Source organism: Megalobrama amblycephala, linkage group LG13, assembly GCF_018812025.1.
Source record: "Megalobrama amblycephala isolate DHTTF-2021 linkage group LG13, ASM1881202v1, whole genome shotgun sequence".
NCBI classification, from domain to species: Eukaryota; Metazoa; Chordata; class Actinopteri; order Cypriniformes; family Xenocyprididae; genus Megalobrama; species Megalobrama amblycephala.
The window spans coordinates 24438678-24727035 of record NC_063056.1 but is presented as its reverse complement, the minus strand read 5'-3'; the positions used below and the strand labels follow the sequence as shown (position 1 = coordinate 24727035).

At 36.5% G+C, this 288358-nt stretch overlaps 10 protein-coding genes and 1 long non-coding RNA gene across 40 annotated transcripts in view; 7 read left to right on the top strand and 4 right to left on the bottom strand.

The window, feature by feature from the left end:
• mrps15 (mitochondrial ribosomal protein S15) overlaps positions 1 to 6461 on the top strand; it is a 13337-nt gene extending 6876 nt beyond the window's left edge. The window contains exons 3-8 of the mRNA XM_048152392.1: positions 2684 to 2759; positions 2882 to 2930; positions 3112 to 3196; positions 3311 to 3369; positions 5858 to 6049; positions 6137 to 6461. Of these exons, the coding sequence (XP_048008349.1) occupies positions 2684 to 2759; positions 2882 to 2930; positions 3112 to 3196; positions 3311 to 3369; positions 5858 to 6049; positions 6137 to 6250 (575 nt within the window). The 3' untranslated portion in view covers positions 6251 to 6461. The remainder of the gene's footprint in view (positions 1 to 2683; positions 2760 to 2881; positions 2931 to 3111; positions 3197 to 3310; positions 3370 to 5857; positions 6050 to 6136) is intronic.
• A 319-nt stretch (positions 6462 to 6780) lies between these two features.
• Positions 6781 to 9407, top strand: LOC125243091 (cornifelin-like). The gene is made up of 4 exons (XM_048152394.1): positions 6781 to 6936; positions 8230 to 8401; positions 8597 to 8733; positions 8859 to 9407. Exons 2-4 carry the CDS (start codon positions 8293 to 8295, stop codon positions 8955 to 8957), a joined length of 345 nt encoding a protein of 114 aa, XP_048008351.1. The 5' UTR covers positions 6781 to 6936; positions 8230 to 8292; the 3' UTR covers positions 8958 to 9407.
• A 145-nt stretch (positions 9408 to 9552) lies between these two features.
• Positions 9553 to 21104, top strand: oscp1b (organic solute carrier partner 1b). Of its 3 annotated transcripts, XM_048152391.1 has the most exons (12): positions 9553 to 9857; positions 10491 to 10493; positions 12951 to 12989; positions 13484 to 13638; positions 13996 to 14163; positions 14475 to 14555; positions 14704 to 14807; positions 16436 to 16564; positions 16790 to 16859; positions 18811 to 18950; positions 19714 to 19777; positions 20024 to 21104. In XM_048152391.1, exons 1-12 carry the CDS (start codon positions 9746 to 9748, stop codon positions 20141 to 20143), a joined length of 1185 nt encoding a protein of 394 aa, XP_048008348.1. In that variant the 5' UTR covers positions 9553 to 9745; the 3' UTR covers positions 20144 to 21104. The 3 variants fall into 3 exon arrangements, with proteins under 3 accessions (XP_048008348.1, XP_048008346.1, XP_048008347.1); XM_048152389.1 differs by lacking the exons at positions 10491 to 10493; positions 12951 to 12989; XM_048152390.1 differs by lacking the exons at positions 10491 to 10493; positions 12951 to 12989; positions 19714 to 19777.
• Positions 21105 to 23981: 2877 nt separating this feature from the next.
• Positions 23982 to 43511, top strand: stk40 (serine/threonine kinase 40). 2 transcript variants are annotated; one of them, XM_048151746.1, is made up of 12 exons: positions 23982 to 24214; positions 25240 to 25272; positions 26872 to 26998; positions 27364 to 27449; positions 28793 to 28936; positions 30265 to 30489; positions 31502 to 31554; positions 35841 to 35956; positions 38167 to 38311; positions 39048 to 39167; positions 39430 to 39514; positions 40046 to 43511. In XM_048151746.1, the coding sequence occupies exons 2-12, from the start codon at positions 25267 to 25269 to the stop codon at positions 40262 to 40264; spliced, it is 1326 nt and encodes a 441-aa protein (XP_048007703.1). In that variant the 5' UTR covers positions 23982 to 24214; positions 25240 to 25266; the 3' UTR covers positions 40265 to 43511. The 2 variants fall into 2 exon arrangements, with proteins under 2 accessions (XP_048007703.1, XP_048007704.1); XM_048151747.1 differs by lacking the exon at positions 25240 to 25272 and having other exon boundaries at positions 23983 to 24214.
• Positions 43512 to 76705: 33194 nt separating this feature from the next.
• On the top strand, positions 76706 to 91716 carry eva1ba (eva-1 homolog Ba (C. elegans)). Of its 2 annotated transcripts, none has more exons than XM_048154052.1 (4): positions 76706 to 77003; positions 87352 to 87429; positions 90392 to 90475; positions 90581 to 91716. In XM_048154052.1, the coding sequence occupies exons 3-4, from the start codon at positions 90409 to 90411 to the stop codon at positions 91012 to 91014; spliced, it is 501 nt and encodes a 166-aa protein (XP_048010009.1). In that variant the 5' UTR covers positions 76706 to 77003; positions 87352 to 87429; positions 90392 to 90408; the 3' UTR covers positions 91015 to 91716. The 2 variants fall into 2 exon arrangements, with proteins under 2 accessions (XP_048010009.1, XP_048010008.1); XM_048154051.1 differs by having other exon boundaries at positions 76708 to 77003; positions 90389 to 90475.
• Positions 91717 to 92074: 358 nt separating this feature from the next.
• On the bottom strand, positions 92075 to 110928 carry sh3d21 (SH3 domain containing 21). 4 transcript variants are annotated; one of them, XM_048154046.1, is made up of 17 exons: positions 110759 to 110928; positions 109650 to 109807; positions 109486 to 109543; positions 107213 to 107325; positions 106440 to 106530; positions 105607 to 105668; positions 105473 to 105518; positions 105006 to 105100; positions 104155 to 104253; positions 103692 to 103743; positions 100347 to 100409; positions 99466 to 99589; positions 97411 to 97624; positions 96964 to 97032; positions 95925 to 96106; positions 95782 to 95845; positions 92075 to 94073 (listed from the first exon to the last, which is right to left on the bottom strand). In XM_048154046.1, the coding sequence occupies exons 1-17, from the start codon at positions 110760 to 110762 to the stop codon at positions 94044 to 94046; spliced, it is 1524 nt and encodes a 507-aa protein (XP_048010003.1). In that variant the 5' UTR covers positions 110763 to 110928; the 3' UTR covers positions 92075 to 94043. The 4 variants fall into 4 exon arrangements, with proteins under 4 accessions (XP_048010003.1, XP_048010004.1, XP_048010005.1 ...); XM_048154047.1 differs by lacking the exon at positions 96964 to 97032 and having other exon boundaries at positions 110759 to 110926; XM_048154048.1 differs by lacking the exons at positions 109486 to 109543; positions 109650 to 109807; positions 110759 to 110928 and adding an exon at positions 107776 to 107887.
• LOC125244092 lies at positions 106679 to 107824 on the top strand. Of its 2 annotated transcripts, none has more exons than XR_007179221.1 (3): positions 106679 to 107041; positions 107196 to 107338; positions 107685 to 107824. It is a non-coding gene; the product is annotated as an uncharacterized LOC125244092 (long non-coding RNA). The 2 variants fall into 2 exon arrangements; XR_007179222.1 differs by lacking the exon at positions 106679 to 107041 and adding an exon at positions 107053 to 107124.
• Positions 110929 to 111287: 359 nt separating the features above from the next.
• On the bottom strand, positions 111288 to 160647 carry thrap3a (thyroid hormone receptor associated protein 3a). 7 transcript variants are annotated; one of them, XM_048154040.1, is made up of 13 exons: positions 160574 to 160592; positions 133060 to 133130; positions 125707 to 125856; positions 119874 to 120719; positions 118571 to 118624; positions 117443 to 118168; positions 117171 to 117316; positions 116293 to 116404; positions 116063 to 116147; positions 115172 to 115359; positions 114172 to 114334; positions 113956 to 114093; positions 111288 to 113661 (listed from the first exon to the last, which is right to left on the bottom strand). In XM_048154040.1, exons 3-13 carry the CDS (start codon positions 125826 to 125828, stop codon positions 113446 to 113448), a joined length of 2796 nt encoding a protein of 931 aa, XP_048009997.1. In that variant the 5' UTR covers positions 125829 to 125856; positions 133060 to 133130; positions 160574 to 160592; the 3' UTR covers positions 111288 to 113445. The 7 variants fall into 7 exon arrangements, with proteins under 7 accessions (XP_048009997.1, XP_048009998.1, XP_048009999.1 ...); XM_048154041.1 differs by lacking the exon at positions 133060 to 133130 and having other exon boundaries at positions 160574 to 160647; XM_048154042.1 differs by lacking the exon at positions 160574 to 160592 and having other exon boundaries at positions 113956 to 114090; positions 133060 to 133370.
• Positions 160648 to 172377: 11730 nt separating this feature from the next.
• map7d1a (MAP7 domain containing 1a) lies at positions 172378 to 224825 on the bottom strand. 6 transcript variants are annotated; one of them, XM_048152359.1, is made up of 19 exons: positions 224411 to 224825; positions 205443 to 205652; positions 199007 to 199075; positions 197119 to 197139; positions 194118 to 194281; positions 193717 to 193828; positions 191340 to 191444; positions 188541 to 188663; positions 188189 to 188328; positions 187156 to 187277; positions 186363 to 186601; positions 185919 to 186201; positions 183097 to 183277; positions 181611 to 181715; positions 179835 to 179885; positions 179652 to 179712; positions 177297 to 177348; positions 176903 to 177126; positions 172378 to 172935 (listed from the first exon to the last, which is right to left on the bottom strand). In XM_048152359.1, exons 1-19 carry the CDS (start codon positions 224469 to 224471, stop codon positions 172925 to 172927), a joined length of 2334 nt encoding a protein of 777 aa, XP_048008316.1. In that variant the 5' UTR covers positions 224472 to 224825; the 3' UTR covers positions 172378 to 172924. The 6 variants fall into 6 exon arrangements, with proteins under 6 accessions (XP_048008316.1, XP_048008315.1, XP_048008320.1 ...); XM_048152358.1 differs by having other exon boundaries at positions 177297 to 177351; positions 224411 to 224824; XM_048152363.1 differs by lacking the exon at positions 224411 to 224825 and adding an exon at positions 206366 to 206464 and having other exon boundaries at positions 177297 to 177351.
• A 10676-nt stretch (positions 224826 to 235501) lies between these two features.
• si:ch211-1i11.3 (mitogen-activated protein kinase kinase kinase 5) lies at positions 235502 to 258504 on the bottom strand. Of its 2 annotated transcripts, none has more exons than XM_048152146.1 (28): positions 257998 to 258504; positions 257765 to 257904; positions 254994 to 255181; positions 254722 to 254890; positions 254113 to 254219; positions 253839 to 254009; positions 251910 to 252022; positions 251387 to 251546; positions 250853 to 251003; positions 250026 to 250130; positions 249737 to 249786; positions 248630 to 248725; positions 248049 to 248139; positions 246510 to 246643; positions 245802 to 245929; positions 244256 to 244392; positions 244036 to 244141; positions 243782 to 243939; positions 243271 to 243466; positions 242473 to 242635; positions 242194 to 242362; positions 241899 to 242081; positions 240548 to 240653; positions 240193 to 240433; positions 238719 to 238837; positions 238129 to 238220; positions 237904 to 237980; positions 235502 to 235942 (listed from the first exon to the last, which is right to left on the bottom strand). In XM_048152146.1, exons 1-28 carry the CDS (start codon positions 258326 to 258328, stop codon positions 235846 to 235848), a joined length of 3978 nt encoding a protein of 1325 aa, XP_048008103.1. In that variant the 5' UTR covers positions 258329 to 258504; the 3' UTR covers positions 235502 to 235845. The 2 variants fall into 2 exon arrangements, with proteins under 2 accessions (XP_048008103.1, XP_048008105.1); XM_048152148.1 differs by having other exon boundaries at positions 238129 to 238217.
• Positions 258505 to 259284: 780 nt separating this feature from the next.
• LOC125242986 (polycomb protein SCMH1) lies at positions 259285 to 278489 on the top strand. 10 transcript variants are annotated; one of them, XM_048152154.1, is made up of 18 exons: positions 259290 to 259412; positions 260017 to 260161; positions 260373 to 260486; positions 260737 to 260783; positions 261822 to 261899; positions 264375 to 264445; positions 264554 to 264788; positions 265438 to 265526; positions 265726 to 265972; positions 268915 to 269159; positions 270474 to 270644; positions 270748 to 270874; positions 270966 to 271166; positions 271602 to 271769; positions 271877 to 272008; positions 273216 to 273356; positions 273818 to 273963; positions 277273 to 278489. In XM_048152154.1, exons 4-18 carry the CDS (start codon positions 260759 to 260761, stop codon positions 277393 to 277395), a joined length of 2199 nt encoding a protein of 732 aa, XP_048008111.1. In that variant the 5' UTR covers positions 259290 to 259412; positions 260017 to 260161; positions 260373 to 260486; positions 260737 to 260758; the 3' UTR covers positions 277396 to 278489. The 10 variants fall into 10 exon arrangements, with proteins under 10 accessions (XP_048008109.1, XP_048008106.1, XP_048008112.1 ...); XM_048152153.1 differs by lacking the exon at positions 260373 to 260486; XM_048152150.1 differs by lacking the exon at positions 260373 to 260486 and having other exon boundaries at positions 261819 to 261899.
• The last annotated feature ends 9869 nt before the right edge of the window (positions 278490 to 288358 follow it).

Genomic DNA, 288358 nt, shown 5'->3' with positions numbered 1-288358 from the left:
TATAGTCTTTTCTGCCGCCATATTTGGTGCCGCGCCCTGTTTAAGTTGGTGAAACCATGAGGAAGGCCCGCCTAGAAGGTTCACAACAAGTCGATATGTGGTGCGTGCCGTTTCACCAAATACAAATAGCTAGTTAGATCAGAATTATTGCTAAGGCCACACCACTGCAGCCAAACAGCAATACAACATATATCTATTAATATTTAACGAGGACACTAGATAGTATCTAGCGTGTTGTTGTGGTAGATAAAGATAACAAGTTTCGCGTCATATCATTTGAAATTTATAAAGGTTTTTCGTTGACTGTCAATCTACGGTGTCTTAATATGTTTTCTTCTTCTTACGATACAGATGCTTCTGTGTTTCGGAGTTTCAATAATACTTCAGTTCATCTGTGCGTGATTTTGTGCAAATACTGTCTGGATTTTTTATATAGTGTGTTCGTTGATTAATTAAAAAGTGAAAGTTAATTAACTTTCAGCTCTTCAAGCGTGCGCATGAATGATTAAGTCAACATGTATTATTAAAACAAAAGAAAACGAATCTAAATGCTCTTATATTCTAGTATTATTTTCATCAACACATAGATTAATAATAAGGATCTTCATACCATCAATAACAGTTAAATGCACAGCAAGCCATATTTTTTGATAATTGTATGAAATAATTCCGAAAAAAAGCACAAATACAGCAGAGATGCCAAGTTCAGTGGCTGGAATTAGCTGAGGTGACAGACAGCAGACAAACGGCTAGTGACAGCAGTGACAATCCACCTGTCACTCAAGTGGCCTGTCGAGCCTGTCCCTAGTGGCCAGTCGATGAATTTGCAGTGAAAGTCATTTCCATATTGGCTTTAAAGGGTTAGTTCACTAAAAATTCTGTCATTTATTACTTACCCTCATGCCGTTCCACACTCATAAGACCTTCATTAATCTTCGGAACGCAAATGAAGATTTTTTAGTTAAAATCCGATGGCTCCGTGAGGCCTTCATAGGGAGCAATGACATTTCCTCTCTCAAGATCCATTAAAGGAGTAGTTCACTTTTAATACACTTTTCCTGATAAATTTACTCACCCCCATGTCATCCAAGATGTTCATGTCTTTCTTTCGTCAGTCGAAAAGAAATGAAGGTTTTTGATGAAAATATTCCAGGATTATTCTCCTTATAGTGTATTTCAACGGCTACCAACAGGTTGAAGGTCCATATTACAGTTTCAGTGCAGCTTCAAGGGCTTTAAACGATACCAGATGAGTAATAAGGGTCTTATCTAGCAAAACGATCCGTCATTTTCGAAAAAAATACAACCGTTTATGCTTTATAAACAAAATATCGCCTTGAACGTACTTTCCGCTTCCGCATTCTTCATAACGCTTACGCTGAATGTCCTACGCCTTCCCTATTCACCTTACGGAAAAAAACTAAACTGCCGCCGCGTTCGTTCCGTAAGTAGAATAGATAAAATATATTTAAATCGGTTCATGCGAGTACAGTGGCTCCATTTTGAATTTTCTGAAAAACCTACTTTTCGAACTCCTCCTAGGCCGTTACTCAGATTTTCACGAAAATTGAACCAGATCATCTTCAGACCATACCGACAAAACGATTCCTCAAACCGTTTTCGAGAAACACGCAAATGAATTGGATGTAGTGCTTGCAAAAATAGACGTAAGGCTGTATCTCCACAACGCTTTATCGTATTCAGACCAAACTTGGTATCTGTCATCACAAGCATGACCTGAGGCACCATGCAGTGTTTCGGCGCAGCGCCACCTACTGGTGCGGAGATATGAAAAATGGCTATTTTTACTTATGACTTCTGATGGATTCGGATAAATTTGGTCTCGTTCGATTCGGGGCATCATGCTGAGTCGAACGATGTCTAGTTTTACCATATCGGACATTTTGACCGTCAGCCATTTTGAATTTTGTGCTAAAATGCTGTATTTTACGAACGCATTAGCGTATCGTTATGAAACTCAGTATGGGTCTTTGGGACCATGCCCTGACAATATTCAAAAAGTTAAGGTGCAGCGCCATATTCAGCGCCTGTCCACCATATTGTTTTTCTTCAAAAACCTACTTTTTTGAACTCCCCCTAGACCGTTGCTCTGATTTTCACCAAAATTGAAACATATTATCTTCAGACCATGCCGACAAAATGTTATGGATTTCAAGTCGATAAGTCAAACCATTTTTGTATACTGGAGCAAAGAATTTGAGGCATGATGCAAAAACGACTCTTGAAGTTGTATCTCTGCAATGCTTTGGCATATTGACACCAAACTTCGCAAGTGTCATTGTCACCTCAGTCTGACCATACCACAACAATTTGGACACAGCGCCACCTATTGGTCGAAAGTGATGAACCAGTAAATCCTTATTTTTTATAATTTTTCAGCTCTTTTTGCCTAAAATGATCTTAATAGGTCTTTAATTGCTCACTGTTGCAGTTAGTCTGATGCTCCCAGCCGTGATGGCTGGCTTCTTGTGCTGTTTTTGTGCTTGGCCCCGTAATTGCTGCTTGCAGCTATATTTATCTGTATAGTTATCGTTCTTGGTGTGAATGGGCCTTAATACTGAAGGGCCTTGATTTTAAAATGATGCAAGTCAGTTTGATAGCCTGCCAGTTTGACATCAGTTTTAATAGGACTCATTGGCTCTTTGCTTTATTTTCTTCCCAGAATTCCCAAGTCAGCTTCAAGACCTGCATCCATCCATGCTGAAGCATGAATATGCATCTGTCCCACTTGCTCAATCGTACGGTTTTGTTTTACACTGATTTTATATTTATTATATATTCTATATAATTGTATGTATAAAAAAAGTACATGATTTCTTCACACTTCCTTTAGTAGCAGTATTATGTCATATCTTTGCAGGATTGACGATGTGGTGAAGAAACTGCTTACACTGGAGTTTGCAAATCATGTACGAGTTTTTTTAGTTATTTATTGGATATTTTCATATTTCAAAATAGTCTGAGGAGTAACCTCAGTGGGCTAACATTTTAACCTATGTGGTTACTTTTTATTCCCTCACTTACTAAGGAACTATAAAAGGTGTTAAATCATATTTTAACTCAAATATCTGTCACATTGTCTTTCCTCAGAGTGAAAAAATGCGTTTGAAAGAGGAACAGCTTATTGCCAAAGTTCAGAGGGATGAGAATGACCGCAGCTCGACAGAAGTCAAAGGCAAGTTCCCTTTTTTCTTTCTTTCTTTAAACACTTGACAAAGCCACTACTTTAACCATACTGGAATCTCAGAACATGACTCAATCATTCAGAATGTCCTTTTTTGCGTTACAGTGGCGATTATGACAGCACGTATTCGCAACATCCAGGAGCACTTGCACAAACACCCCAAGGTAAGCACAATGTTTCAATAGCATGACTTCTTTTTGGCCTTCAGTAAAGGTGTCAGAACATTTGTTCCCACTCCTTTTGATTAACACCCACAGAGAAACAGGATATCCTGTGCATACGCTCATGTGTTCAGTAGTAATGAAAACATATACACTACCGTTCAAAAGTTTGGGATGAATATGACTTTATTTTTTAAAGAAATTAATACTTATATTCAACATGGATGCATTAAATTGATCAAAAGTGACAGTAAACACTTATATTGTTACAATAAATTATTTCAAATAAATGCTTTTTAATCTTCTATTCATCAAAAAATCCTGAAAAAAAGTATATCACAGTTTTCACAGAAATATTAAGCAGCACAACTTTTCAACATTGATCATACAGATTTCTTGTCCACCAAATGAACTCTGAAAGACCATGTAATACTGAAGACTGGAGAAATTGCTGCTGAAAATTCAGCTGTGGCATCACAGTAATGAATTACATTTTAAAATATACTAAATAGAAAAGTTTTTTTTTTTTTTAATTGTAATAATATTTCACAATATTACTGTTTTTACTTATTTTCCATCAAATAAATGCACCCTTGTTGAGCATAAGACTTCTTTCAAAAACATTAATAATCGTATTGGTAGTGTAGTGAGCTCAAAAAGTATCTGGACACTTATTACACACTAAAAATGTCTAAATGTATTTGCGATGGATAATAAAAAATATTATTACCATTGGCATTTACTAGGGGAAAAACAGCACACTTTTTAAACATAACATTTCACAAAAAAAGAAGCATGTTATATATTATTCAAAATAAAGCTAAAAAATGATTTGGACTCCTTCTGGTTGTCAATTTTTAGTGAAAATGTTCATAGTTAATGTGACAAACTGCCCTGTGGTTAAACTGTGTACTTGAGAGGAAATTACTTCATACCTCTGCTAAAAATCAACTTTTTACGGGGGTTAAACGCTATTGCAAAAGAGCCTGAAATAAAGAAGTTAATTGTGGGAAAAGCTCTAGAATTTATATATTAAATTAACATCATTTCTATTCCCACTTCTGTTATTTAAAGGGATAGTTGACCAAAGTTAACCTTCATGTTGTTCTAAACCCATAAGACTTTTGTTCACTTTCAAACAAAAAGATGATGTTATTAATATTCTCTCATCATACTTGTCCATCCATTGAAAGTCCATGCAACCAAAACTTCATCATTTGAAGCAATCTCGTCTCTTCGGAAGACTTCCATATGGATTACTTTTACACTGACTTTTTGCACTTTTTAAAGTGTGAAAGTGGACTTCCAGTGGATAGACCAAAAAAAAAAAGAGAGAGAGAGAGAGAGAGATATTTAAAATATCTTCATTTGTGTTCCAAAGATGAATGGAAATATTATGGGTTTGGAACAACATTTTCATTTTAGGGTGAACTATGCCTTTAAGAAAATAAAGATATAACAATTGCTGCATCCCAATTTGCATACTATCCATCCTAAATAGTATTTGAAATCAAATTCTAATTTGAAAGAATTAGTGTGTCCTAAATCGTAGTATGTTGAAATGAGTATTCCAAATACACCCAGATGGTCTACTTTTCACAGTTAGAATGCAAAATGCAGATCCGTGCACACTCTAACGACTAATATTGCCCACAACCCTTTGCGCAATGGATAAGGATTCGATTAGAACTACAAACACAAGTAAAAAGTGGATTTGAAGACATGGCGGATTTGCGAGAAGTTAAAGGAACACTCCACTTTTTTTGAAAATAGACTCATTTTCCAACTCCCCTAGAGTTAAACAGTTGAGTTTTACCGTTTTTGAATCCATTCAGCCGATCTCCGGGTCTGGCGGTACCACTTTTAGCATAGCTTAGCATAGTTCATTGAATCTGATTAGACCGTTAGCATCTCGCTCAAAAATGACCAAAGAGTTTCGATATTTTTCCTATTTAAAACTTGACTCTTCTGTAGTTACATCGTGTACTATGACCGACGGAAAATGAAAAGTTGCGATTTTCTAGGCCGATATGGCTAGGAACTATACTCTCATTCCGGCGTAATAATCAAGGAACTTTGCTGCCGTACGATGGGTGCAGCAGGCGCAATGATATTATGCAGCGTCTCTCACAAAGGTCTCAATGGTTTCAAGGCACGCTCCCTGTGCAAACATTCTGCTTCATTTCTCTATGGAAGGAAATTAAATTAAATTAAATTGAATGTGGGTGATGTTAACTGTGACAAGATGATTGACAGGGCAGTTTAAAACGTGACAGGATGCACGTAACTACGTGACAGAGCGGTCTGTTAAAGACACACTTATGTAAGTAGTATGTCCCAAAGATTGCCTACTCTTCTGTTACACACTCAAAAATATGTACTTTTTACTTCTTTTTTACTTCATATTGATAAATAGATGAATTTGGGATACAGCAAATGAGTCAAATTAGCGTACAACAGCATCAAACCCTCTTTTGTCATCTTACATCAGGATAAAGCCAACAAAAGATTGATGCTCATGACCATCGACAGCAGGAAGAAAAAGTTGAAGTTTCTGAGAAGGACCCGGTATGATTCCTTCACGAAGGTGTGTCAAGAGCTCGGAATCACATACACGTTCCCTCCCGAATACTATCGGCGGGTCACCCGACGTTGGCTGGCCAAAAAGGCCTTTTGCAATAAGGTAACATTCTCAGCTCCCACTAAAGTGTCCCAATGTTATTTGTAGGGTTCCTGGTTTGTGTTTGACCCATTGTTTTCTTCCTCTCAGGTCTTTAAAGAGGTGCAGAAACAAAAAGCCGAGCAGAGAGAGAAGCAGAGAGCAGCTGAGGCTAAGGAAAAGGAGCCAACATCCTCTACAGAACCACAAGGAACTGCCCTTTAGAGACCTTCAGCGAGCCAGGAACTTGTGCTGACAAGTTCAGAAGAACAATCTGATATGTCCTCTTTTGATTCATATGTGACATTCAAAGAAAAATAAAACAGAAACATCATGGTCCGCATCAGAGTATCTGTATTATTGTTTTTCAATGGTAAAACATGCTAATTTCTCTGAAGTCTGTTATAGCTGCACCAAATAAAAGATCTTAAAATTGTTTGATTGGTTTTCATACCTCAAAGTACTGATGATTATATCAGAAAAACTTCATAGAAATACTTTGATGACATATTAGTTTCACACACTCAGGAGTTTTGGATCAGCAGCTGATGAAGACCTGTGTCATACGAAAGACTGATGCATTGTGGTTGTGCGGCTAGTGCAAATGGTTTGGCTGTTCTCAGTTCCTTGAACTCGATAATTTTACAAGAAATGCATGACAAATCAGGTGCATGATCTGAGGTCAAACTATCAATCCTTTACTCGTGTGAGATTATCCATTGATTGTTAAGAATTCTTGTAGGTCACATTTCCTATTACAACGCAGACCTCCCCCTGTGATCTGCTTGGTGTAAAACTTAAATGCGTGAATCGGAAACGATGCATACGAGAGTAGCAAGCGCGGTGTGTTGGTTTGTGTCACAACTTCCTTTTCAGCTGCAAGCTGATCAAGAGGCTCGAAAGAACACGAGGTACTTTTTTGTCGTCGTCTACTACTGCTTACTTTATATTATAGAACATTTTTAAGGATTTAAAATAACAAAAATAGTTCTATAGCCTTAAACTCAAAGCTATTAGTTTCTTCTGTCACGTTATAATCAACCAAATGATTTTGTATTATTTGTTTAATATTGGTTGGATGTAGACAAGAAAAATCTGTTAAAGACTTTTAAAAAATATTTTTACTAACTCTCTACCTTCCAGTATAACTTTTCAGTGGAACACAAAAAAGATATTTCGATGAGTGTTTCAATTGTTTTTGCTCATACAATAAAAGTCAATGGGGTCCAAAGTAGTATTGACTTTCATTGTATGGAAAAATTATAGACATCATATTGTGCTGCACACACAAAAAAAATAGCATGGTACAAATTTGGGATGATGTGGGTGAGTAAATAATGACAGAATTTTCATCTTGTGCATGGTGAACTATCTTTTCAATAGCACGAATGGAAAATGTTACGTAATAAATGTTTTTCTTTCTAAAATGGTGTTTAATCTATAATTAGGAAGTGTTATTTGTGGCCCTGGACCACAAAACCAGTCATAAGTCGCACTGGTATATACAATACATTGTATGAGTTAAAATGGTAACACTTTACAATAAGGTTCATTAGTTAACTAACATGAACTAACCATAGGCAATACATTTGTTACTGTATTTACTAATCTTTGTTAACGTCAGTTAATGAAAATATAGTTCATTGTTTGTTCATGTTAGTTTACTTAACAAGATTTTAATAATGTATTAGTAAATGTTGAAATGAACATTTAACTAAGATTAATAAATGCTGTAAAAGTGCAGTTCATTATTAGTTCATGTTAACTAATGTAGTTAACTAATGTTGAATAATGAACCTTATTGTAAAGTGTTACCGTTAAAATGATCAATTTTTCTTTTATGCCAAAAATAATTCGGATATTAAGTAAAGATCATGTTCCATGAAGATATTTTGTAAATTTCCTACCATGAATATATAAAAACATTATTTTTGTGAGTGGATATGCATTGCTAAGGACTTCATTTGGACAACTTTAAAGGCGATTTCCTCAATATTGATTTATTTTTATTTTTTTTGCACCCTCAGATTCCAGATTTTCAAATAGTTGTATCTCGTTAAAATATTGTCCTAACAAACCATACATCAATGGAAAGATTATTTATTCAGCTTTCAGAGGACGTATAAATCTCAATTGACCCTTGTGACTGGTTTCGTAGTCAGTTGATAGATATAAATTTGTCATTCTTTTTACAAATCACCTAGGAAGAAAACATCTCGAGCCATTTTCTCGGCTTCCTTGCTGGACTGCTCATCATTTTGATTGACATGTCAAACCCAGTCATCACTCAGCCTGGTGCCGGCTCTTATGGTACAAATGTGCAGACTGGAGAATGGAGCACTGGTCTTTGTTCTTGCTGCAGTGACCTACTTGTCTGTAAGTTCTGAGATCAGTCAGCAAACCATCCAAATTACATGCAACCCGAACTTCAAAAAGATTTTATTGGTATATTTTAGCTGTGGTTTAATATTTAGCCAATGAGAACACCGGTTTAGTCACTTTACTGCTTTTATCAGTGTCACATTGTTAACATAAAACACATGATCTTGTCTGCTTTTTTCCACTGTCTAGGTGCTCTTGGCTGTATCTGTCCAATAGCTCTCAGCTGTTACACAGCAAACAAGTATGGTGAGAATGTATGTCTTGCATGTGTACCTGGAGGAATGGCTGCATTGAGGACACACATGCGACTGACCTATGGAATACAGGTATAGGCCTACTAAAAATTGAGGATCAGATTTCCCATATTGTATTTAAGAAATCGTATCCATGCATTTATTGCTGTCTCCACTTGTACGTATTTCACAATGCCATTCTTTATTTTTCCCTGCAGGGCACAATTTGCAATGATGCTTTGATGGCCTGTTGCTGTGGACTATTTGAAACATGTCGAATGGCCAGAGAAATTCGTATCAGGAATGGAGAGACCTAGACCTCTTTACTGTTTCAGTTTTAAAATTCTTTTATATTTTTGAAAGCATTCAAATTAAACATTAATTAATTCATTAATCAATAATCATACCTTAAGTGCAAATCACCTAAGTATGGCAGGAGAATTAAAACCATGATAGAATCCGTAAACATACATTCTTTGGAAATAAAAAAGAGATGACCAATACTGTTTACTTATTAAATAATGTAAAGTGTGTTATATTACTGCAGTTAAGTCTTGAATTTAAGACTGTAATACTTGCAATATTCATTATTACATTGTATGTGCTGACAATTTTGCTGTAATGCTCAAAATGTGCCAAACTGCAGCATTAATATGTAACTGTACTGTACATGAGCTGTTTGTCATATTTAATATTCACCTCAAACACAATACAGTGGAATCGTCTATTCATATGAAATAAAAAACACCACTTTTCACGTTTATTTATTTTCGCTTGCTGCTGTGTTTTTTTGCTTAGCAAACAACTATACAAATTATATATCTACCTTCACCTCAATACATAAATGAGATAAATGCACAAAAATGTTTATTGTATTACCTGCTTTTCATGTCGAGACGTATTGCGTCATCATCGCGCAGCAGTACGAGCGCCTCTGATTGGCTGTTTTTGGCGGTGACCTGGCAACCGATAGAGGGCTTATAGACGCTTATTTTATTCTCCAGGATCTTCAGATATAGACACACAGAGCGCAGATCGCGGCTTTTTATTGACAACCAGTGATTGCTTACCGATACTAGGTGTTCTTGATCCATCTCCAGAGGGGATGTCGACGCGAACGCTGCCTCTTCTCTTCATTAATCTGGGTGGAGAAATGCTGTACATCCTGGATCAGCGCCTGCGGGCTCAGAATATCCCAGCAGATAAAGCGAAGAAAGGTAGATGGCAGCTAATATGCCAGGGAGTTGATAAAGCAATCTTTTCTGGAGACCCAGATTATGATGTAAACGTTGTATTTATGATCATTGTGTGTGATCTTTTTAAAGGAAAGGAGCTGTTGGATCTTCTGCTATTGCTGTACACAATTAGCCAGTTAGCCCGTGTATTTGAATACAGTGATCCCTGGTCAGTTACATGCAGGAAACATGTCATTTTTGCATTGTTATGCCATCCCTTGTAGACGACATTATTTAAAGGCACAATATGTACGATTTTTGGATTAAAATATCCAAAACCCACTAGAACAGTGTTATATATTTTGTTGATTTGTGTACTTACATTATCCCAGATGTTTCCAAGAATGTTTTAATCTAGAGAAATAAGCAATTTTAACCAGGACACGGACCGTGTCTGTGCGTCGCCTATCAATGACATCATACCTGCGTTACCGTCGATTTCCGGTTTTATTTTGTAGCTATCTTTTATTAGACAAGGGAACAACTGTTTGGACACATTTATAGACAGAAAACTAATCATTGTTATATAGCTCAACACGTTTAGTCTTATTGTCTGAGTCTCGTTTTCTTGATTTTATTCATATGATATTCTAATATCGATCTAGCTTACTGCAGTGTGTAACAAGTGTCTCACAGCAGCCGCCAAGCGAACAAACAGAGTAACATTATAACATAATTTTCAACACAAATGTATCTAATATGATAAAACAGCACTTCATTGCCCCACATACGCTTGACCGGAAGAAGCGGACTGTGGCATAATAAAAGTTCCGCTGCTCTCGAGCCATGTGTCGTGCTCATCTCTCTTTACCCCTTATTTACACTGCACTCGTTTGCAGTGTGTTACGGTTTTGTTCCATCCTCTATGCGGTGTCAACTCACACCAGGAGCATTTCAAAAGCGAAGCGGTTGGATTCGCGAGACCACAAGATTTGCCTGACGTTGTTTTACTTGATTTTTTGTGTGTTTTTTATGGCTAAATGGTTATATTTTGTCCAGTTTAATTGTGTTTATTGCTATGCCATACTTTATTTTGCTGTAGCCTACATGTGAAGTTAATACACTTAAAGGGATAGTTCACCCAAAAATGAAAATTTGATGTTTATCTGCTTACCCCCAGCGCATCCAAAGATGTAGGTGACTTTGTTTCCTCAGTAGAACACAAATGATGATTTTTAACTCCAACCGTTGCCGTCTGTCAGTCAAATAATGCTAGTGGATGGGAACTTCTACTATAAGAGTAAATAAAACTTGCATAGACCAAATTAAACCCTGCGGCTCGTGACGACACATTGATGTCCTAAGACACGAAACGATTGGTTTGTGCGAGAAACCGAACAGTATTTATATCATTTTTTAACTCTAATACACCACTATGTCCAACCGTGTGCAGCACTCGTTAGTAAGGTCTGATCGCGCTCTGACAGCGGCAGTGATGTCTAGCACTCATTGAAGTATATGCGCGAGACATCACTGCCGTTGTCAGAGCGCGATCAGACCAAACGAATCGAGTGATGAATGCAGTTGGACATAGTGGTGTATTAGAGGTAAAAAATTATATAAATACTGTTCGGTTTCTCGCACAAACCGATCGTTTCGTGTCTTAGGACATCAATGTGTCGTCACGAGCTGCAGGGTTTAATTTGGACTTGTCTATGCAAGTTTTATTTACTCTTATAGTAGAAGTTCCCATCCACTAGCATTATTTGACTGACAGACGGCAGCGGTTGCAGTTAAAAATCATCATTTGTGTTCTACTGAAGAAACAAAGTCACCTACATCTTGGATGCGCTGGGGGTAAGCAGATAAACCTAAAATTTTCATTTTTGGGTGAACTATCCCTTTAAGAATAAAAGATTTTCAAGTTTTTCAACTTCGAATCTTCTTGTAGTAATGTGAAATATGAGCAAGAGTCTACACAGGGTGATTATTTTGACTTTATTTTGTTTGACTTTATTTATTTGAGATGCGCAGCTTGGACGCGGCATCCGTCAAAAAAAGACTAGCACCTATCTTTAGCGAAGTGGTGCGGCGAGCCGCTTCTGAAACATGCCGCGGCGCGGCTGGTGTAAACACAAGCATTGACTAGAGTGGCCGTGTCGGAGCCGTAATGCGCCGCAAATGTGTGCAGTGTAAATAAGGGGTTAGCAATCGCTCCGGCGGCTTGGCTCAGCTCCCACAGCACTCGGCCCTGTTCTGCTTCATACTACAGTAACGTTAATGATCTCATCCATGAACATGTTTTCTGCCCGTCAGATTCTTTTCCCCTGGCTGTGAGGTGAAGACGACATCTCCCGTGATTCTGTGCTCAACCTCGGCGTCATCAAGCTACGCCTTTGTTTTGAATAGGCAAACTCTAACGGCGAAAATGTACATATTGTGCCTTTAAATGAGAAAAAAACATTTTAATAATGCAAAAGATGTCAAAAATTGTCCATGGAAAAATGCAATGGCCCCCCCTAAAAATGCGATCGTCTTTGCATTAGAAAACAAATATAACAAGTGATAGCACAAATATTACACATTTTTGACAAAACATTTTTACAAAAAAATAATATTGTGTATTAAATTAATAAAATAATATTAATCAAAATATAATATACTGTCCATATTTTTTTGCTTTTCACTATATATTAATATCTAAAAATCAAAAATGTTCATAAGAATTTTGATAATGGAGGTGATGAAGTTTGCATGTTTCAAGCTTATAAAAAATGAGATGTCAATTGGACTCTGCATTTGTTCACCCTTACTTCTGTTGCATGCAACGCTGTGGCTTAATTACATTTGCTCAAGAGCTTGCCAGTATCATGGTTTCCTGTCTAATGTACGTTCCTGTGTCAGGGTTTCCTCTCTTACTTGCATTCTGAAATATTCTTAATGAACGTTGTAGTTGTGCCGACACTGGCCTTTGGTATCAAAGTGGGCCACAGAGGTTACAAAACAGTTTGAATAAGTTTCTTGTAGCTTGTAGATGTGATGTATATATATGTAGCTGATGCCGAACCTGCTATTTAGTTAACTTCCTTAAAGGATCATTTTAAATATGTCCCTTTCGATTTGCAATCTTTGTAGCCACTGTAGCAGATTGGCTAGAGGAGGACAGAAAAAGAGGTATTGTTAACATTCTGCTTGCTTTGCCGCTGGCCATAGAGCAAAGTAGTGTGCGTGTGCACATGCCAGCTCACATAGGCACTTGCTGTGTAGAGGGAGATGGGGGTTTTGTGCTACTTTAATTGTAATTTCACATTTTGAATGTTTTCGCGTGAGAAATACACCATTGTAAAATAAGAACCCCAAAGATTCAGGAAGCAAATATAGTTATTTTTAGTACTGAGATATAAATGAAATCCTCCATGTGGCAGTATATGTTCCTAGCATTTGTGTTTTCCTCATTCAACATGTGATGACAATTTTCAGCTTGCTTCTCTGTGAAAACATCTGCCAGTTTTGATTTATAGCCTATTATTTTTGTTTATCTATCTTTCTTGGCAAAACAGCTTTCTACAGTACAGACTGCATTGTGTTGGCTTTGTTTTCAGCTTCATTTTTGCACAGAATTGCTTTTGACTCATTGCATCACTGTCTTTGTGTTTGTGTTGTGGTAGTTATGAATGATATCATTACCACCATGTTCAATAAGAAGTTCCTGGAGGAGTTGTTCAAGCCACAAGAGCTGTACTCCAAGAAGGCCCTCAGGACGGTGTTTGACCGACTGGCTCACGCCTCTATCATGAGACTCAACCAAGCTAGTATGGACAAGGTGAAAACTCAACTCAAGTCAAGGATGCATTGTCATTTTCTTGAATTCTGAGAACAGACAGTTGCTTTATTTTTATTGGTGCCGTTCTTGAATATTTTCCTAGTGAGAACTTTCTACAAAACTCTCTGTATTCTTAGTAAACAAATCAGTTCTTATGAGGTTTTTTTTAGTTCTTTTCACCTGTATTATTTTATGTTGATCTTTACTTTGAAATTCTCTTTTGTATTTAATAATATTCTATTTTATGTATAGATATCAGTATATTTTAATAAGCGTAATAATGATAAATGGCTCCCTCTGGTGTGTAATATGATGAAATATGTAATGGCTGCTTTATTTTGCTTTTCCCATGCACAGCTGTATGACTTGATGACCATGGCATTCAAGTATCAAGTCCTTCTGTGTCCTCGCCCTAAAGACATCCTCCTTGTGTCCTTCAACCATATGGATGCCATCAGGGACTTTGTGAAAGACACTCCCAGCATCCTCAGCCAAGTGGATGAAACAAACAAACAACTCATAGAGGTAGAACTGTCTCTTCAATCTCTGTGTAAAGGCACTACTGCTCAGAATTACATTTTATTTTTTTAAATTATTAAATGTAATAAATAATTGTTTCATTGTTAATAACTGTTAATTTAATATTAGTGTTTAATATTAATATTATTTAATATTTTATTATGTTAATGTTATTATTTAATATTATAATATATTTTTTTCCATTGTTTGGTATTATTAATAATGATAATAATGATAATATATGATGTTATTATTATTATAATGATTGTGCAAATATTTAGCTGTCATTGTCTTATTCTTTTGCTTGTAACTCTTAGATATATACCCCTTTATCTGGTGGAGAGTTTCAACTAATTAGACAAACACTCCTCATCTTCTTTCAAGATATGCATATAAGAGTAAGTCTTTTCTCTATTTTGATTTATGTAAATGAATACAGAATATATATAAATACAATAATATTGGTCATGTTTATGAAGGTGCAGAAAATAATCATTTTGACGAAGTCAAAATATATTTAAACATGATATGAATCTTGTTTTTTAGGTATCAATTTTCCTGAAAGACAAAGTACAGAACTCCAACGGACGATTCGTCCTCCCCACGTCAGGCCCTGTTCCGTATGGGACGCATACCCCAGGACTCATGAGGTTAGCTGGATAGGGTTAATGCAGCGCACCTAACACAAAACACATATTTTCCAGTATTGATGTGACCAAAGCATTTAAAGGTGCCCTAGAATCAAAAATTGAATTTACCTCGGCATAGTTGAATAACAAGAGTTCAGTACATGGAAAAGACATACGTTGAGTTTCAAACTCCATTGTTTCCTCCTTCTTATATAAATCTCATTTGTTTAAAAGACCTCCGAAGACCAGGTGAATCTCAACATAACACCGACTGTTACGTAACAGTCGGGATCATTAATATGTATGCCCCCAATATTTGCATATGCCAGCCCATGTTTAAGGCATTACACAAGCCAGTATTAACGCCTGGATCTGTGCACAGCTGAATCATCAGACTAGGTAAGCAAGCAAGAACAATAGCGAAAAATGGCAGATGGAGCAATAATAACTGACATGATCCATGATTACATGATATTTTTAGTGATATTTGTAAATTGTCTTTCTAAATGTTTTGTTAACATGTTGCTAATGTACTGTTAAATGTGGTTAAAGTTACCATCGTTTATTACTGTATTCGCGGAGACAAGAGAGCCGTCGCTATTTTCATTTTTAAACACTTGCAGTCTATATAATTCATAAACACAACTTCATTCTTTGTAAATCTCTCCAACAGTGTAGCATTAGCCCGTTAGCCACAGAGCATATAGCCTCAAACTCATTCAGAATCAAATGTAAACATCCAAATAAATACTATACTCACAGGAATCGATGCATGCATGCAGCATGAATGACGAACATCTTGTAAAGATCCATTTGAAGGTTATATTAGCTGTGTGAACTTTGTTTATGCACTGTATAACTGCACTTATAGTCGAGTGCTCGGGAGGGCAGGGAGCGAGAGATTTAAAGGGGCCGCGCAGCCTGAATCGGTGCATAGTTAATGATGCCCCAAAATAGGCAGTTAAAAAAATTAATTTAAAAAAATCTATGGGGTATTTTGAGCTGAAACTTCACAGACACATTCAGGGGACACCTTAGACTTATATTACATCCTTTGAAAAGACGTTCTACGGCACCTTTAAAAGGCTGAGAATGGCAGGATTTGATTTGAACATTATAAATAAATAGCCTCTGAATTTAATGCTGAAGTTGTGCATATGTTTGCTCTGAAATCACCAGACAGAGTCTGACAGTGAGGGTTTATAGATAATTGCATTAACAAGAGACTTGGGCATATAAGAGAGCTTTTCTAAGTATAGCAGGGTCTGTGTTTAGACTGTGACTGAAAGCACTTATTCTAATAGCGCTTAGGAATAGCTGACATAGAACATGATGTCCAGGAACTATTTTTTTATCAACATCAAAATTTAGCTTTATGAATTTATAATATGTATAATATGACCAGTTATTGAAACTGATCACCATTTCTTTTAAGCATCATTTTTACATCTGTGATGAGAGAAATTAACTTTTAAAGTTTTTTTTGTTTTGTTTTTTTTAATATTGCATTACGTCTCGGCCTGTATAAAATAATTATTAAAGTTTTCTAAAAGTGTTAGATCATTTCTAATAAGAAATGCTGTTTAAAATGATTTTAAATGTATTCATTATTTATCAATTATTTTTTCATCACTGTGTTTAATTCCCAGGATGTTTAGCTGTAGTGGTGAGGAGGTGAGAAGGATGCAGTTCCGCGATGGTGGCAACTACAACACCGCTCTCCGTGAGGGATCTTTTGAAATGTATGGTGATCGAGTCATCAAACTGGGCACAAACATGTGAGCATCAACCACTTTCTAATAATACTCATTCCCACTAATATTCATTAGTGGAATCATATGACTTACATCTCCTGTGGATCTTCAGATACAGGGGTGTAATTCATCACGTTTTATCTGTTTTATCTGTAGCAAAGTGTCATCTCTAATTGATTTGTGAATAATTTAGCTGTAAACCTGAGACAGGTAGCCTTTCACTGGAGCATTATCTGTTTGTTCTTTCAGGTACAGTGTGAGCCGCCCTGTTGAGACACACATGTCTGGAACCTCCAAAAACTCCTCACAGCACACCAAGGTAAGATTATAAATTAATTATACTTTTTTTGTTGTTGTTTAAATATTATTTTTAAAGTGCCCCTGTTATGCTATTTTAAAGAGGGGGTGTAATGCTATTTCATGCATTCTGACTTATTTACACTGTTAAAGAGTTGCATTCTCATGCTAAACTTGGCCAAAGTTTCAAAACATGAGTTGGACGTATGACAGAGTATTTCTGTGCCAAATACACTACTTCTGGTTGTGGACCGGGGTTCAGGATTTTTTTTTCGAGTATGGCCTGTATGATAAGCAAGATCAAGAGCACACCCATCAACGCGTTTCATTCAGGATACAGAAGCCGAGAGATTTTTCAACAATGGCTGTGTCCCAATTCAGGGGGCTGCATCCTTCGAGTCATTTAAGAAAAATAATCGTTAGATTGCAAAGTAAGAAAAAAATTACAGTATTTTACACCTCACAATGAATATCAGTCAATTTTATTATGGTTACTTTCTTAAATATGACATCTTTGATCACGTATGTAGCCTTCAAATGCGACCTCCGGAAGACGCAGCTCCTGTCACCGAAGGAATGTGTTTTTGGTTGTGAGGGAAAGATTACCTTTTTCAGCTTCCCAAAGAACCCAGCATTAAGGGAACAGTGGATGAAGTTTGTTTTTCCGGGGCAGCAACGGAGTTGTGCGCGTATGTTTGTTTGTTCCCGGGATTTCGGTGATGAATGCTTTGTAAGCAAGTCCCAGTTCGTTGCTGGATTTGCAGATCACAGGTGGTGAGTAAAGCTGCATCAGATGTCTCTGTTTTGTTGGCAATCGGCGCACAAGTGCATATAATGTAAACAACATGAACGTTTTTGTTCCATTTTTATTTTGATGTCACAGCTTCTAAGCAAAAGCTGCGCGCGCTCGTGACTCTTTAGATCCGCCTATGGCACTAACGGCAGACACGCCTCCAGGAGCTCTGCTTTTTTCCGAAAAGACTCGGTACAGCGTATATATCTTTTATAAATATGACAAAACTAAAGACTTTTCGGAGATATACTATTCTGTATGTACTCAAGATTAACATGAGATTGCAGAAACTGTGTGATACCCCCCTTTAAAGGTTCTTGATTTTGTTTTGGAGGTCTCCTGCAATAGGTTTACATGCATCCAAGGTCAAAAAACACTTCTCATAATGTACATTGCATCATTGCCTCTTTTCTCACAGTGCCTGAAACGGTTCAATAAAGGATTCTCTCTCTCTAAATCCCGCCTTTCTGTGAGCATACTCTGCTCTTATTGGTCAGATGGCCCAGTCTGTTATGATTGGTCTACCGCTTACAGCGCATGTTGGAAATTAAACAGCCATTACCATATCTGAATTTCAGTTTCGGAGGCTTCCTCTGCGCTTGTATACACAGTGATACAAACAGTTGGGATGGTGTAGGTTTTACCATATCAGAAAACGGCATATTCTCGAGTTGTCAACAACACATACCAAACTCTTCCAAGCCTCGGCTACAACTACAGCATTTGAGGGTGGGTCAAAGTAGATTTTGTTCACTGGCAGCTAATGAAGACCAGGTAAACATTATGCAAATTTGTTGCAAACATGCATAGGTTCGTGCAGGAATTAAGATGGGAATTTCTAATGTTTTAGTTTCAGGTATTTCCAAATCGGTTTCTTTTGGGAGACAATAACTCCATTTATTGTGCTCTTTGATCTTTGAAACCTTGCAGACCTTTTACATTTACAAACCGCTATATTTCACACCAAATGAAAGGTAATGAAAAAGCATTATAGGGGCACTTTAAATAACATAGTTGGTAATTTGCATCCTCTTCATATAATCAAATCTTATTTAAAATGTTTTAGAATGTTGGTTCATTAAATGCATCATGAAAGCTAATGGTAAAAAAATATATATTTCCAAAAAAATGTGTTATGTAATTAGCATGCATTTTTGACTAAATTCATACAATCCTGAAGGTCAACACAACTCCGAATCCTTTGGCAAAAGAAGAGTTAAACCTGCTTGCTAGACTAATGGGAGGTCTGGAGGTGCAGAAACCAGCTGGCACTGACTCCGGCTTCCGTGTCAACCTCTTCGCCACTGACGAGGAGGAAGAGTGAGTTTTTATTTGAGTTATAGTGTCTGAATTGAATTTGACTAGACTGTCACTAATAGATTTAAAGCTGCATTTCTCCCCAAAATAACGCCTTTAATGTAATATGTCATGATATTTTACTTGCTTTTAATTAATATTCTTCTCAATAATGATTCTTATTAGACTCACTTTTTTGCAATATATTGTTTGGGGTCAGTACATTTTTATTAAAGAAATGTATACTTTTAATTCAGCAAGGACAAATAAATAGGTCAAAAGTGATAGTAAAGACATTTATAATTTTGCAAAAGATTTCTATTTCAAGTAAATGATTCAAATTTCAAGTAAAAATATATATCATGGTTTCCATAAAAATATTAAGCAGCACAACTGTTTTTAACATTGATGATAAGAAATGTTTCTTGAGCACCAAATCAGCATATTAGAATGATTTCTGAAGGATCATGTGACACTGAAGACTAGAGTAATGATGCTTTGACATCACATTTTGATAAAACACCTTTTAAAATATATTAAAATGGAAAAAAGTTATTTTAAATTGTAAAAATAATGCACAGTTTATTAATAATTACTGTTTTTGATCAAATAAATGTAGCCTTGGTGAGCATGAGATCTTACTGACCCCAAACTTTTAAACTTTTAAATGTCTTTGTATATATGTACGCATGTATAAAAAAAGGGGATATAAAAATATAAGTGATTACTTTTTACTGTGGGGTAAAATGTGACCCTGCAAAAATTGAAATACAGCTTATCCCCACAGGGAAGCTTTGATATCAAGACCGGATGAGCTTTCTTATGAAGTTCTTAATATCCAGGCAACAAAGGTAATGCTTAATGTTTGTACGCTTGTAAAGTAATACACTTAGGTTGTTTCAGCACAATGCTATTTGATCCTTGGCCTCAGAAAACATTGTAATGCCTGATTACCAGTGATCCACCCACACTGAGACAAAGCTCTCAGCTAGTCTAATTGGATTTTGACAGGCTAAAGATTTTGAGTCTTAAGTTAACTTTAAACTGCCAAAGAGGACGATGGGAGTAACAGTACACCTCTGGCTGGTTCGTTTCAGGACAAACAGACCAATGCTGAGCTGGCTAAGATCATGGGAGAGTTTGGAGAGACGGGAGAACCTTCCCCCAGTTCCAGCAGCAAGGGTGATGACCTCCTGGCCATGATGGATGGACTGTGACTTAAACTTGGTGTTCCCTTTGACTGAGGAGAGTGATTGAGCTGTTAAGCAGGATAAAGTGCTACAATGTCTTACTCAGCAAAGAGGCCTTTTGTCTGGAGCTGCAGTGACAACCATATATATTCAGAACATCAGCTAAGCTCAACGAGAAATTCTTTCTTTGAGAATTTCGTGCAATTTTTGTCTCCTGCCACCCACTGAATGCGAGAAATAGCAGGTGTAGAAATGTATTATGCGTCTTGCTGTGGGACCATATTCATTTTTCCATGTTCGTTCTGTGAAGATAGTTTGGACCTACTGAGGCGGCAAAGTCCATGTCATCACATATTTCAGCAAATGGTTTGATATCAGTCTTCGCTGTAGCGTCTGCCGGCAATGTGGGCTTTGATGCCACAGACACTTCTGTGACATTTAGATCAGTGGACTGAATGAAAGTCCTTGTCTTAGTTGTCTAAAAGGACAATCCGTGCACATGGAATTCATTTAAATCCATTTGATGTGCAACCGAGAGGTGCGGGATATGTATCCACATAACGAGCGCTGCTTAAAACAGGGTACTGGAGGAAACCGAAGTGCACTTGAGGTAAATGTTTAGCACAGATCCCAAAACTGGTTTACAGGAAGCCCCAGGACAATTGGTGTTTGTTTGTTTTTGCCTTTATTCAAAGGGAGTGCAACAAAGTCAGGTATTTCAACGTCAAGAAATTCAAATAAAATGTCTTAGAGTGTGCAACTGTTGCATTATGTTACATGACAATGTATATGTGAAACCACCTTCCATTGAAAGAAAGCAATGCAATATGTATGGTGGATGAAATAGTTTCTATTTTTCATAAGCATAATAGAGCTTATTTATTGAAGTTAATGTACTGTATATGAATGTTCATTTTTGTCTGTTTACTGTTTCATTATATTGAAATAGATTTGAATGTGAAATAAAATAGATCTTTTTGCAAATTAATTACTGGTCAACATACCAAAGGTTTCTATTTTATATATTGATTGATATTTTTACACAACATATTAATTTCAACAAAGCATAAATACTATTTTTTTGTGAGTTGAACGTAAAAAAAAAAAATTGAAAGTGCGATCATGAATTAAAGGCTAAAGTCACACAAAGTCGAGAACGTTAGGGCTTCTTTATGAACACTAGATGGCGCAATAGAATAATGCAGCATTGTTGACAGCATTGTAAACAGAAACAGATCGCTATAGTTATCACAACAAATATAATGCTTTTCACATTAATACCTAGAGTTGTCACTTCAGTGTTAGCTTGTGCAGTTTATCACACCACAGTTTTAAACATTTTGAACAACCAGCACAGAACTTTGTAATAAGTGGTTTTATGCGAAGAGAATGTCAAATTTTATGAAAAGAAGCTCCTGTTGTTTAATTTTCCCCCTAATTCTCCAAGTCTCTCTGGCACATGCTGTTTAAGCACTTGATCTGTTATGACTTTTCCAGACTAGCAATACTGAAAACCCCTGTGTTCATTTGAATAGTCGTGGGAGACGTCTCTTTCACCCACACAGTTATGAATGAATGGCTGTCACATTTGTTCCTCCATGGGAAAGAGCGTCTGATTTTCATTACCTGTGCTTTTTTAACTCCCACAGTGCAAAATATTTTGACATGGTGTGACTCTGCACTGCAGTATTTGTGGGACACTGCATCTTCCAGTACAGTACAGCATGATATTATTAACAACAACATTTATTAATTTAAAGGGATCACTCAAAAATGAAAATTTTGTCATCACTTACCCTCACATTGTTCCAAACCTGTATGAGTTTCTTTCTTCTGTTTAACACAAAAGAAGATATTGTAAAGAATGTTGGTAATCAAGCAGTTGACGGTAGTCATTGACTTCCATAGTAGGATTCCATCAACTGTCTGGCTACGAACATTCTTTATAATATCTTCTTTTGTGTTCATCAGATAAAAGAAACTCAAGGAACAACATGAGGATGAGTAAATGATGACAGACTCCCCCCTTTATCTATCCCTTTAAATCATTCCACCACATATAATTGCAAAATAATAATAATAAAGTAGTAAAACAGATTAAATTAATCTGTATTTAATTAATAAAAAAAACCAATGGATTTCAGATGTATTGACATGGGTGCATTCTAGTCAAACTACATGAATTTTTCAAATATGAATCATTTGAAAGAATCATAAAACAAATAAGAATCATTTGAGAAGTCACAAATCTCAGTACACTAACTTCTGAGATATAAAAGCGACCGACTCAAAATTTCTTGGAAATATTGTGAAAATAAAATACATATGAATCATATAGATATTCACATAAACAGTAATATTCTCATAAACCCTCCATGTTATAAAATTGCACGCACACACAAAGCACACACAAAGCACCATTAACATTTGCCTCAGAATTTGTTATTTTACATAGTAATATTTTAATAATGACACAAATAATCATATTCTTAACATTTTAAATGAATTGTTATTCCAGTATAACAAGAGATGGGTTATTTGAAGGAAAGTAAAGAACTAGAGGTAACCACGCTAAGTCCAGACATTATAGTAAGGTTCATGTCCTTGTGAAATTGTCCTTGCAATCTTTTTCAATACCACTGTTTCTTTATCAGGCATGGGCACTAGTAAAGCATGATTCACAGTTTCCACCCCACACACCGTGGGTTGGCCAATGTTTAGCCACAGGCTTATAAAAGTGTTTCATGTGGTTTAAGGCAAAGGCCATGCTGAGTCAAGACAGGAAGACAGCACAGCCTTAAATCAGTTACTGCCCTTTAAAAACACTCTCTGTTTGACATGCAGCCCTGCACCAGCCCACTAAATTGAAACTTGCTGTTGTGGGTGAAGCTGGTTAGTTTTGGGGGATCTAAAATTGGATACGATCTCGAGGGTCTTGTGCATGCAAGAAACCCCCGGAGGTTTGCTGTACTCACGTGAACAGAGGTAGTACATCATTATTTACCTATTAATTTACCCTTTAGTCTTGGTGTAATCCATGTGCCATGTTTATTTCACCTGGCACTGATTCTTGACATACATCCCTCAGCTTTATCTGCAGTTTCTTAAAGTCACTTTAAAATTTATCAGAGATAACCACTGGAATGTTCTTAACACAAATGCAACATTATATTTTATTGATATTCTCTAAATTGTAATGTTGACATGCATTCTCTGTAAAGCTGCTTTGAAACGATATGTATTGTGAAAAGCGTTATACAAATAAATGTGAATTGAATTGAATATTCTTTATTTCAGCAAAATAATGGTATGACTCATAACCTTTATAACCACCTGTCTGCAGTTCATATAACTAAATTTAGATATTAATTGGCCTACACATGAATATTTTATAGAAGCATTCCTGTGCTATGTCTGATAATGATGTTTATTTTTTGTAAATATAAGTGAATACAAATAAAAACAAACGTGAGGAATGGAAGAGTTTGCACGTTCTGGATTATGTTCATATTAATCCAAAATAATTTCTTACATGCATAAACATTGTCAGTTTTGTAACTTGTTTTGTTCAAGAATAAGTGTCTATTTCGTTAGTAATGAGTGAGTTTTAATTAGGCCGACTTCATTCCTTGTATATGGCGACGGATTTCCATCGTAATACATCAAATTATTATTTTATTCCACAAAACCGCACATTTATCAAAACTTGACTGGAGTTATGCAGTAGTACTCTACTGCTCATTTACATAGTGTGTACGTTTTTCATTCCACACCAAGCGAAGAATGCCAATCTCAAGAACGCACGTAAAGGGGGCGGGAACTCCAAAGAACATTTTCTATTGGCCGCGACGCTCTGTCACTCACAGCATGTGCGTCATTTCCGTTGTCAGGTGGTGCTGCTATGGAAAGATGTGATCAGTTGTCCTAAGAAGGCTTTTCCCTCAAAACCTCTGTCGGTAATCGTGAAATTTCTCCAGTTCGCTTGAAACAAACCGCTTTGTGGTGGAGTGTAAATGTCGGTGCGTCCCTGCTGAACGTTTAATCGGCCAGAAATGAGTGAAAATTAGTCTACGACAGAGGATTCCCTCGGCGGTTTTGGTAAGTTGTTAAATGGCCCGTCGGTCGGCTGAGGAGATTTTCACAGGCTGTTAAAGGGACACGGTGAACTCACTGGCTTTGTGGTGTTTATTTCTGTCTTGAAATTCAGACTAACATGCTTTTGCAACGGTTAAATTGTCGTCGGTTTAAATATTTTGAGGTATAGACTATACAAGCAAGAATGCAAATAGAAAATAAGCTTTCTATTTAAGTTTCGCTTGCAAATGCTAAGACGAGTCAAATAGGCTCGTTCTTTTAATAAGTGCACGAGCTTTGTTTCCTTATACACACTTATTTAAGTCATGTATACTAGTGATTATTGTTATTATGTTTCTTGTAGCTGGTTGACAGCGTTCGTCAGTGTACGCCGTGTACTCTGTTGTGATCACACTGCAGTGCTCCTGTCTCTATTCCCTCTGCTGTTGTCTAACTATAAATGGAAACATTAGTCACTTGTTTTTACACACCACAAATCTTAGACATCCAAATATCAAACAAAACGTGTGCAAAACGCGCATCTGATACGGGTTGCGTCAAGCTGCCAGCCAGTGCTCGAAGGTTGCCAGGTTCTCAAGTTTGCATGCAGTGACAGCTAGTATATTTAGATCTAATAAAATATTAAAATGTTCTGCTACAGAGGATCAGAGCGTTTAAATCATGCAGGGATGATATTTCACTTCTCAAATGACTGTGATGTGTGCATAATGCCATAAGATGACCACACTCTATCCATTCATTGCAATGCAGTATGAGTAATCTTTCATATAGCATGGTTTCATCATCTGCATGTTGTTGTTAAAAGGCATAGTTCATCTAAAAAGAAGATTCATTCATTTACTCACCATCATGTTGTTCCAAACATATGATTTTTTTTATTTCTTCAGTGGAACACAAAAGGAGATGTTGAGCTGAATATTAGGCACTGACAAACTCGGTCACCATTCATTTTCATTACGTTTTTTTCCATTCAATGAAAGTGAATACTGGCTGAGACTGTCTAGTGTCTCCTTTTTTTTGTTCCACAGAAGATCGTCATCCAGGTTTGAAACAACATGAGGGTGAGTAAAAGACATACTTCCTGAGAATTTCATTTACTAGTGTTGACATGGATTCAATATTGTGTGTCTGTATGCATATGTGCATCTTAGTGGCAGCGCATTCGTGTTTGGCATGGCCTAAAATGATTGCAGATGGTTTAATACCAACCCATAGATTAATTCTTTTTCTTTCAGGTTGCAGGTCAGATTTTCAGTCTTGGCTGTGCCAGACACAGTCTTGGTGTTTTTAAGATGTCAAATCTCCAATAATGCATAATAAAAGGGTTGATGAGAAAGAAATCACGTCTCTCACCCCCGTCTGTCACATTGTCAACAGTCTGGGTCCAGAAAGACAAAAAGCTGCAAACGTGTAAAATGATCTGCTATAACAGCCAACTGTACCCCCTCCTACGTCCTCGAGACAAGCTGTGTGATCTGTTGCAGAATTACATTTGAATGTCTGTTTCATTCAAAATTACAATTCAACCAAGCTTATAGCTTAAATGTGAATCACAACTGTCTGGTGTAACTCTGAATTCAAAATCCGGGTGCCTTTTTAGCTCTGCTTTGCATATATTCGCTATTAGAGCACAACGATTGATATTTTATTACTGGGATTTCATGCCCAGTCTCTGTATTGTCCTTTAATTTAAACTGAGTTGAGATTGATTTTGAAGAACTCAAGGGGCGCAGAACTGCCCGCGATGCTAAATGCGCTCCCCCACCCCCCTTTGCATCGTGATATGATGTCTGGAGGCTGCGTGTGTCACGCTACCATTGGTGTCAAACAGCAGCATTTCATATTTCTGACAAATTGCTACCAGTGCAAACCTCAGGGTTTGTATGAATCACACTATATCTGTCTGTAGAACCACCGATACAATTGTCAGATTATACAAGAACCCTTTATCCAACAAAACAAGCAGGCCTCCTATGAAATCAATAAGTCTTTAACATAAATATTTGACCATAATTATTGCACTTCATCGTGATATCTGAACATTTTTGCTTTCGAAACGTTTCCTGTTACATACCGGTCAGTATGAAAATCTTGTAAAATCTAGATTACGCCACAGAGATTTGCAGATAAACCCATGCAGATAAGGAATGGAAGGATTACAAATAGTGAAAGGGGGAAAACATGAGTTCAAGATTCAGGGTTATTTTAGTTAATTTGAGCTTGAGGATGGGTCTGTGGCACCATTTGTGAATGGGCTTCTATTGTCTATCACGGAAGTCACATCAACGGTTCACACCTGCTGCTAATCTTTGCTCATGCAAATGCATGTGGATCTGATGGATCATTCATACAGGGGCAGAGCTGTTAATGGTGTCTGACTGTTTTGAGGCATCGGGGAGGGCATGGCTTTTGCTAGATTTCCTTCCCCCACCTGTTATTTGCCCTCTTTATAACTCATGCTTTTTTGGCACTGTACTTTAAGACCTCATTGGATTGGCTATTGTCCCTCAAGGCAAGAATGCAATGAATGAGTGTCCTAGGGTTACATTGTTTGGGTGCGCTTGGAGTTTTGTTTATAGTCAAGAAGCCACGGTTGCATGTAAGGTTGTCTTATCGATTTTATCGTATTGATGCCGTCTTAATGTTTTTGGCTTTTTCAGATCTGCAGAATGTCCAAACGCCGTGCTTCGGAACGAGGGGCCGGGGAATCATCCGGCAGACCCAGCAAGCTCCTTTGTCCTGGGATATCTGGCAACAATGCTAAGAGAGCCGGTCCCTTTGTTTTAGGTAAGCCACCAAGGGTGAATCTTCAATACTAGCCTAGCCCTGTCTTTTTGTGTTTCTATGCAAGCAAGAGGAGGGGGTATAGACTCCGTTCGGAGGCCTCTGTTTGAAAAGAATTGCAGGAATGTTTTGGATTGACTGCTTCACTTCTGAATCCTCAGGTCTTTCCCTGTATGTCACTATCACACTGCAGTCTTGCCTTTGAAATGCACCCGTCACAGTTGGAAATAGCAGTGTGACGTGGTAGTGCAGGGCACTGTGATAAGAGTGTTTATGATTGGCTTCAAAGGAAATTGCTGTTCTCTACACTGACTGTACCTTTTGCATCTGTTCACACTCCTTTTCTCTATCCCTCCCCATCTCTACAGGCCCACGGCTGGGAAACTCTCCTGTGCAGAGTATAGTGCAGTGTCTAGCCAGAAAAGATGGGACGGATGATTTCTACCAGCTAAAAGTAAGTACTCTTTTAGGCCTTGTTTACATGGTATTAACATCAAGTGGTCAGGCGTGACAGTACACCATTTATATCTGGTCCCAAATTCATCTCTTGTGACTATTTGTGATCGGGTTGCATTAAGTGGAGAAATTGGTTGAGAAATACGGTCAAAAAACATCAGTGCAGGGTATCGATACAGATTTTCTGATTCAAGTTCAAAAGTTTTGTGTCGGTAAGATTTTTGTTTTTTTCCTTGGCTGCATATATTTATTTAAAATGCAGTGAAAACTGTAATGTTATGAAATATAAGCACAATTTAAAATAACTCTTGTGTTTTAATTTGTTTTGAGAATCTAATTTTATTCCTGTAATGGCAACATTTTTAGCAGCCCTTACTACAGTGTCACATGATCCTTCAGAAATCATTCTGATATGGTGATTTGGTGCTCAATGAACATTTTTTTTATTATCAATGTTGAAAACAGTTGCTTAATATTTTTGTGGCAATAAACTTTTCAGGACATTTTGATGAATAGAAAGATAAAACAGCATTTATTGGTATTCAGTGTTTTTGTTGCCACTTTTGATCAATTTATTGCTTTGCTAATAAAAAAAACAAAATTCTGACCCTACATTTTTAAACTGTGTCTTGTATGTATATATAAAATGTAATGTTTATTCAGTAGCTTTTCTAGATTCAGTAAGTTCATTTAGTGAAGAATCCATCAGACTTCTTGATTAGTGAGGTAAAAATATATATATTTTTTTCAGCCCTACAAACATGTTCATCCCTGTTTACATATGTATTGGGGATCGGCTCAACAAAAATGGCTTTTAATACCAGATGTAAACTGTCTCATTCTGTATCACCTCACAAAAACCCTCCCATGTGATTCAAACATGTTCTGACCAGGGAAGTGAGACTGCTTCTGAACACAAAAGCCCCTGTGTGTCCAACTGTTTGCATGAACCTTTGACCTGCTTCAACAAATCTCTACAATCCCGTCCAATTCATGACCACCTCTGGTTCAGAGATGACCATCAGATCTTTTTGTTTATGGACCAGCCTGTTATGGGCTTGAATGAAAGGTGCTTGTCAACCTGGAGTCTGACCTTTTTGACCCTACTCTTCCTTGCCCCTGAGTCTAGCGTCTCTCAGATCGTTGTCCAGATGTGTTGAAGGACATGGTAGGGACTTATCTTTGACCACTCTGTAGATAAAGCATTTAATGGACCCTCTGTATTGCCTCAAGATGGTTGATAGCTTAGTATTCCATCGCATTGAAGATAAGAAACCCCCAGGAAGGTTTAGAACAGGATCTAGTGGCGTGGTGTCTTCTTACCTTTGACCTTTGTTGTAGATTCTGACCCTGGAAGAACGTGGGGACACGGCGGGAGAGACACAGGAAGAAAGGCAAGGCAAAATGCTCCTGCATACAGAGTATTCTTTACTGTCACTGCTCTCCAACCAAGAAGGAGTGGTACACCATCACGGCCTCTTCCAGGTAAGAATGTGTAGAATGTGTCATTACAAGTTTTAATGTCTATCAAGATGCATTATTTGTGCAGTTGCTGGAATTGTTTGGCATCTTGTACATCAGGAGTGGGGAAAAGTGATTCACTGATGCACAATGGTTCTGCTTGGAGCTACACAAATAGTATTTATTAATTATAAATTATTCATTGTTATGAAAAAAAGAGCAAAATTTAGCATCATGCATTTAGATAGGGTTGGGCGATGTCTACCAAATTGGCATCAGACGATGTCCACAGGGAAACATCACGATGCCGGCTCAAACATTGTGATGTCTGTCAGCCATCGGCCCTACATTTACACAGGACAAAATGCATCACATAATTGAAAATTTATCATTCATCCACAGAAAACATGCTGATTAATCACAAAATTTACTGTTTTTCTCTAATGGTGCATTTCATTTTTTTCAGAGCCAAGCCATCTCTTCTATTTGATCTCTATTCTATTTATTTATATTTATTCTATTCTATTTCTTTTTTGTTCTATTTCTATTGTTGGATGAGAGTACACAGTCTGCCTTGACTCACCGAAGATTTGTCTTTTAAAATTTGAAATGCATCAACTTGTTTTGGAATCTGGCTGTGACTCTTTGAATCAAAATTGAGTCGATTTGAGACGCTTAAAGATTCCCTCCCCCTTCTCTACGTCCTCTGTCTCACAACTTAATTTGTTCCTTCAGTTGTTTTCATTTTCATCACAAAGTGCTTGCAGTGACTCACCACTTACTTTCTCTTTTTTTTTCCCCCTCCCTCTTTTGCGTCGGCTTTTTAACTATATCATAGACCTCTCCTTTCTTCCCCGGTGGAAATTGTCTGCAGAACAAGCCGTACTGTGCTGTCAGGGCCATTCATTGAAGCTTGCAGTATTGATTGGTTTATTATAGCTTGTCTCTAGAGTGGGCCAGTTAATTATGGATCGCCTCTTGTGTTCGGAGGCGCAGTCATTGCAAACACAAACCACACTGCCGATCGATTTGTGGCCCTCGTTTGACCCCGGTCTCAGGTGACCGAAGGAGGGCTTTCATCATTCAAGCTGTTGCACATGGCGAGTCATACAGGAGAATCACTGCTTTCCTTTTTTGTACCACCGGTCCATTAGCGTCATCTTGTACTTGAAACACTATATTTTCTTCTCCGCTCCATTCAAAAGCTTAATGGTGTGGTTATGTATCCATTTTCTTTGTTAGACACTGTTAAATGCACTGCTGGGTTGGCTGAGGTAAAGTCTTTTATGCTGTCCCTGCAATTATTGTCTGTGCAAAACTTTTATAACGCATTATCTCTTTCTCCATCTCAGGACCGCTCCTGTGAGATTGTCGAGGACATGGAGGCCAACAAAGTGCGGAAGATGAAGAGACGAATCTGTCTGGTGCTCGACTGCCTCTGTGCCCACGACTTCAGCGACAAGACTGCCGACCTCATCAACCTGCAGCATTATGTCATCAAAGAGAAGCGATTGAGCGAGCGCGAGGCCATCGTTATCTTCTATGATGTGGTGAGAGTAGTGGAGGCGTTACATAAGGTGAGCTGCCACGGTGAACTGGTTTTAAAGCCAATAATATATCAAAATTGACCATTTCTATTTTTCGTTTGTTTTTCATCGGATCCCCAGCTTTTTCAATTGGCAAAAATGATTTTTAGTTTCATTATTAGTTATAACTAGTGCTGTCAAAATTAGAGCGTTAACGCATGCGATGCCCATTTTGTCGAGTATCCATATAAGAGCAGTCTTAAATTAGTTAAATAACATCTTAAATGAACTTAAAGAGTTGTGAGAAAATGAAATGGTTATCAGATCCGCATCATATTCAGCAGGGGTAGGTCTTAAAGTGACACCAGCCCAATAAACCAGTTGCTGTGATGTCTGTCATTAATGTTAATCAAATAACAAGGTAACAGAGAAAATTGTAGCTTTAACAAGGATTAATCTATTTAATTGGTCATTTATGCAGTGAAGACTGTAACGTGTTTGACAACTTTGACAATATCTTTATATTTCCTGTTAGACAGGTAGGAAGGCCGCAGGTAAATATGACATTTATTATAATGGGTTTGTGTGAAGATTGTTTTAAGTTAACTTAAATTAGTTTTTTTTTTCACAATTAATTACAGAAAAAAATGTGCGATTAATTAGTTAATTTTTTTTTTAATCGATTGACAGCACTAGTTATAATTTGATTGCAATGCCAGTCACATTGGATTCAGTTTATTTTATTTTTATTTTTAACTATATTTTTATTATTTTGCTACTGTTTTTTTTTTTTTTTTTTTTTTTTTTTAAACTATGGTTTCCAATGGATAAAATGTATAAATGTATTTTTTGGGAAGCTTGTCATTTTGCAGAAGTAAAATGATTGCATGTGCCATTTTATGTTGATTTTAATATGTGAGACACCTAAGTTAATGTGGTGGATGATGCATGTCAATTTTCTGTAATATACTGCTATGGTGATTTGTCAGTTTGCATGCTCTCCAAAGTGTAGCCCACATCTTCAGGTATATGTTGTAACCGTACACTGTTCTTACCGTTTTAGAAGAACATCGTGCATAGAGACTTGAAGCTTGGAAACATGGTGCTTAATAAAAGGTAAGATGTCTTTCCTCTTCCTTTTACCTGCTGTGCTAGTGGAGTTTTCTGTGCGCTCAGCTCTCTGTTGGGGTTTCATGGAGCACCGTCTGGCCTCATTGACCCGTCTCCTCTTGAGCTCTTAGTGAGAGTGTGATTCATCCCCACAGGCTGAAGAGGGAGGGGAGGGAGCAGCGGGAATCTATCCCAGTTAAAACGAACAGGCGTGGAACGTGCCCCTGGTTCATTCCCTGGAAAAAAGGAGAGGGTGATGGAGCCAGGGAAGGGGGGGTAAAACCGCACATGCTGGCTTGAAGGCATCTGAGGTCGGCAAGCATTGTGAATCAGATCGGTTTAGTGGAATTCCCAATCCCTCATCCATAAAGACCCTCTCCAAACACCATATGTGCCGTGTGCATGTGTGTTTTCTGCCGTGCGTGTAGAAAGGGAAGGCTTCTAAACACAGTTCTGTTGTCTCTGCCATTTCAAATGTCCTGAGGAACAAGAGAGTTACTGACTAATTGAAAATCCTCAGTTCTGCCTGTCACATTTGCCAGCATGTGCTGCTCGCCACCGAGTTGTCGCATATTGTAGCTTGGTCACATAAGTGCCCAGCTTGTCTAATTACGAAACCCGTCACACCATATAAGCTCAGTGGCATTTGTAGAGAGAGGAGAAGTAGGGCTAGTTTCTTTCATCTTCTCCTCTCCCTTGTCTCTTTACGGGCAAAGTCTGGTTCATTTGACTAGTGTGATCGCTCAAACGGTTAATTTAACCATCCCTGGCCCTCTTGAAATGGTTCAGTTGGGCTCGGTGTGCATATAGTGTAATTGCTAACAACGCTGGAGCATAGAACAGCTTCTACATTTGTGTGCAATATTGTCATCATTACGACAGCAAACATCTTCTATTACTACTTGGACAGTGCACTTTTAAATTAATTTAAATCGAGTATATTTAGGTTTATAGCAGGTCTGGTTCTCACTTTATTGATAAACAGGAATTGTAGTTGGTGAGTAAAGCTGCAAATTCCTCCATCAATGTCAGCTGTCTCCATAATATTCTTTTGATACGTGCAGCACAATCAAGTGAAAATCGCTGCGTGGGATAAATGAAAAATCTCTTCAGTCTATTAGCACAAGTGCTTTTCTTCCGGTTTTCTTCAAAACAAAAAGTTGCATCATAAATGACGCAAGCATGCTCCGGCCAGGGCACGGTACAAGGCAACCGTGCCTAGTGTGAGTACACCCTTACACTACCTTTCAAAAGTTTTTATTTTTTTAAAATAAAAAAATATATATATATTTTTTTAAAGAAATAAGCAAAGATGCATTAAATTGATCAAAAGTGGCCGTAAAGACTTTTTATGTTGTTAAAAAAAATGGATCATGGTTTCCTCAAATACACTTAAGATTGGACTAATGGCTGCTAAAAATTCAGTTTTGCCACACAGGAATAAATTCCATTTTAAAATTTTTAATTGTAATAATATTTCAAAATATTACTGTTTTTACTGTTTTTGATCAAATAAATGCAGATTTGGTGAGCATAAGAGACTTCTTTCAAAAACACCTTCAAGAAAACCTTATCAATGCCAAAATAAAATGGCTTTTTTTTTAAAACTACCAAGATGCAATTATAAATATTCTCAAAAGAGTTGGGAAGTTATGAAATAAGAACATTGAGTAACACGTGAGTTTTCATTTATGCCTGGTGTTTTTTTTTATTTCCTTATTTTTCTCGTCTTAGTATCTTGCATGTGCCATTGTTGAGTCAAGCATTTTAAGCCTTTTCCATGGGTGTCAATTAAAACGACCAGTATTGCATTGCTGAACGGCACAAGAAAACATCCACACGTATGCACACTCGTCACTGGACCCTATGGTGATGAAACCGAGCAGTCTGGTCTGTCTGCTTCAGTTCAGCAAGAGAGCAGAACACTGTGTCCCAGCTGGAGATAATACAGCCCTCTGCCAAAGGATTCATAGCTCAGAGCTGAGTCACACTCATGTAACGCTGGCAGACCTCTCTCTCTCTCTCTCTCCCCCCTCTCTCGCTTTTTCACTCTCTAAATACCCTTCTGATCCTACTGTCTGTGTGACCCTGCCCAGCCGGCAGACTGTTGGATTTGGGTGGAATGGAAAGTACTCAGTATTAGTCATAAGTGGTCCATGACATGATACTTGGGCCTTCAAAAATGACTACTGAATCTGGTTCTGACATGTAATATCTGTGGAGCTTTCTGCATCTCTCCAGAATCAACCTGGGAAGGCTTTGTTTATTATTAGCATTTTGTCAATAACTGCCATGTAGTGCAGAAGCTTCTTTCACATTTCACAAGCATTTGTTGCCATCATTTCGTACCTCTTTTTCACTCCTTCACAGCTTACACACTCTGCTCTTCAGGGAGCACCATATGGCTGTCACCATCAAGACTCTATAAAAGTGAACAAATTGCCTGATCTGCACATTTGCTTTCACTATTAGCTTTGTTCCTCTTACAGCACAGATTGCCCAAGCAAAGGAACTCCAATACCAAACAATTGCATCAAAATCCCACATTAACCTCACCCAGCAGAGGCAGCTCTGACCGGATTTCAACATCGAGACTTCCTCTTGCGCTTAAACCATTTAACTTTTCCCATCAACAGGGGCTAATTTTAGTAGCACTGAGAGACCGGGAGGCTTCTGGTCTCTTCACTTGAGCAGGAAGAGGAGAATGAGCAATGAGAATGTCCTGAGGAGAAACACTTGCTGACTTTTTTTTTTCTTTCGGGAACCAAAGCAGTTAAAACAGTCATGATGAAACCAGATAAAAGCTTCCATTTAGGCTAAAACTTTTATGAAAATTGAAACTAGCAGGAATTAGATGCTGCATGTAAAGAACGACATGTAAGACAACCAATTTGTGGCATTTAGGAGCAGGTCATTTGAAAATATTGACAACACGAGAAATTGCCATGCAAAAACGACAGTCGTCTCCGTGCAACACAAACTATTTTATGTGTTCAAATGCTTTAAAACGCACAAATTGTCAAAGAGTGTGAGCTAACTGGATCTTAGTGGATCCAGTTCATAAAAATACTGTTGATTTGTTTTAGTTATTTAAATTGACTATTTATACACCATTAAAAGTATACTGAAAACTAACTGGTACAGATGCTGTGTAGAACGTATAGCATTTTTCCCCATATAGTCCATTGTGACTAATTTAGCCTCTGTTTTCACTTATAATCTAATTTAATCATGACCCTCCTTTTTAAATGAAGATAGTAATCAGCCTTAAACCAGTAAGAAATTCTGGGAAAAACAACGCTTCTGAAACAAGCCTGTTTGTAACTGTTAGGCGTAAGTGTGACAGTCACTTTCAGGGTGTGAAAGTGAGAGCGTAACTGGGGAAGCATGGGAAAAGAGGATGTAGCTGAGAGATGTAGATGTTTTTTTTAGAGGGTTTTTTTTTTTTTGATTGAAGGGAGATTACAGCTGTTGACTGTGTGAATTCTCACATTGGAGGTCCCTCAGTTCAGCTCTGTCAGCTGATGCGTTAGTTTTGCTCATTGTAAATGTGAATGCATTTTTTACATGAAAGAGTCTCTGTGTATGTTGGTGTGCTTGTTTTCATTGCATGCCTGTCACTGAAAAAGTGCTGTTCTTTCCTCTCTGAGGTACAAAGATTAGTCATCCCTGAGCTTGTGAGAAGCCACAGGTGACTCACTTGTTTGTCAAGTGCAGTCACGGTGTGTTCTGTCATGTTAGGTTCTGCTTTCTGGAAAGGCAGAATGGCTCCCTGCCACAGATTAGATTTAATGACATAGACAAAAATATCAGAGGCATGTTTGCACAGATACAAACACGACTCACCTAACAACAGTTAGAGTTTCGTTTTGATAAGCGTAATATAGTGTAAAATGTGTGTGTTTATGTATATGTGTTTATTCCACACTAATCCAGACAACAGAAATGAATTGAATAGAGGATTTCGGAGGGGCTCTTTGAGGGTGAATCTAAAAACTTAAATATATTTGAATCGCAATCCAAAATTCAAATTAATTTAATATTTTAGCATTTAGAATTTATGCCTTTTCTTTAGTACAAAATAAGTTGTCATGTAATGAAAATGTTACGGTGCAATGAAGCTTAAAATTTCTAATTTTCTTTTTTCACTTTTGATTTTGTGGTAAATTATGTCCTGGACTTGTTTACATAGACACATATAGATTTCACAAGCTGTCTTGTTAATAAACAGAGCAACTTTATGCGGGAATTCATGGATGTTTTTTGACGTCATCGGTGTTTGTGTGTTGCAGGACCCATCGGATCACCATCACAAACTTTTGCCTTGGCAAGCATTTGGTGAGTGAGGAAGATCTGTTAAAGGACCAGCGAGGCAGTCCGGCCTACATCAGCCCAGATGTCCTAAGTGGTGAGAATCCAGCTTCTCTGCTTGAGCGTGTGTGTGTGTTTATGTGTGTGACTCACATGACTCACCCTCCATGTCACCACTGTAATCAAAACTCATAAACCCAACCACCTACACGGCCCTAATCAGGACAGCAGTCACAAACCGTCAGCATAGATGAGCAATAGTTACATTTATTAAAGTCATTATTTGTGTTGTGTGCCGCAAGACATGACCTGTTAGCTCATCAACGACTCGATACCAAACTCTTCCTTTAAGCTTGTTGTCATGGCCTCGGGCAGATCTCGGCAGCACAGCGGATAAAATTAACAGCGGTCATATCACAAGGTTTATCTTTCCAAACAATCTCTTTGTGTGGAACTGAAGCTCACTCAAGTGATATAATTTCAGTACATGGGACTCGCTGTTTATCTTGTGTGTCAAACATTTATGTAGTCAAATGAGGTATATGTATGTTTATAGGTATAGGTACATTTAAGTAGTCAAAAGAGGAAATATTTGGAGTTTTTTATATAAAATTTTTAGTTTCTAAAAACACGTGTACAGAAATACGTATGGTGGATGTCTGTGGAGTGTTGTGCGTTTTCAACGTGCAGCTTCATTGTAAGTACATAACTGTCAGCACATTTTTATTGTTTTTCACAATCTTAAAAGTGGCTAGTCAATATTGTTTTTGGAGGTAAAAAAACAACTGTGTTACAGATGCTGTCAATTGTTCAGCTTATATTTTATATTTAGCTTATAATATAAAATATTCAAGAGTCTTCAGCAAGTCAAATGTTGTATCATCCTAAATTGTTGTGGAAAAAAATGGAAGTTACTTTCAAGCCAAAAAAGCTTAAAATAGAAACTAGAAACATTTCAGCTAAATATCTCATTGTCCCTCCCACAATAAAATGTATCAAGTACAATTAAAATGAAATGTAATTATATTAATCTCTCTGGTTCTTTACATTGCATAGCAAATTTGCAATGAAATTTACAAAGTATGTAAACATATTCATATGGTTTCAAAAGCCTGTGCATTAAAGCATCACAGGCTTCTGTCTATTCCGAAAGGAGGGTTGCCTCCTGAGATACTTAGTTTTTTGCCTAATTCAAAGACTGCATCAGCTTAGTGAAAAAATAAATGAAGCGTCATTTATAATTAAGTACATGTATAATTAATTCAATGTCAGTTAAACATTCTTAAAATTACTATTTTAAGAAAAAATGTGTGTACTGTGTACGTTTATGTCCCATGAACTGCGAGTACAGAGCACTATTTATATGAAAAGTTAAAAAATCTCTGCTTTCGAATCTTTTTCATTTCGTTGATGCACTAGCAAAAATATCCGACAACCGACCTTTCCAAAACTGTCTTTCATGTGTTTTCGGGGTTTTTCCGAGATCTCTGTGGATGTAGGCTCTGGTTAGATGGTGCATTCCGAGCATGCATGTTAAATAGAGGTGCAGTCGAGCTCTTGTTTGTGGTCTCCATTCACAGTAAAATGACAAAGAAACTGGGAGTAAATCAGCCAAATATGACAGCAGAACAAAGGGAGAGCTGCTTCAGTGAGTCATCACAATGAGTCATGCAGAGAGGAACTACTCTTCCTGCTCTCTCTCCCTATCTCTCTCTCTCTCTCTTCCTCTCACTGTTTTTCCATCGCTCACTCTCTCTCTCTCCTCTACCTCTCTTTCGCTTTCTCATGCGTAGGGTCAAAGTAGAAAGAGAGAATGTGTACCTTACAGAAAAATATAGCATGCAAATCAAGCTGTTTACCAAACAGAAATGTACCCAATTAACCCCTCTTTTAAAACAAGTTCCCATGACTCATTTGTGCTGTTCATGCATGTTGTTGTGTTCTGTTGCCCATTTATGGTGGTAAACAAACCAGCATGGTGAGTGTGAATAGGTTTTGGGGGACTATAAAGATGTGTATATATATATATGCTCTGCTTTATTAAAAAAAGAAAAGAGAAAAGAATGGTTTGTTATGATTTAATGTTCTTAAGGTAGTTAGTTCATTGCCTGCCAAACAAGTTCCTTTCAGTTGTCTTGTCAGACTAAATGAGTCTTGAAATTTGATACTGCACCAAAATATTTTTGCATTCGTATCTATGTACTTGTGTAGCATTTGTTACTGTTCCAAGATAAAGTTCCAGTCTGACTGAACAAGCAAACTGTTGTAGAGCTGCCTGCTGAAATTGTACTTTGTGTTTTCATGTAGGTCGTCCATACCGCGGTAAACCCAGTGATATGTGGGCGCTCGGTGTGGTGCTGTTCACCATGCTCTATGGCCAGTTCCCGTTCTATGACAGTATACCTCAAGAGCTCTTCCGCAAGATCAAAGCAGCAGAGTACTCCATCCCTGAGTGAGTCTCTCCATTATCTCTGTGCTTTCATATAAATCAAATGTGTTTAAACATGTTAATTAGCAAATATTGTGTTTGCCCTTGTTTAAAAGGATAGTTCACTCAATTAGTGTTGTCAAAAGTACTTCAATACCAAGTCGGTACTGAAATTTAAAAAAAATGTGATGCTTTGAGCGCTGTTGAGCAGATTCATAAACACCTCTGATTGGCCATTGTGTTCACGCGCTCAACATATTTGTATGTGATTGGCTACAATGATCACCGCTTCAAAAACTTGTTGTAAATACACACCAGTGACGCTCTTTATCGAGAATTTACACAGATAAAGCGTTACACAGGTAAATCGTCCAGTCCGCTGATAGATGCCTACTCTCAAACGCTCCCGGTGTTGATCATTGTAGCCAATCACAGACATATCTGATGAGCATGTGAACACAATGGCCAATCAGAGGTGTTTACGAATCCGCTCAACAGCGCTCAAAGCGACTTGGTGTCGAAGTCTGTACTTTTGACAACACTACACTCAATAATGAGTGTATCAAATTTTTGATCATTTTATGGTTCTTTTGCACCCTTGAAATCACCAATACATTGTTAAAAATGTATTTGTGTTCCATAGAAGGAAGTCATACAGGTTTGGAACTTGGAACTTTTTTTATTTTTGGTGAACTATTTCTTTAAATGAAAGCTGTGAAAATGTTAATGGATGTGTCTTTGTGCCTGTGTCTTTGTGCAGGGATGGACGGGTATCAGAAAGTACGGTGTGTTTGATCAGGAAGCTTCTGGTGCTCGACCCCCAGCAGAGACTCACTGCCACCGAGGTGCTCGAGTCTTTGAGCGCCATCATCGCATCCTGGTGCGTCTCATCTGATCTCGGCTTTATAGTTTTAATTTTAGCCAAGTTTTTTTTTTTTTTTTTTTTTTTTTTTTCCCCCCCAGAGTTCACATAACTTCTTAGGAATTCATGTGATGGGGTGATGTCATCTTGGGTCAGCAATGTTGTCTCACCACATTTTTGCAATCCAGTGCAGTTTTCAATGATGCATTTAAAGGCCCTTGGCTATACATCTGAAAATTCCCATTTGTCATTGAAAGATTTTTTTTTTTTCTTTAAACAGGCAATCTGTGTCCTCGCTGAGTGGCCCTCTACAAGTGGTGCCAGACATAGACGATCAGCTTAACCACCCCGAACATCTTCAGGAGGTCAGTACCACTCGTGGGATTTAGAAGTGTATGGAATTTTATGGGTGAAGGGCCTTTTTTTATGAGAAACAAGGGCCACAGGTTGACTTAAAATTATTTAAAATAAAATAAAATTATATTAAAACAATCTAAAAAATTTAACTGATTATATATTATAATTGCATATTACTTATAATTTATTTATGAACTGATTTTACTTGTGTCTTATAAATAAGGGCCAAAATGTATAGTTCCTCTGGTAGCAGTGAATGAAATGGTAAAATACATATTTTCAAACAGGTTTAGTGAACACAAACTCTTCCACTGGTCAAACAAACTGATAGTTTCGCACTAAACTCACACCATTCCTTGGTTTGCTCTGCTTGATAATCCTGCCAACCTGACATTGTTTAGAAAGTGCCAGTGTTTCAGCCAACCAGTGGCTTGCTTGCAGTTGTCTTTGCTTATAAAGCTGGAATTGATAATAATAGAAACTCTTTAAACAGCATTACTATGATGAGGTTCTTACTGGCTCTTATTATATATCCTCAGGTGAAAGTGACAGAAGAGTCGTCTCAGTACGAATTTGAGAACTACATGAGGCAACAGCTCTTGTTGGCAGAAGAGAAGAACACTATCCACGAGACCAAGAACTTCCTCAGCAAGAGGCATTTTGGTAACGTGCCTCCGGTGAGGCGCCTTGGCCACGACGCTCAGCCCATCAGTCCTCTGGATGCCGCAATACTGGCCCAGCGCTTCCTCCGGAAGTAGCACTGCCATTCTGTCACCGGGAATGGAGCGAGCCTCGGAACTAGGCGCACACCTGTATGTACATTTGCGTGTGAGAGTGTATGTGTGCGTGTTTGTAAGCACACAGCACGAGTCTGGCAGACACAAACAAGGGCCAAGGAACAGCTCAGTGCTCTGTTGCTCCATTCATCGACACAGGACACAGACTCTGCCTATGGGTGGCACACAGGTCTAATGAGACTCTGACCACCAACACCACCTCCACCATGCCAATCCTTGCCCAAATCTGACACACACACACACACACACACACACACATTTTCAGCAATACCCCAACAGAATCATGTAGCAGATCACACACAACCACCCCTCCCCACCCACCTCTCCCCCAGCACTTTCTACAGAAACGCCTCGGATCACACGATCAACCCTTTCGTTCTGTTCCCCTCAACCAGTTTGTCTGTTCCGCTCCCATCTGTATCTATGACTGCAAATCTACCTCTTACCATTTTTCTATCTCTTTATTTCCTTCTTTCTTGGTCAGTTTTTAACAATGCTCTCCGTTCTAATGAAAGCAGGACTCCTTATGTTGAGGGGGAGACAAGCACAGGCTCAAGAGCATTAGCATTGTGGTTGTGTAACTATTCTGTGTCAAAACCAGTGATTGGTTTTTCCTCAATCTAAATAAGCTTTTTCCATCCTCTCCTACAAAAACGGTAGCATTTTAAGTAAGATTATTCTCTTTTTTTGCCATTGAAGATGTTAAGTATCACAAGTTAGAAAGCTAATAACCTCATATTACTGAAATCATAGCAGCGCATGTTTCTCGTTCCTCTATTTGATTGGGTTTCTGTTGGCAGCTAGCATCTGTCTCTGGATGCGTACAACCAAAAGCTTAACTTGGCATCCAAACCGGCCGATATGGTACGTTACTCTCCCCTCTTGCTTTCGTCCGGTCAGAAGGCAGCAGAAAGCTCAAGGCTACCATTTCCTGTGCATTCGCCCAATCGTAAACAGAAATGTGCATTTAATCATGTGATATGCCACTACAACGGACATTTAAAAGCTGAGCTTGGTGGTACTGTCATGGATTTTGGTGTGTATCACACAGGGACTCGTTGCGGGGTTGTGCTTGGAAAAAGATGAGGTATGGGACAGCTGGTGATGGGATGAAACTGTCAGGAAGCAGGGCGGCTGAGCCGGCAGTCATGCGGAAGTCTAAGCCAAGATAAGCCCCATAAGCACAGCCCTTAAACCCTCCTTTCCTTTTGTGTCCCTCCGTCTAGAGCGCTCACCCTCTGATAGCATGCCAACAAGCCATCAAAGTGCATCTTCTGCCATGTCCTCTATCTCCGGTGCTTTCGTTCCCCACACAGATTTCAGCTGCAGCTCAGGGATCGAGGATTGGCCGCCGCTAGGGAACGTTTTTGGCCACAGTGATACAAAGAAACCCGTTGCATAGGGGACTGTTTTGTTTTTTAATTTTATTCCCTCACCTACCCCTCATTTCCATGTATGGTTATTAAATATTTCAAGCTCATCAGGAAGGAAATGCCATCAAACTCACTCCTCTTAATCCGTTTCTTTTGTGAGAATATTGCAAGGAAACGGATTCTTAATCTCATTTGACTTTTCCAATCCCATTTAAGCTACCCCATTGTATAAAGCATAACTGTGGGATATCTTGCCTTAGATTATCGACAGATTCTCAATTCAACAATGAGCAGTGAATATGTACTTTTGATGCTAGAATATATCTTAGTATACTAGGCGGTTGGCTTGCATGGACCTGTGGCTTAGTTTGCAATGCCTTTATGTCTGGCTCCACTCATGTCATTATAGATGAAAAGGTCATTCAGTACTGTAGGTCTCTGAGCTCATGACTAGCAGCTTGGCTTGTCCTTTTTAATCTCCACTTTAATTTCCTCTCTCAAAGACATACAGCCTGGTAGTACTTTAATACCTTTTCTGTTTTCCTTTTAATTTATTTGCTGTTTTAATTAATCTGCCATAGTAAATGTAGAGATCATATATCACTCGAAAGCATTGCTGTGATCTCTCACGTTTTTTTTCCTTCTATCTTCAGTGAAGGTTTTGTCTTATTGACTCTTTCCTTTCTTTCTTTTTTTTTTTTTTTGAATAATTATTGCAACAATCCTGTCGGTATATTAAGCTACACTAATTAGGAGACTGACTTTGCATAGCTCTATTTTAAGTCAATGTGCACATTAGCATGACATGTAGAATCGATGTAGAGTTTATCTTGCGAGGTAAGGATGATACCGCACTCTGGCCAGTGTGAAAGACATCGTAATGGCGAATGGGCGTCAGTAGTGCAAAACCCAGTACAGGGTATTATTATTTTGAAGAATCGCACCAATGTTTCCACACAGGCCACCTTTGAAAGCATTAGTTTTTCCCACCTCAATGTGAATATATTTGGTTATAAAGCAGTATTGTAGTGGATAATATGTGTGACTTGATGGAGAGGAACTATTTGTGAACAAATCAAAGTCCTTTCCTTAGATACAAAAAGGAGTGCCTCAAGGCTATATCCTAGGTCCACGTAGAGTTCTCACAAAAGCCATTATATCATAGCAAATCTGTATGGTTGCAATATGACTGCTGTTGATGTGGTTGTTTAGTCTGTACCAAAATCCTAGATTAAAGAAATTTAGTAAATATTTCTGTTTAATATGCCCCTTACCTAAGTGACTGCAAACAGTGCTCCCCACCCCCCTTGCATAGACAGTTTTGTGATGTCCAAATTCTGTCTGCAGCATGAGAAGTGTACTTTGTTGAGCTCTGTATACAGTTTAAAAGCAATTAGTGCATGATTCTAATTAGCAAGACGTGCCACAAGATGCAGCAGAAATTGGAGTGGATGTGGGTGTTTTGCAAATGATGACTACGAAGACAGTGCAAGGGAAGATACTGAACATTAAGTTTGACTTAGAATTTCTTTTCTTTTTTTTTTGGGCCACTTTGTGCAGATGTTTCATAAATTGGGAGATTTCTCTTTAGAGTTGTTACTTTTTTGCATCTTTTACTAAAACTGGAAAATCTAAATCTGATGTTAAACAAAACATGATGAAACTTGTCAAAAGCCTGAACGTTTGATGTTGTAAGCTGCTTGGTTAGAATGGTGTCAAAGAAAAAAAACTGGGTAATTGTACAGAGATGAAAAACAAATTTGTATAAAAGACATATTTTTGTACTTCATCAAAATCTCTACATGCATGTCAGCAATAAAATTTGATATGGAAAATCTTTGTCTCTGTAGTTGAAGTGTAAATGTTTTTATTTATGATTTTGGTGTGCATTTAAATCTTTTTTTTTTTTTAACAATGCATCTCTTTAGTAATAACAGTATTAGACTTTGTTCCATTTGAAATAATTACTTTTAGTTTTTATTCATTTTAATTCCTTCTCAATATCTTATTTTAGGTGAAGTTCTCAGTATGTTTTTTGACAGTCTGAGAGCAAAAAGCTCACAACTGCATTTTATATGCAGTTCTGCCCTCTTGTGGTAGACATATGAAATTACTTCTTCTCAGACTGTCTTGACTGAATTAAATTGATTTGTTTGGCTGATGTGATTACTGAGAGGAGTTCTAAAGTGTTTGTTATAATATCCAGACTAACCCTTAAAATGTAACTGTGTGTATAAGTGTGTGTGTGTGTGTTTTAAAGACTAATCTTTCTCTTAAATGTTCTTTTCATCAGTCCGTTTCCCCCCTTTTACAGAAGACTTTTACTCAAGCACTTAGTCTGTGTTTGCGCACATTAATCATCTGAATGTTTGTGTAGATGTTGGAGCTCTTAGGTTGCTGGTCACTATTCACCTGCGTGCCAGAATAAGCTTTAATGTGGACCAAACCTTATTAGTCAAAGACTTGGACACATAGAACTAGTTTGAAGCAAACCATATCAGTTCAACACATGAAAGTACATCTCCCAGTAGAGTTGCAAAACCAACTATAGCCTAATAGTTTACAAGTCCCTTATCTGTTGAAAGCATATTTTGATAGCAATCACTCCCCTAATATATTCAACACATGTCCTCCTGTTTCATTGAGCGATTTTTAAACATTCACAATGCACACAAGGCATCCATATGAGCTGTTGAACAAAACTCTGCTCACAAAGCAAATTCTTCAGCTGTTTGTTTTCATTTCGCTGTGCCTGTCCCTAGTGTGCTCAAAACAACACATGGGAGTTTACATGCGAGCTCTCCAAAGCACATTTTTTGAACATCCTTTATTGATGATCTGATTTCCTGTGAAACCATGCTCAATATGATTTGTGTTGGTCCGGCTCCTTTATAAGACTCTCGTAACAGCTCCGTCTGCCTCGGGTTAATGTAGCTAATTTGAAGTGTTTGAATGATGTTACTGCAACCCTGGGGTTCAGTACGAGTTTTACGACTCAAAATCAGCTTCATTCAATGTGTGAACCGCTACGCCTTACAGCAATGCCCACATTAAAGACAGAGAACATTGCTGGCTAACTCAAGACACTGGGGTTAAATTGGAGACATTTATAGTGAATGCTTTGGTGTGGGTTGTGAAGCTCTTGTGTTCTGCAGACAGAAAAGTTTCCTATCTTTCCTATCTCGTCTTATAAAGATCAGTTAGCAGTGGTTAATGTTTTATTTTATGTTTTGTTTGGTTACATTAAAATGTTTTCATTTTTTTTTTAAAGTAATTTCCTAAAAATATTTTTATGCTTATTTTATTTATAAAACATCATTTTATATATGTATTCATTTATTTGGTTGCATGTATTTATAATTATATATTAATATATTAATATATATATAATATAATAATATATATTATTTAAAGGCACAATATGTACATTTTTGCCACTAGAGGTCACCTATTCAAAACAAAGGCATAGCTTGATGATGAAGAGACAGATATAAACCAGATGTTTAACTTATCCATGAATGAGGATGGATGCAGTGATGTTATAAAATCATGCCAGAATAAAAAAAAATATATACATTTATTACATTTTAAGATATTTTAATCACAAATTAAATGGCTGTATTGGCCTTTGGACGGTTAAACTGAATGAACTTTTGACACTTCAAAATCTTTAAAATACCTTTATTTGTAGCAAAATATAATTAATACCTTTTGGATTCAATAAAAGAAATCTAGTTCCTTACATACTTTAGATGTCATACCTTTGTTTTTATTATTATTAAAGGGATAGTTCACCCAAAAATGAAAATTTGATGTTTATCTGCTTACCCCCAGGGCATCCAAGATGTAGGTGCTTTGTTTCTTCAGTAGAACACAAATGATGATTTTTAACTCCAACCGTTGCGGTCTGTCAGTCTTATAATGCATGTCAATGGCAACACAATCTATAAGAGTCAAAAAAACATGCACAGACAAATCCAAATTAAACCCTGCGGCTCGTGGCGACACATTGATGTCCTAAGACACGAAATGAACGGTTTGTGTGAGAAACCGAACAGTATTTATATAATATTTTACCTCTAATACACCATGTCCAACTGCCTTGCACATCTGGTGTGTGAGGTCTGAATGCACTCTGATGCCGGAAGTGATGTCTCGCACTCATAGACATATATTCGCGAGCGATCACTTCCGTCATCAGAGCGTGTTTTCAGACCTTACCAACCGGATGCTGAAGGCAGTTGGACATAGTGGTGTTTTAGAGGTAAAAAATGATATAAATACTGTTCGTTTTCTTGCACAAACCGATCGTTTCGTGTTTTAGGACATCAATGTGTCATCACGAGCCGCAGGGTTTCATTTGGATTTGTCTGTGCATGTTTTTTTGACTCTTATAGATGGAGTTCCCATTGACACGCATTATACGGCTGACAGACCGCAGTTAAAAATCATCATTTGTGTTCTACTGAAGAAACAAAGTCACCTACATCTTGGATGCCCTGGGGGTAAGCAGATAAACATCAAATTTTTGATTTTGGGTGAACTATCCCTTTAAGGCCTTTGGACAAAAAAAAATTACCTGTCACGTCATTGAACCAGACAACACAGAGGTGGATGGAGGACAATAACTAAACAATAGCTCTAAAGGTATAATATACCAGAATGTACTATAATAAAATACACTATTAAGGTCTACATACATTTATGATGATTATTTATTTATTGTGTTATGCATTGGTTTGTGTACTTAATGCAATAAAGAAAAAAATGCATGAAAAAGGGGTAGTATTACATAATTCAAAATTCTTCCTGGTCACAACACTAAACCATCCTTAATCAGGCACTTATGATATACAGTTAACATGACATCATCATCATTACAGCAGACCTTACCTTTGCTGTTATTACTGTGTTGTCACGGTCCTTCGTTCGGAATATAAATAAATCCTGCACCCATCCATTAGTGAAATGTTTGTGGGCTTCGAGGGATTTATAGTTTTAAATTGTTCACTATATGCGCTTATACCATAAACAAGATAGTTTACAATAATTAAGTATGATGATTTAAGTAGCAATGCGGGGTCAGCACTCCAACTTACTGCAGTCAGCTCATACAGATCTATGTTATGAATGGATGACAATTTCTCCAAATAACGGTCCCTGGCATCTTTGGTGAGTTTATCGTGGTATGGCTTTTTCTCAGTCTTCCTGTGCTGCTCCATTTTTGCAAGTTATTTACTTGTTATCTCTACTCTTGTAATCTCTTTCATTCTCGAACGGTGCGTTCCAAACGGGATATATCGCCCTCCGAAGGGCACTTCGGAATGAAAACAATCATGGCCGCCATATTGAAGGGTCGTTCAAAACCGAAGTTCTCAAAACTCGCCACTTCAAAGAGCCCTGCTGAATGAAGGATTTCGAAGGGTACAACTGATGGACACTTCGGGTCTCCATGATCCTTTGCACAGGGAAGTTGTTTGACGTCACAGAATGGGTACAGGGGGCTCGGAGTTCGATCTTACCTATAAATGTATAGTATTTTTCTATAGCTACTGTAATATTTATACAAGTTAAATTTTGTACATTATTACTGTATGGTCAAAATGACATTGTACTTAAACAAAAATACTTTACAGCTCCCTTTATCAGTCCATTCAAATATTCAAATACATAGATACAGTATAGGCTACATTATATTTAACATAAATAAATAAACTAACGTTAAACAAAATGCGTGTTTTTTGTGGCGTTAACCAGCGTACAAAATGTGTGACAAAGGCACTTCCTTGATTGTCTCTTTAAGATGACGCAGAAGTGCATTTCAAAAGAAGAGTTTTTTCGACCCCTACACCCTTCATCCCTTCGAAGCTCTCACTCCGGAGGGTAAACCCTTTGAAGGGATTAAGGCATAGAGATGAGCCCTTCCGAATGGGACTCAGTGACAGTCAGCAGGGATACCAAAAATATGGTGCCGCGGTGACGTCACACACAACAAAATCACGTGTCTGACAAAGACCGATTTGGCCGATCACATGTGCTTTCAGTCTTCTTGAACACAGGATGCAGGGGATTCATGACAGGATACATTTGTTTCCCCCTCTGAGCAGCAGTGGAGTTTTGTGTTGTGTAACTCCCTGAATCTGTCTTGGTGACAGCTGAGTATGTTGTCTCTTGAGTGAAGTCTGACATCAGAGGGTCTTGGTGATTTCTATCAGACCATTCTTGTACCCAATTAATCACATATGATGACATGATGATGCACAGTGATCATTCACAGTCCCTAATCCCCAATTTCTAAGTGTAAACGAGAACATTCGCCTCAAATAATAGTTTTCTTGCTTTGTTGAATCAGGAAGGTCGCCAAGCTGTAATTGAAGTCTCTGTCGTGATCCTCCAGAGAGGATCATCTTTGTTGTCCATTCCATTCTTGTCTCTTCTCAGTACCCCATTCTGGGGCAGTATCCTCCATCCGACCCAAGAGCCCCATTGATTCCATTATCCGCTGGATGAGATCCAGACTCTGTCAATTAAAGCCTTCTGCTGTAGTGGAGGACGTGCTGAGTAACCTGCTGTGTCTCCATCTCAGGGGCCTTTGTATCCTTGACCTTGAGCGTATGAGATATGACCGCTCTCACTGCTTTCCCAAAAGCTTTGACACTGACTTATCTGCCACCCTGTAAGGTCTGAGCCTGTTTGCGTATGTGTATGTATTTACCAGAGCCTCATGGCCCACAAGCTTCTTACATGTTTGTTTCTTTATTAAGCTGAGGAATCCAAACTTAACTTTAACCTCATCTATGGCCTCGAAAGCCTTCCATGAATGGGTTACACAGTGTTTTAAGCATTGGTGGCACTACATTTCATGCACAAATTATAGTAACAAGTTTGCACAAATGGCAAGCCTCATGAAAAATGACTAAAATTAAACAGCTCATATAGTATTTAGACAATCAACATTTCTGAAGGTTTTTTGTACTCCATTAATGTAAAGCACCATATTTCGGCAGAAACTGTATCTTTCTGAACTTGTCACAGTCCAGGTACACTCATTCTCCTAAGTTTTTTCTTACCATGTCTGCTTTTCATGTGAGTCTGTATATTTGAGAAATTGAAAACAGGCTGAGAGTGAGGCTGTCTTTCTGCACTTGCCTGCTTACAGTGAACATCTGGTTTTGGGGAGAGAGTGACCTCTTCAATGGGAGCCCTTGTCTCCTCTGTCAACACTGAGGGGTGCCAGAGCTGAGAGATGGACAGGGATGCCTATATGACTGCATATGTATATGTGTCAGAGTGGATGGCCAGTGTGTTCAGTATACCCTGAGCATTCATTTTTTGTTTTGTTTAAGGACGCACTGGGAATTTTCAAAAAAATTCTCCCTGTTCTGGGTAATCTCAGAAACACCTAGCTGCTCAAAAGATGCTGTTCATAATGCATTAAACATGATTATATTCATGAATTATATTCACAATCGTATTATTAATCATATATATACAGTAAAGGACAAAAGTGATGTCTGGCCTAGGAAAATTGACATCTTTACCCTTTATTCAAATGATTAAACATTTTGTAAGCATATTGTGTAGTTGTGCTTGGAGTCATTTGTGATGATAAAATGAAACATGCCAAATTGTGCGGATATAATTTTGGCCAGGCTGTCATGCAATGAAATTATGAAAACATACAAACACAAGAGAGAACCAACAAAATATTAATAACTGGATTATGTATGCTTCTTGTGAGGTTTTTGTTTTTCTATGATTTTTTTTTTTTTTTTGCATAGAATTTTTTTTTTCCTTTTTTGCCAAATAATTTTGTCAGTTAAATTCCTTAACCAAGTTTTGCTCTTCCCTCATATTTAAAAATATTATAAAAATATAAAACGTTTTCCTCATATTTTGATGGTTTAATCAAACTTGAGTCATTAAAAACAAATTTATTTATTTATTTATTTACAGTGCCTGCTTGAAAGTTTGTGAACCCCTTGCAGAATTTGTGAAAATGTAGAGTAATTTTAACAAAATAAGAGGGATCATACAATATGCATATTATTTTTTATTTAGTACTGTCCTGAGTAAGATATGTTAGATAAAAATGTTTACATATGGTCCACAAAACAAAAAAATAGCTGAATTTATAAAAAATGACATGCATTTTGTATGATCCCTCTTATTTTGTTAAAATTATTCACATTTTCACAGATTCTGCAAGTGGTTCACAAACGGTTCCTAAGGTGTTCATAGTGGTTTGGTTGCTTACTGGTCAAATCCCCCCAAGATTCCATTATATTATGGTCCCTTTATATATAGGCTGGGATCACTCCTTCAGAGTGAATCTATGATAATTTCCATCTGTTTTATTGTCCACAAGGGAATATCTGATTATTTCAAAAACTAATAGCATACAATAACAGACCACTTGTTTTTCGGTTGTTCATGTTCACAGCACAAATTGTGCAGGACGGGTTATGCTTAACATTTATATTTAGGGTTAGATGTTTATCCAAATGTCCAGATTGAATATTAATACTATACAGTGGTTACCTGGTCATTTTTCCTGTTTAACAGGAAAACAGCAACTCTCTCGATCTCTCTGAACATAACTCATTGAAATCCTTTAGAGGTTACAAAGTGGCCAAAAGTGTGTGTATGTGAATGTATGTACTTTGAGAGAGAGAGTGATTACGACTATAACAGCTGTCCTCCCTTATACAGGGCAGGCACATCTCTATGGAGAGACTCAGAGGAAGCACAAGATCAGCTTCCAAGAGAACTGAAGAAAAAAAAAAAACATAAGGAAAGGCATCTAGAGCTCCATGTTGGATCAGTCCTCTCACCGCTGGGAGTCGAAACAAACTTTGGCAAAACACAGCATCGACATTCCTTTCAAACTGAAGGCAGGCAATCGTTGATGTGTAATAATGTTGTAGCCATGAGATGTGTTGAAAACAATGTTCCACCACACCCATGTCATTTTATACCCTGGCAACTGATAGTCTGTTGTTGTCATTGCCTTTGGCTCCTGTGCAAAGACAACTGTTGATTTAAACCGATGAATGACTGAAGATCTTGTCTTCTTTAGGGGAAAGAAAACACATTTGGTAAAAGCATTACACTTAGGAAACTGGGTTGAAATGAAACATGATTTTTCTTTCTTTTTAATCCTCTATTTGTTCCACGGGTTACCAAGGGTGTCTTATTGTTTGGGGACAAACTGCAGTAAATTATACAAAAATGGTGAAGCATTGCTAAAGTATGAACAAGCTCAGATGTCTATCATTTGAAATCAAGTCTTGCTGTGTGGCAATGAATGCCCTGGTAAGCCTTTAGAATTTCCAGTCCTCTAATTTTCCACGTACTTGCTTCCTGTTCTCCTCAGTCTCTCCCGAGAGATGGGGGGTCATTATTTAAGTTTCCTCTGTATCTTAAAGCAAGCTTTGGTGTGGGTGGCTGGAGAAGCCTTCCTCAACATGCTATAATCAGAGAGCTAAACTTCAGAGAACCTCATAATCTTAGTAAAGCCCATCTTTATAGGACATCAGACGCTGACAATGAAAACTGTGTATGTGTGTGTTTCCGCTGAAAGAGTTACTCAGCACCACTTCCAGTATTGGCACTGCTCTGACTTACCAAACAACCCTTCCAGTCTTTATGAGTAAAGCTTCCTGTTCTAAATCACAATGTGGTGAATATTGCTTTCATTTTGACTAAGTTGTTTCTGGTCGATTGTTTGTTGCCCCTCATGTAGCCTATTATAAAGTGACTCCCACTTTTCTGGAATGCTTTTTGCAGAGGAGAGAAAGAGAGGGAGTGCTTGGTGACATATACACCAGCCTAGAGAGGAATGGCAACTTATGAAGCTTTGTGGTAAACAGCTATTTTTACTAAGCTTTTCCTCTCCGGCCTCTCAGATACTGCTACATGCTCATCATGGGCTTATGTGGGAAACGCTAAATAGTGACGGGAGCTGTCTGGTTTTGGCCAAACCATGTTGAACGACAAACTGCCTTGCAGGGTGCAATTGTCCCTCTCCCAGCCTCACCACCATGAAACCAGGGTGGAGTACCAATGGCTTCTTTTGTTATAGTTTATGACCAGAGATGCCATTGTGACCTGCTTTTTGCCAACCACTGTGGGGATAAATTTAGAGCCCATTCCGGTGGTCTGGCACATAGAACTGAGCCTGTAGAAACAAATCCCTGCAGAATAATAATAATAATAAACATTAAATTACATGTTGGTGGTTCCCAAGAAAGAAGTTATGTGGTTGCTAAAAGTGTTTTGGGTAGTTGCCAGGCTATTGCTAGTGGTTTTGAAAGTTAAAAAGGGAAACATTTGGAAAGATGTTCTGGTGGGTGCCAGGGTGTTGCTATGTGATTGCTAAGGTGTTTTGAATAACCGAGTGTTCCTGAGGCTAGTCTATTTTTGCAATTGGTTTTAATGGGAGCAACGCATTTTTAAAATGCCAGCAGCATGACGAAGGCACTTAGCGATTGGTGTTTTTTACCGGTAGCTGAGGGTTGAAAAATGTTCAACTTTGAGTAAAACGCAGCACTAGTCACTGTAACTTTTTACCCAGACGTCCAATCACAGTGGACGAGGGGCGGGACAAATACAACATTGACTAACTGCCACATTCTGCTTGTAACAACGATAACAAATGACAACAACAAGCACATGTCTTCATCCAAAATTAGTGGCAGAGCAAGTACCCCTGACAGCAACATAGTGTCGGCCCAGATCTGGCCCACATCTGGTCCGCATGTAATCCACATGTACCATATGTGGGCCGGATCTGGGCCACATTCTGTTGCAGTCTGGGACATTGCATTGTGTCGACAATTTTAGAAAGAAACAAACTATTTGCAAAATCAGATACTAGTAACACTTCTGTAGATATTCTGTGTTATAGCACATATAGCTTCTCAACTGAAAAGAAAAAAAAAAACACTGTACCACCAAAGTGGTCGGAAGCGCCCTCAGCAAGGCGTTTTCAGGAAAGTGCTGGCTAAAAATGCTTTAGTGGACACATGGCCTGTTGCTTGGTTGTTCTGTGTGGTTGCCAGGGTATTTCTCATGATTGCTAAGGTGATTTGAAAGTTGAAAAGGAGTTCTAAGTGGTTGCCAAGGAGTTATATGGTTGCTAAGGTGTTCTGGGGTTTTGCCAGGGGGTTGCTATGTGGGTGTAAAGGTGTTTGAAAAGTTGTAATGTTATTTTAAGTGGTTTAGATGGTAGCTATGTGGATGCTAAGGAGTTTTGAATGAATTGTGTGCTCTGTGTGGTTTCCAGGGCATTGCTAAGTGGTTGCTATGGTGTTCTGGGTGGTTGCTAAGTGATTATTCGATTTAATATGGCTCAGATGCTCCTTTATTGTAAATAAATGTATTTTGTTGGGTCTTTTTGTGCAAATTTTATTGTCCATCAGAGAAAAAAAAAAAGTAAGTTTGATTTGAAAAGTAATAGCAACGAGATTTGTGGTGTCATACATATTTCTAGCACAACTGTGAGCAATAACAGTGATGCTTGTTATAGCATGCAAAAAGAAACCTGAAATATATGTGCATAAAGTATATATATGGGGGAGCTGAAAAAGTGAATGAAAGGAAAACCGCTCATATCTGCTTCTGTTGGTGAGTTCAGTCCAAGTTTTTTTTCCCCAAAGGTTGCATATATACTCAATAGCAGCATATTTGTGTAATGTGAGAGTGTGTGGGAGAAGCCAGAACTCTTTTCTGGGTGAGATATATGAAACACCATAAACCACCATCTGCTTGGATGGGATTTTACTGCATAATATTATGGGCTGTAAAAAATAAGTCCTGTGAGAAGTTAACAATACATTACAGAATTGACGGGTGGATGTCTATACCACATTCTGCCTTCTAATTCACGGCTGTCACAAAATCTTTTTTTGTAGGCTCGCCTACATTAAACTGTAATTCTTGTCCCATCTCAAAGTGAAGTCCAATCACTGTCTTTGGGGTATTAGGCAATCGTTCTGAAATCCTGTGAAATCAATAGAAGTGAAATCCAGTTCCTATGATGAAATAGCAGTAACCATAACACAATAGGATTTCACAAGTGTCCCTTGAGCACCCAGCGAGCTTCAAAGTGTGCAGTCATATTCACGTTACCTCTGGGGTCATCGTCATGCTTTTGAGTCATTGAGTCCCATACAGCTTTTGTACCATTTTTCTTTTTCTGAGTGTAGGCAATAATTTTCCAGATATCCAGATTTGTGATTTCAACTGAAAATAGAAGAATGCATCTTTAATTACAGCCATAGAAACATGAATTCTACAAAAGCAGTTTGATTACACAAAAGCTGTGTCACGTCAAGAAGAGGAAAAATTCAAAAGTTGAACAATTTATATAATTTCTCATAATTTAGAAGAAAAAATGTGTTCTAATGACTCCCATTTGAAGATTTTATGTTGCAGCACAAAATTTACATTTTCAGAAATCACGAAAAGATTGAGCCTTATGTTTAAACTATTTTTAACATTTTGTAAAATGAATAGTATTTGTATTAATATCATTTTGACAGTCTTCCCCAAAGCATCACACAGTTTAAAGCGAAGTTTTGACAATTGACCTCACAGCATTTGAGGAAAATGTTTCGTTTAATATTTCATGGTTATTCTTTAGCCATGTGTGTGAATGGTATGTTTTTTTAGAACTGAATAAATGACAAATAAATATGAATTATATTATACTGATATGACAAATCAATCTCATTTTACTTGCCATGTGGAAAATTCACTTTGCCATGCAAAACAATTTTTAGCATAAAAAAACTTAGCAGTTTTATCCCGAGGATCTAGCAATCATGGAGTCTTTCTAAATATATGGTCATGCGACACAAATTATATGCAGTTTGCTAGATCACCCACTGACACATCTTACCCCAGTCTCACCTAATTATAGGCCAACTTGTTTTTCTGGAATTGTATATTGGCTGTATATCATTTATGGGGTTGTTGCTAAAGAAATGTAACTCACTAGTTTCTTTTGGATATGAATAAACCTCTCTATTTTGCCAGATTATTGACTGTGCCATGTGCTTTTGCAAGGATGAAGATTTTGGAGATACCTACTCTGAAGAAAAAGGTATCTTTCTTTCGGACTGCAGGGTCTGTTGTATTTCTCATATGCAAACATAATATTCCTGTTGATGAATTATGTTGGCTATTGAAGTTCTGAATGAAAGTGTGATTTTGTTAATATCCTCTGTGAAGGGTGTTTATTTCCATATTTTTAAAGGCCAGAAGCTGCATTCATTTGTAAAAGATCCCCTTAATTTCCTGTCATAATGCATGTATTTGAAATATGTGATGGCTAAAGTATCTCTGCAGGGTTTTATGGAAGCTTTGCATAGTTCAGATTAAGAAGTCTGAAATAACAAGGATAGAGGAACTGTTTCAGTTTCAAAATTTCTGTTTCAAAGTCCACAAAATTAACCCGATAGCATCTTTTCCTGTGTTAATTCAATTCAGCTACCAAAATAGGGTGCATTTTTTTTGGAGTGTGCAGAACCGCAAAGCACTTTTGAAATATTATGTTTGGATTAAATCGCAAAAGAATTCAATACAGTGGAAAGTTCAGCTATCACAAGAATGAATATGTGATTTATATTAAGCTGGACCAAATATGCAAACAATTTGTCATTGCATGATGAAGAAATTTGCAGAAGAGAGAACCAATGATACATTTGGGAGAAGGAATGGAAACACATGACCTTTCTAAAAGGGAGGCAGCGAACTCTTAGCATTAGCCAGAGTCACAATTATTTTACCTTCTCCTCTGTTGGAATGGTTTTGTCACTTGGCTCCGGCCTTGAACTTGTATTGCACAGCCTGGGCTTTGGTGCTGAAAAGCTTTGCTGTAAAAAGAACTGCAAAGGATGAAAGTGGTCCTTCTGTTATATATTAGCTTCCTCACATGCCTTCATCTTCATCAACATGGTGGTATTTTAGCTGCAAGGGGAGTATTTCAAAATCCTGAAACTGTTTAAATCAGTGGATTCATAGGGTATTAGACCAGCAGGACCCAGAAATAGTTCACAATGAGACCAGAAATATCTATTAAGAAAGCAAACATTCAATTCTAATTTTATGTTGACTTTAAAGTGTATTTTAGGACATAGAACAATATTAAAGGGCACCTATTATGCCCCTTTTTACAAGATGTAATATTGGTCTTGGGTGTCCCCAGAATGTATTTGTGAAGTTTCAGCACAAAATACCCCACAGTTAATTTATTATAACCATTTGAAAATGTCATTTTTGGGGCCTGTTTTAAAAAGAGCTGTTTTGGTGTATACCACCTTAAATATAAATGAGCTGCATATCCCCGCCCTGCCTTTGGATGAGGGCGTAACTTGCATACCTATGGCAATAAACAGTCGGTAGAAGCAGAATGGCTGAGAGTGAGAGACCCGCTGTTTTGTATGGCATTCAGCCGTACATGTTTGAACCGGAATCAGACCCAGATGATGAAGAGACTCCGGCAGAAGAAACACAATTGAGAATGGAGCAGGACGTCTCTGAATGGTTATTTGATACATTTATGTACTTATAGAGTTTTAATCGCGTCCCCTTTGCAATTATGGATGTGCAACACACACACACACACACACACACACACTGTGATAACGTTCGCGCAATTTTTTGAAACTACAAACACAAATACTGTGATAACGTTTGCTAAGTACAAACGAAATTATATTTATGCGAGGGAACGGTTGCGTCATGTTGACATTACTTGTCGTACAGGTGCTTATGTGGCAAATGTAAGAAGATGGCTACAGAACCAGAAAATATATGCTGCAGGGAGATAGAACAGGTATTAATTTATTTACATTTGTAATTGTTGCAAAAAATAATACGTGACATAAAACTGTCTGACGCTATTTGTTGTATCAAAGGTTACAAGACGGATGAAACAACTTCAAGTCACTCCATCATGTATGGTAGACCATCCCGGAAACATACACAGTTTTTAATACAATATCTTTAAAAAATATATATATATACGTGTGGATACACACTATACAAACAAGGTTTAAATTATATACACAGACATTCTACGACAACAACAACTTTAGACGCATTTGTTATTGAACTGGCTGACATCGACTGAAATGACTATTTGCTCAAAAAACATTAAATACACTTACTTCTTCTGGAGGTGAAAACAGTCGGTCAAAAAATGATTCGCGCAAACATAAACGTATTTTGGAATTTTGAGTGGCGCATTTCTTTCGTAAATAAAATCCATCCACTGCGTTTTCAGTGGCTCTAATGTCGGAAGTAAGTCAAAACTACTATGTTCATTATTACATCCCACAACAGAACACTTATGTTTCTTAGGAGACATTACCGGTTGTCGTTGAAACAATGGAGGATGGTTGACCGATCACCGAGGGCGGGGTCTATGCCAAAACTAGATTGTCACCAGTGCTCACACACCAACACACATTTATGGTCAAACACCATGTAAAAGTGAATTTTGCATAATAGGTGCCCTTTAAAAGAAGTGGATTGAGGAAGTTTGGTTGTTTGTTTCATCTGAACCATGTATATTGATGTCTGCTGCATGTGGTTTCCCCTCATGTGTAGTTGTTTATAGCTGGTTCTGAGTCAATAGATTCCAGACAGGTGGAAGGAAGTGTCCCTTTTTCCTCTTTTGCATCAGCTGTGTTTACACTTGAACTCATAAATGGGCTACAAACCCATCTGGAGGTCTGGATGAACACAAACCCTGTAATATCCCGGTCCTAGTGCTACACACTTTGTGTTTAAAAAGCATTGGTCTTGAATAGATCAGAAGTTTCAAAAATGTCTCTTTGATTAAAATTTATTTGAAACTGTACTTTATTTAATTCACAGTTTTGACTAACCTTAAAGGATTAGTTCACTTCAGAATTAAAATTTCCTGATAATTTATTCACCCCCATGTCATCCAAGATGTTCATGTCTTTCTTTCTTCAATGGAAAAGAAATTAAGGTTTTTGAGGAAAACATTCCAGGATTTTTCTCCATATAGTGGACTTCAATGGGGTACAATGGGTGGAAGGTCCAAACTGCAGTTTCCAGACGAGGAATAAGGGTCTTGTCTAGCGAAACGATCGTTCATTTTCTGGTATATACTTTTTAACCACAAATGCTCGTCTTGTACTGCTCTGTGACGCCACGCATTACGTCAGAAAGGTCACGTGTGATGTAGGCAAACTTCAAAATCGTCCAACATTGTTGTTTTACCTTTTTTTTTGTAAAGGCCGTTTTACTTAGTCTTTGCACATTCGCTTTGTAGACACTGGATTGGTACTTTCGCCAACATATCGTTTGACCTTTCCAACATGATTACATAATGGTGCATCACAAAGCAGTGGAAGACGAGCATTTGTGTTTAAAATGTATATAAATTTTAATTTTTTTTTAGAAAATGACCGATCATTTCACTAAATAAGACCCTTATTCCACTTCTGGGATTGTGTAGAGGCCTTTGAAGCTGCATTGAAACTGCAATTTGGACTTTCAACCCATTGTAACCCATTGAAGTCCACTATATGGAGAAAAATCCTTAAGCATTTATCATTGCTTTAAAAATTAATTTCATAGCATTTTATATTACTTGTTCACTTGCTTATGAAATCTATCCATTTTAATTAACGCAACACCCGCAATCTAATGACTTTGCAGGGACAATTCAAGCAAATTAGCTTGTTTTTCAATTCCATTCCCAACCAGACCAATCATTTTAAAATTAGTGATGGGCACAAAGGATGCTCATAAGAACTGGAATGCCCATCATTCATCAAATTCCAAATCTCCCTGCCCATGCATGTTTGTCTATAATACAATTATTATACAATTATGCTTTCAGCTACCAAATAAATCAAGAGTACTCCTTTCAACATATTTTTACTCATTTTAAATCCATTCTGCAGAATTCCACAGATTTTCTCCACAAAATCAGTCAGAAAATGCGATTAAAAGTCCTCAGATTCCATTTGGGCCCTCTGATGGGTTTTAAATGTGCAATAGAGCTAGTTTCGCGGAAAACATAGTCATGGTGATTGGATGAGGCTGCTCTGTGCAGCATGTGAGCTGAACCATCTGCTTCATCATTCCACAGTGTGTAAAGAGAAAGAGTGCTGCTATCCATCACTGACCTGTGTGATCCATCTAACCTCTGAACCACAGCTGTGCGACTGGAATGAGCTGTGAACGAAGACATGTCTGTCACAGTCCTTTGGAGAATTTCAGGTTTGGAATCATAAAAGTATCCTTGTTAAATTGTACAGCGACAGGATTGGGTTATTTGTGACTGTTCAGTCAGTATGAGTTGAAATGCCCCATTATAGCATCTCTTGTTCATGACCATAGAAAGCAACAGCATATGGTGACTGAAAATCAAAAGAAGGGCTCATGGTTGATAAATGGTATGTTGAAGGTATTTTTCCCTGTAAGATAGCAATGTAAACAGCCTGTCAGAGTAAACGCAGATTACAAGCCAAGAAGATAAGTTAACACGGCTGCAGAATTCCACTGACCATATTTCTGCATTCCACTGTCACTGAGTGTTTCTTTACTTAAAACAATACAGCTCCAATACATGCTTAAAATGAACATTTCAGTCTAAAACAGAAGCTCTGAATAAGTCAGCTGGGCATGTTTGTTCTTGCTGAGTAGTTATTTTTTCAGATGAAGGGGGGAATAATGATTAGTCTTTTTATATAGAGACTAGAGTGATGTTTAAAGTGTCCTCACCTGTGAGAAAGCAGTTTGAAAGGAGATAGTGGGTTTGACTGATGTTTTCTTCATAGACAGATGTGCAGGCAAATGGCACCCTTTCAAAAGAAACACGAAAGTCTAGGTGTGTTCAGGTAATCACAGGCTACATATGCATTCTAACCACCAGGATTTGCATAGTATCACTCAGGAAACTCATTTATTATAGTGTTGTAGCACAAAAAGGTTAATCATTGTAAAAGCAGCCTGACATTGTGTTTGTAAGCCTCTGTTTTTCAATAATGTGACATTTCAGAGTGAAACAGGATATAGGGTGAAACAAATGCAGGGTGTGATTTGATTTTATCCTTTAGGAAATTATTTGATTTTAAAAAGGGACATTTATATTACAGGAACATGGAGAGGAAGGGTTGAAATAGGGCTGGACGATATGCCCTAAAATCAAAATCTCGATTAAGGCCGTGTGTCCACCAGAGCGTTTTTAGCCAGCGGAAAACTGTGAGCGCTTCTGCAGCGCAGCGTTTTTTTCCGTTGAGACGCTTTGTTGCTATGATACGGAATATCCGCGGCACTGTTACTTATAACTGATTTTGCAGGTAATTTGTTTCAGACTAAAAATGACAAGAGGGGCCGTTCACACAGAACGCGTTTTTCTATTCCAATGCGCTACTTTCCCATTGTTTTTCTATGTAAACACGCGCTTGACGGACGTGCATGACCGTTACGCTCGCGTCTCGCGTCTTTTGCAGCGCCTCACACATGAGCGCCGCGTTTTTAAGACGCCGTGTCAAGTTTAAAGAATTTCAACTTTTACATGCAGCGCCGCTCATCAATGTCAGTTCCAAAACAGTGGACCAATCAGAAGAACTTGGAGCGGGGCAAGCGTTGCGAGTTGGCATGGCAACTGTTTTATATAATGGCAACATGGCGGAGGAGGCGCTCATTATTATCTTATTTTCTTTTTTTCCATATCAAAACTTGTATCTGTAAATTCTGCTGTCTGCCCATTTCTATTATTACCGTTGTTGTCGTTATTGCCTCACGTCTCAAAAGCGCGTCTCGAGACTCTCGCGTTCTACGCTGCGCTTTTTTTAAAACCACTGCTGAGCGCTGCGTCTCGCGTTTTTAGACGCAAAGACGCGTTCTGTGTGAACGGCCCCTAACACTGTATGACAGTTTGTTTTTCCTTGTTTATTTAAAATATTCACAAACTTGCTTACCATGTCATCAACTATCTGATATTCCGATCCTCAAATATGTGTAAGTGAGAGTGTTTTGTCGTTTAAAAGCCTTTATAAATGATCTTTATCTTGATCTATAACGCGAGATGGGCGTCATGTTAGTCGGATCTACAGAAGGTGAATTCATCAGTTTCTCCCGAAATATATGCAAGTAAGTGGCTGGTGAACTGGAAGAATAATAGAGTAAACGTTGTAGTTACTTGGGGCCATTATGTGTGTCTGATATGAATAAATGTCGGCAAATTATATTTGAATGGATTCTATTGCTCCTTCCACCGATGTCTGACATCAGTGTGTATTTTATAAACTCAAAATATATTGTTTTAATGGTTCTTATGCGTATTTAAATGTCTGAAACCTTAAAAGAAACGTTATGTGGCTGAAAACACTATAGTTGTGACAAGAGCTGAGCGCGTCTGTCTCACAGCCAAAGCGCGAAAACACAGTTTGAATCTGGCAGTTATGTGACGTCGCTGAACGTTCGAAATACCATATGTGGGACCGTAGGCCTACGCCCAGGGGCACAAAAATAACAAATCCCATATGTGGGATTCGGGACCGTACCGCTCAAAGGGTTAATTGAACATTTTACCTCGATTTACGAATTAATGAACGATTATTTTGTTTTTTGTTTTTTTGTTTTTTGCCCTCATAGTTCACTGACAAGGTTTTTATTGTAAATATTCTTGACCATTAAATGTGGGATATTTTTTCCTAAAGAGTGCTCTGACATAACTTACTTTCAGCAGTTATTTTATCTATGGTTCGTAACATTTCTTCCAGATTTCTGCCTGTTGTAAATCAGATACAGATAAATTAGCACAGTACCAGTACATTTATTTGAATGCATTAAAGCAGAACTAAGTAACTTTTTTTACCTTCATAAATAGTTTTCTAAGTCCTTACGATGGTTAATTGACTTGTGGTGTGTTTGAGGCGAGCACTAACCCCCTCTGGCACGTCTATGCCAAAAAACAGCACTTGCAAGTTGAGCTGCACCGACCCGACACAATCTCGCATCATGTTCACGTTCACGCGAGAGTGACAAAATGCTTTAAGGTAATTCAAAAACAATGTATATATTATGACTTTATAAGACAATTTCGAAAATTACCCACCTCCATCGAGATTTCTTGTACTGTATTTGCAAAACTACTGCGCTGGTGAGCGTTGTAGTCGTTGTAGTCCAGAGCTGCACTTGGAGTATTTACGACAGTGTGATTCACTGAAGGAACCTGTAGGGGGAGCTTCGCAAATCTTACTGAGTTCCGCTTTAATGAGAGCGAACGGGGCTCACCACTTGCGTAGTACTGTCTGCTTTCATGCCGCTGACAGTCGCTGCATCCGAAATCGAATTCTTCTCTACTATATAGTACATGAAAAACAGTATGCGAACAGAGTAGTATGTCCAAATTCATAGTATTAGAAAATAGTAGGTGAAATGTACCCGGATGACATTACTTCTGGTGAGATTCTGAAGTGCGCATATGATGGACACTTTAGTATCCCATGAGGCCACAGGAGAGCATTTGTGAATGGAGTTGAAGGGACGTAAATGACAAGAAGGAAATACGTCACCTTCACTTGTGTTTTACTAAGGTCTACAATTACCCCAACCCTAAACCTACCCTTACAATAATGCAAATACAGTAATTAAATGACACAATATTGATGTGCTCATGCCCAGCGGCCATAGCTGTAGCTAGCTCCACTTGTGGAGGTGACGTATTTCCACCCTTGAGTGGAGCTCCACTCGCCCCCTTAGGCTGCAGCCAGCCCCTATTGGAACTGACACTCGTAGGTCATGTGACAGTAACAACATGGTGGATGTAGTACGTCCGAATTCATTCATTCTACACGCATTCATACTATATAAAACATACTTTTTCAATGGTCGTGAAGTAAATTTAAATTCAAATGTAGTACCTAAACAACCATAGACATATAATAAACAATAGGGCGTCTAGTGTATATTATAATGTCTATGTAAACAACAGTACGTGATTTCGGACGCAGCTAGTGACTGGACAGGGTGGAGTCATGTGACTCCACACACGGTAGTATGTTTTTAAGGGGAAAGTATTATCAGGATTAAATACATGGGACACGGGAAAATTACGTCGGTTAGCGGTTCTGAATTTTGGTTTCGATTACTTTTCGAATAATCGTCCAGCCCTAGGTTGAAAAACAGGATAAAATAAGTTGTTTCAGAGGTAAAGTGGATTATTAAATTTTGATGAAAGATTTTGAATTTAAACATTTTATTTTTTTGGAATTTTGTGAAATTACAGTACTAGAAAAAAACAGAAACTGTCATCTGTGACTCATTTGTAGGGGTTTCTTTTGATGCGGAATTAGATAAGTAAAATGAAACAGGCCTTTATGAGAGAAGATACCTTCGGTTTTAATTATAGAGAGACTCCCGAGAGAACTTAACCACAAGATACAGTAATTAACTGGCAGGGGCTAATGGCCGTAGGTTTACTGTGTGGTTACAGCAGTCCCAGAGTGCTGTGGTCCAGCTCAGAGTGTTTGTTTTAATGAATGTTGAGTCAGTTGTAAAGGAAGTAGAGGACATAGCATTGGGTCTGACCGCACCATGACACACGTTCCTGTTATGTGTAGCAGGAAGTTACTGTGCAGATTATTCAAATGTGCATCTACAAATGTGCATGTTTCTGTGTGGACCGTAGCTTTCAGTTCGTCTATTGACTGAGTTCTGGCTATATGCCCTAGAGTAGATAGTGGAATATCCCATCAGTCTGTTTTGTGTCAGAGGTTGGGCTTGTTTGGCCCTCAGGCAGCACGAGTAGTGCTGCTAACCTAACGCTAACCTGCAGTAAAGCTGCCATCCTGGCTCCTCTTGACTCGCCCCATCAGCACACCCCTGTAATATCCCAAAATAACATTGTTCACACACTGACTGCCCCCTGCCTGCCCTCGATGACCCATAAATCTGCAGCGCTGCTTCTCTTTTATAGGGCTGCTCGAGACTAAACATGCCACATGCACAGGATTTAGCTTAAAACACCTTCTGTTCTTTCTTTTGAAGCTGTAATTTCCTGCATTTGCTTATTTGAGCAAAGTCACTTGCCACAAAATAAGTGACTTTCTGATTGCACAGGCTTTATAGTTTATGCTGAGCTACAGGTCAGTGCTTCTGAGAAAAAAAATGTTGATTACCAAATAATTTCAACTCATTTTCTTAAAAAAGAAAGAAAAAAGAAGATTCAAAGTTACAGTAAGGCACTTACAATGTAAGTAAAAAGGGGGCAATTTTATATATAAAAAAGTCCTTACATTAATTATTCTGTTAAAATATGTGTATTAACTGAGTTGTGAAGTTGTTCTTGTCTTTTTTGGTCATTTTAGAGGTTTGGGTAGTATGTTGTCATCAGTGTTGCCAACTATTTTAAATGGAAATTAGCTGAACCCTGCTTAAAGTCCTTAAATATCACTAGATGAAGTAATGTGCCAACTGTCTGCACTTTGTATTTGAAAAGTCGTTTTTTTTTTAAAAAGTTGCTAATCTAGTGACAAAGTTGCTAAATTGGCAACACTGGTTTTCACATTAAAATCATGTTAACACTGTTATTATTTATGTACTATTGTAACTGCACTATTGAAAGAGTGAATATTTTAATGTTTATGAATTCGTCCCATTCCCTTTACATTTTTTTTTACTTTTTTGTGGTAATCAACATTATGCCAGAAATGCTGTCAGTTGAGCTTAACTTTTACTAAACTAGGAATACGCCTTTAATTTGATGTGGGGAGTATTAACGTCATCTCTCATTTATAAATTCAACATGCTTTTCATGCTCCAAGAATATGTCTTCTCACATCAATTAATTAATAAAAGAGAATAGAACCTGCCAGGTATATAATTACATTCTACATCTGTAAGAACACCCTTTGGGTGTCAGGAGTCAGACAGTAAGTCTAGCTCCTTGTACATACAGCGCGCTATAGCACAAAGGAAAGGATTGTGTGTTTTTACAGTGAGGATGTCTGTGAGGACAGTCATCCTTTGGGAGGAGAGTGGAAACCAGGAAGCAAAGCAACAGAGCAGCAGAGCATGGAGGTTGAGGGTGATCTGTGATGAGAATTTGACATCTGCTAGCCAGGCTACGTCCCATGGGGCATAAACAGTCAAGATTTGGGGTTTTATTCTCAACAAAGCCCTGTTAAAATATAGTTCACTTTAAAATTACAATTATGTCATTATTCATTCATTTTCAGGAAAAGGTTCCCTTTGTGTCCTCATAAATTACTATGAGATAATTATAAGAAAAAATACAGAACATTTTTAGATTCTTTTTGCTTCTAATGTGCAAGAACTTTTACATTAATCGTTAATTTTAAATGCAGGCATCAAAAAAGTAACAATAAATCAAATTAATTTTTTTTTTAAATGTACTTTTTTATTGAAATTTAAATAGGATACCATAGCTTTGGTGGAAGATTCAGAATTTTATTTTGTTCTGTTCAACCCTGTTACATTATCTTCACCATTTAAAAATGTTAATTTACATTTATTAATCATAAAATGATGATTTTACAGACATCTTTTTGACCACGTTTTTCTTAGTCTTTATCTGTATCTTAGAATATCAGTACTTACATCAGCATTGTCAAGCTAAATATTCTAAAAAAATAAGCCTAATGATCAGGGTGTAAAGTGTAGTTCTATGTCTGTTTTGTTTTCATTGTGTTTTGGTTCTGTTTTCCCTGTTCTGGTTTGTCCTGAGTTCCCTATGCTTTTTTGGGTATGTTTACACGTACAAAAAAATGGAAAGTTTTTTCATTGTCCAGATGATCACGTCAAAACGTTCCCTGCTCACACAGACCCGCGGAAATAACTAAAAACGCTGTATTATGCTGCTAGGCCAGTAGTTAGCAAGTAGTTTACTGCTCTCACAGTTTTCACAGATTTGCGTTTTTGTAGTTTACACAGAGACGATAACGGTATCATTTCCAAAAGCTTGCACTTTGAAACCCGTTTACAAAAGTTCGCGTTTTCAGGCCGCCAAACCATAAATGAACGGCCAAAATGCATAATTCGTTTTTAGCTGAAAATGGTGTCATGTAAATGGCCCCCTAGTTTCCATAGTTCCTAATATACGCACCTGTTCGTATTTCTGTTGATTACTCAGTCTGTGTATTTAAGCCTTCAGTTCATCAGGGCTGCGTTCAGCCCCGACAAAACGTTGCAAAACGGTTTTTAAACGGAAACGGTGGTGCGTTGAACACCCCGTTCTGATGACACAAGAGTTGCAACTATGGCAGCTGAGAAGGACATTCTTTGTGTTCTTTTTGAAGAATTTTCGGAGCCTGATGAAGTTGGTATAAATAGGTGTTTAATACTACAAAATACACTCGAATGTTACAGTCACTGCCCTTGCCGTCCTGAATAAAAGAGAACCTCCCAATCCAGTGAAAGGATTTGTGGAAACTTCTAATTATTGTGATACAACCCTTGGCTTGCATTTCAGGATGAAAAGACAAACATTTCAGGTGAAGATAATCCACTTCTTACCTTTAAGACTGTGTTATGATATATTATTTTTATTGTTTGTATTAATTAGGCTTATCATTATTGTTGATCACTGTTGTTGTGCTTTGATATTGTAATATTTACCATTATATAATCAGAGGAGTATAGAAAAGTTTATTAAAGTGTCACTTCTCAATACAACAGCAAAATATATAAGTATAGTATTTTTATATTACATTAATTCTCATTGTGCGAGCTGTCTCTTTAATACCGCGTGGTTTATATACATCTTGCCGCTGATTGGGCTGACATTTCTGACACGCCCACCAAACAAGAGAAAACGCATCTCAAACCCATTGAAGACCATTGCACACCATTTCAGGAAACATGTCGTTCAACCCGGAAAACGTAGCAAAATGTTGTGCACCGGTTTGAGCTTGAACGTGCCCCAGTTCTTTGTTCGATCTTGTTTACGTCTTTGCTTTATGTGTTTGTTATACTATTACTCCTGAAATCTCCTGCATGTTCTTGTTGGATTATTAAAGGGTTAGCTCACCCAAAAATTAAATTTCTGTCATTAATTACTCACCCTCATGTCGTCCCAAACCCGTAAGACCTTCATTTGTCTTCGGAACACAAATTAAGATATTTTTGATGAAATCCGAGGGTATCTGATCCACACATAGGCAGCAATGACATTGAACCTTTTGAAGTCCAGAAAGATATTAAAGACATCGATTAAAATAGTCAACGTGACTAATAGCTACACTATTTTTGTGGCAGAGCTTCAGTGTTTACGTCCAAGCGGCGGCTCAGTATTGGCCGGCTCCTGTGTCAGCATCACACGGCCAATACTGAGCCGCCATTCGGACTTGAAGCTCTGCAACAAAAATAGTGTAGCAGTATGACAGGGGACAGACAAATTTGTTTGAATAAAGTTGTTATTTTTGTTTTGTTTTTGCACACAAAAAGTATTCTCATCACTTCATAATGATAAGTTTGAAACACTAGTACTATTTTAATTGATGAATTTAATACCTTTCTGCCTCTGTGTGGATCAGACACCCTCGGATTTCATCAAAAATATCTTAATTTGTGTTCCAAAGACAATCTTACGGGTTCGGGATGACATGAGGGTGACTCCTTCATTGTGTGCTTTATTGCAGCCACTTCACCCATTACCCGTTAAGTTTTTTTATTTATTTTATTTTATTTATTTATTTTTTTTGATTTGCTAGTGAAGTCCATTACACTTACCTTCAACCCTCCCCAATTTTTCCCTGAGAATTTCAGACACAAATGGCACTGTTTCCTGAGAATGGTCCTCATAATGCAACCTATTAAGCTGCTATAAAACTGCAACAATACAACAAATTGTAATGAGTTTCTTCAGAATGGCTGCCCCGATAAAGGTAGTAGCTGATAAACAGGAACATTAGCACAGAACTCAGTGCAGCAATTGTTCCTGTGGGGCGACTGTGTTAACACAGATGAAAATCACTTCCTTTAGGTAGCATTTGGGTTTTATTCCGCAAGAAGAACCAGAAATAACCAGAGATTTCAAACTAACTTGCACTGGTTTCTTACTGGCAGACTAACTTGTTTACTCTTTAACCAAATTACAGCCCAGAACGCCACAAGGCACCCACAGACGGTGTTTCCTTCTGAGTAGAGACTTAGTGACTCCCAGCTGTGGCATTTTTGGGAAGGTTCATTTTGAGTCCTTATAGCTCTTTCTAACAGCGCCGTATCACAGACAGGTCAACTCTTAGGGAATGAGGAACTGTCTCCGGTGCTACACGACAATGAAATCTGCCCTGAGGCCTGCTAGTGAGCGCTGTATGAACATCTTGTTTGTTGTTAGTGGTATTTCACTTTTCATGATGCAAATATGGCCTTCTGGTGAAGACAGGCATGGTTATATTGACGAGTTTCTCCACATGTTTCAGATTTAGGACCTTTATTGAATTTTACCTACTTATTATATGTTGTTTGCATGGCTGAAAATATTCATTTTGCCTTAAAGCATAACATTTTAATGCAAGGTTAGACCAGGTAACTATTGCAAAAGCTGTGGGACTTTCAAGAGAAACGTATGCTTGAGCATGCCAAAAATATTTTATTAATGATTGAACTGAGTCCATTGATAGTTCCATTCATTTGCATGAACTCTTTCTCCAGTGGAATCATGCAAATCAGATAACAGCACAAAATCTGCTTAATACAATTTTGCATTTCCCAATCTGTATATACATGATCATTATTTGATGAATAACGGCTGTCGTTATCAACAGAGAGTGTCTACAAATGTATTTTAAATTAAATTCTGCTACTTTCTGCTGATGGTAATAGTGCCAAATAAGCAATATTATTACTGTAAAATAGTGTTCATTTAGTGTTAATTTTAAGAGCTGTGTTTGCACTGAAACTAATGGGAATGGAATACAAAAGGCTGCTTTTACAATATATATATTATATATATACATTAGAGATGGTATTATCAAGAAAAATACAGAAAATTGGTGTAAATGTGTCCTAAAGCCAGTTGGTATATAACATATTCTAGTATCATATTTCAGATCTTCTGAAATAAAGCAAGGATGTGTCAAAAATATCACGAGAAGTTGTTAGACAGAAAGACATCTTTGTTAGCAGTCCTCATGTCACTACCCTCTGGCTTCTCACAAGATCTTCTCAAGAGAAAGTCGGTCTAGATGAGGATGGAGTCACATGGCTGGCTGCCCGAGGCTAACTTAAGTATTAGCCCTCTGTCTCTTGAGACTAGCAAAATAAGTATATATAACATTTATACCAACAGAACAAACATAGTTGAGATCTTTCATGTCCTCTGTCACGTCACACAAAAAGAATACAAAAGATAAACGTTTTGTTCAAGTATTTGAAGCCTAATGTGAAGCATCAGGTGTAAAACTGTGGATGTTGATGATTCACTTCTAAAGACTGCAGTCTGTCAATACACCATCGACTGCCTTTCCTTCATTGCTGGCATAATTACTGGTTTAGCCTTGTGAGTTTGTGACACCAGAGCCCCATTAAGTGCTGATAATGGCGGCCCCAGCATTCCACAGGGGCTGAACTACAGCTGGAGCCTCAAGGCTGACTGGAGAACTGGCTAACTACACACACAGCCTCCCTGCACAACAATTTTCATTGCGTTTTTAAAGTTTCTATGTGTGTTCTGTGGAATGGATCTGTCAGGTCATGCATTTTATCACACTGCCAAATTGTAACCTTATGAAAACATCTTGGGGCAGTGTAATTGGCATTCAAGCACTCTTAAGGGAACATTGCCTTATCTAGATTGTAGATGATGTTGATCTTGTGCATGTGGTTTGTATTTTGTGGTGAAGGATCATTTGTGAGTTAGTGTTATTTATTAATTATTTTATAAGTTCTGTCTTTGTCTATCAACATTTGAAAATGTTCAACAGCTTGAACACAGAAGTTGGTCTGAAGTTCATATCACTATTAAAGGGATAGTTCACCCCAAAATGAGAATTCTGTCATCATTTACTCCTCCTCAAGTTGTTCCAAACATGTATGAATTTCTTTGTTCTGCTGAACACAAAGATATTTGGAATAATGTTTGTAACCAAGCAGATCTCACACCCATTGACTACCATAGTAGGAAAATATAATACTATGGCAGTCATTAAGAGATGAGATCTGCTTCTTTACAAATATTCTTCCAAAAAAACAAAAAAAAATGTTTTTTGGTGAACTATCCATTTAATATTGCTTATTTATGATTAGGGATCGGAACAAATCCTGAAACTTGTCCTGCGCTGTTTGTATTACGGACTTGAAACGTTGAATCAAAATGTGTGACTTTTGTACATTACCGTTCAAAGGTTTGTGGTTTGTAAGATTTTTAAAATGTTTTTAAAAAGTCTCTCGCAAGGCTGCAGTTATTTAAAAATGGTAATATTTAGAAATATTGTTACAATTTCAAATATCTCTATTGTCATACATTTCAAAATTTATTCCTGTGATGACAAAGCTGTTTTTTCAGCATCATTATTCCAGTCTTCAGTGTCACATGATCCTTCAGAAATCAATGTTGAAAACACTTGTGTTACTTTTTGAGGCTGTTATAGATTTTGTTTTTGTTTTTCAGGATTGTTTGATGAAAGATAAAAAGTTTAAAAACAGATTATTTGAAATAGACTTTTTTGCCTTTACAGTTTTGATTAATTTAATATATCCTTGCTATAATAATAATAATAATAATATTCTTACTCAAATCTAACCCAATTTAACACAAAACATCCTAAACTTACTGTATATAAAGCAATAATATGTTCATTTAGTTTTTTGTTTTGTCTTTGGTCTTGTTTTATTTTGCTTATGGCACCAAGTGAATGAGGACTTTGTGGGGTTTTTTTTGTAAGGAAGAGGATTAGGGCCAAGCAATAATAAAAAATTAAAACCATCTCGAGATTAAAGTTGTTAAATTTCGAGAAAAAAGTCGAAATAAAATGTTGAGAATAAACTCATTAAATTACGAGAACAAATTCGTTAAATTATGAGAAAAAACTCGTTAAATTTCGAGAAAAAAGTCGAGATAAAATGTTGAGAATAAACTTGTTAAATTACAAGAAAAAAACTTGTTAAATTTCGAGAAAAAAGTCGAGATAAAATGTTGAGAACAAAAGTAATTAAATTACGAGAAAAAAGTCGTTAAATTACGAGAACAAATTCGTTAAATTATGAGAAAAAACTCGTTAAATTTCGAGAAAAAAGTAAAATGTTGAGAATAAAGTCATAATTTAATGAGTTTATTCTCAACATTTTATTTCGAATTTTTTCTCGAAATTTAATGAGTTTTTTTCTCGTAATTTAACGAGTTTATTCTCAACAATTTATCTCGACTTTTTTCTCGAAATTTAACGTCATTTTTCTCATAATTTAACGAATTTGTTCTCGTAATTTAACGACTTTTTTCTCGTAATTTAATGACTTTATTCTCAACATTTTATCTCGACTTTTTTCTCGAAATTTAACAAGTTTTTTCTCATAATTTAACGAATTTGTTCTCGTAATTTAACGACTTTTTTCTCGTAATTTAATGAGTTTATTCTCAACATTTTATCTCGACTTTTTTCTTGAAATTTAACGAGTTTTTTTCTCGTAATTTAACAAGTTTATTCTCAACATTTTATCTCGACTTTTTTCTCGAAATTTAACGAGTTTATTCTCAACAATTGATCTCGACTTTTTTCTCGAAATTTAACGTCATTTTTCTCATAATTTAACGAATTTGTTCTCGTAATTTAACGACTTTTTTCTCGTAATTTAATGACTTTATTCTCAACATTTTATCTCGACTTTTTTCTCGAAATGTAACAAGTTTTTTCTCATAATTTAACGAATTTGTTCTCGTAATTTAACGACTTTTTTCTCGTAATTTAATGAGTTTATTCTCGTAATTTAACGAGTTTATTCTCAACAATTTATCTCGACTTTTTTCTCGAAATTTAACGTCATTTTTCTCATAATTTAACGAATTTGTTCTCGTAATTTAACGACTTTTTTCTCGTAATTTAATGACTTTATTCTCAACATTTTATCTCGACTTTTTTCTCGAAATTTAACAAGTTTTTTCTCATAATTTAACGAATTTGTTCTCGTAATTTAACGACTTTTTTCTCGTAATTTAATGAGTTTATTCTCAACATTTTATCTCGACTTTTTTCTTGAAATTTAACGAGTTTTTTTCTCGTAATTTAACAAGTTTATTCTCAACATTTTATCTCGACTTTTTTCTCATAATTTAACGAATTTGTTCTCGTAATTTAACAACTTTTTTCTCGTAATTTAATGACTTTATTCTCAACATTTTATCTTGACTTTTTTCTCGAAATTTAACGAGTTTTTTCTCATAATTTAACGAATTTGTTCTCGTAATTTAACGACTTTTTTCTCGTAATTTAATGAGTTTATTCTCAACATTTTATCTCGACTTTTTTCTTGAAATTTAACGAGTTTTTTTCTCGTAATTTAACAAGTTTATTCTCAACATTTTATCTCGACTTTTTTCTCGAAATTTAACAACTTTAATCTTGAGATGGTTTTATTTTTTTATTATTGCTTGGCCCTAATCCTCTTCCGTAATTTTGTAGTAATTGTTTAAAAAAACATTTTTTTCTTTTCTTTTTCAACCAGAATATAATCTTGATGTTCCCAGAACATCCCAGTAACCCCATAGCATCATAGTGGTTTTCCATAGTAAATCAGCACTCATATTTTCTTCAAAATAATATTCAAAATCTATTTCTTAATTGTAGCACTTTTTTTTCTTATACCCATAATGCACTACTCCTTGTGTTAAACTCAAATTCCCTAACATCAAAATGTAAAAGCCTTAATATTCTGAAGTCCTTCATACTTTCAGAATATCTCCACAATCAGAAAGGAAGGAACTCAAGGAGGGTTGTGAAAGTACCCAAGATCTTTCAGAAGCTGTGGAACTTGGCCCGAGGACTCAACGATGCTTGGCTGCTGGGGTGTTGAACTGTTTATATTATCCACCCAGCCCATCACTCCTCCCAGCCTTTTAGTCCCACTCACTCTGGTTTAAACCTTGTACACCCTTCTTCCCCCTCTTTTAGCATGGGGAGGAACACTGAGGCCTTGTACTGGTCCAGGCTTGGGGTTCCGGGACCGGTGCCGACCACAGAGGGACCACGTCACTCTCCCCCGAGCCATTTCCTGTCTTAACCCTCCCATCTAATACCAAACAGACCTCATTCTGCTTGCGTCCCCGACAGGACTGAGCCAACGGGCGTGCCAGAACCCTCCGTGCTCTTTGCACTTATCAAAAACATCAGAAAACAGAGAAGGTCAGCATGGAGTGTTAAAAACAGTTTCATAGTTTCAGTCTCGCTGTAGCACCATCTACTCTTTCATCTCATATTTGTTGAGGGCAATGAGTTTTCTGCTATAAACAAGATATATTGATGAATAGGTGTGGCATTTTCTCATAGGAGCAGTGGTGGTAAAATCTTATGTTGCCTATTTGTTTGTTTCATCCTTATGTAAGTGGGTGGAGGATTTACCTGCAGGGGATTGTGATCAGTCCTTGGGCATTAATGAGGTTCATTTGAATTTAAGAGGTTCAGGAATTCTCTGGCACATATTTATGCATCAAAACATCATTTTCCTATCCCAATTTGTATTTTCAAAGACTTTAGTGGCATGATAACATTCAAAGATGCTGCTCTTGTCTAGGACAGTCACAATTTTGTTTAGCTGAAAATTAAAGAAATTGAAATAGGTCTTAGAAATATTCTCTTTGTATTTATGTTGGTTTCATATTGGTTTTTTTTTTTAAAAAAACTTGTACTCTTCTAGACTCCAGAAATGTAGTCATGTAACCAAGTAAACAGTATTTTTCAACATATTTTCCTTACACCTTGATTATAGTTAATCTTAATAATTTTTATAACTTTTTTTAATAACTTTTTTTAAATTACCTGGAAGGTTACTTCTTTTAATACAGAAAATTAAACGTATACTCATCAAAGGTTTCCTTAAAGTAATTATATGATTGTATTGTATTTTTAACAAATGAACAGATAAGATGAAAAAATTAGCGATACTGGTTTGCAGATTTTATATTTCTCATCTTTTTCTTGATTCAACAGAGCTGTGTTGAACTCTCTCCAGGAATACTTGGCATTCGTTTCAGCACATGGTATTTTTTATGCAATAGAATTAGGCAATTCACTATCTTGCTCCTGTTGCAGCATTTGAAATAGCATACTTATTCTTTGCAGCTGCAATTATCAGATTAGTGGTTGGCTGGAAAACTAGTGACTTCTTTACAGGAAATTGCTTTAAATTAAAAACGTACAGTAAAAGGGGACAGTATAGTGGCAAAGATGTATACGAACTCCCACAGCTCACAGCATTAGTCAATTATATTGGATTCAATTGGTTAAATTTGCATGCCTTTGGCTATTTTACTCTGTAGCCATATAAAATTCGATAGTATACCATTTAAAAGTTTGGTGTCAGCAAGGACACATTATATTGATCAAAAGTGGCAGTAAATACAATTACAATGCTACAAAACATTTCTATTTCAAATAAATGCTGTTTATTTGAACTTTTTTTTTTTTTTTTTAATCAGAGAATACTGAAAGAAATGTATGATGTTTCCACATAAATATAGAACAGCACAACTGCTTTTAACATTGATGATAGTAAGAAATGTTTCCTGAGCACCAAATCAGCATATTAGAATGATTTCTGAAGGATCATGTGACACTGAAGACTGGAGTAATGATGCTGAAAATTCAGATTTGCCATCACAAAATTACATTTTAAAATATATTTAAATAGAAAACAGTTCTTTTAAATTGTAATACTATTTCACATTACTATTTTACTGTGTTTTTGATCAAATAAAAGCAGCCTTGGTGAGCATAAGAATCTTTCTGAAAATTCTTTCAAAAAATAAAATCTTACCGACCCTGAACTTTTCAGACAGACAGACAGACATAACCTGTATAGATCTCCGTCCCGCATCTCAATAGGGTTAACTGAAGTATGACTTTCATGCACATTCATCAGCTAACACACCTGGAGCTTTATCACCTCATTTCACCTCGGTTATGGTCTCAGCAGACAAGCACGATCTTGCCTGTAATATCCTCCTGTCTCCACAACCCATTACAACCTTCTCACATGAACACATTTGTTCATCTTCAGACCTAATGGTCTGCTTTTGACAAATATGCCATTGATCGCCCTACTCGTTTGCTAAGCTTTGGATGTTCTTGTAATTTACTCCTCTTTGTTAAGAGGGAGCGCTGGGTTTATGTAGGACAGGTCCAACCTAGACAGCCTTTGCCTCCCACTGGTCTGTGTCCAATTTTGCTCCCCCATGCTCCTTACTGGCTTTGAAGAGCCGCTGGAGTGTAAATCAGCCCATGGGACAGGTGGAGATCTGCCAGCTGTGTGGAGAGCCAGGCAGGAACGTCATCGGGGACGGAAAGCTCTGGTAAAAACCACTGGATCTTCTTTAATAGGGGAGGGAGAGGTAAAAGTAATTGAACTGGACAAACATCATTCATGTTCTCTATTACATCAAATGTGTGTCTGGCAGACAACAAAAAGTAGATTTCTGAAGAAAATGGGAGTGGTGCTTGAAGTCAATGTTGTAGTAATCGAATCCGGACAAGACCTGACTTGGAACGTCTAAAGTCCAAATTCAAGACTATTTTTCTATGAATACTCAAGACCAGCTCATTTGAGTCAGAGTCCAAATGCTCCTAAATATATTGTCTTGGACTCGGATTTGAGTCCAGACTCGAGTACCACAACAGTTGCTGTGATTTTGCCAAGTATTTCAGTTGATCCTGGAACTACAGTACAATTCTGTCAAAAAACATAGTCCTATCCCTACCCCTAAACCTAACCAACTTATCCCATATTCAGAGGGAAATGATAAACAAATGTAGAAGCACCTAACACTGGCCTAAACTTGACATAAACTGTAAACTTGTCCCTAAAATCTGACTGGTTGATTGAAAGGGTCCAGAAACATGTTGTACTTTGTGAAATCACGTTCATGGATATTAAAATGTAATCTATTCCTGAGAAGACAAAGCTGAATTTTCAGCAGCCATTACTCCAGTCTTCAGTGTCACATGATCCTTCAGAAATCATTTTAATATGCTGATTTTGGTCCTCAAGAAACTTTTCTTATTATTATCAATGTTAAAAGCAGTTGTGCTCCTTAATATTTTTGTGGAAACTGTGATATATTTTTAAGGATCCTTTGATTAATATAAATCATTTTTTTTAAATAAAATCTTTTGTAACATTATAAATGTTTTTACTGTCACTTTTGGTCATTTTAATGTGTCCTTGCTACATAAAACTATTCATTTTCAACTATTCATATTCTGCTGACCCCAAACTTTTGAACGGTAGTGTATATATCATAAACATGTTATCTTTGATCCGATTTTCTTATCTCATTTAATAGTTATTTATTAGTTTGAGCTACATGCTCATTGCTCCTAGACGGGCTTTTACTCACTCTTATGTTTTGCTACATACCATAGCAATGTATTAATCCAAATGTTTAAAACCAAACCAATTAGTAAAACATAAAGTAACACACTAAGTTTAGATTTTGGTGTTATGTTTTTTTTAAGTGAAAGTGACACTTTTTCTAAACAGTAGATTCAATGTAGTTCTGTACTGTGAACTGTTTTCAGTTATGATTAGCTTGTAGCTTGGCAGGCTACAGATTCAAAGTAACTTCCCCAACACTGAAGCAAACACTCCCTCAGTTCAGTCAGCGATTCTCTCAAAGGCTCTTTCATTCTTCTGTTCTGTCATGTTTTATTCAGTGTGGAAAATCTTAGTTAATTGGTCTAGAGTTGGCTTTTCATGGCTGTTTCCTTAACAACAGGGGAAAGACCCTTTCTCCCTCCTTTTTTTTCTTCCCCAAACCCTGCCCATTTAAGGCTGGACATCTTTTTTTTCCCTTTTCCTCCCTCTCCCTCTCTCACTCTCTTTCCATGTCTTTCTCTCTTCTGCGTGTGAGGACTGTGTGACAGCTTTTCCTGCTGCTCGTAGCGAACGGCTGAAAGGGAGCGAACACACGGCAGCTTGTAATGCAAACTCAACCTGAGGCAAACGCACATACTACTTAGCGGTCATTGGACAGGACTGTGAAGGCTCTTCTCAGTTCGGGCTGTGTAACGTATTGATGCCATCAGCTCTGGACTAAACTTCCCAAGAAGTCTGATAAAGTGTGTGATGCTGTAGGAGAACAACTTTAAGATTTTTATGTGGTGAGTTTCTGACTTTTCAGCATAACATATTTAGTGATTATTACTTGGCATAACTTTTGTAAACCTGTTGCACTGTACGAAGACAGATGAGAAATTGTTCTCTGATGTTCTTCACTGCAAAAAATAAATAAATAAATAAAAATAAAATTGAATCATCATTTTAGTCTTGTTTTCAGCAAAAATATGTAAACATCCTTAAAACAAGATATATTTACTTGAGAAGCAAAATACTTCAAATTTCTATTTTAGAAAACATGCCTTAAATTGAGTTTATTTTTTATTGTTATTAATGTGTTAAGCATAAACAGTAAAAAAATAAAATAAAATAAAATAAATTATTCTGTTTTATATTGGAAGCAATTTTGCTTTTTAAGAAATATTATGCACAGAAATTTTATATATATATATATTTGGACTTTTTTTCTCTGAAAAACAAAACAAAGATAATTATTTTTTAACTAAATTTGCATATTATTATTCATTTGTTTGTTTCTTACTTTCTTTATTTTACATGAACATTTGTATGATTGTGATGCTGAGTGTTGTAAATAAAGAACTCCAGCACACATCACATCTGTATGAATTTGTTGACTCATATGCTCATGAATCATGTCCTGTAAGGTTATGATTTATGAATCCTCCAGTCAGAGATGTCATCTGTACAGATGGAAGTTATTTTAGATTTTGCACTCATCAACAGTGTGTGTTTGTCTATGGATGTTTCCCTGCATGAGAGTTCAAGTCCTAGACAGAAACATCCTTAATTGAGTTACGTTAGGGCTAGAGCTGCAGCTGTAAATTGGTTAATGTTTTATCATTATAAAAATAAACACCCAGGCTCATTGTGTGCTTATCTGCGGGAAGGTCAATAATAATGTAACGTGACCAGGCAGTTGAGGTGAGTACTTCATGCATGGCTGATGTGTTTCTTCAAACATAAAGGGGTTTCCTGTACAAGAGCCAAGTGAGTAGTTAAAAGCCCCTGTGTTTGCATGCCACACCTTTTGAGTTATAAAATAAACCATTTAAATATACCTTTGACATGAAAATCTATTCAAAGTCTCACACCTCTGAACAGCTGATTGTTAAAGTCTGTTTGTTTTGGCATGCGATGTTACTTTGATTTATATCCCGATAGAGAGATGTGCAAAACTCGCAGCTGCTTTTTGTTTAGAAATGGCTGACTTGTGTTCAAATCCGTTCAGCCCTGCTCTGAGCATCTGCTCTCCTCCGCAAACTCTCTCTACTGTTGTTCAGTGAGCCATCTTATCTTCTTGAGTTAACGGTCTATAGATTTGGAGGCAGGTCAGAGGTTAGTCTCTACTCTAACTGCATTTGTATGTCTTGTTGTATCCGCATTTCTGAGATGGAAAGATAGACTGACTGTAAACCCGAATAAATTGGCAAAACTCAAAATATTTGAGGCAATCAGTTGCTTCAATTTTTAAGTTAAGAAATTCAAAGTTTAAGTAAGCAGAACTGGCAGATTTTTATTTTGTACTCATATATTTTAATTGTTCTTAACTTTTAAATGTTTGAGTACACTAATTCATAATCCAAAAACCTAACTCAGTTAGAACTCAGTTAGGGCCATGTTCCTGGTTGCATTCGCACCAGGAATAGGAACTCTAAAGCACCTGACAATGGTGTCTTTAAGGGCGACATTTACAAACGCTAAAAAACGGTGGATGGAGGATGCTGTGATCGAAGCTGTGTTTGTTGTGTGTCATGGATTTTGTAAAGACGAAGAAATGAAATCTCCAATGACAACTTTCAATATTACATATGCAAATGACAACAGGTAAATGCCGTTATCACTGTTTTCCATGTTCATGAAGTAAATATGTTTACATGGCTTATTAAAAATGCTGGGTGCCGGTGTTTGACAAGCGTTCCAATCAATATACACTCACGTCACTGATAGTTCCTATAGTGCTGGTTTAGGCCCTACTCCCCTGACAGCAACATAGTGTCGGCCCAGATCCGGCCCGCATCTGGTCTGTGTGTAATCCACATCTACCAGATGTGGGCCAGATCTGGCCCACACTATGTTGCTGTCTGGGTCTGAAGTAGGAGCTTAGTTCCCCCCCAGCAGGAGTTCCTAGAACTAAAATCATTCGTAGTTCCTGCGGTGCGAACACGGCAAAATCCGCGTACTTCAGCCAATAGTTCTAGGAACAATAAAAATGTTCCTCCGGTGCGAAAGACTCTATTAACAGAAACTCTTCTAAATTAGCATAACAAAACATTAATCACTACTAAATCTCTCACTTAACATTAATCTTGCGGAAAAACATTATATAACACTTAATTTTAGCATTTACTCTTCCTTTTGAGTGCCATGGGCAAAGCATGCTGGGAAATAGAAATCCCAGCCAGTTTCAGTTAAACTTAAGTTCGTCTAAATTAAAAGAAATAAGTTCATAAAACTCAAAACAATGAAACAGTTCAGTTTACTTAAAATATATCAGTTTTGTGAACTTGAAAGAAAAAGAAAGTGCTAAATACTCATAAAATTTATTTTGACTGAACTAAGTTTGTCCTACTCAACCCATTATGTTATATTATATTATATTATATTATATTATATTATATATATATTATATTATATTATATTATATTATATTATATTATATTATATTATATTATATTATCGCAAGCCTTCTTAAGACTTAAGCTGAGAGGAGCAGACCAAAATGTACCATCACATCACAATAACATTTGTTATTTTTATATTCACTATTATCTTCCCTTCCACTCTTAAATCAAATATGGCACTGAGAGATTGTGTTGTGATTTGATGTCAATGTAATTTGGCCACAATCGTCAATGGCATTCATATGCATATTTGCAGTCTGAATTGGTCTCGGATGCACTGAAGTGAACAAAATTTTCATTTATAAAGTAATTTCTACACACATAGCCCTCAAATGTGTCATCTCTGATCTAAAGACAGAATAGGGAAGGGCTCCACTATGCCTTATCTGAGTTTGATTGATTCAGAGGAATATTTACACTGAAACTCCTTTTGCTCTGAGGGTTTGAAATGTTTAATGACTATGTCAGTCTGTGCTTTTAAACACCTCCCAAACATTCTTTCTCTCCCCCATCTCTGTTTTTATGAGCTTGTGGATTTTGATTGAGAGAATAAATAACCAAATCCAAATAAAACAGCAAATCCCAGATAATATAGCACATAATTTCATCTGAGTGGTATGCATTTGTTCAGTTAATGCCATTGGCTTGATTTACAAACACGCTGTGAGTGTCAATCTCATTTTATGCAGCAATAATACAGCTAAAGCGAATTAATAAAGCCACTGAAATGAGACTTAACATAGGTGTGCATAAAGTTTAACATCATTAATTCAGCTCTTCAAAACTTTTAGTACATATCAATGCCTTAGATGCTTTGGTAAATCTCTATGGGCAGGATGGGGTTAACAATGCCCACCCACCCATGGGAAAGATGGACCACATGTTTTGTGTCGTACAGTAATCAGAGGGCCTGCGTAATAGATCCAGCATGTTTCTGGGGATCTGCAAAGGCCTCCGGGCTCAGATCGATCTGCAGATGAGATCATTGCACTATTTGTGGAGCTTTGGAACTGGGATCACCTGAGGGTTAATCGGCCCATCACCCACACACTTTCTGTGCTTTCACACTGAACCCAAGCAAGCAGAAAAAAAGGCTGCAGATGCACGTGATTAATTAAATCCAAATAACTCTCGCTGCCATTTTCATAATAGGTCTCCTTAGGGTTTTAAAACTAAAACAAGTCTTAATTTCTTTTATTTTAGGGTTTAAGGAAAGGGTAGAGATTGTGTTGTGTTCTCACACAACAATTCTCAATTTCCATATTAAGTGTTTTGACCCTGTTGAGGTGGATAGAGGCAGAAGGTCAGGGTATATGAAACACACATTATTAAAAGAAGTGTTTTTCTACTCTGCATTTGCATAGAAAACTATTGAGGATCTTTGGCTCCATTGACACACACATCTGGTCCACATTAACACCCAAGAGCACAGCGTTCAGCCATAAAACCCCCACTGACACCACAGGCTGGCAAATAATTCCCTCTGTTATATTAAGATCATTGAATGGTATCAAACATCCAACATGAAAATGATCTGACGAAGGGACTTTTGACTTTTAGCTGCATTATTGAAGCTTTGGACTGCGTTCCAATTCACATACTGTGTGTATAGTACAGTACAGTACTGGTGATGAGAAAGTACTTTGGAATATTATGTAGGCTATACAATTTTTAAGTGTTGTAATGGCACTGCCATGTCATAAAATTGCATCTTGTGTAAATATTAGCCTTAAGCTAAATTCATTAGCCTTGAAATTAATTCATTATTACTTTACATTTTGGTTCTTTTTGGTTGTTATCTGAAAAAAGAACCTCACAAACTTTTTTATACTAGTATTGAGCTGGTCATGTGATCTCAGAACATGTCTGCCCCACTCTATGCTATAATACAGTTTGTTTAATTAATTTATTTATAGTACTATACTACTGGTCTCATATACAGTGGGTATGGAAAGTATTCAGACCCCCTTAAATTTTTCACTCTTTGTTATATTGCAGCCATTTTTTTCCTCATTAATGTACATATGCACAGCACCCCATATTGACAGAAAAACAGAATTGTTGACATTTTTGCAGATTTATTAAAAAAGAAAAACTGAAATATCACATGGACCTAAGTATTCAGACCCTTTGCTGTGACACTCATATATTTTACTCAGGTGCTGTCCATTTCTTCTGATCATCCTTGAGATGGTTCTACACCTTCTTTTGAGTCCAGCTGTGTTTGATTATACTGATTGGACTTGATTAGGAAAGCCACACACCTGTCTATATAAGACCTTACAGCTCACAGTGCATGTCAGAGCAAATGAGAATCATGAGGTCAAAGGAACTGCCTGAAGAGCTCAGAGACAGAATTGTGGCAAGGCACAGATCTGGACAAGGTTACAAAAAAATTCTGCTGCACTTAAGGTTCCTAAGAGCACAGTGGCCTCCATAATCCTTAAATGGAAGACGTTTGGGATGACCAGAACCCTTCCTAGAGCTGGCCGTCCGGCCAAACTGAGCTATCGGGGGAGAAGAGCCTTGGTGAGAGAGGTAAAGAAGAACCCAAAGATCACTGTGGCTGAGCTCCAGAGATGCAGTCGGGAGATGGGAGAAAGTTGTAGAAAGTCAACCATCACTGCAGCCCTCCACCAGTCGGGGCTTTATGGCAGAGTGGCCCGACGGAAGCCTCTCCTCAGTGCAAGACACATGAAAGCCCGCATGGAGTTTGCCCAAGATGGTGAGAAATAAGATTCTCTGGTCTGATGAGACCAAGATAGAACTTTTTGGCCTTAATTCTAAGCGGTATGTGTGGAGAAAACCAGGCACTGCCCATCACCTGTCCAATACAGTCCCAACAGTGAAGCATGGTGGTGGCAGCATCATGCTGTGGGGGTGTTTTTCAGCTGCAGGGACAGGACGACTGGTTGCAATCGAGGGAAAGATGAATGCGGCCAAGTACAGGGATATCCTGGACGAAAACCTTCTCCAGAGTGCTCAGAACCTCAGACTGGGCCAAAGGTTTACCTTCCAACAAGACAATGACCCTAAGCACACAGCTAAAATAACGAAGGAGTGGCATCACAACAACTCTGTGACTGTTCTTGAATGGCCCAGCCAGAGCCCTGACTTAAACCCAATTGAGCATCTCTGGAGAGACCTAAAAATGGCTGTCCACCAACGTTTACCATCCAACCTGACAGAACTGGAGAGGATCTGCAAGGAGGAATGGCAGAGGATCCCCAAATCCAGGTGTGAAAAACTTGTTGCATCTTTCCCAAAAAGACTCATGGCTGTATTAGATCAAAAGGGTGCTTCTACTAAAAACTGAGCAAAGGGTCTGAATACGTAGGACCATGTGATATTTCAGTTTTTCTTTTTTAATAAATCTGCAAAAATGTCAACAATTCTGTGTTTTTCTGTCAATATGGGGTGCTGTGTGTACATTAATGAGGAAAAAAATGAACTTAAATGATTTTAGCAAATGGCTGCAATATAACAAAGAGTGAAAAATTTAAGGGGGTCTGAATACTTTCCGTACCCACTGTATAATTATTATAATATACTGATCTGAAGCTCAAGAAACATTTGTAAAGCTGCTTAATATTTTTGTGGAGACAGTGATAATTTTTTTTCAGGGTTCTTTGATGAACAAAGTTCAAAAGAACAGCATTTATTTGAAATAGAAATCTTTTGTAGCATTATAATGCTGCCGGTTTGCATCCTTGTTGAATAAAAGTATTCATTTCTTAAAAAAAACAAAAACTTTTTGACCCCACATTTTTGAACAGTAGTGTATGTATTATATTTGGCTAATGATGTGACTGGAGTGTGCTTTTTTCCGCCTATTTATTAGAAGAACTATTAGTCTAGAGAGGTAAAACTTTTTAATGAGGAAAAAATGACCACTATACAGTGAGGTTTGTGAAGAGATTTGAGCACTTGAGGAAATTCAACATAGGAGCTTGTGTGGTGTTCATTTAGTCTCCTCTTTCTCGGCTGGCATGTGTCTGTAGGGTCAATTCCACATTTGATGCAGGGGTCAAGAATCTGATGGCAACCACATGTCTGACTTGGCTCCAAATTAAATATCCCCCTCGGTAGGAGCTACTGGCAGGAAACACAGTCCAAATGAGTTACACAGTTTAATCTGCTAGATTCTCTGTCAAGAGAAACAAGAAAGAAAGACACTCTATTACACTGTTTTGGAAATGTGACGGTGAGATCCAAGCCTGTAAAGGAGCTCAAGCTATTTCACATAGCGAATGCTTTTACCATGCCACTCTCCTGAGCAGTTTAACAGGCCACACAGCCGGTAGAAATGTGTCCAAGTTTACTGGTTGGATAGTTACCATAATCTCTAAGGTTTTGGAAGTTACACTGAGCTGCTATCTTTGATTTGTTGAGACAATTCTGGAAATGGTTGGTGTTCAGGTGAATCTGGCTGATGGGAGAAAATGAGACCCGAGGGGCTTCATGCTGACTGAGAGATTGAACAGTCAGCATTTCTACAACACTTTTGGATGGTTGTTTATGGAAAAATTCAAGATTATGAGGATGTTGGGGTTGTAGCGTTCTGCCAAGCGCAAAAATGATGATAAAAGCAATGTTTCAAAGTTTCAAATGTCCTTTCAGGGACACATTAGACCCCCCTCACTCCTTTTTCCAACATAGCTGTTTATGGGATAAGAGGAAACCATTTTCTTCTTTTTGGAGTGAACTTTTCATTTTAAAAGCACAGACGCTCCTTGAAGCAATTCCAGTCAAGATAAAGTTGTTTTCTACTGAGGCTGACAGCATAAAATAATCATTAAGAGTATTTGTATATTGACATTCCCTCCTTTAGGCTGTCCACAGTTTGGGAATAGTTTAGCGAGACAAAGAAATACAATTAAATTTAGATTTAAAGTTCTGTATCAGTCACCAAGCCCTTTGCCAAGAAGGCCACAAGCGGTTCAACCACTATGCCAGGAAATTCCAGTGGCTGAAAGAACATTTCTAAGTATCAAAAATATCCATCTGCTTGTTTTGGCTGGCGGTGTGTCATATGAAGGAAAAGGCTGCACTGGCTGCTCAAGCGATGTTTTTCTTTTGATATTGGAGGATTCAGTTATAGCCCTTAATGTCATGGAGTAAATTCCATTCATGCTTTGTGATGATATTTTTGAGTGCTTTACAATGAGGGAGTCATTCAGTCAGGTTGTTTACGGCTGATGTTTCCCTCATGGTCAAGACTGAAGCTTCTGTTCAACGATTAGCAGAAAGAGGACTCGCTCTTTGTCCTGTCACTTTGTCCCCCACAAATCATCCACTAACACTCTTTATTTGGACAGACAACTTAATGTGAAAAACAGAAAAACAAATCAGGGGGTGTTGTTTAGGTATTTGCACTAGATCACAATTTTTTCCTGTCGGATGGAGACTGATCCAGGGGAAGGAAATGCTATTGTGGTCCTCTTATTGTGGAAAAGACTAGAATTATCTCCAGATATGACAGTGTCTGGACTTCCTCCATCTTTCCCATTTCTTTAAACGAACAACGTCTAGTTTAAAATGAGAATTTTTCATATAGGCAGTGTTTGTATTGGCATTCATTTGCACTTTCTTTATTAAATCAACTATTAAGTGAAGTGCTGAAAATTAGTTTTTAAATAATAATGCATGGTTGCTTTATCTGGAATTCGTGCACACGATTTACTATTTCGATTTACTAAATCGTGCGCACGATTTCATTTTTTTTCTTGCATGTCATGTGCAGGGCTCATGGATATTTAACAAAAAAATGTTCCTTGAGGTTCACTTATAATGTTAATAATTTTTTTGCACATACAACAAACAAACAAACAAACAAACAAATACATATGCGGAAAAACAATTATTTTCAACCATTCTGACCCTCTCAATATCTGTTTTAAGTGGGCAGCTCCTTTAAGACTCTTATGTTTGGCTAACGTAACTGCATAGAAAACAGTATCAATGGCCACTCACTATTGCACACGAGCAAGTGTTTTGAAGAAAAAATATCCATATAAAACTGTAATTTACAAACAGAGCATTATGAAATCTTTTACTTACGGGTTGTGATGAAGCTGCGGTCGTTCCTTCCTATTGACGAGACAAATGCCAGTGGGCGGGGCCTGTGGTGCGATGATGTATAACTATTGGTCGATGTCTTGCTCTGGAAGCATATGCAAATGTCTTTGCCCGTGTGATGTCACAGGTCACTCAATATCAAAACAAGCTGTTTTTGGAGCTTGATTAAATAAATGCTTTGTTTGTAACGAGGAGGCTATGAAACTTGCAGGATGTTTTAATGGTACAAAGACCTCTTACATGTCAAAGATCAAGGCGAATTTGATTTCTCAGGTCATGACCCCTTTAAAACAAAGCATATAATACTTTTATCCAGCAAGGATGCATTAAATTGATCAAAAGTGACAGTAAAGACACTCAAGACTGGAGTAATGATTCTGAAAATTCAGCTTTGACGTCACAGGAATATATCTATATCAAAATAAATCAAATAAATAGCCTTGGTGAGCATAAGAAACATCTTACCGACCACAAACTTTTGAACTGTTGTACTTTATGGTACTATATAAAATAACAGGTTTTATCCAAGTCAAAATATTATTTAATGAGACTCAAGGAACCTGACTACATGGGGCTTCACCAACAGTTATTTTTAAGGGTCAGATCAGGTAGAAAGACCTCATAAAAGAACAACTGCACATTTTCACTTCAACCGTGTTTCTATAGTTCGCTTAAACCAATAAATGTTTCCTGAGCCTTATTAATGTCCCCAGATGTCAGAACATACATTGGTATTTTCCCCTTTGCTTTGTCAAGTTTAAATGCAACATCTGTTTTGGAGCAGAACATGAGGTCAAAGAAAGAAAACCGCTGATGTTGGAGTGACAGGATTGCAGGGCAAGAGGCCTGCAAATAATTTCCTCCTCAGGGGAAAAACAAAACACAAACAAAACAACACATCAGGTTAATGGGTGTTTAGATAGTCTTTAAACATGTCTCCGGCTGCCATTAGATTCCACTTAGACACGACTGTAAGCGAAGGGTAAAATTTCTACATCATTATCCTTGGGGTGTTTATGCCACACAGAATACTTTTCTAAATACAGATTTTATTTATTTTTATACAGTTGTATATAATGTGCACATTTTTTATCTTAATTCTACTGGTTATGGTTTCTACGCGTTAAGAGCTTCTAAGAGTCAGCAAGATCCAAATCGGCACTGCAAACAAAAGGGGCTTTACTAAACCAACTCAGACTTTCCCTCTGAAAGAAACCTCCTGCTTTGCAAATTTTTCACAGCATCTGCCTATGAAATATTTCAAAGCTTGGGCTAAATGTTTAGAAACAGCTTTATAAGTAGCATAAACTAAATAATTTAGGCTAGTACTTTGTAGAGTATAAAGAAAGCTGTCGAGAATGAACACAGAGATTAATATCGAAACGTTATTCATGATGCTTCTGTTCAGGCAGTTTACATTATGATATATTTTTCTAACTCAATTCACTCCTGCTAGGTTTGACTCATTCATCATGCACAATGTGAATCTGTTTTAGGCTGTTCGATCTCAAGCTGACCTCCTGCGTGCACAGTGCAATCTTTCGCCTGTCATTTGTTTGCATTGCAAAAGCCTCAGTGATTTTAGATGTGATATGGTCTGATATCTGTGTGTGTGTGTGTGCATCTCTGTGTGTGTGTGTGTGTGTGTGTGTTTTCTTTTGTCATTGTATAGACGGGCAGAACCAGTGTGAGAAGCTTGATCCATCTGAAACAACAGTGCACCATGAAGAGGAACTGACTGCTTTATATGGTAGTGCATTTCTTTTTAAGCCAGTTCTATCTATTTTGTATGAAAATTATTGTCATTCCCTGTATGACTTTCTTTTGTGGAACAAAAACAAAAGTGTTTCAAAGATATCAACATTTTCAATGAACAACAACTTTAATATGGTTTGTTCATCATACAAAGCTATCATATGCCATGCTTTATCGTCCTTTAATCTTCTTAAGACCAAACTGTTAAAAAGTAATTCTTAGTTATATAAGTGCATTTAAATCTGAGTGTGCATACTGAAACAGCATGTGTACAGCAATGATGTCACAGACAAAGAACAATAGTGAGTGAGAAAAGCCAAAGTCAGCAGGAAGTTCTGTATGACTGTAGTGGATAAAAAAAAAAAAAAAAAAAAAAAGGAGCAGAAGGGGCACAGGAAGTGTGGTAAGATCCGGTAGGCGCACAAGACCCCAGGTCTTTGCGTTTTCTGTGGCGCCTGCTACGCAGGATTGATTGAGATGGGAACCAGGCGCAGAACTGTCATAGGGAGGATATGTTTGTTTGGGGTTGTAAATATAACCTCCTTAAACTATTGCCCTCATACTGTACGTGAGGGTGGGGCTGTATTTGTTGACCCTTGGAAAATGAGTCTTCCTTGGGAGTTCACAGTTAGAAAGGAAAAGAATCAGAGAGGAAATACACTACGGACACATACACTGCATGAAAGGAAAAGGCTACAGATGCACTCGGATGGACGTCATCAGGGAAGTGAATTGTGTCATGTCCTTTATTCAGATACAAAAGAGTCTGGCTACTGGCTACTCTCCATTAAATGGAGAAGGAAAAGGGCCCCACTAGCTGCTGGCAATAATGGCCTTTCAAACTCACAAAAGGGGCTCACAGGGATGGACTGTAGACTTTAAAGATGTTTAGACATTTTTACTGACTGTATATATATATATATATATATATATATATATATATATATATATATAATAACTCGTATGTTTCATAGTGCCAGAAAATTGTAGTAGCTATGTGATTGGATAAAATGCTCAGTTTGACTATTCAGATACTTTTACTTTTGGAACACAGAAGCTTGACCTTTGGCCTAGTTTTGGTTTGGTCTGAAATTCATTTTGAATTTTGTTTTCTGAATTTATTCTCTCTCTCTTTTTTTTTTTTTGAAAACTTACTGCAATTTTATAATATGAATATTTACAGCTAATTTTACCTATATAAAAAAAAAAATCGGAACAAATTTTTTTAATGTCTTGTCTCTTTTTTGTATATATATATATATATATATATATATATATATATATATATACAGTACAGTCCAAAAGTTTGGAACCACTAAGATTTTTAATGTTTTTAAAAGAAGTTTCATCTGCTCACCAAGGCTACATTTATTTAATTAAAAATACAGTAAAAAACAGTAATATTGTGAAATATTATTACAATTTAAAATAACTGTGTACTATTTAAATATATTTGACAAGTAATTTATTCCTGTGATGCAAAGCTGAATTTTCAGCATCGTTACTCCAGTCTTCAGTGTCACATGATCCTTCAGAAATCATTCTAATATGCTGATTTGCTGCTCAATAAAAATTGATGATTATTTTCAATGTTGAAAACAGTTGTGTACTTTTTTTTTTTTCAGGATTCCTTGATGAATAGAAAGTTCAAAAGAACAGCATTTATCTGAAATACAAAGCTTCTGTAGCATTATACACTACTGTTCAAAAGTTTGGGGTCAGTAAGAATTTTTATTTTTATTTTTTTGAAAAGAAATTAAAGAAATTAATACTTTTTTCAATCAAAAGTGGCAGTAAAGACATTTATAATGTTACAAAAAATTAGATTTCAGATAAACACTGTTCTTTTGAACTTTCTATTCATCAAATAATCCTGAAAAAAAATATTGTACACAAATATTTTGTACAATTGTACACATTAAATGTTTCTTGAGCAGCAGATCAGCATATTAGAATGATTTCTGAAGGATCATGTGACACTGAAGACTGGAGTAATGATGCTGAAAATTCAGCTTTGCCATCACAGGAATAAATTACTTTGTGAAATATATTCAAATAGAAAACAGTTATTTTAAATTGTAATAATATTTCACAATATTACAGTTTTTTTACTGTATTTTTAATTAAATAAATGTAGCCTTGGTGAGCAGACGAAACTTCTTTTAAAAACATTAAAAATCTTAGAGGTTCCAAACTTTTGGACTGTACTGTATATATATATAAACACACCGAAACAACCAATACTGATTACAAAAATAATTCTTTGTAGTGTTTTGACTTGGGACAGTCAGAAAACACCCAGGGGTCCGTTTCCCAAAAGCATCATTAGCCAACTAACATCGCAAGTTCCGTCGTTAGTAACGTAGTTCAATGATTTGGTGTTTCCCGAAACCATAGTCGAACGAACCATAGCCAAATGAACATTTGCAAACTGCATCGCAAACTTGTGTGGTTGGAATGACAGCTCTTGAGCTGTGGTTAGAAGCATAGTTTCTTGTTTTATGTGTTATATATGCTGTCATTTACATATTTTAGTTTGTCAAGAGATTTTAAGCACCGTTTTTGAAGTGCAAAATGTATGTACATGCTCTAGTGCATAAGAACAAGCCTATGATTGTATATGGAAATAAAGCAAAATAACTGAGAAAAATGAGAATTAGTCCTCAGATGCCATGTCAGTAATATATAGCAAAGAAATCTAGCAATAATTCGATCTCAAATGGATTCATTTAAAGAAGTTTTTACTCCACCACCTGCATGACATCATTCACCAAAGTGGCTGAACGACAGGTTTGTGACAGTATACGGTTTCTGGAAACAGTCGTGACTGGCTAGTCGTGATGCATCGTAGCCTACTATGGTAGTGAAGTTGCGAGTTACGTTGTTGTATGGGAAATGCACCCCAGAATAGCAAGCACGTCTAACAATATTATTCTACATTGTTTTTTATCCAGTAGGTTTGGAAGCAGCCAGGATGAATGTGAAAAGGAAGGAGATGGATTTCTTGAGCAACACTATTGCTGCTTATGCTCACATTAAAGGTCAGTGCTTTTCCCATGTTTTATATTTTTAATATGCAACTCAACAGCAAACTAATACGGAGATGCTCCAATTACTAAACCAGACTTGCTTCCACCTCTATCCAGCAAATCCAGAGAGTTTCGGCCTTTACTTCGTCATCGGCGTCTGTTTTGGCCTGGTGCTCACTCTCTGCCTCCTGGTCATCCGGATTTCCTGCAAACCTCGTACCACTACGGCGCCCTCCACGCCAGAGAAAAAACAGTTGAAAGACTACAGTGAGGAGGAGGAAGACGAGGAGAGCGACGATGATGAGGAGGAGGAAGATACAGGAGGCCTGGAGTCCTCCGTCCGGCACAGCACCACAGAGATTCCCATGAGCAACCACCTCATCACGCCGGATGGGACTCTAAGCAGGAATGTGTTCACCTCAGCTGAGGAGCTGGAGCGGGCACAGCGATTGGAGGAAAGGGAAAGGATCATAAGAGAAATCTGGAGGAACGGACAGCCGGATATCCTGGGAACAGGGACGGGCACTATTGGAAGAGTGCACTACTACTAAAGGAGCGTTAGACTCCTGGATATAAACTTAAGCCATTTCATTGGTTGAGTGCAGTACTTTGAAAGACTGTTAATGGACGCTGTTTCCATTACTTTTTTTTATATGTTGGACTGATGTTATTGTAATCCTACAGACCTTGGGTACAGCTGTTCTGTATGCAACATTTGGACTGGCCAAGTTGCTATCTGTCCCCAAGTCGTGGTGCTTATTGAAGAGTCATTTTGGCGTCTGAGTTGATGTTTTAAAAAGTATTTGTGAATTGTAGGTGATAATTAGATGCTCACAGAAAGCAAATGCACTTTTGCACCATGTCATTTATTGTTTGTTTTCTGCTATTTTTGTAATTAAAAAAAAATGTAATGGGGTCATGACAACATGCAAGTCACATCAAGCATTACCTCACAGGTTATAAAGCCACATGGCAATATAACTAGGGATGCACAGATATTAAAATTCAACATTGATGAGACGATATTTTCATGATTTATACAATTTTGTCTAAATAAATTAAAAATAAAACACTTAAAAACAATCATTAGTTTTAAATGCTACAGAGTGAAATAGGCATCACAACATAATGTGCCATATGAAAACTGGATATTTGCTTTGACATTTGCTAAATATTACATTGTTAAAGGTATACTATGTTCTGTTTTTTGTTCAAAATCAATACAATCAATCAATAAATCAATCCTTCTAAAATGTATTTTTGACTTATTATAAGTGTTTATATTTAGACCTGAAGGGATGGTTTTTGCGAGGAATTGTGTATATACCTGTGTGTGTCTCGTTATAGAGTATGACACAAATAGAGAAAAGCTGCTCAAGCTACTTTGATGCATCCATGGTGTGGGTGTGGCATAGGTTAAGGTTGGTTGTCACAATGAGCTAGAAAGGTTGGCTCAGATCATGCTAAATCTCGGACCTCCGGGAAATCAACCATAAAAAAAAAATGCAGAACAGAGGAGTGTCTACTGGCAAAAAGATAATGCGACAGTGCTTGTAATAAAACAAGAATCAACATTGGCTTGGCTTTTCGAGATTGAAAATAAATTCCAGCCAAGGAAATACCATATCTATTAATGGATATTGCTGTAGTAACATCTTCAGCTCAGCTTGAGACCCTTTCCATCTAAACTGGTTATATCTCTTAAGCCTATAAGTGAATGTTTTCATAAGTAGGATAGCCATATTCATCCACACAGTCAAGCAGAGCCAAAGCACAATTAATTTTGTTTTGTTTTTAACCACTAGAGGGCCAAAAGTTACATGGTGTACCTTTAATGTTTTTAAGTTTAATGAGGAGCATTAATGGATATTGGTAAATTGTAAAAGTTAAACAAAAAAAGGATAGGGAAATGAGCATAAACAAATGAAACATACAATACTGACCAATATCAATAAATTAAAACAATATCTAAAATCAACCTTGTGCATTCTTAAATATAGCCAAAAAATATTATAGCAATCAGCAACAATCATAGGTTGATTTTCCAATCAGTCATCTACGATAAAACTCTCATATAGGCCAAATTAGTATATATGGGTAACAAATGTCAAATGGCATAATTGCGCACCTGATTATTCAAATCTTTATATGCATTTTACAATAAATGTTACGGTTGTTTTGGCATTACCATCAGTCTTCTGTACACTGTAAAAAAGAATTGTTGGTTTAACTTGAAGTTACCTGGTTGCCTTAAAATTGAGTTCATTGAAATAAAAAAATTGAGTTAATACAATGAAGGTGATTGATTTAATCAACAGAAACTTAAAATATGTTATCTGAACCACATTAATTATCCAAGTTGATTTGACAAAAGAAAATTTTTTTGTGATAAATCATATAATTTTACAGTGTCCGATTAGCGTGTTTATGTCATAAAAAGAGTATATTAAAAAAGTGCAACATAATGCTAAATAAACCAAAAATAACATTTTTATGGGCATCTTGTCTTTCACGTTCAAGTTACATATTTGCTCACCAAGTGGGTGACTTCTGTCATTGTTTACATTTATGAAGTACATTCTGATATAAAATTTTATGAAGATATTTAAACTTGTGAACTGCTAATATGACACCTAATATGTATAGAACCCATATGACATTAAGGACAAGCCCAAAAAAGGAAAGAATGTGAGTATATCTTGATTGATGGTAATATGTCATCACTGCAACTGAACCTACAAACACACAGTATTTCTATTATTTGGAATTAGTCTGTATGTCATTACAAAATAGTCCATTCCCAATGATTAGTCTGACTATGAAGATCTAATGTATTCCACATGAATTCCAGATGCTGTTTTCTGTCTGAATGGACACTATGTCTCAGTCTCATGCCATATCTCCACGAAGGGAAAATGGACTTTTAGATTTTGTTATGTGACAAAGCAAAGTCTATACATGCCATTCACAAAGAAACTTTTAAATAGCATTTGCAGTGTTATACTTTGTCAAAATTACTTGTTGCTTGCATTTAGATACCAGTTCTGTATTTGTATGTCATTGATATCTTCCACTCACAAAATAAAGCCATCTTGTTTCACAGTCTTAACACAGATAAAACCTTTATGTAGTTGCATTAAAAAAAAAAAAAAAAGACAACGCATGTTTATCATTTACCCAGTCTCTGGGTAAATCAGGTTTAGAGCAAAAACATTAATTTATTTCTACAGAATAACACAAAACAGAAATATATTATTAATAGAAAGTGTGTTAATGCCTTAAAATATGACCTAGTATATATATATATATGTCTTAAGAATCGAGTGGAGAGGACTCCCACAACCATATGAGCTGAAGAGTAGAATATGAACAACGAAACGTCTTTTTGTAGATCTGCTTTCTGAGCCTTCTGGTCCACTTGAACCAGGAATTATTCAACAAGTCACAAGTGCTGGATTTCCATATCTGTCTGCACACTTTTACATTCCCTCAACACTCCATCATTGTCTTTCTGTAGCCTTTATGTCCATGTCCCAGAGAAGGATGAGGATTGTGAAATACTCCTGGTGTTCAATGGACACTATTTTTTCCTCAGAGCCTCCACTTCATCCTATAAATATTAAAATATTGTTTAATAAGTTGTACTTTGCATTAAGGGAAGACTAGCATTAAGGTGAGACTATATTTAAATTTGACAGTGTAAAATCTACAGGTAAAAATCTGCATCAGGGAAGAAGAGATAGTTAAAGTCAATTTTTAAAGTTTAACATTTTTTAAACTGCCAGATATACAGTACTGTGCAAAAGTCTTAGGCACGTTAGTATTATCAGAAAGAAAAAAAAATGGTTTCAAGTCAGTTATTTACATCATTTGCTGTAGTGTATCAGTAGGAAATATCAGTTTAAATTTCCAAACATTCCTTTCGCCATTAATTGTAATGTAATTGTATGCACAAGGAGTCTGACAACAGCCGGTATTCTCCACATGGAGATCTGATATCACCATCATTGAGTCCATCTGTGATTACATGAAGAAAAAGAAAAAACTGACAGACTAAATCCAGGAGAACTGTGGCCGTGTCTCCAAGATGCTTGAAGAAACTTTCCTGCAACACTACAGTACTGTGAAAAGTTTTAGGCACTTGTGTAAAAATGCTGTAAAGTGATTTTTTAAAAAATACTGTTATAAATAGCTTTTATTCATCAATTAACTTCTATTAACTAAATCAAATCAATATTTGGTGTGACCACCCTTTGCATTTAAAACAGCTTTTGTCCAGGTACACTTGCGCATAGTTTTTCAGGTAGCTTTGCAGTTAGGTTTCAATAAAATCTCACTGGATTATTTACAATTAATGGCAAAAGGAATGTTTGGAAATGTACACACACACACACACACACACACACACACACATATACATACATATACATATATATATATATATATATATATATATATATATATATATATATATATACACACATATACATATACATATATATATATATATATATATATATATATATATATATATAGATATAGATAGATAGATAGATAGATAGATAGATAGATAGATAGATAGATAGATAGATAGATAGATAGATAGATAGATAAAATATATTCCATTCCTTTTTATCAATAACAACATGAATTAAATATTACATTATATGTCAGGGTTTCCAATTAAGCCATAAAACATTTGAAATAAAAAAAAAAACATTTTAAAATAAAAACATTTACTAAAAAATATTTTTAAAAAATATTTGTTTACCTGCATGTCATGTGACCAATCTAATTGCAAGTACGTAATTTTTGGAATCTGATTACGTAAGATTACATGTAATCAGTTAGTACTCAGTACTGCATGCAGAGGTTTGGAGGTTCTATCAGGTTGAACAGGTTGTAGTTTTAACTCACTGCTGCTCTCTTGAGGATGAAGACGGTACTTTTGTGCACAATAGGGATATAACAAGCATGTTGGATTGTGCCGTTGGATGTGTGACCCTCTTGTTTTGTGCATAACACAATGTGCCTTTATGGGTTGCTCTGAATGTGGAAGTGTAGTGCTCTTCTGATTTTAGGCTAAAACAAATGAGCCCTTATGTGCCATTGGCAACTTGATTTAATGTGCAATATAGTATTTATTTAACTGGATTTATTTAATTTTATTTTTTTTAACTGAAATAGCATTGATATAATTGAACGAGAATCTCTGATGTAAAAAAAAAATGACTTCTATTTTTTTCTCTTTTACAAGTTTGTTTTAGATATGACACTTTTTTTATATCCACAGAATAAACTCAAATCTCACCACTCACCTGTAATCTCATGCGTTTTTCCGTCTCACCCTTCAGTTCATCTTTAATCTCTTTTATGTCTCTCCTGGACAGGAAAGAGGAATGTTGCAATAAAAGAAATGTGCGATACGATCATTCAGGTGTAGTCAGGGGTTTCTACTCACTCATGCTGTGCTTTGAGGAGATCCAGTGACATGCGGAGATCTTTGAGTTCCGTCAGCACAGAGGCCAGTGATGCCGTCTCCTCCTGAACCACAGCTTTGCCTTCAGTCTGTGTCTTGGGTGGTGAAGTGCTCTTAGTTACTTGTTCTGTCTTGGCAGGAGGAGCTGACTGAGGTTCTGTAACCTGTGAAAAAAAAAAAACCAGCAACTGAGCAACTGAGGGATGAAGAGGGATTTAAATCCTAGGGCAAATGGTTGCACACTACAGTTCAAAAGTTTGGGGTCAGTACTTTTTTTGTTGTTGTTGAAAGAAATAGATACTTTTAAACAGCAAGGAGGCATTAAATTGATCAAAAGTGACAAAAAAATAAATAAATAAATAAATTCAAATAAATGCTGTTCTTTTAAACTTTCCATTCAAAGAATCTACTGTTTACACAAAATAATTAAGCAGCACAAATGTTCTTAACATTGATAAAAATATGAAATGTTTCTTGAGCACCAAATCAGCAAATCAGAATGATATCTGAGGGATCATGTGACACTGAAGACTGGAGTAATGATGCTGAAAATTCAGCTTTGCCAACACCGGAATAAATTACATTATAAAATATATTAAAATAGAAAACACTCATTTTAAATTGTAATAATATTTCACAATATTACTGTTTTATTGTATTTTTGATCAAATAAATGCAGCCTTGGTGAGTATGAGAGACCTCTTTCAAAAACATTAAAAATCTTACCAAGCTCAAACTGGTATATATCAGATGTTTAAGGAGATGTTTTATAGACAGAAATAATTCCATAATGTAATATTAATTTTTCAACCTTTGGTAACACTTTAGAACAACTTTCATTATTAGACCCTTAAAACATGATATAAAGCTTGACAGATCAATGGTTCATGTACCTTCAAATATAATACCATAGGCCTATATGAATTACACTTTCATATATTTGAAGGTACATGAGGTAATCTGATCTGAGTAGCATTATATAATGTAATTAATGAAAGTTATAATAAAGAGTTATCCAAACCTCTGGAATATTTTGTGGTAATCCATCTTTCTCTTCTGAAGTTTCATTGTGGTCAGTTTCATCTGGAACCTTTATGAAAAACAGATGTTATTTGGATTATTTATCAAGACATTAGACTGAATATTTAACTCGTTATTTAAAAAGAATTATTATAATATATAATTTTTATAATTATATTTAATCATGATTAATTATTTTAATTGATTGACAGCCCTAATTTTTGATTTTCCTCATTTTTATCATCATTCTCCGTGCACCTCCCCAGACATGCTTTGATTGAGTGCTGTGTCTTGAAAAACACAATTTTAATTAAACATTTTTAAGCTTGATTCATTAAATTCAGAGCAGTCTGTTTTGTTGCAATTCATCTCTTAAACTAAAAGCCAATCAACTCAAACCCTGAAGCGTTTATGAGCGTCAATGTCTGTGCCTGTGTGTTAAGCTCACTTGTATGGCAGTGGCGAGGGCTGTTGGAGGTCTTCTCTGTGGAGGTTTGGCTCTGTTGGCCGTGGGGTGGCTCAGTTTCTCTGAGGACACGTCTACACCGTCAAACTGGTCAGGGGTCTTATCTTTAACATCCTTATTGTCTTTAACCTCTTTCTGTACTGGCGAGGCAGGGGGCTGTTGTTTCGGTGAGACAAGTTGTGGCTCTTCAACATTTCTAAGAGGGGGAAAATATGCATTATGAATATTACACGTTATGCATTATTGATATACAATATTTTAAAATACATCCGAGGACCTTTTAAGTCAGGGGTGTCCAAACTCGGTCCTGGAGGGCCACTGTCCTGCAGAGTTTAGCTCCAACTAACCACAACAAACCTGCCTGGAAGTTTCCAGTATGCCTAAAAACCTTGATTAGCTGGTTCAGGTGTGTTTAATTGGGGCTGGAGCTAAACTCTCCAGGACAGTGGCCCTCCAGGGGCAGGATTGGACACCCCTGTTCTATCCAAGTACTTAAAGGTGCCCTAGAATTAAAAATTGAATTTACCTTGGCATAGTCAAATAACAAGAGTTCAGTACATGGAAATGACATACAGTGAGTCTCAAACTCCATTGTTTCCTCCTCCTTATATAAATCTCATTTGTTTAAAAGACCTCTGAAGAACAGGCGAATCTCAACATAACACCGACTGTTACGTAACAGTCAGGGTGTACGCCCCCAATGTTTGCATATGCCAGCCCATGATCGAGGCATTAGACAAGGGCAGAACGTCTGGATCTGTGCACAGCTGAATCATCAGACTAGGTAAGCAAGCAAGGACAACAGCGAAAAATGGCAGATGGAGCAATAATAACCGACATGATCCATGATAACATGATATTTTTAGTGATATTTGTAAATTGTCTTTCTAAATGTTTCGTTAGCATGTTGCTAATGTACTGTTAAATGTGGTTAAAGTTACCATCGTTTCTTACTGTATTCACGGAGACAAGAGCCGTCGTTATTTTCATTATTAAACACTTGCAGTCTGTATAATTCATAAACACAACTTCATTCTTTATAAATCTCTCCAACAGTGTAGCATTAGCCGTTAGCCACGGATCATAGCCTCAGATTCATTCAGAATCAAATGTAAACAATATAACAGTATACTATACTCACATAATCTGACGCATACATGCAGTATGCATGACGAACACTTTGTAAAGATCCATTTTGAGGGTTATATTAGCTGTGTGAACTTTATGCACTGTTTAAGGCAAGCGCGAGCTCCGTGGGCGGAGAGCGTGCAATTTAAAGGGACCGCAACCTGAATCGGTGCATTTCTAATTATGCCCCAAAATAGGCAGTTAAAAAAATTAATTAAAAAAAATCTATGGGGTATTTTGAGCTGAAACTTCACAGACACATTCAAGGGACACCTTAGACTTATATTACATCTTGTAAAAAAACATTCGATGGCACCTTTAAAATACATAGATTAGAAACAAGCAGGAAACACTAATTTTCTCTGCACTGAAATCAAAATAAACATCAGCATCTGTAACATGGTGACTATGCTATAAATTTGTATCTAATGTGTCTTAAAGCTTTTTCAAATAATGCAATTGCATTGATTTGTTTTGGAAAATATTAGATTAACTGTTAATTGACTGTAATGTCTTAGTTTGTACATGCAATTCTATCAGAATGACAGTTGTTTCTGTAAGCTCTGCTTTGAGCACATGGCAGTTTCTGTTTTTTTATATGCTCACTCAGAAAAACAGGAAACAGGCAGTTTGAGTTTGTTTAGTCCCTCAGCAACTCATAAAATTTCCATCGCTCTTTACAAGACTGAACATTCACAGGCCCTTTAGAGTAACACATAATGCTAAATGATTATCTAATGTGGAGGAATTCAGTCCCTCAGGAAAATAACTGATGGAAGGGAATTTTATTTCATATGAAACAGTGAAAAACATTTGTTTCAGATTTCTTATGTATTTGGTGTTACTGTGACGAGAGTCTCATCACAGAAGGTTGCATGCTCTAACATGATTTGCTAAGGCATCACTTACTTTGGTGTTAGTTTTATGGGCTTCTCTTTGACAGGTGGTGGAGGAACAGGTGGTTTGTGTAGACCAGGCAACTTGATTTTACCAGGCGGGTCACTTCGAAAGTCTTTAGTGTCTGGTTTCTCACCTGTGTGCAAAGACAAGTGATAAATACCATGCTTATTGAAGTAATAAATGTTATACATATGTAATATAAATAAATATTTAATAAAACGTTTTAGGGTGTGTTCACACTTGTAGTTCAGTTCTCTTGGTTCTTTTGGTCTGGACCAAAAAATGAAAAAAAAAAAAAACGTTTAGAAACTAAAATTACAAAACAAAAAACACAAAAAAAACCAGCTTTTATTACGTATGTTTTGTGACGGAACTTACTGAACATCCAAAAAAAATATGATGCTTGCTAGGCTAAATGCACCAATTATTATTATTTTTTTTTTTACCAGCTAAGATTTATAACCTCCAGCACCAGGAATTCCTCCGTTGTGCACAAACGAAAATCTGCTGCAAGAAGACAAGGTTCTGATGCCTGTACCAAACCTTAATGGGCAACATCATGACTATGACAAGAAGAATCATGTATGCTTGTGACATCACGTCCTGTTTTTGGTCTTTGGATCATGATTTGTTCATATTTCAGTCAAACCGCACCAAAGACCCACCTTTTCAGGGGTCTCGGTCTGCTTGATTGGTGCGCGCCAGGGTTTGGATGGCAGCGTTCACAGTTATTTAAATGAACCGCAATATATAAATCGCACAAGAGTTTGTTTTAATCAAACCAAACCTGCCAAGTGTGAACACACCCTTAGATGTAAAATTACTCCAGAATATAGTCATTAAGACAGGATGTTATACTTTAAAAAGGTTATTTATAGTGTTCAGATTACTTTTAGTCTCTGTCTTAGGATTTGTATCAGAGCTGTTCTGGTCCATCACTGGCATCTGATTCTCTGAGATATAAGAAGATAAAAGATTTATTTGTTTCCGTCAATGCAACAAACAAATGTAACAGTCACTGTTGCCTCTTCTCAATGTTATTGCAAGCTGAATTATGGCATTCCCTCCCATAAATAAAACAGCCCAAGGCACTTGCGTGGGGTATGATATTAAAAAGGCTTTATAAGGGGATGTTAGATTAAATGATTAAATGGTTACCCTGATGAAGCATTGCTTAGGTTGTGGTTTTTAATGTAACATCCCTATTTTAATAAAGCCTTTTTAATAACATACCCCACAAGAGAGGACATCTTGCTGGATGGATTGCTATCGCTTGTCCAAAGAGTGCCAGAGAAGGCCAGCCAGAACCCTTGAAGCAATTTATGCTCTTTCATACTTTGCCCTTTACACACTTTTAAAAAAACAGCACAAAATAAACATCACTTTGAAGCATTCACACAACTATACAGGACACATGCTGAAGGTCTCAGTGGCATGGGAACATGTAACTTTCCCTGACAAATGAGCAACGGAGCCTGCTGTTTCCTGTGGCTACATACACATACACACACACACACACACACACACACACACACACACACAAAATTCTCAAAAGTTCCCTGAATAGCATTAACAGTAATTAAACTGTGTCCTACAAAACAAAACAGTCCAGATCTCTGTGCTCATTCAGAATCAGTCTCGTGCATTCAAAATCAAACAAGACATTAAAGTTGAATCTAAGACACAATCAAACGCATGCACAGATCTTGTCAGAGCCATAAATATCACATGTAATTATTTTGAGTAAACATCCGCTCTCATACAGAACATTGTTTCACCTCCCATCAGGACCACTATGACAAGATCTTTTCTTTGAAAGCCAAATCTTCAAAAAACACTATTTAAAAACTCTATTCTATGCCTTTTCTAATTGCATGAAGTCATAAAACAAGGGATAAGTGATATCAACTACAAATGCATCTGGAGAAGAATAAAAAATATTGAAGAATAAATACAGTCTGTACATACCCTGTCAGATTTGTCAGTTTTCCAACATCACAACCCTACGCTCATATGGAAATGAAGGTGTATATATAGAGAGCAAAGAGGTGCTCCGCTCTGCCCCTGCCTTCCTTTAGAGTCTTGAGTCATGTCATCTCTTCATGGCCTACTATAACTTCCTGTCACAGCCCCACACAGCTGCATCAGTGTTTCTTAGAGTGGTTTGTGGTAATGTGTTATGTGTATGTCAGACTTAAAAAAATCAGCAAAGAACAGATTTTTGTACTACACTTCCAGGCTTTTAACACCACTTTAACACAGTCACAGAGACAATTCCTCAGCAAAATATATGTTCAGTCTAAAGGAAAAAGGCAGATAGTTTTGCGCTTGAATGCAAAACAAAATGTGAGATAAGCAAAAAAGCCTACTTCCTGTCCTAGATATGAGTTGTCAATAACAGGTGCAGAAAGTGCATTTCACAGTTTGTAGTTTTCATCAGAGAGTTTCTGTGAGCTACCAAACATAAGCTAAATAAAAACAAAATCATTTAGCATAATAATAAGGGCTTGAGCACTGTATAAAGTTCATAGAACAATTATAAAACTTTGTAGAAGAAAAAAACATCTTTTAGTTGTCTTTATTTGTGCATGATGTGAAAATAATAATAGTAATAAAAGTAAAAAACTGAACTTGAACTTCCTCTAGTTAATAAGATTCTTAGCGACGTCTAATACAGATTGTCTCTCATCTCAAATAAGGGAAGTATGTGACTGCTGTGGTTTAGACAATGATGACTTATCCTTCATTAGAACCATAACTCAAGAGTCATTGTGTATATTTTCCACTGATTAATTCCAGCTTAACTGGCATTAAAGTATTTTTGTCCTTTGATAAAATCTATAATAATTATTTGATGGAGACATCTGAGTTGTTATAAAGACACAAAACAGTATATAAAACTCAGATTTTATACAATCAGATCCTTTTTTTTAAGCTTATGGAATATTGGTCAATGATGTGACGGGTCATTTTTTTGTCCAAAGGCCTTAATAGTAATAAAAAACAAAGATATGACATCCAAAGTATGTAAGGTAGTACAACTAGATCACTTTTATTGAATCCAAAAGGTTTTAATTATATTATGATACATATAAAGGTATTTTTAAGATGTTTGAAGTGTCAGAAGGTCATTCGGTTTAACCGTCCAAAGGCCAATACAGCCACTTCATTTATGATTAAAATATCTTAAAATGTAATACATGTATATATTTTTTATTCTGGGATGGTTTTATGACATCATATATCAACATAGTGCAAAATGATATTAAAATTATGTATAGAAGTCACTGCTTTGTTATGAGAAAGAATGTCCAGAAAAATGATTTTTAATGATGTCATTCGGAGTAACCAATATAAAGGGACCATTTTGGATGAAGTCATGCGTTTAATATCATGTGAGTGAATGTGACATCATTCAGAAAGTTACTAACTCTCTCAACTATTTGAAAAATTCATGTTTTCACTTGCTTATACGCATATCCGGAAACATCAGGTCATTCGGAACAACCGCTATAAAACATGGAAAATGTAATATTTTAAAAACTTGTACTAAATATAATATGTTTGTTTGATTGTACTTTTGCTAGCTAGCTAGCTAACGATCTAACTAGCTAGCTAACTGGATATCAGCCTGTTAGCATTGTTTGAAAATATTGCCATTCAGTAAAACCAAAAGTGTCATTCGGTAAAACCCAAAATTTTGGTTAAACCGAATTACTTTTTTGGTGACAAATTTGTCCATCTTGTTAAAAATGACAAAAGCAGTGTTAATTCATTACAAAACCACATAATCTCATTGTTCACACTTAATAAAACTTAAAAATGAGTTATATCTCCATTAGTTTTTTTTTTACACTTTTAAAAACCTTATTCGTCAATGACCAATATACAATTGTATAATGTATAACTTTGAATTGACTTTTGTATATTGATTTACTGATACTATAATAAAGATGGACATAAAAAAAAAATATATAATCACATAAAGACTCACAAAAATCACAAAAAGACTCCCCATGCAGGATACAACCAACAAGTCTTTTAAAAATATGACAACAAGTGCTTAAAGACGGCCTGACATGTGCCACTATGTCGTTCATCTAATCAAACCAGCTCACACACCCCCATAATCTTCTAATGCAACTATTTCTAGCAACATTCCCAGCTAGTGCACGTTTGATATAATCTGACTTGTCGAACCGGCCCTGCCGCTATGACAAATGCTGATGTCTTACCTGCGTGTTTCTGAGAGCCACGTCTCACCGGTGTCTGGCCTGCATTCCCAGTCTGCGTCAGAAACGAGAAATTGTCAGCCAAATATGAATTAGTCCTTTTGAGCAGGATAAAGCTCACACTCTTTTCATGTAGGAAGAATCAAGTCACCGTTTTTAGTGTTCCTCTCCTCTAATGGAAACCTCTGAGTCAATCTCTTTTAATAAGCCCAAAGTAACAGGAAGAAAATACAGCCATGTATAGACCACAGTTAGCTGTCTTGTGTCATCACGGACAGGATCAAGGCATTAAAAACAGATTTAGAACCTCCAGTCTGTTCTACCTTAAAACAAATTAAGCTATTTGTAAACTAAAATGAATGTCCTTGTTAAATCGGTTTTGCAATGTTGACAAAAGGGAGACTCCCATTCTCTAACAGCACACAAATGGGCCAATCATGAGAACATTTCTCTGTCCCACACTCACATGAAGAGTATCCGCTGGGATCACCATGACGAAGTTATCAGGAAAAAAGCCCCTGTGTCCGTTCAGTTCCCCCTCCCACCAGCCATCGTCCTCGGTGGCCTTCAGGGAAAAGAAAAAGAAAATAAAAACACAAAGCTGACTCACTGCCCAGGAAAAGATGCTAACTTGTATATGGGGTATAAACAAACAAATGAGGATGCTGTCAGTTATGAAAAAACATATATCATTCCACTCTATTTTTGTTTCATATACACTACCTAGAAAAGTTTGGGTTAAACAAGATATTTTTTTTAATAAATTAATATTTTTATTCAAAAATAAAATGCAAAATTATTAAGCAGCACCAAGTTAGAATGATTTCTGAAGGATCATGTGACACTGAAGACTGGAGTAATGGCTGGTGAAAATTCAGTTTTGCCATCACAGGAATAAATTACATTTTAAAATATATCCAAATAAAATATTTCCAGAAAAAGTTATTTTATTGTATTTTGTAAGTTATTTAATTGTAAAAATATGTCACAAGTTTTACTGTATTTTTGATCTAATAAATGTAGCCTTGGTGAACATAAGAGACTTTTCAAAACATCTTACTGACCCCAAACTCCAAGAATTTCATGTTTGATTTTTTTTGGGTAAATAGTCATGTAATAATTGAGATATTGTTCAGCCATGTGGTCTTATGCGGTCAAAATGCACCCCTTCAGAATAATACCAGACACAATGATACATTTTGTTTTGGCATACTGATCACCTTGTCAGGGTTTATTATTTTGCTGCAATGACCAGCTGACTGTACATACTGTGTGCCGTATAAATAGAAAGTATTCGGTCAGTCACCAATGACACACCTTGTTAATAACTGTTATGACGTCTCCCTTCTTCAGGTTCAACTCGTCTTCGGCAACAGCCGTGTAGTCGAACATCACCCGACAACATTCTTTTACTGTGGAGGAAATAAATATGCATTCAGTGACCTAAAATGTACTGGCATTGTAATAAACTTATTAGCAAGTTTTCCTTAAAGGATTTGTTCTGGCAGGTTTGGTGGGTGAATATGAAAGCACATGTTTAAAGCACCGCCTTTTGGTATGAAGCCCTTAGGGAAGTCCTTTAAGAATAGATCTTTTCATTCACTGATGACTGCATTAGCATTGTCTTAAGACTCTATGTGTTTTCTTTGTCACTGTCTAGAATAGGAATAGTGTTACTCGGTTCTCTTCAAGTTGAAGAATACAACCTCAAGAACCAGATAAACAACATTCAATTATTTAACAAATGTCAACTGTATGGTATGACATGATTTTAGACTTCTTACTGCCTGATGTTTTTCTTCGTAAACTTGTTCTCTGTTGTACTTTTCCCTGTAAATAATAAAAAGTACATAAATAAAAATGAATAAAAGAAGTATATAATATATGTAAATATAATATATAATATAATAATATTCACCTCTTTATTGAAGACAGCTTCCGAGAGTTTAGGCCTGGCTTTGGCTTCAGTTATCTTGCCATCTGCAGAACATTAACAGGGTTCAGAAGACAGTAGCGAACATAGAGGCCATTCACACAGAACACGTTTTGTGTGAACAGTAGAACGTTTTTTTAAAAGTCAAACTTCTTTTAACTTGAGCGCCAGGTTTTTGGAACGCAGTTACATGCGCAAGATGCTGCAAAAGATGCAAGATGTGAGCGCAAGAGTCAAACACATTCGTCTAGCGCATGTTTACACAGAACAGCAATGGAAAAGTGGAATGGAAACCTATACACTGCCCTCCACTATATCCCCTTTTCAGGACACTACAACGTTTAGAACCAATAGCTTAGCAGATGTTTGCGATAATTCAACCGTTTAATTGCTTCCCGCAGTGATAAGATATTTTCAGCATTTAGTCATTGGGCTGATAAATTTTGGACTCTGCTATTACCATTTATCAACCAGAGCTGTTCCGGTAAAAATTAAGAAACCATTGTGATGCTGGGCAACAAGAATAAAATAGGAGACATTAGTCAAACCTTGGCTTAGGCTAACCAAAATCCAACCAAAACCAATAAAAATCTGATATGTCTGACAGAAACACTCTTCAGGAAGCATGTGTGGATTTTTTCTGTCCACAAAAAGACTTCTTGAGCCTATACTGCAAGATCCAAATACTGGTTTGTCACAGAAATATGGTGGCCAAGTAACAGTTTGCTGTCTTTGCCCCAAAAATGATGGAGGGTACTGTATCAGATGTAGCTAAAAGATGATGCTCATTATGTGAAAGTTTTAGTGTACAAGCTTACCTTTTAAAGGGACAAAGATTTCCCTCGCAAAATTTGACGGGAAGGCTCCTATTTGGTTATTTTTCTTTCCCATCCACCACCCATCTTCAATCTGCCAGACAAAACAGATTCATTTGTATTAAAAAAAGAAACATGACATTGTTTCAAATATAAAAATGTTTAGAAGCATAAACATTTCCAAACATTATATATATTATATGTATTAGACATTAAAAAAACATTGTACTAACCCCAAACATTTTAACAGTAATGTAATTTCAACTGAAATTAATATTTCATTGATTTCACATATATTTACTTGTTTGTTAAGTAGTACAAAATGTACTACTGTAAGACATCCAAACACTTTCAGGATGATACAATATATTTTTATGTAGGTGCTCTGATCACATTGTCAGGGTTTATAATTTATGACAGCTGACTGTGTTTACGTACAAATCAATGAGGTAACATTTCATTTATGTCCTTTCATATATGTCATGCAATTGAGATGACTTGGAAAAAGTGTTCAAATTAACCTGAATTCTCCCTATATATATGGATAGGAGCAGTGTGAATATTCTACTTCAAGAAAAATAATACACATTTGAAAAGACTTGAGGGTGAGTAAACTGTTTATTATTATTTTGGTGAAATATTCCTTTAACGTTCACATAGATGATGAGACTACCACTTCAGCAAGTGTGTAAGTAAACGTACTATACGAAACTTTCCACGTAAAAACAATTTAGCATCATTAAAGTTTTGCTTTTATAGAAATGTGGGGTTTATACCTCTCTGAGAATCTCGATGGTCTCCCCGACAACCAGCTCCAGCTCGTCCTCATGCAGGGGAGCGTAGGGGAAAGTCACCTCGCATTTCCTCGTCTGCACCTTTGGTTTCTTCGCTGGAGCATTGAAGTAAGTGGAAAACATATGAAACATGTCAGCACGTTCAGATGTTCAAACTGAACTGAACTAGACTGCAAAAAGCACTTCTAGCTTTCACTTTTACAAGTAGCTACTTCACTTTTATGACAAGCACTGTTTTATGGAGGATATAGGGCAGTCCTAGCCTATGGATTTTGGTGGGTATAATTTGAGACCGGATGTGGAGGCACAAACCTTTCATTAGCCTACTTATTTTAGTCTGCCATGTTGAAATGCTTTGGACAACTTCAGACACGCTTGTGGAACTAGATTCGGATATAAAAGTTTTTTAATGTGCCATTGAAAAACTCGTTTATCTATCATTTATCTATTACAGATTTATTTTGAAGGAACGTCTCTATTACTGTTGGGGACTTTGATTTATCCAAGCTGAAGTTCATTAAAAAGATTCGTTCAGATAATCCCACCTTCTGCAGTTACTCCAGACCGATCGGCGTATGACAAGTACCGCGAGAGCGATTGGAGAGCATAGGACTCCTTTTGAATCTCTCTCGCGGGATTCATGCTCTGTGTTGCTAATAAACTGGATGTAATTTAAGTTCTCGCTTATATGAAAATAAACTTGATGAACAAGACACCCAAAGTATTTGTTATTTATTTAATTTAATCCAAAAGACGTGTTTTCCCTCAATTTTATCTTTAATATAGACATATTTTAAAAACATTTTAATGACAACAATCACATATCCCATAGAGCAGGGGTCTCCAAACTCGGTCCTAGAGGGCCACTGTCCTGCAGAGGTTAGCTCCAACCCCAATTAAATACATCCGAACCAGCTAATCAAGGTCTAATTACTAGAAACTTCCAGGAAGGTGTTTTGAGGCAAGTTGGAGCTAAACCAAAGCCACTGGAAGACAAGCCTGCAACCTTTAGCAAAAAAAGCATAACGGCTAATGCTAACGCTCTGCCTCTGGCGGTATGCAGGGAAGGAGACCAGAGGCTGTTTTTTGAATGGATGTCAATGGATGAGAGGCTTCACTACGCTGATTGAACAGCTTTTGTGGGGACATAGCTAATCATTTAATTAATCGACAGCCTGTTTGTTAATCTTCAGCATGTTTTACATTAAACAATACTTTCATTGGGAACTATATAGATTTTAGCTTGATAAAAGTGTATTTTTTGTAAGAGAAGGCAGACTAGGGAATGTTGCGACAGGTAGGACTCATTTACGGCATTACAAACAGCAAATGTGCCGCATTACTGTTTAACAGTAAGAACAATAGATGTTGTGTCAAAGCCACTGGAAGGCAAGCCTGCAACCTTTAGCCAAAAAAGCGTAACGGCTAACGCTAACGCTCCTGCTCTGACGGTACGCATAGGCAGTGTGCAGGGAAGGAGTTTTGAATGGCAGGCACTGATGTCAGTGCCATTACACAATAGGCTGAGAGGTACCGCATGTGATTAAGTTAGCCGTTACGCTTTCTCCAATGGTAAGAGACCCTCTCATCTCCCTATAACATACAATCTCTGGCTAAACTCTGCAGGACAGTGGCCCTCCAGGACCAAGTTTGGAGACCCCTGCCATAGAGAGATGACACTGTATGGGAGTTTGGGAATATTCACACAATTTATACACATTAAAACATGATTTCACAGCTTCAAAATCAAACATTTTAAAAGAGAACAGTACATCATGGTTGTTTAAACCAATAAGCATTAAGCTGTGTCATCAGCAAGTCATTTCCCATCGTGCTTTTAATCAGGCTCGAGATGAGCAGATAGGCTTGTTCGAGATGCATCAGGGTTGCGCAAACCTTGGTGTATGACATCAAAGTACCGCGAGAGCGATTGGAGAGCATAGGACTCCTTATGCTTTTGAATCACTCTCGCGGCACGTTGATGTCATACGCCAATCGGTCTGTGCAGCGCCAATGTATCTTGAACAAGCCTAAGCCTAAAATCTGCACAGAACCGATCACCGGTGATCATTGCGAAATGCATGCCGGCTAGAAATAAAGTATTACGACATGGTGTGAACACAGCAAAAGTCACACGCTTCAAATGGGACTTGCAAATGATTGATTCGTTCACTTTTTTACAATTAATTCATAAATACCACCATGGTAGGTTTTTATGTTTATCTTATTTGGTAGGTTTTATAATGGAGACTTACATTTCCTCATGCTTCTTGGCTCTCTGTTGCTGTCCCCTATTAAGTAAACAGGCACTTCCTGTGGGTAGAGAAGAGCCATTTTGAAAATGACCAGTATAGGAACTAGGGGAGCCATGTCAAGACGTAAACATGGCAATTGAAAGAGTGCTCTAACAGATCCAGACCTTGACAAAGTTGCCAGGGAACATGCCTCTCTTTCCTCTCAGATCTCCCTCCAGCCATCCTTCTTCTTTGGCCTTTGAGACGTTCTTTACCACATCTCCTACACACACCGTTAACTCGTCTGGCATCGTCGCCTCAAAGTCTAGAAGCACAAGCACCTCTAAAATGGACAAAAGAAAGGTAAACCCATTAGGGGTTTGTAAATTGGAGTGTTTTATTAAATATTTCAGCTTGCCCACAAGTATCTAAAACACGTTTTAACATTTTTATCCATTCCACAGATTTTCCCTTGAAATCAATGCAGATTTCATCAGGGCCAGATAAGATGTTATTCAGTTGCACTTTGTGAATCACCAGTAAGCCTTATTTTTTATGAAATACTTACCCTAAAGATACATGTTTCTAATTATGTGATAGGCATGAAAAAACATAGAGAAAGAGATAGAAGTGGTAAGATTAATGTGCCTCTCAAGACAGCCATGAACAATGTGTTTCAACAGGCCTACAGGTATGCGAGTTGAACCTTAGTAACTTGAAATCAAGAATGCTTATCAGTACAAAGAGCACTGTGCATGATTCACAGTGGAATTGCATACATTTGATTTCCAAGAAGAAACCCTTTGATTGTATGATTCACCCTTTTATTGAATGATCTAAATGTCAAGTCTCAATGACGGGTAGTTTATGGAAACTCATAAAACAGTGTTAAAATGAGATTAGTGTCTACACATTTGATGACATAAACTGCCATCTCAAGTTTATTTACCAAATATGGAGGGTCGATAAAGACTTAATGTCTGAAATATATATATTTTTTTCTTCATGTATTACAGGGTGACATGAAAATACATGCACTTATTTTGTACATACATCCATACATAAAATGTTAGTAATAATATTAAAATATTAAATATACCCTACGAAAAGCAGCTCATTCTAAATCATGTCACTTATTTATAACTTACTGCAAACGTATCAAAATTATAGTACACTTATAATACTACATTTCCCATGAATGTAGGCTACCGTAAACATAACCCAAATATCACAAACACTACAACTTGCCAAATCATAACAAGACATTATTTTGAATCGAGGCTTAAAAACTCACCCATGGCTCCTTTAAAGCTTTGCTCAGAGCACCAAATCAGACAATGTAGATTCTGTTCGGTTCTCAAAGTGTCATGGAATCCCTGTGAATTACTCAATCCAAAGACAGCAAAGGCTTTCTCGGACCTCCTCCTTCCTAGTCAAACATTAGCATTGTTGAAAAGAAAAAAAAAAATTCCCACCTAGTCAAGACATGTTATACCCTGAGAGAGCGAGATAGAGAGAGAGAGAGAGAGAGAGTATAACAGGTGAGACAGGTTTATGTTGGTATGAGCCTCTTGGTGTCATGTGTCACAGCAAAAATTACAGTAGGTGTTCTCACTTGGAAGGAATTCAAGGAAAACCTGATGTTTAAATATAACTGTGATTTTATATGAGTGTAATCTTTGTAATAAGAGTGTGTTGACATTTTTTTTATTGCACTTTTATTGAGTAGATAGCAGATATATGATTGTACTGAATTAATGGAATTATGATTTCCTTGGTCTGAAAAAAAAAACCTACTTAAACAAAAAACACTCAATGCAAAATTGTTGATTTTTTTTTTATTCTTTCTGATTGTGAGTATATAAATGCAAGTCAAATGTATATATCAGACACAGTGCAAATCAGAACCCAGACAACTAAAATCTAACGTTGAGTATGAATGTAAATTATTCACGTCGCCCCATAATATTTTTTACTTTAACTCTTCAAAAACAAATTCCCCAAAACTTAGATATTTTAATAAAAAGGTTTAAGTTCCAAATTGATTACTCCATCTAAAGAAGGTGCTTAGCCAATAGAAAAAAAAAGGCATACAATTTGAAGATAAGACACATTAGAAAACCCATAATAAAATATGCACACAAATATTGTCAAAACCTTGCACCTGATAAATCAAAAATTTGCTAACAGTCTTTAAAATACAAGTATTTTTTGCTTTTTTTGTATGATGTTTGTCCAGTTTTAAAGTTGACAACTTTGACTAGCAGTTGGATGAATGTAAATCTTTTTTTCCCCACATGTCATTCACTGGGACATGTTTACCTGCTGTAGTTTGGTCCCATAGAGAGACTGGGTCGTTCATATAAGTCATTAAATTATGATCTTTGTTTCAATAGGCAGACACACAAGGGTCTCAAAGAGTTTCATTTAAGCCCACAAAATGTCAATATGTACATCTATATATTTTTTTAACAGCAACAATGTCCTTTCTTAAGGCAAAAACAGAGAACATAACTAGCTATAGTTCTATACTGGCATTCTACACTTTAGGCACTATGGCACATCTTAAGTCGGGTTCACACTGTACGATTTTGGCCACGATTTGGCAGTCTGAGACAAATTTTGTGAATTCTAAACAATTCTTCAGCTCTTAGGTCAAAATCTGAAGTCTTAAATTGTTATTTTGACATGTTCTCCAACAAATTAGAAATTCTGGCAGTGTCAAAAGTGTTGAAGCACAGTCATGTAGTATGACTTCCCCTTCGACAACCATCAAATCAAAAACCAATAGGAGCACCAAACCTGATGAGGCAATTAATGAGACAACGACCACCACTTGCTCCACACACATCGTCTTTGTTTTTTTCTCAGTTTTCTTTTCAAAAGAAGCCATGATCAAAATTAACGCTAGAAATAGTTTTTGTTTGCTAGCCCCCCATTTCTGTCCCGCATGGAAATGTAGCTCACGTCACTGAACGTGTCACGGATTGACGAGGTAAAACTCCGGATGAGTCTTCTTGTGTGCGTCCATTTTTAACGCATCTTGACTGCCGTACAGTCTGACATTTATGACAACTGAAATCCCACAGTTTGACATGGCTTACAGCAAGGAACATATTCAAACAGTCTGAAAGGCACCAGTCATAAAGGACTATTATAAATCTTACAGTGTGCACCCGGCTTTAGGCACATACCGAACTAGTGGTCGACTAAAACAGTTTTTTTTTGATTGCCGATATAAACATCTAGAAAGTAGTGTCCGATGACTGATATATATGGTCATCAGACGATATAATGAATTGTACTGTATTTGTAACATTAAATCATAATTCACACACACACACAAAAAATGAAATTTCTTACTGTCCATAGACAAAGCTGTCAGTAGAATTTTGAAAAACATCCGTTAATTAAGTTCATATGGTTATAATAGCCTCAAAATGGCCAAGTATCTAGCCTATATATTGGTCTATCACTACTTCAAAACTTGCATACTATATTCTGTGTATTTTATGTTTGCATGTTTCAAAAGTCTTGTGCAATAAAAGAGAGGATTCGCAATAAAAGAGAGGATTCGCAGTAGAGTAAATCTCTGATTCTTCCAGAGATTTAGGGATAGAAAATAAATGTGAAGTTGGAGCAGGTGCTTTTAACAGTGTCTGTCATGATTAGATGAACATGCTGCAATAAAAATTTCATTTAAACTCCATAATATGTGTTTTTCTATGAAGGTGTGCTAATTTGCATGTACAAAAAAACAACATAATCACCACCAAGTTGACACAACCATCAAGAAAATAGGAAATAAAAAAGCAATACAATAAAAAAGCCTCTTTCCTATCAAAAAGATTTGGATGCATAAGGATGCAGATATTATATCCGTTCTTGACAGTGTGAAGGTCGGCAAGTCTTATCCCAGGGTTTAAAGCATGATCTCCTTGTTCTCAAAGGTCCTGTCAGAAAGTCTTCACTGCTCCATTATCACTGGTCCTGTTCTACATCATCTCCTTGCTGTTCGCCCTCATCATCAGTGGCATGGAATTTATCATGGGCCCATTTAGGGCTCGTATTATTGGTGGTGTTGGTATTTGTGGCCCTTCGGAGGATGAAACGTCCCTTTGTGCGAACAATGTTACCGCGGCCACACCCCCGTGTGTTCATCAGCTTTCTCTCACCTTCACCGTCTCTTTCACTGTGCTGCAAAGACAGAGTATATGGACTTCAATTTTATAACATATATAGTTGCATACCTTGTTGGAGACTTAGTATATAATGAAAACATATATCTAATCTGCCTACAACCTAACTGATTAATATAAATAAAAGTTTTGGAAAGATTACTCAGTCTAAGCATAATCACCCGTGTTATGTTTGATTGTACATTGTCATAATATTAAATGTACAGACTGAATGTATCAGATAGGATGCATGGAGCATAACCTATGTTTGTTGTTCTTGATTTGCATATTATATACAAAGATCACAACATACTAGAAAGTATTTCTTGTTCTTGGGAGTGTATTCTTGATCCCAGTCTTCATTCTTTGCTGACATGTTCATCTGTGAATCACCGTTGCTGTTTCCATGGAAATTTCCTCGGTTCCAACTTCTACCACGTATGCTAAGCTGCTAAAAAATAGCAAACGGTAACCGTAACTATTAAAGCAATAAGCAAATATCTTAGTTCTTCAATACCACTCAACTTACAAAGCCTCCTCGTCCCCTTCCTCTCTCCGCAGGCTCTCCATACTCTCGAAACCCCATCTGGACTCTGGATAAGCCTTCTGGCTTCATCTCAGCCTCTTCTTCATGGCAAACAGAGGAAGATGAGGAAGTTGACTGAGAACGCTCCCGTTTCTTCTTGCTTTTCCTTAGGAATGATAAAACATTTGATTCAGACATTGTTGATCAATGTAAAGAGGTCTCAAAATTCGACTATATATAACACTTGTTGTCCATCATGTTTCTTGAACATGTTCAGCATGACTTTATCAGGTAATTTGCTTGTCCGCTAACCAAAAACTCATCTTTACTTGTACCTGAAGTCAAAGGAAATCAGGCCATTTTCAAGCTCTTGACAGAATTTATTCAGCATATTCAAATGATCCGACTGACCATGAAGACATAAAGGTGCGTTCACACTGACAGTGATGATGTAACAGCTGAAGGTGACCAAGTTGCTGTTCTATTGGGCACAAGCAGGCGTTCCTACAGTACACAAGTAGGCGTTTCAGTACACAACTGCTCTGCTCTTTTAGATGCAATTCAGTTGCTCAACATTCACTCCGCCCAATGCTTTCTGTCACTCATGTCACCTCACATTACCAACTCTTCATTGAAAATGATTGAGTTCTTGTTGCTGCAGTCTGCTGACAGTGTGAATGCATCTTCAGGCCTTTTTAAAAAATGATTTTGAAGGCCTACTAAGAGGCTCAAGATTTTGGACCTCTTGATGGTTTCATTTTGTTTAATCTTTAAATGACTCAACCAGATTCTTTGAATGTCAAGTCAAGTAAATTTGATCTGATTTTGCAAATTGTTTAATGATTGACAAAACTTAAAATTTATCACCAAGGCCATTTTTCACTTGAGGGGTACAAACAAAAATATAATTGTTAGCTTATTAGTTATGTAAAATCATAACTGAACCTCTCTATTCGTGATCACTCTGACATGTCTATGGAGCATCTCTTCCCATGCAGCTTACTTCGTTTTTTTGTGGTTCTTTGAGGTTTTCTCTGTGGATGTTTCCTTTCTTGATTCGGGAGGTTCCCCCGATACTCTTCCTCCGTACTCTTCTTCTCTGTGCTCTCTCTCTCCACTCGAGTATTTCTTTCTGCGCTCAATATCCAGTCGAAGGTCCATTGAATCACCTTTGGATTTTTTACCGTCGACCTGCCGTGAGGAGAAAGAGAGATGTTGTGGCCAGATGAGGGTTAGCGGCGTGATCTATTAGCTTCATGCAGCATTGTATGGGGCGGGACCAAAACGAAAAACACGGCAACAGCTGACTTGAAACAATCATGCAAATGGATGAGAGGAGGAGGCCTTCTCTAATATCATTTTCAACAGGCTTATTAAGCAGTATTTCTCAGAAATGGCAACAGGCTGCATAATAACGTTTTGGTTTCCTCTCACTTGCTCAAAAAAGTACAACAAAATAGTATAAAAGGAAACATTATAGGACCACAGCAGAAATACTTTCATTGGTGCTCATGAAAGTATGTTGTTTTTACTTGGCCTAAACACCTCACTTGTTCTTTGCAGGCTTTGAAGAGAAATACTTACTATGACTTTTGTTTAGAGTCCTTTGAATGGATTTGACATGGGAACAACTGGTCACTTCCATTTCTGACCTCAGATTTCTTGCCTCAACTGCCTTAGGAAGGCTTGTAAAAGGTTACCATCAAACGTTGAGGGGGCATTTACAACACAACAACCTGAATGCACCTCTTTTTGCATCTCACTTTTTGGACTTTATGCCTCTCTCATCAGAAACAAGAGTTTAGGGAGAGAAGGAAGCCTAAGAATGCTCTGGCCGCATCACTCGCGCAGCATTCTTTTCCAAAACACGTCATATTTCAAAATTTTTGGTCACCTTGAAGCTGTTTTCCATGGTGCTTTTCATCTCATCAAACAGAAGAGAGTGCCTCTTAAAAGCACTGGGAGAAACATCAATTCTCCTGGTAAAAAAAAAAAAAGAGGTAAAGAGAAGAAGATTTTAATATATGTTGATCCTTCTTAGAGTCTTAGAAATCGCCAAAACAAATAAATTGCTCATATGTGCACGAGAAACCAGCGTGGGAAGTTGTCCCTAAATGTTTATACCTGTGTATCTCTGGACTCTTTCTCTGCTTAATGAATTCTTTCTCAGCAGCTCTTCTCTGGTACATGGCAAAGCGGTCATTTAGGGTCAATCCAGATGAAGGAAAATATTGAGCTGTGGGCAGAATTTTATTTGTAATTTTTTTATTAAAAAATAAAATAATTAAGCATTTAAGCAAGTGAAATAAGTAATAAAATCTTGATAATATACAACACAAATATTGCACATTTTAATGTGCAAGTTTTTGAAAATGATACTGTTATCATCGTCATGTAAACTACAAAAATGTGAATTTGTAAAATGGTGGCGTCATGCGCATACGCGTTTAGTCTACAGGGATGCGCGATTACTTGATAACTATAACAACAATGGCGGACAACAGGACTGTGTTTGTGCTGCTCAAGATACTGAGTTTATTAACGTTTCTCTAGCAAAGTGTAGATTTAGTGTTTTTTACAAAGTGACATCGCCAGCTAGTGTCCTGGCAGCAGAATACAGCGTTTTTAGTTGTTTTTGCGGATCTGTGTGAAAGGGGGTCCTTTTGACAACGCTGTTGTCTGTGCGCAAAACTTTTCAAAAGCACAAAGCAAAAACATTTCTGTTTTTAGCACATCGTTGTCATGTAAACGTACACTAATATATAAATTATTTTAACACATTTGTCCCCTTATGAATGGCTAGATTAAATAAATAAATATTAACGAATAAAATTCAAAGATATAATTTTTAGACAAAAAAAAAAAAAAGTCTGCAGAAATTAAATTATTGTCCTATCATTTTTGTAATTTTAAAGAGGGGTGATGGAACAATACAAATATTAAGGCTGGTGTAACGACCCTCACACAACCTTAGCTGTACAAGACAGAGAGGTTTCAGTCACCTTTAATGTGATGGACAATTGAAACTATGTGTTGGGCAAACAGCTCAGATGGGCTTCTGGGTGACTGCTGAGCCTGAAGATGCTGAAGGACAGATTGAAACTCCCAATCCTTTTTATCAAGATGCACAAAATCCAGAAGATTCCTTCTTTCATTGGTCAAATGGAGACAAAAGACAAAATGAAATATATATTTAATATGTGATAGCCAGAAACAGTCATATGCACAACAATGCAATGTTTTGTGAAGATGCAAGTTCATGAAAATCATTTACCTTGCGAGGTCATCACTGAGGGAATCCATCCTTACACCGAATTCACTTCCTCTTTTCATGGAAGCTCTTGGTGGGGATTCCTCGTTCATAACCACAAACATCTCTTGCTCACGGCTTTCAGAACTTCTCCTGGGCAGCAGTGTGGGTTTAGATAAGGAACTTAGTGTGGTTTTTTCCTTTCGTTTCACATTTGAGAGCTTTTCAGGGGAGGGATCCTTAAGCATGCCACTCAGCTGATCTCTCTTAGAGAGAGCAGCTAGGATATTCGCTGCTCTTTCATGTTTATGACAGAGCAGGAGAGCTTCCAGCTCATCATCCCATGCCATGTCCTGCATCCTCCTGATTCGCTTCTCGAACATTTCTTGAGCGGACAGCGTGACTTTGCTTTTGCTTTTGGAAGGATTGTTTTCCATATCCCTCACCCTATCAGAGCTCTCCCTTTCTTCTTCATCATCCTCACCATCCTCGCACTGAAATGTTGGCCCGTTTCGTGGACCCATTTTAGGGGTGCTTATGGATAACTTGTTACTATCACCACTCTTTGCAGATTTGCATTTCTCCTTCTCTCCTGCGTTGTCATGATCTACAGTGTGAGACAACTCAATGCCCTTTTCAATGACTCCTCCATTTTCTTTATCACATACTAATTCTCCGTTACTTTTCCTTTTGTGTGTGTTGTTCTCCCATGCAGAGGCCTGTTTTTTAACGTTTTGCTCCTCCAGGAATCTGATCAATGAGAGAAAGAGATTTGCAGTTCATTATTATTTACAATAATGCGCTCAGATGCATCTGTTGTCATTTTGACGTGACCAAGGACTGCTGCTTCATGTCAAACTGACAGAGTAATGCATAAACTGTAATGGATTTGGTTCATTTTACCGTGCACAATGAATGGCTTCCACTCTGAAACAGGTAAACAATTGTGTGTGCAGCTGGGAATATTTCACTTCTTCCATTTGCAAAGTGCAAATATAAACCTTTTAGAAATTTTTAGCACATCTAAATTACAGACTGTGAGCTGACAATTGTAAACAAGGCATATCTAGCTCTTCATGTGTTGGCTCTTTCTTCCAACAGCTCTTTTGAGGCATTTGAAGGGCAGACTGCAAACCAAATGTGCAATCTTACTTTTTGTCTGGCACGCACACAGGAGTTATTGTGTTACTTCCACTCTTATACTGACTAAAATAAAGGTAAAAAAAGAAAAAGAAAATAGAAAGCAATATTCAAATGCATATAGTCCATCAAAATGATAAACATCTGTCATCAATATAGCTTGAAAGGCTTGAGAACAATACCCAGCACTATAGGACAAACAAGTGAAATAATATACACTACTGGTCAAAAGTTTGGAATAATTAAGAATTATTAATGTTTTTGAAAGAAGGCTGCATTTATTTGATCAAAAATACAATAAAAAAGTAATACTGTGAAATATAAGAAGAATTTAAAAGAACTATTTTCTTATTATATATATTAAAATGTAATTTATTCCTGTGATGGCAAAGCTTAATTATCAACAGCCATTATTTCAGTCTTCAGTGTCACATGATCCTTCAGAAATCATTTTAATATGCTGATTTGGTGCTCAATTTTATCAATTATTAATAATGTTTCTCATTATTATCAATGTTAAAAACTGTTTTTGCTACTTAATATTTTTGTGGAAACTGTGATATATGTTTTCTTTGATGAATTGAAATTTCAAAGGAACAGCATTTATTTGAAATATAAATCTTTCATAATAAGACATTATGAATGTATTTACTGTCAGTTTTGCTGAATAAAAGTATTCATTTCTTTTCTTTTTTCTTTTTTTTAATCTTTCTTACACAAAATGTTTGAATGGTATGTATCACAGTTTCCATAAAGCAACGTTTTCACCATTGATAATTAAATAAATATTATTGAGCACAAAATCAGCGTACTATTATGATTTTGATGTGACACTGAAGACTTCAACTTTGCCATAACAAGAATAAATTACATTTTAAAGTATATTCAAATAGAAAACATTTAAATTGTAATAATATTTCACAATATTACAGTTTTACTGTATTTTTGATCAAATAAATGAAGCTTTGATGAGCATAAGAGACTCCTTTCAAAAACATTGAAGTGCTGTTAAATCGATTAATTGCATCTAACATAAAAGTTTGTGTTTACATAATATATATATATATATATATATATATATATATATATATATATATATATATATATATATATATATATATATATATACACTGTGTACATATTATATGTATCTATTTACACACAGACACACACATATATAATATATATAAATATAATAATATACACACAACAAGCTTTTATGTTAGATGCGATTAATCGATTTGACAGCACTTTTGACAAGTAGTGTAAAAATGGATAAATGAACAACATAATTCTTTTTCATTAAAAGACTTACTTCAAAAATGCAGCGGAGATAGAAATTGTATCCTCTGTTTGTTGGTCAATATTTGTAAAGAGCCCAAAACCATTGAAAACTGGGCTAAGGCCTTTCTTTATGGGGCTGTTGTTTGAAGGTGCAGTTGTAACATTCTGCCAGGTGGTGGCACCTTTATTTGGAGCATTTGAACTCTTTTGAGCAGGACTTGTCTCGTTGGTTGCAGAGTCTATCAGTTCATCATTAGTGACAGAGGAGCAAACCTTCGGACTTGTCCTTTTAGGACTAGTGTCATGGTTCGTCAAAACCTGAGAGTTCTCCAAAGTCCTGTCTCCATCAGCATTCCCTTCGGCCAAAGAAGAACCTCCCACCTGCTCTGCCAGAACCCCATCTCCCCCTCCTTGAGTTTCTTCAGGCACTAAGACGTCCTCTCTTACATCTTTGCAACTGCGTTTGGCAGACCCAGAGGTGGAGGAGGAAGAATGGTGCGACTGTGGCGATCTCCCTGAGGATGACCTGTCAGAGCGGCGGGAATGGCTGCGGGACTGCGGGCTGCTCAGCTGCTTCTTGGGAGAGCGTGAACGGCCCCTCTTGGGGCTGTTGGAGTGGTACTGCTTCTGTTGCTGCTGAGGATACTGCCGAAAATGTTGCCAGTTTTTGTGACGGTAGTTATTATTATATCCACCCCTTCCACCACGCTGAAAGCGTCCACGGAAAAAGCCCTGACCTCTGCCCCGGAAGTAATATGGCCTCCGGAAGCCTCTGTGGTTGCCTCGAAACTCCCGTTGGTTCTGGTACTCCCGTGTGTGGTTCCGTTCACGGTTGTGGGGCGGGGAATGGGATCTTGACCGAGAGCGAGACCTAGAGCTTGAAGACAACAAGAGGAAGGATTGAGCCAACAAAACTCCTTGGGATATAGAAAATGACACAAAGAGACATCACATATGCAATTATTAGCCCTGATTTTAGTGATTCAGGTAGTCAGGTGTGATTTTTTTTATTTCTTATGCATATGTTGTGATTATTTTATGATTATTTTAAATCCTTTTCTATGTAAAGCACTTTGAATTACCATTGTGTATGAAATGTGCTATATAATAAACTTGCCTTGCCTAGCCTATTATCCAAGGAACAATGATCTGCAATCATTTTAATGGCTGGTCTAAAGTCCCATAAAATCAAGATATTATTATTATTATTATTATTAGTATTACTGTTGTTATTATTATTATTATTATTATTATTACTGCTGCTGCTTCTATTGCCACTATTATTATTACTATTATTATTATTATAATTATTACAACTATTATTATTTCTAGGATTGTTTCAAATTGTCTATTTATCACTTAGTGAGTTTATATCTATATCCTTTTCTTTTTTCTCTCAACACCTTAACCAGTAATATGTAATCAATAATAACGTTCACTATTATATCACACTGAAATAACCTGTTTAAAATTGTTTAAACTTATTACCGTACCTGTACACGTTGCTATATCTATACATCTATATGTTTTGCTGGTTTTTCCCCTGTTTTTCTTTTTCTTTATTCCCTTTATCCTTTATATGTATTTTTGTGTATATGTATGTCAGTGGTCAAATAATAATAATAATTATATATATATATAGAGAGGACTGTAGTTTCGTCTGCTCACCAAGGCTACATTTATTTAATTAAAAATACAGTAAAAAACAGTAATATTGTGAAATATTATTACAATTTAAAATAACTGTGTACTATTTAAATATATTTGACAAAGTAATTTATTCCTGTGATGCAAAGCTGAATTTTCAGCATTGTTACTCCAGTCTTCAGTGTCACGTGATCCTTCAGAAATCATTCTAATATGCTGATTTGCTGCTCAATAAACATTTATGATTATTTTCAATGTTGAAAACAGTTGTGTACTTTTTTTTTTTCAGGATTCCTTGATGAATAGAAAGTTGAAAAGAACAGCATTTATCTGAAATACAAAGCTTCTGTAGCATTATACACTACCGTTCAAAAGTTTGGGGTCAGTAAGAATTTTTATTTTTATTTTTTTGAAAAGAAATTAAAGAAATGAATACTTTTATTCAGCAAGGATGCATTAAATCAATCAAAAGTGGCAGTAAAGACATTTATAATGTTACAAAAGAATAGATTTCAGATAAACACTGTTCTTTTGAACTTTCTATTCATCAAATAATCCTGAAAAAAAATATTGTACACAAATATTTTGTACAATTGTACACATTAAATGTTTCTTGAGCAGCAAATCAGCATATTAGAATGATTTCTGAAGGATCATTTGACACTGAAGACTGGAGTAATGATGCTGAAAATTCAGCTTTGCCATCACAGGAATAAATTACTTTGTCAAATATATTCAAATAGAAAACAGTTATTTTAAATTGTAATAATATTTCACAATATTACTGTTTTTTACTGTATTTTTAATTAAATAAATGTAGCCTTGGTGAGCAGACGAAACTTCTTTTAAAAACATTAAAAATCTTAGTGGTTCCAAACTTTTGGACTGTACTGTATATATATATATATATTATAAAATGTAGATTTTTTCCATACAAGTAGAGGTCATGGTGATCATGGGCTTTAAAACTCCAAAGATGGCAAAAAGCACATAAAAGCTAAACATAGTCCATACAATAACTTCTGTAGTCTTATACCTCTGCGTGAGGAACAACAGACCAAAGATGATTCACTAGTAATCTTCACCTCGGCTGCGGATCTCAAATCAAATGTCATTCAAATGTAATTTGGTTATGATGTCAAGAGATTTGGTTATGAGACACATGATAATGAATAAAATTTGATGTTATTAATGTCCAAGCTGTCATAATTCAGATAACGCAAAATAATAACTTCAAAGGGTCTCTTCCTCACACAAAAGACAAAGCTAAAATGACAATCAACAGAGCAATAAAATTAAAACTGTATCAACTATTTAAGATCAATAATTTGTGTAACGGTATGTCCAAGAATACTGAAGAAAGCTCTTGGTGCAAGGTCAACTTTAGCCACACGGTGGCCCTGTTTTTCTATTTATGAGCACATCTAAGTAGTTCTAGTTTCTTTGTAAGCCAGTCCCTTTTAACGTCTTAACATATCACTAACACTGATAATCAATTAAACAACTTGCACATGCAAGCGCTTCATACAGTGCATTTCTCTCTGTTCTAAGGAATTTTGAATATAATGTGAATTTTTTTGAAGATGAATTTTATGCACATGCCAACTGTATTAGACAATAAAATCATAGAAATCATGCAATTATGTCTAGCATAGCATTAAAACCTGGCATTCTAGTACAGTGGAATTTTTCATCATTTGAAAAGTGAAACAAAGCCTGGCAAATGATTATCCAACTAAAGCACCCCGCAGCCAATTTACAATCCAACAAACAATTCCAAACATTATGACAGTAACACCAATCTACTTTTATCTACAGTTTCGGCTGGTTTTCTACTCACCTGGTGCGTTTTTTCATTGGAATACAGAGTAAGAAGGTAGTGCACAGAGCAACATGATACTCTCACAGTGAGCAAGAGGGACTTTGCATCTCCTCAAGTGAGCGCGGATGGAAAGAGTCAGTCACATGGGTCATATGGGAAAGATTTCTACTCTGTTTCTACGAAGCAAAGAGGAGGTTCTCAGCCTGCCAGTTACAACACATTAGCTCTGCACAGACAGTAGACTCTAACTGAAGGTATCAATTACAAAAGCTCCCTCATTTGAAAAGCTATTTATCCACTAGTTTAACTGAAGTTTAAATGAAAATTCTGTAATTATTTAGTCACTCTCGTGCTGTTTCAAGCCCATATTATTTTCTTTCTTCTGGGAAACACAAAAGCAGACGTTTGAATTGTACTACTTGCACTTTTCTCTGTTATTATGGAGGCATTTAATCTTCAAAAAGGGAACAAAAGCAGCATAAATGTGGTCCATATGAATCGTTTGCACTGAGCGTCAAATCTTCTGAAGTCATACGATAGCTTTGTGTGAGAAATGAACCAAATTTAAGCCATTATTATTATCTTGATATCCTATAGCTCTCCTTGATGTTCGTAAGACTAGAAGAGATATCTTATTTGTGACAGTGTCTGAAAATTTTGAGTCAGATCTTTTGATTGAGTATGTGGAAACAGTTCTCAAAACTGGTCTGAATGATTCATTTATGAATCAGACTGATCCAGTTCTCATGTCAACTCACTGACTCAATGATCCGGTCAGAACAGGCAACATCTCATAAAATTCTCACTGAAATTTTGCTCTGTTTGTCACACAAAGCTATTATATGACTTAAAAAATATAGTACAAAATTCATATCGATTACTTTTATTGTGATTTTTAAATGTAAATGATGTAATGTAAATGATGACAATTTTCTTTCTTTTCTTTTCTTTTCTTTTTTTATTAATTGAATATCATACCCTGACTCTCATGACCAGATGCCCTTGAGTTTTATTCTTTGACTTCATTCAGAACCATGCAGCTATGTTTCGTTCGCATGACATGCATGCGTCAAACTTTTTCCAGTTGCGGCATCTCTGCTCTGAAACTGTGGTCAGCAATGAGAGGCCAGGCTCACAAGATTTCCCTTGCAAATAAGGGACATCAGATTTTGCCCTTCATGGATTCCATTTGCATGAAAAAAATCAACATTGTACTTCTCTCCGACTCGGTTCAAAGTACACTGTCAACCACACAGGAAAAAGGATCCATTATGTATCTTCAAAAATATTAAAACAAAAAAACCAGAGTACCACAAGTATGTATCCGTTTTTGTCTAAAACAGTGCAGAAGTTTTTTGGCAGGGACCTTTTACATTTGGCTACCTAAGGGCCTCTACTGTGCTGTAAGCACAAAACCAGCAGTCCTAACAGAATGTGCAGGGAAGTACAATTTTAGCATGAGAAATAAGAAAGTGTGGTGAGCCTTTCCAAAGCCACAGCCCTTCCCAAATATCAGACTTTATGCAATGCTGACGAATGCATGGAGAGTAAAATCACAGTGACTGAGCAGCAGCTTTCAACAAGAGAGGAAGCCAGAGTAAAGGCGTTATACAATACAGGGTACTTTTATTTATGTACAGAGGTGTACCTTACATAACTTTGGCCTGGCAGCTGCGGCTAGAAGGCTGACATTGGCACTGAAATATTGATTTTAATTTAAAATGAGTCATGGATGGGAAACCGAGCATGAGTCACATGGTGAGTGTTTACAATGAAGTTCCATTGTGTGTTTACGTACAAAGTGAGAAGTTAACAGTTTTCCAACCAACTCAGTCCTTAAGCACATCTGTCAAGACACAGATTTGTGCATTGTAGTATGGTCAAAATGAGTAGTTAAAGATCATTGTTCATCAGGCACAAGACTGAAAGCAGAAGCAGATGGAATCTGAACTTTTTTCCCCACATATTCTGGGTTAATTTATGTAGACTTGTCCATCTGGGCCTGATTGTAAGACTGAAAAAGAGCCTAAATGAATCGGCATGAATGACTCAATAGCCAGTAAAATGGAAATGATTACAGCTGATTAGTTTTTAAGTGATCATTTCATTCGTTTTCCTAAGTTAAATGACAAAATGTCGCTTCTTTCTTATTCATTCTGTCATGTATTTAAATACACAACACGTCAATGATAGTGATGACTGAAACTGGAAAGTACAGAATCGGACTCAAAACTGAAACTAAAAATCGAAACTAACTCCCCTTCATCCCACATCTGCACACACCAGCTTTGTAATGTGCAGTAAAGTATCATTTTTTAATTTTCAGTATATTTTGCATGCCATAATGATGAACAAAGCCAGTAGACGCTATTTAATTATCATAATGGACACTTACTTATATCTGCGCTTTCTTGACCTAGATCTGGAGCTGGAGCGGGAGCGGGAATAGGAATGGGATCTTGATCTGGAGGCCGATCGAGAACGAGACCTGGACTCGGATTTCTGTGTCTTAGACATTGTCGTTTGTGGTCTCTCTCATGTGTGCCTGTAACAAAACGAAAAGCATTCAGACCAGCAAATTACTAAAAAGAAGTTAATAATCATTAGTAATAAAAACTACTTACATAAAAGGCATTTTTATTTTTTAAATCAATTATTCTTTCAGCAAAAAAGCTAGGAAAAATAGTGTTTATATAGTGTTACAAGGGCTGAACTTTAAAAATTGTATGTAAATCACCACTCATCCATCTACACTGAGAGGTTTCTCTCCGGGATATTAAGAAGGCTTGGCTGGGCAGTATTAAAGTTTCCATCTCTAAATCACAGTTTGTCAGGCTAAAGCACTAAAAGTTTGTTTAAAGGAACAGCAGGAATTAATTGAGGAATAAGGAGCAAACATCTGTCTTAAAGTTTGTGTGAAAGACAATCATCAGTCCTCAAGTCATTATTGTTAACAATAATTTACGGTCAGTTTGGTTATTTTGCAATAATACTGGCTAACTATCCTGCTTGTTGCACAGCTACTCATCAAATAAATAAATACTTGGACATTACTAATTTGAATCAATCATCTTACCTATATATTATCTTAAATTATCCGCCCAGAAAAAAATAGTCATTACAACATGCAAAACAATCAGTCTAGAAAAAAGATGAACAACAACTATATCTGAATATAATATATCGCAACTTCCCTTTCAAGTCGACTTTAAGTACACACTCTTGTACCTTTGTCTTTTTTCTGGTTTTCAAATAAAGGTTGGTTGGAATCATGGCTTATAACTCTTAAACAAAGACTTTTTAAAAATCCCTATGGGAAAAATGGAAATAGGAAAAACAATTCTGAAACCAAGGCCTCTGAAAGAGTGGATGGTCGGGAACTGTTTCACAGAGTGCTGAATGTCGCAATTGACCAATAAGTATTAAGTATTTTAGAGTGCTAAAACAGTTTATGTCATTTCTGTACCAAAGGGAATCATGAAAACAATGACTGGGGCAATCGACTAACATAAAGCTTACTTATGGGATAGGAGAAAGTATTTCAATTATGAACACTGAAAAAATATACACACTTCAACTTTAATTAACTTGACATTCTTCAAGTCAAAGAGATTTAAATACACACCATATGCTACTGATGTGGACAAGTGTGAGGAAACGCTACAGGTTTGCCAGAACAGATGTAAAGTGACGCCACATTAGCATGAAGGCGAGAGTGATTTACTGGCTCTTTAATGTTATCCCCAATGTATTTAAAGAGGTGTTGAAAGGTGATTCTGTCTATTGTCTGTCATCTTTACCCTCCACAAATGCCCTCAACTGGTTAGCTGGACACACACTTTGGTTTTTACCATAGGGAACACTGGTGATCAAAGAGAGACAACACTGTGGCTCAAAATAGACTTGCACCAGAGATAAAGAGAGAGCTTTTGAGTATACTGAGATGGCTACAAATATCCATATTATAAGCTGGACCTTGACTCCATGTCATCATACCTGTTATGTCCTTAATCATGGACGCACAAATGCACATTATGACAGATCTGTGTTGGAACAACAACAATAAAAGAAGGAACTGTATGAATGTTAAAAGGTAGCACTATTAATTAAAGCTACTAAACATAGATTCAAATCCAGGTCTAAATTTATTTGCCAACTTTGCACTCATAACTAAGTATGACACTATAAACTATTCGTTTACTCTGTCATGTGGCACAGAAAGCGGCCAGTGACTCATTGCAAACAAATAGTTGTCAGTTAACTGATCCATTAGGACTGCTGACATAAGGATTTCAAACAGATGAATAAAAAAGGTCAGTTCACATCAAGGAGGATAACTATAATGATAATAACTACTATATTAGCATCCACAGCAATGGACGATAACATTCTCTAATGAGCTTACATCATCTGCCTCTTTAAAGCCAGCTGGACTTTGATTGGCTGTCAAAGTTTTTATTGTTAATCAGCTGGAAAAAATTAACTATGAAAGTGATTCTAACAACATTGTTTTCTTTGTGTTGTTACTATTAAAGTTGTGGTGTGGATTGCACAATTCTCTTCGAGTTGGAGTGATTTTTAAATCTTTATGGTTATAGTTATTGTAGTATTCGTTCTTGGTGTGAATGGCCCTTTTTGCTTTGCATGACATCTTAGACTTTCCCTTGGCTCTGCTAGCAAATAAACAAGCCTCAAGATTTACTGTTTTTTTTTGGGGGGTTTTTTACAGTAATCCTATGTATGACAAGAAATTCAGCCCGGCACTCCCAAAAGTTATCTGTGAGCTTTTCTTTTTTGAGGCTCATCAGAAGCTTTGCACACAGGAAATTGCAGACTGAATGCTTAAGCTACAATTCATTGTGGTATCTTTGTGTATAGCAAGCTAGTCTGAGTAGATCTGTGCTGTTGTTTTAGTAAACACAGACCAAAATTAACCTAAAGCCTCTTTTTTTTATTCCTTTGACTGCTTGTTGGTTTTGGCAAACAGTCCATAATTTCCTGCAGCTTCCAGACATCCAGACATTTGGCTTACTGTGCAAAGTTTCTAAACTCTTTTACTTCTACTGTATATTGAAGAACTATGGGAACATACTCCAAAGTTTAACCATTAAATGAATGACACAAGTGTTCATATAGCTACACTACTGGTCAAAACTTTGGAACAATTAATGTTTTTGAAAGATGTCTCTTATGCTCAACAAGGCTGCATTTATTTGATCAAAAACACAGTAAAAACAGTAATGTTGTGAGATATTATTACAGTTTGAAATAACTACTTTCTATTTCAATACATTTTAAAGTCTAATAATTTATTCCTGTGATGAAAAAGCTGAATTTTCAGCATCATTACTCCAGTCTTCAGTGTCACATGATCCTTCAGAAATCATTAAAATATGCTTTTATTAAAATATTTCCAAATAGAAAACAGTTCTTTTAAATTGTAATAATATTTCAAAATATATTACCGTTTACTGATCAAATAAATGCCACTTTGGTGAGCATAAGAGACTTCTTTTAAAAACATAAAAAACTTTTGACCAGTAGTGTACTGTAATGTCAACAAACACATTTGGTGTTCAAGAACCCAACAGCAACAGTTTCTCATTCCCAGCACCTGTCTTTAGAGATTAGTAAAGTTAGTTTCAGATGCTTAAAATAGAGATCACAAGGAAATAACATGTCACCTGACACTTTTATCTGTAAACATTATGCTTCCCTTCTGCAAATGGGGTCTATCTAATTGACTCATAAGGGTGAAGGAGTCTGATCATGACACATTTATGATAATGAAGGCATCTTCGCAGGGGTTAAGAAAGTCTGTGGGATTCATTTCAAAGCATAGTATCATAGAGCAGCTGTTTCATAATCCTCATTTAGCTTATCCTCAATTTTCCTGAGAAGATCAATAAAGTATCTACGTGTCTCTTTGTCTATCTGGGAGTGGAGCGTGGTCCAGCCTAATCAAAAGGATTTGACAGCTAAAAATGTTTGTGTCAAACATCCCTGGTGGTCATACCCTTGTGCTGTCATTATAACCACATATATGCACACACATCTAGATGCCTCCCAACAGTGACAGCTGCACTTGGTCCTTATCACCTGTTCGATTAAGGGGGAAAAGTTGATTTAAACAATGGTGCAACCCGACGCGACCGCAATTTTCCCCCAACACTCAATCAGCCGCTCTATCAGTGAGACCACAGATGCGACACCAGCAGCACCAAAATCCCATTTGTTATCTGCATTAGCCAATGAAGCAAAAGAGCTACTTATCAACAGCCAAAGCAACTGCCACATTCTTCCAGAGACTCCACATATGTGGGAAAAAACACTTTGAAGTTTACAGATGCATGACTTTTGGAGCCTACAGCTTTTGGGGTAAACATTTGATTGATTGTGGGGTTTCGAATCAATCTCTTCAGCAACTCTATTAATAAATGAAATACAGGTCTGTTGCATGACATCATTTGAACTTGAAAGGCTCTATACTTTTTGCTTGCAATGAGTTGTGGCTTCTCAAAGCTCAAACGGATAGTTGCTCACTTGCTCCAAAAATGAAAATCCTGTCATCATTTACTTGCCATGCATCATTTACTTGTCTGCATGGTTTTCTTTCTTCTGTAGGTCACAAAATGTTCACAATGTTTTCATACAAAGAAAGCAACCTAACGCTGCCAAGCTCCAAAAATGTCTGCACTTCAATGGACAAATTCACTCAAAATTATGTAAAAAAAAAACCGCCTGTCTCGGCGAGTATCCTAGTAAACATAGTCGGTTATGTCTTAAGTGAATGCAAACACAAAACGCATGCTCTGTGTGTGCATTCGGTCTTAAAGTGACAGCATCCTAATAATCCTTGCTACTGTCTGTGTTTTTAAAGACACTGTCTGTGTTTTTAAAAAGCAATTAACCATTGGGGACTTAGAAAACTATTTATGAAGGTAAAAAAGTTATTTAGTTCTGCTTTAATGTTAACCAAACAACAAGCCATTTGGCAGGTATGGCAAAAAATTAGTTTTAGGCCCTATATATATATATATATATATATATATATATATATATATATATATATATATATATATATATATATATATATATATATATATATATAGGATCTTTGAATTGTCTTACAGGGACAGCAGTCTAATATTCCTGCTCTCTGTTCTCTCAAATGACAAAGTACGAAGAAATCACTCTTGACTGAATAGCTTTTATAACTCCAATAATGTTTCATCTTTATTTAATTAGTCAATGAAATTTGTATGCAGTTTTTTTATATTTGATTATCTGAACCGTCCCACCCATATTATATATATAATTTTGTCAAAACAAAATTTATTTAGACACCTTGAACATTTCATTCATTAATACAGTTTATTCACTATAGTTTAAAAAATGGTAATAAAATATGACAGGATCTCAGTGTTAAACTGTATCAGAAAAAAAAAAATATCTTAATTATGTCAGATAACACTTAAGCAAAACATTGTCAGATCAAAGTGTCTGAATAATTTTTGGTTTCAAATTTTTATCAATTTTACTGGTAGTCCACTGTATGAAGAATTTTTGGGTATAATATGTCACAGTTTACTTTATTACTTTATTACTGCTATCCTCACTTACATAAATGAACTATAGATTCCTAGACTGGGTAAACCCAGCCTGATCTGCTGGCGATTTGATTTCACCAGGCAACTCAGTCTGGAAACCCGTACATTCATTTCTACTGCTTCTGTTACACTTTTGCGGGAACCAATCACAGACTGGCTTATCCACCTTGCTCGCTATTGGCGGGTATAACACCATGACGATAGAGAAGCGACTGCAAGCACGACCGTCAATCCAATTCCTTTTAACCTCTCGACGATGCTGAATGACTTCTTTAGTTTAGCAAACAAATCACTCGAGTGGGTGTAAATACCACTCACTTTCATGTTTTTTTTTTTTGCACAACCTGCAAAAATCGCTCGATGCCATTGCTGCTTCTGCAAACCGCTGATCAATGCTACAAACCAATAGAGGGTATGCACGTGGCGTCACCGTCGACCGTTACAACTGCGGTCACGCCCGCTAAGTGGCACAAAGACTGAGTGGCAGCATTGGTTTTCAGCGTGAATGCCGTGAAAAGCACACAAAACACATCCAAAACGGAAAAGAGCTTTGTGATTGACTGTACAAATAGCTTTGACACAAAACCTGAGGTATATGTTTAAAAACTGCCAAAAAAGAAGCAAATGTATCGCTGCAGTTCACAGAAACAACTCGACTCCAGCAGAAAAACATGGATTTGCAGTTTGTTTTCATTTTGTGTCAAATTGTTGGATTTTGAGTTAAAATCATACCGTATATTGTATTGTTATATATTATGTTGACAAATCATCAATTAAATATTTTCCATCTTATATTCTGCATAATTGTGTGTTTTAAAATAAACACTGACAAAAACTACACTATAAAACTATATTTTAGGGCTGGACGATATGACGATATATATAACATTGATATAAGTTATTACTCGGATTTAAAATTCGGCGTCAAATCAGGCACATATAAATGTCAGGAAACACGACTCCAGGCTGCATGTCAATATCCATGGATTAGGTTTATTTGACAAGCTGTAAGAAACACTTTCGATATATATAAGAATATTCGATATATAGGCTATAAGAAACTTTTTTTTGTTTTTCATTAATGCTGAATAGATGCTAGACCAAAGATCAATGCTGGACCTCTCTCTTTTTTGTGATGACTTGTGTATCATCTTGCTGTCATCACTGCATCTGTTGATTTCACAAGGGAACTCATCAGTTGAAGGTCTTCTCTATTTTAGTCTTTTGAGAATGAAGTGAAATATATCTTATGTAGAACTAGGTCTAATGATACCACAGATCTTCCTGTAGTATGTTTAATAAATTAATGGGCTGACCAAGCTTTCCAAATGAAATATAGTGAACTACTGAAAAGGCAAAAGGTTGAACTGTTATTGTTCCAAGAGCATGCTTCACGCAGCCAAATGTAACTGGATAGTCTTACACAATGTACAATGTACCCAAACACAAGTTGTGCTTGAAAAGATTTTAGATTAGTCAAAGAAATGTGTAACACATGGTATGGCACTAAATGTTAGATCTGACTGGCAAAATGAACAGTCACACATCAATCACTCATTCATTTAAAACAAACCCATTTCCCCTTGAAAACTTCCCCAAATAATGGATAATGCACATAAACTGTCTAAGCAATATAATAACACACACTCAAAACAATTAGCATGTGTCATACAAAAAGAAGGCAAATGGATCACAAACATTAACAGCAGCGATGAAATACTGACAAAGTAATGCAGCTGATTGTAAACTGATGGTTTCAACTTGTATTTTGTAATTTAGAACACGTGGACCTACTGTTTTTATTATAAGTATCTCCTGAAATTCTTATACTTACATAGTTTGTCTGTTTATTATTTAACAATAAAAGCTTTATATCTTTGAATAGTATTTTATAATAAATAATCTAACTGTGATGCAAAAATACTATGATCCCATGATAAACTTTACAAGTGATTTTTACAACAATGATGTGCCTGAAAGGTGCTTACATGCCGAAGTAACTAATAACCAGGGTAAATGTTGTTGCCCAAGTTTCTATTCTATTCTATTCTGTTCTATTCTATTCTATTCTATTCTATTCTATTCTATTCTATTCTATTCTATTCTATTCTATTCTAGTTTCTTTAAAAATCACTTACCTGTAATTCGATTAATCCAGGATGAGAAGATTCAGCTACTGTCAAATGTTGCAGGTCAGTGAAATGTTTTCCTTTCGTTTTGGGAAGAAAGAAAAATCAAACATCAAAGACGGCAATATCCAGTTCGCGTCATCTGAAGTAACTTATCTGCATTCAAAACGTCGTTACTCGTATGTTACAAACAAACGTTGTGACTATATTTTCATTCCAAATGACAAACGTGTCATTTTAAGTCGTAACCACACGTGAATACGGTGAACTATTCAAGTCAAATGATGTAAAGCAGCTTTATGTGCTCAGACACAGTCTGGGGGTGTGACACCAGAGTGTGCGATGCAGCGTGGATACTACAGGCTGCGCGAGTCAAATTTCTCTCCTGCATTCTCCTGTCAATCAAAATTAACACTGACAGCTAGCCACGCCCCTAAGTTAAAGGAACAGGCGTGCTTTTTTTCTTTCTTTTTCTTTTTTCCATATTGCAAAAATAAAACAACACAAACATTAGATTCGGAAGACTAAATCAAACTTTAAAAAGCCTGAAAACATGATGACTGTGGGTTTTTTAATAAGCAATCAGCTTGGTGAAATTAAAGGTATCTACATTTTCATCTCTGTTATCAGTGTTTACCAAGCTTGATGACTGTTAAAAAATATGTTAACTATCAAAAGAGCAGCTGAAACGTCGGTTCACAAATAAAATATATTGTTTAAACTGTTACTGCCTTTAGTTATTATTTTGGATTAAATGTATAAATGCTTAAAACACTAACTTGATGAGATTTATACTTGGTTTCAATAAAAAAACAAAACAAAACAAAAAACATTAATTACATAGTATAGTTAATGAATACCAAAAAAGAACTGTATTTGGTTTCGCTTTTTTGATGTAATGTTTACTTGACTTAACCAGGACAACATTAAGTGTAACTGGGACATGAATTTACATTTGATTTAAGAAAACAAGACAGGACTTGCCTCATTCCAGAACACCACTGGCTAACCACAGGCATGGTGTGATGTAAAAAAAACAGATATTTGACCAAAAATATGTCATCATTGAAATTTTAATATAGAAATTTAGACAATGTGGAAATGCAGTGTAATTCATATAAAATGAACAGAAAAAAAATGCTTGTTTCAATTGACATATCTAAATTAAATGTTTCACAATTTACAGTAAAATATTGTTGCACACTTTCTACCAGGACGCTTGAAATCCAATGCAATGCAATGCAAAAAAAATAAAATAAATCTGTAACAAGATAAAATGAAAATCTTTTGGTCTCATGAAAGAGTGGTGCAGCGATTATTTGACTATAGATATAGATAATCTCGCATCATGTCATGGTCTGCAATAGCTGTTGACCTACCATTTCTAAACATTTGACCTGAAAGTATAACATAATATTAATCCAATTACTTATCGTAAATACACTCCCTTCCATCTACACAGGAAATTCTGAGAGAAATCATGATGAATTGATGTTATGACTGAACAGCTCAAAAAACAATGAAAAACAGTGCCAGCCCTGAAATGCATTATTTATTCTTTTTATTAACTTTACTTCTCTTCTCATTAGAATTCTGTGACATTCATCTTTACAATAGACCAGTAAATTCAGGAAATAAAAAAGAAGAAGAAGGAAATAAAAATTATGTGAAGCTCAATAGTTGTGCCAAATCCTCCTACTCCTGTGTTTACTTTTGCAAAGGAAATATTTAGCCATGTGTGTTTGGAGGAGTAAATCAAATCAAACCATGATGTGTGGTCCTTCATTTTCAACAGATACATTCAATCAAAAGTGAAAACTCCAAAAAAGTGTTATTTGTTTGTTCATGATTAAAAAGTCAACTGATGAGCTTATAAACTGAACTGACTATACCCAAAGCAAAAGAATGGATGCACAAATTGTGAGATACTTGTTGACAGCAGCATTATGACAATGTGTGCAATGGTTATTCTGTGTTATGGAAGAGATGGCCAAATCTTTTTATGTTTCACCATGAACCCAAAAATGAAACAGCTGATGAAATGAATATTATTAGGATCAATTGTGCCTGTCTTATCCTTAACATGTGGAAAAAATATGCAGTAGGAATCGATTCAAGACTTAAACTTGAAAAATATTTTCAGGCTTAACAAAAGCAGCAAATTCTCTTTTGTCAAATGGAAAGTCTGCCAAACCCATCCATACAGCTGACATATATCAACAGCCAGACCAAAGTTAAAACAGTAGCTTTCAAATAGACTGCGGTATATTAATAAACGCTTGTCTTGATGTGAAAAAAATGTATGCATAATTCTTTAAACGGGCTGAATTTGCCAGTTGTAGCTCATTAGAGTGTTTTGGTTTATAAGTTAAATCATTTTACAATGTCTTTTAAATCTTAATATTATTTGACTTAAATGAAATTAAGTTTAGCCCAGTTTTCTCCTCATTTTCAACCTCTTTAGCCTCCCACATTTAAGGGAGTGTGCTGGGTGTGAACTAGACATATGAAGCGCATCAGCTCTCTTTATTTAAGATGGGATAGAGAATACTCTCTCACTGACACCTACTTTGTATATATAAACAGATGATCATACATTATCACATTAGGCAAATGCTTCTTACTATACAAACAGATAGTGTTTGATTAAAGGATTAGTCCACTTTTAAATAATCTTTTCCTAATAATTTACCCACCCCCATGTCATCCAAGATGTCTTTCTTTCTTCAGTCGAAAAGAAATTCAAGTTTTTGATGAAAACATTCCAGGATTTTTTCCATATAGTAGACTTCAATGGGCACCAAACAGTTGAAGGTCAAAATTAGTTTCACTGCAGCTTCAAATTGTTCTACATGATCCCAGATGAGAAATAAGGGTCTTAGCTAGTGAAACCATTGCTCATTTCTGAAGTTTTAAAGGTGCCCTAGAATCAGAATTTGAATTTACCTCGGCATAGTTGAATAACAAGAGTTCAGTACATGGAAAAGACATACACTGAGTTTCAAACCCCATTGTTTCCTCCTTCTTATGTAAATCTCATTTGTTTAAAAGACTTCCAGAAAACACTCGGATCTCAACATAACACCGACTGTTACTGTATCGGGATCATTAATATGTATGACCCCAATATTTGCATAATGCCAGCCCATTCGACGCATTAGACAAGGAAAGGCAGAATTAACGGCTGGATCTGTGCACAGACAAGGTAAGCAAGCAAGAACAACAGCGAAAAATGGCAGATGGAGCAATAATAACTGACATGATCCATGATATCATGATATTTTTAGTGATATTTGTAAATTGTCTTTCTAAATGTTTCATTAGCATGTTGCTAATGTACTGTTAAATGTGGTTAAAGTTACCATCGTTTATTACTGTATTCACGGAGACAAGAGTCGTTGCTATTTTCATTTTTAAACACGTGCAGTCTGTATAATGCATAAACACAACTTCATTCTTTATAAATCTCTCCAACAGTGTGTAATGTTAGCTTTAGCCACAGAGCACAGCCTCAAACTCACACATAATCAAACGTAACCATCTAAATAAATATTTTACTCACATAATTCGAAGCATGCATACAGCATGCATGACAAACATCTTGTAAAGATCCATTTGAGGGTTATATTAGCTGTGTGAACTTTGTAAATGCACTGTAATATAGTCGAGAGCTCGTGTGGCAGATAGAGCGCATCTCTTAAAGGGGCCGTGCTGAAAACATCAGTGCATAGTTAATGATGCCCCAAAATAGGCAGCTAAAAAAATTAATAAAAAAAAAATCTATGGGGTATTTTGAGCTGAAACTTCACAGACACATTCAGGGGACACCTAGGACTTATATTACATCTTGTAAAAAAAACAATCTAGGGCACCTTTAACCATAAATGCTCATCTTGAACTAGCTCTCTTCTTCTTCTTCTTTATTAGAATTCCGGCAGTGTAGACACTGCTAAGTGTAATACTGCCCTCCACAGGTCAAAGTTTGAACTAATTGTTATATACTAGCATATTGCATATAAAAATTAGTTCAAAACTTTGACCTGTGGAGGGCAGTATTACACTTAGCAGTGTCTACACTGCCGGAATTCTAATAGAGAAGAAGAAGAAGAGAGCTAGTTCAAGATGAGCATTTATGGTTAAGACTTATATCATTTTCAATTTTTGTCATAAAATGAGCGATGGTTTCACTAGATAAGACCCTTATTTCTCATCTGGGATAGTGTAGAACAATTTGAAGCCGCAGTGAAACTAATTTTGACCTTCAACTGTTTGGTGCCCATTGAAGTCTACTATATGGAAAAAAATCCTGGAATGTTTTCATCAAAAACTTTAATTTATTTTTGACTGAAGAAAGAAAGACATGGACATCTTGGATGACATGGGGGTGAGTAAATTATCAGGAAAAGTTTATTTAAAAGTGGACTAATCCTTTAAGTTCATAGATGTCCATGTGGTTTTGACACTTGTGGTGACAGCCAAAAAATATATTGAGTCTGATAATTGATAACTGAAATTTACAAATGGAGACTTACTCTGAGCTGCCAATTTCACAGCTTTTGCTGAGACTTTGAGCCAAAGGACTCTGTATTGGTTTAACTAATACCCTATATTATAAAACCTGAATGGGTTACTTACACAGCCTGTGACTCAGCAGAGGTCAAAACCAATTGATTTCACTTCCTCTTTACCACTCAGAATCTAGTTCAGCTGTCTGACACATATGATATCTATTAAACGTGCGATTCAATACTGTCCTTAACAATGCAGCAGAGATATTTTACAACACCTCAATGGACAAAGCATTTTGGGAGGAAGAGAGCTTTTTTTGCCAGCTTTGTTTTCCCAGCTCATTTTGATTTGCTACAGTCTTCCTTCGCCAGTGTTTTCATGATTGTGGCTTTTATAGCATTTCTGACCATCTGTTAACTGTTACATCAGGTTGGTGTGATAGCCAACACAGAAATACACAAGGTCCCATTGTTTTTTGTTATGCGTCTTCACTCACAAATGCACAAAATGGATCTGTATCTGTGACAGTATTAGTTTCAGAGCACATGAACTGTTGATTGGCTTGTGGTTTTAGTGAATAATTAAATGTTTGCTTGTCTACATTTACTTCGAGAAATTGCTTGAGAGAAACAGTATGATATCAATAATGATATCAATGCATAATAATAAAGATGCATGTTAGGGACAAACAGTAAATCTTGTCATGCATCTGACAAGATTTACTGTTATTCTCTGTCTCAGAGGCGTCTTTTGTCAGACTTCTTTAAAGAGATTTTTGGAAAGAGGACATTGGTATGATTCAAAATGGTCACTTAAGATACAGCTATGATTATGCAACACCACAAGAAGTGAACTGGGTTTAACGTATGGGGGGAAAGGCATTTCACACAGTGTAGAGATGTAGAGAAAAATAGTACCACAATAAAATGGTGGATGTCAAGCAGTTATGTAACACAGAATATTATGGCAATCGATATAATGCCAACAAGGAGTTCTGGAACGGGATTATAGGCTTCTTCTGTTCTTCTGGTTTAAGTCCAACCAGATGAAACTGTGAAGAGAGATTTCTTGGAGCCGCATTTTGCTTTACCCATGGAAAATATGGGCTTTCATGGCTTGCTTAATGAAAATCATATCATTTGAACACTGTTTTGTATAGTTCACTGTTTGGTAGTTCAGCTAAACTGCAACCTCCAGCTATTTTGCATGCTGTTTTCCATGCAGCTATAATGATCAGGGACTGAAACTGTCAAGCTTAAAAAAGAAGCAAAAGCATCAGTATCTAGTAATGGTCCACATGAATATATGTTCTATATAAACCATGTGCTATGAAACCATGAACAATTTGGAGGCATTTATGGTTAATGTTAAAGGAGACCATAAGGAAAACATATAGTAATACTATAGGTTGCACACTTTATTTTACAGTACATGCACTTACTTGTACTTACAGTGTACTTAAGTACTGGGTAATATAAGGTAACTACATGGGTTAAAGTTAAAGGTGCCCTAGAAGTTCTTTTTAAAAGATGTAATATAAGTCTAAGGTGTCCCCTGAATGTGTCTGTGAAGTTTCAGCTCAAAATACCCCATAGATTTTTTTTAATTCATTTTTTTAAGTGCCTATTTTGGGGCATCATTAACTATGCACCGATATATAGGTTGCGGCCCCTTTAATTCTCGTGCTCCCCCTTCCCCGGAGCTCGCGCTTGCCTTGAACAGCATAAACACAGTTCACACAGCTAATATAACCCTCAAAATGGATCTTTACAAAATGTTCGTCATGCATGCTGCTTGCATACATCGGATCATGTAAGTATAGTATTTATTTGGATGTATTACATTTGATTCTGAATGAGTTTGAGGCTATGCTGCGTGGCTAAAGCTAACATTACACACTGTTTGAGAGATTTATAAAGAATGAAGTTGTGTTTATGCATTATACAGACTGCAAGTGTTTAAAAATGAAAATAGCGACAGCTCTTGTCTCCGTGAATACAGTAAGAAACAATGGTAACTTTAACCACATTTAACAGTACATTAGCAACATGCTAACAAAACATTTAGAAAGACAATTTACAATTATCACTAAAAATATCATGATATCATGGATCATGTCAGTTATTATTGCTCCATCTGCCATTTTTCGCTATTGTTCTTGCTTACCTAGTCTGATGATTCAGCTGTGCACATCCAGACGTTCTGCCCTTGTCTAATTGCTTGATCATGGGCTGGCATATGCAAATATTGGGGGCGTACACCCTGACTGTTACGTAACAGTCAGTATTATGTTGAGATTCGCCTGTTCTTCAGAGGTCTTTTAAACAAATGAGATTTATATAAGAAGGAGGAAACAATAGAGTTTGAAACTCAGTGTATGTCTTTTCCATGTACTGAACTCTTGTTATTCAACTGTGCCAATATAAATTCAATATTTAATTCTAGGGCACCTTTAAGTTTAGGGGTAGGTTCATGGTTAGTTCAGTTTTTGCAATTACTATAGTACATAGTATGTACTTCAGGAACATGACTGTAAAATAAAGTTCTACCAATACTACTAATAATAAACAAACACTGAAGTTTAGGGTCTGAGCACTGATGGTGTGAGGACCCTATTGTAATTGCTCAGTCAAGTGTAATTGCTCAGTCTCTGAAATAAATCGCATTTTTGAGGGCCTAAACATCCTCGAAAACTCATGAAACTTTGCACACACGTCAGAAGTGGTGAAATTTTTACATCTGATATGGGTATCAGAATTAGGTGTGGCAAAATGGCTCGATAGAGCCACCTACAAAATTTCAATTAAGCACCCTTCACGCTACATTTCATGTACAAGTATGATATTCGGTAAACAGATGTAACAGCCCAATACCTACAAAAAAGTCCCTGGGTGCAAAATCTGAAAACCCAACAGGAAGTGAAATATTTTGAATTTTCTCTGCAAAATTTTAGCAGTTTTTGCCATTTACTTTTTGTTTATTTACTTTAACAAACTCCTCCTAGAGCTTTAATCAGATCAAGGTCATATTTGGCCAGTCTAATCTAAAGGCCTTTGTGATGTTAAATTGCGAAGAGCTTGATTTTCACTGAAGGGTGTGTCCGTGGCGGCCTGACAAAATTCTGTTTCGCTGTGAAACAGGAAGTTGTTGTCTCGGGCATACATTGTCTGATCTTCTCCAAACTTCACATGTTTTATTACAGTCCTGGCCTGAAGACATCTACATGGCAATATTCAGTTACAGTCATAGCGCCACCTGTGGACAACAGGAAATGGCATGTTTTTAACTTCTCGTCGAGATTTAACCAGATCAACATCATATTTGGTCAATCTAATCTTAAAGCCTTAGCGATGTTAAATTACAAAGATCTTGAGTTTTCACTGAAGGGCGCGTCCGTGGCGGCCTGACAAAATCTGATTTTTCCCCATGAAAGAGTGAGCTGTAGTAAGTCAGGCATACAGTGTCAACATGAGTGATAAGAGTCCTGGCCTGAAGACATCTCTATGCCAATATTCAGTTAGTCATAACGCCACCTGCTGGCAACAGGAAATGGCATGCTTTACACTTTAACTCACTCACAGAAACACATTTTAATATGCCAAGAAGTACCAAACATGCTAGAAACACTTAAATCATGCAACACTTGGCTAAGTGCTAATGTATGCGATTAACGCCATGAAACAGGAAGTTGTTGTAACTCAGGCAGTGTCTGATCTGCTCCTAACTTAATTTTTTATAATAGTCCTGGCCTGAAGACATCTACATGGCAATATTTAATAATAGTCAAAGAGCCACCTGTTGGCAGCAGAAAGTGTGGCACATCAAAATGACTTTGCCATATTTCTCCTGTATTTACTCGCTTACATGCATGTCACACACTATTCACTGTTTTCCTAAGGCCAACGGGTGGCGGTGGCCCCGGGTGTGAGGGCCCTTTTATCGCTGCTTGCAGCTTTAATTTCTACTTGTTTTGTTGTACTTCTCCCATCGGTTCTGTTGAATTTACAGGTGTGTCCTCAGTGACATATCAAAACAGATGACAATCATTGTGACAATGAAGTCTTCTCTCTTGCCCAGTAACTGCTGCCTATTGTGTTCAGCCTCTATAGCACCTGTTTTTCCTGCAGAGCAAAAGAAATGATACTCGATTACAGGCCTGTGCATGCAAGCTTCCAACACCTCCAAGATCGAGGAGGTCAACTTCAAAGTGTTGGCTTTGGAATTTTAAATGGACTATATGGATTAGCACGAGGGGATCGTAAAAGGACAAGCATTTGATATGAACGGCCTTATTATTATCAAGGTCTGCAAAGCATCATGGGAAACCGTACTCATCTCATTTAGAATTATCATTCTTTTTATGAAGCATTTGTTTTGGAAAAACTATTTAAAGCATTATAGAACTAAGCTCAAATAGTGAAATGATTATTACAATGACCAAATTGGACTAAAGTAACTATCATAAACTGAAATATTTAAGCTGCTCGCCAGTACAAATCAAACAATGTCTGTATTTAATGAGTGTATAAACTTGTCAAACTGCACTTGCATTTGAATAAACTTTGATTAAACAACTGAAGGTTATTTCTTAATCATGCATTAGCTAAACAGTTTTATTCTTTTACATTCATCTCTCTTTTTATGCAAACCACATTTTCCATACACACACATTATACTGTAGTTTTTGCTAGAATGAAAGCTGAAAGATTGAGCAATCTCATTTCAGTACTCCTTTGTTTTGTTTTTTATCCTTGGCAATGTACACACATTTGATTGTCATGGACAAAAAAAAAAAAAAAAAGGCAGTTGTACAAGACATCAGAGGAGGTGACAGATATTTTCAATCTATTACCACGTTCTAGTCACTTCCACAAGGTATGAACCATGTCAGTCCACACTGGTCTTGTGTCAGCACTGGAAGAAATCTGAGAGCGTAGAACAATTTTTAGGTTTTTATCATGTTGTAATTGGAGTCATCAGGCCAGAGTGTTGATGGGACAGTTCAAACTAATACACATTAGTTATATTTGATCATTTATAATCGGAGATTGGAAATTTGTATTTGTTTTTTGAATATATGAGTGCAAGTACTGTTAGATTCTGAGTGTTGGACACATTTCTCATCAACAGTCTGTGCTAGAAACCATATGTTTTTGAAATCAAGGTTTGTGAAAGGTCACAGCTCATTGCTGAAATTCAGCATGTCGTGTAAGACTGTAAGGTGTGCCAAGACAAGCATAACACAGTTTTTGGTTCACCTGGAAATACACTGTTGCCAACAAACCTTCATCAAACCTGTCTGTATCAATGAATATGATTGCAAATACTGTATTTTCCAGCTTTATTTAATATTCAAAGTCAACAAGAAAATAAACAAACACCTCTCACACACATGCTTGGTATTGAGGCTGAAAAAAAAATGTTGCATACTGTCATAGCTTTCAAAACATTATTAAATTATTAAAAGTTCTGAAGTGTGGATGGTTTTAAAACATGCATGCAATTATTTAAACCCAAATGTTGTGCTATTTAAAAATAGGCAAGCTACAACAGTGTCTAGGAATTTTATCTGTTTTCATTGTTTCTTCAGAAAATCTCGAACTCTTCCATCTTCATATCTCAAAACTCAAAGCAGAATGTGCATTTAGAATGTGCAGGAATTTTCTCTGTTTTCATTGTTTCTTGAGAAAATCTGGAACTCTTCCATCTTCATATCTCAAAACTCAAAGCAATCAATTGACAATTGACAATCAAATGTGTGTACAATCAAATGTGTGTACAAATGTTGGTTCCTCCTTGGCTCTGGGTGTAATTTGTATTTGAAGTACAGCTCTCCATTTGCTTGTTCAGCTCTGTTTGAATTCCTGTAACTGAGCATCTTTATATTTGAGTCTTGAGAGAAACCAAAACAAATATTTGGACCAGTGTTTGCTTGACCTTGCATTACCTAATTGGAAGTTTCACCTGTTAATTCTATTAGAGAGAATGACTGCCAAGCAGCCTGTATTTCGACATTGCTAGTCCAGGAACTGGAAAGTATTCATGAATCTACTAGACAGTTGACATTCCGCACCCATTTACAGTCTTTCCTGTCATTTATTAGTGTGTGCCAGCTTTACTTTCTAAAGCCTTTTGTATCCAAATATTGAAGCGAACAGGAACGATTGCACATCAGTAAGGTGAGAAGGGAGTGGATATCAGTCCGAAACAGAGTATTTAACTGTTTCAGATGCCAGATACTAAACGGTCATAAAATGGCAGGAAGTTTTCAGCATTAAATTCATATTCCCACTGTTTGAACAGTGCATCTGTGTATTAGATGTTTTCCAAAGTCCTAAGACATGAAGATGACAACAAAAAGCCACAGACATTTCAGTTGGAAATGAATCATCTTAGTACTGTTGTGTAAATGTCCTGAAAACCAAAAAGAAAAAGCCAGAATTTGGCAAGTATCTTACAGCAATCTTTAACATTTTACTAAACGAGAATTTTTAACAGCGTAATCATAGGACAGCAGCATTTGAAAAGAAAAAGGTCTTTGTGTCAGCCAGCGCCTTTTCATAGAGACAAACAGCCTTGTTTTGTGAACCTAAACCAAGCTGAATGAAAGAGAGTGAGCTCTCCCCAGACAGGCTTCTATCCCTGCCTAAGTATGGGTCTTAAGCCTCTAGTTGCAGCTCCCTGCCAAACATGCAGACCTAAATAGACTCCTAATATAATGCAGTGTGGCCCACTCATAAAAGAAGAGCCCTCGAAGAGACACACATAACAGGTGGGTCAGTTGGAGTTACTGGTAAGAAGAAAAAATTGCATCAAAAATAGACTATATGGGGGAGGGGGCTTTACAAGTGGATTTTTGATGAATCAGTATCTAAAGGATTTCAGGGGAAGCCTTGAGCTAAAACAGGGTCTGTGAATATTTGACCCCACTGACCAACAGTCATTAAGATTCAGTATAGAGCGACGGCTGCAGTCAGATGAAATTCCTTAAGTAATATGATTAGATTTATCAAGTTTTACAGTTCTAATTCATTGAAATGGAAAAAAAAAAAAAAAAAAAAAAAAAAAACAGGCAGCTGGTGAAGCTGTTACTGAAAATGAATACAAATCATGCAAATTATACATAAATATAGTGAATTTGCACAACAAATGAAGGGGAAAAAGTCACTAGTCAAATGGAAAAAAAGTCAACTGGAACAGTCTTTTCATTGAAAACCAGAGTATTTAAGAGTTTACTGCCAAGTTACATTTCGATAATAGTGCACACGTGTACATTTTGCAAATACAGCAGTTGATGCATCATATTTTGTACTGACGTTCTTTGTTTTCTCAAAAATTATGACTATCCTCAACAAATAATCCAATAAAAACAGCTGATCCTGGTTAAAGTCAAGAACTTCTGATTGATTGAAGATGTGGCGTATAACACAAAATTCTTCGCGTTTTGTGTTATGAAGATCTCTATGTGTGCTTTTTTCCCCTAAAATACCACATCTAAGAATGATCTGGCGCATCCCAAAATGAACAGTATAAAAATGACACAGCAAATGCCTTAATGTTATCTGGGAAGTGCACCAGGAATGCTTATTTATCTTGCGTTTGTGAAGCTGTTCACCACACTAACTCCATCATGCTGTTGTTATTCCTTTTGTCATAGAGAGTATTTGACTTATAAATGTGTGTCCACAGGCACAGTATGTTGAAAAACATGGCCAAGCCAGCTGCCACCCTCTCCGAAGAGAGCTCCCAGAGCGAGATGGTGAGTGCTTTTGAGAGGAGACGGCAGCTGAGGCAGAAAACTGCCTCCAACTCCCCAGACGCAGGTTAATCCACCTGGCTGCCGATGTAGCCTGTGGCCTTAAGCACGCTGGGAGTTTGTGATCTGTTATTTCATTAAAGAAAGTTAAAAGGAGGACCTCTCGAGCCACTGCAATAAACAGGGCTCTTCACAAGTGAGGCAAAACAACTCTTTGAAAGCATGCAGGCAAATTTAAGCTCTTCACAAACGTCCTTCTCAATCCCAACCCCCTCAAATGAAGGGGTAAATTTAGCCCCTGTGCTAATCTGTCCCTCCCATATGCCATTTTCCTAGCACTGTCAGTCAATATTTGCAGCTTGTTAACAGTCTCACTTACGGTTAACTTTCTCTTGGTTGGTGCTGATTAGGTTCACATGATCGGTCAATCGTAGCATTCTGCAGTCATCCATCTTGTGTAATGACCCTTAAAATGACTTCCTACACAGCTGTGCTAGTTTCATGCAAATCATATTATGTTTCTCAAATAATAATAACTTTAATAATAACTTTGTCTCAATATTTCATGGCTATTTATTTGTTTATTTAATGAGTAGCAGAGTAATTAGCGGGATAATGTACAAGTTAGCCCGTCATAATTGCAAAATAACCCCTTTCAGGATGATATAAGACCTATATTGGGAGTAGTGCTGTAGTACTCGAGTCCGGACTCGAGACGTTTTTCTGTTGTCTCGGACTCGTTGGTATTTGCACTCGGACTTGGTCATTGGTCTCGCCAAAAGTTCTAGTTGGTTTCGACCGAGTCCAGCAGGTCAGTCTCACTTCTTACCGATTCCATGCCGATCTTTTTTGTTACCAGCGGCGACGCACAGGCAATAACGTCAGCTGCGCATTCTAGCACTTTTCTCTCACGGTGAAGTGACACACACTCGCGTGGGCGCCTCCTCTCTCTCTCTCACACACCGAAAGCGCGCGCACCACTGATCACCACTGATCAGTGGAGCGAATAAGCCACGCTCAAGCCGTTCACACCGCCAGCGACTTTTTCGCTGCATATCGCTAGTCTCCTACTGTGAAGTCGCTTGTGGGCGTTCCTAGTGCTGTCGCTCTAATGTCATTGGTAGACTGCACATCTGATCATATCTATAGAAAATGCAGTCACAAATGATATATAAAACTAAGAAATCATTCTAATTGGACAAGGAATAAGGTTTAAAATAATTAAAAGTAACATTCTGCTGTTGTAGAGTGTTGTGACTGCAGAGCTCGGTGCATTAAATAATTAACTAGATTAACGATCGGTCTATCAACAAATTAAACTCACTGATACTGTCAAAAATACTAAAATGTCATTCGAATTTGACAAATAATCAATTTTCTTGTCCCTAATAAACACAATGCAGGGGAAACTGTAATATGAACTGCAGCAGTGCTAAATTGTAGCAAGTTAGCGGCGCACGGGTTCCCTCGATTGAAAGCATATGCATTTTTCCCATAGACTTTTGCAAAATCGCAGAAAATAAGCTCTGTGTTTAACAAAGGGTTATGACACTTACACATTTTGTCTATCAAGATAATCTTTACAAGTGAACACAGCATTTATAGATTCTGAAGTCTAAATAAAGTCGTCAGATATAAAAGGCTAACAGTAGGCTATAAACGGACTACAGCACACCATGGTCGCAGATCAACGTCGTCAGCACCAAGCTTCCTCAAACTGTATTTAAAAAAACAACTTTATTTACAAACATGCTCGCTGATTATGATCTGCACTGTGTATGAATACTTATCCACTTTTTCATGAGAAATGCTGTCCAAATGTCCCGTTTTTAATGATGACGTCTAAAGTCCCCGCCAAAGGAAGTAGTCCCTTTTAGCAATTTGTTAGCAACCGCCGATTTTAAGACACAGTAAAAGTTTTTAAAAAATCACAAGTGGGTTATAACCGGTGTGTTTTATGTCATAGATCAAAACATGAAAGTATTTAGAGGCTTTGTTAACCACAGACCTTATTTCAGGCGATTTAGCAAAAACCCATTAAAAAAACCCATAGACTTTACAGCGTTGGAACCGGAAGTCCTAAGATGCTAACTCGCTTCCGGGTTTTGCCTACAAAAATGCGTCATCCCTGAGGCACTCTATAGAGTTATAATACAGAATACAGAAATTAAGGTAACCAACATGGATGTGTTATTTTACATTTGATTACTTTAATTTCTGTAGTATTTCTTATCTAAATAAAAACCTACTTAACCTGAAAAACTTAGTTTCATAGCTCTCTATTCTAGTGCATTTATTTGCTGTTTGGAATTTTTTTTATTTGTTCTTATTTTATTACTGAGTTTTACTTTTTTTATGAAAATAAAACTTTGCATTGAAGAAAGGTAGATTTTTGTTTGTATATGCTGTCAATTATAGTTCTTAGAAAGAAAATCAGAATCGGCAAAAATAGGTATCGGCAGATCACACTATCCAAAAATCGTAAATCGGAATCGGCCAAGAAAATTGCAATCGGTGCATCTCTAGTTCAAATAAAAGCCACAGCAGAACTGAGACTCTCATCGATGTTTTGTGAACGAATCTGTGGCTGTGTAAAAACCATGAGAGTCAATGATTCAATTACCGTTTCAAAAATACATCCACTTGCTTCGCTACTGAATGAATGAATAAATGACTCGATGACTCACTCATTAAGACAGTGACTTACCGCCACCTACTGGCGGTTTTATTTCAATATTTAAAAGTATCACACGTTTTAACATCATTGCTTATTTCTCTTTTGGACATTTTTAATTTAAAACATTTATTTATTTTATAAAGGTATTTATAGAGGTAAAAAAAATGCACAATCAGTTTAAAGGGTAAAATATTGTCCCTTAATGGAAAAGGTGTGACTGCAGCAGTCTAAGTGGAAGAGAGGGGGTATGCAGAAGAATGTTAAATGCCACAGGGTGTACCTGACTGTAAAATGTTTGGGAACCACAGTTGTAGAGAATTTAAAAACAAGTAATAATGCAAAAAATAATAATGCAAAATTATTATTTTAGAATCTAAGATATGCTGTCTCTTGCATCACATAAATTATCAATAGTTATGTACGTGGTCTTGAAGAGGATTCTTTTTTTTCTGTCTCTGTCTTGACTGTCTCATTTGGACTCTGACTTGACTTGGACTCGAACGTTTTGGACTTGGACTTGAACCTCTTTGGACTCGGTCTTGACTTGGACTCGAACCTTTTGGACTTGGACTTGACTTGGACTCGACAAAGGTGGACTTGACTACAGCCCTAATTGGGAGACGTTTTTATTGGGCACATTTGAGAAAGGTTGCATTACTGATGCAAATAAATGATTCTGATATGAAAAGTAATTTTTAAAGATGCATTATGTAAACTTTTTTTGTTCGAAAATTACAAAATTATAGTAATAATTATATAATTAAAAGTCAATACATCATCAATCCTTCTTCCAAGACGTGTTTTTGTCTTACCCTGATTCACTATGGTATTAAGCCAATTATAAGTGACCTGATGGGATAGTTTTCATGGACAGTTACGTACATATGTCACTCACCCTTGCGTGTCTCCTCATATCTTTAAATAGGGAAAAGATACTCTGGCTACTTTGATGCATGTATGGTGTGAAAGTGGCATTGGTTAGTTGTCACAATGAGTGAGAAAGTTTGACTCGAAGAATGCTAAATCTCAAACCTCAGGAGAATCACCTGTTTTAATTGACAAAAACGCCAAAGAGAGGAGTGTCTGCTGGAAAAAGAAAATGTGACAGAGCTCATAATAAAACAAGAATCAACATTGGCTTGGCTTTTCTGACATTCCGAGAACTGATAGATTTGAAGATTTAAAGTTGATTTGTAGTAGAGTGCCTGAACAATTTGGGGCAGTCGTGGCCTAATAGTCAGAGAGTCAGACTGGTAACCCAAAGGTTTCAAGTTCGATTCTCAATACCAGCAGGAAATGACTGAGGTGCCTTTGAGCAACCCCCAATCACTCCCCGAGCACCACAGCAAAATGGCTGCCCACTGCTCTGTGTGTGTGTGTTCACTACTCACTACTCCTAATGTTGGTGCACTAACTTGGATGGGTTAAATGCAGAGGACAAATTCCGAATATGGGTTACCAAAACAATGTTCTTCAGCAAAATGCATCCAGTTTTGTTTTTTAAAAGTTGCATTTAAAACCCCACTGTTCGAAAGGTCATCACCTTTATCATAACTTGATATCAGCAATCAAAGAATGCTATTTATATGAGTGTCATGAACTCTATAGACCTTGGCCTTGTAAATTCACTTTCAGTCCCACTGCAGGGACCATTTACAGCTCATGTTACTGATATTAAAGAGGGTGTTAAAGAGGGTGTCAAACCCAGCACTGCAAAGATTAGCTCTGACTTTTATAAACTCTGATGCATAGAGTCTATTATAAAAACAATTCTGCTCAAAAACAAACCACAGTATTGTCCAACCATCAGCTTTACAAAAACAAGCCTTAAAAAACTTGTCTTGACTCCACATAGATCATAGGACAGCTGGTCATATTTATGGAGTATTTAATTTTTATTTGACAGTAAGACTCTTAAATGTTGGACTCATCAACTCACAGTTACTCAAAAGGTAAGACCAGAAACATACAGGAGTGTTCGGTCAACACACTGACATAGAGCATGTTTTAGGCCAAAGATGTTCTCGTGTGTGTGCCAGATTTAAATGGGTGGAGTGTCACCAAGAAAGTAGAGCCATAAAAGTACACTTTTATGGAGATTTTATGTACTTTTCACAATCACTATCATCTCATCCCTTATCCATCTCCTTCTTCACAGATGGAAAAAGTACAGGTTTGGAATGGCATGAGGAAAGTGAATTACATGAGCTATCCCTATAAAGGTGCCATCTTTTTTACAAGATGTATTATAAGTCTAAGGTGTCCCCTGAATGTGTCTGTGAAGTTTCAGCTCAAAATACCCCATAGATTTTTTTTAATTCATTTTTTTAACTGCCTCTTTTGGGGCATAATTAGAAATGCGCCGGGTCATGTTGCAGCCCCTTTAAATGCTCACGCTCCCCGCCCACAGAGCTCGCGCTTGCCTTATACAGTGCATAAACAAAGTTCACACAGCTAATATAACCCTCAAAATGGATCTTTACAAAGTGTTCGTCATGCATGCTGCATGCATGCGTCGGATTATGTGAGTATAGTATTTATTTGGATGTTTACATTTGATTCTGAATGAATTTGAGGCTGTGATCCATGGCTAATGGCTAATGCTACACTGTTGGAGAGATTTATAAAGAATGAAGTTGTGTTTATGCATTACACAGAGTGCAAGTGTTTAATAATGAAAATAACGACGGCTCTTGTCTCCGTGAATACAGTAAGAAACAATGGTAACTTTAACCACATTTAACAGTACATTAGCAACATGCTAACGAAACATTTAGAAAGACAAATATCACTAAAAATATCATGATATGGATCATGTCAGTTATTATTGCTCCATCTGCCATTTTTCGCTATTGTTCTTGCTTTACCTAGTCTGATGATTCAGCTGTGCACATCCAGACGTCCTGCCCTTGTCTAATGCTTTGAACATGAGCTGGCATATGCAAATATTGGGGGCGTACACCCCGACTGTTACGTAACAGTCGGTGTTATGTTGAGATTCGCCTGTTCTTCGGAGGTCTTTTAAACAAATGAGATTTATATAAGAAGGAGGAAACAATGGAGTTTGAGACTCACTGTATGTCATTTCCATGTACTGAACTCTTGTTATTCAACTATGCCAATATAAATTCAATTTTTAATTCTAGGGCACCTTTAATATTGCTCCTACAAAGCAGTATGGGGTTTTTATTTATTTATTTTTAGGTATGTTTAGGCATGATTAAGAATGCATGTTTAAGAATGATTAAATACTCATGTTTAAAGATTCTGAAATTAGACAAATATATTTTGTTTAGTGAACATTAACAAGATTCAGATGAAAACAACTAGATAATGTCCAAATGTCAAGCTCTCCCAGCAGGAGACACCATTAATTAAATCTACAAATGTTTCAAACATTTAAACAACAACATCAAAAACAATAAGAGAGTGCAGATGCTCCCGAACAACTGCTGGCAGAGCTGTAAAGGAGAGAAATAATGTCATGGCATCAGTTGGAATCATTATTCTTTATGAGTAAGAGATCTTCAAGAGCTTATGTTCAGGAGATGTTCAGGAGTAGGTTGGAATGCAGTTTGCAACCCACAATGACTCACTCATGCTTGGTTCTCCACTAACATGCTTTTGGTGCAAAAAAAAAAACATCTGGAGCTGGAAAGATGGAGAAAATTGTGGGAACAACAGGAAAATAAAACAACAGTTTTGTTGTGTAGTGCAACAATAATGCATTTAATCTGTTAAAAAGGCCCAGTGAGAGAAAGACGATCATTTTAATTACTCTGCAAAGGAATGAGGTTGTGGTGAGAGTACATCATCACTTTTTGGGTTGTCACACTGATGTCAAACTCAGCTGAATTTCAGCTGATGCTTTAGGCAACTGACATAGTTGTGGTGCAACATCTGTAGGTTAAAGAAACAGGCTGTTCTTGACACTCGTTCGCTGGGATGGAGGGTGGATGGGGGAGGAACTGGGCACATTCTACTTCCTGTGTAGACAGACTCTGCTGTGATGGGCCTTTAGAGCCAGAGAGACCCAATCATTGAGTCTGCCGCCATAGAGCAAGTCTGGAAACTGTGAACCAGCACTAAATTTGGCAAAGCCGAGATGGTTAGACTGAAAGCTCTAAGAAGGGGCAGAGGCATTCGATGCCTGCCGACACATACCTGTCCTGTGTTTCCCAGCCATCTCTTAATCATAGTCATATTTGGGGCCAGAAAAGGAGTGCATTGTCTATCCCAATCATGTATTTGTTTAGAAATGCTAGAAAATTAAGCATTGGCAGTTACAAGGTTTATGAGAACTCAAGCAGAACTATTTACGATCGCTCAGCAACTTTTAATAGAGATCAAGTGTAAGGTTTCTGACACTAAATAGAATATATCTCCTATAAAGAATATTAATAGAATACATGTAGAAAATACACACACGTGGCCATGACGCGAAGCGGGTGTGCATTATTTTCTAATAATTCAATGGATCAGAGTCAATTATTCTGCTTATACTACAATTACCACATCTCAAGACATTGTTCAGATGTTGTATTTCAAGACATTTGTCAGGTTTTTGTCCTTAAAATGCTCTTGTGTGTAGTACAAATTTTTTATGCATCTCATCCTGCGCCTCCATTGCGAATTCCAAAATGTCATTTTAGAGCTGTAATGGAGGCTTGAGCCAGAGCTGTTGATAGCAGACTAATGCATTTATTAATGCAGTTATTAGAGAGAGGGAGAAAGTGTCATTATTACAGCGTCGTTATTACATTGTGAGAAATGTCATGTAGCTTTTAAGTTGCTATTAAGTAACTATTTTACTGATAGAATCATCAGAGCAGTGCTGATAACACATTTATGTGTGAGTATGTGTCCGCACTGTATGTGTGTGCATGTTTAAGCGGAAGAGAGAGTATGTGCTTTCTGTACATAATAAAATGTAATTTTAAAAAAACATGGAAATAATTTGTTGTTTTTATCATATTGTTTACTATATTTATTCGCTTGGTCGGTGTCCTTGTGGGTTTTGGTTCTTTTGCTGTTTTAGGCTGTACGGACCTTTGAAATAACTAATTGAAATAATTTGGTGAAGTGATATGGACATGTAATGCGGTAAACTACTTTAGCCATGCGTTTCCCTGAAAATAATTGCATGCCTTAAAACGTCCGTCAACCAATCAGATTCAAGCATTCAACATATACCCTGCAGTATATTCTACTTTTACATATTACAGAATATCACGACATGCTCACATTACAAGCAAACTACTAGCCTTCATACGTTCAAAACATTTCAAGTTATTACACACAAAATCCAGAGCGCTTGATGTTCTTTTAGCAGTAGTGCTATTTAAAACAACAAAACTTTTATTTTCACTGCCCACATGCAAATATAAACTGTACTTCTCCAAAATAAATAAAACTGAAAATAACCACAGCGCTACTTCTGTTCAGCTAGACGTTTCAAACAGAATATTGCAGAATTCGGAACAACTTAGTATTCAAGGTTGGCTGAAACAACAGTTGTTATACCACTGTTTTGAACTCTGGACAAGCTCTCCATGTAGATGTAAACATTCAAAGGGTCACCTTTTCCAGTCAAATATTGATGTTCCTTGGACACATTTTAATTGGTAGGCTATTCCATTGGGATAAGTAAAGCCAGATGCTTTGCATTAATAACAAGTGGCTGCTCGACTCACCACAATGACTCTCAGCCGTTAAAAAACAATTAGAAGAAAGACAAGACGCAGTTCAAGAATATAAGTAATGATATAAAGCATAATTAATTATCATAAAATGATTACATTGGCGATTATTAATTTGGTTGTATTATTAATTATCTTGTCAGTGATAATTAATTAGTGGGTACAGTGTGTTTGTGCAGCAAAACTTACAAGCTACGCTGCACAATTTGCAAGTCAACAGGCAAATATATATTGATACCTTTTTTAAATGAACCACTTGGGTCTCTAGAGTAACATGGGTCTCATCAACAGTGAATTTACATGTGCACAATATTTGCTCTGAGGGTGTGCAGCTGCTCTTTATGGACTGGTTTTGTGCATGTTGTGTGACTGACTGCTTGGCGATATATTTAAAGTTCACACTTGATAATTGTTCAGGAATATATGAGCGCACATGCTGTGAAGCTGCAGACATAGCCTACTGTTTGTATTGCAAATGTTTTGGTAAAATAAGCTTTGGCTGAGAAGCACAAACCCAAATTTTAAGTTGACTTTAAAACACTTCAATCCAGGGATGCACAATATATATATATATATATATATATATATATATATATATATATATATATATATATATATATATATATATATATATATATATATATATATATATATATATATATATATATATATATATATATATATACAGTACAGTCCAAAAGTTTGGAACCACTAAGATTTTTAATGTTTTTAAAAGAAGTTTCGTCTGCTCACCAAGGCTACATTTATTTAATTAAAAATACAGTAAAAACAGTAATATTGTGAAATATTATTACAATTTAAAATAACTGTTTTCTATTTGAATATATTTCACAAAGTAATTTATTCCTGTGATGGCAAAGCTGAATTTTCAGCATCATTACTCCAGTCTTCAGTGTCACATGATCCTTCAGAAATCATTCTAATATGCTGATCTGCTGCTCAAGAAACATTTAATGTGTACAATTGTACAAAATATTTGTGTACAATATTTTCTTTCAGGATAATTTGATGAATAGAAAGTTCAAAAGAACAGTGTTTATCTGAAATCTAATCTTTTGTAACATTATAAATGTCTTTACTGCCACTTTTGATTGATTTAATGCATCCTTGCTGAATAAAAGTATTCATTTCTGTAATTTCTTTTAAAAAAAATAAAAATAAAAATTCTTACTGACCCCAAACTTTTGAATGGTAGTGTACAATGCTACAGAAGCTTTGTATTTCAGATAAATGCTGTTCTTTTGAACTTTCTATTCATCAAGGAATCCTGAAAAAAAAAAGTACACAACTGTTTTCAACATTGAAAATAATCATAAATATTTATTGAGCAGCAAATCAGCATATTAGAATGATTTCCGAAGGATCATGTGACACTGAAGACTGGAGTAATGATGCTGAAAATTCAGCTTTGCATCACAGGAATAAATTACTTTGTCAAATATATTTAAATAGTACACAGTTATTTTAAATTGTAATAATATTTCACAATATTACTGTTTTTTACTGTATTTTTAATTAAATAAATGTAGCCTTGGTGAGCAGACGAAACTTCTTTTAAAAACATTAAAAATCTTAGTGGTTCCAAAATTTTGGACTGTACTGTATATATATGTAAAACACTAATAATTTAATAACACTGTTAAATGTAATCTTTAGCAAATCTCAAAATGAATATCCATTTTTCATACTGTACATTATAATGTTGTGACAAATTTTAATAATGAATTAATAATCTAATATCTTGTAGCATTTATAATGATTAATTTTAATGTTTTATTTTAATTTATTTAGATAAAACAGTATAGAATTTTAATATTGGCTATTTAGCAGCCATAACATGAAAATAATTTTTGGCTTATCGGTATCAGCTAGAATTATAATATCAGTGAATATAATGTCACATGAGAACCCTCTATGTAATAAATATTAATGTACATTCAGCTGTTGACAAAAGCAAAATTAATTGGGTGATCAGGAAGGGGTCTTGAATCACAGTAAGGGGGTATATTTAGCAATACTGATCAGCTGACTGAACATTATTCCACTTAATTCACCTTACCAAACAATCTAATAAACAGATAAGAGATATGGATTTAAGATTGAGTGATATGAGAGACATGAAACTAGTATAGTGTAGGAGACTAGTTGCCAAAGACAACTGTAAAATATACAGTTTAGACATCATTATACAAAAATATTTGACTTCAGAAAGTCACAACTGAGTATTGCAGAAGAGCATGATAATCATCTAAGATTGCAACAATCTACTATAGTAAAGTCTGCAAGTAATCAGTTATGAGTGCAGCTAACCACACACTGAAAGCATAAAAAGACAATGAAACCCATTGTGGAACATATTTCCTTTTGGATCATAGTGTACATCACTCTGGGGTAATACAACACCCCATGGGTTTACTACCATTACTTTAAGAGAATGAAATGTAAAAGTAAAAGCAGTTTTACATGAGATTCTAGAGCTTAATGTTTTATGTGGAGAGTCCATCTAGATAGGATTACATGTGTTGTATGCAGATAAGTAATAAGACAATCCACCACAGATTAAGGGTAGCATTGACTTGAATGAAGAGGTAAATCACAATTATAATAATCAGAATGATTTGCTCCTAAGCTATGCTCACACTTATATTAGGGTTAACTTTCACGGGCACATCTTCAGACAGATCAGTTATGTAACAGCAAAGATTAAACTACAAATTTTCTCTTTTCTCGCACACTCCCTTTGCTGTCACCGATAGCCAAAACCCAACTATGGAAACAAAGTCCAAGAAGCCCATCTGGATTTTATTCCTGTTCACATTTGGTTACTTAACCGAAAATAATGGTTTCCCTCTCACTAGAACAGGCAAACACTCAAAAGACCTCATACGGTATTTATCAGATTATGTGCCATTATCGTCACACTGCTGACAAAGAAAAAAAAAAATGTTAATTAACACCTCATTTGTCTGTTATTTAGACTATGCAGACTCCTATCCTGCTAGGTTTCCATTCAGTACATACACTCTTACATAAAGCTACTGTACAATAGTTTCATTATGTTTTACCACTGACAAAGTAAACTCAGATTTGTGAGAAATAAAAGTCAGAATTGTAAGATATAAACTCAAAATTAACTTTATATTCTTTTATTCCGTGGCTTCCATAGACTGCTACTGATGTTGTTTTCTGCAACCAGGTAGGCTCCGCCCACAAAAACATCATCGCTGTTTGCAAACACCATTGGTCTATAAGATGAACTACAGATCCCCTAAGAGACATGGTGATGGAAAAAATATAAAATGAGAGGAAAAATGATATTTCAATGTTTTGTGTTCCCTAGAAATTTGGCATTCTTTTAAATCAACACAAAGGTTTTGCGAGTAAATGCAAAGTTTCTGCAAAAAAAAACAAAAAAACCTTCCTCCCATCTCATATTTTTTTCCAATAACCATGACCCATTCCATAACAAACACACCAACAATAGTACTAAAATATTAATAGTAATGAGGTGACTTTCACAATAACACATAACTGAGACAAAATGGCGGCAGTATATGAAATAAGCGAGTGAGTATGTAGTGTGATTGGCTATACAAGAGACATAAAAGTAGTGCCAGTTTCAATTACACAAGCAGTCCCTTATACAGCGATGCAACGGACAACGGCGAATATTAGGAAATATCAGACCACTGTATGCTGTAACTGACTAATCAGAATGAAGTATTTCATATTGAGTGCCGTGCGGTAATTGAGATTAATATCATAATATTGTTATGCTTATAAACACAATGAATGTTTTTAAAGCCCCAGGCCTAAACCTAATGCTAAAATCTGATTGCTTAATAGAAATGTTGATCAAGGGACATATTCTAAATTGCAAAATCACAGGTCTCCTAAACCACACCTACCCCAATGAGGCTCAAAGTGTGGTCGGTCAATATGCAGGGCAACTTTCTCCAATATGCATAATACTGTGGTACTTTCTGGTACATTTTGTTAGTCCTGGACCAAAAACTAAAGTTTAAAGGCTAGAACCCGGCATTTTCCACACCGTTGCTTTTGGCTTCACCAGGCCAAAGGTGCATGGAACAAGACAGGATTCAGAGCACAAGGTGTTTCTTCAAATCCCCATTCCTCAAGTAGAAAAAACATGGCACGGCTCTTTAATTTCCGTAAAGCAACAACTGCAACTGAAAGAAGCCTTGCCAAAGATTAAATTGGCTAAAAATATATTTGAGCTAAAATTTAATTAAAACTGACCTTCTATATCACCTCAGAATCAAACGTTTCCTGTTTTTTAAATATTTTGTTCATCTTTGCTCAAACACCAAAACTCAATGATCTCATTTTCTACCCTTTAAAAATGCCAGAGCAAATTATTGGTTTGAATGGGTGCACTGTTCTACTTTAGTGTCTGTTTCTTCAGTTCCAGATTTGCTCTCATGGTTATTTGTTGCCTTCCAAATGGATTGCTACCATTCTGTCTCCCGCACATCTCGTCTTACATACACGTATCACAACCATTCACACTGGACAACCCCCTGCAAACACATACACACGGCATACACAAACATGCAACATATTTGACGGCTCTGATTTCAAATGCATTCACCTAATTTCCATTTGACTTTTGGCACCCGCTTACAGTGGGCAAGTGGAGAGAGGATGGTGGCCATCCCAAAAATACGGATCGCAAAGCTTCCAGCTTTCCAAAGCAGCTGGGCAGACAAGTGACACCATTGTCAAATCATAAGGCTCTTTCCCATAAAATGTTGTTAAACCCTGTATGAAGGTTTGACACTGGTCAAAAGTCATTTTCCTCATAGCGTACATTACACCCCTTTTCTCACTTTCCTTTCTTAATCCTAACCTTTGAATTGAGCAGATTCATATGACAAGCATTCATATCTTTTCTTAATCCACCATCTAAACTATAAATATCACTGTTCTTTGGTCAACTGCAAAAGAACCTACTATGGAAGTTTAAAGCAAAGAAAAGTGTCCTTTTGAAAACATGGCATGGTTGCCAAAATCACGTTGGATAAGAATCAATAAACCATATTACTTACTCGTGAAGGAGCCTCATAGGCAGCAGAAAAGTTCCCACTAAACTCTCGGTCATAAATTATCGTATTAGTCATGAACAGGCATACAATGGTTTGTATTAACTTTTTGAGTCACAATTGCATCACATTCATGTGGATCTGGTGCATCTATATATTTTAGATGGGGATGGTATGGTAAGCAAATTTAGGTTTGTTTGTGGATGGTGAGTCCTATGAACAAAAATTAGTGTAAATATTTGCAGCAGTGACCATCTGACGTCCAGAATTGATGGTTGCATCACTTCATTTGAAAACACTGATCCAATTTCAGACCTCCTCAGAGATGGCAGAATCATTCTGGATATGTGACAGACATATACTGGAGTATTTTTGAGGACTGTTTTTGTAGGTTCATATGACAGTGTTAAATATATTTACCAAGGATGCATTAAATTGTTATGCATTTGTCTGAATCACAATCTTGTATTGCATTGAAGCCAATCTGGTCTAAAATTGCGTGGCTATATTTTAGGCTAATATATCCTATATATTATCAATTTAATTCAAAAACATAAATATTTCATAGTGATAACAAGCATTTGATTTGAACACTACTATATGTTCATATGTTTCTCATAATGGAGCCTGGAATGAAGTCGCAATAATTCTAATTCTAATTCTAATTCCTGCTAGGGGCAAGAAGCTGCCATGAATATAAGCAACAAGATGTTGGGAAAGGATATTAGAACCAAGGACACTGCAGATGTTAAGTAGTAGATCTGGAAAAGTTGGCATCGCAATTATAAACGAAGGTTTCTCTCGTTGTGCTGAAGGCTAATGTGTTAGGTCATAGCAGTCCTTGAAAGAAACCCGACTCATTGCTTAAGACCTTGTTGCCATGGTGGGTGTCCAGATGAGAGTTTATTTTAATAAGATGTGGCATACCAGTGCAATGAGTAGGGAAGAACAGAAAAGTGCTCTGGGCTATAGAGATGTAATATCCAGAAATACACAAAGTTGTCTGCTATGTTTCCCCATATCAAGCACACATAAATTATGTTCTGCAAGCCTCAATGATGTTCTGCAAGCCAAATGACTTTGCTGGCAGATCAACATTTCCATGACAAAGAGCTTACAAGAAGCTTTCTGTGAATGCTGATCTATCATGCCTACAACTTTGACCATGGTAAACTCTTTGTAAAGCCTCTGAAATTTAGGTAAGATCATTTTCCACTCCTAACCTGTGGAAAAGAAGCCTTTAAAGGATGCATTTATATTACATATTTGTTCCAAGAATTACAAAATGTTTTGGACTTGAGTAGGTCATGCAACCATCAGAAGAAGAAAGGAAAAAAAGAAACCAGAAAAAAACTCACACGCTTAAAATGTGCATGGCAGCGAGCAAGCGGTAAAAACTGCATAGCCACCACAGATACTCACTTAACTGCATTTATCAGCAACATGGTTTAACTGTATTCCTATCCACACTCGTAGACACAGCTTTGTAGTAAGAGTGAACAGACAGAAATAATACAGCGCTGTCCAATTCGTGAATGACTCGTTTGAGTCAAAACAACCTTAATGGTTCATTCATGACTGAATTGGACCTGATGCCGGTGGTCGAATCAACAACTCATTGCACAGTAGTTCGCTTCTGTTAGCCTATAACTTATATCACGAGCCGAGAATGAACTGACGATAATGGAATTGCTGTCTAAAAGGCCTACATGCAATTTTCTCTGTCCAAAAAAATATACAGCAATGGTTTACATACTGCAACATCTAACAAACTTAATTTTGAAACAAGAATAATTACCTGCCATTCACTACTGTTAGTGCCGCCTTCTCCGCCATGTTGAATGGGTTAAGCGCGGGTTATGTAACGCTATCTCACGACCAATTCGTACGTATTTTACGAGGTGGCTAATTCATACGAATTTGATTTGTCTAAACCCCAGTGACGCGTAGGTTTAGGGGCGGGTTTAGGGGTAGGTCATTCGCACGAATTCATACGAATTTGGCAACTTGTAAAATACATACGAATTAGAAAAAAAACGTATGAAATCGTACGAGTGAGGTTGTTAAATACGTACGAACGGTTGGTCTTGGTTTAAGAGCATGTCCACGTGATGACGTCAAAGACTCATGTATCCATTTTTGAACCGGTTTAACCAGTGCATTTGATTAGACATGGTTTTGTACTGGTCATGGCTTTCAATATCATATAAAGACTTGGGTACATGAAGGTCAACAGAGACCTATATACAAGCTCTAATGTCCACAGCTGCAGAGCCTGAGCAACTGAACAGGATATTGCTGTATGAGTATGTCCAAAATGTGTGATAAATATCAACATCTTATCTATCGTCCACATGGGACTAAATTATCTTTTATATGACAGAGTGAATCTGGGACAGATTTAAAACAGCCATGGTAAGGAAATCTGAAATTTGCCACAGCATGCAGGACTGAGGGAACAAGATTGGTTAAACAGCTGCTCAAATTTATTGGTTTAATGGTTTAATTGACTTGAATTATTGGTTTACATGGAAAAAACAAATAGAACGAAGGTATGAGGAATGAGTAAGTTCAGTCACAGTCACACATACAGATTACTGGAGATGAATGAATGAAAAAAATTGTAGCAGGCCTCAGAGGTCCTGCTGTGGCTGCAGTTTGGTAGGTGATCCTCACAAACACCCCCGACCTTTTAACGCACTGTCCACAGTTTCCAAGTGCCTGTTCTCAAGTGTCTCTCGTACACGCACATGCACATTTACTCACACAGAGATTTGTTAACCCTTGACCGATTTGCCTCATGAAAGCTCTGCCTCATTCCTTTGATGACAGCTTTTCTTTTGAGCTTTTTATTTATATAGTGGAAACAATGAGGTGGCACTCATTTTATTCTGGATATATTAAGCTATTAAAATATATTACAAATCTAATTAAAAATGGTTTGATGCTGTAACAATTTGGAAACTTTAATAAAAAAAATCACATTTATAGGCTTGAATATTTAAAAAAGAATTATAAGAAGAAAAGGTTTTTTTGGCATAATCATTTATTTATTTATTTAATTATTTATTCTTTTATTAAAATGCAAGGTTAGTTCTGTTCAAAAGGAATAACTACAAAAAAATAATCATATTCATCTTGTCATATATGCATATATATGACATTCATTTATGATATATAATTATATACTGATATACACAAAATATTTTCAGAATATATTGTTTTAAAACATGATTTTAAATCATTAAACAAAAATGGGTTTGGGAAAGATTAGCAAAAATGATTCATGAATACAATTGTCACATTTCAAATAACTTGCCACAGTTTTTTGTTGTTGACCCGTATACAGATATGTCCAATAAAATGTCCTCTAGAATGAGTAAGCAGAAAATGTCTATAGAATTCTAGTGACATACATGTTGTCCAAGAATACATCTACATATTTGATGTTTAATATTACTGTTTAATATAAAGTAGATGTGCATGGCACAATGAGACAGTTCTATTGTACAGAAGAGATCAAGTGGTCAGTGGAGTTGATCTGTACTGAGTCATGAGTCAAATCTCCTCCAGGCCAGCCAGGAAAAACAATCCAGAGCCAGTCAAGATGGTTTACAGCTGACCATGAATCTTTCTCTCGCCATAAGCCTTCAATACACTGGAGGTGGCAAATGTTCTCAACTCAAGAAAATAAAATAAAATAAGAGAGACAGCTGTTGTTCTCCTGCTGTGATAAAAAGACTTTCTAGCCAGCTAGAAAAACTGGATCTCTCCTTAATGCTACTTAACACTGCAAAGTTGAAGACACTGATGTATTTGAGGTATGGCGAATGTTCAAGACACGGATCCTTTGCATTCAAATCACAGCACTGCATGCAAATCATTCAGGATGTGAGAGTGGGAAAAACACATGGTACAATCCCCCAGTTTCTACTTCATAACTCTTTTTGATTAATAAGTTACGAACAATCATTATACCTAGAACATGAGTAGCTGTACTAGTTGTTGTATGAAAGACTTTATATACCAACTCAGTGATTTCCGAATGATCATGTGACACTGAAGACTGAAGTAATGGCTGCTGAAAATTCAGCTGTACCATCACAGGAGAAAATTATTAATAAATAAATAAATAAATTCAATTTTAAAATATATTGAAATAAAAAACAACAACAACAGTTCTTTTAAATTGTAATAATGTTTCACAGTATTTTTTACTGTATTTTTTATCAAATAAATGACTTAGTGAGGATAAGAGAAAAAACAGTTTCTCCACTTTCATGTCTGCTCTTTATTATACTCTTATAAAGGCAAAAGCCAGTAAATAAAATGTATGAGTCATACAAAATGTCTTTCACTCATGAAAAGGGCCAGTGACTCATGAAAATAAGAATGTGAACTCCCAAAGGCAGAATAGATCTAGTTCCTAAGGGTAAGCGCTAGTGATCAAAGTCACTTGATCATAAAGCCAACCAATGCCTGAATGCACGAAGAAAACAAGAGTAGATTATCCAGCTGCTGCCCATTTACCTCCAGCTGCTCGGTTACCACAAATTTTGCCTCCCCCATGACTTTGTCCTCCTACTATTGTGGCCCTTTTGCCAAACACCTCAAAGATCATGTGAATCAGAGTGAGAACACCAGAAAGTCCAAAGCTGTAGTGAAAGACCCATCTCTCACAGGGAGAACTGCAAAACAGGCCTGTTTGGAAATACCGAGCACTCAACTGCCAATAACAATTTCCAATGGGCTTATTTTGAGCACCAGCCATTGTGCGCTCTCGCGTCAATATGCCATCGTACGATAACAGCTGTGGGAAGGGGACTCGTTGCCTGGGAGATAAGACAGCTGAGAGTGAGTGTGAGTGAGAGCAAGTAGGTCTGGGGACATCAGTTTGTTTGAAGTCCTTTGATGGTGTAGAAACTCACAGTGTGGAGCGATGGATGTTCACTCACCACAGAGCTTGACCGCTCGATAACCCTTATACTTCATGAAAAGTGGCAGTACAGATGGCATGTTTGCCTTTCAGCAACATTTATTAGATGTTTAAGGCTAGTTCATCACTAATTTCCCCAATGAATGCAAGAAAATACCAAATTCCAATGGTTGTTGTGTTTTCACCGTCACTGTTTGTATTACTCTGATTACCAGTGTGAGGATTTTTTGGTGAATCTTTATGCAGGTTACATTGTTACGCCAGTATGTGGTGACAAGTGACTATCTTTATAGGTGAGTGATTTGAATCATTCACTCAAGCGATTCGTTCAAAAACACTCATTCATTCCTGAGTGAAACATGTTAAGGTCAGTATGAATGAGTCATTGAATCATCCTTCAACTACTTTGTTCTAAAACACTGATTCTTTCAGAAACTAAACAAGAGACTGGGTGCTTCCCAATTTGATGGCTGTCTCAACAGATCCTTGGAAGTCAGCCTTCCTTTCGGTCCTTCATTCAGCTAATTTTGAAGGATGCATCAGATGCATCCAGGGCCTAAAACCGTTTTTCTGCCACACCTGCCAATGGCTGGTGACTTAAAGGTGCATTGTGTAAAATTTGGGAGGATCTATTGACAGAAATGCAATATAATATACATAACTATGTTTTCAGTGGTGTATAAAGATCTTACACAATGAACCGTTATGTTTTTATTACCTTAGAATGAGGCATTTCTATCTCATATATCATGGGTCCCCCTTCCATGTCAAGTTGTCATTTTGCGCCAGCAAGTTTCTACAGTAGCCCTAAATGGACAAACACTCTACAGAGTGTGTTTCATCACTATGTTGTTCTTCTTCTAAATCGTTCGTGTTTTTAGAGGCAGCTTGCATCGTCACTACGTTGACTATGCACGAAGTAGAAGTAGTAGTAGTATTCGTCTGGTTTATTAGAAGCAGAGACCATTCTTTGTTAGAAGTAAGAAGAAACTTCATTGTTTGACTGGCTAATGTATTCTCTGCTGTCTCAGACGACGACATCTTTGACTTGTGTCAGCTAGACGGCCACCGTAGCTTCACTACTTTGCTTCGAAAGGGAGGGGTGAGCTGCCGTTGGTTGCAGTTCGCAACCCCACTGCTAGATGCCGCTAAAATTTACACACTGCACCTGAAAATTTACTTCCAAAAATATTTTTTACTAGCCATGACACAAAAACAGGCAGTTATGACACCAAAAATTTAGATTGTCCTTTGTTGTTTGGTTAACATTATAAAGTCAGAAATTAGCGGGATTATTAGGATGCTGTCACTTTAAGACGGAATGCAAACACGGATCTTGTGTTGTGTTTGTGTTCACTTAAGACATAACCGACTATGTTTACTAGGATACTAGGATACGCCGAGGCAGGCTTTTTTTTGTTTTGTTTTTTGTTTTTTACATAATTTTGATTGAATTTTTCCATTGAAGTGCAGGAAGGCATGAAAGAGAGCTCAACTTTGCGCACTGTCTGAGAGATGCGGTCTTCAGGATGCATGCTTCGGATGTTAAACTTCCCACACAGAAAGGGTTGCCAGGTTTTCACAACAAAACCCGCCCAATTGCTACTCAAAACTAGCCCGGGGGGAGGGGGTCCCTGGTAAAAAATTGCGTTCCGGGGGGTAAAATCTATCTTTTTCCCAGGGTTTAGTCAAAGACTAAACAACATGATATTGTTTAGTCTTTGACTAAACAATATCATGTTATTTTGGGTCGCTTCAACCCTTGGACATGAAAAACAACCCGCGGCAACAGTGTAAATGTTGCCCAATTCCACCGGAAAACCACGGGCTTGGCAACACTGCAGACACAGCGCGTGAGTAACTAATTCCCTTTCCTTGTTCTAGCACTTGAATATTTACATTGGAATGGCTGAAACTTTCGTGATGATACAAGTCAACAGAGCTTATAGTTCACGTTTGTTCATGTTTTCACAATTGTTAGAATTAAAAAAATTGTTACTGGCCAACTGGCGACTGACATCGTTTTTTTTTTCACTCACCAACACCAATTTTTACTTACATTTGGTGCTTGGCAGGTGTAGGCCCTGGGTGTATCCTTCACGTCCTCCAATCACCTACAACCCTTTGCACACATTCCAATTAACAAAAAAGTATTAGCGGAAAATGAATCAGTACGGAGCTGGTTCAATTTCATTATATAATGCAAGACAAAAAATAAATAAAAATAAGCATTTATGAAGTAGCCAAGCACACGTACTAGATCGTCTCATTTTAGCAATGCTGAGGAGAACTCTAACCTATACAAGCCTCAAAAGGATTTGATTAAGGATGCAGCCTTCTAATTAAGAAGACTGATTCAAAAACACTGATTTATGTAAGAGCGAAACAAATGACTGTGTGAGTGATTGATTTGTCTTAATCACTCAAGTGAATCATTCTAAAACACAGATTCATTCAGAAACAAAATAAGTGAATGACTGAATTCAGAAAAGCATACTGATCTTATTTTACGATTTCTGTCATAAGATATTGCCGAAATAGTAGTAGTATGCTGTATCGATTTAAAAAATGTCTGTATGAGTGAGTCATTGAATCAGTTATTCATTCGATTCATTCAAAAATACTGATTCATTCAGAAGCTAAACTAGTTGTTAGCTGTGATAAGATGATTGACTGGCAGAGCTGGGTAGTAACAGATTACATGTAATCTGAATTACGTAATCAGATTCCAAAAATCAAGTACTTATAATTAGAGTAAACTACTTTTTAAAATACTCATAATCAGACTACAGTTACTTTTTTATGGATTACGTGATTACATATTATTTACACGACAGTAAGTTGTTCACAATTCATTGATTCTCCTAATTTTAAATTTTTTTAACGTTTATATATTTTTCATAATAAATCTGCCGCTTACATACGTTCATGATTCTTCGAGTTTTTCCGGCGAAGAGGGGGAAATATAGATAACATATAGATGAATATGTATGAAATATATATTAAATATATATTAAATAATATAATAATAATAATAATAATAATAAATGAAATATAGATTAAATATTTGATGTAGCAGTGATATTGCTGTGAATTTCATGTTTTTCAATATTTGTTTTTGTAATGTTGCGTTTTTCTAAATTTACTTAAGTAAATATGTTTTAAAATCATAAGATGTGATTTTGTTTTATTCAGTGTTACTATAAGCAAACTCTAACAGGTACATTTCTTTCCATATTTAAACAGATAAAACTCTCTGAGATTAAAAATCTCTTTTACAGAAGTGACCTGGCCAAGATGAGCAGCACAGCATTCTTTAAAAAAAAACTTCAAACACAGTAAAGACACATCATCAGTACAAATCAAAAACATTTACAAATCATTTCTTCCTTTAACAGCTCACTAATAAAAGAATTAAAAGTGTTCACTGACAAAGGGATCTGTAATTTCAAGTCATTTTGTAAGAAGTTCCAATCAGTGGGTGCCGCGTACCGAAAGGCTTGTTTTCCAAATTCAGTTAGTAAAGATGGAACTGAAAGGATGTACAAATCTTGTGAACGCAAAGAATAAGCTCCAAAAGATTTATGTTGAGTAAGGGAGCAAAGGTATGGAGGAAACATTAGTGTTAGTATTTTGAAATATTAACTGTCCATACATTGCACTTTAAAAAGAATCTGTTGAGGCTCTTGTTGGTGAATAGAATATATTTTCTGTAATATATTTTTTCTTTTTATCTGTCAAAATAGTATAAGATTATCCTACAATATATGTGACATCAAATAAGGGTTAGCACAAAAGTAATCTAAATGTAATCCAAAAGTAGTCAGATTACGTTACCAAAAATGTGTAATCTAAGAGATTATATTACTGATTACAAATTTTGTCATGTAATTTGTAATCAGTAACTGATTACAAATCATAAGTAATCTACCCAGCTCTATTGACTGGCCAGTTTACAGTAGTAGTGGTGTGTCCAAAATCTTGCCTACTCTTCTGCTACACACTCAAGCAAAGCCACTGGAAAGCAAGCCTGCAACCTTTAGCCAAAAAAGCGTAACAGCTAATGCTAATGCTCTGTCTCTGGCAGTATGCAGGGAAGGAGACCAGAAGCTGTTTTTTGAATGGATGTCAATGGATGAGAGGCTTCACTATGCTGATTAAACAGCTTTTGTGGAGAAATAGCTAATCATTTAATTAATCGACAGCCTGTTTGCTAATCTTCAGCATGTTTTACACTAAACAATACTTTCGTTGGGAACTATATGTAGATTTTAGCTTGACAAAAATGTATTTTTTAAGAGAAGGCAGACTAGGGAATGTTGCGTCTGATGTCACTGCCATTACACAATAAGCTGAGAGGTGCTGCACATGATTAAGTTAGCCGTTACGTTTTCTCCAATGGTAAGAGATACAGACAAAGACTATAGAATAACACAAGACATATCACTCATATTGTTTTGAATGGGAGAAAGTACAACGCGCAATATGGCAAAATAAGTCCCGCCTTCTAAATAAGAGCCAATCGCTGACTGGTAAATCGACATTGCGTCACTGCAGCGGCCGTTAAAAGCTCCGGTTCCTATAGAAACAGTCAGACGCGTGCCTCCGAAATGAGACACAAGAGGCAAAAGACACATTTAGGACTGTGCATGTGCATTAGCTTGATCCAGCCTGAAAAATACAGTTTTTTTTGTCATGATTTGAGCGTTTAGAAACAAAATTTATGAGACAGTTGTTGTCAGATTTCATTGGTGATTTCAAATATGAAATTTAATCGAAAGCTTGGGAAACAGCTTTGGAGAATTTGGTGTTTCCCCATTCAAAGAGATAGGAGCTGCACTTGAATGCTCGAGAGGCGTTTCAAAGATGGCCGCCGAGTGACAACCACATTTAAATGCGGGAGTGAATCCCTTAAATTATCGTTACATGTGTGTACGGAACACGACTCACTCTCGAAACTCCGATGATTGACAGCTTGGAAAACATAGCGACGTTCTGGTGTCTTGCGTGTTTGGTATCCGTTATTGTGACCAAAGTAATATTACAGTGACAAATCACTCGTTATTTTCAGCAATTTAACTAAACCAAAGTCCCTTTAAGAGACTTTAAGTGTTATTCTAGTCTTTGACTAAACAGTCGACGGAGGCGTCGTGTTTTGTTTATGCTTGTAGCCTAAAGCCTGTTTCACACAGAGCGCACTCAATCTGTGTTGCATTGATCGCTCATTTTAATGCTTGTTGTTTAAGCTCGGCTCATAAAGCGACCAGGTTTATGTTTTTCAAGTGAGCAAACAAGAGTTGCGATATTACAAAGCATTTGGATTCATTTTGGTTTATTATAGGCTTGTTCTTGTTCGCAGATTTTTCTAGCAAGATCTGGCAACACAAACGAGTCAAGGCTTGTGCTTTCCATGTGATTCTCCGCGCATATAGAAGAGAGACACATCTCTGATGCACGTTATAACATCATTAACAACTACTTGTTCAGTTCGGTTCCGTACACACTGCATAGAATTTCTGTAAATGCGGTTGTATTTTTCGGGAGTTAATACGGTTGTCACTCCCGTATTTTACTGAACTGTGTGTATGCAGAACGCGATTAAGCACTAAAAGGTGAACTGACAACCGAATTTATCTGCAGTGTGTACGTGGCTATAGCAGGCAAATTGGGACGTGTCTGTATGAGTGAGTCATTTGAATCATTCATTCATCCGATTTGTTCAAAATCAATCATTCGAGAATAACACAAATGAATGAGTCAATGAATCATTCACTTGACTGTTTGATTCAAAAACATTGATTCATTTAGGATCAATACTGCTGCGCGTTGCTTGGATATGTGCAACGGTGAAATCCTGCTTTGGCTTTGCCTATTTTATTTACTTATTTTTAGTTGGTGGAGTAACAATAGCAGCAGAGTTTTCTCAAACCTAATTTACATGATGCTTGTCTTGGAAAGCACCAATAAAATGTATGGTGCTTTCCATGAGAAGCATCAAGCAGATTTACTACTTAGAGAATACAAATATTAAGTCTACAATTGAAAGCTGTAGACAGACGTCTCAGCTAAACTTAATAAAGTTGGAGGGTTAACAAATATTGAACAAAGTTATTGGTCTTCCTTAAAGGTAACTAAAGAGAAAGCTTAATTGAATAACCTGCTTAAAACACCTTTCATCTGTGAAGTAAATCTCAAGGGTTAGATTGACTTATCATCACTGGTTGTTAGCAGAGGAACTCCAGAATGGCCCTGAAGAGATAACAGAATGTAAATCAACATGTCAAAATCTTTATGGTGCATTTTCTCATCTCACACCCAAGCTATTCCAGGAGTGACATGACTGCACTATGAAAGAACCTCTGTCTTCTTGTTTCCATTGCATCTATGCCAGTCATATCCTTCCCCTGTTCCTCATCCTTTGTGAATTAATTCATCACCTTGGCTTTGCCTTTATGCTATAACTCACTAGCTACTGACATCTGCCTAAAAATAGCCCCTCTTATTTTCCCCTGCAGGACAACACAAGCGGTACACGCAATTGGAGCAATCCCCACAGCAACAACACAAAGTTAAAACAAACCCGTCATTTGTGGGTCCATCTAAAGTTACAGGGAACGCTGGGCCGGAAAATATAGCCAGTCCCATACTTCACATTCTTCTTTGAAACGGAGGCAGCAAAGAAAAGTAAATGTTGGCAACTAGTCTGAATGTCTTTGGGTGAGAGAAATCTGATCGGTGGGTCCATATATGTGTTGATTTGCTGCCCTCTGCTGTGTATGAATATGGCAGATGTCTCATAATGGACAATACTAAACCTTAACCTCTGGCAAACTTCTACAAAGACCAGGGTTACACTGTTTACTGAAGTCTGTATCACACCTTACAAACACCACCCAATGAAACAGGAGTAATGAGAGTAGAGTAAGAAGCAGGATTGAAAGTTTGACCTTGAAAATCAAAAAGTGTCAACGAGAACCATGGCTTCATAATGTAAAATCTTCGGTTTAGTGAGTTCAGAGAGCAAGCTTTAGGGGGTGTGAGAGAGAAAGACAAATCATGGTGGTTTTAGATGTCATGCTATACAGATGGCAAGAGTGCTGAAGCATGTGCACAAAGGTCACAGGGATGTGATCTTGGCCAGGAGTCTGGTACAGGCATGTAACTCATCGCTCAGTGGCCTTCTGGAAAAGCGTAAGTATGGACAGCTGAGCCATCCTGGACCTGGTTAGATTTCCCAAAAGGATATGCATTACCTCTGTATAACAGATCATTGCATTATTACTCAGATTTACGTTGCAAATAAAGCAACCTAACGTAATAGTTTTTTTTCCCTTATCATTCCTGAGATTTTTTATTTCCTTTTCTTGACAAATGAAATAAAATGTTAATCACTTTAAAATGGCATTGAAGATTAGTATGGAAGCTTGTTTCCACCATGAAATAAAACAGTTTAAAAGATAATTGTGACCTTTTTATCCTACTCTTTTTCTCACAAGTCACGAGTTTACATCTCGCAATTCTGACTTTTTTTCTTAGAATTGCGAGATGAAGTCGCAATTGCGAGAAGAAAAGTCTGAATTGCGAGTTTATATGATATAAACTCGCAATTCTGTCTTTTTTCTCGCAATTCTGAGAAAAATCACAATTGCGAGATATAAACTCAAAATTGATTTTTTCTCAGAATTTGATATAAACTCAGAAGTGCAAGTTATAAAAGACTGACTTTTTTTCTCAGAATTGCCAATTTATATCTCGTAATTCTGACTTTACAACATGCAATTGCGACTTTATATCTCGCAATTCTGAAAACAAAAGTAAGAATTGCGAAATGTAAACTCACAATTGCGGGGGAAAAAATGTCAGAATTGTGAGAAAAAGCTGCAATTACCTTTTTTTTATTTTTTTATTCCATGGCGGAAACAATTTTGCTTAAATTTTACCCCCTTTTAAGGATGTTTAGATATTGAAAAACATTTTTTTGCAGTGCAAGATAATAATGCTGAATGAAATTAAAAGGAAATTTTCACAACATAAATGTCCTCTTTAATAGACTAAACCAAATATTTATAGCACATAAAATAAAGGCATCAATATTTTTTTTTTTCAAGAAAAATTTCTTCAGAATTCAGAATTACCTGCATTAATAAGGGCATACATAACTCTGTTTTAGCTCCTCAGAGTGGGCCATGATTGGAAACACTGCAAAACAAGATTATGCCAAGAGTTTGCGCTCTCACGGTCTAACAAAGTTCCAGAGTGGCTATAAATTGCCATAATTTGGAGTTAAGCAGGACGCCTTTGGGTATTGGCGATCTGTTCTGGTTTATAAATAGGCATAAACTTGAGACACAAGCATTTTATCGACAAGAAAACCAGGAATATTATGTTAAGACTCTAGTGACAACAATTCTTTACAATGGTAGAGCCAAGGCATCATTAAAGTTACAGTTTTTAAAACAAACTTCGTCATTGCAGTTGCATGTGCATGCACAGAGAATCTGGCTGTTCATATCTTTTGGATATTACACATTTTTTATGTAAATGGGTAACTCAGCAATAAGCACTAATCTGGTGCAACTCTGGCATTAAACATTATTTCACTATGAGACGAAATAAAAAACATCTAACATTAAAATCTCTGAAACAATGGAGTTCAGACATGACAGTCCCTTTCATTCTGTTTTATTCACAGATCGCCTCCTCCCATGATCCAATTTACATTATTCACATACAACTGTACCCAGTAGTTACAATAGTCTTCAAGTTAAATAACTAAACATTAAAAAATAAAACACCCAAAGCACTTCTGCGTTCAACCCATAACAGCATGAATAAAGACACGGATTAATAATGTTTGTCACAAGCCTTTTTTTTAAAAACAAAACAAACAAATCAAAAACCATATTGTACTGTGGTGATCAGAAAGAGGCATGAATTGCCATAAAGTTTGTGAGGTCAGGGTCTTGATGAATCGTCATTCTGGTGCATGTTGGCGTTTAGCTCAGCTTGATTGTTTTGTTGCTTCCTTGTAATTTCCATCATGAACCATAAGAGAGGCTCTGATGGTGGGGTTGCTCTGTACAGTCTAAACAAAAGACAGTTTTTTGGGTTTGGCACATGTCTCTTTCATGCTGTGCTTCTTTCCACCGGTCCCTCAGGCAGACGGTGTTGAGGGACTCGCAGATGTAGGGCTTCATCCAACAGTTTACGACTTCACAGGACCTCTGGAGGACACAGAAAGAATATGGAGATTAGAAATATAAGTGTTCAATGCAGGACAAAATAAAATAAATAAATAACATTTTCATAAAATTATGACACGTTGCTTAAATTCTCAGCTCTGTTTTTTTTTTTTTTTCAGCCTCTTACACCATGAGCATCAAGTTTTTAGGACTTTTAAAAAGGTAAAAGAAGAAACTTAATCATTTGAATTTGAACTAAATCATGATGAATCATTTAATTTAATGTGAAATATTTTGAAGTTTTTACCATTCAAAAGTTTGGGGTAAGATTTTTTTTTTTTTACTTTTAAATTAATATTTTTATTCAACAAGGATGAACTAAATTGATCAAAAGTTACATTAATGACATTTATAATGTTAAAAATTTCAATTTAAAATAAATGTGGTTCGTTTGAACTTTTTATTCATTAAAGAATTCAGAAAAAATGTATCACAGTTTCAACAAAATATTAAGCAGCACAACCATTTTCAACATTGATAAAAAGAAATATTTCTTGATATTTGAAGACTGGAGTAATGACTGCTGACATTCAGCTTTGCCATCACAGGAATATATTACATTTTAAAATATATTTTAAAAAATTATCAATAATCGGGAACTCGTGCCCATGCCTACTTTTAGCTGGTTGAAGTAGGTCATATTTTAAGGTGATCAGTTAGACTAGTAGTTTCCAATTTTTTTTTAGCCTTAAGTACCCTAGTAAGAAATAGTAGCCTTAAGTACCCTTAAGTATTTAGAAATTATAAAACCACTACGTTTTAAAAAAAAAAAAATTTAACACTTTTTTGTACTGTACTGAAGTATGAAGTAGGAAAAGTCACAAAGCTTCATGAAAAACAATAACTTTTCTTAAAATTGCGAATGAATTACACAAAGCGAGCGACGAGCGCCCTTTAAAATCACTGAAGCTCACTCCCGTTTTAATCAATGAATCTGACTCAAGTGCAGAATAAATCTCTAATTTACAATGCATCTATGCTTTGTTAGTTATAATGGGTTAGGGTTAGGTTTGTGAGCACGTAGGACTTAAACTGCCACTAAACAGAAACTCAGGTTTTTTTAGTGGATTAAACGGATTCTCACCAAGCGGCAACCTCCCCCAGTTTCTCTTGAGGCCAATACGGAAGTGACTTAAACTGCAATTCATCGACTGGCCGCTAGGGACAGACTCCAAAAGAGAGCAGAATCTCATTGAGTCCCATGTTAAAATGGCCAATTTTACAGCAGAAAAAAACATGTTTACAGGTTGGTACAAATTGTGGTTTTGGTCTATACTGCTAATGTTGCCTTTCATGACAACTCTGAGGGGGGTGAATTTTTTTATAACTCATCCGTTTACATTATATTAAGCCTTAAAGTTCTGCATAATTAAGGGCGTGGTCACTTGAGTGACAGGTGGATCACGCTGCTGTCTGTGAGCCGTCACCTCAGCTAATTCCAGCCGTTGAACTTGGCATCTCTGCCGTGTTTGTGCTTTTTTCAGGATTATTTTATACAATTATAAAATAATATGGTTTGCTGCGTTAATGGTCGAGACAGATGTGCGTCTGTGTAGATGTGCACGCATGCGGAAGGAAAGGATCGTCGTGGCTAAAAGTTTTGTTTATGAGATTTACTATGACTATGGCTGGAGAATATCCCTCTCAAGACACCACAAACTCCGACAGCACTGCTTGGATATTATAACTAAAACTGCTGCATTTTGGACGCGGGCTCATTTTTTTGTGAGATATGATCAATTTTCAAAGCTGGAAACTTTCCATGGGAATATATGGGAATTAATGGGAATTAATGGGGAATTTGCAAAATTGCCGGTTATCTTATAAAAGGGTACTTAAATGTAGTTGGAGGAGGGAAAAAAAAAAAAAAAACATCTTGCAGCATAATTTTGGTTAAAACAACCATATTTAATGCAATTTTAGTTGAATTTTTACCCTGCACATTCCTCAATCGCATTCACACAGCACACTACTTACTGCAGGGCTACTGAGGACACACCCCCTGCATGCGCTGTGCATTCCCCCAGTCCATAACATGCACATTTGTTCAAAAATACAGAAAAAAAAAAAACAGTAATATTGTGAAACATAACTACAATTTAAAATAATGGTTTTCTATTTTGATATACATAAAAATATAATTAATTTCTGTGATGAAAGCTGAATTTTCAGCATCATTTCTCCAGTCTTCAGTGTCACATGATCCTTCAGAAATCATTCTAACATGCTAATTTGATACTGAATTTTCAATGTTGGAAACAGTTGTGCTCCTTAATATTTTTTATAACCTGTGATACTTTTTTCAGGATTCTTTGATGAATAAAAATTTAAAGAACAGTATTTATTTAAAATAGAAATTTTTTGTAACAATATACACTACCGTTCAAAATTTTGGGGTCAGTAATTTTTTTTTTCCATTTCTTTTTTTGAAAGAAATTAATACTTTTGTTCAGCGAGGATGTGTGAAATTGATAAAAAGTGATATTAAAGTGATATTGTTAGAAAAGATTTCTATTTTGAATAAATTCAGTTCTTTTTAACGTTTTATTCTAAAAACAGTATTACAGGTTCCAAAAAAATATTCAGCAGCACAACTGTTTCCAACAATGACAATAACTGAGTATCAAATCAGCATTAGAATGATTTCTGAAGGATCATGTGACACTGAAATAAATAACATAAAAATTGCTGCAAAAAAAATATTTATTTTACATATTTAATAAATTAGAATTAATTGAATGCGAAAAATAAATAACTTATTTCATGTTATAACCAAACAAAATGTTTATATTTGTTTTTATGTGATACATTTTACATAAATATTATACATACATATAAATTTCCCAAAATTTACAGTTAATTCCCATAAATTCCTGTTAAGTTTCCAAATTGGAATATTTCCAAAATTCCCCAGGTTAAGTTCCTGTGGAAAGTTTCCGGAAATTTACCGCCCCTTTGCAACCCTAAAAATCACACAATAAATGGACACATTTGCACCGACTAATGTGCCAGGCTGAGGTGATGCTGAGGAGATTGAAGCCATTCCTGACATGCCTAACCAAGCAAAATCTAAATCTTTCCACATACTCCTGAAACCTGCTCACGTACCCTGCTCACAAAAATCAGAGTTGGACTACCAGCCAGTCATCTTGGTTTGCTGGTACTGGCCAGTTTTAACTGGATTAGCACATTTGAACCACCTAAGAAATGGTACAACATGCTTTTCCCAGCAAATTACACAAAAAACAAATGTATCTGTGCTGAGAACATTGACGTATCTATCTGTGTAGTCACATGATACGTCAGTGATAATTCTATACTTAACACGAGACAAGAGTAGCGCTCCAGATATGGCAAGGCAAAGATCCTAGATAAAAGATCCTGGATTAAAAACGTACATCTCAGTTTACGGGAGCTGGCACGGCATGAGGTGAAACCCCTTGTGTTTTCTTTGCAGATGATTTATGGCTGAAGGGCTGTCTGCAGGAGGACAGGTGGAGGTACGTGCTGAGGGGAGCGGGACCGAGTAATGCTGACCAGGCCGAGGGAAAGGGGCTGAAGAGCTAAGCCAAGGGGTCCTGTTTCCAGTCTTGGGTGCCAGCAAGGCCAGATCAGGTCTTCCTGACACCATTTCAGGAATCCGGCTTTGTGCCAAGACCTGCCAGGCTCTTCACCCCTTTACCCCTGCCTGTCACACCCGCAGGGCAACATGTGGCCACTATGACACCCGCACCTGAGACAACATTAACCCTTCAGGTGCAAAAAAAGCCAGAAAGACAAGGACAATGACTCCTCCTTGCCAAAAGAAACATTAATAATTAATATGTGGCATCAAGTTTTACAACTTGAAGACCTTGAAAAGGTAATGGTGCTTAGATTTATTGTCATTCTCACTGCAGTCTGACGAGAGATTGACACTGAAACATGAGAAATTCTTTTAGGCGCTCACCTGCCACATGCTGAGGCTTAATGGGCCCTGTTTTCTTAAGGAATGATTCATCGCTCTCAAACGCCATGATTGGCTCGTCAGGTCTGTCGGTCTCTGACTTCTCCCGTCCGTTGTTGTGATTGGACAGCTGAAGGATCTCTTCGAAGTGAGAAGCATCCCCTTTTGCTGACAGGCCGTTCTCGTGTTTGGTAGGCTGAACGCCATTCACCGAAATAACGGACAGACTGCAATAGAAAACAAATGGTTTAAGTGAGAGTTAAACTGTTACAAATGCAATTTATGTTAAATTGCTTTTGTGATATTCAGATTTTTTTTCCCAAAAGCAGTGTTTCCATCCCACATTCAAGAGAAATTGACAGAAAATAAAATGAAAGTTGTCCTGAACAGGGCTTACCTTTCATTCACACCATCTTGTTTCAATGCCGTGTTTGGCTGGTAGTCAGCAGCTGCTAGGAAAAAGACAGAATGTCATGCTAATAGTTTCTTAAAATGGCAATCTTGTTTATTTTAAAGTTCCTTTGCCAAATCAATGTTCCCTTCCCAGATGGTTGTACAACTGACAGAATAAACATTACAGCAGTTCATTTGGAATTGTTTCACAGATTCCCAGTGCTCATTGTGTTTACAATGGCAATTTGTTATATATTAATACACATTTTAATACATAATAAAAGGAGCTTGCTCTGAAAATGTGTTTTTTTTTTGTATGTGTATTTACACTACCATTCAAAAGTTTGAGGTCAGTAAGATTTAAAAAAAAAAAAAAAAAAAAATTTATACTTTTGTTCAGCAAGGACGCATTAAATTGACCAAAAGTGACAGTAAAGACATTTATCACGTTACAAAAGATTTCCATTTCAATGCTGTTCTTCTGAACCTTTTTTTTTCCCCATCAAAGAATCCTGGAAAAATGTATTAACTGTTTTCAAAATTGATAAGAAGAAATGTATTTTGAGCACCAAATCAGTATTTTAAAATGATTTCTGAAGGATCATATGACATTGACGACTGGCATAATGGCTGCTGAAAAATCAGCTTGGTCATTAAAAGAATAAAATACATTTTAAAATGCATTTAAATAGAAAACAGCTATTTTAAAAATTGTAATAATATTTAGAAATATTACTGTTTTTACTAGGGATGTGCACAAATAGTCGAATATTCGAATATTCGTTCTGTAATTAATATTCGAAAAATAAAAATACTATTCGAATTTTACTATGTTGCTTTCCTGGCCGTAAATGCAGTGAATCTATGATAAATCCTAAGCACTAAAACTCGCAGTTATAACTAAATGCACCAGGTGGCGCTGTGGAGCGTGTTTAACAAGTTTATTTTAACATAATGTTGTCGTCTGCCTCGCAAAGTTTGTAATTACTTGGATTAAAATTATCTTACAAAATGGAATTACTTTTGATCAAATGAATTAATGAAACCGAGTTATCATAATATCAACACCATAATGAGAAAGCACATGAAATCTAAATACCCATCGAGTGAGGAAAGACAGCTGTCCATCACTGCATTCACGACAGGTAACGTTAAGCGCAGCTGTAAGTTATCCCCGAGTGAGCAAAGATGATAACTTATCTGATAGCAAAAAGATTTTGAGACATATGCTTCCTTTAAGTTTCGTCGAGGGAGATATATTTACGAACACAAAACAAAGTGCTGCTGTTAGAAACTTAGCTTAGCACACAGTTATGTATTATTATCTTTGTGTCTCTGCAACGTCTGTCAGCACGGCTCATTTTCTCACCCGAGCATGTGGATATTATTGTTTTTCTCAACGTGAACATGTGAAACAATATAAACACGATAACCATATACTGACTCGAGTGTATATGTACGTTTTGTACAATAACTGGCGCTGTCTGCTTTATTAGTATTTTTCCCGCTCGCGCTGCTTGAGATTAAATGCTTTTGTTCTTAATATTTTCTGTTTACACATATTGTTTAATGCTTTGAACTAAAAGAAAACCTTAAGATATAATGTAAGCTTGTTGTGTATATTGCCTAATCGTAAGCTCGTTCAGAAATGGTTACAAAATCTTGATGAATATAAAACAATAACGTCCTTCTCGTGTAACCTCATTTAAATAAACGAATATTCGAATATTCGTTTTTTACGAGGCCAAATATTCGAATACAATATTTTGGAAAAATGCCCTAGTTTTTACTGTATTTTTGAGCAAATAAATGCAGCCTTTGTGAGCAGGAAAGACTTCTTTCAAAAACATAAAACTTGTGAACAATAGTGTATGTATTTCAAGGCGCTAATGGGAACAATACTGGCTGCTGGGTAAAAGTAGACTCAATAAAGGCCTTCATCCAATTATCTAATTGGAAAATACAGCTACTGAGCATCTAGCACTATGTAAATGGAGTGTGATGGATTCACCCTGCTGCTATGCCAATTTTCATATTCCATTAGGTCTTTGACAGTGACGCAAGTAACAGTATTGCACACTATTCCCTCTCCGACTGACTACATGGAGCAACAAATCCATCTCCTAGCCTTGAGGAAATATTCCAAATACAAGCATAATTTTAGAGGTTTTTAGAGGTACATGTACAATAGCATAGCCAAGGAAAATGTTGTTTGAGACATGTAAATGGGCTGTTGTGGAAGGTTAAAGTAGAACCGAATGTGTACTGAATGCTATATCTAACTAAAGATTATCCAGTAGTGAGAGTAAAGTAGTGAACGTTATTTAATATACTAACAATCTTAAACATAATTTTATACCTTTAGTCATTTCCGAATCTGAATCTTTTCCATTGACTTGAGATGGAGATTTTGTGTCTTTCTGCGTGGAGATGAAGGAAGAAAAGAAAAGAGAATTAGATTCTGAGCTCTTAAACCGCAAGAGGAAATTGGAGCCAAGCTACTGCCACAGTGAGGCTGGTTTAAATGAGAATGCTGCTGTACCTTTTCTCCTGCATCTGTTTTGCGTGTTCTTTTCATAATCTCCTCCAGACGCTAAAAACAATGCAAAGAAGAGACAAAAGAAAAACATGGAAAACGTTTCAAGAGTTTCACAATTCACATTTAAACCTGAAAAAAAGTTTGAGGACTTAAAGATTCAGAAAAATGTAAAACAAAGGAAACATTACATAAAAAAATGAAGAACTATTTAAGATTCTGCACTATTTCTAGCTTACTAATTAATAAGCAAACACTGTGACATTGATCATGAAACACAAGATGCTTTTTAGATCATTCTCAAATCATACTGGAGAACATGATCATCAGGTTTCACACAAACTTGAGGGGTTCATTTCAATATAAAAGGTAACCATAACATAAATGTTTCAATTTAACGTTTTGGCTGATAATATAAGTTGTGAAAAACTATGTATTACATTAGAAAAATGCAAAAAACATTTTCACAAGTGGTCTCAGATTTATTTTTATATTATATCATATTAAGAATTGTATTTATTTTAATTATTTTATTTTTAACAAAATGTTCTACATTTGCTTATTATAACAATGATTCTCAATTCCAAAATCTCTATAAAACAAAGGATTTGTACTGTTTACCAACAGATATCACTCTGGTCTGCTCTGTATATCTTTTTGTATATATTTGTAATAAAACATTATGTATTAAATTACAAAAATTCAAAGTAGAAGCATTTTCACAAATGGTCTCAGATTTATCTTATAAATCACTTATTTATTTTATTTTACGATGATTCTACATTATTCTCATTTACAAAAGATGATTTGTATTCTTTATCTTTCCGTTTCTCTGTTTATCAAAGTTTCAGAAGCATAAACTGCATATTGCAGTTTTAAGCAGTCTAAAAGACAGCGGTTTAAAGTGGTTTAAAGGCAGGAACACACCAAGCCGACGGTCGGCTGTCGAGCAGTTTTTGTTCGTCGGCTGACTACAATTTCTGAGTGTTTCGCACCGTCGGCTGAAGTTGGCCCTCGTCGGCTTTTTTCCGGCCGATTCAACATGTTGAATTGGCGTCGGAGCTCGTCGGTCTGTCCAGCCATCTGATCATTCTGATTGGCTGTTCAGCTACTGCCACCTGCTGGTACGGAAAGGCATTTCATCTTACGCAGGCGCAGAATGGACATGCTACTTGGCCGTCGAGCGTCATTTTGGTGTGTCAAGCCAACTTTGGACACAGACGCTGCCGACGTGAGCCAACCCCGCAGTCTGCTTTCATCGCTTTCATCGTTAGCGTCGGCTTGGTGTGTTCCTGCCTTGAGGTTAACGCTATGTCCAGAATTAGAAAAATCACTGGAGTGTGTCAAGCTGTCTTCCAAAAACCACACCAAGAGCTGAAGACAGTTGGGTCGAGGCTCAAATACACGGCCCTGATAAACTGACTTGTAGAGGTACATAGTGTCCTGTGGGGTAATACCACTTGAACAGGTTCACAGAAAGGGATCGGGGTGAATGTGAAGTTGTTTTATGATTTATGGCATGTGCATGAATCTTGAGAGCTCGCTTTCCACTATGATCCTAGATAGTGACCTTGTACGGTTCTTTTATTTCGCTCTACCACATTCTGTGCCTGAAAGCTACTGTGGACATGTGTGAGTAGTTAGGAGAGGAAATGAAAAGATTTAACTAGACTGCTGAGTTCTCGGTTTGTGTAGATTTGCCTACAGGTTTTAAAGAAGCAGGATGATTTCAAAGTGACCTTATAATGAAAAATATAAATGCAAGGTGGAAACCCTTCTTACCTTCTTTCTCTCCAGCCTTTCCTGCTCCTCCTTCTGGAAGTGTTTCTCTCTCTCCAGGCGCTGTTTCTCGGCCTCCTCTCGGGCCTTTGCTTCAGCCTCCTCTTTCTACAGACACAATCAAATGATCAGATTCACACTGAACACCCAGGGCAATAAAAATAACTAGAGTCATCCATTCATCTGAAGCTGAAGCGCTCAGTTCCAGTGACAGGACAGATCACATCCCATGTGCAAAATGACAACTTATCATATCTACTTCTCACACTTTTTATCCAATGAATTTCCATAATTTTTCCAATGATTTTCTTCTAAAAAATAATTGTATTAAAGGGCAACTTCTAGCATGAAACAGTAACTAAGTATAACTAGAAAAATCTATGATCACTAGATAATTTCTTTTTTTTTAGGATGTCTTTTCCAGGCCTTGTATTCAAAACTTTAAAATTGCCTTATATGTCTGTGTTTTCCATGACTGTGGAAACCCTGATACCTACTTAATATCTACTTGAACACAGTTTTAAACACCAGGTGGTGGTAAAACCACAAAAATGCTACTGCGCCACATGGCCCTCTTGATATCCATCCATTCACAGAAGAGAAAAGAGCGGATTTGAAAAAAATTGACTTATTTGCAGTGAATTTTTTTGTCTCATCATAGCTCTTCAATTGCTTTAAAATTGAAAAAAGAATTGCATTCTCATATTTTACAGCATTTAACAGAAAATGTAGGGTGTTATGAACCCAGTATGGGTCATATTTGTTGTTGGTTTTTTTTTTTTCTTTGTTTTGCAGGATGGTGTTGAGGTGAGCGACGTCATCATTACTGAAGACTTACACCTGTTTGGGGCTGATGCCGGCAAATTTAAGCAGCTCCCTTCAGTGTGATGGCGCTCGCTCTCCCCTCCTCGTGTCGTGCTCGTTCTCCCTTCAGTTGTTTGTTTTGGTCTTTTCTCTTAATTTTATTCTTACTTTAATAAATGTTATTCCTTTTTTGATCCTCATACAACGTGTTATCTCCTTCTTTGTCGCGGCTTGCGAGCCGGCCGTGACAAGGGTCAAATAATGAGACAAAAAATATATTTTTTTTGTAATTGAAATAAAGCTCGAATAAAATATAAATATTACATGAAAAACTCAAACTTCAAGTTAAATGAAAATTTGAAATTTTGTCCTGGCAACTAACTGAAAAAAATAGGTTAAAGTTGAAGTAGTAAAATTACTAAAACAAAAATTATTGCTATATAGAAATATTACAAAGAAAAAAAGAATAATAAGCACATAAAAACATAAAATTACTCAAATTAAAATGAAAACTGAAAATATAAAAATAAATCAACATGTCTGGAGCATGTGCAGTAACTTAAACCGCTCTGACACAACTGGGCAATTATTGAAAATTCAGTGCTGGAAAGTCTCTATGTCCTGTCAAGTATATGTATTTATACAGTGAAGTCACTAAAGATTCTGAGAAATGAGTATTTCTGACCTGTTTCTGAAGCCGTTCGTTCTCTTCTTGTTCGATTTTGGCCCTTTCCTGCGCCTCCTTCTCCTCCTGTATGCGCTGGGCCTCCTCTCTTAACCTCTCCTGCTCCGCCATGAGCCGTGCCTCCGCCTCTCTGCGCTTACTCTCCTCTGCCTCCTGTACTAGCCTCTCCTCGCGCTGAAGCCTGCATGACAGAAGACAGTCAGTCATCATACACACATAAGATTAAAAAACCTCATCCAGATAGTTACCATTAACAACTGAACTTTGTGAATTATTTAAAAAAGGACGTGTGAATGCAAGTGGACTTCGGTGTCTCTTGCAAAACTGAAATTCGCTGCAGCTGGTAACATAACATGAAACTTTAAATTGCAGATATGGTCCATGCATTATAAAGTGACAAATGCAAAGTGGACAAATGGAAAGCGTGAATCAGTGAATCTTTTTAGTCGTGACCAAAATATCCGCACCCATAGTTACCAGCGGCACTGGAGCATAAACAGCATGGAACTCTCATTTACGCTGTTGCCAAAGTCCCCTTTTGGCTCATAAATGTGTTAAACTCATAAACTGTCACCGAGAACTCCAGACGTCAACAGCTCCACACTGCCGAGGCTATTCCTGGAGCTCACACCGCACACGGACTGGTGGAGCGGGACATGTTTAAAAGCATACCAAACACGTGTGTTAGCTAAGGTGGAGTTTGGCTTTGACAGCAGAGTTACAAAGGGTGAAAAGTTTAACAAGTTTATATTGTATAGAGATTAAATTGTTATTCTGCCTATTTATTAGAAAGATATAGTGGAGAATGACAGACAGTTATAGGGGAGATAAAGGTGGAATGGAATCAGCGCATGTTGCAAGCTGGACTCAAACCTACATTTGCCACATGAGCACATGTGCGCTAACTGCTGCATTACAGAGTTTGCTTAGTCTGTTTAAATATTGTATAAAAATGAGGATTTCAAAACAGATATAGAGTGGCAATTTAAATAGGCCAATTATCAAATTATAATTCAATTATAATTAACATTTTCTTAAGAATAATTTTTTTTTATCTCAGCTAATGCTGTAAACTATATACAGAAAGCACTTTCTTACACATTACTATAATATTAAAGGTTACAATTAACAACAGAGCCCAAGCTAATAAATTCAGTTGCAATTTATTTTTAGATAATAATCAACACTCAAAAAAAAAAAAAAAAAACATAAGGAAGGTTTTGCAGTAACCTCTAAATCTAATTATAAAATTATTTTTCAATTTCTTATCTACTGAAATTTTTACACAGTTACTGTCATAAGTAATATTCTAGTTTTCATGACAATTGTTTTTAAACATATATTTAAAGACTTATAATGCCCCTTTTACAAGATGTAATATAAATCTCTGGTGTCCCCAGAATGTGTCTGTAAAGTTTCAGCTCAAAATACCCCACAGATTATTTATTATAGCTTGTCAAATTTGCCACTATTTGGGTGTGAGCAAAAACACGTCATTTTTGTGTGTCCCTTTAAATGCAAATGAGCTGTTTCAGGACGGAGCTTTAACAACTTGTGCTTCAGTTGCTCAAAAACAACAAAGCTGGAGAATCTCACACAGCCAAAATTACAATTGTGAGTAGCAGTGTTCAGCCTTACATCGTTCAAACTGGAGTCGGAATCTGATAGAGAGAAGTTACAACTTTTACAATGCATCTGGATGTTTCTGAATGGTTAGTGGATAAATTTATGTAGATGCTGTGGAGTTGATTCAGCTCAACGACTGTCATGTTAAACTTTTGTGCAAATCCAGCATCGAATTGACCGTCGTTTGTGCAGCAGTTCAGTGTAAAATGATGGCATGGCAACAGCACTTTACCACAACAACTCTTCCTCTTCTCTAGAAGCCCAACATGGCCTCACCCCTTTGTTGCGTGTTGGGCAGGGTTTATGTACATTTTAGGGTTAGTGATGTCACTAACCTGGAAAGAAGCTTGTTGTAGTCCCTACCAGCCATTTGTTGTAATCCTTAAACAAAGAATTCTTTAAAAGGATATATCTGCCTTTGCATTGAACTTTGAGCGTTGTAACTTTGCAGATACTGTTTATATTGTAACAGCAACATTACACACTAACTAAAGTTAAAAAAGTAAAATCATAATCAACCACCCCTTTAAATAATAAAGATGTTACTAACAGGTAAAGTAAATATAATTAATATATAAGCTAATATATTGCATATATTTAGTGAAATGCTCCCCTCTAGAATTTTAGATATTATTCTTAAGCTGTTTTATTGATGTCTCTGCGGTTGAAACACTGGTTGAGAGGTTACACATAAACATATATATGCATAGATCCTCTGTTCTTCTGTGCTTTTTCCTGTTGTGGCAGTTAGCAAACAGCATTGCATTACCGCGCACACCCCCTTCTACATTGGAGGGTGGATCGCCTGTGACTGACTGTATTCGTCGTCTGACTGTATGCACTGAACCGTGACGCGATACATATATAATAATTCTTGTTTTTATGGAATATTGCAATATTTATTATAAATTATTCATGCACATCATTTTTTTTTTATTCATGTGCCCTCATAATCTTTATTCAAAATAACTTCCCCTCGAGACAACCTGTCATTCAAATGAAAATCACAGCAACAGCGAACCACAACGATCCAATTTGTAACTGATGGACAAAATTAAGTCCCATCCTACATTTTTTCTTGCTCAAGAAAATGTTTCACTTGGATATGTGTCACAATAGGGAAGAAAAGACAACCGCAACTTCTGTTTCATGTGTAGACTTTAAATTTAAATATATATAACAATAAAATGGGTAACCTCTCTCTCTCAAGCTGTTCTCTCCGTTCTTGCTCTTCTTTCTCTCTCTGTTCACGGGCCTGGCGTCTTTTCTCAGCCAGGATGCGGGTGGCTTCCTCTGGGTTATTGGTGCCAGCCATGGGCTTGCCTGGAGAGGGAGCTGGAGAAGCCACCTGTGGGAGGGCGGGGACAAGAGGGGACTCCTCGGAGACAGAGGGTGCAGAAACCGACATGACAGGTGAACTTGCAACAGGGGGCGTGTCCGGAACTGATGACAAGACAATGGCGGGGACGGGAGACGAGGCTAGAGAAAACACAGAGAAACGGAGTGGGGAAAAAATGAGGACTGGAGAGAGGACAAAAAGTGTAAAATGACAGAAACTTTACTGACAGATACATATTGTGTGTTTTATTAACGCCTTTAAAAGAGAAGCCTATTGCAACACTCATCATCACCACACTCACTCTTTGGTTCTTCAGGCGTAGCGGGCCTGTGGGTCTCTCTAACCCTCTCTATGGCGACAGGCGAGGCGGTGCGGGTCTCCACGCGGGCAGGGGTCCTGGCCCTCTTGGGTCGGGCTTTAGGAGTGCTGGGGCTCGCTCGTGCTGATGGAGGTTTGGGAGATACTGCAGGGCTGGGGGAGGACGCACGGCCTTTGGGCATCACAGGAGATGCAGATCTTAATTTGGACACTGGACTCGGACTGGAAACATGAAGAGAAACTTAATTTAATGGCTGAGCTGAAAAAAAAAATTTAAATACGACAAGTTCATTGTAAGAGGCAAGAACTACAAACGTTCATGGGAGGGACATGAACTAGACCTAAAATGCGGCCTGCTATTTCATAATGTCCTATAAATAGACAAAATAATGATTAAACCAATTCAACAGATAAAAAGTACCTTTAAAACTACAGTTAAACTACGTATCTAGATATAGCGTATCATTAAACTAAACTATGACTTCTGATTACTACCAGAAGGAGATATGTTTAGTCCGAGACAGCATTACATAACACAGAATTAGACTACGCTCAGAGCAAAACGGTCCATTAAATAGCTTCTATTGTATATTCCTCTTGCACATACAAGGCAGTGCTTCCAGAAAATAAGCATCTTACACTGTTTACATGTTTTTAAGACTCTGATGAGACTGAGATGATTGTGATTCATGAGAATTTCCATTTTAATGAAAAAAATGTAAATATATATTCATTCACCTATAAGAAACTAATCTAACTTATCATTGAAATCTTACCTGGACTCTATTCTGGTTTTCATTGATGGCATGGACTGTCTCTTCTTCAGCACCTTCTCTTTGGTGATGGTACTCTTCTCCTTTTCATTTTCTCTTTCCTTGTCCTTTTTATCCTTCCTCATCTTTTGAGAAATGATATAACAAAAAATAAATACATACTCAAAGACAAAGTCTCAAAACCAGGGTCATTGCTACCTCTAATTTGTAATTTCTCATTAAAATTTGTACTAATGAAAGGGTATTAAAGGGTTAGTTCACCCCAAAAAAGAAAATTCTGTCATTAATGACTCACCCTCATGTCATTCCACACCCATAAGACCTTTGTTCATCTTCGAATACAAATTAAGATATTTTTGATGAAATTCGAGAGGTATCCGACTCCCCCACAGACAGCAATTTAACCACCACTTTTAAGGACCAGAAAGGTACTAATACATCGTTAAAATAGTCCATATGATTGCAGTGGTTCAACCTGGAAGCGCTGAGCGTAAACAGCATATGAGAATGACACAGAAGAGAAGATATTGTTGAATAAAGTCATTATTTTTATTTTGTTTTTGCACACAAAAAGTATTCTTGTCGCTTCATAACATTAAGGTTGAACCACTGCAGTCACGTGGACTATTTTAACGATGTCCTTAGTACCTTTCTGGACCTTGAAAGTGGTGGTTTAAATCGGATTTCATCAAAAATATCTTAATTTGTGTTCTGAAGATGAACGAAGGCCTTACGGGTGTGAGTAACGACATGAGTAATTAATGACAGAATTTTCATTTTTGGGTGAACTAACCCTTTAAGTCTTATCGAAGGGACTGCGGGGGTAACATAGGATAAAACAAGTTGGGAAATCTAGATCTAAGAAATTTTAACACCCACTCTAAAGACTTAGATATGTGGATTCATGAACGTGTGGATGGAGTGATGGATGAATTTCTCACCTCCTCTTATATAATAGCAAAATGTGATATAACAGGAGGGGAGGGATGGAGTATGAGAAAGACGGAGAAGTGAAAAAGAGCCTTAAATAACTCACAGGTGTGGAGTCTCGTCTGCGCTGGGCGATATTGGGCGTGCTGGTGGTGACCCTCCAGCGCTCAGAGCAGCGGTGATGTGGCCGATGAGAAAACGCTGTGAGAGGGCTGGCAGATGCTGAGCGTGGGCACACCGGAGACTCTGCATGAAGAAAACACATTTAGTTAAGTTTAAGTTTTGCAAAATATAGAGCAGAAATGGGTCCTGTTGTTATTTCTAACCTTCAAAAGGCCCTAACAATGGAAGAATATGGCAAGTTAGCGCTTAAAAAGACTTTCCAAAAATGTTTAACCTCTTCTATCTGATGCTAAACACAGAGATAAGAGATACTATGATGGTATTCGGTCACTCACGGGCATCTCTGTTGTTATTGAGCACGCTGGCAGCACTGCGACTGCGAGCCAGGAAGGAGAGAGTGGGCGTCATCAGCCTGTCCACAATGCTGCTCTCCCATGGACTCAGCTGCATGCTACGAGCTGCAAGAAAAGAATAACAATTAGTTTCTACATAATATATAAGCAACAATCACTTACCTTCTCTCATTCTGTACTTCACTGTATTGTTGAAATTATGTTTGCTAGTATTCAAGGCTAAAAAGCAGATGCTATCTTTTACATAAATACAATATACACAATAGTTGTGATGTTTTTGGTTTTAGAATGATCAAATCATGGCAATGACAAACAACTGTGTTTGTCTCCCTTGCTGTCAACATGGATGATGGATTTCACAACACTGCTACGTGCAAGAAAAGCCAGTAAAGGTAACCAGTAAACAAGTCCAAAAATAACTTTTGTGAGAATTAAAGGGTTAGTTCACCCAAAAATGAAAATTCTGTCATTAATTACTCACCCTCATGTCACACCCGAAAGACCTTTGTTCATCGTCGGAACACAAATTAAGATATTTTTCATAAAATCCGATGGCTCAGTGAGACCTGCATTGCCAGCAAGACAATTACCACTTTCAATGCCCAGAAAGCTACTAAAGATGTATTTAAAACTGTTCATGTGACTACAGTGGTTCAACCTTAAATGTTATGAAGCGACGAGAATATTTTTTGTGCGCCAAAAAAAACTAAATAACGACTTTATTTAACTATCTAGTGATGGCCAATTTCAAAACACTGCTTCATGAAGCTTCGAAACTTTAAGAATCTTTTGTTTCGAATCAGTGGTTCGGAGCACGTATCAAACTGCCAAAGTCACGCCCCCCAGTGGTGAACCACTGAAATTTCAAAACACTTTTGATGCAATGAAGCCTCGTTTACTGAAATCATGTGACTTTGGCAGTTTGATACACAGTGAATAATTAATAACAGAATTTTCATTTTTGGTTGAACTAACCCTTTAACAACTTTGAAACACATTTTAAGAATAATTCAATAATAATAATAATAAAAAATGATGAATTCAACTGCCATAATTTATCCACCCTCATGTTGCTCCAAATGTCACGGACTTACATTTATTTAGCTCCTTTTTGTTTATTGCAGTGGTCACTATAAACTGTGTGCAGATTCAGCAATGTATCTAATTGTATCTTCCACAGAAAAAAAAAGACATCAATACAGGTTCACTACAAGTAAATGATGACAGAATTTTTTGGGTGAACCATTAACACAAAAGGACAAAAAAAAGGAATAAAAAAAATCCAAGCTATGTAAAAAAAAAAAAAGTAACAGATAAAATGATACAATAAAAGTGGAAAAAAAACAACAACTTCAATCTCACCAAAATAATCATCATTGCTAATTCTAAGAAATGGTTAGATCACAATCTAAACTTATGTGAACTTAAAGAAGAGATGAGAAAAGAAGAAGTGGGAAAAAAAGCAAGAGCCACAGATAAATTCATGAAAAGATGTGAAAAGCAAGAGCACAAGAAAAATGAGTAGGTTGAGAGGCATTTTAGCAACAGAAAGAGAGACAGAGAGAGATATCGCCCATAGCTGAACATTCATCAGCACTCTGCAATACGTCTCTGCTCATGGAAAACTTCCCAGACTCGATTAGCTGTCAGAGCACTGAGCGTGAAGTCTACTTTCTGCTCTACTCCATCTATTGTTGTAGGGAGCACTCACAAATAGAGTGTGCCCTACTTACAATTGAGTTTTCATGACCTCAGTCAGTACACCAAATAAAAGAAGCACCACATCCAACTAGCATAACTTCACCTCAATTCACTGATAAATGACCCTTCTGTGTGGAACGTACATCCATCAACACATTTCTCAGTTTAAATATGGCAGCCGATTCAGCACATTCCATTGCCACAAAACCTGTTTGAACACTTATAATGTATGAATGTCAACAAAACATCAAATCAAGTGACATTTACTTAATATGGCACAAGCACACATTTCACAAAATATGTTTGTTAGGTTTTAAATGATAAAATGGTAACATTTTACAATATGCTTCAATTCATTAACATTGGTTTATGCATTATGTAACATGAGCTAATAAAAGCTAATAAACTAATAAAAGGATGTAAAACTTAGTTTACAATACGTAATGCTTTAACTAATATTAATGAATAGAACCATATTGTAAGGTGTTATCAATAAAAAAAATACATATATTGTTCAAGTATTTGGACACTTTGTTGGCTTAGAAAAGAAAAGTTTGTTCTGAGAAAAGCTCTAGCATCATTTGTTTGACATTTCATTTTTCTAATTCTGTTCAAACTAAACTTATATATTTTAAGAGTGGCTTAAGTGTCCAAATACTTTCTGGGGCCACTGTATCATCATGCATCATATGCAGGTGAAGGTATGGAGAAGTATGCAAGTATTCTTGAGTACACTTTCGAAGATGGTTACATCAAGAACAAGGAATAAAGAACAGAGAAAGCCACCACCAAATATAAACAAACAAACAAAAAAAAAAAAGAGCACCACTGAGGACAGTCGACGGTGAAAGACGAAGAAGATTTCAAAATTCACATTCGAACACATTAACTGAACTGAAGACACTGATGAGGAGGCGGTTTGAAAGGAGGGAATGATTGAGTGCTCATGGTGGACGAGCAGGTGATTGGTCTCAAGGTAGAAATCAAAAGTGGGGGGATAAAATGGAAACTCATAAATACGCGAAGGGAGGAGCCTGTGAAGACGATGGGGAGGGGCTAGATCTGGAGGCGTGTCCTTACTTCTGCTAGGGGAGTTCCAAAGAGTGGCAGAGGATTTGGAGAGCCTCTTGTTTATGACTGAGTCCACATGTTTGGGCAGGTTGACCGCTGATATTGAGCATCTGCCTGCAAAATCCACAGAACACCGCATATATACACAATGCTGAGGGGACCAAGACGACACGACAGCCGGCAGTGAAATCCCTCAAACAAACAAAACAAGCACTGATATATAGGGCAAGTATACTGTATATATATATATATATATATATATATATATATATATATATATATATATATATATATATATAGTCAAAATATATCTTAAAACTCTTATTTGAACAGCAAAAGATGGTTATTTTTGCCCTGGATAACCATTGGCATGTTTGCTGTGTCTGAATATTAACTCAGCTGCTATTTTTATGAGTTGCGCTACTCAAAGTTCATTATTACAGAGTCTACAGGCTTTGTAATGGGGTCACTGCCTCCACTTCTCCTCCTGAGACATCATCAGGGACTGCAATGAATGTGCACAACTTTTGGGAGAGGAAAAACTAAATTAAGCCGGTTAGAAAATAAGATCCTTGGAGAAACAGCATTGGTTAGCCTATAAATTGAGGTCTTGTGTCCTGGGGGAGGTGCTACCAAGCTGCACTGAAGTTCATTACCAGCATTCTCAGCACATCATTCTCACCTCCTGTTATATACAGACCCATAAAATACACAAAGGCTAGTAACTGAAGATGTTTTTTCTGCACCTTTTGAGTTTTTGTACATTTTCAGCCGGATAAAATGGCATTTTTGGTTTCCGGCCAAAAGGAAAAACAGGCTGAAAATCTGAACAGAAATTGTTGCTTTAAAATATGTTAACAGCAACACTGAAATTGAAAAAAACAAAAACAAAACAGCATTCATGCGAAATTATCTTGGTTTAACATGTATAATGTTACAAAATATTTCTATTTCAACTTTCTATTCATCAAAAATCATCTCACTAATTCCACAAGCATTTTTTATTAAGCAGCAAAACAGTTGTTTTAAATCATAACACTATTTTTAGTATCACCAAAGTCCCTTTAAGACAAGTAATTTCACTCGGCGGCCATCTTTGAAACGCCTCTCGGGCATCCTGGGCATCATGCAATCTCTTTGTACGGGGAAACATCAAATTCTCCAAAACTGTTCACCAACCTTACGATTAAATTTCATATTTGAAATCAACAATGAAATCTAACAACAACTGGCTCATAAATTTAGTTTCTAAACGCTCGAATCATGACCAAAAAACTGTATTTTTCAGGCTGGATCAAGCTAATGCGCATGCGCAGACCTAAATGCTCGTCTCTTCGGAGGCGCGCGTCTGACTGTTTCTATAGAAACCGGTGATTCTAACGGCCGCTGAAGTGACGCGATGACTTTACCAGTCGGCGTTTGGCTCTTATTTAGAAGGCGGGACTTATTCCGCCATATTGCGCGTTACACTTTCTCCCATTCAAAACGATACGAGTGACACCTCTTGTGTTATTCTATAGTCTTTGGTATCACTGAATGGTAGTTGTGGCGACCAGGGCGGGCGAGAGCCGTGAGGGAACGGCGCGAGGCCGGTGACGCAAGTGATAACGAGCATCACCTGGGAGACGCACTGGCCTTGAGTCTCTCACGGAGGAGCTCCGGGAGCATAAAAGGAGGAGCGACGACCGTAAAGGACGAGAGAGGACCAGGCCTGGACTTTATTTTATGTTTTATTATGTTTGTGTGGCCGGCAGACGTCCGCGAGGGTCTGCCGGCATTACTTTCGTTTTGTTCTTTGTTTATTTTGAATTAAACTTTTGTTGAATGTTCGCCGGTTCCCGCCTCCTTCTTCCCGTTTACGAACTGTGTTACAGTAGTATATATACATTGACGGTAACAAGGTTGCGATGAATATAGTTGGAACGCGCACATTCTGTGTGTGTAGAGACTCTTATGAAGCACAAACCTCACTGAAACTTAAGCGATGGAAGAAATGGAAAAACATCTGCAGAAATTAGTTAGTATTTGCATTTCCTAGCAGCACATTAAGTCTCTATGATCCCGGAAGTGAAGCGACTGATCTCAATTAATATCGCATTAGTAGTGTTTAGTTGGGCTTAAGCAGAAGGTTGTGAGGCTCTTTTATGCAACACATAAGAAACCATCTCACATGTGAAAAGTCAAAGCAGCTAGAGCACCTGCTAGTTTTCCTCTAGAAATGGAAAATATACATTTTCCTATCTCACATCTAATGAAGCCAATGACATTCCAGTTTATTCCTTTCTTAACACACATGATGAATGCTGTTAATGTGAAAAAAGAACCAGGAAGCTATACCTACAGGTACAGTTTGTGTGTTTATGTATGTGTCTTTTCTGAAACTCACTCTGGCTTTGGCTGGAGTTGCCGCTCAATCCTCCGGCCCAGGACCATCTCTGCTGCCGAATCTCGGCCCACGTTTTCTTACCAGACCTCTGGATGGCGGCCTCATACCGCTCCTGAAAACCCCCCAAATCAATACCAATATGAGTATCACTTAAAAACCTAACAAAAGTGCAGCAAACACTTTAGATTGTTCATTTATATATAATGGGCACTGGGAGGAACAGAGGAAACCGTATTGATCTTTCAAAGGGGAAATTTTAGAGCCCTTGTACAATGTGCTCTACTCTCACTAATAAATAACTCATCTTACATTACTCAAAGAAAACAATGCATGCCGAGTTGGCAGAAACCTCACCATCTCTGTCATGTGGGTTTGTACTGACCACCACTACTATGTTTCACCTTGTTCTTCTCAAGTTTCTGTCTCTGTCTCTCCTCCAGCTCTACGCGGCGTCTCTCTGCCTTCAGCCGCTGCTCCTCCAGCTTCCTCCTCCGCTCCTCCAGCTGCTGTTCCCGCACCTGCCGTGCCCGCTCCTCCTTCTCCAGCCATTGAGACTTTTTAGCAGCTATGTGAGAGAGAGGAAGAGCCTGTGAGTTACCAAAACCAGCCCAGCATCTTGACCTTCAATCACCTCTTCCTCCAAGAACAGAATTCAAACCCCCATCACTCACAAATTTCGACACATTCCCAAATCCCAGTGCATGTTCATTCATTAGACATTTGATCAAATGTACAGTATTTGGCTATCAATGACAGTGCATAACTCTATGGTCTATTTTACCATATTAAATTTCACTGATTGTCTGAGTTTGGAATGACATAAAGGTGAGAAAATGAAAGAATTTTTATTTTTGGGTGAAAAAGTTTACCCAAAAATGAAAAGGTGCTGGTCAAAAGAACAGCAGCTTTTAAAATAGATTTTTTGAAACAATGTAAAAGTCTAAAATTGTCACTTTTAATCAATTTAATGTGTCCTTGCTCAATAAAAAAATATTAATTTCATTTTTAAAAAAATCTTACTGACGCAACTTTTGAATGGTAGTGTATTTAAATATCTTACAACTTCATATTTTGTAAAGCTGTTCCCACTGATCTGGTTTAAACCTCTCTTAAGATGCCATAAGTCTTTATAACATCAAGTCTAACTAGTAAATCTTTACAATAAACACCTTCATAACTTCTTTTTAAGCACATGTAGAAAATAATTTATGAAAAGCTTTCAAAGTAAGTTTATTTGATTTTGAGCTTTTTGTCTCTATAAACAGCATATTTCATGCCCTAGCCATGCAATACTTTTATAGAGATAAATCAAAATCTGAATGTTTTGGGAAATAAAGCCAAAGTATCCTATTGGGATTTAAATTAAAGAGGGTGGTTTGTGGCTTTAAAGCTTTTATGATTTATAAAATGCAACACCTTGTTCTTAATTATTGTGTTATGACTTTATAAAATGACAAAGACAATGAAATCACTTCAACCAAACACAAGTGACGATGACAGGTTCATTAATATGCTACAAGCTCCATTCTGCAGCTCATGTAAGAAACCATCCTTATGAAAAAAGATGAGAAAACATCATTTCATGTTATTAATGTTAGCAAAATCTATACTGCCAGGCTTAAATGTGTCAAATCAGAGTAAATACTTACTGCACAAGGCTTTTAGACCATAAAAAAATGCTGATTAAATAATTTACATTAAGTGGAATATCTACTGTCACTGCTAAAAAAGAGTGAAAGCAAGGCTTGACATGAAAAGACTCCACTGGGAGCCTTCATCTCCTCTGCGGCTGGAGGTTTTGAGCCTTTTTCTCTGAGCTCCACAGTTGTAAAATAGTGATGCTCTGAGAGCACCTGGGTGATGCTCTTCATCAAACTTTCATAATCCTGCTGCTAGATAGATGAGGTGGAAGATGACCCACAGTCTGAGAGAACGTGGGCACTACATGTCCTACTATCAACATTTGACTCACTCAGTGCAGTCCAAATATTACACACTAATGTGAAAGTCCATGGTGATAGCAGAAGAGATGGATTGATGAGTTTGATTGACTACTGCCTTAATAGTTAGGTTTAAATGACACACTTTGCACTCTTGTGGCTGGAATGCAGCAGGATGTGTTTATGATGATTACATTCACATGATTTATTGACAGTTCAGTCACAGCAGATGCAAAGACAGCAGCAGATGTTATTTCGGAGTCTGAATGGATCCTGCAGTTTGTAATTATGGGAAACTTGTAAAACGTGCAATGAAAACAAGTTTTCGGAAAAACATAAACAGAGGTGAGGTTTAGCGGTCAAAAGTTTAAATTTGGTGCAACAATGACCTATAACTGACCCCAGTGCTAAACAACAAGAATGCTGTGTACATGCTAGTTATTGTCATACGTAAACAACAATATGACCTAAATTTCTTTACAAATACACTGAAAAATTGTGTCATGTTTATTTAGCATACATGTAAAGGGTATGAACCCAAATAAACAAAATAATATCATTTATGCATTTGAGATAACCTAAAAATCAAAGTGTAAATTAGCTCATTGTCACATTTCTTTCCTTTTATCAAGATACCGACAAGCTCTGTCATGTAAGAAATTCACAGTTGGTCAATTGTAAAAGCAAAGTGTTAGGGTAAAATTAGAAAGACAGCTGACCCTGCTGGAAAAAAGGTCATACTCCAAATCAAACATACGGTGCAGCCAGTGTGATTCAATTCAAAGACTAATGACTCTAATGAACTGGCTCTTTTAATGAATCATTTAAAAAGATTAACAAACTCACATGATATTCGTTTGAATCAGTCTGATGAATCATTGACTGAATGAACTCACTGAATTCCTTTGAGCACTTACTGAATTGGCTCACTTAGTGAACATTACGTCATTTCTTTTAGCTATGCACTATAATTTTTAATTATAGCGCATAGCTAAAAGTAGCTACTGGCAAAAAAAACACTACATTAAAAATGAAAGAAATTCTAAAATATTGTAAAAGAAACTAAATTAAATCTTTAAAAACTGAAATATGAAAACATAGACATTGTTAACCAGCTCAACCAGGTCCTAATCAGCCGGTAATTCACCTTATCCAACCTTTTCCAACCAATTCGAACCACCTAATAACCATAAATTGCCAGTTTTGACCAGCTATGTAGAAACAGGTACTTATTAGAAGCTGGTTTAAGCAACATTTTCCAGCAGAGGAGTGTGACAAACATTGTTTGGCAGTTTTCACTCAGAATTAAGACACCCGACAACCGGTCTCTAATTATGGTTATGAGTGCGACACGACGGAAATGGAAAGCAGCTCTACAAGAGAAGAAGTAACAGAGAGAAAGGGATGAAGACCCAAAAGCGCATCAGTCACCAACACCACCAGAGACGGGGGAGTGGCTTACCTTGAGTCTGGCTACGCTGTTCTGGGGAGGGAAGGTGAAAAAGAAGACAAAAATGTTCTGTCAATCATGCAAAGCAAAGCAGCACAGCAATCTCAGCAGCCACGACAAGCACAGTGACATGGGGGACAAACAAAACGGAGCATGTGAGATATTTATAATTCTATGAAGAGAAGAAACTCTCACAGTGCTGGTTTAGTAAACACACAGAAGCAGCAACACATTTAGAAGTTATTATAATTATAGTCATACTTTCTAAAACTAGGAAAAAGGTTTATAATACTACTAGTTAGGAGCCTAGAAAACAGTCAGAAGTACTTGGTATAAATAACCAAGCCAGAGGTGATTTAAAGAGTGTTTTCTGACATGTATTTGAGTAAGTTTTTAAATATAAAGGTTTTTTTTTTTAATCTAAATTAGCTATAACATATATATATATATATATATATATATATATATATATATATATATATATATATATATATATATATATATATATATATATATATATATATATATATATATATATATATACACAGTACAGTCCAAAAGTTTGGAACCACTAAGATTTTTAATGTTTTTAAAAGAAGTTTCGTCTGCTCACTAAGGCTACATTTATTTAATTAAAAATACAGTAAAAACAGTAATATTGTGAAATATTATTACAATTTAAAATAACTGTTTTCTATTTGAATATACTTCACAAAGTAATTTATTCCTGTGATGGCAAAGCTGAATTTTCAGCATCATTACTCCAGTCTTCAGTGTCACATGATCCTTCAGAAATCATTCTAATATGCTGATCTGCTGCTCAAGAAACATTTAATGTGTACAGTTGTACAAAATATTTATGTACAATTTTTTTTTTTCAGGATTATTTGATGAATAGAAAGTTCAAAAGAACAGTGTTTATCTGAAATCTAATCTTTTGTAACATTATAAATGTCTTTACTGCCACTTTTGATTGATTTAATGCACCCTTGCTGAATAAAAGTATTCATTTCTTTAATTTCTTTTCAAAAAAAAAAAAAAAAAAAAAATTCTTACTGACCCCAAACTTTTGAACGGTAGTGTATAATGCTACAGAAGCTTTGTATTTCAGATAAATGCTGTTCTTTTGAACTTTCTATTCATCAAGGAATCCTGAAAAAAAAAGTACACAACTGTTTTCAACATTGAAAATAATCATAAATGTTTATTGAGCAGCAAATCAGCATATTAGAATGATTTCTGAAGGATCATGTGACACTGAAGACTGGAGTAACGATGCTGAAAATTCAGCTTTGCATCACAGGAATAAATTACTTTGTCAAATATATTTAAATAGTACACAGTTATTTTAAATTGTAATAATATTTCACAATATGACTGTTTTTTACTGTATTTTTAATTAAATAAATGTAGCCTTGGTGAGCAGACGAAACTTCTTTTAAAAACATTAAAAATCTTAGTGGTTCCAAACTTTTGGACTGTACTGTCATATATATATATATATATATATATATATATATATATATATATATATATATATATATAGTTTTTTTTTTTTTTTTAAATATGTATTTTAGAGGGAAAACAAAGGCATGTAGAATGGAAAACAAGAAAAAATGTGGGAAAAATTATAAATATGCAAAAATGTAAAATGCAAGCACATGCTTGTTAGTCCCAAAAGCATGTGACATGTCAAGTGTCACAGTGACAAATGTCAAACTAATTAAATTAAAGCCATAGAACTTCTGCAAATATGCATTTCTTTACAGTCTTCCTGTGTTGTTGCACAAGCCTCAGGAGTTTGATGCATGACTGATATGAAGTGTGTTTTTTGTGTGAACACATCTAGACCACAGACAGCAGGGGGTGCTGTCTCACCGTCTGCCTTGTATTATCTTACCGAGATATTTGGCCCTCTCCTCCCTCCTCTCCTTCGCCTGTTTTAGTCGCTCATCCAACTTCATTCCATCTGAGAAAAGAGGTAGAATCAAACGGTTATTTTTAGTGAAACATTCTGAAATTGCCACACTGTTGCTTGGAAAAAAAATGTGAGGTTGTCATTCCACCCACTAAAGCTCTCCTGGACAGAGATAGAGAGAGACAGAGACAGTCAGACAGCAGGGTGCCGGGAATGAGAGAGGTTATTGTTTGGTAGAGGCCGTGCTCACATCTGCGGCACTATAAAGCACTGGAAGCTGGCAGCAGCAGAGACTGGCAGCATTCACACGCTCCGGCTGACAGCAGAAATCTCTGAGGACTCACAGTACAGATACAATCAACCCAACGCCACTAATTAACATTCACCTGAAGGGAACCTTTACCTGGGCTAAAAAGACTCTGCCATACTGCCAAATATCTACCTTTGTTAATTTGTTTTTTTTTTGTATTAAAGGGTTAGTTGACCCAAAAATGAAAATTCTGTCATTAAGTACTCACCCTGACCCGCATCTTGTTCCAAACCCGTAAGACCTTTGTTCGTCTTCGGAACAAAATTAAGATATTTTTGAATAAATACGTGGGTATCTGAACCACACATAGGCAGCAACGTCATTGCACCTTTCAGGGCCCAGAAAGGTAGTAAAGGAGACATCGTTAAAATAATCAAGCGACGAGAATACTTTTTTGTACGCAAAAAGAGAATAAATTGTTGAATAAAGTCATTATTTTTGTTTTGTTTTTACGTATAAAAAGTATTTTCGTCGCTTCATAACTTTAAGGTTGAACCACTGTAGTCACATGAACTATTTTAATGATGTCTTTGCCACCTTTCTGGGCATTGAAGGTGCAATGACATCAAAAATATCTTAATTTGTGTTACGAAGATGAACGAAGGTCTTACGGGTTTGGAACGGCATGAGGGTGAGTACTTAATGACAGAAATAACCCTTTAATAAAAAGAAATGCTTCAACTACCAAGCAAGAAAACCCAAGAAAACCACTTTGCAATGCACTAGTAGCCACCCAAAAATCCTAGCATTGTGTTAACAAGGTTTGCATGAACAAGCACCACTCACATTTTCTGGAAATTTCTGTATTTTATAATCATAACGACAGACAGACAGAGAGACAGATGGATAGATGATTTTTGTATATACACGTTCCGATCCCTGTTCACTTGATTTATTACACAACACATTAGGACTTTAGACTACTAAACAGTCACAGTTTCCTATTGTTACGCCTTCCACAGCACTGGTAGTGCAGGTCTGTGGAGAAACTGCTTTATACTAATTACTCATTCAAACTACTTCACTCAGAGTTCATCATTTTAAATTGCACTTCTCCAATTTAAAACCTCTGAATTGGTCCCATGAAGTCTGTGTGTTGACTTCTTATGACCCACAAAGTCTAGTACAACTTTTGTCTGATGACTCAGACTCATTAATAATGATCATAAGACTCCAGCAGTGTTCGTCTTCATGACCTGTGCTCCACTTTGACTCAGTATTTATAGAGCACAGGAAGCTGAAGCGCAGAGTCTAGTGGGCCCTTACGAACGGCCCATATTCCCACTGATGAGTCACCGGGCAGAGACAGAAAAAGCAAAAGACTGACCCAGAAAGGGATTCCAGAGGGTCTGAGGCAGCGGAGTGGTGCATAATCACTGACCTTACCATCTCCTGCAGCGCTAAAAACACAATCTGCATGAACCAAAATGATTTTATCAAAGCTGTATTGACCAATTGACCAATTCAAGACCAAAACGATCCATTTTAAATGACATAAAATCTATATCTAAATCAAAGTGCAAACAACAATTACAAAGGCTTTTCGTTCTCTCAATAAAACCACTGAATGAAAACGACAACATTCTCTGCTTCCTTCGAACGGTGGTGAAGTCTAATGGTTATGGATCCTGGCACTAACAGCATCATACCCTAGGGTAAGAAATAGATATGGATGTAAATATCATGCAAACGATGAAAGGCCAGCTCATTACAAGTGTTCTAGAATGTGTTAGTATTAAAAAGTGCATTATAACATGAAATGAAAATTATATAGAATATTAAAAAAAAAAAAAAAACATCTGACATAGCATAATGAAAGGAAAATATATTTATTTATATATCTTAAATGGTAAAGAAGTTAAATGAAGATACGGTGAAGAAGAAGACAATTTGCTGATTCATCACCTTAATGACTTATTAATACTGAACATTATGATCCCAAGGTGTAGTTATGATTCTAATTTACTAGGGGTGTGAGAAGTCTTCGTAAGCCTTCAAAACTATAAATTTAATATTAATCATAAATGGGAGGGAGCAAAGCATAATACTTCCTATTTTATGTACCATAGGAAATGCTTTATTAAATTGTGTTATTTTGCATGCTGTCAGTGCCAGCTATAATCTACATATTCCCCAATCTTTTACTATGTGAATTTAAGTTGCATTTTCCAGACAACCAGAATAAAGATGAACTGCAACAGTCTAGGTGAGAAAAAAAGATGATATGATTCAGCATAGAGCATATCTTATGAGTCAATGTCTGAACTTCAGCTCTTCCCTACCTTCAGGTCTCCTTATGTTCTTTCACATAATATATGTATTATGAGTGAGGCAGCAGTGGAAGAGGATCAATGGAGGACCATATTCTTTGGAACAGAGTGTTCGGTTTTACAAGATGTTTAGTTCAACCTCTGCTTGACAACAGCAATATTTTTTATGATGAGATCAGCTGAACTGTGCACAACCGGTAGTATGAAAAAGTCTAATAACATAAAACCGTCTGAGGCTGAATGATGACATAAAACTTGAAATTATCAAGAAATTATCAGTCAATCATAAGTAAAGATCTGAGTTAAAATTAAAAGCTAAAATTGACTATCAATTGACTAAATCATTATTACCGCAAAACACTATTAATAACAAATGAAATAAACTGAATAAATGCAACCGGTATTTTACACTTTTAATACTGCATTTTAATACATTTAGATTAGTATGAATTTAATTTAAATTACATTTAACATAAATGTATTAGGTTTATAGAAAAATACACAACAAATAATAATAAATTATAAATTAATCGATTTAAATGATTCAAAAACTAAAACCAGATTAAAACAAACAAATTAAAAAAAACATTTACTTTGATTTACTTTGAAGTCATTCATTTTGATTTGCTTGAGACAAAAGTGTTCCCAGAAGTCCCGGCATGTATAAAATTCACTATTGCCTTAAAATAAATGTTTAGTTAAACTCTGCAGTTTATTAGTTTATGGTTACTTTTGATTACTTTAGCATCGTTAAAGTGATTCCAACACCTCACCACAGTTTTCTTCCCAAACGTTTGCACTTGAATGACTTACAAATGCTGTTAAAATCAGAACGAACGGATCATTAAAAAGAACCATATCAAAACAATGATTCTTTTAGGAATCGGACAACTTAACAGTAAATTACAAATGCATTTACTCTATCAAACACAGTCAAAATGTATAAATAGCTAGTCAAACACAGCTTTTCCCACAAAATGACCCACCAAGCGCTCAACAACCACATCCTCAGTTATATAAAGAGGCAACAATGAAGTAGGCAAAGAAAAGCTGCTTACTTTCTCAAACCCAAACAACTCTCCCATTAACATGTATCTACATGTGCTTGTACAAGTAAAGTCATTATACTATGAACGTGACAGAACCAAGGAGGAGGGTTAAATCCCTCTGGTTGGCAGAGCTCTGTGAAATGTGATGCTCAGTCAGGTTTCATTGCTTCACCTCAGCTGATGACCAGAGGCGATTAGGAACTGCCTGTCGCCAGCCTCCACAAATCAGCATTAGCATCAACATTTACCTCACTAAACGGATCTGATTCTACATTAATGTAATAAAGGCAAAAAAAAAAAAAACTGAAGTCTGAGAGCATTTACAAAGGCCTGACTGTGGAAATTCTTTGTGAGACATTAAACAAATGCCTCTGTTAACTTTCAAGACTTTGGGCAGAGGTAAACCCTCAATGATTGGCTCCTTTCTCAAGAGACTTCCCAGATGCTTCACATGGAAGGAAAACTGCTTTGAATGGAGTTGAGCCAAAGTAAAGTACTTATAAGGTTTATTACCATCAATGCCATGTTGGAAAAATGGACATACCCGATTATGGAGTTCAAGCAAGTCAACAGGTTTTGTGTTAGAACACCTTAAGCATCTCAAGATGGTAACCAACCCAAACCGGCTTGACCAAAATGGCTGATCTGGGCACTATTAGTTGGTAGCGCTGCTGATCAACCTTATAAAATCAACTAAATGACAATGATCAACCTTATAAATCAACCAACTAGAAACCCAATGACCTGGCACTGATAATGCTTTGACTTACATTCTAGTATTTTGGGGTAAAAGGTAATTAAAGGGTTAGTTCCCCCAAAAATGAAAATTATGTCATTTATTACTCACCCTCATGTCCATCTTCGGAACACAAATTACGATATTTTTGAAATATAGAAATCAGATGGCTCATTGAGGCCTCTGTTGCCAGCAATGTCACTGAACCTCTCAAGATCTAGGCCGATTTCAAAACACTGCTTAGAAGCTTTATGAGTCTTTTGTTTTGAATCAGTGGTTCGGTTCGTGTAAACAAAGCCTTTTTTACTGAAATCACGTGACTTTGGTGCTCCGAACCACTGATTCAAAACAAAAGATTCGTAAAGCTTTGAAGCAGTCTTTTGAAATCACCCATCACTAGATATTGTTGAAAAGTCGTTATTTGGGAGGTTTTTTTGGTGCACAAAAAGTATTCTCGTTGCTTTATAATAAGGTAGAACCACCGTACTCACATGAACTGTTTTAAAGGGGACCTATTATGCCCCCTTTTACAAAATTTAAAATAAGACTTTGATGTCCAGAGAGTGTGTATGTGAACTTTTAGCTCAAAATACCCCACAGATAATTTTTTATAGCATGTTAAAGTTGCCACTTTTGGGGGGTGAGCAAAAACACTCAGTTTCAGTGTGTGCCCTTTAAACGCAAATGAGCTGCTGCACTCAGTCTACGAGGGCGGAGCTTCAAGAGCTCATTCTCCGGTGTCAGGAGTCAGTCAGGATGCACTATAATGTCAGAAACTGCGAATATATTCTGCATGGAGATAGAACAGGTATAATTTTGTTTAATTACGGTTATAACTTATATTGTCTTCTTGTTTTTATCCACTATATTAATACAAGCCTGTTAACCGATGAGTTTTATAACGTTTATTGTACTTAAAACGTTTATTGTACACAAAATATGAAGCGTCCGTTTTCACTCTAGAAAATCACTGTAAGAGCTTAAAACAGTGCAAGTGTGCATTAAAATATTATCCATAAACTCTTTCTCTCTCCCTTGCATTATTATCAACATACATAGTGAATTACACAGAAACACTCGTTACAACTAACAGTAAACAAATATATAAAGACCTTATGCCTTTTCGGGTGGTGCTTAACAAATTGGTAAACTTTATATTCTTAAATCAACTCTGATGAACTGTAATAAAGTGCTCTCACCTTCATTACTGCCATATCCAGTATCACTCTGGAGACTGTAAGCTGGATCATGAACAGTTTGTACTGATCTATCTTTGAATAACACATTTTTAGCACATCCTCTGTTTTGTATTGTCCTTTTGTATTGACAAAAGTCTGGTGTGAAATGATTTGCGCAGACATAAACGAATTTCAGTAGAGTTGAGGGAGTATTTTCTTTGAAAACAAAATGAATCCACCTTGTCTTCAGCAGTTCAGAGTTCATTTCGGGAGTAAATAGAGAGAGCTATGTGGATTAATCCATCCAGCTGAAGAACACCTAAAATGCTTGGGAGACATTCAGTGCTGCAATGGCGGACTGTGTACAACTCTCTGTGAACTTGCTCAGGGCGGTTCTATGTTAAAACGGCAGTGTCTGTCAACATTCATGGGCGGGACCTGTGGCTAATGTGACGTCACATTGCCAGGAACCTGCACACTTTATGGGGATTAAAAAAAAAGGAGTGGGTGGATTTTTATCATTATAGGGAGGTTGTGTACACATACTGCCAACACACATTTATGTCCAAACACCATGCAAAAGTGAATTTTGCATAATAGGTCCTTTTCCTTTCATAATTAGTACCTTTCTGGATGTTGAGAGGTTCAGTGACATTGCTGGCAATAGAGGCCTTACTGAGCCATTGGATTTCATCAAAAATATCTTAATTTGTGTTCCGAAGATGAACAAAGGTTTTACGGGTGTAGAACAAGGGTAAGTAATAAATGACATTATTTTCATTTTTGGGTGAACTAACCCTTTAAGAGAACTGTTATAAAAACTAAATACTGAACTTGTCTTAAAATAAATAGCAGATAGTCTTCAGGATGCCCACCTTTCTTGGGTTGAGGGCTTCCATTTGATCTCGGAGTGGGTGGTGCAGGCGACTTTGGAATGACGTCTGGCCGTGTCGGGGTAACTGACTTCCTTGCGGTGTCCATCTTTGTAGGCCTGCTTGCTTCAAGACCTGAATCTGTTTTTGAAGGGGTGTTGACTTCCTCGGAGCAAGGATCACTGGGAATGGCCTCTGGAACAGCTGGGGGATCTAAGATAAAATACGAAAAGAGTGAGAAACTTCAACTGAGAGATGAAGACCAGTTGAACTTCATTCCAAAACTACAGTAAACACTCAAGTGTATTTGTCTACTCGATGTGTGATTACACAAAAAAGTCATTCACAGTTACATTCCACAGAGATTAAATCCAGATCGATTTGTTTGATTTGCATACACGATCCATAAAAGAATATTTTGGTACAGCAAAGACTAAATGAGTAAGTCACACCCCAGATGGCTCGATATGAACCTTAACTGCACTCCAGTGAATTGATTATTGGTAGTTTGAAGGATTGCTTTGTAGGCACAAGAAAATAATGGTGATCTTGCTTCCTTCCACTTCTCTCAAGAACATCGATTTAGTGAATAGAGAAAACACAGTCTCTCTTACTGATGATCACTCCAGGCTAAACCATATAATTTACTTCCTGCAAATGGAAAACATTACAACAACTGCCAACTCATAGATATTAGATGACCATGCAAATGCCACAATCTGAGAGTTTCATTATCATTCCCTGGAGTCAATGTCATGGAATAATACAGAAATGGTTCAAAAAATGCATCATGATTCTTTCTTGAATGATCATTAATTTGGCAATGAGCTGCCTTAAACCGCAATAGATCATAACTTCCTAAATCAAAATCTAATTGAAGTGAATTGTAAGGAGTTCCCACCGCTATTGATAAGCTTGTTGCTTACCTGGATACTTAAACTGCCTGAAAGTCTAAATTAAATATTTTCATCCAAGAAAACGAGCAAGAAAAGGCTGAGGCCTTAAAGCCATGATGTCATGTCGAGACAGTAAGCACAAAGGGAGGAGGTTCAGCAGATCACCTGTTTTTCACTGATAAGAGCATGACCTGGGTTAGAGTCCAATGTGAAGTTGGCCAATATTAAAGACTCAATAAAGCATCTATGTATAAACACACATTCACACACACATATCCAAACAGATATCAGAGAAAGCTTGGGCAATATACCTAAACTCAATATTTTTCAGCTTTTTTTGATGATATTCAGTACATATTTTTTATTTGAATTATTTTTGGTGCCAATTAGATTCAAAATGTTTGGAAAAACTAAAACAGTAAAATATAGAAATTTCTAAGCCAAACAAGCCTAAACGAGCACAAGAATAAATTTCAATAATTTTTGTTTATGCACCAACATAACAAAACATAGCAAATGTACACGTACATAAATACTGTTGTTTGCTACTAAAACATTTAAATGAACATTTTATTCACATTTTCTTAATAAATGAACAATGTCCCATATCAATTTTCAGGAAGTAAACACAAACAAACAAATCACTAAATCAAAGTTCTGAATCAACTTAATGAAACAGTTTAATTCACTGAAATGATTCAAACTTACCAACTCTAACTTTGGTATTAAACTAAGATTTTAATCAGAGACATTATTAAAACAATTGGTTTTATTACCTCATAAGGGGGTCACCTAATGTCATATGTTGTTGTGTAAATTCACATAGCCAACAAAATGCATACAAAACTAGATGGATATATTCATAGGGCTGCCCCTAGTAGTCTACTAAACATTGGTCGATGAGAAGAGGCTTAGTCTACCAAAATTTAATTAGTCAGTTAGTCACAGAAAAAAAAAAAAACGTAATCCAAACGTTTACCTATTATCCATCGACCTCAAATATAAGTAAAGTAGTAGCAACTTCACTTGGCCGCTCATTCTAATGTTAATCTAGAAAAATGTGTGCTATTATTAGGCACATATCTAAGTGTTCATGCGGAGGTGGAAGCTGAAGTATAGCACGCTTACTGCAAGACATGGAGGCACCGGCATGATCACTTGCATTTTTTCCTGACAACAGTGGAAACAACTTAAAATACTCTATCATTATGGTCATGCAGATAAGTAATACATCATTCAAAACTGTACCTTTATTTGTGTAAACTCAAAATAACAACAAAACGTTGTACATATTTAAGTAGTTAAATTAAAGCGGAACTCAGTAAGATTTGCGAAGCTCCCCCTACAAGTTCCTTCAGTGAATCACACTGTCGTAAATACTCCAAGCACAGCTCTGGACTACAACGACTACAATGCTCACCAGCGCAGTAGTTTTGCAAATACAGTACAAGAAATCTCGATGGAGGTGGGTAATTTTCAAAATTGTCTTATAAAGTCATAATATATACATTGTTTTTGAATTACCGTAAAGCATTTTGTCTCTCTCACGTGAATGTGAACATGAGGCGAGATTGTGTCGGGTCGGCGAAGCTCAACTTGCAAGTGCTGTTTTCTGGCGTAGACGTGCCAGAGGGGGTTAGTGCTCGCCTCAAACACACCAATTAACCATCGTAAGGACTTAGAAAACTATTTATGATGGTAAAAAAGTTGCTTAGTTCTGCTTTAATATAAACATGCAATTAGTCGACTATTGGCTTAAATGAATGATTACTAGTCGACTAGAAAAATCTTTAGTCAGGGGCAGCCCTAGATATTCAACATATCATCTAGCCCCACATCATAGAGTAAAAATCTGTTTGGTCGAGCAAATATGAAAACATCCTGCTTTTACTCAGAGGGACGACTGTGTTGTCTCCACCTCAACATCTCTATTCAGCTGCCGTGAGGCGGAAGAGTTATTCTAACCAAAAAAAAAAAAAGGAAACACCAGTGGTGGCTTGTTTTATCCCTGGGAGAACAAGATTGGACAGTATGGCAATAAATGAACGGGGGGTTGAGAGTTTACAGGGACTAATATTTGAAGATTTAAGCTGGCAACTGCAGCTCAATTTCTTCTTTAACCCTCAGGTGTGCTTGAGCCGAGATATGACTCTTTTTGATCTACCCTTGCATCCCTTTTCCTCTCGGCACTGGCACTGCACACTGTCCAGGGACAAACCGAGTAAACGCTGCCATGCACTGCATTATTCATGTTGAGCTAAAAATACCATTACCACCAGACATGAAATGATAAAAAACACATTAAGCATAAGAAATGATCTGGGTTGCATGCATAAAAGGTTGCGATTTAAACTAGGAGATTTCATGACAAAGTACAGCTACATGGGGAAAATCTGTAATGTGACTGCTGATTTCTGTTGCATTATGCATTTGCTTGGTACTCATTATCATGTCTGAAAATAGACTGATACTATAGAAATACACAATGCTGTCAATCAAACAAGCAACTGACACATAGAAAGGAAGAAAGAGATTTCTTAACCAGTAACTAACTCCAAAATTACTAATTTAATGACTCCAATTGCTATATGTGGTAGCAATGCATCAAGTTAAAGTTAATACTGTCTGACAAAAGTGTGTGCTGAGGGACTGATTTGAGAGGGGCCAAAAGGACACATCTTGTGCCAGAATTTTACTATCGGTGCATCCCTGGCTATAGTATCATTCTCATGAAAAAAGAAGAAAAAAAAAAAACTACAGGCAAACAATAAGACAACTGCCATTTTTCAGCATCATACTGATATGAAAATACTTATAAACCAAAAACATGCATAAAAACAAATGACAGATAAAAAGCTGTGAATGAACTATGTTCTATGACTATCCTATTTATAAAGGATGAGGACTATAAAACAGCATAAAAAGGGCATTTCTGTAAAAAAAACAAAAACGAATGAAAAACAAGTACATTTTTAAAAAAAATTCCTTAAAGCATATCTGTTGCTCTTTTTCAAGGGCAATCAATGTCATTATGTGTTTCTAAAACCCCAGAAAACTGGTTAAATGAAGAGTGCAGAGCAGTCTCGCCAAAAGGGTGCATGGATCTTGAAGGGTAGAGATCTTGAGCAATGCTCTTTTTCAAATATGGAAATGAGACAAACAGGGAGCCGGAAGTGGAAGCAAGCAGCGACCGTTAAATCAAAGATCGGAAGAGGTGAGTGGGGGGTTGGGGGGAGAACAGAAGAACCGGGAGGCCGACTGAGAATGGATCTGCATCTCATTTGAGGCCTAATGAATTACCTCATCCTCAACCCCCCGGCCCCTCGCCCCTCACCCCGGATGGATGATGTAAGCAGGCAGGGCGCCTCTTCTGGGGGGAGTGTGAGGGAGAGGAGCAGACTCACTGGAAGCCCAGAGTAAACACCAGCTGCTGGGACAGAACCAAAGAGAGAGAGACTGAACTGTAATGCTGCTCCAAAGTTCTGACTGTCTGGATTTGATAAAATGTGATGCGTCAAAATAAATTTACTTAAGCTCCACAGACTCAAGCTTGGAGGCGAAACTCAGAGCACTGCACAAGTGAACGACTGGGTCACTGCATGCCTGACAAATGCACTTAGGATTTGAAAGGCTCACACTGGAGCTCAAACTTGTTTCTGTGCGTGTTTGTGTGTGAGGGAGTGTCAGAGAGAGGAAAGGAAAGATGTGGGTGAGTTGCAACAGTAGCTCAGGATTACATTAAGTTTTTCAGCCTCATAAATTTCTGTTACGTTAAAGGGAAATAACATACTTTACTTTTTAAATTGTACACACACATATTATATATATATATATATATATATATATATATATACACACACATACATACATACATATATATATGAACTGTATATATATACACATATATATATATATATATATATATATATATATATATATATATATATATATTAGAGCCCGACCGATATGGATTTTTGGGGGCCGATGCCGATGCCGATATTAACTCAAAAAGAGCCGATTTATAAGCCGATATTTTGATTTTGAAAATAAACTGGATATTAGACCCATTTCCTATAAACTACACTTACACAACATTCAATAGCAAAATATCTGCCTGTTCTATGTATGTGGGCTGTATACCATTTTCCAGAAGGGATTATGTTAAAAAAAAGCCTTAGATTACAGTCTCAATGACTAAACAATTGCACATCAAAAGTATATATTTTTTAATGATCAAAAAACAGTCTGGTTTTAAACATTTAACAGTTTTACTTCCAGTTGAAGCTGGTTTTAACAGTCTGTGTGTGTACTGTAAATAAATTATAATACTAAAGTTAAAGTAAAAGAGCTATACCAAACAAATTCAATATTCCACAAAACCATGTCAATGAATTGAAAATAAAATTAAAATAAGTTAAATGGGAAACACTGCAGATATATTTAGAATAAGTTAAACGCTAACGTTATAGTTTGACCTCTTATTAACGTTCGCGCTCTTCCACTGATAAACATGGTATTAGCTTTGTGGGTAATCTAATATAGCAATGCATTAGCGGCTGTAAGTGATGTTACAGAATATTTATAAGTGATAATGATAGGACCGTTAGCTAGAACTACCACACTGTTTTTAATATACAGTGTATGAACTAAATCTACAATCATTTCACATGACGAACGACAGACTCACCGTCAAAAGAGTACAACAATACTTTCTTCTGTAGTGGATTTCTGGCGCTGTTGTCAACTGGGGAGTTGCAGAGCTCCCTCTGGTGGGCAAACTATGCAACACTCATAACATGAGTGAAGCATGAGACTCTGTTTCTCATGTTTCATCGGCCGTTATAAACGCTGATGCCGATTTAAATGCAATTAGCTCATATCGGCCGATAATATCGGTCGGGCTCTAATATATATATATATATGCAATTAATTCAAAATCCTTAACACGTTAAAATAATTTAACGCATTTAATGCAAAAAAGATGATCTGCAAAAAAGATGGCAGAGAGAATTCTTCATTCCAGTGTCTGTTTCGCTTTAAGACACGAACTCTGTCATATTATCTATCATTGTATCTGAAGAGCGTGAGCCCTCCCACATCTCGCTGTTCCTGTCTGAACGGAACGTCGAAACATCCCACCACTGTAAGGCCAGATGATATGAAAACTATGTTTATCAGCTGGATAAAGCAAACCAGCTTCTTGCTATGAAAGTTTTGATGGATGAGGATTGCAATCAAAGTAAAGATGATTGCGGTGACGTACAGTAGTTGTACATTAAGCACACACAAGTCCGTTATATTGATGTGCAAACAAATCATGTATGAGCGCTCTCGACGCACTGATCACACATTGTCTTTATGCACGGACACATTTTAGTACATTCGCGTTGTTTTCACACACATTCAGGATAATGTTTGGATTTGTCCTGTGTATGTTGCTGTGTACTTTAGTATTTATGCAGGTCAAGGCAGTTGGTTTAGGTTTTTCTGTCATCTCCATGTAGTCATGTACCTTGAAAAAAGCTGAAAAATACAGTTTTGTGAAAATCACATTTCAATCTGATGGTTTACTTTGCTGGATATAGGACATGTAAAACAAGATAAATGGTATGATTAATTTCGATTAAGGGTGCGCGATTAATTGCGATTAAAAAAAAAATTGATCTATTGACAGCCCATATATATATATAATATAATATATATATATATATATATATATATATATATATATATATATATATATATATATATATATATATATATATATATATATATATATTGTTTTGTTTTATTTAAAATAAGTTTAAAACTTTTAAATAAATTTTCTATATTAGTGCAACAAGTTTCAACATTGCTCAGCAACCAAAGAATTGAACTCTGTTGTGCAATGACAATGATATTTACCATTCCAAGACCACATTCATTGCTAAATACCAGTATCCTCTACAAAACCACAAACACAATGAGCTAAGATGGCAGCGTGTGGTTTGAACCCAGCAGAGGTTCTCTTGGGGCTGTATAACCACAATGCCTCAGCATGTTTTCCTCCAGACGACGATCCTCAGAGGAAGTGAGAAGGACATATGTGGCAGGCCATAGCTGACATGCAATGATGGATGCCATTCCATTCATAACTTCCTGCTCTGTCATCCTTACTGACTAGTGCAGTGTGTTAATATTCAAAGACTTTTGTCATACAAGATCAACCAATTTCAACACAAAATTAGCATACATCTCATATATTATTGCTGACATCTCTATTGTTTGGATTGGTAAAGCTTAATTTTCAGCATCTTTACTCCAGTCTTCAGTGTCACATGATCCTTCATTAATCAATCAATCTAATATGCTGATTTGGTGTTAAAGAACAATTTCTTATTATCAATGTTGAAAACAGTATTTTAGGAGGTTCAAAAGAACATTATTGACATGAAAATTTTTAGCTACTTTTGATCAATTTAATGCATCCTTGCTGCATAAAAGTATTAATTTCTTTCAAAACTTTTTTGAACCCAAACCAGAGAGCAGTTTTCAGATCCTTCAGTTGAGCTCTGGCATGAGAACCAGCATGATTTTGGTGGAAAAACATCTATCAGAAACCTTCAAATGTTTAATTTTAAACCAGCAAAGACCTAAACATCAATTCAAAACAGTCTGAAGATTCTGCTAAATTCAGTGTTTGGGTTTCCAGCTCCACCCAACAATCTGACGGCCATTCCTGCAGCAGAAGCCTAATTATGGGATCCACATGCACACCAACCTCAGTGCTAAAGTACTTTCATGTACTGTGAACTCACTCACAATATGAGCAGGAGGAAACCAGAGCCAAGAACATGATCTGCAACTGAGAGCTAAACTAAATTAAAAACACAAGGCCTTATATAAACATTTATATATTTCATTAAATCAGTATTCAACCTTAACATGGTTTGGCAGAACAAATTGGTCATATGATTTGAATCAATTGCTAATTTTCTAAACTGTTTGCATCTGTATCCAACTATTAAAAATAGTGCACTGTGCTGCTGGTTTGGTGATCAAATAAAAATATAACATCTATCAAAATACTGGATAGTTATTCTCATTACCCCAATTTTTTTTTTTAAAGTAAAATCACCTTTGCTGCCATCTAAAGGTTTTTAAAGTTAAAGTCTTAATTTCTACTAATTTAATAATGTTAAATATAGGTGAAACGTTAAGTAAATTTCAAAATGAATATCTATTTTTCATACTGCACATTATAATGTTGTGATGTCTACATTCACTTGTAGCATTTAAAAACAATTGGTTTTATTTTTTAACAATTTATAAAAAAATAAATATAAAAATAATAATAATAATAAAAAAAAATAATATTGGCCATAACATGAAAATTATTATAGGCTTATCAGTATCGGCCAGAACTATAATATTTGTGCATCCCTAAAGAAATGTCAATAGAAAACCTGCATGTGAGAAAACAAAACAAAAAACATAATTGAAACTCAGATCACTGGCATTTAGTTGCGTCAGACCGACATTACAGCACAGATCAGCTGACTGTCACTGCATTCCAACTTCTCCCTGATATGATCTTCCCACCTCCAGAAGAAACAGACTGTAAATCCAGCCTTTGACAACATACCACAGAGCTTAAAGCAGAGTACAGCTGTTATGGACTAAAATTAGGACACATCAAGACGTCAAAACGTTAAATTCCCACACAAGGAAAGTAAAACAAGCAAAATAGTGACGGACAGGAAAGTCTCTGATTGCATTCCAAGGCTTTCTGTGTTTTGACCTTTGAACTTTATACCACCTATATGAGGCATGACAATGTGACCTGTAAATATTCCTTGGAATGACTTTAAAGTCAGCATGAAATGAAAATAAACCCCATTTATTTTATTAATGCATGTTATTGTGAATGTGAACAATTCTTCAGTGCATTTGTATTTTTGTTTTGACTTCGTAATTCTTAATTAAAATAATCAATCTTCAGATTCCTCTTCCTCTGGTGATATTTGCCGGACTTTTCCAATCATTTAGTCTGCATAAAACCCTGCCCCTTTCTTAAAATACACTGCAACACATATTCAGATCTACCTCCGTCCAATCAACAACTGATACCAGAACCAAGTTCCCACTTTACATTTTTTCTTTTTCAATAATCTGTCACTGTCACAATAATCTGTGATGTATGTCACAATTCAGAAGAAAAGATCTGTCCGTTTCATCGCAACTTTAAAAGATAACAGCTCTGTTTCAAAATCTAGTGAACAGGTATGTAACGCTTAGCAAAATGTTAACGTCAAACTAGATACAGCATAGGAGATTGTCTTTCCCCAAGTAGACAGGATCTATATTTGTATGCCTACTAGCTACAAAAAAAAAAAAAAAAAACTCGCTAGCTACCAAAATGGCCACAGAATGAGCTAACATGTCTTAAACTTTGGTCAAAATCTATAGCAATCAATTGAGGGTCAAGTTTCCAGTTCACTTTGCTAACGTATGGCGCAGAGAGTTGCTTATACGGCTCCATTTTAGATAGGATGCTGTCTTAGAATGTGGATACCTAGGCAGGAGACAGCAAAACGGCACACTAATCTAATGTTTTGGTTTATGATGTAACTAATATGCTAACGTTTATAACCAAAACATTTATAAATTTGTAGGGGCTTAAAAACAGTGAAGACTTTAAAGACCCAACACGTGATCTGCTGTATCTTATGCATCTTAAAAGCTGAGACTAATGAAGTGTGTAGTGAATCACCAAATAATACGCACAAGTGCTTTAGAGCACTCAGAAGAGCTCATTAATATCAAGTAAAGAATGTACAGATGTAAAGAATGTAAGTTCAATTCATTATTAATTACTGTAGGCCACAGTATTAAAAGGCCTGAAAAAAAATATATTAAAAAAAAAAAATCATATTAGTCTAAGCGGGTTTTCTAGTCTTAGCTGGTCTGTTGGCTAGTTTTAAAAGGGGTTTCGGGGACTTTTCATCCAGTCATGTCGGGAGGCCAACTAATACCAGCTACATGTAAGACCAGAAAACCCCTTTAGAATAGTTTAAGATAGCATTTTTTAATTCATTAAAGGTGCCCTAGAACTTTTTTTTAAAAAGATGTAATATAAGTCTAAGGTGTCCCCTGAATGTGTCTGTGAAGTTTCAGCTCAAAATACCCCATAGATTTTTTTTAATTAATTTTTTTAACTGCCTATTTTGGGGCATAATTAGAAATGAGCTGATTCAGGGTGTGTGGCCCTTTAATTCTCGTGCTCCACGCCCCAAGAGCTCGTGCTTGCCTTAAACAACATAAAAAAAGTTCACACAGCTAATATAACCCTCAAAATGGATCTTTACAAAGTGTTCATCATGCAGCATGTCTAATCGCGTAAGTACGGTGTTTATTTTGATGTTTACATTGATTCTGAATGAGTTTGATAGTGCGCCGTGGCTAACGGCTAATGCTACACTGTTGGAGAGATTTATAAAGAATGAAGTTGTGTTTATGCATTATACAGACTGCAAGTGTTTAAAAATGAAAATAGCGACGGCTCTTGTCTCCGTGAATACAGTAATAAACGATGCTAACTTTAACCACATTTAACAGTACATTAGCAACATGCTAACAAAACATTTAGAAAGACAATTTACAAATATTATTAAAAATATCATGTTATCATGAATCATGTCAGTTATTATTGCTCCATCTGCCATTTTTTGCTATTGTCCTTGCTTGCTTACCTAGTCTGATGATTCAGCTGTGCATAGATACAGACGTTAATACTGGCTGCCCTTGTGTAATGCTTGAACATGGGCTGGCATATGCAAATACTGGGGGCGTACATATTAATGATCCCGACTGTTACGTAACAGTCGGTGTTATGTTGAGATTCGCCTGTTCTTCGGAGGTCTTTTAAACAAATGAGATTTATATAAGAAGGAGGAAACAATGGAGTTTGAGACTCACTGTATGTCTTTTCCATGTACTGAACTCTTGTTATTTAACTATGCCGAGGTAAATTAAATTTTTGAATCTAAGGCACCTTTAAAAATTTTTAATTCACAGTAAAGTTCTAACAATTCTAGTGGTTCCCAGTTTGTCACATTCTCAATTTTCTAAAATTCCTTGCATAACAAACATTTTTCCCAACTTAAAGCCACTCTAAGCAATTTCAGCGACATTAGCCTCACCAACACATCTTTTTAAAAAGTAGTCCCTCCCCAAACTCACGTAATTGCCAGAGAGCTGCAAGATATATATCCGGATAATACAAGCGATTCTTTTTTGCCACAGAGACAAATGCGATTTCTCAAGACACCCATTTCAGTGTAATCTGTCAAATAGTAGTGACATTTTATATGTGGTCTTCCAAAAAAGCAGTTTTTAACAGATCAACCATTTTTCTTAAACAGCACAGCATTCGGTGCAATGAAGATGGTGGCAGTGCATTTGATGAAGGTGTCCTCTGTCATACTCCGGTGCGGATGGATGCCTTTATTCAATCAGACTGGGATAGGGGAAGATGGGAACGCGCTGTCCCGCAAGCTCTTCGCGTCTAAGGACTGTGATTTACACCATCTGGGTGCTACACAGGAAAGGAGACCTGACGTGATTCCATCTGTATGCACTAAGCATGAGCTCTGGAATCTTGTCACACCGTTGCTTGCTCGTCCGATCTCACTTCCCTCGTTTCTCTCTCTCACTCCTCAGCTGAACAGAAGACACACATTCAGTGAGGAATGTTTAGCATTCCTAGCACTCAGTGGCCACACCAGAAAACACAACGCCTGCTGTAAATGACAAATATGAATGCTGTCTCCATACTGAGGTAGCTCAATGTGTGTCCCTATCAAAACAAAATCATACATCTGCTGTCTGTCTTAAATGAATAGTTCATTCAAAAAATAAAAAAATAAAGCTGTTATTTACTGATACTTTTTCCTTTCTGATCTTCTGGTAATCATCTAATTAATCTTCTGATAAACCCACAGGATGATTTGTCAACAATCAGAGACTGTTGATTCTCTCATGGAAGCACCAAGGACTACTAGGGTGGACATCAAGCTTTTCAGTGATGACTTTAATTTTTCACCCAAAAATGAATCAAAACTTTGACTTTCTTTCTTCTGTGGAATGCAGAAGAAAATATTTTTATATATATATATATATATATATATATATATATATATATATATATATATATATATATATATATATATATATATATATATATATATATATATATATAGGCTGCGGTCACTTTAAGACCTGATGCACGGATCCATTATACCGTTACACCTGTGTTTTCTTTCTCCACTGTTTACGTTTCATTTCACTAAATACATGAAGACAGTCATTTTGATATTACTTTGTGTGTATTTGACTGTTTGAAAAATAACTTAATTTAGTACTGAGAGGTGGCTTTATGTGCATAAACTTTGGGTGAAAGCTCAAAATCTGCGGGAATAAGTAAAATTATGAGCAATATGCAAAATCCCACATTGAAAATAAAGCCTTGTAAAACCAAAAATATTCATCCGGAGCAAATGAAACAAGTCAGTGAGGATTTGTTTGTCAACTCTCTGCAGGAGAGATGAGAGAGCGAGAAAGCGCAGCTGGTATCGTGTATCTATTCTGTGGAAAATGAGTGCTGGGAGCGTTTCAGAATTCAGATATTTCAGTTATTGGTATTGAAAAAAAAAATTGACATTTTTGACAAAACTACATTGCACTTAGTTTATTATTTCAGAAGAACTGAAAAATTTATATATTATATATAAAATTCAACCCGCCAAAGTGGCTCGTAGGAGTGACTGCGTTACACGCCACTGCTGAAATCCACCCACATTTGGCGGTTGCTAGGTGTTAATGTAAAGCTCGAGGGCACGCAATACTGTTGTGAGAGAATGCAAAAGTATTGAAATATAATTTTTCCTCCCATCTCTTATTTTTTTCCATCACCATGCCCCCTTAGGGTCTCCATAGTTTTGGTAAATGTGAGTAAATGATTACAGAATGTTCATTTTTGGATGGACTATCCCTTTTTCTAACAATTGTAAACTGGAGGAAACAGAATATTTGTTATGCAGAGGCAAAGGATTAGACACAGCTACACAGAGGAATTACCAGATCCTTTATTCAATGCAAACTCTTGTATGCATTGTGGGAAGCAAAACAGATGAATACATTCTGTAAAGCTTATTTGACGTGCAATAATTTTGAGTTCATGCAAATTGGATTATCAAGAGTCAAGCCTTCCTATTATGAGGAATTCCTATTACCAAGAAAGGAAAAAACAAAATCTACATTTAAAATAGGAGCAGTATTACCCAGTTAAAGTATCTGGAGTATGTGGCCTTGAAAATCCCTTTTGTTCACATTTCCTTGCCATTTTCTGGGTCTGACAACATTCAAATCTTCAGAGAGGATTAATTACTCCAGAGACACACTTTCTAGGCCAGATTTGATGCAGTGGAGAACCGCTACTATTCCTCAGGCTGAATGTGCTTCAGTTATCACTGGTGCATATGTGCGTCTGAGTGTTAGTATTAAAGCTTGTGGTTGGGATTCATAAAATTGGATCATTTGATTGTTACATGCCAATTAAATACATTTCCCCTGTAGGCAGTCGGCACTCATTTAATGACATCCAAGGTCAAATATTTCCCACCAAAAAAAAAAGGAACTAAATAATGTGCCAACTGCCTAATGGGATAGCATTTTATCTTAATTTAGTGCACAATATATTTTGCAAAGTCATGGTTTCTTCAGTCTGTATCAAAGTCATGAATGTCGTCATCCTAAAAAAGTGGTCATCTTCTGTTCATTACATAAGAGCTCCTTGGTTCAGGGTTTGGGCGTGACAGAGAGGGGTGTGTGTACATGAATGTATGTTGGGGGTTGTTACATGTTACACAACAGAAACTGGCCCCTGTCTATCTGACAATTTCCTTAAGCCTCCACAGAGCTGACGTGGATTAAAACGGTTTTCTTGTGACACCAACTATCTAACTCCAAATAATACTCATTAAGCAAAAAATATAATGTCATGGATCGTGCACCCAAATGCCACTTTTTTGAGAGAGAAAAAAACAGCCTGATCAAACTTGGATGGTGGAATAACTTATAATGTCGTTCAGCCTCACAGCAAAATAGTTCTTATATTTTATTAGCATAAGACTTGTTTATACAGAACAGTGAAAGACTTGTTTTGACAAATATATTATTTCAAATGGATATCCACTTACTGAATTTATTGATCACAATAACCTGGCACGTTCTCCACAGTGAGAGCACTCAGACCTTGACAAACGTGTTTAATGTTCTGTTGAAACCTGAATACCATGGTGCTTTGGGATTATTATGAATAAAGTCAACAATGCTTTCACAAGTAATAAAACATCGCTGGAAACATACCCCACTTTATATACATTGAAAATAGCACATTGTTATGAAATATACTAACTAGGCTCATTTATTGGACAATATTTTCAATATACATTTCCATTTCTTTTTGAGAAATTTGGCCATTTTGCTAACTTTGGCTAATTTAGTTTTTTAGCAAATCTTGAGTAAAATATGCTTTGGGTGAAAGCTCAAAATCTGCGGGAATAAGTAAAATTATGAGTGATATGCAAAATCCCACATTGAAAATAAAGCCTTGTAGAACCAAAAATATTCACCCGGAGCAAATGAAACAAGTCAGTGAGGGTTTGTTTGTCAACTCTCTGCCGGAGAGATGAGATTTTCTGTGGAAAATGAGTGCTGTGAGCGTTTCAGAATTGAGATATTTAAGTTATTGGTATTGAATTTTTTTTTTATATTTTTGACAAAACTACATTGCACTTAGTTTATTATTTCAGAACTTTTTTGCTAACTTTGGCTAATTTTGTTTTTTAGCAAATCTCGAGTAAAATATGCAAAATAAGTATTATTTAAATTCACCAAATGTGAATACATCTCATTTGCTGTCAGTAAATATCATGATTACTTAGATATTGGTCAATTACTACTCTCAATTGACCCTTCGCTGGGAGTTTGATTGACAAGCGATCTAACCAATCAGAATGCCGCATCCGCCATTTTGTCCAACAGAGCAGCCAGTAATTAGAAGATTAACCTCGGTGGAGTTAAACTTGAAAAATTGTGTATATTGACATCTTTCCGCATTTGAAACGACATTCATTCTCATGTTCATTCATGTTTATCTGATGCTATAAATAGACTAGTAGGAAGAGATGATCGGTTCACGAGCCTCTTGAGCTGAGGCGCTACAGCAATCTGTCACGACCATGGTCACGGCACATTAAAGAGCCACAAAACGGTTTTTATTGTTTGAATTTATTTAAAGGTGCTAAAGAGGATGTTTTGGTTTTTATATTTTTGCAATATAACTTGAAACTGTCTTTACTAACTGATAAAATACTATTTATTAGGTGCACTGAAAGGAATAATATTAATATACATCATCTGTGCACGAAGTAGGGCCTTAAAAACATCAGCCAATCGTTTACGCGATCATCACGTAAACGATTGGCCCTCTGGCTTGTCAATCACTGCCTTGGGAGGCGTTCCTTTGAAATGTGTTGTGAAGGAGGGGGGTTGTTCTTACGCATGCGCTCATTTCAAAAACTCAGTAACAGTCTTTGGATTCTCAGTCGACGAAAAAATCCTCTCTATCACTTTTAATAACTACACAGTTTGAAAGCTGGGCCTTTGTTTAATATCATAAGAAACCTGCTCTGTCTTGTCTGTCGACATGTTGTAAGTATCCTCTTTGCTCCACGATGTATTTTTCACTGCGTGTGGCGTGACAGCGCCACAGCTTGTCGGACAAAGCAACAGTAACTAAGGGGGGCGGGTCTTTGCGAAGGGTCAATTCTCATTAGTTGCCATTAGATTTCACTGAACCTGCAGAAACCATCTATAAACAAAATAACACATTTTGGGATAACACATAAAAATAAATAAATAAAAAAAATAAAAAATAAAAAAAAAACACTGGATGGAAACGCCAAGGTGCTCATAAATTCTAAAAACTTGTGGATAAGAAGACGTGCACATAAACTATGACGGAAACACATTTACCAAAAAAATCCCTCGATGTGCAAAAAAAAAAAAAAAACCTTGTTGCACAGCTTCTCAACTGTTGGTTTGCTCATTCTGAAATGCCTGAGCCAAAGTCTGCTATTAAACTGATTTGGTTTAATTCCTTCCCAAAAGCATGACTGCATTCCCAAACATCAGCCAAGCGAACACATGATAACATGACAGCGTTTATTGCGTTTCGTCTGTGCACTCTGAGAAGTCATTTATGATTTAGGAAAAAAAGAGCTACAGTGCTTCCCCAAATGCAGCAACTTCCATTTTTATTTCAGATATTCTGTGCCAATTTCCCAGGAAGTGACTATTTTGTTCTCTTGAACACATGAGATGGAAACCATGCTTTATGCTATATTCCAGTTAAAGGGTTAATTCACCCAAAAATGAAAATAATGTCATTTATTACTCACCCTCATGCCGTTCCACACCCGAAAGACCTTCGTTAATCTTCGGAACGCAAATTAAGATATTTTTGTTGAAATCTGATGACTCAGTGAGGCCTGCATAGCCAGCAATGACATTTCCTCTCTAAAGATCCATTAATGTACTAAAAACACATTTAAATCAGTTCATGTGAGTACAGTGGTTCAATATGAATATTATAAAGCGACGAGAATATTTTTGGTGCATCAAAAAAAAACAAAATAACGACTCATAGTGATGGCCGATTTCAAAACACTGCTTCAGGAAGCTTCGGAGCATAATGAATCAGTGTGTCGAATCAGCGGTTTGGAGCACCAAAGTCACGTGATTTCAGCAGTTTGGCGGTTTGACACATTTTAACATATGAATATTGAACAACTGTACTCACATGAACTTATTTAAATATGTTTTTATTACATTAATGGATCTTGAGAGAGGAAATGTTATTGCTGGCTATGCAGGCCTTACAGAGCCATCGGATTTCAACAAAAATATCTTAATTTGTGTTCCGAAGATGAACACAGGTCTTACAGGTGTGGAACGGCATGAGGGTGAGTAATAAATGACATTATTTTCATTTTTGGGTGAACTAACCCTTTAAATTCACAACTTTGGATGGAAACTTAGCTATTGAATGCTATGAATCTTAATGATTCAAGCACATTAGAGACCAATTCTCAGGTTAGCAAAGAGAGACTATAAAGAAAAAGGACCAAACAGTGCCGACAGTTGGGGATGTAAAACGAAAGGCGGGGGGAGCCAAGCTTCACTCGTGCCTGAATGCATATCTAAAGAAAAGAGAGATTAGAAGATGCTCTTCAAAAGTCCTGACAGGGCAGAACTCAACAGAGCAGACCTCGTCAGACTGAAAACGCCTCAGCTTCCATTCAGGGCATGCCTTTAACACTGACGACTTAAATTTACTTTGTATTTTCTCTCAAACAATTGAATAATGGGCTCCTAAGTGTGCACTAGCATGCAATGCGTCTTTGGTACAAAATGAAAGAACATCGAAAGGTAATTAATCAGTCTAAAGACACAAACAGAGCTCTCTTATGAAGGACAAAAAAAGAAAGTTAATGAGTAACAGACAACAGTGAATGAAGTCATAAATGCAAAGGACTTAAACATAAAAGACGCATCTTGTTCAGGTTCTAAAGGGAAAGAAACTCAAGCTCACTTTAGGACAAAATGTTCAGTTAGAAATCTTTGCAGGTCATAGTGTGTTTTAACCTAGTTTAACCTATTCTCAAGAATATTTACCTCACTCATTGGCATGATCCGTGTAATGACACATCTACAATAAAAGGATGACCAAGTCCATTTACTTCTGGTAAACATATTCATCACTAACCATAAAACTGCAGAGGATTACCAGTGCAAAACATGCAAAAGATGGATTAAAATCCAGTATCTGCAAGGGAGTTACATTCAGGAAAAACAGAAAAGAAAAACAGATCTGAGGTTTTTCCCCAAACCAATGCTCAATTATAAGCCTGAAGAAAACAGCACAAAAAAGGAAGCAAAACCTAGATTATGATGCTGCAAAAGGGCTTCATGTTACATAACAAACCATCCAAAGCAGAAGCAACGGCCAAACCCCAACACCTAAAGATCTCCATCTTCTCAGGAGCTCCATTAAATGACTGTAATTTGAATTGAGAAATAGATCAACTGTAATGTTACAGTATATTCATGCTTATCCAGGCATGCATAATTGCAGGGTGTATCTTAATGGCTGACCTTTCTGCATAGACGAGCTGTTGCAGGGAATGTATCATCCGAATCACTTTGGAGATCATATGGCCCTAACTTCTATTTATTTGGTAACTATGGCGTCATTGCCTAGATGATTTAGTCAACAGATTCATTAGAAACCACTTGCATGTGATCTGCAGCTTTTAAGTGTGTGATGATGAATCAATCATTGGGATCAATTGGAAATGAGTCTTTAATCATTTTATATTCTCACGTTAAAGACAGAAAGAGTGACGTCACAGAGAGAAGGCGGTCCAAAATAATCAAGCGTCACAAAACTCCAAGTAATGACAGCAAAACTCATGCTAGTGCAGACCATCGCAGTATAACTACTAATTAATAATTAGTATTGTGTGAAAACCATTGTGAATATGTCAGATATTTAATTCATTGTCCATTTAGCCTGAATGGATTGTGAAATTCCCGCGTGAATATCTCATGATTGAGCTTGTAACACGTCACATATGCCACCATAAACACGTCATATTTATGCATTTATTTAATTAAAAATATATATAAATGAAAAATAATACCACTACAGAACAACGGAAGTCCTAGCATTATTATAATTATTATTATTTAATTTTAATATACTTAACTTACTTTACTAGGGATGTTTAATTGCATACCTTGTCAAAGTTTAATAGCAGTTTTCATATTTTTTCCGCTCTATTATTTATATATTGAACGCATATTGTCGGTGGAAGGTAAAAGGCTGTTCTATTCAACAGACTAACGTTATATTCATACACATGGATCACCACAGGGGGAAATACAGATTTAACATAAACGCCGACTTACGTGTTTCTGATGGTGTCAACTGATTTATCCCCGGTTGTGTGTCTAAATGGTTGAATTCCATGTTTTTCGTTAAATCATGTGGATTTTCCTCTCTAAAATGTCTTCATTCCTTCCGTGAGACTGGGAGAAACTTTCTTCAATCGCTCCGGATTTCCACAGGCACACGAAACCGATCCCTGTTTCTGCTCAACGCACACAAAAAAATCCCCAAAACAATTGAAAGGTCTTGGGAAAATATTATGGATACGATGGACGCATGTAGAGCCCGTGATTAAAGTCCAGTCATAAAACTGTAGATTTGTCACGGCCTCATGGAGCGGTGAGATTCAATAAACTTTCTGACACACAGCCGACGCCTGTGCGCTCCCTCTGCCGCTCTGAAGGTGATGGCATGCGGCTCATTGTGAGCTGAAGACCGTCCCAACTCGGCCTCCAGTGTGGAATGTACCACATTTCACGTAGGGGTGGATGTAGAATTAAAGTAATCCCTAATTATCCGCAAAGGTTTGTTAATACGATTTAGAAATCACAAATCTAATCAGAAAAGGACTGAAATAAATAATTTTGTATTTCTTACTTTTGCAAGCTCTCATCTTTTAAATACTGTTAACTATTTTACCTGTCCAACCTGTTTTACATCAGACGGTTTCGTCTGCCTGCGTCTCCAAAATGTTCAAACTGCCTAGTTTTGTGACTCAATGGACTAAACCCTAATTTCATTATAGAAAGATGCCGTAATGACTATTCAGAGAGCTGTTTTCTTTCTATGAGCCCATATCACGTTTTACAGTGTCCGAGACTACACCCAACCCCCCTATTTTCTTTAAATACAAATTATATTATACACATAAAAATGTGTGTAGAAAGTAGAATTTTCATGTCACACTTTTTCTTTAAACACCTGGATTTTTGTAGATTTTTGTCCATGTGTGTTAGCTTTGTTGTCACATATGCAAGAGAAAGTTGGGGGAAAAAATCACTTTTCCCACATATATTTGAAGTCTTTCTCTTCCAGGCAACAGCCCAAAAATATTGATGACTCATACTGCACTCACTTATTTTATCCAGTCATGCTCTCTAGAACGAGAACATCCCTCCCTCTAATCCTACCTACACTGATCTACAATAGTAGCAAATCATGATTTACAGCTTCAAAGTCCCATCCAAACTTTCTGTTTGAAAAGGAAATATGGCAACACAGGGAAGAAACTGGGATCCCCATAACGCTTATGGTGGTTACGGCCGTGCTTATGTCCAAATAAGACTCAAAGCAGATGATAAAATGACCAGCAATTATAAGTAATTTTATAAGTTATATTATTATTGGTGCTTTTGTTGTTATCGTGGTATAGATTAGCAACATAAAGCGAAATAGCAAATTTTACAACTTCAATGTCATTTTTAAAATAAAATGTCACAATTATATTGCATAAGATAAATGCGTCTTCTGTTCAGTTCAACATAACCTAATATATCCTGAGGGACAAAACCTCGATAACAGGGGGGGGGGGGGGGGGGAGAAGATGTTTTTCTAAATCTTATGAATTACGAAGCTGCTTGCCACCTGTAGAGCCCAGCTGGCATCTGCTCAAGAGAGGATAAGAGTGGACGCTATTGAGGAAAGAGGGGGTTGGTGAAGGAGTGAGATTGGGGGGTGCAAATGGCACGCTTGAGAGGGGACATCCCGTCCCCCGAAAAGACCAGTGGGACTCCTTTGTGCAGCTGTTGGCCTGTGTTAACACAAACCCCCAAGAGCCACCTGTCACTGCAACTGGACAGAGTGATTGGGGGGTTTAGAAACTATCTATCTATCTATCTATCTATCTATCTATGTAATTTTACCTTTTTTAATTGAAACAGCATTCTCAATTCATTGTTGAATAGTGAACAACATATGTAAACCATATATAATCATTTCTACATCATATGCATGATACTATTGCCAATAATACAGTATGAACAGACCTCTTTCTGAAGTTATCTCTTTCTGCAAAGCTTTAAAATGAGCTAAAATTAAAAGGTACTAAAATTAGCTACAAATCTGCTAATGCATTCACAAATCCCTCTATTCATTGACCTCATGTTCTTCACTTGCACTGTTTAAGCATGAAGCTAATGGAAAGACTCACTCAGAAACTTCTATATGAGTTGAGAATAAATGAGGCATGACAAAGCAGAAAATAGTGCAGCTTTGTTTTATTGAGGACAATTTTGTAATTACACTGAAAATGTCATCGTAAACAGCATTTCATTATGGAAAATAAGAACGAAACAACCATATGCCATTCACAAAAAAAGCACCGTGAACTAAAGATGTGAACTCACACACTCAGTGAATATTTATGTCTCTGTGGGCGTACACAAACTTAAACAAATTCTGGGCAATATTTTCTGATGGCTTTGTTGAATTTGATAGCTGAATAGAGGCTGGACTGTGAGGGACATCCAACCACGGAGTAAACAGGGCACAATAGATCTCTAATATGATCAAATAAAAAAAATTAGAAAGGGAAATTCAACTGAGTTCTGAGTCAGAAACAAGTTTGGTTTAACTATTTTCATTGTCAAGAGAAGAAAGTGTGATACATGTGTTGTGAGACAATACAGTTCGATTGCTATTTGACATCTAGCAGTTTGTTCCATTGCTACCATTCTAGACACTGGGCTTTAAACACAGAAGTTTTATATTCTTGGTGAGGCTCAGGTTCAACAGTGTAAGTCTCAAGAAGCTTGTCTATTGTCCTAAAGAACCCAAGGGTCAGCATCTCTGCATGGTGCAGGGTCATCAGTGGCCCCTTAATGAAATCACAATAACAGGAATGCCCAGAATGCACCCAGATAGACCTTCAGTCTTTCATAAGTCTGTTTTATGAGGAACGTGGTATCAGCCAACTTTAGAATAACGTTAGAGAGAAAATGACGTATTGAGTCTGGGCAATGTCATCTGTTCATTGTTTGAAACATTTCTGCCAAAGTCTGTCCTGCCTTGTAGAGTTCAGATGGGAAGCAACAGGATGGGGTTGACAGATCATAAATAAAACAATGTGGTATCAAATAAATCAGGCTACTTTGCTTATTAGAGATCATAATGCGTAGCAGAATGAGAACCAAATCAGTCAGCATATTTGTCTGAAATCATTTTCTCCAGTCAACCACAGTTCTGGTTTAATGTTGCATGACATTAGATATTGTAAGTGAGGCAATGTAAACCAATATTAAACAACACAATGTGAATGTGTTTTGCAAATATAAATAAGGTTGGGAAATGTTTTTGGTAAAATGTGGGCAAAGACAACCACAAAGTTGTTCCTATTAACCCGATTTAAACGTAACAGAGTTACGATTACCTTAAAGATAAATATTTATAAAACTGTCTCACAAAATGTCTATAACCTGCTGGGGGAAATACTATGATGAGCCAACATAAATATAATTTTGCATGGTGAAACATACAGTACAGTCCAAAAGTTTGGAACCACTAAGATGTTTAATGTTTTTAAAAGAAGTTTCGTCTGCTCACCAAGGCTACATTTATTTAATTAAAAATACAGTAAAAACCAGTAATATTGTGAAATATTATTACAATTTAAAATAACTGTGTACTATTTAAATATATTTGACAAAGTAATTTATTCCTGTGATGCAAAGCTGAATTTTCAGCATCGTTACTCCAGTCTTCAGTGTCACATGATCCTTCAGAAATCATTCTAATATGCTGATTTGCTGCTCAATAAACATTTATGATTATTTTCAATGTTGAAAACAGTTGTGTACTTTTTTTTTCAGGATTCCTTGATGAATAGAAAGTTCAAAAGAACAGCATTTATCTGAAATACAAAGCTTCTGTAGCATTATACACTACCGTTCAAAAGTTTGTGGTCAGTAAGAATTTTTATTTTTATTTTTTTGAAAAGAAATTAAAGAAATGAATACTTTTATTCAGCAAGGATGCATTAAATCAATCAAAAGTGGCAGTAAAGACATTTATAATGTTACAAAAGATTAGATTTCAGATAAACACTGTTCTTTTGAACTTTCTATTCATCAAATAATCCTGAAAAAAAAAATATTGTACACAAATATTTTGTACATTTGTACACATTAAATGTTTCTTGAGCAGCAGATCAGCATATTAGAATGATTTCTGAAGGATCATGTGACACTGAAGACTGGAGTAATGATGCTGAAAATTCAGCTTTGCCATCACAGGAATAAATTACTTTGTGAAATATATTCAAATAGAAAACAGTTATTTTAAATTGTAATAATATTTCACAATATTACTGGTTTTTACTGTATTTTTAATTAAATAAATGTAGCCTTGGTGAGCAGATGAAACTTCTTTTAAAAACATTAAAAATCTTAGTGGTTCCAAACTTTTGGACTGTACTGTATACCGAGTTATCATTTGCTTTTAGTCAAAATTACATTTAGAAATTCAAGTGAACCAAGAAAGTCTAAACAAATTCTATTTGAAGGCAAATTTTCAAGGCCAATATGAACTGCACTACATAAAAGCTTTTGTCATTCATCTGAATATTGTATTGTAAGTCAGTTTAAATTGTTTCCTTGAGTCCCATAATAATAATTTATTCTTTTATTGAATAATTATTATAATTCATTGCATTATTATTCAATGAGTTTTATGTACCTTTCAAACATTTTCATTATTCATCATAACTAGGGATGCACCGATACCATTTTTTAAGGACCGAGTACGAGTACCGATTTTTTTCTAGTACTCACTGATACTGATGCCTATACATTTATTTTTAATATTTATTTACATTACAAAACACATATATTAACAGCCAACACGAATAGTACGAATACATTACAATAATAATGTACGTGTATGCGTGTGTCTATACATTTATTAATCTCTCTCTCTCTCTTTTTTTTTTTTTTGGTGATGTTCCAATTTTCCAAGCACAACACAGCGAGACTAATGAAAGTAGGACAGCTTCTTTATTATTACTCCAATGAAAAAAGTAATAATTTTTATGTGCTCGTCACAAACTTAAAGAAAATTCTGTCAGTTACGTCACGTGAGGTATCAGTCTTTGGTATCGGGGGTATTTTTATGAGTACGAGTACAAGTACATGAGTTTGGTATCGGCCCGATACTGATACTGTATCAGTATCGGTATTGGTGCATCCCTAAATAACATATAAACTAGTTAAGTGCAATTCTTCAATCTAAATTCATAGATTATTGTTGAAACTAAATTAGCAAATGTTTAAATTTATTTACCTTAATATATTGGATGATGCATTGTCATCCTGTATGCTAAACTGTGCATGTTATAATTTAGCAGTAAATATTCATAAGTGGGGCATTTTCTCTCATCTTACCCTATAGGTAACAGAGCCATGCATACAAACACGAATACGCAAAAGATGTTCATCCCCCACACTTTACCTCCAGACCCCTTTCCAAAGCCATGAATTGAACCTTGCACTGTAGAAACCACAGCCCCCTTTTTTGCCCTTCAACACCTTCATGTAGCCCCCACCCCATTCTCCACCATCCAAAGATCCGCCCATAGACCCTTTCATTACCATGACAAACATTGTACTTACCGGGAAGATAAAGAGAGAATGAAAACGGGACAGAGTGGGTGAATGACCCACTCTGACCCTACTGGATGAGTTTAAAAGCTTAAATTCCTCTTTAAAATGTCCTTTGCTGTTGAAATATAGCCTATTGATACATTTTGAATGAAAACGTTTTTTTAAAAAAAGAATTTATTGTAGCTTTTATACCGTTGTCCATGCACTGCAGATGCAGTAGATACAGCTGTGGTTTAATGCTAAACCTGTACCATACTTATAGTAGCCTACTTACAGAGTTGCAAGCATATTCAAAACTTCTCTGGATCTGATGATGGATGTGCACTCTTAAAAATAAAGGTTCCAAAAAGAAGATTTTTGCAGTGATGCCATAGAAGTTTTGGGTTCCTTAAAGAACCTTTCAGAAAACAGTTCTTAGAAGAACCATTTTTTTTATAAATGGGAAGAACATTTTGTATATTTTGTGCAATAGAAAGTTGCATGGATGTTAAAGGTTCTTCATGGAAACAGATGCCAATAAAGAAACTTTATTTTTTTAAGAATGCAATCTATAGTGGTTAGCCAGTACAGCATTGATGATAAGAGCTTTATTTGAAATGCTGGAAAATCTCATTGACAAAAAGGAATGATGCAGACAATGAACAGAATGAAGTTTGTCCAAAAGCCCATCTACAGAATTCCATATTATTCTATATTTGATGGATTGCATGAACAAAGCCTTCACAAAGAGAGTGCTTAAGAGGTCTTGACAGTAAAAGGAGGACAGAATGAGCTCAATAACATACATAGCAAAGAATAGGGCAAGAAGGAAGAGGAAATATGTGGTCATGAAAAGAGAAACATATTTAGTTAACCTCACAATCTCTGGCCAAAGCACAGTGACATCTGCGCCACCTGCTGCAAACCTCCACTAGCCGTGTAGAGCCCTGGACTACAACCAAATTTCAAGGACAATCTATGTTCTGCTAGCCATTACTCGTGCCAAGTCATTAAAAAGCAATTGATGTCTAATCAGTAAAAAACAACTGTGAAATTGGACTATATTGTTTACTGCAATGGGATTTAAAGGGTTAGTTCACCCAAAAATTAAAATAATGTCATTAATTACTCACCCTCATGTCGTTCTACATCCGTAAGACCTTCGTTCATCTTTGGAACACAAATTAAGATATTGTTGATGAAATTCGATGGCTCAGTGAGGCCACTATTGAGAGCAAAAGCTATTGTAACTCTCAAGGTCCATAAAGTTACTAAAAACATTTGAAACAGTTCATGTGAGTTCAGTGGTTCCATCTTAAAGGTCCCGTTTTTCGTGGTTTTTTGAAGCTTTGATTGTGTTTATAGTGTGCAATATAACATGTGTTCATGTTTCGCGTGTAAAAAAACACAGTATTTTTCACATAATTTACTTATCTGTATACCGCTGTTTCCACTGTCATAAAAACGGGCTGATGACTTCCTTGTTCTATGAAGTCCCTCCTTCAGAAATACGTAACGCGTTCTGATTGTGCCAGCGGTTCCTGTGTTGTGATTCGACAGCAGTTTAGCGCTCCTTGCCCGGAAAGGTCACGCCTCTTACCATAACGTGGAGATGCACGCGCTCAGTGTTATTGTAAACATGTCTTTAATTTTACCCTATCAATTTGAGCTGGAATCAGACCCGGTGATTGGACTGCGGGATGAAAATAACAGCGTTTCGACGACATGGCGACAAACACACTCTACAAACGCAACTCTTGTGTATTCCTGTGGGCGGAGGATAGTCAAAAAACTGTTTTAGTGACGTTATTAAAGAAGGAAGTAGAGGGATGTAGTCCAAACTGGCCGTTCGATGTAGGCGACTTCTGTTAAATAAAATATCTCGCTTGGCATTGAATTTTGAGCTTTAAAATTTTACAGATTTTATTTATACTCTAACAACAACATTACACACTAAAGTTTGAAACATGGGATCACGAAGAACGGGACCTTTAATATTACAAAGCGACAAGAATACTAAAAAACAAAATAACGACGTTTCAACAATATCTATATGGGCCGATTTCAAAACACTGCTTCATGAAGCTTGAGCTTTATGAATCTTTTGTTTCAGACTAGTGATTTGGATCTCCTTTCAAACGGCTAAACTGCTGAAATCACGTGACTTTGGCGCTCCGATTCACTGATTCGATACGTAAAACTCTGAAGCAGTGATCTGAACTCGGCCCATATAGATATTGTTGAAAAGTCTTTATTTTGTTTTTCTGGCACACGAAAGGTATTCTTTTCACTTTGTAATATTAAGATAAAACCACTTAACTCACATGAACTGTTTCAAATATGTTTTTAGTACCTTCATGGACCTTGAGAGTTTCAATGGCTTTGCTCTCAATAAAGGCCTCACTGAGCCATCGGATTTCATTAACAATATCTTAATTTGTGTTCGGAAGATGAATGAAGGTCTTATGGTTGTAGAACGACATGAGGGTGAGTAATAAATTACATTATTTTCATTTTTGGCTGAACTAACCCTTCAAATCCTAACATCAATAGTCTAGTAACAACAAAAGTTTAATAATCATTTCAAAACATGGACAACTTCTCTCTGGCCCACATATGCCAAAAACCTTCCAATCATTTGTCAAGCACAGAATAAACTACACAACATTTGTACCGATGTTTTGCCTTGATTTGCAGTCTGGATGTCATGCTGTGCTGTGTAGTGCAATCCACAAAAGAGCAAAATGAAAGATAAATGAGATACAAGAAATTTACTAACACTGAGAAATTAACAAGCAACTACACATTAAATATCAATGATAACTCAGAAAATGGCAAACAAGGAAATGAGAGAAACTGATGGCTTATACATACAGGGAAAGTAATCAACGAATCAAGGAACGTGCGAAACTCAGAATCAGAAATCATAGCAACAAATATTTGAACAAAGGATAGCTAAACAGGGGTACGTTTCTCAAAGTCAACTATGGTCACAAGTTCCATTGTTACCAATAGAGTTCAATGGAACTTGCGACTATAGTTGGCTAATGATGCTTTTGGGAAATGCACCACAGAACAGAACATGACCATTACATTGGATGAGTCAATTGCTAGTTGCTGAAAATCAGAGTCAGTCAGCAGATTTTGGACAGTCGAAGTTGACAGATTTCACAGAAAATCGGGTAGTGCATGGTGGACACAGATTTTTTTTTAGCTTCAGACTATGAGGCCATTTACACGACACTGTTTTCAACTAAAAATGAAAAACTTTTTATAAGTTTTTTACACAACATTTACATGACAACAGTGTTTTGGTGGCCTGAAATTGCAAGCTTTTGAAATCGGGTTTAAAAAATTTTCACAACCGCGTTATCTCCATGTAAACAACAAAAACGCAGACATCATGCACATGCGTATTATTTTATCAAGTTTATAGGCACATAATGTTTCTTTACAAAGTTTATACTGGCCTGGCATGCTAACACAGTTATGTTTTATCCTTGCGAAAAACGTTGACGTCTTTATGCGAAAAAAGCAAAGGAAAAACTTTTCTGTTTTTTCTGTCGTGTAACAAAAGTACCTTACGATTCCATCCAGTCAGTGGATATCAAACAATTTTAGGTCACATATTGTTTTCATTTGCATGCATCTCCTAGCAATGAGTTTGTTGTGTTCGGAACGAAGGTGTGGTACTGTGTCATTTAGTGTCCAGTTGCAATCTGGAAGAATTAGACAAAAAGTGCACACATCCAGAAGACAAAAAGCTCCATAAATAGAAATTTTTATTTATTGCATATTTTGGTGAGAATGTCATTGTAAATGGTTCCAGATTAAAACTGATGACAAAGTCGACAAGTGTATGATGCCTTGAGTTTTAAAATCTGTTCATACTTAAGTTGTGTTGTGTATTCCAGCCTTTTGCTGAAAACAATGCAAGGTATGGCTCACTGAAGCTACAAGCCGCTGAATGACTACTGACGCTGAGCCCAATGATTAGCTCATATCCTCTATGATGAAGCGTGTGATTAAGCCCTTCATGTTCTTGCTTGAACATAACAAAAAAAGTGGATCACAGTCACATAAGAGTCAGGGAAAAAGAGATACTTTCCCTGTGGTGAACACTAATGTGATCCTCAACCTGGAGGCAGGGGTCAGAGGATGATGTAATGGCTGTTACCAAGGCAACATCAACAGAAACATAAGGAAGCACGGCTGGAATCGTTAGATCAGCTTCAGTGCATGGCATCACTTCTTCCAAAACCACCCACCTTCCAAACACATACGCTAGACACTCACACTTTGTATTGCCAGGAAGGGTTGAGGCACATCTCTGAGGAATGTGAATAATGACAGTGAAATTTCTCACTGAGAAATGATGTTGCTGCTGCTTGTGTACGAGGATGTTTTGGACTGTACTCTCATATAGTGAAACTGACTTTACACATTCGTCCAGATGCATTATGTGGATGCAAGCAAACTTCTTGTGTTTTGAAAGAGGCTAGATTGTCTGAAAAAAAAATGGCTTCGTTAAAAATGCACCAAGAATAAAGTGAATTGCTAATACGCTGACTCAGATGTTTAGCAAGTGTCAGTCTTTCACTGTGCGCTTGGGTTTGCATACTGTATTTTCTTCTATGACGAGATCATTGCTTTAACATTTTTCCTCTCGCTTAAAAAAATATAATAGAGGACATGAAAAATACATTTGGAAAGCGAATGTCTGCTATACTTTTAAACATTCATTAATTTCTTTTCACATAGCTTTTATCATCTCATATGAATTGAAGAATTACTTGGAATAGTTGTACTTTTATAAATTTATTTGTTGAACAAGAAAGAAATCTGGATCAGTTAGTTTCCTTTCACTTGTGCATTACAAATAAAAAGCTTTACTTCTAAGATAAATTACTAAATTGTAGTTTTTTAGTTTTAATTGTAGTTTCTAAATGTAGTTTCATTTTTTTCCTTGTTTTGCTGTCAGTATTGTTTTCTTTTGTAAGTGTAGCGAATATATAGTATTTAGTATAGAATGCACAATTCATAAATACAAAGCATTTTTGTACCCATATTCATATATACAGTAAATACAATGCCCTGCACATTCACATATAATTGTCAGATGATGTTAGCATAAATATTTCATACATTATAGAGATTTTAAAATTGATTGTCTTTATAACAAGAAACTGAATGTTCTCAAACTATTCTGAGATTGTATAATATTACCATTCAAAAGTTTGGGGTTATTTTTTTAAAGAAATGAATCCTGTTTTTCAACAAGCACACATTAAATTGATGACAGTAAATACATTTATGTTACAAAAGATTTCTATTTAAAATAAATTCTGTTCTTTTGAAGTTTTTTATTCATCAAAAAATCCTGGGGGGTGGGGGGATTTAAAAAAAACCCAAAACAAAACACCATTTTCACAAAAATAAGCAGCACAACTGTTTTCCCCATTGATAGTAATAATAAATGTTTCTTGAGCACCAAATCAGCATATTATAATGGTTTCTGAAGGATCATGTGACACTGAAGACTGGAATGATGCTGAAAATACAGCTTTGCCAAACACAGGAATAAATTACAATTTAAAATATATTAAAATAGAAAAATATTTTAAATTGTATTTCACAAATTTCATTTTTTTTTCATTTTTGTCATAAAAATGCAGCCTGGATGAGCACCAGAACATTAAAAGATCTTAAGACCCCAAACTTTTGAACAGTAGTGTATATTTTCCATAAAATTATTTACTTTCATCTTAGTGTCAGGCACAGACGTAAAGTAATAGTGCAAAAAAGGCACAGACCCTATACACTGCAAACTCACTGAGCTCATAGTATCTAAAAACTGGACAAGAGAGAGTCACTCATGTCTGTTAGAAAATGGTATCTTCACTGTCCTCTTTGACTGTACTGAGATGAGACTTCCTCTGCTTGGAGATGGCAGCCCACAAGCGACACAGCATCCCGCCTCTGAGAAACAAACAGATAAACACAGATTTACTTCACATTATACACTACTGTTCAAAAGTTTGGATCAGTCTTTTTTTTTTTTTAAAGAAATTAATTTTATTTATAATTTGAACATTAGAATTAATTCAGCAAGGACATATTGATTTTATCAAAAGTGACAGTAAAGACATTTATTATGTTACAAAAATTACTATTTCAAATAAATGCTGTTCTTTTGAACTTTCTATTCAAAGAATCCTGAAAAAAAGTGTATCATGGCTTCCACAAAAAAATTACGCAGCACAACTTTTCAACATTGATAATAATAAATGTTTCTTGAGCACCAAATCAGCATATTAGAATGATTTCTGAAGGATCATGTGACACTGAAGACTGGAGTAATGATGCTGAAAATTCAGCTTTTCCGTCACATTTTAAAACATACTGTTTATTAAAGGTTCATGAAGACGTAAACCAAATTAAGTGTGTTGAACATCATAGAGGTCAATGTTTCCATCCGCAGAGGTGTAAAGTATTTGAGTAAATGTAATTAGTTACTGTACTTAAGTATCTTTTTGGCTACTTTGTAGTTGTACTGAGTAACAAAAATATTAGCAACTTTTACTCTTTACTTGACTACATTTTTGAGCAAGTAAATGTACTTTTTACTCCACTACATTTGTGATGAGAAACGAAATTACAAATTACATTTTTCATGGCACCTAACTTTTTCTGCAGCAGTTTGTTTCTGATATAAAGAAGCGATATCGCCATCTAAGGGCATTGAAGATACTATATCTTGTGCATTTTGCCTTTACTCACCCAAAATTTGTCTACAAGTATACTTTACGTTGAATGCGAGTGCATTAGCAGGTTATTGACAAGACCGTTTTGAAGGATATTAGTTTACTTGTGGCCTTTTTGTGCACTTGAGCTTAACTGAGACTTGAGAGTTTGTAGACGTTTAAAAGGTTGTGTCGACCTTGATTTGTTGCAACATTGAGGTGTTCAATTTTATTTTGATTTTAGAAAAAAAAAACTTTTTGATTTCTCATCTTACAAATCAATTGTCTGTTATTTTCACTGGCATGTCTCTCAGGACCAGTGCATCTCTGAACCTACATTCAGCATGAGTAAAATACTTGTTAAAGTACTGTTAAAATCAGATACTCTTAGACTTTTACTCAAGTCGTATTGGAATTGGTTACTTGTAACTTGTAGTGGAGTCATTTTCGATGTAAGGTATCAGTACTTTTACTCAAGTATGGTTTTCAGATACTCTTTACACCTCTGACCATCCGTTAGTTTTGACTGTGAATTTTAAACTTTTTTGCGTTATTTTCAACTTCCGGGTTTAAATTCGTCTTTGTGTCCATGTCACAGGATGTGACGTTTTCTTGTATTATAGTAGATTATTATAGTAGTAGTATAGATTAGTATAGTAGTATTATAGAATTGACTCATCGGTGTCTCATAATTATTCATGAGACTGTGTGTTCATATCCTATGAGAAGACGCCTTGCCTAATTATTCATGACAGCACGCGTTGATTTCCTATGACAGGCGATACAATCAGTGAGATTGCATACAATAAGTGAGAGATGCATTAATGGATCAAAAATTAGTGTTTGTTTTTGCTTTGTAAGAGTTTTGCGTCACATAAGTTTTCTTCAATAGATCCTGAGTCTTCGACACAAATGCGATTCATCCGCAAGGCCTTTTTTCATGACCCTTTAAAACAGTTCTTTTAAATTGTAATAATATTTCACAATATTAATTTTTTCCCCATATTTTTGATTAAATAAAAACAGCCTTGGTGAGCAAAAAAGACATCTTTCAAAAACATTAAAAAAAGTTTAGGGTAAAACGGTAGTGTATATATAAATTCTTTCATCAAATGTTGAATTTTAACTATATTTATAATGTCTCTCCTACACCTTGCCATATTTTTCCTGTTCGGTACTTATGTCTAAAGTACTTACTTGATGCCACAGTACTGCAGATCATCTCTGCAGGCGAGATGGAGGAGACTGTCCAAAGTGAACTCATGAAAAACAAGCTTAAAGAAATCAAAGAACAAGCAATTGCAATTAACTTTAACATATTCAAGTTATTAAGCTAAATTTCACTATTAGAAATTGATAAATATGAATTAGCAATCAAAGCTTGTGGTCAAAAGTAATATTTTTTTCCATATTTCCACTCACTATTTCTATGGTTTTCTCATCCACTGGAACACTTCTTAACCAGCGCACCATAGCAGAATTGTGAGCATTATGGGATGAATGTTTATTATCTGCTGGAAAGAATAAACATAAAACATATTAGATACATAAACTGATACTTAAATGCATTAATTTGCACCCATGTAAAGAGATGTCACATTACATTACATTGAGTAAATATTACTGCAAAGCTGGTTATTACAAAAGTCTGGAAGTTTCGAAAACACTTCCAGAACAAGGATTATTTCTATAGAAGTACACGTAATGAAAACGCAAGCCCCGAGGTTAAGGCATAAACTTGGGTTGGTTGAAATTGGGTAACAGTTTTAAATGATTACAGGGTGTGTTCTAGGGTGAGTAAGAAAAAATCCTCCCAAAAATAAAGACAAGTAGTGGCATGTTGAGTAGATGTGAATAAATGTGACATATTGCTCTATGGCCACACCTTTTGACTGCCTCTGGCGAGAACTTTCTCTCATATGGAGGAAGCAGTTCAAAAACAATTGTTCAGTGGTAAATACTGTGTTCACTTCAGAATAGGAGAAAAAAAAAAAAAAAAAAATGTGAGCAACCTGTTGCTGCAGGCGCAGATCTGACCTCCAGGGCATTGATATGTCTTTGTTTGGTATGAATGGAGTTCTTCAGAAGCTCCTGGAATTCGTTCTCCTTTTCATTCAGCTGAATCAGCAACCTGGAACACAGCGTGAACAACAGCAAATCAGTGTGGTTCATTGCATTACTGTTTGCATTCACTGCCCTCTTGTGGCTAATTTGGAAAAAAAAAGAAATTAAATAAATAAAGGTCACTTTGTTGTGACATCACCACGATCACAGCTCTGATAATTGCTGTACTTTGCTGTATGCTGGCCTGTAATTGTGATTGCATCATTTTATTTTGTGTATATTTTATATACAGTACAGTCCAAAAGTTTGGAACCACTAAGATTTTTAATGTTTTTAAAAGAAGTTTCGTCTGCTCACCAAGGCTACATTTATTTAATTAAAAATACAGCAAAGACAGTAATATTGTGAAATATTATTACAATTTAAAATAACCGTTTTCTATTTGAATATATTTCACAAAGTAATTTATTCCTGTGATGGCAAAGCTGAATTTTCAGCATCATTACTCCAGTCTTCAGTGTCACATGATCCTTCAGAAATCATTCTAATATGCTGATCTGCTGCTCAAGAAACATTTAATGTGTACAATTGTACAAAATATTTGTGTACAATATTTTTTTTCAGGATTATTTGATGAATAGAAAGTTCAAAAGAACAGTGTTTATCTGAAATCTAATCTTTTGTAACATTATAAATGTCTTTACTGCCACTTTTGATTGATTTAATGCATCCTTGCTGAATAAAAGTATTCATTTCTTTAATTTCTTTTTAAAAAAATAAAAATAAAAATTCTTACTGACCCCAAACTTTTGAACGGTAGTGTATAATGCTACAGAAGCTTTGTATTTCAGATAAATGTTGTTCTTTTGAACTTTCTATTCATCAAGGAATCCTGAAAAAAAAAGTACACAACTGTTTTCAACATTGAAAATAATCATAAATATTTATTGAGCAGCAAATCAGCATAGAATGATTTTTGAAGGATCATGTGACACTGAAGACTGGAGTAACAATGCTGAAAATTCAGCTTTGCATCACAGGAATAAATTACTTTGTCAAATATATTTAAACAGTACACAGTTATTTTAAATTGTAATAATATTTCACAATATTACTGTTTTTTACTGTATTTTAATTAAATAAATGTAGCCTTGGTGAGCAGACGAAACTTCTTTTAAAAACATTAAAAATCTTAGTGGTTCCAAACTTTTGGACTGTACTGTATATATATATATATATATATATATATATATGCTAAATAAAACGTTCTAAAGAATGGCATTTATTTGAAATAGAAATCTTTTGTAATAAATGTCTTGACTGTTACTTTTGATCAATTTAATGCAATTCTTGTTTATTTTATTTCAAATAACGAAATTCATTTTTTATGGTTTTAGTTAACTAAGGTAAGGTTTTGGATACCTCATAGACTCGAGGCGAAGTTCTGATAGCTTCTTTGCGAGTGAAGAGTGACTGGAGATGAGGTCACTGTGGAGATCGTTGCATTTGGCCTGACCCTCTTCAGAATTCTGAGTGATACCCGATTCCTCTTTGTCCTTTGCGAGGGGAGTGACAGCCGTTTCAGGATCAGCCTCTGTGTGTTGCTCGGTTTCTGGAGAACTCTCCTCATTTTCAAACGATGACTGTAGCTGAAGCTTGAGCTCTGGGATGGGATTTTGATGAATTGCAATGAAGGTATGCCAGTAACAGATGATTTAGTGATGCAATAGAAGCATTTGGGGCCACTGTTGTATTTAAAATGGTGTCTTTTATGTACCTGGCAGCAGAACCGTGATAGTGTCTTGTACAGCCTGCCTCAGCAAGTTGTCCAAAGCAAACACCCAATGAGGTTTGATCTGCTGTTTCTTCAGAACCTTCTTGACCTACAAACATAAAAGTCACATATTATGAAATATATATATATATATATATATATATATATATATATATATATATATATATATTTTCAAATGTCTTGACCGTTTTGTCATGCTTATTAGTAAACGTTTAAAGATTAAACTCTTTTATTTTTTATTTTTTTATTTTTTTTTAATAGATTTCCAGTTAAATATATTTGCTGATTTCCACAGCTTTCATGCGTCTTGTCTTGTTCTCTACCAGCTGGTCACATCGCTGTTGGGTGACTTTATGTCACTCCTGTCACAAAAATTCAAACAGCTCGGCTTTGTTTAATGGCTTGTAGCCTTCCATCTTCCTTCTGATTACATTCCAGAGGTCTTCAGTTGGGTTCAGCTCTGAAAATTAGGCAGGTCATGACAGGGTCTTGATCTGGTGGTCCTCCAGCCACAACTTTATGGGCCTGGCTGTGTGGCATGGAGCATTATCCTAAAAAAAACAATCCTTCAAGTTGGGAAACATTGTCAGAGCAGAAGAAAGCATTTTTTCTTCCAGGATAATCTTGTACATGGCTTGAATCATGCATCAAAGCCTTCACAAAGACAGATCTCCCCAATTCCAGCCTTACTTAAAAAAAAACCCCAAATCAGCACCAATCCTCCACCAAATTTCACAGTGGGTGCCAGACGATCAGATCAGAATCAATCAGATTCGTCTTCGTGAAGGACGCATGACTCAAGCCACGCACAAGGTTATCCTAGAAGAACATGTGCTTCCTTCTGCTTTGACAATGTTCTTCAAAAACATTGTTTTTTTCCCATGCTCCATGTCACACAGTCAGGACAATCAAAGTGTGGAAGGAGAACAACCAGATCAAGAACCTGTCAATCTCCAGACCTGGACTCCACTGAAAACCTCTGGAATGTGATCAAGAGGAAGAACGGAAGGTCACAAGCCATCAAATAAAGCCAAGCTGCTTGAATTTTTGCGCCAGGAGTAGCAAAAAGTCACCCGACTGGTAGAGAGCAAGTTAAAACAATAGTATCATGTTGTTTAAAAAAAATAATATAAACTTGTTTTCTTTGCATTATTCTAGGTCTGAAAACATGGCATCTTTTTCAATTGACCAGTTGTTTTTGTTGTTGTTTTTACAAACACCTAAGCCTGAGTATGAGCAATAGAAATAATAATATTTGCCAATGCCTTGACCTTAGTTTTAACTTGATTCTGGTTTAGCTGAGATGAAAGCAAATTAAAAGCAAAGAACATACTGCATCCTGTAAGCTAAAGAGCACCGCCTGCAGGCTGCTGAGAGGCACAGAGGATTTCAGCAGACTGGAGCGCAAAGTCAGGAGGCTGTTACTCAGGTGCCTTTTGTCTGGAGAGCGGATGTTCTCTCGGAGGCAGCAAATCAGTTTGCTGATGTGATCTGAGGTAATGCACGGCTCTTCCATCTGCGAGATGAGAAAAGAACAGCAAGTGTTCACATACATCTCAATTCATAACCATTCAGGCATTTAAGAAAGGGCACTGGTGGTGATACAGCATTCCACTGTGTGAATGTACCTGTGGCAGTGTCTCCTGAATGTTTTGAACTACATGGCTGATGTACTCAGTAAGGATCCTATGTAGCGTGTCCCTCCGTTCGCTGTCCTTTCTCAGCATGAACAGACCTAGATTCTCTCCAGAACCAGCTGGACTTGTTGTCATGTCTCCTTGAGGCTCATCTGGCACTCTACCGACAGAAAATTTGCATGAAGGCAAATAAGTGATTTCAGGTGCTGAAAGTTTGACATGATTTCAACATATAATTCCCGGAATCTGTGATCTGATGAATGGACTCACGTCAAAAAGCCACTGGAGCTGGGAGGACTTTCAGCCATGTCATTTCCTTTGAAGACAGGAGTGGTCCTTCTCAGATCAAAAGAGCAGGATAATTCATTGTGTTCAGCATCTGTGTTCTCCACATGCAATGCGATGGGTACAGACATGCTCCTGTGAAACTCTCCTACAATATAATGACCAAATAAACTTGATTATCCAATAATTAACTTGCAATCAAATTACTTTAATGTACAAGTAATACTCATAAGTGGGTGTTTCTTCAACTTTGGGCACTTTTATGTCCCAGGGGTTCATTTTAATTAAAACTAAAAGATTTCAACCTTTTTATTTTATAAATATAATAAAATTAATGTCTAGGGAACTTTTATCGTGCTTTAATTTTTCAAATGTTTTTCATATCAGTGGTCAATGGTATAAATGACACTTTGGTAGGAAATAAAACAAAATAAAATAAATCGATATAAAAAATATATACATATAAAAAAAAATAAAAATAAATAAAAATAATGTAATAAAATAATTTCATAATTTAATTATAAAATAAATGAGTAAATAAAGTATATTACACATACATAAAAATAATTATAAAAAGAATATATATATATATATATATATATATATATATATATATATATATATATATATATAAACAATCAAACAAACAAACAATAAACAAAAATGACTCATGTGAGGAATGTATAAACATTGTTGGGCATTATTGGACAAATAAAAAAAGTGAGTGTGTTTCTACAAGTGTGTGTGTTTCTGTAGAATTCGAATGCGATTCTACAAGCTCACCGGCTGGGTCTTTCAGAGAGTTGTCGGACTGAGGCTTTGCCTTCTTCCTGGGACTGCCCTTCAGAAAGCTGTTCTTCAGGAGCTCTGAAGCTGTGGCTCTCTTGTCTGGGTTAGGTTCAAAGCAGCACATGATGAAGCCTTTAGCTTGCTCCGACATGCACTCTGGCACTGGGGGGTGAATCTTAAACATGCCCACCTGCAGGGGGGACAACTACTCAGTAAACTGTTTTGTAGAAGAACTTTAGGCCTGAAACACACTCTTCAGACCATCACAACATCGCCAGTTTTACGCCATCATTTTTTGCTATTCAAGACATTAGCATAAACCGTCTTCTGTTCTTCGTGCATACATGATATTTTTTGGCCTTACAGTGAATGTAATAAACATGCAATGAAGCATGAAGTCAATTGAGAATGTGAGAATGGAATGTAAATAAACTTCACAGTTGATTTACCATGGTTATATAACATCAGTTTAAAATAACACTCCTGTTTCAAAAACCTACAACACCTTAAACATGGCCGCCTGAGGATTTCCCAGCTCATGAAAAGGTGGCTTCCCTGTGGCCATTTCTATGATGGTGCAACCCAGAGCCCAGATATCAGCCGGTTTGCCGTACCCACGAGGACCTTGGTCGATGATCTCTGGAGCCATGTACTGCAGAGTGCCTGTTGCCGAATAAATCAGGAGGAGTTTGAAAAGCAAACACACAAGAGTACATAATGTAATCTGAGAAGCATACAAGTATGCACTAGGATACTCACCTGTGAACGTCTCTGTACATGGGTTGATTCCTGCTAGTCTCTTAGAGGTGCCAAAATCTGATATCTTGAGGACACCGCTGTACGTATTTATCAAAACATTATCACCCTAGTGAGATAAAGAGAATGTAATGCAAAGTATGATACATGATGTAAAAAATGCAGCCAAAATGTTCAGGTTGATGAACTTGAAAACATTGGCAGCACTGTGATGTATTCATACCTTAATGTCTCTATGGACAATCTGATTATCATGGAGATACTTCAGCCCTTCTAGAATCTGCTTGGTGTAGAAAACAATGGTCACCTCATTATCTTTAAGAGGTCCCCACTTTGATCGTAAGAGAGAGGACAAACTTCCTGTAATGGAAGAAAAAACAAGTGAATGCATGATCGTTAGAGTTCAGGAACTGTGCAATCATACAGTTTAAGATAACACATATGAAAGGTCAATAAAATTGACCACAGAATGACAAGAATAGACAGACAATAAAATAAATTATTAAAAGAATCTTTTGAAAAAAAAAATAATTTTTGAAAATGCATACACTGTAATCTTGGCATTTATATTGATTTCATAAAATACTCTATTTTCAACAATTTTAGGTTTAATGACAAGTGGGATAACATACACTACCATTCTAAAGTTTGTGGGTCAGTAAGTTTTTTTCTTTGAAAGATGCAGTAAATTTATCAAAAAGGGCCAGTAAATAAATAAATAAATAAATGCTGTTTCCACAATAAAATGTATCAGTTTCCACAAAAATATTAAGCAGCAAAACCATTTTCAACATCGCTAATAATATCAAATGTTTCTTGAGCACCAAATCAGCATATTAGAATGATTTCTAAAGGATCACGTGACACTGAAGACTGGAGTAATGATGATGAAAATTCAGCTGTCATCAAAGGAATAAATTACATTTTAAAATATATTAAAATAGAAATGTTATTTTAAATAGTAATAACATTTCACAATATTATTATTTTTACTGTATTTTTTGATAATGCCGTAAAAATCAACATAAAAAGAAAAAAACATTTCCTTTGAGTCCATGTGAGTGTGCACATCTTACAGCATTTATCAAGGTAAAAAGTATTTTTTGACAAATATGAATTTTTATTTATAAGATCATTTTTAGGGGGTTTATCATCAGAATAACTGAACAGGTAAATGTTTTTTTGTTGTTGTCATTTTTAAGGAATATACTGATCACAAGGACCACAAGGGTCTACAGTAATATAATTTCCTGTTTTATGAACTTTTTTGTCACATTACAACAAAATGTCTTCCTGCTTGTTGCACCACAGACTTTGAGTTGGCAAAAAAGCTTGTCAAATATTGATTTTTATTTTAATAGCCTTTTTCCAGAAAGGTCAACTTTTTTTCTTCATGACAAGCTAAGGATGTTGACATTTCTGGACACAAATAATATATGTATAATAATTATAAACATATATTATATATTCATTCAAAATGCTCATCATAAAAGAGGTGTAGAACAAAACACATATATAAGCATTACATCACTGACCCACAAATAACTTTGAGATGAATTTTCTGAACTGGTCTGTGCTGTTCAGTAAAGCACATTTCTGTTAAGCACCCAGCTATAGATCTTCCCACACACCAACATAACACACTACACACCCATCCTCAGAACCAAGGATTTCTCAACAGACTTCACAAAAATCAACATTCCTCCATGTCATCAAAGAGGAAAACTTAAAAGATAACATCAGAGAACAATGAGCAAAGCATGCCACACCTCCAGGAACCTCCTCCATGAAGATCTTGATGAAGCCATCCTTACTGACTGATCCCAAATACTGAACAATATTCCTGTGCTTCAGCCTCTTGTGTAAGGCAATCTCCTCATGGAGCGGCTGAGAGTAGCTAAGAGCCAGAATGAGAAAGACAAGAAAGAGACCAAAATGGAAGACAAAAAGTAAATATTATGATGATTCAAGCTATGCAGCTCTGTAATCATAAGGGTTTTGTAGGCATATTTGGTAAAACATCTAAAATCACATGGAAAGGCCTACATCTGCAAACTGTCCATGTGAGGACAGTTTAAACAAGCATTAGTCCTGAGGACAAACATCACTGGGCCGTGGGGACCTCTGAACATGGTCAGAGGTCAACAAACAAGTGCTGAGTTTTTGCTAAAGCAGAGCAACAATGTGCCTAATACAGATTTAAGAAGTGGCCTAAAACTATAAACAACCATTTATTTTAATCTATTCAATATTGAACATATAATAAATTATATAATAAACACACACACACACACACACATTTCATTATTATATATTATTATATATATCATATAGTAATTTTATATGCCAAAAGTAGGCATGTTTTAGGTGTTATGAAAGTTATATTGTTAACATACATCAAGTTCAAACTTGATGCATATTTTAAAGTATGCATTTTACCCAAAAATATCAACGCAATGGAAAAAACATGTTCATACGTGCTGTCCTTCTCTGGGATCTCTTTGATTGCGATGCGCACATGATTGCTGAGGTCCCGTCCAGCGTACACCACTCCATAGGTTCCTTTCCCCAGCACCACCTTGTCTCCATTCTCATTGGTCTCATAAATGTACTGAAAGAGAAATAGTACCATCCTATGGACCAATTTCATCCAATGGGTAAAGACCAGTGATGTATACATGTATATTTACATGCCAATATTGCTGTGGCAATATTACTCAGTTCTTATTCAAATACTAAAATTAATCTGCCTAAAAAAAATATATAGATTTATCAATAAATATAGATTACTCTTTAAAAGTTTGGGGTTAGTACAAGAAATTAATACTTTTATTTGGCAAGGATGCATTAATCTGATCAGTGATAGTAAATATATTTTTAATATTATAAAAGATTTCAATTTTGAAAAAATGCTGTTCTTTTGAACTTTCTATTCATCAGAATCTTTTAAAAAAATGTATCAGTTTCCACAAAAAAATATTGAACAGCACAACTGTTTTCAACATTGATAATAAGAAATGTTCCTTGAGCACCTAATCGGCATATTAGCATGAATTCTGAAGGATCATGTGACACTGAAGACTGAAGTAATGATGCTGAAAATTCAGTTAAAATATATAAAAAATATTGTTAATATAAAATATATTGTTAAAATATATTAAAATAGAAAACATTTTAAATTGTAATAATATTTCACAATATTGCGGATTTTTACTGTGATTAAAGTTGGGACTTAACATAAACATAAAAACATTAAAAAAAAAAAAAAAAAAAAATTCATACCAGCCCCAAGCTTTTGAACAGTAATGGCAAAATTAATCTTTTAAATCTTTTTGATATGAGCTGTTCTGTGAAGTTTTGACATTTAAAAGAACACTGTATGCCCAATGCTTCTTTAAAAAAGCAAAACTGAGTTTTGTAAGAAGCAGCATTCCATTTTACACCGAACTGCTACATTCAACAAGCACTAAACTGGCAGCGAGGACACATGACAGCAGGAAATACTTTAAATGTGGAGTCTCATCAATACTAAAGATAGTTAAAGAGGAAGCAAACAGGCTGACAACACAGTTGCATTATGGTACTGCCCATCATATAGTGGTACCATATTCACAGTATGCAACGGGAAGCTGCATTTGGAATGGTACGCAATGAAGACTATTGGCAATACTCAATGAACTGTTTGGCAATAAATGTCAACTCAACTCTTTCATGATGATTATACTTTTCATTAAAAAAAAAAACATTACAGCCAAGTCAAGACATCCTGACTACCCAAGATCCTGACTGTTCATCAAAACATCAAAACATCTCAAGTCTATTCCACACAAAAAAATATAAACCAGTTCTACCGGACAACATTAGTCTGCATCAATGAATGTCATTTTTAAGGGTTGTGAAAGGTAGAAATAGCTGCTTAATCAACCACGTGCACATTTTCACCCATGCTGAACAGGATTACTAGTTCCTGAACAAACAATGAGAGGTTATATGACATTCGTGGTGATTTCTCTCACCTCTAAAACTCCTTCCCCTCCTCTGACTGGACTGGAATCTTCCACGGGACTTTCTGTTTGATGCAATAGAGAATTCACCAAATCACAGAACCTGAAAAACAACACACAAATTACAGGGGTTGAGAATGTGTTCAATGGAAAAAAAAAAAAAATCTCTTTCATTGTGACTCACTGTCTTATGATTTCTTTATGATGTTCAAACATGCACTTACACTTGATAATCTGGCCATTACGTAATCGCTTGAGTTTTTTTTCATTGGAAGAATGAGAATAACTTTGTAAGATTGTTGTGGTTTCTAATCTTTGTTAAAAATCACATTGTCAAAAATCTTTGGTCAAATGTGACTTTTTGAATCTGATACAACAGGAGGGTAATTAAATATGGCATGTAATAGTGAATAGTGCCTGGAGCACCAATGAAATTAACAGTATTAAAATATCAAATTATTCTTGAAAGTAATTTACATAGCCTAATCTTTTAGGAGTTCATTCTCTGCCGAAAACACTCATGACAGTGGAGCTCTTCCCTCATGTTGTAATTGGCAACATGTTTGAGCAATGTGTCGTTTGGCAGAGCTCACCCTTTACAATGAAGATCACTGGGAAAGTACAACTGGAAGTCATCTGAATTGTACAGGACATACAGGAAGCAGCTCCGTTCGTCGAACTTGGAGATGCTGTACGAGTGGAATGACAGGGAATTTTCAATCTAAATGAACATGAGCGTTCTCAATCCAATCCAACATGCCAGAAAAATAAAACATCAAAGATAATGGGTCAAGCTCTTTTACACTGTTTGAAATTGATCCAAACAGAGCAGTTCAGTTTGTACTCCATTAGCTCCCTTGGGAATTTATAGTTCTTAGGGTTTTAGAATGGCTGTTTTTTTTTAAAAACTAAAGTTTGTGGTGCACAGTTGTTTTGTTCTATTACATAAATGTTAATTTCGAAACTTACATGTTGTTACAACAACTTGAATCTGACAACTACTGTAGTCTTGTAACACACAACGGTTTAAAAATTAAAAGTTTTAGGTTAAGTATCATTTGTGTTGTAAAATGAAATGTGAAAGTCTCTTCAACTAATGTCAGCCACTTATTTTACGGATTAAAAATATTGTAATATTTTAAAAGGAATAAAAATCCACAGGAGAATTCAACAAGCATTCAATGATGGCTGAAAAAAAATGAAGTCACGAATGAACAGCTCTTTGCAACTCATAAACATTTTAATGACAAATGCAACACATTCCTGTTAGAATCTGTGTGGAAATACTAATTCTAACAGGAATACAAATCCCACTAGGAGACTCTGTATCCATAACTAAAATTATTTTTTATATATGGGTCGATCTGACCTTAAATATTAACATCCACCATCATTTGTTTTGCAACCTGAGCTCTAAACAAGATGTTTGCTGCCCTAAGGGCTGGAAATAGGAACAAAAACAGTAATAAAAAGAACAGAAAGAGACAGTGACCTGTAGCTTAAAAATCTGGAAAGAGGATAACAGACGTCAACCAGGCGTTTCTCAATAAGGAAGTTTCTCAAAAAATCTTATTCAGAGAAAAATCGCTGGCCTGTGGCCAAAACAAAGCAGCCCTAGTGGGACCATAAACTGCTGCAAGCTTGGAAATGGAAAACAGAAAAAAAGTGGAAATGACAATATTCTCATAAGCACACAGTACCTTACTCCACGAATAGCAGATGCTGGGAAAGTCCACTCATGGAGACCTTTCTGGGAAAGCAAGATTAAGCACATTACACTCCCACAGACATGTGAAAAAGGTTGAATTTTACAGCATAAAGCAGTGGGTCGTTCACAACATCCTGTGTTAAATGATGCCTATCTTTCACATAAATTATTTAATAAGATGGAAACTCAACTACGTGACAACACAATGCGATGAAACTACACCCTGCACAATTAGTCCTGAATGCCATGTGTGAAAAGCACCAAGAGTCAAGGGTGTTTACCTCGAGTGGAGTGACGTGTCTCAGCTGCACCGTACGGCTGTCATCTTCCTCACTTACGCTTATTATACTGGGTTGGAACACTTTAGTGGGCTCCAGAATAAGAACCTAAAAAAGACATTTCAGGTCTGTTAATGTTCTCAACCTTTTTGGCATTTCCTTTAAGTAAAACAAGCTTGCTTCTGGGCAGTGGGGTAAAGGCCCCAATATACTTTAAACTAAGTCAAAGGATGAAATTTCGAACAAAATTAGGCCAAAACTAAGTTCATTTCTGGACTTTGAAACAGTTTAAAGTGTATAAAGTGCTATATAAATAAAGTGACGTGGCTTGATTAGAAGGCAGATTTTGCTGCTAGTGCAAACATGCAGACTTCAAATGCAAAAACTTCTGAAGTCCATCTGACATCATTTCTCTGTCAGTGACGTTTTTGAAACTAAGGCATGTCAATAACTGACTAATAACCTTTTCATTGCCATTAAAGTGAAATTACTGTACCTAAACATAGGAACCTGATAAAAATGTTTATTTAAAAGAAAAATATCTGACAGACTTAGAGATTTTTGCATCTGAAGTCTTTATATCCACTTTGCTATGATCAGATACTTTCTTAACTGCTGTTTTCTCACCATTGTTATGTTTATTTTTTAGTTTGAATGCAAAGCGTGCAGCACATATTTACACATTAATCTGGGCGGCATCAGAATGTTCGCAAACAGTATAATGCTGGTCACGTACTTCCAACTCCTTTTTATGTCAAACTATTTCACAGTGAATATATCGGGGCCTTTAAGGTTGTACTGTTGAGGACGGAGAAAAGAAGTGGTCTTACCGGGCAGCGTGCTGTGGAAACTGTAGGCTTACATGCCTGCACCATCAACTCCATCCAAAAGTCCACAGCTTCCTGTTTAGGATGATTCACTTCTTTGGGTTTGGCAAACTGCTTGTATAGCATATATGTCTCCATAATGGATGCAACATACCTGTTTTGGAAGAGAAATCACCTTGCAGTAAATCAAATGTCTTTTTAGGGCTGTCAATGTTAATTATATAATTTTTTCTTTAGAAAAAAAAAATACCCTCTCCAAATCAAACTTAATGTACGACATTCAAGGTTTTGCTATTACAGTCAGTGTGCCTTAATGCATTTATCAATGTCATAATAATCTAAACCCTATAAATTTTTATTAATTAAGGGGCTTTTATCATGCAGTTTATTGATTATGTAATCTGCAAATTAGGTCATTTAACTTATTTGAAGGGGGGTTATTACAGTTCTGAAAATAACAATTTTAGTTTAGTTTTAACTTCATACTACCTTATCAAATCAAACAAAAATTGATAATTCATCGTTTTCTTTGCTCACCACATTGGTGCTTTGAGTCTGTAGAGTCTCTCGGAAGCTTCTATGACTTTCTTGTGCTCATTGGCCAAGATTCCAGCCCCTAAATAAAAACCAACATCCCAGTAGTCCTGCATCTTCTCAAGAGAGCCCTTCCTGCCCAGCAGGCTACTCAGCGTGACACCTGCACAACAGGCACAAAGAACACCACAAAACAAAACTCAGTCTGGGCTATATGAAATGCATGAGACAGGGCTGCAGTGTAAATGTAAAAATAAGGCAACGCCTGTTTAACCACCTTATTTTCTCACATTCTCTATACACATACTTTGTGTTATCATGCATTCATGTTCAATGCCCGAAGCATTTGTATCATAAAAGTAGGCCACTAAATATCAATTTCTATATACTAGCCTGCTATACAGAAAATACCATCCAACAGCCAACAAAGCACTACATGATATGAAGACCAAACTATGATTCATCTCACTATTTAAAGTGCACACAACTAGAGCAGGGAAGCTAAATAAAGGACACACAAACACACCGATTTTCCGCAGTTCAATAGAGGTGTCGAATTCATGGCCAGCAGCCATCAGGAGCACAACGTTATTGATTCCGGAGTGCAAAGAGGGTTCAATCTCAAAGGCCTTGCCATACCTGCAGGACAAACATAAAGGCCGAAACACGAGATATCATTACTGTAAAATGAATATTAAGAGAAATTAGAATTAACACAAATACCTGAACATAGCTAACTGGATCACTGTTTTATGATGCATGATTGTCTGAATATCTAAACATGATTTAATCCAGACAAATTTACCTGAGAAGCCTATTTTTTTCTAAGGGAATATATCTTTTAATTAGTATTAGCTAATGCAGGACCTGGCCAATAATGAGCCGGCGTTCTGACGTAAAACCTGAAGGCGCAGAACTGTGTTTACAACGTCAACAGAGTAGGAGACTGACACGGAAGAGAAGAAATTATTGAACAAAGTCATTATTTTTGTTTTGTTTTTGCGCACAAAATGTATTCCCGTCGCTTCATAACATTAAGGTTCAACCACTGTAGTCACATGAACTATTTTAACAATGTCTTTATTACCTTTCTGGGCCTTGAATTTGGTTATGACGTCACTTTATATAGGGAGGTCAGAAAGCTCTGATTTCATCAAAAGTATCTTAATTTGTGTTCCAAAGATGAACAAAGGTCTTACAGGTTTGGAACGACATGAGGGTGAGTAATTAATGACAGAATTTTCATTTTTGGGTGAACTAACCCCTTGAAGTTGTTTACATATTTTTACTGTAAAGCAAGACAGTAATACTGAACAATTTATAGGAAGGGTATGCAGACCAGTGGACTTAAAGGTGCCCTAGAATTAAATATTGAATTTATATTGGCATAGTTGAATAACAAGAGCTCAGTACATGGAAAAGACATACACTGAGTTTCAAACTCCATTGTTTCCTCCTTCTTATATAAATCTCATTTGTTTAAAAGACCTCAGAAGAACAGGCGAATCTCAACATAACACCGACTGTTCGTAACAGTCGGGGTGTACGCCCCCAATATTTGCATATGCCAGCCCATGATCGAGGCATTGCACAAGGGCAGAACGTCTGGATGTGCACAGTTGAATCATCAGACTAGGTAAACAAGCAAGAACAATAGTGAAAAATGGCAGATGGAGCAATAATAACTGACATGATCCATGATAACATGATATTTTTAGTGATATTTGTGAATTGTCTTTCTAAATGTTTCGTTAGCATGTTGCTATTGTACTGTTAAATGTGGTTAAAGTTACCATCGTTTATTACTGTATTCACGGAGACAAGAGAGCCGTCGCTATTTTCATTTTTAAACACTTGCAGTCTGTATAATGCATAAACACAACTTCATTCTTTATAAATCTCTCAAACAGTGTGTAATGTTAGCTTTAGCTACGCAGCATAGCCTCAAAATCATTCAGAATCAAACGTAAACATCCAAATAAATACTATACTCACATGATCCGATCCATGCACGCAGCATGCATGACGAACATCTTGTAAAGATCCATTTTGAGGGTTATATTAGCTGTGTGAACTTTGTGTTTGCTGTTCAAGGCAAGCGCGAGCTCCGGGGCGGGGGAGCACGAGATTTAAAGGGGCCGCAACCTATATATCGGTGCATAGTTAATGATGCCCCAAAATAGGCAGTTAAAAAAATGAATTAAAAAAATCTTTGGGGTATTTTGAGCTGAAACTTCACAGACACATTCAGGGGACACCTTAGACTTATATTACATCTTTTAAAAAGAAGTTCTAGGGCACCTTTAAAGAAACTAATTTGTATTATTTAAGATCAGATGTTCACCTACCACAGCACCTTATAGTGAAGTGGATATTTATAAATGTACAAAATAGATTTAACAGTCATCAGACTTGTGTTTCTCTGTCAATCGAGAGGATAAAGACTGGGACTCACCAGTAACATGCTCGATCTCTACTGTGTGTGTCTTTGAAGCCTGAACTCAGGAACATGTCCTTGTAGATACGCCCGCACAGGCAGTACACATCTGAGGCCACGGTGCCCGCCGATTCCACAATGGGTAAAATGAGCTTTAAAGCCTTGTCACGATCACCAGGGTGATTCCTCCTTTAAACACATTTCACAATGTTTTATAGGGAATAAAATGAATGTTTAATCCAATAACCTTATATTTTTGTGCATTATATTATTTTCAAAAAACAAAGCTCACCTGTTCAATGCAAAAATATACTGAAACTTAATGTTCTGATGTGCTATCACCATGCACATGGGCAAATTATTCAAAGTCTCCACCAGATTTATTATGGATTCGTAGTCCTTGAATCACATGGAGAAAGAGAGTTCAATTTCAATAAATTATTCACACGTTTGTTGGCACCTCTTATATTTCACAACCATTGTCAAATATATTTGCTTATTGCTCTGGGTAAACAAAAATTATATTTATATATTTTTTTTCGTGTAATAAAATTAAAAACATAGCATGAAAATCTTAAAGAACAGGAAGCCATAATTTACCGTTTACTATATGATTTATTACATCAAAGCCAGAGAGATCTCATTTCTATACCACATTAATAATTAAACAGATTCAGTTGTGTATCACAGCAACAATCAAAACATTCACACAATGTGCTGCTGACACGCAAAGATTAAAGAAATACACATTTTAGAAAAAAGAAAAAAAAAAGTATGATAAAAGTGACTATTTGTTCATAAAATATGATGACTACACATTTCTATGCACGAGAATCATTCACATTGGCCGTGTTTGTCACCGAAAGCTTGGCTTTGTACACATGTAACTCTAGTAACTCACCGGGATGTCTCTATAAGACAGCAGGAGGCTCATAACAATGTCTGGACTCAGAAGCTCCACTGAATCCAGCCGCTTCTGGATCCGGCCCAGCTCCTGACTTAGAGCCTGTCCAGTGAAGTGCTCTCGAGCCAGACGGATCTCCCTGCGGATTGCCTCGTGGAGATATTCGCTGTGAGGCAAGAGTGTGTTAAGCTTTTATTCAGACAATATAAAAAAATAACATTTAGCAAATGACTTCCAGGAAAATAAAATGCACAAAATTACATTCCTACCTAGAATGAATGTGAACACTTTCCAGCAACTTGACCAGTCGATCCACCAAGGGGGTCAGCAGGGATTCAAATTTAAAGCTGGAATGAAGGAAATCTTTTATCCCCCTCATCAGTGTTGCATCACAGGCAAATACTTTACCCTGTGGTGACACCATGTAGGGGATAAAAGTGTAGCTCCCACATTGTTCCTAGAATGAAGAATACAGAAGACCAAACAAACACATCATTATTTAGGACAGAGGATATTGTCACAAGCACAGTCAGTCAGTTCCTATAAATCCACTTATACAAATGCTTGTTTTATATAGCAGTGGTTTTTATAAGTTAGTTTCAAACACCTAGTTAAAAAACCTAAATGACATTCATTTTAGCAAAATCTACAATCCAAATAGTATCTAGAATATCAATATCGTTATATTTTGTAATATCCATTGGTAAACAAGTGTGCACAATAAAAAACAACATACATTCAGAATACATTCAGACTATTTAATAAAGATTTAACTAAAAGGTCAAACTTTGAATATTACGTAATATTTCTTATAGAATAATTCTACAAAATTATGAAAAAGTAGAAAAAATGCAATAAGTTTATTCTCTGAAAACATAAAAAAAATACATATTCTCTGAAAACAAATCTTAATATATTGTGTTTTTTCTTTGTAACAATAAATGTATTTTTGTTTCTCACAAAGTTCTCAATAAATGCATCTTTGTTTCTCAATAAATGTATCTTGTTTTAAGGTTGCGTATATTATATATATATATATTATATATATGTATTTATTAACTGGAAAGTGTAAGACTGATGCTGGACTGTCTGGACCAAGAGAGGGCTACTCTTTTTAGAAAACATAGGAAATTAACATTTGAACTCTCTCTTGCAAAATTAGCAATCAAAATTAGTCGATCACACCTCAGCATTGCCTTAATCTACATTCCTTTCCTTTGGCCCCTCTTCCCCCATCTCTTTTCTCTACATGCAGAGATGACCTGAAATTCACCCAAAATCTATATGGTTTAATGTGAACAGTTATCATGCAACACTATACATGTCTGGTATCATTTGACATGTCTCAGTGTGACTGGAACAAAAGGTCTCATTCCCACAGAAGTAAACCAGAAGGTAATAAAGGTTTTAAGATTTTAGAGATATTTTGCCCTCTGTAATGGGTGTGTCCACCTTCACAGGGTCTTTCATCCTTCTGTCCCCTAAAGGTGTAAACTACTCAGTCTAGTAGTTTCCATTTGAAAGAAGTTTCTGTCTTGGTTTGAGTATTTAAAGAGATGTTGCAGGATGCTCAAGGCGATTCTGTAATCAGATCAGCCCACATTGCTGAGTGTCCAGGAGACTTAGAAATGTGTATTTTTCTAATGTCAGGTATGCATTTTTTTTACTCTTCTTCTGAGCATTTGATGTTTTGTATTGATCATCTTTGAACTGATTATGTAATTGGCATGATACATTTACCTGACTAATAAATTGTTACATTTGGCTTTATTCTGACTTACTCTTGAAATAACTGACTTCAGCAGATTACGATGTATCCGTGTTACCGCAAATCTACGACCAGGGTTAAGTACATACTAGATCTCGGATTGTATGGCACATGGGGCACATCTGGCGAGATTCTAGATTTCAGACTAACTGCTTGACTTTAACTAAGTTGTTATGCAATCGCATTCACTAAATGGGGATAGACAAAGGTGTACTGGTCATAACCTCTGGCCATTGCCCCTGCTTTAATTAAGTTGTTATATAGTTATATTATTAACTATATGGGGCCAGATAAATTACTATCGAGGAGCGACATTATAGTACATAGTACTGGCCATAACCCCTGATTATTGTCAATGCTTTAACTAAGTTGTTATATAGGCGATTGTATGGGGCTACATGGGTACCTTTTAACAATAGCAAGCATGGGCAAATTGCTTTAGCCATAACCTCTGGTTATTGATCAGACTGGCGAGTTTGTGATCGTGGGCCCGCATAACAGCTGGTGCGAGGACCCTGTGCGACTCTGAGAACCGAATGAACGAGTACAATAAGAGTGTACTCTTATGTCTAGATAAATTATCATATAAATTGTCAGTAATCAATTGGGATTCTAACCTAAATTCGAGGTCATAATAAAATGTAGTCAGATAAACGTTTAATTGGAATTAAACTACTTTGCCACACTGAAAAGACAGAACGCGCAAAAAACCTTCCCTGTCCTGTGGGAAACCGCCGTGGGGCTGATTGGCCGGGCCTTACAAAAGCAAGACAAAAATATTGATTAAGATTCTTTTTTATTATTTCATAAAAAGGGTATTTTCAATAAATGCATATTTTGGTTAAGCATAAGCAGTCACATGAATTGTAATTTTATACAATTTATTATTACAGCTTGTGTTGGCCAAAATAATGTTTTGATATTTATGTTACCATTTATGCTGTTTTATGCATCATTTCATTTCTTTTTAGATTTCACTATTTATGCTGTTTAATAGCCAGTCCCATTGTGACAACTTACCCTATATAGCATGACAACACTGTTGCCAAGTCAATGTGTGTTCAGTGAACTAAATCTTTTTCATTAGACAATAACGGTGTGAACGTTCAATAGCTTTTCTGTAGCTGAAGCTTTAAGGTTTGTGTCTATACAGAAACTGACTTTCAAAAAATACAGAAATATTCAGTGGAATAAAAAGTGTACTCCATACTGACTTTCGAAAACAACCTTGCACTTTACAAATCTAAAGGTGTTTTTTGTGTAGTTTCTCACCTTCACAAGTTGAAGACTGTCCTCTTGTTTGTTACAGTACAGGATGACATTATCGGTCATACTGAAACTCTCTCTGACACCCAGGTGATAAAACAGAGAGGGCTGGCAGATAGAGTTATTCATCTCCACCACAACAACATCTAAAACACAAGAGTTAAAAACAACCGCTTATACATGCTTTTTTTTTTTTAAATATTCCTGAAAATCCCAGATATGTACGTGCCACAACTTGCCTGCGTTGTAAAAAGTGTCCAGGATTTCAGATGTGCCCAACGCAATGCGCTCAAAAGAAATGCTCTTCAGCACAGCGTGCGCCTCTGCGCAGGCTTCTGTAAGACATGTCTGTGAAAGATTCTCCTCAGTTTGAGGCAAAGACCCGTCCTCAACGGCGATATACACCACGGATAAAGCCCTGGTCCGACTCCGCGGGGATATTATGCCTTTACTCCCGCCGCCTATTTCGAGAGCCAAAGGATCCTGCCATAAACTTCCAGCTGAAACTCGCACTGGATCCCTTCTCTTGGTCTCGTGCAGGCTCATGCGCCTGCGTTCAGTCGTATACATGGTGTATCTCGAAAAAAGTGCCTAGCTAATTAAAAAAAAAAACATCCTGTGTTCGCGTCCTCGACATGCCTTCACTATGGCGTAAAGTATTCCTGTAGTTTTTTCAGGTAAGACTCTGAGGAGGATCTTTTAGACACGTCCCTCCTCTGCGCCCCGCCCTCCTCGTGTCACGCTCCACAGCTGTGCGACCTCGCCTACAAGTGCAACCGCTGCTTGCCCAATAAGCCTGTCTTTGTTTTGAAAGTATGCTTTTTCTGTGCAAAACTGTTCCATTAAAAAAAAAAAAAACTTTTTCACTAATAGAAGTAGTCACAAAGGGGAGGTACTTATTTATGTAAATAAAGTGAAGTAATGGAGTCAAGTAAAAAGCAATGTCATCAAAAACACTTTTTTATTTGTTATAGATTTTATGCCATGTAGTTGTAACTATGCTGTAACTGCTCTGCAAATTTAAAAAACACAACAGAAATGTTTCTGCAGCAGAAAAGAAATACAGAATACAAATTTGCATTTTTATACTCAAGCAAATATAATAAAAACAGATGCACTTAATTATGTTAACATTATACAAAGCTAAAAATATATATTATAGGATTCAAAATAACTGCAACGTATAATAGTGTCATTGATCTGTCGTCTTCATCTCATAGCAATGTGTCAAAGATTATTTTTATTACAAGCACTCTGTTGTACACATATATGTGGAGGGATTTAAGATTAAAATAAATAAATACATAATAGAACGTTGTAATAAATAAAAGTACAATGAATGAAATGAAAGTATATAAATAAATAGGCTAAATGTGAAATTTCTTAAATGTAAAATGAAAAGTGACCGGATAAAAGAAACTAAATAACCAAACATTTTGGTGAACAAACACACATTATAGATAACTAGCATTTGCCTTCTTGACCCACTTTGATAGGAGTCTAATCGTCCCGTACAGTCGCGTGCACCGTGCAGCCCCTCCCCTCTCCACGCGCTGCTACTGAACACACACAAGACTACACGCGCACTAAAAACATGGCGGATAAACACTAACCCTCACACTTGAGAAATCACACAAAAACCTTTCCGCGCAAGGTAAACAGTCCCCTTCCTACCGTCCGTAATAATTGCATATCAGTTATTACACCACTTTATAACTTTACTTTCAAAAAATTGTAGAGGAAAAACACAAAAAGTGACTAAAGAGAGTTGCTAGAGGTTAGCATTTAGCTAATGCTTGTTGTATATGCATTAGAGGTGAAGTATTGCCTTACAATAATAAAGACCCAAATAAGTGTATTTTACTGTCTGTTTCTTATGATCGAGGTCAGTATAGCGTAAGGAAATATGAAATTGTAAAATGCGATACGAAACATGGCATGGTGCTACGTAGCATAGCAGCATATTTGTTGAGTATGGTGTTTTGTATGCTTTGTTCTTAAAAGTCTATTGTTTTATATCGTCAAATGCACTTAAATCATCCCTAAAGAGTTTGGCGTGATTTTAAACGTACAAAAAAAAAGAATAAGCTTTTGTTCGAGTTGTCGAGTTGGAAGAGTGTAGCTTCCCAGTGAAATGAGGTTGTGTTGGTTTGTGAACGAATCTTTTAAGTGAACGATTCGTCCATTTCCACGTATCGACTCGCCTTTCATGCCTTTGTAACACGAGTGAATCTTTTTCCAATGAACCGATTCAAAAGATTCGAGCCACTGGGATGAATCAAATCCCCGCCACCACCGCGCTGTCATTTATGGAGAGGGAGGGACTGTGTGTTTGGCGCTCAAAGGCGCCCTGCTTTTGAACAGAGAACTGGAAAACTGGGAGACAGGGAGCCATCTTTTGAGGTATCTGTACGCATACAGTTAGTTTTTATTGATTTAATCTGCATTTAGACATGAGAGAGGGGTGTACGAACACAGAAATTATCAGATGCAGAATAACTTAGAAATGTTATTGACTGCTGGTTTAACGGGATCTTATCGTTTATAGTATTATTATCTTGTTGTTATTGTATTATTATTCATTTGAATATGAATGATTCCGTCTCTCTAACAGCACTGCCCAAACATGTTGCTTGTTGTTTACCACTTCACATTGACCTTTTGGGTCATTGCTGGTTGTTAAGCGTCTGACCCAACGACCCTTTGGCTCAGTCCAGAAAGAAAAATGGTAAAGTGGTCAATTTGTGTAAGAAAAATTACCTTTTGGCTAGTTGTTTTATCTATGTCCATGTTATTGTCCTTTGGGGAATATATCTGGCAATGTTCAATATGTTAAGAATGAGAGACCAGTGACAGCTGACCAGGACAACAGTTCACTTCCTGAGAGACAGACAGGCCAGATCGAACCACAAAAAATCAATGTAACATCAATGTAATAAGCAGATTTAAAATCTCAGTTTTGTGTTTATGTTTTGCAGAGAGGTTGAAAAAAGCAGGATCATGAAGAAACCTGTACCACAGAAAGGTGAGACTCTTATTTGTTCAGAACGTTAATATTTATTTATAAATAATCTTTTTTTTTATAGAAAATATTGGAAGTTTTTAGAATGTATAAACAAATAATATTTTATATATAAATGTATAATGTCACATTATGTTACTTTGATTATGTCAGATTGTCACTGACAGATTAATATAAACTCAATATAACTGACACTTCACAAAACCTAATAATGTCAGCCAGGTCGAGAATTTTACATGGGTGACATTTGAACGAACACAGTTCATACAACAATGTTTAGTTTGCGAGACAAAAAAACACATGATTAATGTAAGATGCAGGGCTCAATGCTAAGGATTGTTTCTATTATTTATAAAACCATAATTTATCTAAATTAAAATAACTGTTTTCATTGTTCTAGACCCATGTAAACTTGTATTCTAATAAATAAGGTTGATTCGACACCAACATTTTAGATACCGGTGAAATTTCAAAAATCTCGATTCCAAAATCGACACCACAGCAAAATATACTAGCCTAAGTAAAATAAGAACAAATAAACAAATTACAAGCGATAGCACAAATAAATACAATATACCAAAATACAATGTACAAATTATATACAATATACAAATTAAATAAACTGTGCTTCTTCAGTGTTCAGTGTTTTTTCAAGTAGGTCTAACAGTATTCAGGTAAGAAATACTACCGAAATTGAATAAAGTAATTAATGTAAACTAACATTCCAAAGTCTTCACTGTGCAAATTAAATATATAGATTCATTGTTATTAAAGTAACAAAATTTGCTGAGTCAAGAAAAGAGCAGTGAAAATTTACTCATTTGAGTTTTTTTTTCTTTTGACCTAATTCACTAATCTAATGTATTGACACATCTGATTTTCAACAATTATTTACGTTCACTTAAGACATGACAGAGAATATGAAACGAAGATACTCGGCAAGATTAGCATCTTGTCATAATTTCAATAATGAAAGTTAATATTGTTATCAGGGGAGATATTTTGACTTAGTGATTTTGAAGTGTTTTCCTCTCCCAGTAGCTATTGAGTGGAAAGATGGTAGACGGATCAAGCATGCTCGCAGTGGTCGCCCCTCTCGCGTGCCATCACAGTACCAAGGTAGCAACCTCACTACAATTAAATAATTCAAATATCAGTATGTCTTTTATATTTATATATTTATAATATTAAATTTAATATAGTTAATCAATATTATACAAATAGTGCCATTTTATTCTCCAAATCAGCATGATTACATATGTGATATTTTTATACAACAGTTCAATAAACAATGTAATATTAAGTGACATACATTTTAGACATAATATTTTTGCTTTATTTCGCCAACGAAAATAGTTCCAAACAAAGCCACAGCACAGTTTTGTGTCTCTGAGCAACACACGGTGTTGTTTCCTTACTGAATGAACGAATCGTTTGAATGAATGATTCAATGACTCACTTATTAAGACTATTGCTGCATCCCAATTAGCCTACTTATACTATGCCCTAAAACTATATATTCTTTTTGTGAAGAAAAAGTATATACTTTTGAGTTTAACTTTTCAGTTAAAATCCTCCACATAAAATATAATTTAATTTCCTTCCATTTCGGAGAGAAATGTAGTAGCACGTTGATCTACCAGGGAGAGCTTTCCTCATGTGTTTACAATTTGCATAATGATGCATTTCAAAGTTAATGACCAAACGTATCCTCACTAAAGTTCACAATGCTGTTGCAGTCAGATGACATATAATGTGGATAACATTGAATAAACATCTTTTCCTCTGGTTAGAAACTAATTATTAATCACTCAAACCCCTTTATCTAATGCTGCCTTTACGTGTTATCGGAATTATCGTAAATACTAGTTTCCTAGTTAAAAAATTGGACATGAACGAGAGGTCAAGTCAAAACTTGAATGCGATGAGCTCATAATCACGACTTCAGAAGGTGGAAAGTAGGAAATTTCCGATTTTTGGAATACTCATTTCAACTCATTACGATTTGGACACACTAATTCTAATTTCGAATGCTATTAAAGACGGAGAGTATGCGAATTGGGACGCAGCATATGCATCGCTTATTAACAGTTAGGGCTGCACGATTATGACAAAAATCATAGTTGTCGATTATTCCCTTGAAATTGTAATTGCGGTTATTAATTACGATTATCACAATTTACATGAAATGATGTTTTCAATAGCTTTATACCATTGTTTGAAGCAACTGTATGCCATATTTTTATATGAAAATAAACAAGTTGAAAACACTCTTCCTGAAAAACTTTTATTGCTTTTCTATAAGCCCCAGATGTCAACTATACATTGGTTTGTTTCTTATTTAAATAAAAAAAAAAGTTAAAATATTATGCATGGTATAAAGTTATACTAAAACTAAAATTAAAACAATGGAAAAATACCTATAAGATAATCTGTTGAAAAAAAAAAAAAAACACACATCTTAAGCACGCAGAATAAATGGGACTTTTTTCTTTTTTGTAATTGTGCCTTTGTACGATTACATAATTGTGGCATCCATAATTGTAATCACGATTAGGAATTCGATTAATTGTGCAGCCCTATTAACAGTGACTTGCTCCCACCTACTGGTGGTTTTAATTTCACATTCAAAGTATATTTTCATCATTTTTAAATAATTTCAAATATCAGTATTCAACGTTTTATGTTTAAAACATCAAAAAATTATATATGCATTTGTGACTGCAGGTTCAATGCATTTGTCACCTCTGAGCTGCATTAAAAGTGTAAATACATCTAAATGCCACTTAAGATGCAGGTTCTGTTTTTCCTCTGCATTGCAAAGATTAATTTTGTTGATACTGATTTCATTTGATTGGTAACAGCCCTATTGTGTCTTATTAGTCTAATTGAATTTATTGATTAAATGTAAGAATTTGACACAAAAGATGATGCATACATTAATTAGGTTATAAAAAAAAATCCTTTAAAAAAGGTAAAAATGACCATAAACGGTTAAAGTCAATTTAAACTTATTGGAAAAGATCATTTCTATCACTACTCCGAACAAACCTCAACACAGAATATGAAGAATATAAAAAATGTAGGAGTCGTCTGTCCACAGCAGTCCTAAACTTGCCAAGGTACCAGCACAATAAACACACTCAGCAAAATATTGTCTAATTATTGTTATCAATAAAATCCCAGAAAATATTGAGATATAATTTTTGGTCAATATTGCATAGTCATATATTTTTGTTAATCATTAATCATTCAGGTTTAGACTATATCTCATTGTAAACCATCATGTTGGTAGTCATGGAATGGAATGGTAGACAGGATAAAGACAGATGCCTAAGGTCATAAAAGTCGCAAGAATTCCAATATGACTGTTCATACTGAGTTCGCATTGCAAAACATCAGACCTGTATCTGATCTGGTACAACATATGGAAGTGGCCCAAATCAGATTCCATTTGGTTTGTGCCAATCACAGTGTTATGGGGGAAAAAAACTCACGTATGAGTAAAAATAATTGGATGTGGGCCACTTTGCCTGCAGTCTGAACGTAGCCTAAGAGTCGTTTGATGCTGACATGTTTACCTTTATTTTTAAGGGCATTTCAGTTGGGAGAAGTACCTGAAAGAGACAGGAGCAGTCGCTGCTCCTGCTCACTGCTTCAGACAAGTGAGTCTTTTCATGCACACATGCAACTGTGGAACACATCATTATTATGGATCAATTTTAAATGTCATACTACCACATTAAGAAAAAAAAGTTGACCCTTATTCTCAGAGCACGACCCCTCCAGTGAATGAGTTTAAGGCTGGCATGAAGCTGGAAGCTCAGGATCCTAGAAACACTACATCGACCTGCATTGCTACAGTGGTGGGCCTGACGGGTTCTCGCCTTCGTCTGCGACTGGACGGTAGTGACAACAAGAACGATTTCTGGCGCTTAGTGGACTCTGCAGAAATCCAGCCCATTGGCAACTGCGAGAAAAACGGAGGCATGCTGCAGCCACCACTAGGTCTCTAGAATCTCACAATTTTAAAACTTTGATTCTATTCACAGTGAAATCTGCTTGTTAAGACATTAAGACATCATGTCATTAAGACATAACAAATATTGTGTCCGGGTCCAAACCTCCAGAATGCTATCTCAGCAGTATTTATGAGCACTATTTATGTAAAGCTTTTAAAAACTCACAGTTTATACTACAGTCTCTGGATTCATGGCATCCTGGACACCAGTATTTTAACGATTCTGAAAAGATGAATCACTGTTTGGCCAATGGAATTTTTGGTATGGACAAAAAGGTCAGGATCATGATGTTTCTGTAGTATTACAGCACACCATTTACTTTTGGTTTCTGATAAAGTGCTTGGACCCGGAAACGGCGACGTGTCACGTCAGAAGTAACAAGTGGATAGATTTTTTTTTAAATCATTCAAGTGAAGATAATTGATTTTACTCCATTAGTGCCATCTTTTGATTTTAGGTAAAGCACAATACCTTACATGTTTTTAATAATGCAAAAGAGAAAATTAAACAGAGCACAAAAAGATTGTGTCTCTTGAAACACAAGTAATAATCAGCAACTTCCTTGCCTTCATAAAAATATGTTTTGATCAATCTGGAGTGATATTCGACTGTGAATGTTCTGCATTGTTCTCCAGGGTTTCGTCTGAATGCATCATCATGGCCCATGTTCTTATTAAAAACACTCAACGGAGCAGAAATGGCCCCAGCCCGAATCTTTCACAAGGTATCTGTTGCTAACAGCAAATAAACAAACACACACAATAGGTTCAAAGACAAGATCAGTGTTTTTGTTCACATATTAATTTAACATGTTCTGGTCATTTGATGCTAAAAGAAGCAAAGCGTAAATGTTTGCCTTTCATTCTTTTTGTCTGCTATGTTTCTCTTTCACTCACTTTCCCTGCATCTCTTTGCCCCTCCAGCAAGAGCCACCTGCCCCAGAGCAGAACTGTTTTGAGGTGGGGATGAAGCTGGAGGCTGTTGACAGGAAGAATCCTCACTTCATCTGTCCTGCCACAGTGGGCGCGCTGCGGGGTGTGGAGGTGCTGGTCACCTTTGACGGCTGGCGGGGCGCTTTTGATTACTACTGCCGCTACGATTCCAGAGACATCTTCCCTGTCGGCTGGTGCACACTTACTGGAGACAACCTGCAGCCGCCAGGCACTAAAGGTATGGATCAATTTGTATGAATTCAGACTCTATTATTCGGACAAGTGTTTGCATTCACGTTCATGCACAGAGAAGATGTTGAAGAACAAAATACCTAATTTAAACGGTTTCAAAATTTATGATAATATGAAATGTTTCTTGAGCACTAAACAGCATATTAGCTTGATTTCTGTAGGATCATGTGACACTGAAGACTGGAGTAATGATGCTAAAATTTCAGCTTTGCCATCACAGAAATAAATTATATTATAATAAATATATTATTAAATTGTAATAATATTTCACAATATTAGTGTTTGGATTTTTTGATCAAATAAATGCAACCTTTGTGAGCATAAGAGACTTCTTTTACAATATATATATATAAAAAAATCTTACCGACCGAACTGTATACAACTTTTAGAGTCTTGCCTATGAGTTTGGGACTCGTACCTATTGTTGTCTGGTAAATGAGAGGGGTTTTAGGGAGTTGAATCAGTAGCTATCTTTCCATCACCCTGTTTTTATGTGCATTTTGAAGTATCGCATCAGAAACAAATGATGAAAACGCCAAATTAAAAAAAAAAAAAAAAAATCCCTTAATTCGCAAAAAGGTTTTTGCACTCGCTTGAGGTGGTTTTTGACTTTTGTGAAAAAGAGTTAATGCAAATAATGGGAGATGGAAACGCATTTGCTGAATAAAATTCTGACATAGCGAACATTAAACCCACATTGCTAATCGTCTGTTTCCGCTGATGGTGTTTTATCAAAGACTATAGATATAGAAAGACGGTTCACTCCTATTAGTTATGAATGGGAGAAACTACAACACGCAATATGGTGGAAGTAAAAGAGCCAATTGCTGACTGATCAAGTCATTGCGTCATTGCAGCTGCGTTAGAAACTCCCATAGAAGCATGAGACTTTCACTTAGGACTTCACATGCGCATTGGCTCGTCTAGCCTGAAAAATATGCTTTTTTTAACGCTATCTGAGCATAAGAAACAACATTTATGGGACAGTTCATGTCAGATTTTGTTGCTGATCTGAAATATGTTATTTAACTGTGAGTTCGCCAAGCAGTTTTTGAGATTTCAGGATTCCCCCATTCAAATAGATAAGATTTGGTCTTGGATGCTTGAAATAGCTGCCTGGAGGCATTGCAAATAATGCCGCCGAGTGAACAGACTTTTCTTGAAAGGGACTTTGTGTTTTATTTACCAATACCACAGTCATCCGCTCGAACAACTTGATAGAAACGCAGCTAATTGTTAATTTTTTTTTTTTTTTTTTGTGCAAACTTTGATTTGGAATTCTTGCACGTTTGGATGGAAACCCAGCTAGTGACATAATGAAAAAGAACTTTATGCAATTTACATTATGTACGTTTATGTTTGTTGCAAAGGTGAGAACTGGCGAACGTTCAACATAAAACTTTAATAACAAAATAAACATAAACAACAAACTGAAAGTAAAGCGGCACCCCTTCACGGACGACTGCCGCATAAACTAAAACAAGACAACATAATAAAGTCAAGGCCTGATCCTCATCCTCCACTGTTGTCACTCCTCCTTTTATCCTTCTGGAGCTCCTCCATGGGACGTGAGACCGGTGTGGCTCATTAGCACTTGCGCCTCTGGCCTCACTCTGTTCCCACAGCTCTCAGCCCTACTCTCCTTGCAACAATGTTCTTAATGTTCTTAGTGGATCTTATGATACAAAACCAACAGGGAAAAATTGAGGTAAAAAATATAAATAAAAAGGTGTTTTAAAGGGATAATTCACCCCCCAAAAAAGTTTGGAACAATATGAAGGTGAGTAAATGATGTCTGAATTTTCATTTTTGGGTGAACTATTCCTTTAAGCAATAAAGGCATTTGATAGAGAGAAAATCAGAGAGAATTTAAGGGTTTTGGTTTACAATGGTTTGGCATCCACCCAGCTGGCACAGCTGCAAACCCTGTGCCCAATAGCGGGCCTCGCTGGTGTGACCGTTTGAGTGGGATGAGCGAAGAGGGTTAAAGAGACAACGCAAGGCCAGCGAGTTTGGCAGAGGAGGAAAAACCTTGTCAGGCCTCTAAATTCACACTAAACTTCACAGCTATTTGTGGTAAGCAAGTTGTTATGGTGTTTTATTTTTGAATATCTTCATGCTTGAAGGAAAGGAAATAAGTAAACGTATCAGTCTGGGATGGAGCCAAAACAAACTCCACCATTTGTGTATAAATGACTTGCAGGTTAACAGTACTAGAAAGATGGTTGTCGTGTCACTATCAGCAGACTTTAAAGCTTTAGAGAGAGGATCGAAACTAAGGGGCAGGAAGGAAGTGAACTGACTGAGAGAATAAGATGCCACAAATTGACACGCACTGCAAGATCAAGAGCAGACCCTTGTTCTGTGAGGTCGTGTAGTCTTCATTTCCCAGAGTTGGATGAGTACAAACTGCAATCATGGCCTCATTAACAGGTCCGTAAAGCTCTGAAGTGTTTGTGTGTGTTTGCTCTTATTTGGTTGAATTTGATAATTTGATTCTTCTGGTATTTTTTGTTTACTCAATTTTTTTGTCTAAAATTAAATTTTGATAAATGTTTAATTTGTGTAAAGTTCATAAACTTTTCATTCTGTGTTGCTTTTTTTGTTTTCAAGAATCTCAATTCAGATGTTTAAATCTTTCTCTCCATTTTTCTTGAATTCTCTCTCCCTTCCTCTTTTCTTGTGCTCGCTCTCACATTTTGTTTTTCATCTGTGTAACACTTCAGAGGCCCCCAGCACCAAAATGTGTAACACAACTCGTTTCTTTGTTAAAATGGCTCAAAGAAAAATGGGTCAGCTCTCCACACAAAGCCTGCCTCTCTTCATTTTCTGCTTCTGTTTGTTGCTGCACGTTGTGTTGTATTGTCCTGTTTTATCTGTAGTTTCTTTCTTTCTCTCTTTCACTTAATTTCATGTAATTTTTTGCAGTTGGGTTACCGAAGACGCTAGGTGCACTTGGTGCCCTACCAGATGGTGGCATAGAGGGGACAGGCATGCCCCCTACACCAGGCCGACCCCCACCCCAGAAGAAACGTAAGCCTGGCCGCAAGAAAACCAAACTATCCGGGCCCTGGGGTCAGAAAGGAACACTTGGTTCCCAGACAAGTCAGCCTGAAAAGGAACTGGAATCTATTAAAATCCCCAAAAAACGAGGCCCCAAACCAGGAAGCAAGGTATAAAAGTATTTAGAGTCATTACAATATGAAAAGTAGTTGATAGTAGGGTTGTGCAATATTGACATAAAGTTCGCAGCAGTGACAAAAATGAACTTTTCCAATAAATTTAAATTGATTTTTACCTTTTTATGGGCATTTTTACCATAAGACTCAGCTCAACACACAAAGACTGTTTTTTCTTTCGACTGAAGCAGATTTAAATACTTACACATGGAATTTAAACACCAACTGTAAATACCGACTAAATGCAACTGGCTCTGACTCGACGTGTTTGGGCATGATCAGCCGTAAGTATCAAATTACATTCATAATGGCCTTAAAATCATTAAGCGTGTCCCCTGCTTTAGATGTATTTACACAGACTGTTTAATGCAGCTCAGAGGGGACATGAATGCATTTAACCTGCAGTTATAATTGCATAAATAATGTTTGTTAATTGTTTTTAAAAAATATTAATTGAATATTGAAATATGAAATTAGAGCTGCACAATTCTGGATAAATTGAGAATCACATTTTGTTTTGTTTCAAACTGAGATTTATTCTTCCACAATTCTGAACAGACAACTAAGCAAAATAACATAATTTACTAAAGGTTCTGACAAAATGTTCATTGCTGCAGTTTATTTAAAATGTTGAATTAATCTGAATAAATTATTTTAAAAAATCGATTTGAATGAATGATTCAATGACAGATATTTCAACAGTCACTTGTCGCCACCTGGTGGTGTAACAATGTAATTGATACAATCGTTATTTGAAGCGCCATGTTGCATTCAAAAGGTCATTTACTCTATTTTGAACGCTACCGTAGACCTATATCCAAACTATAAACTTATATCCCAGTACACTTCTATGATAATGTTTTGTAACACAGAAATAATGATACTGTGTGGTTGAAAAGACTGTTTGTGAAGCTGTTTCATACTTATAGTCATTCCACTACTCTGCATCTCACGTTTTTAAATGCAGAAAGACATTCTGGTGCTTTAAAAAGTTAAGACACAAGTCAACATCATATTAGCTAGCTATAGTCATATCCACTAGGAACAGCATGGTGGGTAAACACAATGTTTGCTGTAAGTTTAGGAGGCCAAAGATTGCTAACCATGCTTTGTGTGAATGAGATGCAATTCCACTAATGTATAGACAGTAAACTATCCATTTAGTTTCCATATGTTTTGCTGGGTCAATGATAAGGTGAATGTTGTCTTATAAAAATATGTTTAGATTAAATTATTAAGTTGGTATTATTACAGTTTTTAATTTGACATTTTTGAAAGTGTTGTATTTTTTTTTATGTTGTCTTCTAGCTAAGCTGGGCCAAAAGGACAGCGTGGCTTGAAGGAGCAATTGGAGGTCCTGGTAGACCTATCAGTAAACCCAGAGGCAAACTGCCAGCCAGCTGGGCCCAGAAAGTGCAACAGAACCCAACAGAACCCATCAAGATCCCAAAAAAGAGAGGCCCCAAACCTGGCAGCAAGGTGCAACTCTTCAGAAGACTAATATTAATAAACCAAATCAAAAACTATAAGGCATTGTTATTTGTGCAATTTGACCTGACTGTGCTTATTTGTTTGTATACAGAGAAAGCCCCGATTGGTACCTAATCCTATGCCCACTTCCCCAAGCAGTAGCACTCCAGAGCCAGACACCAGCTCAGTTCCACTGGACAACGCCACCATTCCCAGCGCCGCCCTACAAGCCCCTACAGGTACTGCAAGTGTTTTAAATATTTTTAAATTAAAATATTAAAACAGTCCTTGTTGCATACTGTCTTTCCTAACAACTTCTCTGTGTCTCAGTATGCGTGTACTTGAATAAGTATGGAAAAGTAGGTCCCCATCTGGATGCACGGCGTATCCAGTCCCTGCCAGATCACTTTGGGCCTGGCCGTGCTTCCTCGGTGCTGCAGCAGTGTGTTCAGGCCTGTGTTGACTGTGCACATAACCAGAGCATAGTCTTCTCCTGCCTCAAACCAGGCCATGGAGGAGAGCTCATATCAGGTAAGCACACACAGAACCACAAAGCTAATAGAAAATACCGATTTTGACTTCTTGTTAGGACGGAATGTTTTAGGGACAATTTGTAATTGCGAATTTTCTGATAAAAATTGTGATTGCCATTTAAAATGCAATAAAATAAAGCTCCTGGTTTGTTGCACTTGTTTATAGGGCTGCACAGTTTGTAATTATATATAAATACGACAATAAATACGGTCGACGCATGTTGCGTTCCCAAATGCCCATTATAAACAACCCAAAATCAGAGCACATGCACAGTTGTGTTCTCTGAGGAGCATTTACATTTACTGCAAACTGAGATGCTCTGAGAAAAAAAGCAGAACACAGTGCTGCGCTTCACTCTGAATATTTATTTAATTCAATTGCAGATCATAGACTAATGATAACAACTGAATTTTGCCCATTTGACTTTTATAGCCTACTTTGAGCAGCAGCACCACACTCTAACACTGCCGGCAGTGAACAGTGTGACGTATGTGCTACGCTTCCTGGAGAAACTCTGTCACAACCTGCACTGTGAACCATTGTTCGGCAATCAGCCCGTCCCTCTAGGAGGAGTTCACTATGACAGCCGGACGTACACAGGTCAGCGCTCATGCGTGCAAACGCCGCTTGCACTCAGTACTATCTTTTGTGCCTTTTTGATCTTACAGTTGTGTAGACTTAAAAAGAGGGCCTTGTATATGTTGTAGAGAGGAGAAACTTTGCAGAAAGTCTGAGTTCTGGACCTGGTCGAGGCACTAAGAGATTCCATCAACATGACGCCTACCATAGCAACCCTGTACCGCACAAAATATCTAAAAACCACCGTATCTCCTCAGAAGGTATTTCACACTGTTCCACTGCTAAAACAGCATTTACAGTTTTTTTTTTTTTTTTTTCTCAATCGCTTTGGCACATTTTCCGAAACGGTCTTAACATCCTCTACACTGTTAGTGCAACTGTCACAACTGTTTGCTGGAACATCAGAACTCTATTGCATGTCTGGAAAATGTAGTAACTCACCCAAAACATTTCATTCATGCTTCAAAACCTAGTTATTGTGTCAAATTGGCCAATGCCACCAAAATAAAAAGTGTTTTTGTCATCATGTGAGCCACTCTGGTCAAAATGTTTAGATGTTTTTTCACCATGAAAATATTTGTTTGTTCTACTTTTTTGTTGACATTGACTGCTTTCTATACTACACAGGAATGTCAGTTTTGTCTAGCTGAATACTCCTGTACACACTGAGCTTTTTAGATACAGATTTCAACAGTAGGTACAAATTTACTGGGAAAAGTCAATACTGTAGTACACAAAAAGAAAATGATTTTTATATATTTACACAGTACATTTATTTTTGTAGAAATGTTACATGTAAACTGAAAATTCAAAGTTGATTGTTAATTTTTATACACTCTATTATGTCTTCTAACACCACCACCATGCATTCTTGCATATCTTCCTATTGCTCTTCCACATTTTCAGTTTACATGTAACACATTACAAAAATAAATATACTGTAAAAATACAAATGTATTTATACAGTACTGCTGTAGCTGCTGCTGTTTAGGGTTGTGATGTTCCTCCCTGTTCAAAAATGGTAGCAATTGTATTGGGCAAACTCCATATATATGATTCCAAACTTGATTGGTAAGATTGTGATTCTGATTGCATTACAATGGCAGGCCATTTGCCAATTTAACAGACATTACAAACATTCCATGTCAGATATTTGTAGAATATACATGCATGTCTTACAGATTTTGATCTACAAGCCATGTGCATTTAGTTATTGTGCAAATTGTAGACAATTGTACTTAGTCTTTTGCGGACACATGCCAAAACATGCAATTTGCTTAAATCAATAAGAAGTTCAAATCTGATGTGAACAAGAAACCAATTGTTCAGAGATCTGAACTTATTATTTGATAAAAAAATTTCATTTGAGAATTGATCCAAAGTGATTGAGAAAAACTGTATTGAGTGAACTCTAGATGTCTTTTGGTATTAAATGGTGTTTGTTTGTGTATTTTTGCACTTGATCAGAGCCCTTCCTGATAGAGAATGGGGTTGGCAGCTCAGAGGTCTTGGAGAAAACACATTTGTCTCCTGGACATGGCTTGTCAATGCGTCCCCTCTCTCAGAATAGCAGCTCACCGGGGAAACTACATCGTCTGGGCTCAACAGGTACAAAAATCAGCCTACTGTTGAAGATCATTTGCACACAGCGAAAATGATGGATTTCAAATCTGATTTAATCTTCAAAAGTTGTATTTCTGCACTATTTCTAATCAAATGTAAGTAGATTTGTGTCATTGACTCCTCTAGACAAAAAACATTCTGGATGGTTTACACAGACTTACGTAGTTTATGCAGCTTGAGTGCTGCTGTTAAAGCAAAAGGAGGACAAATATTAATAATTAAATTCAGCCATTTTTCAGTTTTATTTAAATTGCTATGCTGTTAATGTACTGAAAACAAATTATATGAGGAAAAATGTAAAATACAAGAATATTCACTTATGATTTCAGAGTTTTAGTCTCCACTGAAAACCTTTTTCGGGAATGTGATCATGTGAACAAATTATGGACTTCAAAAATTCAAAAGATCTTGATTTTTCACTGATTTGTCTTCTGACTGCTGCCCAGGTTCTGAACGCTTTCTGAGCTCAAAAGGAGAAAGCCCGCGACTTTGCGGACAGGACCCCAACCTGTGGACGGTGGAGGACGTCATGCAGTTCATCAGAGACATCGACCCTCAACTCGGACCACACGCAGACCTCTTCCGCAAACATGTAAGTGAAGAATACAGGGTCCCTGGGGGTCTCTAAAAAGTCTGGAATTCAGTTTGATCAAATTTAAGGTCATCAAAAGTCCTAAATATCTTAAATGGAATATCACACGTCTTTATTAATTTAAGAGTTCTTAAATTTGTGGACAGAAAAACAAGAATCACTATGCAGCCTAATGTGATTTATTAAAGGATTAGTCCACTTTTAAATAAACTTTTCCTGATAATTTACTCACCCCCCATGTCATACAAGATGTCCATGTCTTTTTTTCTTCAGTCGAAAAGAAATTAAAGTTTTTGATGAAAACATTCCAGGATTTTTCTCCTTATAGTAGACTTCAATGGGCACCAAACAGTTGAAGGTCAAAATTAGTTTCACTGCAGCTTCAAATTGTTCAGCACGATCCCAGATGAGAAATAAGGGTCTTATCTAGTGAAACCATTGCTCATTTTCTGAAAAAAAAAAAAGAAAATGAAATAAGTTTTAACCAGAAATGCTCATCTTGAACTAGCTTTCTTCTTCTTCTCCTCTATTAGAATTCCAGCAGTGTAGACGCTGCTAAGCGTATTACTGCCCTCCACAGGTCAAAGTTTGAACTAATTTTTATATGCAATATGCTAGTTCAATAGTATATAACAATTAGTTCAAACTTTGGCCTGTGGAGGGCAGTAATACAGTATAATACAGTAATACAGCTCTAAGAGAGCTAGTTCAAGATGAGCATTTAAGGTTAAAACTTATATAATTTTCCTTTTTTTTTTTCAGAAAATGAGCGATGGTTTCACTAGATAAGACCCTTATTTCTCATCTGGGATCGTGTTGAACAATTTGATGCTGCAGTGAAACTAATTATGACCTTCAACTGTTTGGTGCCCATTGAAGTCCACTATATGGAGAAAAATCCTGGAATGTTTTCATCAAAAACTTTAATTTCTTTTCGACTGAAGAAAAAAAGACATGGACATCTTGTATGACATGGGGGTGAGTAAATTATCAGGAAAAGTTTATTTAAAAGTGGACTAATCCTTTAAACTTTAAAAGGCGATAATTTATTTTAAATTAATTTGAGCGCTTCAAAGTCAAAATGTGGTGCTTTTGCGCATTTTACAGGCTCTTAATTCTAGATGCAATGAATGAATAGCATGCATTTATGTCAAGTGATTGCTAATGATCTACTGCTAATGAATTATCAATGTGTTTACTTGATGGTTTTTATATTGTATTATGTTGTAGATTGTTGTAAGAGTGCATATTTTAGCTCCCCTCATCGTTTTGAATGAGCAGCTAGAAGTAGTAAAGACATTTCAAAATAAGTGTCCTGGTGTATTTTGGGCTTGTTTAACAATGCAATTACAATAGTGTACTCATTATAATGTTAGGAATATGACAGTCCCAATCATAGTTATTATTGTTGCGCATTGCTGTTTTTGCTGCATGTGCATCGCTGGCGTGATGATCACCGGCGTGCTTTATTATCGCGTTAATTAACTTAACCAAATGCATCCTATATGAGATAAATCATATATATATAATATATATACACACACAGAATAAACATTATATTACAACTTACAATTGCACAAAATAAAAGGCTGCGAATGCACAAGTGAACTTATAGTCATGAAAGCGTAACTCCGTTGTGGATGGTCGCTTCTTGTAACAATGCGCTAAAACATGGGCACACAACAAATTCACAACATTCTTTTACAGTGTTTTCATTATAATTTAATGTAGCCTATATGGCAAACTTGTGCTGCACGTTGCACTTAAATGTATTTTCCTTTTCAAAGTTGATTTCAATCATTTCAAGCAATTCAAAATCATCATGGCGAACAGTACGCATCTGAAGTGTCTCAGCTGATGGGAAAAAATCGATTATTTATCGGCTTTAATAGATCGGCCAAATTTTCTTATCGGTTTGATAATGATAAAATTGAAAATGAACATATGTCGGCTGACATTGATATGGTGGCTGATATATCGTGCATCCCTAAAGTCGACCTCTAATTCCTATGTATTGATATATTAGTACATAAACCAATTTCAATATATATGTATGTATTGAATAAAACATGCCTTAGGGTGTAGTTCGATTAAAATGAACCCTGGTGCGATTGCTCTGTTAGTGCGGTTCATTTGAACGTGTGAATGCTGCCATCTGAACCCTGGTGTGCACCAAACAAGCGGACCAAGACCACTGAAAAGATGCATCTCGGTCCACTTCCAAACGAACTCTGGAGGTGTTCGAATGATATATGAACACAACACGGACCAAAGACATGTAAACGAACCAAAAACAGGAAGACCCTAAAATGGACAGAATCCTCACACGTCGGTTTTTATCGTCATAGTCGTGAGTTTGCCCATCAGAGGCATCAGACGTGCGTCTCCACGCAGCAGATCGTTTGTGTGTGAGACAGAGGGATTCCTGTCTCTGTTTTGACTACACATTTTATGCTCTTTACGACTTCCCAGCTGGCCAAAATACCATCATATGCAGGCTACGCACACACAACAAGCGCATTTACCTTAGCACACAGCATTGTTTTGGAAGTTCGTTAAGAACGGTCTCAAAATGGGCAATACGTCATAAAATCCGACCAATCGGGTTGTGAACGTATCCCCATGCCTTTAGGTTCGGTATCTTTCGGTTCGGTGATAAATTGCCAATCTGAACGCTAATCGCACCAGGACTGATTTATTTTTTTTGGTCCAAACAAACCGAACTACAAGTGTGAACGCACCCTTAAAGGCTTAGTTCACCCAAAAATAAAAATTCTGTCATTATTACTCACCTTTCACATTGTAAACACAGAGCAGCTCTTCTGGGTTCTATGTCAGATTGCCGGCTCAGTATTGGCTGGCTCCTGCGTCAGCATTACACATGAATAGCATTGGAGACTGACATGAAAGTGAAGCAGTATTAAGTACCTCATTAAATGTCTTAAAGGTCTTAATGTCTTATGATTTTAAAAACTCTGCAGATACCCTGGAATATAGAGATTACTGAATTACTGTCTCCTGTGTTCATGTTTTTACTTCCTATGATGCCTTTTGAAGACTTGCAGTCTGAAGCTTGAGTCTTGAACTCTGCACACCCTGTGCAATTTTTTTTGATGTAGCATGCTCATTGATGGTCGATTTGTTTTACGATGAATCTCATCCTCTGACAAAGTACTGACAGTGTCACAGAAAACATTCTGACAATACATAACATTTTTATTGTAGATTTTGTGTCTAATATCCTTTCACACATGAATAATATTCTGTCTTATTGTTTATGCAATAAAACATCTTCTCCTGGTGTTACAGGAAATTGATGGCAAAGCTCTCCTCCTGCTCCGCAGTGACGTCATGATGAAATACATGGGGCTGAAGTTGGGTCCCGCCCTTAAACTCACCTTCCACATTGACAGACTGAAACAGGGTCGTTGACCTTAATGGCACTCAAATGAGTTTCTCTCTGATCCTCGACCTTTACCCCTTTCAAGCACATTTCAAGATGCACGACATGCTGGGATCCTTATGTCCCCCAGTACTGTAGCAGGTGTCGGCAAGCTTTCGAGCTCCGCCCATCTCTTTTCCCTCCCTTTTGTTCGATACTCCCTTTCTCCTGGTTTAAATGCATTCTGTTGTTAATTAAAGCACTGTTATGACCGTTTTTATGACGGAAATCCTCACGGTTATTCTCACATTACACTCACGGTTGTTTTTGTACCGTTCCAGAACATTTCACACGTTTTGACTTGACTGAAGCAGTGAAGTGGACAGTATACAGGCCAGTTTTAGGCCTTGATTTTTATGACATATATGTTTAATTGTATATTATTTCACCCTACAACAATAAGGGTGTTTTGTATGGCTTTTTTTATACAAGAATTTGTATAAATTTTCTTCAATTAACTCCAGATAAACACTAGGATCTCCCCCATCAGGCCAGGGATACCTCCGGACTGACACCTCAGAGACCATTACTCAACCTCCATACTTTATACACAGCACACTTAGGAATTAAGATGCAGTCACACTAGACTTTGAGCATGTCAAATTACTTCAGAACAAATATGGGTAACAGGAATGATGTCACTCTCTATGCCATCAGTTTGAATCAATTAAATGACAATTAACATTACATTAAAAATGTTATATTATCTACTCCACTTTGCGGGAACACTGCAGGCAATACAGTTTTGAAGTTTCTATTCTTTGCATTGCTTTGAGCCAAAAGGTCAATCTGTGACAGTTAGGTACTCTGTTAATCAAATGTGTTTTTGTTACACCAATTGTCAGGACAAAACAAAGTGCAAGACTTCTTAGTATGTACTTGCATTCGTGTTTTGAGATGAATATGAAAGGAAGTCTAGTGTGACTGCACCTTTTCTGCTATTATACACTCTGCCTGTATTTTATACTGTGTTGATGTTTACATTGTCTCTCTTGTTTGTACTTTTTATACAATATGGTAGAGTGCATATGTTGACAACGTTATACTCCGTACGTTTCAAATAAAAATACGGAGTTTTTCCTCAGTTTCTTTTCTTTTTTGCCTCAGATCTCAGGGTAATGTTGTGTGGTTAGTTTCTATGGAATACATATTATATTTTGTGGGAGACTACAAATTTATTCTATTGCACTTATATACATAACATAAAATGAGCTTTGCTTGAAAAGTAGCTAGTTCACATATTGCATATCTTAACGCATTTTATTAGAACCTCATACCTAGATTTTTGTTTGTTTGATCAAAAATGACAAAAACTTAATTGTTTAAGAGTTTGTTGAAAGTGTTTTGGACTGTATTTGTGGCAAGTGTCATGTATGATGCTGGTTCACTACCTTTATCAACCACATGGGGGCAGAACAACCTTTTCTTGTTTCTTTTGTTCCATTCTGGCTGAAAAGCATATAGACCAGTCACCAGTACAAAGTCTCCAATTGGTAAAACTTTAGAAAGATAATATTTATGTCCTTTACGGTCTTAAAGCGATTTAATATAAAATATACAATGTTTTGTTTCAACCATGTGAATGTCATGTTTGGCCAGTAAGGTTCTAATATAGTAAAATAATAATCAAAATTAAAGCAACAGTTGTGAAGAATTGCACTATTTCTGAGTACCACAGCACATAGTGAAAGTGCTGGTGGCGGTTTTCACTGAGAGACATGGGTGCACGTATAGAGCCGAGTCGAGGGGATGTCATGTACTGTAAATCTTACCACATTATCAAAAAACAGGAAGGCGCCTTTCAGAGTGCAACACTTTGACCAAATCCCTCAGTCAAAGTCAGCATGTGCGCACACTACAATACACGACTACAGTGTGAATAACAGAGTCATGTGACTTACAAATCCCTCTGTAGTTTGTAGTGTGGAAAACCCCTCTCTATCATACTGGCTGTACCAACATGCTACAGAAACATTTTGGAGTTTCACTGCGCTGTGTGAGTGATTAGTACAACCGCTCCAGATTTTAGTCAGACCAAATATGTTTGCATCAGATCTTCAGAACTCTGTGTACTTTGATTAAATGTGCTTGAGTGTTCTGTAACATCCCCCAAAATACCCAGTGGTTTTAGTCAGGCTGTGCTAGATGTCATCAAGGTCTTATTTCAATTAATATATTATGGAGAAATGGAGTTTAACTGTAAGCAAACACCCACATTGTCATCAATCATTAAAATCTCTCACGTGGTCTACTTTCAAAACTTATTTCTTATGTCATCAATTTCTCAAAAAGGAATATTCCATGTTCATGACTCACTGTTCAATACAAACACTAACATGTTGCTAAGCTAACGTGCAACATTCTATTAAGCAATACAAAATGTACTGAAATTGTAATGAACTATTTGTTATCAGTAGCATACTAAATAAATTATATTGTAATCGATGACCGCGTCCAAAAACTGGAAAATGCTGCCTTCAGAGGGCACATTTCAAGGTAAAAAGGCATCAAGGCACGACCGAATCCAATGTAAGCTTCACTTCCTTTTTCCTGAGAGACCTTCATCTGATCGATTTCTGAAGGCAGCATAGATGTATCCTTCACTGCCTTTGATATCCCACAATCCTGTGTGTCCATTCTGTTACTGTTGAGCTAGAAAATTAAAGATGGTGTCTGAAAGTTGAGTTTGCTGGTCAGTTTGTGTGTAAATGTATGTTTTCCACTTTTGATGTCATTTCTAGCAAGAAATTACTACTGTAGTCATTAAATATTTGTTTAGTTTTCACCACTATTCTGCGGTAGATCATTAAACTGTTACGCTGCCTCAGAAGTTTGTCCGAAATTAGTTTCGTGAGATACCTTCATGCACAAACACTGCCTTACAAGTCATTGCCTGATGCCTAGGTTTTCGGATGCAGCCTACATTTCTCTCACCTCATCCACCATCTTGGATTTGCACTGCATTCTGGGATTGTCTTCTCTGTGAAGGATCCATGCGAGATATCTTGGGAAGCAGCATAATAGAGTACCTCAGGGATGACGTGTTTTTGTAGGCAAAACCTGGAGCGAGTTAGCATTTTAGGACTTCTGGTTCTATCACCCTAAAGTCAATGGGTTTTTGCTAAATCGCCTGAAATAAGGTCTGTGGTTAACAAAGCCTCTAAATATTTTCACGTTTTAATCTATGACATAAAACACACCAGTTATAACCCGCTTGTGATTTTTTTTAAACCTTTATTGTGTCTTAAAAACGGCGGTTGCAAACAAGTTGCTAAAAGGGACTACTTCCTTTGGCAGGGACTTTAGATGTCATCATGACAAACAGGACATTTGGACAGCATTTCTCATGAAAAAGTTGATAAGTATTCATACACAGCGCAGATCATAATCAGCGAGCATGTTTTTAAATAAAGTTGTTTTTTAAATAAATTTTGAGAAAGCTTGGTGGTGGTGACGTTGATCCGTGACCACGGTGTGTTATAGTCCGTTTATAGCCTACTGTTAGCTTTTTATATCTGATGACTTTATTTAGGCTTCAAAATGTATAAATGTTGTGTTAACTTGTAAAGATTATCTTGATAGACAAAACGTGTAAGTGTCATAACCCTTTGTTAAACACAGAGCTTATTTTTTGCGATTTTCCAAAAGTCTATGGGAAAAATGCATAGGCTTTCAATCGAGGGAACCTGTGCGCCGCTAACTTCCGGGTTGGCCTACAAAAACACATAATCTCTGAGGTACTCTATTAGCCTTAGCGTCTAGAATGCCTTGAAATCCACCTCACTAAGTTTTGGAACAGAACGATATTTAACAGAACTACTAAATGGAGGACTTTTTTCAAACAGGTTTCCTAAACACTCCCCATTCTTCATTGGTCGGACAAAACAGATAGCCCTACCCCAAACTCACACCATTGTATGAGCCACTGCTGCTAAGTTGGGCTGGTCAGAATTTCCATTTGATTACAAAAAATTTGCACTTTGTACATTAAATTCTTGTATCTATTTGGAAATGGTGTGAATTTTAATGTTTATCCCATGGACTTCCATTGAATGTGCTTGACTGTAAATGTGATTTTTACAAACTGACAGATAAGTGGAAATTCTTTTCTGCTGTATTTTCATTTGTACTGAACCCTTGAACATTTCACATCATCTCCACAAAGGACCATCAAGATGTGTCAAGAAACATAGGATCCAAACTGTGATTTTCAGTGTTTGCGATCACAGCAAGTATATTTAGAATTCAAAAGCATCCAGCAAACTCAGTGGTATCCAATCGGAAGAGCAGACAGGTGCTCTCTCAGCCAGACATGCTACAAATATAAAAATGTGTCTGTCAGACTCCTAGAATATTCTGAATGCTTAGAGCGCCGACACACTATTGTGTGCCAGAGGGTGCTGGGTTAGTTTCTACCATCTGTGATATGGGTTTTGACCACTTCCAGCCCCCACTCAATGTTTTTACAGCTTTACAGCTCGCCTAGTGCTGTTGCGCATCTCCTCTCAGAAACCGTGTTGTTCGCTGATGTTTGGGAAATGTTGTCTGGTCGTACGTCATTTGTCAGTGTGATAGTAATCTCTTGCGGGCAATATCAAAACCCACATGGCCTTCTCAATCTGCTCCTTCTCGATCTGCCAAAACAGTGTGCTTGAGTCTCTGCCACACTGCTCTGGAAACATTCGGAGCGCACACTTGGATGACCTCACCTGGATAGCTTGTGTTTAGCAGCGTCCATCTGCCCGTTGGTCGTTTATGTTAAATCCTGAGCTAAAGGATATCGGTAGTTCAACACTCGCCGATAAGATTAACACACAAGAGCTTAAATCCGCCCCTGCAGACACACACATGCACGCACAACACTGAACAAACAACAAACATTGCCACTCCTACCTCGGCTTGTTGAAGCTAGCCTGGCTGAGAGGTAAGCTTCACACAGGAAAATGAATAATTTACACAGTGCCCTTAACTTCAAAAGCCAAAGGCAATAAACTAGAAGGGGAGGGGAACGATGGGCTCAGAGCAAAGAGAAATCTCCAGCGATTTTAGCTGTCAAACACTCTCAGTGCCACGGCCTGCCTAAACATGTGTGGCATCATCATTTGCACATATATAATTAAGATATTAATATGTGTGAAGACCTGTGATGGATCAGAACATGAATATCCATAGTTGAAGGTGGTTATGATAGTCCTCTAATATGTCTACTAGGTCTAGATGAAGCTCATCCAGTGGTCCAAATTAGGTTTGCTTGATGGCAGTCAGGCGAAACAAGAGCAGGAAGTGCGGTCCATCACAATCAATTTCTTGCATATGTTCACACATGAATAGTAAGTGTGTGTGTGTGTGGGGGGGGGGGGGGGGCAAAACCAATTGAACTCTGAAAAACATGTTTTTATTTGAAAGACGGTCAGTCGACAGAAGGGAAACATGTTGATGCGTGCTCCACCCATCTCTCTTTTCCTGTATTTTTCTTTTTGATATGGTGATCTGAAGCTCCTCTCATTAGATCACATGATTTGTGATCTAATAAATGTTTGGCTTTAATATAAAGAATCTGAATGTTTTTTGCAGCCTGGTGCCATAAGAGAACCTTTTAAAGCTCTGTGGTTCTTCAGAAAACTTGTTTCAAAGAACCCGTAGGCCTTCACTAATAAGCTGAGGATCCTATGACTGTAACCTTAAGATTTTTTTTTTAAACCCAAAGAACCATGTAGCAAAATTTGGAATATAGAAAAATAAAAAGGAACTTAAGGGGGTAGTTCACAGAAAAAATGAAACATCTGTCATCATTTACTCATATCGTCTCAAACCTCTTACTTTCTTTTGTGGAACACACACACAAATGATATTTTGTCAAATGTCTCAGGGTTTTTTTCTTCGTTTGTTTTTTACATACAATAGAAGTCTGAAGTCACCAAATCTGTTTGGTTACCAGCATTCTTCATATCTTCTGGAAGGTAGAATAGGCCTGCAGGTTTACATTAGTGTGAGTAAATAATGACAGAATTTTGGGTGAACTATTCCTTAAAGGTGCTGTAAAGAGCCATTAAAAATTGTATTATTTTATTTAAACTTCTTATTTAAATTGGGCCAGGGAAAAAATACAGTTTCTTCTTAAAGACCCCCTTGTAGTCAATAATTTTATCCCTTAGAACTCATCTTTGATCACCAAAATGACACATTTAAACATTTTTTCCCTGTGAAAAAAAATTATCTTCTTTTAAAATAGCTTGAATGTAACTCCACACCCTTGCCTCATTTATTATTCGCGGTCTATGAATATGCTAATTAGCAACGCCTCCACTCACTCGCACGAGCTCAGAGATCCACTCGGTCAGTTTGCTGAGGTAAATGCAGCACAATGGTATTGCTTTTTACAACGCTAGGCACATAACGGTAATTATACACTAATAATGTGTTGCTAATGTTACACAAACCATGTTCCCGTTCGCGAGTCAGACAGCTGTCTTCTAAAAATCAGTATCCTTAGAAACGCTTTGAATACCTTAGGGTCAGTCGAGAAAGGCATATAGTTCATCATAACATCGTTATATACATCATACACCTACTATATGGCCAAATGTAACCGATTTTTTATATTCACAGAAAATATACCGGATATCCTCTTGAGACTCTCCTGCTTCAAAGCGGTCATGGTTAATGATATGCTAAAGCCCGCCGGCACGTTGACATGATTGGTTACAAGGTAGTTTGTGACGTCAGAAACACCAGCATTTTCAAACTGCGGGTTTGAGGTGTTTTTTTTTTCACTGCAGTTTTAAAGGTCCCGTTTTTCGTGGTTTTTTGAAGCTTTGATTGTGTTTATAGTGTGCAATACAACATGTGTTCATGTTTCGCGTTTAAAAAAACACAGTATTTTTCAATAATTTACTTATCATACCACTGTTTCCACTGTCATAAAAACAGGCTGATGACTTCCTCGTTCTATGAAGTCCCTCCTTCAGAAATACGTAAAGAGTTCTGATTGTGCCAGCGGTTCCTGTGCTGTGATTCGACAGCAGTTTAGCGCACCTTGCCCGGAAAGTGCTGCACATAATTTTACATGTGGATTATAATTTTCGGGAACCGAGTTAAACATAAATTGTAACCATTGATCTCTAAGTACAGCGTCCCTGGGAAGGCCAAACAAAGGTGATTGGACTGCGGGATGAAAATAACAGCGTTTCGACGACATGGCGACAAACACACTCTACAAACGCAACTCTTGCTCTTCTCCGTGGGAGCGCAACAAGACCACGCCCCCTTTTTTGTGTATTCCTGTGGGCGGAGGTTAGTCAAAAAACTGTTTTAGTGACATCATTAAAGAAGGAAGTAGAGGGATGTAGTCCAAACTGGCTGTTCGATGTAGGCGACTTCTGTTAAATAAAATATCTCGCTTGTCATTGAACTTTGAGCTTTAAAATTTTACAGATTTTATTTATACTCTAACAACAACATTACACACTAACTAAAGTTTGAAACATGGGATCACGAAGAACGGGACCTTTAAGAAAATACTCAGCAATGGTGTTGACTTATGAATTTGCACATGGTTTGTCTTAACGTATATTAGAAAACACCACATAAACATATAAACAACAATAAAAAATTGATTTTCACCACATGGGGACATAAAGGAAGTGTGTTATTCACTATAAGCGATTATATTTTCGCCAGGCGGTTTTCAATGTGGGTCACGTGAAGTTTGAGAATGGTGATGCGTACATGCCACAAGCCCACAACAAAGATATTCAAAGTAAAAGTTCTAAAATTCAACTAACTCATTGGTGGGCTTGTATTTACATATTAATACATGAGCGGTACGTGCCACTATTCCAAGTTTTTGCATGCAAATACTAACACAGAATCACCAGTTCGAATCCGTCTGATTAAAGGTGCTAAAGAGGTTCTTTTTGTCGACTGAGTTTTTGAAATGAGCGCATGGGTAAGAACAACCCCCCTCCTTCACAGCTCATTTAGAGGGAACATCTCCCAAAACTCGTGCAAGAGTATCGGAACACGAGTTTTTACCACCGGCATTCGCTGTGTTATTAAGCCGGGCACACATTTAACGACTAGCTAAAACATTCTGACTATGCTCAACATACAGCGATTGTTTCCTGCTCCTGAAGCAGATTTATATACTTTCACATGGAATTTGAACACCGACTGTAATCGCAGACTGAAAGCAACTGGCTCTGACTGGACGCGTTTGAGCGCGATCAGTCATAAGTATCAATTTACATTCATAATCGGCCTAACAATCGTTAAGTGTGTGCCCGACTTAAAGCCGTGGATTCATTATGTCGGACTCACCGCAGGTGACTCATAATCTGCAGATGTTACTCCTGTCTCCTGACAAAAACATTGCATGCAGCGCCTGTGGAGTGTGGAAAGTTACTGGAGCGTGCAGCCGCGCTCGTCTCTCACATGGATCGTCATGGCAGTGATTGACAAGCCAGAGGGCCAATCCGCGCATGTCTCTCACAAGGAACGTCATGGCAGTGATTGACAAGCCAGAGGGCCAATCGTTCACGCGATGATCGCGTAAACGATTGGCTGATGTTTTTAAGGCCCTACTCGTGCACAGATGATGTATATTAATATTATTACTTTCAGTGCACCTAATAAATAGTCTTTTATCAGTTAGTAAAGACAGTTTCAAGTAATATTGCAAAAATGTATAAAACAAAACATCCTCTTTAACACCTTTAATCAATTGAATGGACTCAACGAGTCTGTCAGATTGGCAACATTCAACTACTGACTACTAATTTACAGACCAGTGAGTTGCGTTGCGTCATTTCTTCAATTACTGTTTTAGGTAGCCGTTAGGCTGCTCTTGTAATGCTGTCAGGTGTCATTTGCAGATATTTTAATACAACACTACAGTATTTCTTTTACTGTTCTTTGAACAACATATCATGTACCTCTCCTTCTAGACTAAGACTTGAATTAGTAAACACCTTAGCCACAAACTGTTGTCAGGAAAGCACTGTGTAAGAAAGAAATTGCTGACTCCATGGTATGCTTAAGAGGGGTGGTCTCCGGGATCCTTCATGGCTAATGGGTAAAACCCTACACAGAATTTCCCACATTACCCATCTCAATTTCAGTAAGTGGCTTTTTTTTTCTTTTTTTTTTAAACAACACATTTCTTGTTTTATGACCTTGTCATTTGCTCATTCTAGTGAATCTAAGGTTGTTCAGAGAACTCACTCAGAAATAACAGTAGGTGTGTGTTCTTGTGTGTGTTTAGAGATTATTGTGGGTGGCCTCAGAGAGAGAGAGAGAGAGACAGCAAAAAACAGTCAACAGTAAATGTCTCCTGTCACACCCTGCTTAGCGTATGTCTAGTCTGGCTCCTCAGAGGTGGATTTACACCAAGAGTTTGACAAAGAGTAAAAATATGATGCTGTAATACAAAAAGGCTTTAGCAATCCATGTAGTTTTCAAAAACATTAGAAGTTAATTATGATAAATTGCTGTTCCATTGCATTTTTCTCTTTGCAAAACAATCAGCTAAGAACTGAAAGTAATAATAGGTCACACCCAGTTCCTAACAGACGGATCAGTGGTGCCATCTTAGGCCTGGCCGAGGACGCCCAGAGATGTTGCTATACCCTACTGTTCTCATTCACACAATAGCTGCATGTTCCATCACCTAAAAAAGTAACTTAGCCACACACACCTTCCCTCTCCCTCTTGTGCTCACACACCTATATTTATCTGTTTTAAATCGCAACGTTCATGAAGACAGCTGAATTCCCCAGAGAAGCGGTGAGATTACTGATCTTTGAACTGAAAACCCCCATGGTTCAAAAGCAAGCAGTAGAGTTTCTTTTGAACTGTTTCTATCTATAAATGTTGGATTAAATGTCACTTAGCACGTGTTACCCTTAGAACTTGTTTACACTGTACTCATGTACAGTCCAAGCATCAAAACATCCAGGTCGTTCTACAAAACAAGTATCTGTTTTAAGTTTCAAAAAGGCTTGGAACATTCTGACATACAAAATGTTTTTACGTCTTAAGAAATTTCTAAATATTAATATACGTACACTGCCATTCAAAAATTTGGTGTCAGTAAGAATCTTAGTCTGTTATGCATTCCTGAATGGGAATTTGTACTTTTTTAGTCTGAACACACTACAGGTTAATCCACAAGAACAACATTAGAGATTTAATTTTGCTGCTTACTGGTCCAGGACTAGGCACAATCGATTCACATCAAGATCTTCTATAGGAAAGGGCATCAAAGTCAACTCAAGAACAAGTCAGAGACTAACAAACAGTGTAGTTTTTGAAAATAAACAGGGTGGAGCTAACATTTGAAGCACTCCAATGGTGTCTGTTAGTTCATTCCTGGCACTTTACCATCCACAGGCATTGTATTATTAAGGCTTATTTTGATACCACAGCAATCAAAGAGGAACCCAATACAAGTGCTACTACCAAGTAACCTCAATTGACTTTCTTCGAGCCCTTCCTCCGTCAAGGAGGAACAGGAAGTGACAGTGGAGCGTTAACGGCTTGTCACTGCAATCTTCACCCTTCCCCCGCTCAAACCCCCTCACCACAGCATGTCCGTAAATGGACAACATTTTGCCCTCCATTCCCAGGACAAAAAACACAGGCCCAGGGTTCACACAAAGCCTTGTAATGTCAAGGTAAGCACAGATTAACCTGGACAGTTTCCACTACCTCCCCCATACACACCTTTATTACATCTGAAAGTAGGTAAAAAGTTCTTGCTTTACAAACAGACTGGTAAATGAGACTTAATAAACACACAAATGAAGAAAGCCAATGGAGTGCAGTTCAACCACTTTGTGCCAAGCATGAAACTAGTTTGCTGTTTTAAACCAAATAAAGGTTAGTCAGTGGAAGCTGTGGTGCACCAATGATTCTTAGAACCGTTGCCAATCTAGACAACAGCTTTTAACGAGA

Coding starts and splice junctions, on each gene's coding strand:
- LOC125243091 (XM_048152394.1), top strand. CDS start 8,293: ATGTCAAACCCAGTCATCACTCAGCCTGGTGCCGGCTCTTATGGTACA. Junction 8,402..8,596: donor CTGCAGTGACCTACTTGTCT/GTAAGTTCTGAG, acceptor TCCACTGTCTAG/GTGCTCTTGGCTGTATCTGT. Junction 8,734..8,858: donor GACTGACCTATGGAATACAG/GTATAGGCCTAC, acceptor TTTTCCCTGCAG/GGCACAATTTGCAATGATGC.
- thrap3a (XM_048154041.1), bottom strand. CDS start 125,828: ATGTCTAAGACACAGAAATCCGAGTCCAGGTCTCGTTCTCGATCGGCC. Junction 114,335..115,171: donor AAGAACCACAAAAAAACGAA/GTAAGCTGCATG, acceptor ATCATTCCTAAG/GAAAAGCAAGAAGAAACGGG. Junction 113,662..113,955: donor AGAACAAGAAATACTTTCTA/GTATGTTGTGAT, acceptor CTGTCTTTGCAG/CACAGTGAAAGAGACGGTGA.
- eva1ba (XM_048154052.1), top strand. CDS start 90,409: ATGAATGTGAAAAGGAAGGAGATGGATTTCTTGAGCAACACTATTGCT. Junction 90,476..90,580: donor TGCTTATGCTCACATTAAAG/GTCAGTGCTTTT, acceptor ACCTCTATCCAG/CAAATCCAGAGAGTTTCGGC.
- oscp1b (XM_048152391.1), top strand. CDS start 9,746: ATGTCGACGCGAACGCTGCCTCTTCTCTTCATTAATCTGGGTGGAGAA. Junction 14,164..14,474: donor CAAACAAACAACTCATAGAG/GTAGAACTGTCT, acceptor TGTAACTCTTAG/ATATATACCCCTTTATCTGG. Junction 18,951..19,713: donor GCCACTGACGAGGAGGAAGA/GTGAGTTTTTAT, acceptor TTATCCCCACAG/GGAAGCTTTGATATCAAGAC.
- stk40 (XM_048151746.1), top strand. Junction 28,937..30,264: donor ACCATCACGGCCTCTTCCAG/GTAAGAATGTGT, acceptor TCTCCATCTCAG/GACCGCTCCTGTGAGATTGT. Junction 38,312..39,047: donor GCAGAGTACTCCATCCCTGA/GTGAGTCTCTCC, acceptor GTCTTTGTGCAG/GGATGGACGGGTATCAGAAA.
- LOC125242986 (XM_048152149.1), top strand. CDS start 260,759: ATGAAGAAACCTGTACCACAGAAAG. Junction 260,784..261,818: donor GAAACCTGTACCACAGAAAG/GTGAGACTCTTA, acceptor TTCCTCTCCCAG/TAGCTATTGAGTGGAAAGAT. Junction 261,900..264,374: donor CGTGCCATCACAGTACCAAG/GTAGCAACCTCA, acceptor TTTATTTTTAAG/GGCATTTCAGTTGGGAGAAG.
- sh3d21 (XM_048154046.1), bottom strand. Junction 103,744..104,154: donor TCCCAGCGGATACTCTTCAT/GTGAGTGTGGGA, acceptor TTTCTGACGCAG/ACTGGGAATGCAGGCCAGAC. Junction 96,107..96,963: donor TACCACAAAATATTCCAGAG/GTTTGGATAACT, acceptor TTTTTTTCACAG/GTTACAGAACCTCAGTCAGC.
- map7d1a (XM_048152358.1), bottom strand. CDS start 224,471: ATGGAATTCAACCATTTAGACACACAACCGGGGATAAATCAGTTGACA. Junction 191,445..193,716: donor CAACTCCAGCCAAAGCCAGA/GTGAGTTTCAGA, acceptor TGGATTTTGCAG/GCAGATGCTCAATATCAGCG. Junction 186,202..186,362: donor TACGCCTGAAGAACCAAAGA/GTGAGTGTGGTG, acceptor TGTTTTCTCTAG/CCTCGTCTCCCGTCCCCGCC.
- si:ch211-1i11.3 (XM_048152146.1), bottom strand. CDS start 258,328: ATGTATACGACTGAACGCAGGCGCATGAGCCTGCACGAGACCAAGAGA. Junction 249,787..250,025: donor GACACGTCACTCCACTCGAG/GTAAACACCCTT, acceptor TTGCTTTCCCAG/AAAGGTCTCCATGAGTGGAC. Junction 245,930..246,509: donor ATCCCAGAGAAGGACAGCAC/GTATGAACATGT, acceptor TCTGGCTCTTAG/CTACTCTCAGCCGCTCCATG.